The sequence below is a fragment of the Bacillus rossius genome (assembly GCF_032445375.1).
Source record: "Bacillus rossius redtenbacheri isolate Brsri chromosome 9 unlocalized genomic scaffold, Brsri_v3 Brsri_v3_scf9_2, whole genome shotgun sequence".
Taxonomy (NCBI): domain Eukaryota; kingdom Metazoa; phylum Arthropoda; class Insecta; order Phasmatodea; family Bacillidae; genus Bacillus; species Bacillus rossius.
The window spans coordinates 11,522,745-11,802,708 of record NW_026962013.1 but is presented as its reverse complement, the minus strand read 5'-3'; the positions used below and the strand labels follow the sequence as shown (position 1 = coordinate 11,802,708).

Here is a 279,964-nt window from a genome sequence, read left to right as displayed (position 1 = left end):
TTTTGATAATTTATAATAATTATTATTCTTTAACCTACGGTACCTTTATTAACATTATATTATTATTATTATTATTATTATTATTGGCAGTCACTATAATTGTAAATAATAAAATTTAAATATTTATTTATTGTTTTAATAATAACGATAATTATCGTTCCAACCGGTGGGATAATAAGGGCGGCGCTCGCTGGTGCTCCTTTTGCGATATCGCCTTTAAGCTTCTGAACTGACACGCAGTCTTCTCGTTTCAAGAAACTTTACCGGGCGTTTCATGTTTAAAATGTATCCTGCAAACACGCGTTTTAGCCATTTTCACTCTTCTAAAAATACTGTTTTTTTTTTTTGACATGACAATGTCTAATAAATCGATGAACGCCGGCTGCACGCACGAAAAAGTGTCCCACTACGGATGTCCCACTACGGATGTGTTCTGTTTGCTCATTGTACGCATGCGTGGCATCTCTCTTCATGCTCATTGTACGCATGCGTGGCATCTCTCTTCCACTCGATTGGAACAACCATCGATTTGACTTTTCAATCATATTTTCGTCGTTTGAATTATTAATATTATGTAATTTAACGATCGTCCACCGATTTTCAGCACAATCGGTACGGTTATTTAAAAGTAATGTTGAAAATTCAAATACGAGTTGACCCAACAATGGTGTTTTACAGTTACACATAATAATTCAAATTACACCCGGGATCTTTTGCACAATGTTTTAAAAAATATTGTAACACATTATAAATAAGTTTGGTGTATTTGGGATGCGTATTTGTTATAAAATCGTGTTAATATTATACCCCTACCGTGAACAAAGTTTATATATATGACATTTGAAACTACATTAACTTAATAGGGCCTCGTGGGCGTGTGGTTAGCGTACGTAACTCTGATTCTAAAGGTAGTCGATTCGAAACCCAGCAGCTGCGAAATTTTTTTTGTACTTGTAAAAATAAATACTGTGCACGCAACATTTCAAAAGTAATAAATATATTTGAATTAATTAATGCAAATAAAAGTAAATTTATTAATTCAATTGCACATTTCATTTCACTCCTTTGTATCCATACAAAATAGTGATAATTCAATAAAAATGATTCAATTTTATTCTTAAAAGTATGCAGAGGTAGATTTTATCATGCAAAAGATAGAAAAAATTAAAAAAAAATCTTCCTCAAAGAATATAATGTGTTTAATGCCTAAATGGCTTGGTTGCAAAAACCTATTACGGCTAAGTCTCAGGCCGAATATGATATTTCCTTTTCTTCTGGATCAATCATTTCATCAATGTTTTGTTATGACGTTGTCACGTTAAACTATCGTCCGTAAACCGACTTTACAGACAACCAAAATATATTTTTTTTAAAGTAACTACGGAAACAGAACTAATTATCCTACCTCGGCTTATGCTATTCGTTAACGGACCCCACTCGGATATTTCGAGCAGTTCCTGAACTGCGGATGTTGTTTTTCCTGAAGCTTTGCACACCGTGCGTGTGCCCAGGCAGGCGGCCATAGTTTCGGGAGGACTTGGGTTCAGTCGCGGTACATTCAGGGCCGGCGCGTCATACAGGCGAACTAGGCAACCGCCCAGGGCGCCAAGTAGCTGGGGGCGGCGCAGCACGACACATAACAAGCTGATATAATATGCTTAACGATTATTGAAACTAGATGAAAATGGATTTTTGTAACAGTTTGGAATGTTTATATTGATATAAGTAATTATTTAAAGTCCACGGTGACCTGTTTATGATATGTAATAGTAATAAGTAAAAAAGTAAAAAAAAAAAAAACACAAGCCTGCTTACATTTGATTGTTCACAAAATCTTAGGCTTACGTGATGTATTTTGAGGCAAGGAAATTTTTTTTGGGGGTGTCCAGTGGTGGGGGGAGGATGGGGGGGGGGGGCATTAAGGTTTTTCGCCTAGGGCGCCAATTTACCTTGCACCGGCCCTGGGTACATTCATAAGTGTTTAAGAGTTAAAAAAATAAAAGCCTGGCCTTTTACATAAGAAACGTGATAAACGCGTGGAAGCTTTTTACTATGGTTTGGTTTTATAAACCAAATAGCCAAGTTCATGCTTAGTTACTTACCTAATGCTCTGGTAGATTTGTAGATATGATTTTTCACTTCGTTAAATTAAAATTACCCCGCTCACAACCTTTAGGGGTGAAATTAAATTAAATACGGTTAAATTAAGTTGGTAATTATTGTACATTTTATATTTGTAACCGATAACCTAACTATTGCTTGATTAGATAAACATTTTGCTTTGACATTCCAACTAGTAGAATACATTTTTTTTTTTTTTGTAATTTTAAAAACAAGTATAATTCAATGTGTGTGTGCATGATTGATATTTTTATCAAAACAAGTTTACATTATAGGGGTGGTTTCTAGTTTCGTTCCTGTACTTCCTATGTACTTTGTTTCTTATTGTCGATATCAAAATCCTTAAACCTACACAAATTATATAGTCCTGAAGTACATGGTAATAACCTAATAACCATATCTGGATTTTTGTTTTAGCTTTATGACTATTTTCTACACTGTGTGTATTTTATTTATCGTATTTATTGGTGGCTAAGTTAAGGGATGCGCCTTTAACCACATTAAACATTTACATTTCTCTAGATTTAAAGTTGTAATAAATGCATATGTGAGGTATCATAAATAATATGGCAAAGGTTAATATTTAGAGTAAAATAAATAAGTTAGTTGAGTACTTCTAATGTATTTTTTAACATTTTGGTTTTGTGTGTGTGTTTTGTCATTTTTAACTCTACAACATTAACTTCTTAAATTTTGTAATGTCTACAGTTCTAGAACAGGATAGTATATAAGAATTTAAATAAAAAATTTAAAAAAATTTATCGGGTTGGCCGCGGAAGCTTCTGTCCTATGAGACAACGCCAAGGAGGATGTAAACATCTGAAGTGGACATGGGTAGAGTGAGGTTGAAGTCAGGTTGGGTAGCACAAAGGGGTGGTATGCCATTACCCCTCAGCGTGGGTACGCTAATGCCCCTCGTGGGTCCGCTAATGCCCCTCGTGGGTACGCTAATGCCCCTCGTGGGTCCGCTAATGCCTCTCGTGGGTACGCTAATGCCCCTCGTGGGTACGCTAATGCCCCTCGTGGGTACGCTAATGCCCCTCGTGGGTCCGCTAATGCCTCTCGTGGGTACGCTAATGTCCCTCCTCGTGGGTACGCCGCGCCGCGAATGAATAAAAAACTAAATCAAAATTTGAAGATAAGTTTATGAAAAAAATTGTTAGAACTAAGATAACAGTAAAAAAAGTCACCTTTAAGTCAACATTTTTAAGGGCCTTCAAATTCAAGGTATTTTTTTTTTTTGTAAACCAATGCTGTGCCAATATGAAGAGCATCACAAATGGAATAGATCTTGCCAGGCGATGAAAAAATCATCATCAACAATGCAATGATCGTTTAAATGGAGATCATTGGGCAATTGTGGTCAAAAATCGCTAAAAGAAATTAAATGAAAAACTTGAATATGTTAGAAAAAATCTACGTAACTTGCGAGGGCTTGAAATCGCTCCACGTGAACAGTTTCGGACCGACTGCACCGAGGTCAACTTCAGCTTCGCAGCGCTACCCTACACTCGCGATGAGTGCGCGAGCCGTTTGCCACCGTTGGTCACTTGCTGGAAGCTTTGAAAAGCGCGGTTGCACAGGAAAAAAATATTCGAGGCATGGCTCAGTAGCCTATGAACTGCGGTGCACGAACTCCGACTGTCATCTGCTAGGAATAAGAGTGCAATACAATTACAGAATTGTAGACCGAAAGGCTTTAAAATGTGCCTTTGAAATGATAAGTTATTCTATCTGTTAGTTTTTGATGTGTGATGAGTTTCGTCCGGAAGTTTTTCGAGCGTGGCAGGTGTTTTCTTTCATGCGGGTCCTCACCAGAAACACATCCTCCTTGGACTTGGCGTCTAGCCTTTTGGAGGGGAAAGAGGAAAAGATACACCGCACCCCTTCTTCCTGGGCCAGCCCATCTGTGCGAGGGGAGCCGGCCGGCCTTGAAGCCATGCAGCGGCCACGCAGCGATCACGCGTCGCCAACGTGACAGCCGGAAACTGCACGGCTCGACCTTGGCGAGCGCGCCCCGACCTGCGTCACATGTCCACTGAACGTGCTCCATCCCCCTCCCCTTTTCCACTCATAATTTTTAAGGGATGTTCTACAATTATACCAACAAAACAAACCTTTCCTGCAATTTTATATATCTGTATGTAATAAAAATAAAAATATGTTATTTTTATTGTGACAACACAAGTAACAATTTAGGATGTCTTGGGGGATGTAAGCTCATAGTCATATGGGCCATTTTTAATAATAATAATAATAATAATGTTTTAAATTAATATTTGAATGTTCTACTTTTGCAAACCAAATTATTTCGATATTTCAAGACCAGAAAGAAATACCTTTATTTTTATTTCGCGAAGACTATTGATATAGCTTTTCGGCAAAAGATTTAAAATTTTCTTTGGGAAAAGGGCCCAGAACTTCTAAAATCAAGGATATCGGTAAATTCATCGCGAATCTAGTGACTTATTGCAGCGCCATTCCTTGGGTACCTCTGGTAAAAATATTACAAATAATTTTCATGAAACTGTGGCCCCGGTGAAAACTAAAAACTTCATTCCCGATAAATATGTAGATGCGTATAAGTACATTATGCGTACTTACTCCAGAGCTAAAGGTGTATAGCGTCAACAAAGGCTTTGTTCAGAATACTATTCGTTTCACCCTTTCTGCAATTGCAGATATTTTTAATCACTCGCGCAAATAAATTGGTTTACCAGGGCTTGGAAACTTTCCATAACATAACCTCTCGCATATTGTAGAAATACTGCACAGCTAAATTATTTCTGCCATTTAGTAAATTACTTGCTTTATACCCGGCTCTTAAAGCAAATTTCTAGGTTTTTACACAATAATTATCTTCTCGATAGCTACAAATTGGGTTTTTGTAGCTGCCATAGTAGGTACATGCACCGGCCTAATTAATTCCAGTGGCGTAGCGTGCCATCTCGGCGCCTGGGGCGGGAGACCCATTTTGCCGCCCCCATTCTATAGGTGCTTAGTTAAAATTAAATTTCACATGCAATGAGGTACCTTTTATTGAAGTTAAAATAGGATGAGCGGTTTTACAAGCGGATTCTACGGGCCTTATGAGCAGCGAAGTCAGAAATAACTTTGTCAAAATCAATATTAGCAGCCAATTCTTGTTCAATCGACAATATAGCCAAGTTTGATAGTCTAGCGGAGCTCATAGTAGATCTGAGGTAATTTTTTATTAGCTTCAACTTCGAAAAACTTCTCTCACAACTTGCAACACTAATCGCCAAAGTCAAATATATACGAATCAAGATGACTATATTTGGAACCGAAATTCCGAGATTCAGTTTTTGAATGAACTGGAGGAGCTCCAGTGGTCCATTACCACTTATATGTTCCTCTGATTCAGAACAGGCAACAACAACAAACTGCTAAAGACGCTTCCACTCCATCTGAAACTCATCCTTGTCGATGTCTTCTAATACATGGGAAAGATCACACTCGAACTTGCTGTCCAAAAGTTTCGCTGGCATCAAAAATCCGAACTTGTCCGATATTTCTTGAATTTGCTGGAATCGAGTCGTCATTTCTTGAATGATCTTGTCGAATGATGCGGTAATCTCTCGACGGATTTCCTGTTCGTGAGACAAAGCTGCATCTTCAGAAGATTCATCGCCATGCATGCGTTTTTTCCTGCGAATTCTTCTCGTTTTCAGTTCGATTCCGAGTTTTTCGCAGAGAGTCTTAGCAAAGTCAATTGCTTCTTGCACGAAATGGTCTCTACTTTCCACTAAGAGGGTTTTCAAAGCGCAGAGTTTCTGAGCACACTTATCCACACTTAGTCCTCGTTGCTGCAGGTAAATCTGTGCGTCATCTACTTCAGGTAGCACTGCAGCCCAAAAGCCAAGAAAAGTTAGGAAGTTAAATGACTGCATGGCTGTCAGGAGAAGACTGGCTCCCGATCTTGTTTCGGAAGTTTGAGATGAATCTGTTAATTGTTCCAGTACCTCAAGAACTACCTCAAACTTATTTTTAAGCATCTTGACAGCTACATGTCTAGCGCTCCAGCGCGTTTCAGTGACTCGTTTTAATGCTTGACCTGTGACGGCAACCAAAGCGTTCCATCGAACAGTTGATGCGGAAAAGAAGGCAAACAGCTTCTCCAGAGTTCCAAAAAATGTCACGGAATCCACTGATTCAGAAGCAGCGTGTACCCCAGCCAAGTTTAGTGAGTGGTTTGTGCATGCAACGAATATAGCTTTCGGATTCGGTGCTTTAATCCGGGCTTGAACTCCATTGTGGATCCCTGACATTGTGGCAGCATTGTCATAAGCCTGTCCTCTCAGATTCTGTATGTCCAGTCCGTCTAATGTTATCTTCGCGATTATATCGTTGCTGAGATCTTCTGCATTTTTTTCTTTTGGTTCGAAGAAGTCAATGAAAGATTCTACCACGGCGACTTTTTCTCCTTCGATATGTACGTATCGCAGAACTTGGCTCATTTGGTCATTGTGGGAGATGACTGGTGTGCTGTCGAAGATTGCGCAATAATATTTAGCTTCTTGAATACGACGGATGATGGTGGATCGAACTTGCTGTCCCAGTAAGTTTATAAATTCATTCTGGGTTTCTGGAAATAGATACGAAACTGAGACTCTTGCTCCCAGCTTTATCTTTGTCAGGTGTTCCATTAGAAGAGGGTCGTATTTAGCTAGGAGGTGCACTAACTCCAGAAAGTTCCCGCGATTGCCACTATCATCTCCTCGAATGTCTTCTCGATGTCCTCTGAAGGCCAGATTCTGTTTGGCTAAGAACTGGATAATATTCAGCAACCTGTACAGTACATCCCTCCACTTCTTCTCCTCACTTTCGAAAACTTCTTGTTGTTTCTGATCGATGGTTTCTTTACAGTTCAGGCGAACTTCCAACTCCTTCCATTTCAAGAAGCTCTGTTCATGGCCCAGGCTATTTTCATGGTCTCCTATTCTTGGATTTAGCTTCCACCATTTGTTGGATCCTTCTTCAGATGCGAAGTTAGAGCCGGAATTGCCAAACAGCTTGCAAGAAAAACAATACAAGGATTGCTTCAAAGGCGAGTACACCATCCATGTTCGGAGAACCTTTTCGCCGTTAGATAATGGTTTGTAGAACCACTCTTTGGTTAGTTTTCGGGTACCGCCTTTCGTTGAAGTCCCTGAGCCAACAACATCGGCAAATTTGGAATCGATGTGCTGTACTGAGTCAGATGCGCGACATACTAGAAGCGTTCTTACTTCGTCGGTCATAGGAGAAGGCCAGCAACCTACATCGTCGAGATTCACATCTTTGATTTCGGCAGGAGCAGAAGGCACGATTTCAATTATGTCTTCTTTGGCAACATTCACTTTTTCTGCAGGCTTATGACTAGATGCTTGAGGTACTTTTAATGAGTCGACTTCGTCTTGACCCTGCTCTGTGGTGGGACCAGAACTACTTCCAACTGCGACGGCAGGTACGTCTTCTTCTTGTACCTGTAAAATAAGTTATGTATTCCCATGAATATTGGCCGGAGGACACGTTCGAATTTCAAATAAGTATTTTATCTATCACAAAACAAAAGTGGTTTTGGTGACGGCGCGGTTTGCCGGGCTTATAGGAAAATTTACAAAAAAAATTGATTTTGTATGGCAGCTACCTTTTTTAGAGTTTCCCGGTAAAAACTGACTGAGTAAGCCATGTTATAGATGTTATTAAAAGATAAAATGACGAAAAATTTGAGAAAAATCGTTGGCGCCATTTTTGAGCTAAATGAAAAATTATGTTTTCTTTGTATGACAGGTACCATAAATAATCAAGATATCCAAAAACAAAAAAAAAAATATTCCTAGACTACTACTAGATTTACAAAACATCCCCTATTGAAGTTTTAAATTCAAGTAGCAGGACAAAATTCAGTCGTAAACTTAAAAAGATGTACCTTAACTCAATGTAATTTATGTTAATATACTCCATACTTTTTAAACAATAATCAATGTTCAAACAGCTATTAGAGCAATTTTAAGTGTATTATAAAATAAGATTTAATGTACGAGTGTGACTCCGTACTCGCAGACAAACCTAGGTGAATAGGTTTTGCGAGACTAATGTAAGAAATATTGTAACTTTTGTAAACAATAAATAAATAATAATAATAATAATAATAATAATAATATAGGAGTTTTACTGTGTCCCGGTTTGCGGAAGTTGTTTGGTTTGCCCTGGGTTAAGGTCAAACTTTACAGTACAATGCGTAGTACTAAATTCAATGAGTGCGAAAGAGAGCCATCGACACGGGCCGACGCGTGAAACAAAAGATTTTGTATGAGTAATTAACATAATAAGGAGTGCCGCTCAACTCGGCTCGCGCGCGCCGGGCGGCGCGGCGTGATGCGATGTTGCCGTTCGTATGTAAACAAACAAACGTTATAAAGAGCTCTGTCAGTGATTTCGCAGTTTTTCTTTTAAATAAATATTAAAAAATAGTTGGTGCGCAAAATTTTAGATAAAAATGGAACATTATAGTGTGTCTGACACATGTAATGAATGAATCATAGATCAGATCTCAACCCGCTTCACCGGCGACCCGCCCCCGCGGGTTGCCGCCCGGGGCGGGCCGCCCCCTCCGCCCCACCCACGCTACGCCACTGATTAATTCCACGTATTTTATGAACCTAGCCATGGATGTAACCATAGGCGTAATTGAAGGGTGGCAAGGGTTGGCAGTATCGTCCAACCCAGAATCGTCCAACCTAGTATTCAGCCATCCCATTTTGAAGTAAAAATATCAATAATTTACAAAATACAATTTTGCTAGCCTGGCACTTTCTTAATTAAATATACTAATCAAGCCTTATTTAGCGCAGAAATATAAAACGTTTATTGTAACTGGTATATTACAATGTTAAATTGTGAAAATAGTCTGAAAAAGCTTCAAAAAATCTAAAAATGTATAATGCTAGTTTTTTACAATTTCCTCGGGTGAACCCCCGGACCGGCATTACACGTAGGAGCATTCCATATACAGGCCCTTCCCCCTCCCCCCCTCCCCCCGGCGGTTCCCTTGGTAGGCTTACCAACCAAGTTCAAATAGCTGAAATTACTGTTCTGGATGTAACAATAAATACTAGTTCCTGTAGATTTAAGTAAAGCATTCAACACAGTTTTTCACTACATTCTTTTAGATAAAATTATGTACTACCTCAATTTGTCTGAAAACATATTTCTTTGGCTACGAGCGTATATGAAGGGTCGCTAGCAATGCGCTGCAACAAACTTTTACACTTGCACAGCACAGTCCGTCACTCTAGAGCCATTGTTGTATTTTATTGTTTACGACTGGGCTGGTTCGTTTATCGCCATTCGATATTAGAGATTATTTATGTGACTGCTTGTCGAGGTTCTGTAAATACATTTTTAAAAAATGCTCTTTCAGTAGTAATAAATTAAAAGTAAAAAATAAATAAATGTTTTATTCTGTTTTACACGCGCGTTTTTATACACAGTTTTGCGTTAAGTTTCTATACCTAGCTAGTATAAATTGATACTGAGGTCAAAATATTAAATAATACATATTACCCATATAAAACAATATTTGCGAAAACATAAATTACGACATATGGTCGAAAACACTGTGAAAAATTTACATTATTATTGTTTAGAAAAAAAGTTTTGGAAAGTACGAGGCGAATAAGCTTTTAAAAATCATTCTTCAAAAACAACAAGCTTTGAAAATATCTGAAGCCTAAAACCATGTTTTGAAATCAGGCAGGTAGGCGAGGTGGGGTCGCGTAAAGCTTGAAAGCGCCGTTGCAAGAATATAGATTATACCTCCTGCGCATGCGCGGTAGGGATGTCCAGTAGCCGGTACAGAATATTCTGGACTCAACTCCGAGTCCTGTGGAAGTTATAAATACAAGCGCACGGAGCCGGCGACGTTGATTTACGTCTGGCTTCGAATTGAGCGACGGTCGCGGTCTGAGTTTATATCTTGATTTGGCAATCGTGAGTCGCCTAGAATAAAGTCGTGTTTATAGTGCTGTAAGTAACAAATACCTATTTAAATAATGTCTGTTAGCTTCAAATTATATCGTAATAAGACTTTAAATTGTAGACCGTGTAATTTGTTGCGATTTGATTGATTTGATTGATTGTTTAACTTGCGATTGTTTTTCAGATTGAACTACGTGAAGCAGAGAATTACGATGGCCCCGGTTCACGTCAATAGTGCAAATGTAAAATACACCGACGATTACATCGAGGCGCTTTACGAGTATCCAACAACCACTGTGGAATTTGTCGGGCAAAAATTGATAGTAAGTAGTGACAATTTTTTTTTTTTAATACATATAAACGCTGTACATGAAATCTACAGTTGTGTTTGTTTAAAATTTAGAAACTTTTTTTAAAATTTATTTTATAGAAAAGCAAGTTATTTTTAGGCTTATTAAATTCTTTCTTTAATAACTAGCGCCAACGGTACTCCTGGAAATCGGGAATGTAGATTATGTGTAATATATTAGCACACTTAATTGATTTATATTTAGTAAGACGGCATTCTAAGTTATTTAAGGTAAAAATATGAGAAACTAACTAAAGAATTTAAACAGGATGTGATGATGATAATAATAATAATAATAATAATGCGTGATATCCTATCACGAAATTGAATGGACCGTACGTATTTTTTTACTGGTTAGTGGTTATCGAGAATTTTTCCGTGTGTCGGTAAACAGTTCAAATATGCACGAGTACGACTGATCGATCATCGATCACATACGTATTTGACAACAAAATGTTTCGATACCAATAACCACCGACCAAAATCAATGCTGTAGGCAGACACGTGCGTGTGTTTACAAATGGTACACCACATTTCAGCAGTTCAAAAAACTATTGACGCAGTACATTTTTTAGGCCGTGCCCGAATTCGACCTGCAGTTGTGTTTTTGGGACCTTAGGTACTTCAGTGGCGTAGCCAGGATTTGTGTATGGGGGGTGTTAAGAAGCATGGCCCCCCCCCCCCCCCGTATCAAAGCGGGGGGTCCGGGGGTCCTCCCCCGGGAAAATTTGGATTTTAAGGTGTAAAATAGTGCTATTTTAGCAGTTTTCGGTATTTAAATTTAAATATTGTAATCGTAAAATTTTTATTAATTTTGATATGAAATTTTTTTGAGTGATGAACAAGAAATTAATTAAAGATTTGGTGCAAAAGGGGGGGGGGGGTTAACCCTTAACCCCCCCCCCCCCCCCGGCTACGCCCCAGAGGTACTTCACTTGCCCTTGGGGAGTACCTCCGGACGGGTTTAACGTTTGGCATTTGCAAACGATTTTAGACAGCCAGCGGAACAGGTTGTTTACATTTTTATTTTTTTCTCCAAAAGTTACAGTTTATCAGGGAAAAAAATGTTTAACAAAAATGAGTAGTTTTTACAACTTATTAGTGTCCTAAATTTTTGGCAGTTTAGAATGATTCTACCTTTGTTGCATATTTATGATTGGTATGTATTTAAATGTATTTGTATATACATAATTTTAAATATTACATTTTTGTTCAGTTTAGAAAGTAATACCAATTAATTTAAATTGAAAATTTTATAAGTTTTTAAATTACTAAAATTTTTATATAAAATAGAACCTACAAAATGTTGATACCTACTTCATTTTCATTATGCATACGTACTTCATTTTCATTATCATTATGGATAGTCCTTGTGATATCATTTCCAATAACAAGTAATTATGTGCAAGTATATCAGGGGTGTATATTCCAAGCATTTAAGGGAACAGTTGGTTCCCCTACTTTCAGGACGGATAAAATGTAATTGAATACATTATTTCAGTAGTTCTGCTAGTTTTCAAACACACACTTATTTTACGAAACAATTATTTTTTCACTCAACTCTAAAATGCCACAATCCATTGTCTGTTGTCCGTTTCTTTCCCTGAAACTCGTAAGCTTGGTCTAATTTAAATTACATATTTCTTCTGAATAACAGAAAAAGTGTTTGGCTAATAAGCTAACATTAGTATTTTTTGTACTTATGTAGATCACGCTAACTTGTAATAATAGATCATAAGTATGATTAGCTTTAAGTACTGTTTATGATATGAAAATGATGAGTGAAGTGGTGCTAGGGTGAGACATGGGACTCACCTTACAGGCTGGGTTCGAATGCTCGGAGGTCATGGCCGATTTCCTCACCAATAGCCCACAATGTGTTTGTGCAATTAAATTAAAGAAAACGCTTGCTATTTGGCTTTCATCCTGTGGCAAGGAGTTCTCCCCTTATTAACTCACCCATTTCCAGAAGCTGCTTCCGCAAATCCTTCCTGCAAATCCTTCCTGCTTCTTGTAGCCAGTATCTTCCCCTGAAGCCCATTCTACTCCCGTCCGTCCTCACCAGGAACGAGTGCTTCCCTTTTTCCGTTTGTCTCCACTCCCTTTAGATTTTCCACTTTTGATGTCCCTCTGTCTCCCTGCAATCTATCTCCCAGCTTTCTCAACCGCTCTTCCCCTTTGACCACTTAGGAAAATCCTTGTGAAGTCTTTCTGCCTTCCTCCTCCCCTGCAGTGTCCCACACCTGCTCTTTGATCATCACTGATGGTTGGAGACATGATTTCATGGTTTTATTTTTAGTCCAATTTTGTTTCTAAAACAGATGATTTCGGTGTTATTTGTTTGTATTTTTATAAAAGCTCTTTTGTAATAATACACCAAAATAACTGAAAATTATATGCAGCATTTTTACTTTAAAATAATTTGTAATAAATTTGTTTAAAACAGATACATTCAGAACAGTAAAAAATAAAGTAGCAAGCATTCGTGGTTTTTAAAGTGATTCGATAAGAGATGCGTACTAAAACAAATTAATTTAATTTTTGTGATCCCTACACTTTGGTACAATTCTTTGTCTAAAATTATAACATTCCTTGGATTTCAAACATTAAAAGATTACTTTTTTTATTATTTGAATTAAGTTTTGGTTAAATGCTATTTAATTTCATGATATAACTTGCATTTTGGTGCTATGCAGTATTGACATGCTTTTCGCTGTTATTTTGGTTTTATCGCAATTCACCATATAATCTTGTCTCTACTGATGGTCTATGTCCCCTTTTTCTCCATCCCCTTTCCTCTACATACTCATCACCCATCTCACTGCCTTGCATTGTACCTTCTCCAGCTGTTTTACCATCACCAGACACTGGTCCAAAATCTCTGCCTTACCAACGTGAAATACATCTTTTCCTTTACTTTCCATCCTGTTGCCTTCAAGGTCCTGCCATCAGCCCCATTCCCCTTCCACCCTCCGTACCAGCTGCTGTGTCTGATTTCCCCATTGTGTGCCAACATCCCCAATGGCAGTGCTGATGACAAGATAAAAAAAAAAAAAATATCAAACCCCATTGTGTCACTAAATGTTGTTGAATATGTGAAACAACTTATATTGATAAATATGTTACCTTCATTATAAGTGCATACTAATGAAAATCAAATTGTAATAAAAGCACCTTGTGCACAAGTGAAACTAGTTGTGAGAGAAAAACTTAAGTAGGTTAACTTAACAAAGAGTAAAAATAATGCGAATCACAGTTAATCCAGAAAGAAGTTGTTTCAAAAGGTACATTTTGAATAGTGCTAATTTTGAGTGAAGTACGTGGTTTATGAAATAGTCATTTATGTAGCATAATTATATTTTTTTAAAAATAAGGTATATTAACCTGGATAACTACAGATAAATATTTAACTTTTGAAATAAATTTAATTGGCCCATTTTGGTTCTAGAAACCTTGAGAGGTATGCTCTCTAATGGCAGCGTGCGAAAAGACCCCGAAGGGAAGTAGTAAAGCTTTCTTAATTATTTAATTTTTGTCACAAATAATTTATTTAAGGAGTAGTCTATAAAGGACATCAAACAGTGGCATATTATATTTACAGGCCCTTCTCTTTGTGGCACTATTATTTAAAAAAAAAAAAATCATATTACGGTGATACATCACTACTATTTGAAAATTAATTTCCATTTTCAAGAAAAACTTGACTAACCTAAACTAAAAAATTCATCCAGCTAGAAAGTTTTCACAGTCCCCAAGTTTTTATGGAGACTAATTATGTCTCTGTTGACTGACGTCTTTATATTTTGTATGGTGTTGTCATTCAGCAAGCAGCGGCAGAAAGATGTGAAAAATCAACAAAATGTTTTGCAGCCATTGTTTTTTTTTTAATCTGTGACAGTGAAGCAGTTTGTTTGTGGTGTGAAATAAGCAAAAAAAACATTTTCAGGGTATAACTGTAATCTGAGAGCATTGCTGAAACTAAGCGGTGAAAACAATATTAAAACCAATTGTAGGAATAATGCACACTAAGAAAAACTGATTCCCTTCACCATGAGGTAAGTATATCTTACTTCAGCTCTGCACCTTTACCACTTCTTGAAGTGTGCAAAGAAAAACAGAAAAGAAAAAAATAACTCGATTGCTTCACGACACCACTGTTAACATAAGTCCTCTGAACACCTGTTGGAAACCAAAGATCTTTAGTGCTGGCGATCAAGCTTGCAAGTATTGAAGTTGATGCTTCCGCAGAATTTTTTTTCTCTCTTTCTCATTCTATCGGGGTTGTTTGCTGGAACCTTGGGCCTTTCTTACACGAGAGGTTTTTTGCTGTCTTGATGCCAAACACATCCTTATAGACTGGTTTAGTCACTTTCTACAGTAGGTTGATTATTACAAATGGTTGTTTGGCATCATTTTTGATTATCTTTATTCTTTTGTGTAGTGCTGCATACTCATGTTTAAGAATAAAATGTACACTATTTTATAAACAATTTTATTACTTTTCAGTTAATCAAAATTTTGTTGTTCCCATGATTGTTGCATAAAATGCAAGATTTTGCTAGTTAATTCTTTGTAAATTTCTTAAATGAGTGAATATGCAACTTAATTTTTTTATATGTACCTTTAGGTAACATTATTAAACATTTTTAATTAGCTTATAAAGCTCTTACAATGGGTTTATAAACAATTAAGATTAAAAAAAAAAGAAATACAGTACACTCCCGATTATCCGCGAATTTAAGTGGCAGGGCCACCGCGGATAGTGAAAATCGCGGATAATCCGCAAAAGAGCCGAAAATGGGAAATAAAAAAGGAAACATTAATTTCAACTTAAAAATCTACGAATTTATGTACAGTAAAAGTTACAATTAACAGTAAAAATTATTATATGATGCCAAAATTTTAGTATTTTACTGAATAATTATCATACAATACATTTCAGGGATGTAAACATAAAGTGCTCGGTACTTACTTCGTAGCAAGGATACTGTACGTACTCAGACACTTCATTAGACACTAAAAAAAAATTTACAACTTTTTGAAAAAGCAGTCACTTGTTTTTTTTTCTTGCTGTGGAAACATCTTTTCTTAATTCTTGATTGAATTTCCGCAACATAAGTTTTTCAACCAACTGCGCATCGTCGTCTTGTTCCTCTAAATAGTGAAGCAGTCCGACAATGTGTTGCAAAGCTGCTTCGTGAGTCATCTGCGCCTTCGCACTGGGCTCGCCTGTGGAGTGCTACTGTATACTGCACACAATACACTCGTCAGTAGAGTTCAAATTTGCTCACTTGTAATAAAATGCAGATTTACATATGTACTGAATTTTTTCGTAGCATGCGCGGATAACCCGCGGATTATAGGGAGTTTACTGTATTTGGAACTTAATATGTAACCATATTTATCTTTAGTTTTTATCTTTCTAGTATGCATGATTATATAAAAATATAGAATTTATTAAGTAGTAGTTTGGTTGGATTTCAGGTGGTTGCATCCCCATTGTAATTAATTGGGCAAACTTGAATGGAAATTGTATTGGTTGGTACTATTTGTAGGAATAGGAGTACCTTGAGATAACAATTGATGTATTGTTCAGTGCCATCTTTAATTGTTGTCTAAACTTGTTGATGGCTCAGTTTTCAACATTGAAATGTATTCTGTATTTACTGAGAAAAAAATTCTTACAATTTTTTTGTCGAAAATGGTAAATGGCAGCGTGTATGAACAATTTTTTATTATTTTTTTAAGTTATGGATACAGTGTGTTGTCAAGAATAACTTAGAAACACACACTCTAGTATGAGGTGTATTCAGAAAATATATAGCAAAAAAGTGAAATTGTTTTAATAATCAGTTTAATTTTAACCGTTATTTGGGCTTTTCCCCCCTAACATAATATGAGTGGTTCAAAGCTTATTTTGAAGGGCATAATAATCTTTAAGAAAAACTGTTTACAAAAGTAATATTTATATTTTTTCAGATGGAGGAACAAATTTAAATAAAAATCACACAGGTTTACCTGAAAAGGACTGGAAAAGATGATTTTTTTTATTGCCACAAACATTTTTAGTTGGTCTTGAACTACAGTAATTATTTTGTAGCCAAGCAATTTTTTTGCAACAAAATATAACCATCACTTAGTAAGAGAGTTAATTTTTTCTTGACTATGTTGCTATGCAGTGTGGTTTCTTTAATTTTTTTTTTGATTGCTGAGTCAAATAATTTTAGAGTCCTTGCCTGTCTTAATATGCTCAAGATATTTAGACCACAGTTAAAATTGGTGTGCTGCCTGCTTTTCTGAAAAGTGGTAAATGTGTTGATCCCCATAAAATTATTTCGAAATGATATACATATATGGCATGCCAAAAGATAGGGTAACTTTTCAGGGCTCTACAAATTCCGGTTGCCAGGTTGCCACTAACTTCTGCAAAAGATATCAAATTATAACTATTAAGTGATTTTGAAAATTTCGGCCAATTTTGTGGGTACAAAATCTTGTACTAGGTCCGAGAAACAGGGATGGTATTTAAATTAGTGTGTGTATGTATTATATCTGTGGTGCTCAGCGTAACATGAGTGCATAGATAAAGTACTTTGTGTAGCTAGACAACAGTGCAACTTGAAAACAAGCAAGCATGTTAGGTGTGAGGTGCGATTAATAATCAAAATAAGCAGAAGGTTGTAAGCCTGGCTCCTTAACGTCGGAGATTTAGCAGAGAGGCCTGGTGTTCACAGCAGTATTTGTGAATAGAACTGTGTTTCTGGATACACCTCACACGTCAGTTTAAGAAAAGATTTTACTTGCTTGGACAGACTGTAAATTTGAAAATTGTGGCTGCAATATATTTTTAACCTTTGATGGCCATTCAATCTACAGATTAACGGTCATTCTTAACAACACACGGTGACATGGAGTATTGGACCATTTCAACACTAGAATTGTAATCGGTTTAAAATGCCCCATGTTTTCCACTATCAGTCGCACCCTCAGGAGTCCTTCAGCAACCTCTCTTCCCTACCCTCGCCGCTCAAGAAAACAGCCCTGTTTCTGCAAGTTGCAGGCTCACACTGCGAGTCCACTTGCGTGATTGCAGAGCAGCGCTGAGTAGTGCTAGACATGCTCTCTCCCGAAAGGAAATCGGAAACACCGGGGAACATTGTCGAAAACTCCCGTTTCCGACGAGAGGTTTGAGGGAGCACGGAAACGTGGCACGGTGGTCGGGGATCGGTGTCGCTGCTTGTCTTGTGACGTAACCTGGGAGGCTGCAAGCATTTCTTCTTTTAATAGCGTGGAACTTTTCTTACTTTGAAGGCGACGCCTCGCACGACGAGCCTGCAGATCCGCACCAAGCTCAAAGTGCCTCGCGTGGGCTTGATGCTGGTTGGTTGGGGTGGCAACAATGGGTCGACGGTGACCGCTGCTCTCATAGCCAATAAGCACGGACTCACTTGGGAAACCAAGGAGGGTACACGCTCCGCAAACTGGTATGTGTCTTTGTTCCTTGTCTTCCTGTGCTCGTGACAGTGTAGCAGGGAACCCACCGGATTGGCCTGGCCCCAGCTTGTTCAAGGTCAAATTTTAGCTTCTCAGGGGAGAGATATCTTTTAATTTTATATTTATTTACATTTTGAGAGATATGATCTGGGTTCATAGCTATATGTGATAATGATATGCTGTAATACTTATTTTATCTTGGTCTGAACTGTAAGCAACTGCAATTTAAAATTGCATAATTACATAGCTGTTACCATGATGAAAGATTGTATGAAATTATCAAAAGAGTAAAATACATAAAATTGTATTGAATAATATGGGCATTTAAAATTCAGGCAGGGTTATAATTAAAATTTTGCTGATATATTTTCCAATATATATTAAGTTGCATTTTCAAAATTTGCCATGCAGTTTCATGCTGATTAACTAAAAAATTGAGAACCTTCTCAAATTTTTATCTGGGCTTAACTGACCATTCAGACCAACTGATGGAAATTGGCCAGTGTCCTGCTGATCCAGTGGTTTTCCTGCTTGAGTGTTCCAGTTTGGATTTTGAAATAATAATACTAGTTTGGTACAACTGTTATACATTGTGTATGCATTTGCACCATACTGATTGTTTATAGCCTTTTATATTTGCATGATGTTTCCTTGTTAATTTTTAACTGTTAAATATTAGTGTTAAATGCCTGCCAAATTAAAAACTACAATTTTTTTTTTGTTATCACTGTTGAGCAGTGAGAATGTAGAATGATTTTTGACAACACCTCAAATGCCAGAAATTCTTAACTTTAGTACCTATTTCAAACTGAGTTTCATTAAGCACATAGTAATTTAATGAAACAGGTTGTAAGCATTACCGCTTTCATTTCAAAACATCAGACACTTGAATGTTTTTGCTTTTCATATTTTTTTTAAGAAGGGTTATTTTTTTAAATTTAGGTGTTGTTGAAAGTTGTCATACAGTTGTGCTTTTGTGCTGAAGTTAAACAGAAGCACACAAAGTTGTCTTTAGGATCGATGATACATTCAAGAAGTGGAAGGCCTAACTTAGAAAAACAGTTTTTACCTGATCGTAATGGTGCTAGTCAGGTTCTGGGAGACAGAAGACTCTATCTCAGAAGATTGCCACAAGGAAGATGGTCTACAAGGGACAGCATTCGATTCCAGCTACCATACTACCAGCGTCAGATAAGATTTTAAATTTAGACTCATCAGTCATCACACATTTTTCTACGTGTGTTAAGTCAAGATACAGAGGAATGCTTAGGCTCAGCATTTCAATTTGCTTAGGAAAAATACTGTTGTGCATATTAGAAATTTATTTCTGATGATAGGTTAATACAGTGTAAACTCTTTATAACGTCACTCGATTTAACGACAAACTCCTTAAAACGTCAAAATTGCTTGACTTTGGTTGGTTTACCTTGTTTTCTATACAAAAATACACTCTATATAGCGTCATGCTCACTCTATTTAACGACAACAATACGGAATTATAAATCACTAAGCAGTTACTTTTTAAGTTGCCGAAGTTGATAAGAACTGCAGCTCTGTACGTTCTTTAGTTTTCTGTTTTGTTGTTGTATTATCTAGCACGTGTTTACTTCGACTGACATACCGGAAATTCTAAGACATTTTGTTTTTGTATGATGAACTTGCACATGTTGACCTCGGTCACTAGACTTTTGTCAAATTGTTACACGTTATTATTTTCGCAAATGCTTACAGACATTCAAACTGTAAAATGGCGAGTAAACGAAAATCTTTGTTTGTGTATTGACAAAAAAGTTTTATTAAGCACTTGATGCAGGGAAACTATTAGAAAAATACTTTTTATATAATCAAGGTGATCTGGCAGTATCTCAAGATATCGCTGAAATGCATAAGAAAATATAATTAAAATAATAGAGCAGCAAAAAACAGACGAAGATATGCAGTAAGTGTTATTTGTATGAATATTAATGTTCATGTGTACAATGTGTACTATAATTAGTAAATACATATTATTATAGAATAGTAAAATTATATCTTTAATTTCTCTCCATTTAACGACCACACACTATAACGCCAAAAAATGCTCAGTCCGTTAAGTGTCGTTATATAGAGTTTCCACTGTAGTTGTTTATTGAAGTGTATTGAAATTGTAAAATATTTAAAGAAGTAATTTTTTTTAGTTAAATATATTTCTCTAAAATTATTGCCTGTAGATGGTGTGTACTATTAATAACACTGCTATTATTTTCTGAAATTACCGAATATGAATTGCACATTTATCTGTATTCTGTCGTAACACAATACTGTAATAAAAAATTAATTAAATTAGTCTAGGAGTCAACTGTTAATACAAACCAGAAGGGCTAACAGTTTGGGCCTTTGTACTAGTACATGTGCAAGAATATTCTGCTTTTTAGTTGAATATCTTGTTTTCCATATTTGCATTGAGGTTTTTTCTATACTTGATATAATATTCTATTTTGATAATGGTGTGCTTTTCTGATCGTAACATATTCTATATTAGTCCAATTTAGAGAAAAGTGTGACTAAGAGACTATTAGTTGCATGCTTTCTTGTAAGAAAGAATTTCTTGTAACATGCAGATTGATAGTAAAGACAATTGTATGTAAAAAAAACTGCAAATGAACAAAATGATAGTATTACCAAGGTCAACAATTATTACTAATAGTATTCTTACCATATGCACCCAACGTCCGAGCATGTGAAAAAGTCTCTGTGAAACTCTTTAATTACCGTTGGACCTTGGGAGGCTCCCTCAATCAACAGTTTTCTAATGTTCTGGGTGCAACTGAGCATGCCTAGCACCAGTAAGCAGGCAGCTAGAGGGGCTAGTCGCCAAGATGTGTGGCTCGGGCGGTATCATGTTCCTGCAACGCTGCCGTGACGCGCAGGTACGGGTCCCTGACGCAGTCGTCGACTGTGCGCCTGGGCTCCGGCCCCACGGGGGAGGACGTCTACGTCCCGCTGTGCGACCTGCTGCCCATGGTCAGCCCCGATGACCTGGTCGTGGACGGCTGGGACATCAGCAGCGCCAACCTTGCGGACGCCATGGCCCGGGCCAAAGTGCTCGACTGGAACCTGCAGCAGAAGCTCCGGCCCTTCATGGTCAACATGAAGCCTCGTCCCTCCATTTACGACCCGGACTTCATTGCTGCCAATCAGGTGACTGGACCGAGTCTCTCTTGGAAAGGGGCAGGCTGGTTTTCGATCCAAACTGGCAGCCTGTTAATGTGCTCAACTTCTTGTAAGAAAGAATTTCTTGTAACATGCAGATTGATAGTAAAGACAATTGTATGTAAAAAAACTGCAAATGAACAAAATTATAGTATTACCAAGGTCAACAATTACTAATAGCATTCTTACCATATGCACCCAACATCGTCGTACATATCACGTTACTTTACTTTCACCATTCCCACCAGTCGATACAATACTGAATTTATTTGATTTTAAGATGCATCTTTTTAAGAAAATTCGAGTGCTGCTTACAATCAATGTCTTGACAAAATTTGTGATTGTGAAAATAGGGTGCAGCTTAAATCAACGCTGTCTTACCAAAATTTACAAGCCAACTCTTAAACATCACTTGTGAAAGTAAACATAGAGTACCAGCTTGAGTTAGTAAAATGTTTGTGGTAGTTTCTTTGAGTTTTATTATGCAATTTGTAATATACAAGTTGTACCTATGTATATTTATATGTTTACAGTGCATTTTCTTGGTAATTTGTTTAATAGTAGTGAGATAGCAGTATGATCACCTGAATCTTGGCATTGATCATGTCCATTATGGATACATATGTGATAACTTGGCTATATATACCTTTTATTCTTTATGTATAGTAGTGACTTAAAGATTCATTTTGAACATGTTTTGAATTTTATGTTGCTATCATGACAATAAATATGTATATTTTTAATGTACATGAACTGAAATGAACAATCTTAGCAGCTGCTAATTGAAACATGATGTCAAGGGAGCCTCTACACATTTGTGCTACACGAGTATTGATGGTAAATGTGCGCCATCATGTGAAAGGGCACGTGAACCGGGCAAAAAACCCTTTCTCCACAGGGTCGTGACATCACTTGTGCCACGAGACTCAAACTCTGTTCCGTGATATTTTCCTTAATTCTCCTGACCTGGTTCATTTATAGCATTGACACACTTCCAGTTACTACGCCGTGTGCTCTCAAGGTGATCCACACGCCTGGTATCAGCCATCACGGACACGTGGTCGCAAATCGCAGTGGGTAAAAAAGCCTTGCAGCACAAATTGTTATACTTTGAAGTCTGCCACCCTTGTGGCCAATTCAGATGCGTTGATTTCAAATAGCCCTAACAAAGTAGAAATAATTAATTAAATCGTAAAACAGCTTGCAGACTGAGAAAAGCCTTGGAGATGCATAAGAAAGCAATTTGAATGATTAAAATACAGAAACAGAATTAGTCTGTGATGATAAACTTTGAAGTGTCCAGATGTGCACGCTGCCTGTCTCGTTGGGTGATGATGAGCAACCCCGTTGCATTTACCATTTACAAGTATTCAAATTTGTGCTTCTTGCTTTTGAGGATTAAGGCATATTAAATTCAGGAAAATTGATACATGTGTATATGCATGAAAATAACCCTAAATAATAATGCCAGTTTATTAATTAAATGTCATTTGGGAAACTTTGGCTTCCATTCGGATATGTTCAGGAAAGGGCCTCATTGCAAAACCATTTACTAAAAATAAAGGCAATTGGACATATTTTGGAACACTGTGGAAAGAAAACACTGGGTTCTAAAACAAAACAAATTACAATATTATTTTTTAGATTGTTTAAGTGCTCGTGGCACTGAATCCAAACACCATTGCTCACTCACTCCTTGTTCTGGGTCGGTGGTGCGCAATTCAGATGCACTTGTGACACGCTATGTTTGCCACCTTTAAAGAGCGGAAAGTACGAGACTTGAGTGCAGAGGAGGTGGAGACAGACACATCGGGCTCATGGGCACAGCCCTTGTTGATGTCAACACCACAAGACGTTAAGCCAAACTTTTCCCCTGATGTGCTGCCAACCTAACTCTAGGTGTACACGTTCTTTCATTACCAGTTAAGGGCAGTGATTATTTTCATTAGTTCATTTCAAAAGTGTGGAGATGAGCTAGAGCGTCCGGCTTGCAGGGATCCCGGGCCGACCACGTGATCCGCGGCAGCAAGTGGCAGCAGGTGGAGCAGCTCCGACAGGACATCAAGGACTTCAAGAAGTCCCGGGACCTGGACCAGGTGATCATGCTGTGGACAGCCAGCACGGAGCGCTTCTGCGACGTCCTGCCGGGCCTCAACGACACGGCTGACAGCCTGCTCGCGGCCATCAAGGCCAATGCCAGCGAAGTGTCCCCGTCGACGCTGTTTGCCGTTGCCGCCATCTTGGAAGGGGTAAGCCATTCCAGCGTCCGACATTTTTAGAGATTTATTGGCCACGAGTCTTATGTGGTGCGTCAAAATAACGCTGATCCATTCCCGTAAGAGAATAACAAACATTTGTGTGACGCACATTTTTTCGGAAGGCAATCATCATCATCATCATCAACTGTTTTCAGCAGGCAGCCGGTTCAGCAAAGTAAAATGCCTCCATCTTCCTCTGTCCATCATTCCCTTCCCAGTTCTCCTGCACTCCTTTAACTATTTGCTCTTCACACCTTCCCTTAGGTCTTCCTTTGTGCCTTCTTCCTGTGTACTTCAAAACTACATAGTTTTTCTAGGCAGCCTCTCTAAGTCCTGAACTCCTGCTCTTTCTTGCACCTTGATCCTGCCTCACCTCTTATCTGCTGTGTAGTAGTTAAAAATATTTGCTCTTGCGGGAAGTTTTTCAATTATGTATTTAGTATTTCAATATGTACTCATGCCACTGATCTATATTGGATCACTGGGGGGTTATATTTAAAATGTGTACATTTTTATTTATATTAATAGGTTAAGAAACATGTTTGTACTGATTTTATTATAAACAAGATTTATCAATTGAACACTTGGTCGGCGCATCTTTCGTACTTATGCACTTGATGAAGAGCAAATCAACCGAACCGTATGTTCATACTAGAATTTGTAATTTTGTCAAGTTCACATAAATTTCAGCTGGACTCGCAACATGTCATATCGGTCGCAATGAAGCGCGATGGTGCAAACAGGCCCCGGGAGGAACATTCGCCTTTGGGATTGCAGTGCACCTACATCAACGGCTCGCCCCAGAACACCTTCGTCCCGGGCTGCCTGGAGCTGGCGGAGAGGCACGGCGCCTTCATCGCGGGCGACGACTTCAAGTCGGGCCAGACCAAGCTCAAGTCGGTGCTGGTGGACTTCCTGGTGTCGGCGGGCATCAAGCCCGTCTCCATCGTCAGCTACAACCACCTGGGCAACAACGACGGCAAGAACCTGTCCTCCGCGAAGCAGTTCCGCTCCAAGGAGGTGGGTCTCTGCGCCGCCGTCGGTGCTTCTCGGTTTCACGTCGTGGTGGTGACCATCTTTCCCAAATTACCCCTGTGTCAGGTTCAGTGTGTTTTGGTTACATGCCACTTTTAACCAAAGTGGAGACAGCACAGGCTTTTTATTTCATTTGAAATGACTCATTTGTACTAAATATTGATTGTATATAATATAATCACATGGATGCTTTGAGGTAAGATAAACATGACCAGAGTATTAATTTTTTTTAGTTCTGAAATTGTAAATTTTCACCAAACTTTGTTAGACTTGGGAGTTGCTGTGGTGATCTAATAGTTCAAAATTCTAGTTGTAATTTTTAAAGTAGGTTTTTAATACTTTTTCCAATGGAAGCTCAGTGTAAGCAAAATTTTAAATCCTTAGTGACTGCAGAGCTAAAGATTTTTTAAGATTTTTTGTTATTATTGTAATATCACGAAACCTTAATTAAATTTTAGCTTAATATAAAACTTCTTAGCATATTTTAGTCATTAGTATTTTAAGTTCACCAAGTTATTGATATGTTTGTTCTAAACAGATATCCAAGAGTAATGTTGTGGATGACATGGTGGAATCAAACAGGATATTATATGCCCCCGGAGAGAAACCAGACCACTGCGTTGTCATCAAGTATGTTCCTTATGTTGGTAAGTAAACATAAAACCTGCTTCTGCAATTGGATGTCTGGATTTCAGTTACTTCTAACCAGCATCCTAGTTTATGCTACAATACAGCTCTTTCCAATTATTTCCTGGCTTTTCAAAGTGAAGTGAATGCGAGAGTACCGTGTCTCTCAAAGTGACATTTATCTTTTAGTGCTTTCAGTTTTAATTTAAAACTGAAATAAATGAGGACATATCTAAAGAAGCAAAGTCAGAAATTTTGAAGGAACATTTTCTCATTTGCTGTATTTTAGCATTACTATGTTTGCTGAGATGGGCTGGCTTAGTTCTCATTCTCATTTTAAGTCATAGGCTGCTCCAGTGGTATGTTCAGTCCAATATATATCTGCTTATTACGTTATTGTTCATCTTGTGTAATCTCTCAAAATATCGTAACAGCTAAACATTCACAATTTTTAAGCAAATAATTACTGAAAAAGTTGATTGGTATGCGAGTTGTTTTTTGTTTCCAGTGTGTAATAGTAGACACGTAATATCATACGTATGTAAATTGGACTGTACTCAATGCATTCGTTTTTGAAAGAGTAATGGAATGGCTTCCGTACATTTGTTTGGCTGTTATCAAAATGGAGAATGCACTCACACTTCAAGTACTTAATTTGCTACATTCCTGGAAATTTACACAAATGTTCTTTTCACGTATTGGGGGGGTCATCTTGCAAAATACAGTGGAGTCCCGTTAATATGAATCTCACTAATCCGAAAATCTGGCTCACTCAATGTTAGGGTGAAAAACAAATTTGATTTTTTTTTGTATTTTAATACACTAAACCTCATTTAAGACATTTTTCAAGGGACTGTCTTAAAAAATATGTATTAGAAGGGATAGTTTTAGATTGGAAAAAGAAAAAAATTTCTCTTTCAGTATTTATAAAATGTGTACTTGAATAAATTAAGAAATGTTAACATTTTCCTGTGATACCTAGGTCCTAAATCGATTAAATTACTAAGTGGTTAAATTTATTATTTATAAAAATTACTACTTTTATATATATGTTTAGAAAAAAAGTGTAAAAAAAAAATTGTGTTTGCGTTTGAAAACATTTCCAAAAGAGAATAACGTATCCGAAAGAGAATTTACGCATTGAACACACATTATAATTTCGTGTTTAATTCCACTTTTAGTTGACATGATATTACTAGTGAATAAATACTACGAGATTAAAGATGTTGCATATCGGCTTAAAAGTAAATAGACCACCAAAACCGTGGCCTGAATGTAAGATGGAATCGACATGATGTACCCATAACTATCGCCATTGTGCACACTAACCATGAAAGTGGACGAGCAGTAAAATAAAGTTAACTCGTTCCAAAAGAGTGCACGTGCATTTCATGCCATTTATACCTCCTACGCGCACACGTCGTCAAGTTTGAGTTGCGATAACGACTTACCTATCTTTTCTACATACTCTATACAGGGCTAGTGCTCCTTAAATAACCCGATCCTGTGAGTTAAGTGATACATCAGCTTCGTGGTAATGTATTATTGGTTTCACGTTAAATTGTCACAAACTTTGTCATTTATACCTCCTACACACACATCGCAAAGTTTGAGATGCAATAAAAATTTAACTTTTATATTATATTAGACCGGGCTTGCTATAGGCCCCGATTAGTTCCAGTTTGCGTGGACTTGTGTGTTTTTATGTTGGTATTGGCTAGTTAAGGTAAATGTATTGTGGGAAGGGAGCTCTCGTCTGTGTCAGCCTGACCGCACGTTGCAGGGGACAGCAAGCGGGCCATGGACGAGTACACGTCGGAGATCTTGATGGGGGGCCACAACACCCTCGTGGTGCACAACACCTGCGAGGACTCGCTCCTGGCCTCCCCCATCATCCTGGACCTGGCGCTGCTGGCCGAGCTGTGCCGGAGGATACAGTTCCGGTCCCTGGACGAGCCGGGCGCCGGCTTCTGCAGCTTCCACCCGGTGCTCTCGCTGCTCAGCTACCTCTCCAAGGTGTGTTCCCATTGTGCGTGCCCCACAAACACTACAACACATCTTGCCGGAAGCAGGGGCGTAGCCAGGTTTTTTTTTTTAGGGGTTCAAACCCCCCCCCCCCCCTCCCCCCCCCCAGCACCAAATCTTTAATTAATTTCTTATTCATCACTCAAACAAATTTCATATTAAAATTAATAAAAAATTTTACCATTACAATATTTAAATTTAAGAACCGAAAACTGCTAAAATAGCACTATTTTACACCTTAAAATCCAAATTTTCCCGGGGGAGGACCCCCCGCTTTAACACGGGGAGGCCATGCTTCTAACACCTCCCATACACAAATCCTGGCTACGCCACTGGCTGGAAGTACAAGAGACATAGTCTCAATATTCATGGGGATGTAATGATTTGGTTCGTCGTGCTGAGTAGGAAGTAAAATTACAGCTGTGAAAATTTTTCCGACGTGATCCTTCTCTGCTTTGACATGACTCCTGTCTGTTTACAGTTAAAGGTATAAAGCTATAAACTACATTTTATAACTTGCTTTTAAAGCACTATTAAGCAGTGGCGTAGCGAGGATTTGTGTATGGGGAGTGTTAAGAAGCATCCCCCCCCCTCGCCCGTATTAAAGCGGGGAGTCCAGGGGTCCTCCCTCGGAAAAATTTGGATTTTAAGGTGTTAAATAGTGCTATTTTAGCAGTTTTCGGTTCTTAAATTCAAATATTTTAATGGTAAAAATTTTATTAATTTTAATATGAAATTTGTTTGAGTGATGAATAGGAAATTAATTAAAGATTTGGTGCTAAGGGGGAGTTTGAACCCCTAAAAAACCACCCTGCCTACACCCCTGCGTATTAAGAAATATCCATTAAATTTACACGAGTGCGGCGGTTCTGGTCTTGGTGGTAGAGGAGTTTCTCCCCTCATACCTGCGGCCTTACTTAATTTTGTTTTTGAGTCTCAACATTTGTTTTGTCATTGATATATATGTGTGTGTATACACACACACACACACAAACATGCATTAAGTAAGCTACTACTGTGTTGCATGGAGGTAGATTTGTGACTTTTGATTTATACGCTGTTGCAACCACCACGTTTACTTATTTTAGTGGCATTGCAAAGGAGTGTCTGTGTTTTGTATTGTAGCCCACAGTTGTTGGATGTTTATTTTTTACCACTACTGATACGTTTGACAAAACAATACAAATATTAAAATGTGGCAAATAGTGCATGTTTTGAACAATCCAGCGATTTATTCAGCTACCGTATTGCAAAGCAGTATAGAAAAAAAAACTTTTTAATACTTGTTGCATGTTTAAAACACCGAATATTTTTAATGTTTTTGATTACGCAGTCCCATTAAAACATAAAAATCGGGTATTTACGTACCTTAAATGACTTAAATTCCACGTTAGGTGTATGACTAACTCGTGAGGTATGCTTTGTCAAACTATTTGTAAACAATTGAATATTCGTTATTTTGAAAGCCAGTATTCAAAGCATAATCTGATATGAATGAAGAACTGATTGTATTATAAAATTAGAATCATCACACAAGCTTGGTGATATTTTTTATGTGCTATTCTCCACGAGTAGCGAGACAGGTCAAACACCAGCGAACACCAGGGGCTGCAAGTGACCGCACATACTTCAATTTACACGTCAGACAACTTCGTATTTCCTTTAATCAAATAAGTAAGTGGTAATGTTTGAATATATATTAGATTTCTATTTTAAAATACATTGTTTTATACGGAAAAAAATACCCACACAAAGCGCTCGGAATCTAACAGCGGGACCAAAAACATTTTGCGACGTTTACGCGAGAGGTTTTTTTTTATCCGAATTTTGACGCCCTAAAATTGGCTGTGACGATTACGCGCGTGCGACCATCGTGCGATAAAAGGCGGTGGGTACCGCCACAAGTGCGGAACCCCCTGAAGGGCGGCGCGGTGTGCCCCAGGCGCCGCTGGTCCCTCCTGGCACGCCGGTGGTGAACGCCCTCGCGAAGCAGCGGGCGTGCGTGGAGAACGTGCTGAAGGCGTGCCTGGGGCTGCAGCCGGAAAACAACATGCTGCTGGAACACAAGCTGGAGCGGCCCCTGATGACGGGCCAGGCGGCGCCCGGCACCAAGGGGGCGTCCAAGGTCAACGGTCTGGTCGGCCGCCCGGTGCAGAACGGCGCCGTCAAGGCCTGAAGCCGTGTCGGCGTTCCTCTTATTTCAATGTGACTTTTGTTTGTGTCTTAAAGGTGCATTTATTTTCATAACGTACGCATGAGCTCTCCTGGCGGTGGTAGCATAGTGGTAACAACACAGGAAGGTATCACATTGTTGTGCCTAACACGCCAGCCTCCTTGATTAACTGAAATCTGTAAACCATGTGGTAAGTTTGACTACGGAAATCTGGTGTCTACACTTACCTGAAGAGATCCAAGAAGATCGAAACATGGATGCTTACATTTCTGAAACCTTGAGCAGCCTCACGGTATAGGTACAGAAATCTGGGTAGTAAAACCACGTTCCCATTGCTCAAGGTTTCAGAAATGTAAGCATCCGTGTTTCGATCTTCTTGGATCTCTTCAGGTAAGTGTAGACTACAGATTTCAGTAGTCAAACTTACTACATGGTTTACAGATTTCAGTAAATCAAGAGGCTGGCGTGTTAGGCACAACAATGTTATACCTTTAATCATACAGCTAGAGAATTACCACTTTAGGACATAGGAAGTTGTCTGAAGTAAGATTACTGGGATAACAACTACCTTCATCATGCTTAATGGAGATTTCCATTAATGTGTTGACCACTTATGCTACTAGACCATTACACATGTATTCCAAAAATTATTTTACTGTTCATTCAGAAACTATTAAAAGAAACAGAGTATAGCAATATTTTTGATGTTTTGTGTTACGTACTAAAGTCCCATTGATTTTCTAGTGAATATTAAAAATTTTGAAAAATTTAATACTTTACATTGAATGTGAAATGTTTTTTGGACACAAACAGTTCTGTAACATGTGGCAAAACACAAGTTCTGTATGTTACAATGAATCTCTTGAAATAAACTGTTACAAGTAAGTCAGTTTAACTTCCCACATTTCATTTGTTATGTCTGTTCAAACATAGTTATTTTAGGCCCATGGAATTATTTCCTGGACAACTTTTACTATCTGGAACAAGAATATATATTCACAAATATTGGTAATTTTTAATACTTGCACATGCCTAGATGCACTTAATGAATAGAGCTTCGAGGCATAGGTATTAAGTGTTGAAACTTTGTATAAGGAGTAGTAACTAATTATAAACACATGCAGTATTATATTTAGATGTCGACGAAACTTAATTCAAAATTTTTAGTTCTTAGGACAGTAATTGTTATGTATATTTTTCTTTTGTTATATAACAAGTCAGGCCATCATGGAGCAGATTTTTTTTTTAAAGTCAGTTATTGTTTGACAACTGAGTAATCATTAAAGTTGGTGTCAGCTTGTGAAAATTGTTTTGAAGTGATGGAAACATTAGACACAAACCATCATTTAGTCTAACATTTTTTTAATTTTTTTTTAATGATGGTTCTTCATTTAAAAGAATAAGAAAATATATTTCAGACTTAAATTTTCAACTTCTCTACTTTGGCATGGCTTTGTGATCAACTGATGAATTAGGCTTTACTGGCTTATTTCAACATTTGTATCCAAATGTTTTTTTTTCCCAACAAATTTTGAATAAAGGAATTTTCTCCAAATTCTGACTGATAAATGTTTCCATAATCTATCTGTGATACATGAAGAAATGAAGCTAAAGAGTTTCGAACTGTACAGGTTGTGTGCGCAGGGTTGGATGTGTTTGTTAAAAATGGTGTTTAATCTGAAACCCATAGACAAATATTTCTTGTCTGAATAGCTCTGTGGAACATGCAGTGCTGTTTTAAAAGTGAAGGAATAAAAGTATTCTTATTTAATTATATTTTGTAAATGATAATACTGAAGCTATGCCTTAAGTTATTTGACGCATTCATCAAATTGATGCGGTAAAATTTATGCCAGCAAATATAGCAAATCATGACTTGGTAGTTCAATTTTCTCACATTCGTACTTAATGTTCTGCATTTTGAACATTCAACCACCTAAGTCAAGTGTTGCACACTTATGTTTTCCACAGTGTGGATTTTTTCTGTTCGTTCCTCTGTTCGTAAAGCTGTCATAATTTGTGTGCGTTTTGTGTTGTCAAAGTAGAAACACTGAATGTTGGATGAAAATGTTCATGGGATGACGAAAAAAAAAAAAAAAAAAAAACTGAAAAGACTGGCATGTATCAGAATTTGTAATTGCATTATTTTGGAAATAAAGCAAATGTAATAGATCAATGTGTATTATTTTTTTTACATATGTAATTGTACTATAATTCAGCATTACTTATTTTAGATTTAAATTTGGCTTTATGATGGTACATGGGCGAGTGGTTGAGGCACTGAAGACATGGTCACGGTGCCAGGGAGTACGTTTTGTTCTAAAGTAAAATCGAAACAAGCATCGGGAGATGAAAGTAGGCGTTGCACATCACTGTCAGATAAAACGTTGCACGAAAATCACTAGAGCATCATTCTGGTGCATACCCTCCATCTACCATCTGTGGTTACCCCAAAAGGTTGCTCCAAATTAAAAGTTTTATGTTTTATGTCATCCAGCTGCATTACAATTTTGAGGCTTGTAATTTTGGGACCAGTCCACTAGTTTCCTTAAGACAAAGTATGATATATGTCAGTGTGTACACCATGACCACACACAAGAGGTTTGATAAACTCAGTGCATCATTGAGATTTGAAAGGGTTAATATACCCACATGCAGGAGAGGGTTGGTGCTGGCTCACAAACAGGACGCCTACAAATAACCTAGTGAACCAAATCCAGAACCTTTTACACTTGCATACACAATCAAAATTAAATGTGAGCAAGTGCAATGCAAAATATTTTACACTTCAGAACGTACCGATCTCTGAGATAATTTCCACATGTGGTTAGAAACTAAAGTGAGGTGTATAAAAAACAACAAAAACCTGCTGAATAATTTATTTTTGTGTCTCAGCACCATTGCTGTGTAATTAGGGACTTGTTTTTTTTGGGTACATATGATAATTCCGTAAATTTCCTTATTTTTTCTGTGACTTTCAGGACTTGTGACCTGAAGACAATTGACAAAGGACTCAAAATGATGCAAACGGACAAAAAAAATTAAATGAACCTAAATTACTTATATTGGGATATAACCGATTTGTCACCAAAGATTACCCCCCGGAATGCAGACGTGAAGTTGTTACTGCAGAAAACTTGTGCTGCTTTGTCAAGTTGCTGGGCATATATGCGTACTCACATTTCCCTTCCACAGTTGGATTGGGCGAGATGGACTATATTTGTGACCGAGAAGTAGTTGCTTTGCTGCGCCAGGGATGTTGAAAGAGCAGGCTGCATTTACAGCCATGGGAACGGCCGAGGTGGGCGGTGGCATCAGTGTCGGAATGCTCGAGTGGCAAGTGCCAGTGGCCATGTCGGTTCAATTGTGGGCCGTCTCTACCTTGGCAGCCTTCACGGCATTGTTGGAAAGGGAGGGAGGCGGCATCGGGGGCAGCATGTCGGCCCAGGTGCGAGTCATCCTTAACTCAGAGGCCATGTGGGCTGCCGGTAAGTGTGGCAGACAATGGTTTTGCAGCTCGCACCAACAACCTGTGCGGCAGACGGGGCAGCAGCGCCCAGGGTGGCATGTCTGGGCAGTAGTGGGCCGTCACCACCACGGGTGCTTGCTGCTGGCCAACCGGGATGTTCGGTGAAACGGTTTGCCTTCTCGGCATCTGGGTGCGGCAGCATATTTGGCAGCGGGTAAGCGGCACTGGTGTGTGTGGGAACATCAGGAACCTGATGGCTTACCCAGCAGTACGCCTCGGTGATTGTGGTGCAGTCATTACATCATATTACAAAACTGCGAGGTAGCTGGGGGCGGCGGCATGTCGGTGTTGGCATGAGAGGTCCATCCCATCTTTACAGTCCACTAGTACCAAAGAGCAGTTAGAATCGGGACAGTTTCTCGGTTTGATTATAAGTTTTATGATGGGGGGGGGGGTATCATTACAGGAGCAGTGCCTTTATAGATGGCTGTGTATTGTGGTGGTTTGAACTGCGTAATACCAAATCCATGTGGCGGTGATGTGGTTTGCAGTATGTCAATGTTGAGAGATGGAAATATTATCTGCCCGGTGAGGATAGACATTTTAAACAGACCGGATGGATCATGCTTTGACACATCTAGATGTGGCAGTGATAAGAGCGGTGGCGGGGAGAGTGATGCACTGTTTACAGGTTGTGGGGAAGTCTTGTGAGTTGTTTTGTATTTCGTGTCCATCAGCTGCTGATAGTGGTTTACTGCCTTGTCTCCCTCTAGGCAAGGATCACTGGGCCATGCATCAACCTCTCTTCTCGGGTCTGCGCAGTTATTTCACCGAAAACTATTGCGAGCCACTGGAACATGATCGCTCGCCACACTTCATGTCGTAAATTCAGTATTCGAAAAGCATCCGCACTCATAATGTTTTGAATGCTCGCACTGTTGTAGGTTGTCCGCACTAGCCAACGACTTGTTGGCCTCCTGGAAACAGAACTAGAGGTGATATGCGACAGAAGTTATTCGGCAGTGCTCGGCCGTGCTAGTCTCGGCTCGGGTGTCGTCCGATGCAAGCTGCGTTCGAAATCGCTTATGCACACTCGGTATTCCTTTTTTTTCTTTTTCTCGAAGGGTTGGCGTCCAGCGTTCTCGCTCAGCAAGCATGCTTTTCAGTAGGAGAATGGCTTACCCGAAAGTCCACGAAGTTTACATTAGCCACCCGTAAATATCTTTCTTTATCCGCTTGAGTCTTATGTCAATCATATGCGTACATCTGTTGAGATATGTTGAAATTCCGTTTTTTTAATTTTAGTAAATTGTCGTCACAGTTGTTGGGCGCCATTTTGGGGAACTTCGGCCTACTGTTGTATTCGCACATTCAGGCAAAGTGGCTGACATCTGGTGGTTTGATTTTGAATCACCGAAGACGGTATAAACAAAGGGAGCGTATGCTTGGTTTCAAGGAGCGTTAAAGGATGGCAAGATGTTTTGGATTCGTGGTTTGAGTAAATTTTTTTGAATTAAGCAGTGTATGAGATATGTTTTAAGTTCGGAAGATACAAGAAATTTGTGTAATGTATTGCTCAGTTCCGGACTGTAGAGTTTATTCAGGAAAAAATGTTTCAATGCATCGTTTTCCTAAGGGCGCATGTTTTAAGAATAGGCAAACCAGTAACCAACTATATGTATGTATGTCAACATCATTTTACGAAAGAGGATATCTTTTATAGAGGTAGGTAATTGTTGTTTTTCTTCTTACTTACTAGGCTCTTATCAATAGTGGGTACTATAAACCAGGGGCGTAGCCAGGGGGGGGTTTTAGGGGTTCGAACCCCCCCCTTAGCTCCAAATCTTTAATTAATTTCTTATTCATCACTCAAACAAATTTCATATTAAAATTAATAAAATTTTTACCATTACAATATTTAAATTTAAGTACCGAAAACTGCTAAAATAGCACTATTATACACCTTAAAATCCAAATTTTCCCGGGGGAGGACCCCCGGACCCCCCGCTTTAATACGGGGGGGGGGGGGGGGGGCATGCTTCTTAACACCCCCCATACGCAAATCCTGGCTACGCCACTGCTATAATCAGCAATTTCACCAAAATGGTAAGGAATTCCTTATCTCCGCCTTTTGCAATAAATTCAGAAAGGTTTATATTAATAACTAAAATTTTTACAGAATTTTTTACTTTTGTTTTAAAGAAGAGGGGCAAAACTAAATAATTACCATACTACAGCTCGTAACCTATAATTCATACTCAAATCATAAAAATGAGATATTTAACTTGAATATAGGTACATATATAAAATAGAAAGTAGTTTTTAAATGATAATATCATCTAATCCAGGCCACCATAAAATGGCTATACATTTAAAAACTGTAAGCATTCATGACATTTTAAATATATTTTTTTGAAGACTCGTATAAAAGCGAACGTAAAACACTTAAGAATAATCTATACAGGAAATTTAATACTAAAGATGTTTATTTATTTTTAATTATTTTAATTTTTTGTAGGAACATGTTTTATTCTCAAGTATCTTCTCATTTCTCACAGGATACTAATAATTCTGTATTTTGAATTCCTTTTGCACTACATTGTAACCTGTTTTCCCAGCAAATCATTTTTCACACCAACACCACCTTCTACTGTGCTCTATTAGCACTTATCATAAGTCTTAAGGAAAAATATAAAATATAACCATTTCTGTTAAATCTTAAGTCATCATGTGGTTTGCACACGACCCGTCAAAATTCCTACACAAAAATCATAAACCATTCCACTACCATGCATTGAGTCATATTAAGTACACAACTAATTACGATTCATACTTCATAATTCTCAATTTTCAATTATAAACCCAGCTTAAGTACATAGTTCATGATTTCGTGCATTTCAACTACGGGTTCAAACATTTTATAATTATCACCTACAGACACACAATAACACAAATATCCATTACAAATCAACAATCTCAATGCCGTCTTTGCCCTCCATTTTGTTATATGCAGTGCTGCGCTCTAGAAGTGCTAAATCCGCGAATTGACGTGTGCTGTTGATAAGGTCGCCAACTAACATATTTATGGGCCTGCAAGTTAATAAACAGTTAGAGCACGATTGAGGTTTCAAAGCTTCACGTCGACATATGGCCTGGCTACGGCCGGTGGCTACAAAAGCTCTTTTTATATACAGTTGTCACCACCTGCCATGGACGACTTGGTTGAAGTTGTATTTGTTTCCGCTATGATCGCTGCAGTCGGATTATTCCATTGCTATGTTAAAACGTCATTATTTCTAAATTGTTCTTACCGCAATATTTGCTATCTTGTCTATGAGTGATTTTTCTTCTTGTTTTGTGTTGGTTTTTGAAATTATACTTATGACTGTTAATAATTTGTATATATTTGATCGGTTTGGAACTCTGCTACATTACGCAGAATGGAATCGTTTGAAACAATCTGGTATTACCAGAGAGGAGGTAAGTTTTAGGTTAAAATTAGTAAAAAGGTATCAGTATTATCAAAACATTTTTTAAAATGTTTTTCTGGTTCATTAAAAAATTGTGCGAGTTAATGAACTCAAGGTTAATTACTTTTAAAAAAATACTTTGAAATCATGCGAATGGTTAGTTAGGTTAAAGATACTATAAAATTGTAATGATGTTAGGTTAGATTACTTAATTTTAAAATTGTATTTCCTACTGTTCAAATGATTTTACACTATATGTAAAGTAGCAAACGTAACCATCTGTTCATATTATTTTTAAGCATTTTTAACGTAGCTATTTTATCATCTCCAACACTTTCAAAGTATTTTTAATGTAGCTAACCATACCCAACCAAGTTTTCTCATAGTATCAATATAAATACAACATAAATGTTCTTTAAAAACAGTTAATTCTTTTAAGTATCTGTACACTTTTAGATATTAAATTAAGAAAAAAACAGAAAGTAAAAATGAAGTATGATAATTTTTGTATATCGCGGCTTTTCCGTAAATAAAATAATACTTTAAGAAAATTATGGTAAATATGTATTGTACGGATTAGTGCCAAAAAAAAATCGTACAAATATGTAATAACTTTCATTAAATGCTCTTTTACGTCCTCTTTTCAAAACCACCTGCGGAGATTAAAAATTCCAATTACTTTTGGAGATATCGCCGTTCTTATTTTGCAATACAAGTCCTATGTAATCATTCAACAGACGCCATTTTATATTTTGCCGTGTGTGCGTGAATGCATAAATAACAGAAATTTTCCATTAGGTAAGGTTAGTTACATGATAAATACTTCAAAATAAACGGAAATCAAAAATAATATCAATTAATTTTACTTGTATAGTTTTAAGTATTTATAATGTAACTGACCTGACCTAACAAAACGGGACAAAGGTAGATTAGGTCAGGTCAGCTACAGTATAAATACTTTGAAACTGAACGGACATTAAAAATAATAAAAATTAATTTTAATGGTTGTTTAGTTTTAAAGTATTTACAATGTAGCTGACCTGACCTAACAAACCGGGAAAAAGGATGAACAGTAGGAACTCACGTAATTTTCTTTTACGTGATGTAGTCGTTCAACTACGTCGCGAAAAAAAAAAAATCATACTTGTAAACAAGCAACAATGGGAATGCGGGAAGCCTACGATTCACTCATCCTTCTGGACATACCCTTCTTTCAACAGACGAGAGGCAAACGCCCGATCGTGCATCTTCGGTTTTTTTGTTTTGTTTATTGTAAATAAATATGCAACTCATGAAAACTAATGGTCAATTAGGTTATGTTAGCTACATTATAAATACTTGAAAACATTGTGGATGGTTGATTTGGTTAGGATAGGTACATAAAAAATACTGTGAAATCATGTAAACGGTTTCCTAGCGCTGGATAGCTACATATTAAAAAGTTATTGGCCAAGCAACCATAAAATGATTTTACAGTTTTTTTAATGTAGCTATACTTACCTAATATAACCAACCATCCACAATGTTTTAAAGTATTTTTAATTACTTCATGCTAATTTTAAGAAAAGAAGGCTTGCCAACGTGAGTATTCGGGTATGTCCAGAAGGACGTGTGAATCGTAGGCTTCCCGCTGAGGGACGCATCAGTGCACAGCATGAAAATTAAAAAATTCCATATCTCCTAAAGTATTTGGAATTTCTGATCTCTGCCGGGTTTACTGAAAAGAGGAAGTTAAAGAGCACAGAATAAAGGTATTTTCGGATTTTTAATTTTTTTTTTTAAAAAAATCGCCAAAAAATTAATATTAAAAAATTCCATATCTCCAAAAGTAATTGGAATTTTTTATCTCCGCAGGCGGTTCTGAAAAGAGGACGTAAGATAGCATATAATTAAAGTTATTTCATATTTGTACGATTTTTTTTGGCGTTAACCTGTACAATACATATTTACCAAAATTATTATTTCTAAAACTAAATACATTAATTTATTTACCATATAAACAGCATTTCTTAAATTCGGTAAATATGTAGAGTAGCGGTATATGCGAAATAAAATGCTAAAAATCCGAAAATACTTTTATTCTATGCTTTTTCACTTCCTCTTTTCAAATCACCCGGCGGAGATAAGAAATTCCAAATACTTTAGGAGATATCGAATTTTTTAATTTTGAACATGTAGAGTAGCAGTATTTGCGGAAAAAAAATTCTAAAAATCTGAAATTACTTTTATTATATGCTCTTTCACTTCCTCTTTTCATTAAAACCGGCTGAGATAATAAATTCCAAATACTTTAGGAGATAACGAATTTTTTAATTTTGCAATACAACACCTGTACAACCATTTGACCGCTGCAATTTTTGTTATTTTGCCGTGTGTGCGTGAATGCGTAATAAATAAAATGGTAGATTATGTCAGGTCAGTTACATTATTAATACTTTCAAACTAAGCAGAAATAAAAAATAATGTGAATTAATTTTAATGGCTGTTTAGTTTTAAAATATTTATCATGTAACTGACCTGACCAAACAAACCGGGACAAAGGATGAACAGTAGGAACTAAAATGGTCGATTAGGTCAGTTCAGTTACATTATGAATACTTTCAAACTAAGCGTACATTAAAAATAATATGATTTTATTTCAATGGTTCTTTAGTTTTAAAGTATTTATAATGTAACTGACCTGACCAAACAAACCCGGACAAATGATGAACATTAACAACTCGCGTAAAATTTTTTTGTTACTTATTACTTGCGCAACAATATCCAAATAAAAAATAAGACTTTTAAATTAGAAACGTTAAAAACCCACCTAAGTTGGAGGCGGGTACATTTCCTTTGCCATTAGAAGGAAATGATGTAGTCGTTCACCTACGTCGCGATACCTTCGATGGAACATTAATAAATAAATAAATAATCACGTATTGGTTCATTTGAATATTGGCCAATCACGGAACTGTCACGTGACAAAATTGTCCAATAAGAAACATAATAGATGCTCGTAAACCAGAAACAATTGTGATCGCCGCATGAATACACGGGTATTGTGATGAAAATTAAAAAATTCAATATCTCCTAAAGTATTTAGAATTTCTTATCTCCGCCGGTTGATTTGAAAAGAGGAAGTGAAAGAGCATAGAATATAAGTATTTTCGGATTTTTAGCAATTTTTTTCCGCATATACCGCGACTCTACATATTTACCTTATATTCTATTGCATTGCCAGTTTAGGGTGGTTGTACTGCTTCCAGGAATGACATGGTATATTATGAAAGGTTGTGTGTGGGTAGGATAAAGATGCAGACAGAGGCAGCAAATCAGTGGAAGGAAAAAAAGGTGGAGAGTATTTTTAAGTCGTACTCATTAGACAATATTTTTAATGCTGAAGAAACTGCTCTTTTTTTTTTCTTCTGCCTAACAGGACAGTGGCATATATACATGTGAAAAATGCACTGGAGGGAAAAAGCAAAGGAAAAGTTGTCTGTGTTTTGTTGCAATGCCACAGGAACAAAAAAGTCGAGGCCATTAATTATTGGTAAACACAAGACTCACAGGTGCTTCAAGGGAGTTTCTTGTCTTCCTGCCAATTATGCTAGTAACACCCATGCATGGATGACGAGAGAACTCTTATCAAATTGACTGGTGAAAACTGATAAGGACATATAAAAAAAAAGGAATAAAATTCTTTTGTTAATAGACAGCTGTGCAGCACAGTGTAGATGTTTGACTGGAAAACATCTGATGTTTCCGCCACTGAACTGCACATCTCAGTTGCAGCCCCTTAATAAAGGCATTATTAAGAATACCAAAGTACATTTTCGAAAACGCCGTGTTGAGAAGTTGTTTATCAACATTAGGTTGAAAATGTTCGTCAGACAATTGAGATGATCACAAGTGGATGGTGGAATGTTCAACAAGAAACTATTGTTAACTGCTGGAGAAATCTGGCATTGTAAACTGTAATGTTGAAGAGCTCACTGCGACTTGATCAGACCAGGATGCAAGCCACACTACAGCACAAACATGCGAAAGCAATGAAATTGACCCTGGAGTATGGCAAGAAGTGTCAGCCTCCATGCATTTTGATGCTGTTTCATTCACAGACTATGTCTCTGTGGATAATGAAATAGAAAGAACACCAGTGTTGACCGACAGCGACATCATTAGTGAAGTCATTCAATCACATCATCAAAAACTGAATCAGATGGTGATTCTGTCTGTGAGGAGCCACCTGTAACAGCTATGGAAGCTATTCTGAGTGTAGAAAAACTGAACAAATTCATCTCTAGACATGAAAAGGTTCCAGAAGACATCAGGATATCTTTCTGTGACATACTAGAACATCATTCAAACTCAAAAACAAAGTGATGTCAGATGTTCGCCAAATGATAATGTTGTATCTTATGATTTTTCTCTTTGTAATGATAATATGTATTTAGTTTGTAGAGCAGTACATACCATCATTACAGTGAAAGTAAGATCAACATCTCAAAGCATTAGTTCAAAAGACTGCTTACTAAAGCAAGGATGAAAATGTAGATGATACATCATGAGAAAACTAGGGAAATAAGTACTGTTGAAGGTTGCATTTAAGATTTTTAACTAGTGAAAGAGAATCACAGTTTGCTCGTTAATAACATCCCTTCGCACACTGGCAACAGTTCAGGCCCCGTCAAGACACACCAAGGGCCCGGGGGAAATAATTTTGTTGGGTCCTTTCTCTATTACGTAATGTACAATTTTTCAAACCCTGTGATCAAAAGAAAAATATCTTAAGACTATAAGTTGCTGATACTGTAAAAGTGATGCGTAAAAATTGCAGGTTTTCCAATGAATTTTAATTTTTGTCCTCCAAGGGTTAATACAAATATATATTAAAAAAAAAATTTTGTAACTCAACCACTGACCCTGATTGGTATTGCTTCGGTGTAGTGGATGTGTCTGGCTGCTCTTCTACGTTTCCCCTCGTCCAATGCAATGTGGTTTCACCCGGTTGGATGACAGGTTTGTCCTTCAGAACTGCAGTATTAATTTATTTTGCATTTTATTCAGGTTTACTGTCGCACCAGCAATGGTATTTGTCTACACATTAACACAAATAGAAACAGGATAGGAATATTAGGGAATAAGGACTGCTGCCTATATCATTGGAAACCATGCAAAGCTGAGTTCAGGACGGCCAAACGAGGCAAATTTCTTACCACTGATCTTCTCACTGCACGACAGTAATACCACGTTTTGACATTCTTAAAATTTTTTAAACAATCAATTATTTGCACAATTACAGTATGTATTTACTGTTTTTTTTTTTTAAAATCTGTATAGTAGTGGAATGAACTTCCAACAAATATAAAATAAAATAATTCTTTTTTTCAGGAAGCGAAGTTGATGTACGGAATGCTGTTCTCGATCAAGTCGTTTGTGGCAAAAATCTCGCCCACAGACACTAAAGAGGGGTTCCTTTGCTACAAAACTAGCAAGTACACGCTTCACTTCCTGGAGACACCATCTGGCATTAAGTTTGTCATGAACACCGACAACAGTGCACAAAACGTCAGGGAGTTCTTGCAGCAAATCTACAGCCAAGTTTACGTCGAATATGCAGTGAAAAATCCTGTTTGGAAGAACAATGAACCGATTGAAAGTGAACTTTTCAAAAGCAAGTTAGATGGTTTTGTGAAACAGTCACCAATATTCTCATCCAAAACAACATAAACACAACTTCTGACTTATGTACACTTATATATTATTATGTACAGGCTGTGTGGATTTTCACAGCCTTGCTGTTTTGTAAGTTTTTTTTTTTTTTAAAAGTTTGCTGAATGTTTTCTGTGTATAAATGTAAATAAATGTGCATGCATTCAATTTAAAGGATATTTAAGTTTCAAATGAAGGTTTTTATACCTACTTTCTGCTCATTGCATATCATTGCACTGTATGTCAAAAGTACAATGTCATCTGTATCAATGTCTTTTCTTTGTGAAACAGTTAAGATTTAATTAAATCCATGCTGTAAAAATATGAATTTAAAAAAAAAGATGAAATTGCACCTGAAGCACACATAATTCATATAAGTAAAAGTTAGTTCAGTGAAAACTGGTTATTTGTATAATTGTACAGTGAATTTCCTTGCCATATATGACTTAAGAACACAAATAACTAGTTAGCACAACCAGGGTTAGAATTTTTTTATTGCATTAGTTATTTTGGTTCTCAGCATGATCAAATGAACATCCCTCTTTCTTACACCCATTTTGAATCAGAAAAGTTATAACATCGAACTGCAACAAATCTGCACATTTGACTGGGACTTAAACCCCGAAAGAGTATTATCCATAGATTGGGCATTTCTCACAGACTAGGGATTGACAGTAGTATGACATTTCCCACAGAACAGGAATTTTTTTTAAATAAATTGATTTCATCTTTTACACTGTCTACAATTCACTAATTAAATTTAACTTGTATTTAGCTGGGTATAATTTTAAAACTTATTCCGATAATTTAAATGGTAAGATCTTTATTAGTATATAATTTTTTGTTTAAATCACATGAAAAATTAAGATTCTATTTAAAAAAAATTAGGATTTTTTTTTTCATAACAACCACCTGGTGTAAACCAGCCAAATCTCAGTGCAACTAATTTTGATATAAATAATATGGAATGTAGTAAACTTTTCAGAAATTTGTTGCATTCAACATTCACATGACTTTTTTTTAATGCTCAAAGTACACTCATTTGTGCTGGCCTCTATCTAAATAGGTTCAATTTTTTAAGTTATAATTGCAAATCTATGCACAAAGCAAGTCTTACCAATAGTTACGGTTAGGGTTGCCAACCGTCCCGTATTGTATGGGATTTCCCGTATTCTCTGACCAAAAGAATTATCCCGTACGTAGGCAGGACGGGACGTGATATTTCCCGTATCTTGTTTAAAGTTCAATTCACACACCTGCATAAAATTGAAAAAGTATTTTTCCACCTGCGCCGCACTACCTGTTATATGTATTGCGACATTGCGAGGCTCTGTTTACTCCGCAGTTCACTGGCCACCAAATAGTTCATGTTGACGCCGACAGGTGGCATCACTTGTCCGCGCTTAGTCTGTTATGTTTATGTTGATATTGTGTTGAGTTGAAAAAATGTGTGATTCGCCACTGCGAAAAAAGAAACGGCTGTGCGTTTATTTAGTTCAATGGGAACATAACTATAAGTGGCTAACATGTAGTGATAATAGTTTTAAAGCCAAATGTGTACTTTGCAAAAGAGTTTTTTCAATAGCACACGGCAGCGAAAACAATGTAAAACAGCATGCTTCAACATTGTTACATAGAAACACGGTTCAACAAGCAAATGAGAGTGAAAAAAACTAAGAAAAACAGTTATTTCGTAAAACAAGGCACTAGCGATCAAAATTCTGTTGTAGCATCTGAACTAGCTCTATGTTATCACAATACGAAGCATGGTTTAAGTTATAACAGTTTTGATTGTAATACAAAATTGATTTGGCATGTTTTTGGCAGTGATTCAGAAATAGCGCGGGAATTATCGTGTGGAAGAACAAAAGCCGAAGCATGTCATTAATGTTATGGCTCCTAAAAGTGTAGATGATTTCGTAAAAATTCTGAAATCTGCGGAAAAGTGTGCACAGTTTTTTTCGATTGCTACAGATGCATCGAACAAAGGAAATAGAAAAATGTTTCCAGTTTGTGTACGTTATTTTGATGCCTGCGAGGGAATTCAGTAGAAGGTAAGCAATTTACCGTTATTATTAATTTTATCAATCTACATTTTATGTAGTCCTAGCCTTCATTAACTCATTTAAGGGGTGGCAGCGTCAGGAGCTCCGGATTTTTGCAAGTGAGAATCGTGCCTGTAAGATGCCGTTGGGTGGGTTTTCTCTGGGTACTCCCGTTTCCTCCACCCTTTATTCCAGCTCCATATCCACATCTGCTCTTAAGATCTGTTAAGATTCTTGTTAAAAGCCGTGAAACACTTTTCACTCACAACTCATTTTGCTTTTTTTAGGTTTTGGATTTCATAGAAGATTCTGACGAGTCTGCAGCCAAAATACACAAAAATCTGAAGGATTGTATTCAGCGATTTGAGCTCTCGCCCAACAAAATGGTGTCATACTCCACAGATAATGCTAATGTGAATTTTGAAAAAAATAAAAGTGTATATAAACTTTTGCAAACTGAAAATAGTACGATAGTTAAAGCGAACTGCAATGCCCATGTGATTCATAATTGTTGTAAACATGCTAGTGATGTTCTTGCTATTGATGTAGAAAATGTTATCTTAAAAACTTATGGTCATTTCTCATGTTCTGCTAAGAGAAGGGCAGAGCTTATAGGTATCATATTTTTGATTTTGTGGAAATTGAATACAGTGAATTATTACGGCATGTTCCAACAAGATGGCTTTCGTTAGGAAAAGCTGTCAACAGACTTTGATGCAGTATATAGTTATTTTAAGAGTATAATGGACTGTCCATATTATTTGAAACAGTATTTTTTTAAAATGACAACAGCACAAGGGAAGATAAACTTAAAGTTTATTTAGCCTTCTTCTGTAATGTTTCAAAAATATTTCATGCAGCAATACTTAAATTAGAAGAAAGTAAATTAGCTGTCACTGAAACTTTTGATGTTATGGTTGACCTCAGAGAAAAACTTGTTAACAGAATTAATGACAAATTTGTGGGTACAGAGGCAAAATCATTGCTTAACAATCTTCTGCCCCACAAACAAATGATAGTTATTGACAATCTTCTTACTTTTTACCATGCCAGCCTTTCATATTTGGACAAGTCTTTTGATTTCAGTGATGGAAATATTTTCAAACAACTATTTGTTGTGAATCTAACGCATAACCAACTAGTTTTCAATGTTTGAAGAAGTAGTTAGTTCCTTGAAATCTTTTGTGTGCTTTGAAAATTTTAATTCTGATGATTTTTATGAAAATTTTTGTAAGTGTAATGAAACTCTGAAATAAATTTCTAGTCTTTCTTTTGATAGTGTAGAGAAGAAATGGTTATATATTTTCAAAAATATTTCCATCATTGAAATCCCCAACATGTACACACTAATTTCTTTTGTGTTGAGCATACCTGGCTCAAACTCATTTGTTGAAAGTGTTTTTTCAATTATGAAAAAAAAATTGGTGCGATGACAGAAACAGGTGTTCCTTGAAACTGATTAAATCAGAAATTCTTGTCACAATTACAATTACAGCTGTCAGGAATATTTTGAAAAAATTAAATATTACCAAGCCTTACTCCTTCAAGCAAAAAAAAAGTAGAAAAATATGAGTTTGCTACATGGAAGGTAGCGGAGTAGCCCCTTGTCACTGTAAATAGTTTTGTAAAACATTTGTTGCCAAGTTAAGTTTTTTTGTGAAACATTGTTTTTTGGAATTTAAAGTTGGGTTTATTTGGTGAAATGAGAAAATATATGTTAGGCATACATTTATTAAAATATATATTTTTTTTTAGTTGCTTGTTATGGTGTCCCTAGTGGTGGTTCTAATCTAAGGGGGCAGGGGAAGGGCTAAGTGGCTTTAGCAACCTCCCCTTCCCCCACTTTTTTCCTGATCACATTTTGCAATAGAGTTGAAGTTAGTTTACCAATGTTCAATCACATATGAGTTGTCTGGAATTTTTATACTTTAACTAAAAATATCTTTATGTATTAAATTCATCACTCAAAAAAATTATTAGGCCAATACAAAAAATGTTAATTATTCAACCAGGTGCATAATTTATTTTCAGATACGAAAACTGCTAAAATAGCACCAATTTGCATCTAGAAATTCGACCCCCCGCTCTATTAGGTGGGGTTCAGTGTCCCTTATTGTCAGGGTGAAATAGTTGGTAACCCTAGTTACGGTCAGCATCAAACAAGTCTGATGCAAAACAGCTGATAATTTTACCTTATGGTCACCACTTTACCACAAAAAGCTCACCTGGTATTTTGAAAGAATAACCCCCTATAAACATGTAGTCAAGAATAGAATGGAAGGAGATAAATGGGGATCAGGAATAAAGTGATTCTTCTAGCAGCAGTTGCCTGATGTGACTGTACTGTGGTAATGCTCTACTGCTGCTGCCTTGGTTAAAGAAATGTTAAATTTTACCCCTTCTTTCCCACATATGCCAAAATATATCTGTTATCCCCCATTCCTTTCCATCAATAAATAAAATGTATTTACAGGGTTAATTACTGAAGGGGGAGGGGGGGGGGATAAAATTAAACACTAGTTATTGGAAAAGGATTCCCTCTTTTAAGGTTACACAGTGCCCATGAATGACCTTGCACACAGCTAACAATTCTCAAGTAGAATAATATGCTTTACAGCTCGCTTACCTTACATGCTTTAGCGAGGACGCACCACAACGCCGAAATGCCAAATTGACAACGCCAAAATACACTAACGCCGTAAAATGTCATTGCAGGTCCAGGGGCGTAAGAACCTGGGGGGACAGGAGGGACGTGTCCCCCTGAACTTTTTGGGTGGAGGGGACTGTCCCCCCAAACTTTCTAGACCGTGATATTTTTATTTCATATTATTATTCTGCCCAACTTTATTTGTAATTTCTTCACTCATCAAATTTTATCTTAAGGAAACAATAATAATTTTAACATCGATGTATCCAATGGTCAGATACAAAAACTGCTTAAAAAGCGCTATTATGCACTTTTATAAATCAAAATTTTTCGGTCGAGGACCCCCGGTCTTAGTAAAAGGAGAATGGGTTTACATGACATCAAAATCATTATTTGTCCCCCCAACTTTATGAACACAGCTACGCCAACGTGCAGGACTGCCACAAAGGTTAGGTTAGACTAGGTTATTTTACGCTAGGTTAGGCTAGGTAAGGTTAGGTTTGATTGTGGTATTTCGGCGTTAAGGTACATTTAAGAAACACACACAAATTCATTCAGTTGTTATTTCGGCATTGTGGTACACATCAGTTTTCTAGCTGTCGGCGTTGTGGTCAATTTTGACATTCAACGTTATGGTATTTTGGCGTTGTGGTAACGACCCCTGCTTAGCCAATTCTTCATTTACTCCAGTTCTTACAACTAACACATGAGACGTACATTTATATATTTTTTAAATTACTCAACAAATAATGCAAACTTATTTGTATTTAAGAAAAATTACAATGTAGACTAATTTGGCTCACAGTTGTAAAGATGCGGAGATTGAATAAAATTTGCAGCAGTACACATTTGCCATCAATAATTTTTTTTTTTGTATTTATGATACATTTTTAACTGATAACATAATTTTCAATACTCTGAACAATCAGGACATACGACTGGATTTATTGAATAAATAATGCCATCTGATATATGTACAGAAATGGTTTATTCTTAAATAATATGCAAACATTGCAAGATCAATACAAATCTATTTCAATAATAAGCACATCAGGGAGGAAGAATCAATGATATTGCTTTCCTTTCGTTTTAAAAAAATGGGACAAAAATGCGCAAGTTGTTACGTGTTGCTCAAATCCACTTTGTCGACGATAGTGTTTTAACCTCAAAGCCACTAAAATGTGGCATATTCTTCATGCCTTCACCTGTCTCCAAGGAAGGGTTGCACGTCTAGTCAGAGTGTGTTTACAACATTGAGAATCGGATTGTATCACATCAAGTAATATTCCCCATTCACAGTTTAGCTATGACAACCTGTGGAATCATCAGCAAATAGCCCTCTCCCTTGCTTAATAAATCCATATCATGTCACTAGTAGCAACGATATAATATAGTGTTTTAGATTGTTCATTTCCTTGAATACAGAATGCCAATGTGTGTGTCAGAAAATATGTCCACACAATTATATAGATTGAACATGCAACATTTGAATGTGAAATGAACACAACTTACCAATCACATTCCTACCAGTTACGTAATACAAAGCATTTGAAGCTAGCTATGTATAAATTAAACTTACAAACTGTTTTCACAATTGGAATAAACATTTAGACAATAGCCAGCTCAAACCAATCTTCTTTTTGTTAATTACCTAGAAGTGAATTAAGTACACAAGAGCAGGTGTGCAAAATTTATCACATCTGCTTATCATGTTGGTCACATAACCACACTCAACCACCTTATTTTACAACTTCTGCTGCTATTAATATGAGATGTTTCTACAGTTGACACTACACTGAAGCTAAATGAAACACACTGCACTTGAAACTTCAATAGCAAAAAGAAATTCATGCAATTATGGTGCTGTATGTAATATGGGCGCACATTTTGGGAACTAAGCTAGCCACATAACCTCCAAACAAACCTAACATTCATGAAAATTACTAAAATTTTAATTGTATGTCATCATGAATTAATTCACTATTAAATAATGAAAGACATGAAAAGAAGGAAAACTTACATAAACAATTTGGAAAGAAAATTAACTAAGCTTTTAAAGCATCCTGTTGGTACAAGAAGTAAAATCATTGGCATAGAAAATTTGTTTAGATAGTCATAAGTGAAGAGTTAAAAAGATTATTCTAGCACTTTAAAACATTTACATATTATTAAACTGGTCACAATAGATATAAATGTTTAGCCTTAACATTCAGGATAAGGTGATCCTTTTTGTTTTAAAAAATATATTTATACCTGCAAACAGTCCATTATGGAAGCGAAAACTGAAATCTAATCTGTGCAAATGGCTGCAGAATACAATCTACATAGTGTCAAGTATCCTAAACATGAATTGGAAAATGGCAGAAAAGGAATAACGTGTAGCATTAACAAAAAAATACCAACACTACTTAATTTCAGATACTTCAATCTGATAGAGGAAAATACATGTGTTAGGTTACTTCACAAGTTTCTCTATAAGTGTCATTTGAAGAATGTAAACGAACTATGCTGACAGCTGGGTGTCACATGGTGACACATGAATACAGTCGTTACCATCAAAATACTGGGGAATGAACACTAGATAAAATGCATAATAAAAACCATAACTATTCAAATAGTTCAATCTTATCCTGAATAAAGTGTACAACTAAAAGTTTAGATGCATGAAAATATGTACAACAATTAAAGTATTACTTCCTAAGTGAACTTGATGATTTAACTACCACAACTTAGGAGATAAGTAAATTTCTATTTAAATTATACAAAAAGGTTTTATGTTAACATGATTTCTCCCACATTACACGTTAAAAAGCTGTGCGCCCATAAAACACGGTAATACTAAGCTAAGCTGGTACGCCACACAAAAATACCTTAAATTTATGGAAATTGTGGCTATGTTAGCAGAATGCGCAACTAAATGTCACTAAATACAAGTACAATTACTTTTCATCCAAACTACCATAAATGAAAATAATTTGTGTTTCCAAGGTACCAGAAATGATCCAGTAACATGGCAGCAATATTTCACTGCAATATGAGCATACCAGTAACTCAAAGCTACATAAGCACAATTCTGCAATAATATACTAAGGACTTTGTGAAAAGTGAATTATTTCCAAGTAATAGCATGAGTAACATGAACACAACTACACTTAATGCACAAGCTAAACATCCACGATCCGTTTCTCATACAATTTATGCAGTGCCTACAAAGCATTGTTGAAGGCTAAACAACTCAGTACTTAATTTTGCAATACAGAGAAAACCATTTACAAGAAAATCACTCTCACACTCCTATGTGTCTTTTCTAAAACATGCAAAAAAAAAAAAAATTAAACAATTCTGAATATTACAAAACAATAAAGTCACTAAATTAGAGCAAGTATCACATCTTTACCTTTAAATGAAAATAACATTCGTTGCAAAATATGTAATTTAAAGAAATTACAATTTAATATAAACACATTATACTGCAAGAAAAATAAGCTTAATGAACTGCCCACTCCACTGTGTATGCAGTAATGTTGCCCTCAATACGCAGTAATACTAACAGAATTGAAGCTATCCCACTTATGAGCTGTTGAATTTTTAGCAAACTTTACATATTTTTATACAGCTACTATTAATTACCTCCAAAAAATGTGGATACGAATTACTTAGCAGTTTCCACAAATATACGTACTCATCACGTGTCATATACACACATGTATTTGTGCCCTTATGCAATGATTGCCCATCATGCAGCAATTACATGCACAAAATGTCTTGCATATGCGTTATCAACACCCTTGCTGTGACATTTAGCGATCATACCCAGACTAAATAATATAACAACATACAGATAAACACACGCACAAATATCCCAATTTACTGCACGACAGCTGACACATATGGACGACAAATTCAAGAATCAAACATTTGCAAATATCATTCCAGTATGTAGCACCAATTACACATTCCAAATAAACTACGCCAGTGTATAAACAAAACATTAAAATAATACCAGAAATAAAAGAAAAGAAAAATTGCCTTTATTACAGCATTAAAATAAATAATTTAAGCAAGTTTTTGTTTTCATTAAAACCAACGGTAGAATTTTCCAACATGCTTTAATGGACAAGTCAGGTTAGCAATCAACAAATACAAACTCACAACTGTCCGTTACATTAATTTCATTTTTCCGCAAAAAAAATAATAATAAAAAATAAAAAATAATTAATTAATATTAAAGAGCCCAACAAATTTAAAATCTCACAACATTCAAACAGGCGAAAGAGCTGCCAACTAAGACGTGAGCTGAATGACCATTCATATGAACACACACACAAAAATACATCCTATGTAGATGAATGACAGGCTGAATATTTTTTTAATTTAGAAGGTGATTACAAAATGTTTCTTACAAGATAAAAGTTAAAAGGCTACGACCACAAGCCAACATGATAGTACAAAACTGAGCAAACACTATTACAATATGTTTGCCATTACTGCCACAGCCCATTTCTACCAACACAAACATAACAAAAAATTAACAAAGCATCATTCAACCTAAAATAAACAGCAAGTAATTTTTCACATTATGCAACAAGGATACATCCCTTGAAAGGTTTTATGGAAAAAAATGAGTGAGTTAAGTATCTTACATTGTAACAATGTTGAGAATATGATACTACAGCAAATTTCTCTCTTATGCTTTGTTTTTACCATTTACATTTTTATTTCTTGCAATCACAAGAGCTTCAAATAACTATGGAGATCCTCTGTTACCTATTTCAAAAAACCCCAAAAAATATTTTCAACCAAAAATCTACTAACAATTTTTTTCTCTTCAAATAAAAGCTAGACATAGTGCCAAACGAAAACAGCAAGGGAAATTAAAAATAATCTAAAATAAAAATGTTGGCAAATCGGGTGAAGTTATCAATTCTCCATGGTTATGAAACTACCAAAACTAATAATTTATCATAGCAAGAAAGAGCCTCTCTAACAATGCACATGAGACAATATCAGAAAGCTTAATGCTAATCTGGGTACCTCCAGTAGTGAGTCGCGTAATGAGTCAAGTATAGTACTAAGTCGGCAGTCATCAATTCGATTTTCCAGAGTTCAGCAAATACTAAACATGCTGTCGAACGACCACATCTTGATTGCACCTGCTGTGTCACACCGCTCCCAACTGCCGGCACGGTGAACCACGCCACGCGTCGCCGACCGCACAAACGGATCGCCAAGAGTCCGGTCGCAATGTGGGTGAATAATGGCACACAAACAATACGTACTCAAGCCTCACACCCCCGTACACAACATTCCTAGACTGTCCTTTCTTCGCCTCCCTTCGCAAAAATCTCCGGAAAAAAAAAAGTTGCAGTCACCGAATCAAAAACATTGTGCATCACCTTTTCAGAAAGAGAGAGTAGGTTAGAAATGATTTTTTTTTCTTCCAAGTTTAGGCGGAAGTGCCGTTTACCATCGCTTCTTTGGGCTTGCCGTCGGCACGCTTTGAGGGAGGTGGTCGCTGGTTGCGTGACTTCTGATCTCGCTGGCCCTTGGGCTGCCCTTCTGCCGCCGGCGTGCCTTCCTTGCTGGTGAACGCAGACTGGTCGCTGGGACCCGCCGTCACTCCAACACCTGTGAGACGCAAGGAACCACACTCATCCCACCGCGTGGTTCACACCCTTAACCACCTCTAGCACTTTGTAATATCACAAACCCCTCAAGGAAATAGCAGCGTTAAATAGTTAATGCACAAAAAATAATCTTGCTGTTTAGTTCAATAAATCTTACAGCTAAGTCCCTATTGTCCAGAATTATCTCTGAAACACACATCTAACCCAAGCATATTGTCTCCCTGAAACATGTAGCCCTAATTTTAACTTGATCACTAATTACCTTTACTTTATAAGTTCAAAGTAAGACAGTCTCATACAAATTTTTTTTATTTTATAAGTGAGATACAAAATATAAAAAATTAACTTAAAAAACTTTTTATACATAAAATATAATTTCATGGCCCTTAAATAGCCAACTGTACTGTGTATGCACATAGCACCATTTGCTGCAACGTAACAGTTAAATTATCAAAGAGAGTTTACAGTATCCCCACCTTTTTTTAAATTTATATTTGGTATTTGAAACATTATTTAGTACAACCAATACGATTCTGATGTACTAAGTACTTTTTTTTTAATTAGTAGGCATTAACAATAAAGTGGCTGTAGTTTTTTCCACCCCGCATGTTTTCTAAATAAACCGTTACAGTTTTCCACCAGTGAAAACTTCAGTTTCATTGTAATAATGTGTACATGCGTTTCCTTGATAGCTGTGTTGTCTAATGCCATTTTTTAATGTGTATTTGTTGAACTGTCCTTTCAATTATTAAATTATGGTTTATTTGTCCTTTTACGATCATGGCCTGCTGCAAGATGACCCCTTATTTCTCTGCAATTGGCTTGTTTTATTCACTCCTGTATGCATTTTTAAGTCACAGCACCTTTTCTCAGGGCTATCAGCGAGAGGTAAAAGCACCAAGCATTTTGAGACTTTAATAACGCCTGAGTTTACCCCAATAGTAGGAAGAAAATGACATGTCATGTAATCTTAAGTTATGCGACACGCACAGATCACACTTACAGTTATGGCCATGGTGTATTTATGAAAAAGCAAGTCTGCCTGGATGGAGTTAAGATAACAAACTGCAAGGAGAGACGAAAAAAAAAAAAAAATTGTATCTATACAATGTTTAGTTACATCTTAAACGAGGAGAAGAAACTGCTTGGTCAACGCTTGGCGGCAGAATGTCAAAAGGATGATACGGCAATGAAGAAGCTACCAGTTGCTAGGGGTGGTAGGATTGTGAGGGGATGTCACTTCAGGATAATGGACAACTAATGTCACAGACATTAACTCCGATTATTTACGCTGCATGGTTCATCTGCTTGATCATTCAGTTTCAGTGTGTTACAGTGGTCACATGCAGAGTTCGTGAAGAATAATTGTGTTGTATATGTTTTCAATCACGTATGCTTGGAATTTTAATTTAACGACCAAACCTCATGCAGGAAAACAGTGGTGTGTATCACTGATCATACAGATGAAGATTAGGGTGGCTTAAATACTTTGCAATTTGATATAAACGAAACTGTTTATATTTGATTGGTAATTTGTTATTACCGCTGAAACTTTTGCATGTACAGAAATAATGTGTCCTACACATCTGCAACAAGAAATATTTTATTAAAAGCTGATTAATAGAGAGTTGTTTAATTGAAAATAATTATTTTTTGACTTTACACAAATAGGGTTTATAAAAATGATTTTTAAGGATGAATAATATCACCTTAGGTAATTATGTTAGGCTGCAGGTAGCTTATATAACCTATCTCAATTTCCACAAAAAAAAAAAAAAAAACCCTCAATATTTTGGGCGAGTTTCTGAACAATCTGTATTCACACGAGAAAAGACATTGAAACCGAGGCCCGGCATCACCCACCACGTCGGGCTACATTATGATTTCAGATCATTCATTACTTTGTGCACCAGATTATTATAAACATTAACTGTAATTAGCAATAATTCAGGCAAATATTCATAGTAAGAAATTTTTTTTTTGAATAATTGCATTGTGTCACTCACTAGAAGTTCCATTTTCTGTATTTTCATAGCCACAGCCAGTGATTGAGTAACGTCGCTACGCACACACGACGCGCGGCATCTCGTGCCGGCTGCCTTTAAGAGTGGGATAAATAGCTAATAGAAATTCCAGCCGCTTGAAGCGTAACATGTGCGCCTGATATTGTACGTTAGGCCGATATTGCTCTGAGTCCCTCGCGATAGGTGACACTTCTCAGTCCCACGATAAGGACCGAAAGGGGTGGGGTGCCACTGCGAGGCAGTCGGATTTAGTTTTCCTTGCTGTCGCTGTGTTAGCTCGGGATATATGAATGGATGTTCATTTATAAATGGCGAAAACAAACGCACGTTTTTTAAAAGGTAATGCTCGTGGTAAATTGCATTTGTCTGTGCGAAGAAAACGGAATAGAGGTAAAAATCTAGCAAATTGGAGAGAGAAAAATAAGTAAGTACACAAATTATTTATAGTATTCATGGGTCGTTTTCAGTGTATAGCTTCAGGCAGTGTTATTAATAAAAAAGTGTGTTTTTTTTACCTTGATTTAAGGTTAAAGGAAAGCACATAGACTGAAGAAAGTACGCCAATCGCAGAAACTACATCTGAGAATGCTAAAAGCAAGAAGAAATTACGTTATGAATAATATATTGTGTATTTTATTTTGTAATAAAGGAAAAACCTTTTTACTTTAGTAACTACTATTCATGAAACATACATGTGTTATATATGTGATACATTATATATAAAATACATTTTAGAGTTAAATGGGATACAAACAAGAGATACTTTTATATGCTACGGAATGAAACAACATGATAGCTTTGAAAACTTGTAATATTTTTATGTATATTATCAATTTGTATGTAACCGCAAGGTAAACTATTGTAACTTATGTATTTTGTTTACAAATCATCTTTACAGTTTTGTGTAATTATTCGTATTTTGTGCTGTGCTTATAGTGTTGGAACTGCAAAATCTGTAAAACTTATCCCCCAATAAATGCCTTGCAAAGTAATAATCCCACTGTATATTTAGTTCATTTAATTTTTATGCAATTATTATTATTTGGTTGAAAATAAGATGCATGCCAAGTAACCTAAAAGCAACTAAAAATTATTAATTCTAAATTCACAATTCAGTTAAATATTTGTAAATAAATGGTACTATAAAATATATATGTGCAAAGAATACTCTAAGAATAATGTAAATGAGGTGGATGCGAATTCAATGACAAGAGAAATGCAGAGTAACCCGACAAGACATGTGTTATCGAAAACCAGACCTTCCTCTACACCCCTTCCACACATTCGTCACAAGGCGCAGATAACAGCCGAAACCCGACCACTCTAATGGCGAGAATTATCTACAGCGCTCAGGTCTTGCTGAAGGGATGGAATAAAAGTGTCCTATCTCCAAACAGTGAAGGGGCAAATTTTCGGCTCAAACATGAATGTGCAGTGACTTACGCGTGTGCAAGTAATTCGCAATTGTATGAAGATAATTATTTCCAAAAATCATATACTATAAAAGAATGTTAAATGTAAATCCTTCAGTTTTTACTTTTTTGTTATTCCGATTACTTTATTTTCTGCAAGTTGTCAAATTTGCGCTAATATAAACCTTTTTACTAATTAATTTTGTTTATTAATAACAACATTAACCGCATTCTGACAACTGGGATCAGTCATTATACCTTTCCTCATTGATGTGTAAAAAGCTCAATCATCTGCATTAACTGGTTTGACCTCTACTTGCCGTCGCATTGACCACTAAAACAGCTCTAAATGAAGCCCTTTATCGCCCTCTTAATGTGCTTAGCCCGCCCGCTGCTGCGTTACCCATGGCGCCGCCAAGACTCTTGCGAAACTCCTGCCAGTCCTGGGGGCCACGAGACCTTTCTCCGAGGGTAAAAAATGCACCAGCCGACTAAGATGCAGAGAGGAGTAGTGTTGAGTTCTGCTCTAGCGATGGCCAAGAGCGACAGTTCGCGATAGTGTTGTGGCACGTCATTTGGGTGAGTGTACGATGGAAGTGTGCACGCACACTAGACTGCTTACAACTTTAAAGATGTGAATATTAGGATGGTAAATAAACTGACCATTATCTAACTTTCCCTACCCTACTATCCCACAGATTTTTTAACAATATTACATAATGTTTTGCTTGGATAAATTACAATTTAATAAAAGGTTTCTCAAGGTCTAACAATAATCTTGCACGTCCAGTCATTTTACGGCTTTGTGCATGACCATGTCACATAAATCTTACTTTTTTAAAATATTAAGAAATGAGCCCAATGGTTATATCACACCACAAATAATTTATATAAAGCACCAGAAAAAATATATTAGTTTTCATTCATTAAAAAAATATATATATACACTAAGAAAGATCATGTCTGGATAGTTGGGATCAATTATAAGGAAAACAACAATATGAATTTGATATTACACTAGGGTCTCGATAATCCAAGCTCCGATAATCCGAGTTCCCAATAATCCGAGTCAGTTTCGGGGGTTATGAGAAAGAAAAAAATATGAATTTTGCAAACACACATACATGTAGGGACGGCCAGGGCTACGTTGAGGAGGAAGGCCTGATGGGGTGAGTTGGGTAAGTGACTGTACATAGCAGGTAGCGGCCCACCCTTGTCAGAAGTCGCAAGAATCTATTTTTAGAACATTGGGGGAAACCCCTTTTCTCCGTCGGCCTAGATCCTCCGCCCCCTCGTCACTTCCCCGCGTTCCCTCCAGAGGGCAATTTTTAGTTCCCATAAGTTCTTCGCCGTGAGCACATCTATGTAGTTACGTCCCAGTTCTATTACGAACCAGTATGAGTAAAAGAAAACATACTGAAATATCATTAAGTGATAAATTAGAAGCGCTGACGCGGGTTGATAAAGGTGAGCCGCTAAAAACAATTGCGCGTGATTTAGGAGTGAGTGCTGTTACTGTGGGTGACTGGAGGCGCAACAGACAGAAATTGGAGTTATGGCAAACTCAAAAAAATCTTTCTCAGGCTACAACATCCAGATCTCGTATGAAAAAAAGTGAGTACGAAAAAACAAGTGAAGCTTTGTTTTCATGGTTTTTAGCACAGCGGCAAAAAGGTGTCCCTCTTTCTGGGCCTATATTACAAGAAAAAGCGCAGTATTTTCGTAATAAATTACAAGAAGGTGAAAGCAATTTTAATGCCAGTAAAGGATGGCTGGATAAATGGAAAAAAAGATACGGTGTGCGGCAATTGCATATCACAGGAGAAAAGCTTTCAGCTGATGCTGCTGGTGCTGAAAACTATGTTCAAAAATTTCAAAGCATGATCGAAGAAGGGGGCTACACACATGATCAATTATATAACTGTGACGAGACTGGGTTAAATTTTAAAATGCTACCTGACAAGAGTCTAGCATCCAAAGATGAGATTTCCGCTCCTGGGCATAAAAAGAGCAAGGAACGAATTACTGTTATGCCATGTTCCAATGCCTCTGGGACACATAAGCTTCGTCCCTTGGTGATAGGAAAATCAAAAAAACCTAGAGCTTTTAAAAATGTAAATATGAACGCACTACCCGTCGCATACAAAAATCAAAAGAACTCGTGGATGAATACGACCATTTTTAAAAATTGGTTCTTCGAGGAATTTGTTCCTTCAGTAGAAACTTTTTTAAAAGAACGACAATTACCGAGAAAAGCACTGTTGGTTATTGACAACGCTCCATCCCATCCAAACGTAGAAGAGCTTTCAAGTGATGAAATTAAAACTGTTTTCCTGCCCCCAAATGTGACTAGCCTCATTCAACCTATGGACCAAGGCGTCATTGCGACAATAAAGAAAAAGTACAAACGCATGCTTCTGACATATATTTTGCAAGAAGAAGAAATTTCATTAGTAGATATGCTAAAAACAGTTAATGTAAAAGACGTTATCTATTGGTTAGTTGATGCGTGGTCAGAAATTAAACAGGAAACTATACAGAAATCCTGGTCAAAACTTATAAAACCGAGAGTTTCACAAAGTGAAGAAGAAGAAACAGTTGAAGATGACTGTGATAATATGACTCTATTGAATTTAATGGTGGCAATCCCTGGCTGCGAAATGGAATCCAGTGCTGAAGAGGTTAAGAAGTGGTTAGACAGTGATGAAATTGAAGAATTGACAGATGAGAAAATTATTGAAATGGTCAACAACCGGGATGAGGACACCGAAAAAGACGAACAAGGGGAAGAAGAAACCAACAAAAAAATTAGCCATGCAGATGGGTTTCTACGCTTAGAAAAGGCACTCGAATACGTGGAGCAGCAAGATGACGTCACGCCAAATGACGTAATGATTTTTAAGAAGTGGAGCACACGAGCAGCTGAGAAGCGAGGAGCATTAAAAAAACAAAAAAAAACAATAATAGATTATTTTAAAAAATAATAATTATGTATATATTTCTAATCTGCCTTTCAATATGTTTGTATTTTATTTTTATTAAAACATCGACATATGTATTAGAAATTGATTTTGCGTGTTTTTATTCGTATTTCCAATAATCCGAGGTTCTGATAATCCGAGTTGGCCCCGGTCCCATCCAGCTCGGATTATCGAGGTTCTAGTGTATTCTTAATTTACCAAACTTTCTTTATCAATCGATACTATGCATGTTACTTCACTAAATGATGAATAGGTAGCACCAACATTTAACGCCATCAGTACCTACTATTAAAGTTAATCTTTACATACACAACCCAGATCCTGATGAGAACGAAGTTGTAGGTTGGTTTCTACGGCCACAAAATCTTCAAACGATAACAGCAAAACTGAATAAAATGTAACAAGCACCTCAAAGAAGGATTCCAATATATATACATATATTATATATATATATATATATATAAACAAAGGTAAAAGTACTGTTGATTCCAAGTATCTACATACTTAAACTTAAATTATTTTCTAAAAAAAAAAAAAAAAATGCACACCAAATTTATTTAAACACAAACTTAAACATATTACGTCCCGACCAATCAAATGCACTTTTCTCTCTCGCCGCAGTCGGAAGACACAAGCGCCGACACAACGCATGCACGCACAGGCACCGCACCACCGGGTCTTACCTGGCGCGTCGACCGTCTCGCCGGCAGGTGTCTGACTACGGGCCCGCGTCCTACGTCTACGCCTTCTCCGCCGCGTGCGGGAGCCCTCCACGCTCGACACAGACTCTACATGGGACAGGACGCACACAGCCATTTGTGACCAGCATTAACCACCGACAAGAGGCCCTACTGCGCGCCGCGCCGGCTGCTGTGCCTTCGCACGCTCTCCGACGGCCACCCTTCAGGCGCGCCCCTCTGCACTGCAGGAGCCCGGCCGTGCCAGCTTAAGAGCCGTTCAACAACAGCAGAAAATTAAATTATTATAATATATATATATAAAAAAAATCCTTCCAATTGGCATTTTGTAGCCACTGGAAAAATATATACACCAAACAAATTGTTAAGAACGCATCACAGGAAATTCACAAGCGAGTTTGTACAAATATGTACGTTAACTACCAACACAAGAATGGGATTTACTAGCATTTTGCTACGCATGGAATTCTGAGTTTACATTCAAATATGTATTTGGTAATGTTTTTTTGTCTCTTAAACTTCATATAAACAATTTAATAGAGAAATAATACAAAATTACAATAACCTCAAATATCTTACCACAAAAACAAGAAATGCTAAAAACACACGAAGTAACTTATGAACTTTTCTTAACATTTACAAAAGATTTTGGCATGAGTTTTACATAAAAGTAAGATGTCTACATTATTACAAGTTTTTGCAGGAAAATAAATGAGGTATTATTTTACTATGAAAAAAATAAAATAAATAAATCTTTTCCTAAAGTGTAGTGATTAGTAATTTAATCAGCACAAAAGCTAGTGAATAATTTTAGCAATTTACTTCTGGGATGGGCTCAGTTATGTCCGGGAGTAATATTTTAGGCTACAATCCTGTCCTGATTGCACTAACTGATGAAACTAGCTTAAAAATTATATTTAGGAATGAGTATAAACTATGACTAGTGGAAAGCTATCACTATAAAAAAAAACCATGCATTTAGCTCTGTTTGTTAATTACAGTAGGTAAGGTGAAGTGGGTGTGCAGTGTGAAACATAGCAATTGTTTGTTATTGATGGTCACAAATGGAGACTGCGTTCTCTCTCTCTCACTCCGTCTCGTACTGGTTATTGTACCCAGGGCATGCACAAAACTCCACGCAGAAGTAGTAGCAGCAGCAGCAGCAGCAGCAGCAGCAGCAGCAGCAGCAGCAGCAGCAGCAGCAGCAGCAGAAGCCAAATGATGTGCTTAAGTGTCCTGTACTACTTACAGCAATCCTTTCTTCTTCCGAAGTGATGACACCTTGCTAAAATACCTCCTTGAAGTAACTACAAAGATTTTTGCTACAGCTCACAAGTTTTCAACTATCACCAATTACATCCTGGGTCACAGGAGTCCGCAGCCTAACACGCCGTTGTGTGGCATGCTGCAACCCTCCACAGACTTCAACTTGGCTCACCAGTGCAAAATTGTGCTACACTATCTATGTAAATAATGCATGCCATGCAAAATGTACAAAGTAACTAATTACTAGCATATTTATTGAAACGTTTTTAAATTCATAGTCCACGTATAATATTATATACTAACAAACCCTCAAACCATAAATGCATTGATCATACAACTGCTGCCTCAAGTCTGTAATTGAAAAAAATTGTTTTAAAATAATGCAAACTTTTGACCTACATTCAAGGTCTTACCAGCTTCACAAAACAATCTCAGCCAAGCTTCAGCCCAGGGTATTAACACGAAAACAATTTAATATTAACATATTTTTCCCATAATTCCATATCCGATACTTAGGATGATGTCGGAAGATAATTACAAAATGTTTCGCACAAAACAAACTATAGTACGGAACTCCTTAATGTAGCAAAAAATAGCATTTGATATTTTGCACATATGTATAAGGTTTTGCTGAAAATCACACAAAACAGTTTATGCAATCTGTACTGAAAAATGCTATCTTCAAACCAAAGTATTGTAATAGCAGGGTCACTGCTTATCATCTGATAGAAGTGAGTGAACGACAGACGTGTCTACATCATACAAACATACCTTCCATCATGCATACCATTAAGTAAGGTTCATGCATTATAAAAATGTCACGTATTAGCATTAATAATACTCTACAACTCTAGAGATACTAAACCCACCAAAATACACAGAAATTGACCTTATCCTACGGCAGTTCAGGAAGTGACAAAGACAAAATGAGATATGCGAGATAATGTAGAAAATTGTAGTTAAATGTTTTCTTAAAATCAAATTCTTTAAAATAGTACATATTTAAACAGCAATGAAACTGACATGTCCACATTAAAATATGCATGAAAATGTACTAAAATTTCTGACCTTGGATTTTTTTCGCAGTGAAAAAAAAATTACAACCATTATGTTAAAATCTGAGTTAAACCAATTTCTTATGAGATACATATTCTTCCAAAAACTAAACAGCAACACTGAAGAATAGTGGTCTGCTGGTAGGGTACAGCATGCATTAGGATATCACTCCAGTTGTAAATAAGAAATGTCACAATTTTTACATTACTGGGTGGTTCTGAAAAACATTTGATATTTGGTGTGGTCCAAAGTCATGTCTCTCATTAAGCATATTAATATGGCATGTAGAAGCCTTGCCTTTGCACTTCTACCAGTACCAAAAAAATAGTTTTTGTTACAGATATCAAAACTATTGGCGTCACATGAATTCTTCAAAACACTTGATACAAGTTTATGAACACATACAGGTATATATTGTAATAAGGCAATATTTTTTATTTATTTTATTATGATTAAGGCAAATTACTTTCCGAAATGCCCTTAAAACTCCTTGTATTCCAAGACAACATTTCATGATTTACTGCACTCTTTCCCAGTCCCAGGCACTTAATGGGTTCATTTCAATTCACTCATCTTCAACCATAAAAATTGAAGCTTCTACATTTCCTGAATCACATAAAAGTTTCTGCTCCTAAACCTGATCACCAAAACTCATGTAAATGAGTAAACTAATACTGTTGATCAGAAAACTAAGAAATTGTGACCATAAATAATATTATACGATCACAGTAAGAGAAAGTTTGTTTCAAACACCCTTAGAGTATGTGAAAAATTAAGAGCCTTAGCAAGAACAAGTATTGGAAGAGGGATGAGAGTTCAGGGGGAGAACTCGAAATGCCAGGTCACCATTCTCATCACATGATAATAAACAATTAATAAACTGCTCCTAAAATACTAAATCTACACAGTGACTAGTGGATTGTACGAATGAGTTAACAGCAACTTTATCTTGGCTTTCCCATACCTTTCAGAAGAAACAACAAACTGAAGAAAGTGTAGCATTCGTCACCTGCCAACTGATTTCAAAACAAACCCTTTGGCAAACACAATTGATATATTTCATAAACCTATTTATTTGTGCATGCAGTGCTAAGTATAAACTGTAGCTTTCTAAAGAAATGCAATGACTTTTTTAAGGTGTTGTCTAAGTTTTTCGTTAAAACTACATTAATGTGTCATACGTAAAAAACAAAAGCCTAAAATATTTTTTGCTACTTTTTCTAAAAGTTACTTTTTCCACAATAAGTTACTTTTTCTGGACTTAAAAGAAACTGTTGTATGCTCAAAACTACCTGTCTAGTCATAATAAATACAGATTTCCAAGATCAAGAAGCTATTAAGAGCATGAATTAATTTAAGGTATCTTTATATAAAAAAAAAATAATTAAGCTAACACATACGTCACAACAACACCTACCATTATAAGCAGCAATATTTTGCCAAGCAATCATTATATAGCATATTTTCATTAAAATACCCAGAAATTCTAAATATGATTCAACCACATGAACATTAAGAGTAATTGGTTTGTAGGTTACAAATAAGAGTCACAAGTACTTACCTTCTTCCATGAAACCAAAGTTTTAAATGCTAGTACCATTCTTACAGGAAAGAATGCACATTGTTGAAACTCAGTACAATAATGGTAAAGATATAACCAACCCAGTCATACAGTGAACAAAGCGATATTCAAAAAACTCAAAATACAGTTTTTTGTAAAATATATCACTGCAAAATTTGTACTGATTGTAATCTTGTAGTATTTATAATTTAAAAATATCAATCCATTCTAATTCAATGATAAATTAGTGATCAATGATAGTGGCAACCCAATACTAAAAAAAAACACAGTACCAATAATAGTTTTTTTAAAGTTTCCTATTTTTTCATGGTCGCAGCTAAAGCAGAATCAAAACCAACCAATAACAAAAGTAAAAATTGATTAAAATAAATCTCCTGTTATTCCTTAAAATATTTAGAGATGATGGAAAATTTCTGTCACCAAAGTTGCTATCCTTTAGACATACATAAAGTAAAGCAGTCTGCCAATCATATATGCTTAGCATTCATACATACGACTAGCACCTGTGATACTTAGACCATAAAAAAAATTTGATTAGAAAAAGCTTTGCACCAAACTTAAAAGGCCTAGAACCACATTATAAATTGACTTTAAGGCTTTCTGTAAAAATAATACAGCATTCTCTGTACCGTTGTAGACATCTACATACCAGTTATTTCTTTCAGCACTATATTCTTACCACAAGAATACTAAACTATCAATACTAATAATACTTCCATTAAATTCTTAATGTAAATTGTAAATACACACATCTACAGATATTAAGTAGTAAATATTTTATTTATGGATTAGCTGTGAATGACATAATGTTTACCTTGAAGCGAGGAAAAAATGGACATGAATGAAACATGAGCATCCTACCGATGGAAGATGTTTTGTTTACTGCAGTGAAGGGCCATTAAAATCTCGACTCGAGTCACATATATGACTTTCTTCCCACAGCATGATTTCATTTCCTCAACAATTATATTTATTTTACGGTTTTTCAGCCGCTGTTAAGATAATCGCCGCAAACCTTTTAGTATTCATTGCAATGTCTCTTCCACAAAAAAAATATGCACTTTCAAATCACATGCAAGATGTCTGTTGTCCATTAGGCAACAGCAGGTTGACCATACTCGGAGCTTGAAGAAAATTTGTGCTACGCAGCGTTGTCTCGGAGCGCTGTCAAGATTCAAGTAAATCAGTCACCGTGCTTTTTCAACTCACATTTTAAGATAATTTTTGCATGGATTATTGGGTAAATATGGTAATATGCAAACAGAATGGCCTTTAAAGAAATCATTACAATGCAGAATCAAGTTTATCTTATAAATTTCCCTGGCCAATGATAAAAAAACCTTGGCATTTTCAGGTCTGTGGCCACCCTTAGTTAGTTATTATAGGTCAACTACATTTGAAATACCAATAAAAATTGAAACAGTTTATTAGGTTAGTGGGATTGTCAAGGAGTTATAGTTGAAAAACATACCACTTATGATTTTTTTAAATATAATGGTCTCCACTCTAGGATACTTTTACACCAGAATGCTCAAAACTATCTACGACACTAGCCCTAACTTTGTCATGCAAGTGGTCAATTTAGTCGCTTAAAAATTGTGATTCAGAGCATATTGTTTACCTTTTCAACGATGGGGACCACAACAATTGTTTATTTAATCATTATCAGTGACGGCTGAGCGTTCATAGCCGACGGACGTGCGCGCGCGCTCCCCGGCTTTAATGTGCTATTATTTCTTCACTATCGTTAAGTTCGACTCATAATTGATTCATCGCTGCTTAATCTTTCCGACTTTCATGGGTTTTCATTACCCGATAATAATGATTCGATCATTGAATTAGTTCCAGACACGGTTACTAAAATGTTCAGATCGCCTACTAAAAAAGTGATTTCTAATTCGCCGGGAATATCTGAAAAAGCAAGTGATAGTTCATCGAAGCAAAAATCTTCTAGTGAAGCTTGGACGGTAAAACTTCTGGATCCCACCATGGAAGACTTAATCTCGGCCGTGAAATCCCTCAGTATGAAATTTGACGAGTTAAAAAGCGAGAATATGGTGTTAAAAACCCTTCTTATCGACTCTCGTAGTGAAACTGCAGAGATAAAAAATGAACTGCAACAGATTAAACAGATCTTATCTTCTAAGACTGATTCTGTTAATTCATACAGTCAAGTAGTTAAAAAAGTCTCCTCAAACAAGAAACCTGCTTGTGTCGAGTCATCCGGTGTATCTGGCAACAGTGCGCGCACCAGTGACCCACTTACAACTCAGCGTGTCTCCAACGACGTCATCAGGAAAAACGGTAAACAGCTCGTCGACGAAGACGGCTTCACCGTAGTACAACATTCACGCAAGTCCACGAATAATGAAAACTCCGATAGAAAATTATCTAACACGGATCGTAAGAAAAATCCCTTGCAAATTGGCATCAGGAATGTTTCCACATTAAAAACAATTGCTAAACCTATTTACAAAAAAACAAAAGCTCTCTTTGTCACGCGTTTTGAGCCGTCTGTCACGGAACAAGAAGTCGTAGATTATATTTCCAACGAACTAAATCTCAAGCAAGTCAAAGTGGCCAAGCTCCGGACAAAGCATAATTCTTACGCCTCCTTCCATGTATCTGTTCTGGAAGAAGATTTTAGTAGAATTAATAATATTGTTTTTTGGCCCAGTGGCTGTTTAATCAGTCCTTTCTTCGGAAAACTGCATCAAGACCAAATTGTTAGTACTAATTCATCTCCTGAAGCTCTCGGTAATTCTACCCAATTACCTCCAAGTTCCTGCAGTACATCGTCACCTTTTATGCCAGCAACTTCTATGCCAGGGCCTGGAGGAGTGCTTCCTACTCACTTCCCAGTGAATGCCCAATCTTAATGAATGGGAAATTGCATATCAGAATGTTAGAGGACTTAGAACAAAATCAGTTGAATTCTTTGATAATCTTATTAATACTCAGTATGACATAATCTGTCTAACAGAAACTTGGTTCAACGAAAGATGTATCAATGCTCATTATTTCACCGATAATTATTCTATTTTTAGAACTGATAGGGATCCGCTACTCTCATCAATGGAACGTGGTGGCGGAGTGTTGATCGCAGTGAACAAACATAAATTCCCTTCTGTTCAGCTAATTCAATTATATGACTATCGTGGAGTAGAAGCCGTATGGATTAATATTAAAATTGCCTTTAATAAGTACTTAACATTGGGTAATATTTATCTTCCTCCAACTACATCACCTAATCTATTCACATTGTATTTTGAAGCTCTTGAACAAAAACTCATTAATTCTCATGATAATGTGATTATCTTAGGTGACTTCAATGTACCTGGGATAGATTGGAAAGGAAATCACTATTTCAATATTGCCCGTGCACATGTCAGATCCAAGGCTCAGTGCCTGCTTGATTTCATATCTAATTTGGATTTATTTCAGCACAACCTAATACAATCTTCCAATAATCTTCTAGATCTTTGTATTTCTAATCTATCCCATTGTGTGGTTGAAAAAGCTGTTGAATCTCTGGTCAAAGAGGATATCTATCATCCTACCCTACTTATTAAACTACTTATTGAGGCGACCTCACACAATTTTACTCCAGATTCTATTTTCAGAAACTACAAAGCTGGTGATTACTTAAGCCTTTATAACTCTCTAAAAACCCACAATTGGGATGAATATTATAACACCACTGATGTAGATGCTCTTGTAGATCAACTTACATCTTGTATCTGTGATAAAATCAATACTCACATTCCATTATCCACACGTAAGGCCTCTAAACATCCTTATTGGTTCTCTGGTGAATTAATTCATGCCTTAAAATCTAAAAAACACTTTCATAAACTCTATAAAAGAAACAATAATACTCAGTATTACCTTCTTTTCTCTAAATATAGAGCAATAGTTAAAAATCTTATTAAGCGTGATAAAACTAATTGGAATCGTAGTATCAATAATAAGGTTAAGAATAACCCTAAAAAATTCTGGAGATATGTCAATGTTATGAAAAATGGTTATAGTGAATCCCATTCTCTTAATGTCAATGGTGATATCTGTAATGATCCTGGTATTCTTTCTAATGTCTTTGCTAAGTACTTTGCTAGTGTATATGTACCATCCACCAACCACCCTCGTATCATTGATCCCGATATTATTCACGATTCAATTCCTGTATCATTCTTATCAGAAAGCCAGGTCTTATGGGGAATTAAATCATTAAAACCAACTATGTCTACTGGTCCTGACGGTATACCAAATTTCATTATTAAAGGCTGCTCTTTTATTCTAATGCCTCTATTGTTGCATCTATTTAATACAAGTCTAAAATCACAAGTATTTCCCACTAAATGGAAAATAGCTAAGGTTATTCCCATACATAAAAAGGGTAGTAAACTCAGTGTATTTAATTATAGGCCTATATCATTATTAAATGGCTTTACTAAAATCTTTGAAAAAATAATATTTAAACATATTAACTTTCCAATAAACAACAGATTAGCTCCTAATCAGCATGGCTTTAGAAATAGTATGACAACTTCTACTAATCTTCTCTCATTTATTAATCCTATATACAATAAAGTTACAACAAGGGGGCAGGTTGATGCATGTTATTTTGATCTGGCTAAAGCCTTTGATACTGTCAATCACTCCATTTTACTAGCTAAACTTTCTAACTTCGGTCTCTGTAATAATTATATAACCTGGTTTACTAGTTACCTTAAAGATAGATGTTTCTTTGTTTCACTTAATAAAAAAACTTCTACTTTATATCATGCTACTTCTGGTGTGCCTCAAGGGGGTACTTTATCTCCCTTATTATTCAATATTTATATCAATGATATTTTTAAAGTTCTTCATCATACTACTGGTTTTCTGTTTGCTGATGATCTTAAAATATCCAGAGAAATTTCCTCCTTAAATGACTGTCTGCTTCTTCAATCTGATATTACTGAAATTGATAATTGGTGCAAAATGAATTTAGTTTCACTTAACAAAGATAAAACAAAAATTATTTCTTTCACAAGGAAAATTCATCCAGTTAAATATGATTATTTTCTTGACAACTCAAAAATTTCCAAATCTCTTAGTATAAAAGATCTTGGTGTTATTCTTGATTCCAAACTATTCTTTCATCAACATGTTAATTCTTTAGTATCCTTTTCCCGTAGAACCTTATATTTAATAAATTATATAACTTACTATGCATCTAATATTGAATCCATTCTTACTCTTTATTTGTCCTTAGTTAGAAGTAAACTCGAATATTGCTCAGTTATCTGGAACAGTATTAACACCACCGACAGTGACAAAATTGAATCCATACAAAATAAATTTTTCAAAATAATTAGTTCTAGACACCATCAATTACCCAAATTAGAATCTCTTTCAAATCGTCGCATCCATCTGGATGCCCTGTTTGTGTTTAAGTGCTATAGTTCAAAAATTAATTGCTTATACTTACTTGATAACTCTGGTATTCGAGTCCCGCAGTTCAAAAGCCGCCTTCGATCCCTATTATGTTCCTTACACAATAATAATGATTTAATTTACAGACTTATCTCAAATTTCAATAAATATGAAAATTTTATTAAAAACTTCAAATTTTAATTTTTATGATTACCCTAATATTCTGAGTAATTTTATAATCCTGTTTATTCTTCCAATTTTAGATCAATTAGTTAAAATTATCTCAGTTGCTGTTTTGTTTTGTTTGTTATTGTGTCGTCCTTTATTTTCCTGTGTAGGTTGTATTTATTCGCTTGTATGTGTCGTCTTTTATTATCCTGTTTATGTTGTATTTATTCGCTTGTATGTGTCGTGTTTGTATTACTTGTTCTGTGCACACCTCTAAAGCTTCGGCTGTTGGTGTGCATGTCACAAATTTTAATAAATAAATAAATAATAAATAAATCTCTTTATTTGTAAAAAAAAAAAAAAAAAAAACTAAATATTGACTGCACATCTACCATCAATCAACAATACAAAATGAATTATTTTTGGTTATATAAAGGGATTTTTTTTGAGTAACAAACAAAACAGTTATGCATATTGAAATGATTGAAAACTTTATACATGCAAATAAATGTTATATGACTTCAATGCTATACAATACAATTATAAATGCTTTTTTCCATCATCTCTAATAACATTAACAAGTAGTAAAAACACCTCCTCTCCAACCAAACCCCTTTCTTACATTACTAGATTTTTCACTGTTGGTATCCTAAGGTACCATCAAATGCTCATTCTACATAAATGTTTTCCCTTTTTTTTACTCATTCCTTTAGTTTGCTTTATGAATTCTTTGTTCTTTGAGAAATACCAAACAAAAAGAGTTTGCTGTTAGATACAAAATTATTTACAATGTTGCGCCTGCATCGTACGTTAATCATAATCCATGATCTTAAATACGGAAAACTAGTGTGAATTTTGAAAAGTTAAGTATAATGAACCAAATTCTTATGAAATAAATTTAAAATAGATCATGAAGTACCTAGTAGCATTATTATTTTTGGTACATAACCATTAAAAAGTAGTGTGCATGCACAAACACACACTCTCACTTCACCAACACACTCACTCTCACACACACTTCACTCTAATTCATTCACTCTCAATGACAGCTGTGTCAATAGCAGTTTTTTTTCCCAGCACTTTTGATTGCTTTACTAGCACCAAATTCAAATCTTACCACGCTCGAGTCAAACAAACATCATGCAGGAGGTGGAAATGACATGATGACATATGTCAAAATTTGAGCAAATGGTTTCAAATTTTTTTACAATGGGTTTGCAAACTCAACTTTAATTACTACTTACCTTCTGCAACAAACTATAGCTGCTTTATTCCGGAGTAAACACTCCAAGTCTCCGTCACCGACGTAAAACTTGTATTTTAACCCGTGCTGCTAAATACTCATGCAGAACCATTCTACAGTTATAGTTTTGATTCATTCTTAAGGGGCCTGCCTACCTGGTCACACACATGCCGTGCAGAGCTTCAGGAAAAACGTGATTTCAAAACTACAAGATATCCGAGTGGGGTATGTTTGGAAAAGCATTTAAGAGTTCGCTGAGGCCCGAAAAGTACTTTTAATTTTGGATCGTGTTTTTAAACTGTATTTCTAGAAGAGTTAAAATGGCTGAAAGGCATGTTTTCAGAGTAATTTTTAGGTGCAAAACAAATGGTACAGATTCTTGAAAGCACTTAAGGGACTTGCATTACACCTTTATCTTCATTTCCCCGGAATATAAAAATAAGGTCACTGCTCAAATTTCACAGTTGTCCTATGACAACGAGAAGACTGCGCGCCAGTTCAGAGCCTTGTGCTTAGAGGTGATACCACGCTAGAAATACCATCGAGCGTCGCGCTTATCATCCCGCCTCACTAACACACATACACCCCTGACGAGGCGGGCCCCTTAAGCCAGGAACACTTTAGTTTACAAAACAAAATTTTTCTTAAATAATTTATTTTTAATCTTCAAATCTTTGCAAAATGTGCATCAATTTCACATCCAGGCACTTAAAAAAATATTTTAAAAGAGCGTCTACTGCAAATATAAAATAATTATCTGAATCAGGCAGAGGCGTAGCCAGAATTTGTGTATGGGGGGGGGGGGGGAGGGTGTTATGAAGCATGACCCCCCCCCCCCCCCGTATTAAAGCGGGGGGGTCCTCCCCCGGGAAAAAATTTGGATTTTAAGGTGTAAAACAGTGCTATTTTAGCAGTTTTCGGTACTAAAGTTTAAATATTGTAATGGTAAATTTTTTTAAATTTATTTTAATATGAAATTTGTTTGAGTGATGAATAAGAAATTAATTAAAAAATTTGGTGCTAAGGGGTGGGGTGGGGTTGAACCCCTAACCCCCCCGGCTACGCCCCTGGAATCAGGACCTACCCTGCAGCAGATGTCGGGAATCCTAGGGAGAGGGCAACGACCGAAACGGGTCGGGAACCCGGGGAGCTCACCGCGATCCACGCTCGACACGTCCTGGCTGTCCAGGATGGTCTCCTCGTCGTCCGTCATGCGGCGGCGCTCCTCGCGGCGGCCGGCGTCCCGTCGCGGGGGCCCCTGCTGGCTCTGCCTCGGGGGCCCCTGCTGGCCCTGGCGCGGTGGGCCCTGGTACTGGTGCTGCTGCCTGGGGGGCAGGTCCCGCACCCGCTCGTCCGCCGTGTCGGGCGTCTGGTGCCGCGAGCCTTGGGGCACACGAGCGGCGCGCGCTCTCACCTCCCGCCTCTTCTCTCAGATCACACAGGAGAATTTTCAAGTACTCTCATTTCAATAAACTCTTTAAGTAATAAAGAATGCTACTATTAAAAAAAAAGGAAGACGACTTCTAACCAATTGTAATTTTGACAGATACTTAACACAATTAATAGACACCCGGAAATTTCGCGCATTCATCTAGTCGCAAGCTAAGAATGCAAACCTCCACACTGTCGCACTGTGTTCACGATTGGCACGCAGTTGTCTGGACACGCCCCTCTACGACCGTGAGCCAACGACGCCCGGCTGGGAGAGAAGTTAACGAATCAGGGAGTTTTTAAAACCGGACGCTTTTCAAGTATTCTCATTTTAATAAATATTCTTTTAACCCTTTGTTTCGCAGTGGCATTTCTATGATGCCACTTTGAAAAAATGTTACTATTAGCAATGTTTCAGCGGAATCTCCGAAATACCTCGCGCGAGTAAGCCCCGTGCTGCCATCTGGTTGATCCTAACAAGAACAAGCAACATCAGCTGCTTGAATTTTTTTCCTTCCGCCACGTCCGCTGAAACTTACACAATAGATTCTAATTTTTTTATTTTTTTTTAAATATATTTCTGTGTGCCTCAAAGGGTTAAGTAACAAAGGCGGCATAAAAAAAAAAAAAAAAAATTAACAGTAAAATAATTTGTAGTTAGGAAATCTAGTACAGAGTTACTCAAAACAAACGTAAACTAAATTTCCAAGAATTTTTATGCCTGAACACACACACACCAACATCGGTAATGTACAAATTAGTTGATGAGAGATGCCAGATCAAACAGTCAGGCTAAGTAAATTTTTTTCTTCATCCATTTGATCCACACATTTCATGCATCCTCTATAAATATTTAATTTTATGATTCTAGTTGCATTTTGTTTTTATTATAATTCACCATAAAAAAAAACATAAATTTTACAAAATAATCATGAACCTATACTACTTTGTTTTCACAATATCATATAGAGGTTTATTTCATAAGATACAAAAATTTTGACTTCAAAATGTAAATAAAATGAAACATAACCCTAAAATTTTTTTGGCACTTTGTGGAAATTACAAGATATGTATATGAACACCAACTATCCCTGATTGTCAACGATACAGTTACTAATGACCCATTTTGTATTGTTGACCGTTTAGCAACACAATTTTTCCAATGTTTATGTATTTCACACTAAAACCATAATGCTTCAACATCTGAATCTACTATTTCATTTCAATGTCTACTATCACTGTCTTGTACTTTGGGGTATCAAATCATTGTTATCTGCTGTGCCAACAGGTCAAGATGGTAAAACAAATTTTTTTCATAAAAGAATACCCACTCATTATTGTTCTCCTTCAGTTTATCTTTAATCACAGAATTAAAGGGGATGTACACCCCAACAAATGAAACACAGCCAATATCGTTCTTATACATAAAGACAGCAAATTAAATGTTATGACCATAGGCCCATATCTATTCTAAATTGGTTAACTAAAGTTTTGACACAATCGTATTTAAAGATCTTTATTAAAAAAAAATTCTCTGATTTCATATATCAGAATTAGTAAAAGTACTACTACTAATTTATTAATCCAATTTATAGTTAAAAAAAATAGAATGGGGTCAGATGATGCTTACTAGTTTTGACATAGTAAATAATAACATATTATTTACCAAATTATCCAAAAAAGGATTAAGGACATGTAATGGTTCTCAACAAAACTTAAAAGACAGAAATTTATATTTTCCAGTAAATAAGTATAACTCTGAATTACATGATGCAAGCACTGGTGTTCCACAAGGTGGCTACCCTTTTCCTCCTTTTCAATATCTTTATTGATGATATAATCTAGTATTCAATTACTCTAATGGTATTCTGTTTGAAGACAACCTAACCATATAGGCACACAAAAATTACTTACTTGCACTTCCATCACTTGCTACAGAGCAACATTTTTTTTTGTTTTGTTTTGCAGTGGTGCAATGTTAACCTTGTTGACCTTAACTATGGTAAATCCACTACCATAACTTTCTCTAGAGAATATAAACCTAATTATTTTGATTATAAACTATTAAACATTTATGATATGTTAAAAAGATTTAGGTACCTCGTTAAAATCTAAATTATTCTTTCACAGTCGTATTGAGTCACTTATATAAAATGTTGATAGAATTATTGCATTGATTAAATAAATTACATGTAATATATCTAATTTAGACTCCATGCCTAGTATTCAAACGTATTTGGTTATAACTAGAAAATGGCATTGTTGCAAAACTGATAGTGACAAAACTTAATACAGTGAAACCTAGTTAATAAAATACCGGTTATTTCAAAGTTCGCGTTTATTCGAACACTTTTAATTCCCCTTCAGACTGGGATAGCATATTTAATGTCAATCAATACGGTTAATACGAAATATTCGTTATTATGTATTACGAAGTAACCTCACGTCCGCTCACGTAGTGTACTATTGTTTTATTATCGGATAAACCGAATGAAATTTTTGAATTAAGAATCGCACACTTTAATCACGTGCACGCAGCTTCACTATAATTCTGTTAACGGCAAATAATTTGTACGGTAAATGGTCTACTTCGAACAACAAACATTTTACGACCACGTCTTGTTTTGTTAACAACCATATTTTTCATAGACAACGGAAAATAGTGCAGTGCTACAAACTGTAGAAAACGCACTAGAATGAACACGGCTATTTAAAGGAAATTGCTTTTATTGAAATTAATACCTTGAATAGAAAAATATTTATTTGAAAAATAAATTTCCCATTTAAAGAATTTTACGCATTTTAAAAACAGACACAAACAAGTAGAAGCCCACAATAACCTGAGAGTTACAATACAAAACCGTAACCACACGCCGCATGGGCTGTTCCAAGAACATGGCTCCCTTTACACCAATGAACTGCTCAAGTTAGCTGCTGCTGTTCCAACTGAATACCGCGTCCCCTGAGGTGAACATGCTGTCATACGGGACTCATGGTGCATGATGTTGGGTTGGTCACTAACACTTTTTTTTATCTGTTTACTTTTGTTGAACTAACCAGCGTGCTGTAAAATGGCGAAGCGTAAACGGAACGAGTTATCTTTGTCAGCAAAAATGGAAATTTTAAGTAGCATCGACAATAGCGGTAAGTCTAAAACGGAAATCGCGAAAGCCTTCAACATACCGTTGTCGACTCTCTCGACGATAGTGAGCAAGAGAGAAAAATTAGAAGCAGCGTGCGCGAGTGGTAGTTGTACAAAGGGAAAAAAACGTATGCGTGGTCCTCAACACAAGGAACTGGAAGATAAGCTACTGGAGTAGTTTCATCAGATGCGGGATGGTAACATACCCATGTCCGGGCCAATGATCCAACAAAAGGCAGATTATATTGCACTGACACTGAAAATTGATGACTTTAAGTGCAGTAATGGATGGTTGCTGCGATTCAAGGAGCGAAATAATTTGGTTTATAAAGCTGTTTGTGGAGAGAGTGCAGCCGTGGACAAAGATGCTGCACTTGATTGGCTAGGTTCTGTGCAGCCAGTTTTGAATAAATATGCGCCACGCGACATATTTAACATGGACGAAACCGGAATTTTTTATAACTTGCTTCCAAACAAGACATGGGCCTTCAGAGGAGAATCTTGTCATGGTGGCAAACATAGCAAGGCACGAATTACTGTTTTGTTGTGCTGCAACCAGGATGGTAGCACAAAGCTGAAACCTTTAGTAATTTCAAAGTCAATGAAACCTAGATGTTTCAAGGGTATTGATACTGCTCGACTGCCCTGTGATTATGAAGCAAATGAAAATGCAAATTGTTCCAGTCGTTGCTAATCCAGTTTGACAGGAAGATGGCAACTCTGAACAGAAATGTTCTTCTATTGTTAGATCGTTGTGCAGCACATACAGCTCATGGGCTAAAGCTGAATAATGTCACACTGATGTTCCTGCCAGCAAATACAACCAGCTTCATGCAACCACTGGACCAGGGCATCATTGCCACAGTCAAGAGGTTCTACAGGACACGTCTAGTGAAGTACCTCATTAGGCAGCTTGAGCTACAGAAGTCTTCTCAGCCAAGGTGGAATGTGTTGGATGCAATGAGGAACATTTCAATGGCTTGGGACAGTGTATCAACAGCAACAATCCAAAACTGTTTTGCCAAAAGTGGGTTTGGCAAAACAGATGAAAGTCCCGAAGATGAAAGTTAAGACCTAGTGGAAGGCTGGGAAGAACTTCAGCAACATGGTGCTTCTGGCAACTTCAAAGATTATGTTCATGTTGATGATAATGTGCATACAAAAGCTGCACCACTGAATGAATGTGAAAGTGAGCTGGACAAAGTTGTTCCAGTTGTATGTGAAGATGGAGAAGAAGAAGAAAGTAATGGTGTATGACGACGTTCACGAACTTCCAAGCAGAAATGAAGCTTCTTCAGCATTAATTGTCTTGGAAAATGTTCTGGCTGCTAGTGATGTAGACACTGATGTCTTGTCTTCCTTCGACAAACTTTGCAGTGCAGTAAAGAACATTTATGCAACTAAAAAAGTGCAGAAAAAAACCAATGAATTTTTCAAGCCTCTTTAATTCTCTATTTGACTAATTTTCGAGTAAAAAATCAATACTTGATTTTGTCGATTATTATTAATGTGAGCATATGCACCTGTTAATACAAACCTCGTTAATACAAACTGCAAAATTTTAGGTCCCTTCAGGTTTGTATTAAAGAGGTTTCACTGTATAGCCCAAAATAAATTAATCAAAATTGTAGGCTCAAAAAAGATTTTTAATTAATATGTAGATTTACATCCCCTTCTTGGATCTGTTATTAATAAGAAAAATACTTAGATGCAATATTTGTACATAACTGTTATAAAAATAGCCTAGCTGTAATTATAATTTCGATATCCCCGGAATAAAATTTCTTCCTTAAGTTATTAGTTTCCTTTACTTTGTACATAGACCAAGACCAATTTTATATATATATATATATATACACACACACACACACACATATATATTGACAGAATCATTACAAATTCCAACAAATCTCAAAGTTATTTTCCTTTTATGTTAAAAAAGTAAATAAAAAATTCACCATCCCTTATTTAATACATTATAAATTGTTGTACATGTTGTCAAGCAACCCTTTCCAATATTTGTTTCTGTAATTTATTGATTTTGAATTGTTCCTACAATTAAAAGCTACCAGTCATTGGCAGGCATGCAACAAATCATAAATAAAATAATTAAAATCCAAATTTGTGTTCTCTTTTGAAGCAAAAATTAAATTTTCTTCGAGCTAAAGCTCAAATATAAGACTTTAAAGTCAGGTTCAGCTATGTTTTACATTTTCCTCAATATTTCTTATTCCATTTTCCTCAATATTTATTAATTCCCAGAAATTAATTCTTTATGTCATAGTCAAATCAGCACATGGAAATCAAGTTGATTTGTTTCCTTTTGACCATGCACTAAAGAATTATGAAAATAAGAGGGGAAGGTGGCACCAATTTAATTTAAATATTGAAAACTACATTAAAAAAATTTAAATTAATAATTTTAATTATGGCCCACGAATAACTGAAAAACACAGTTAAAGCAATGTAAAAAAAAGGGGGGGGGGGGGGGGGGGGGAATTAAAATGTTTTGATTCTGATATCTAGACAAGCACTAACAGACGCCCTTCAAAATAACACCCCAATTTGTTCCAGTACAACAGAGCAATAATCAAAACATTGCTAGTCAAATATGTTTTTTTTCATAACAGATTATATTAATTAGATTAATTCATTTTCCAATCAGGTTAAGTGTGCTTGCTGACTACAATTTTAATTATGACACTACTTTGTTAAAATGAATTTACAGTACTAATATATGTATGTCTAAATACATTTAAAGTACATTTAAATAAATGTTGAAAAACATTCTGAAGTCAAACCTAAAATTAAAATTTGAAAATTCACATATCACTTTCTTTACATTATAAGGCAAGGGGAAACATTCTTAAGTAGGTATAACGTTTTGAGTTACAATATAATAATATTATTATAGATATATTTCAGTTCTAATAAGAATTAAAAAAGCATAAACTTAGTTTTCTATTATTAGAAAGATTATATTTAACCTGTTAACGTAATTCCCGACTATGTGGTTTAATAAATGTATTTCTGCCAAATACATTTAAATTATATAGATACATTAAAAACTGACACTGGAGCATCCTAGTTGCACTACTGGCAAATCTGAAAGCTTAAAACTTTTCTCTCCAGAACTCCTGCTGACACACCTAACATATAAATATAAATGTTTTGTGAACACTCTGGCGTCGTCGGAAATAAATATGCAATGAAGGAAGTGACCAGCCATTGAAGAAAGAACAAAATTTTGTCTGTTGATTCGTCATATTATTAATTTGTTGCATTACCAATTCATTGCATTGTATTTAATTCAACGCAAGGGACCACCGCCATTGTGTACGCACGGGGAAAAAAAAATTTAAAAAAATTTAAAAAAAAAAAAAAAAAAATATTTTTGTGTGTATGGAAATATGGCACGGTAAACCCGCACCTGAATAATTGGGAATATACTGTATGTGCTTTTGGACCGGGCAGACTAAGAGCTGGAATTTCCTCCCCTCTCTATAAACAACAGACTGGGTTTTGAGGTGTGGTGATAGTAACTGCTCTAAATGCTCTCCGGAGCGATGTCAGCCACTCCCCTCTTCAGGCTACCTTGCTACTGCACAAATGTGCATTCCATTATCCTCATTGCTTTAAATTCCAATCTGAAATTTTTTTCAGAGAAAAAAAAAATTAAAAAAAAAAAAAAAGCTTCAGAATGGAGTAGCAAACTGGATAGCTTAATACTGTTTTTGTTTTGAGAATAAACTACACATGTGATAGAAATAGCACCATGAACTGCATTGTGCATTATTTAATTATTTAATCCACAACCATAAATCCCGATGAATAATTTCATTTCACAGCATACTATACTAATTTTGATAGCAAACATTTTGTGCAGTTAGCAAATAAAGGTTAAGTCAAGCTGGGACGGGCAATAAGTTCTTAATACAAAAATTAGTGAATTCAGAAACTTTTTTATATTGGTAATAACAAGAACTTTCATGACCAAACTGTTAAAATTGAGATATTTTCGTAACTTTTGAAGCCAAAATAGAAGTTTTAACCACACACACCCATAAATGATATCAGGCTAGGTGTCAAAAATTGTTTCTCTCATTAGTAGTTAATATAAAATTTGTAGGGGTTTAGTAATAAATCACTACCTTTTCTTATCTGAAACTACAAAAATAAACCAGGCAAGAAAACAAAAGCCCAGCCATGTTAACAGTTGTATAGGTGGGAAGGATAATGAATTGGATAGAGAAAATCTCTAATACTAGATGAGATTTTTAAATTTCCATCGAATACATTCTCTAATAAATAAAAATATAAAAAAACAAATAATTTAAAGCACCAAGAAAAAAAATACATATATTTTTTTAAAATTTATATTATTGATGTGTTTAAGCCCTATGTTATAATTTATTAAGATATTCCAAAGATTTAAACAGGACTTCGGAATTTCTGACTAGGTTTTTGTACTTGCTTCCTACAACCATCTTTTTTTAAAAGGATTAACTAAACCAAGCAGCTTTCAGGAAAGGTATGTTGTTACCAGTTAGTTGCGAGTTGATCTGCATACACTTTCAAGCTACACACATTCATATTGTACAAACATGGGTAATAATCACCAATTAATCATTTTATAAGACAGCATTCAACCAAAAAATATTTTTTTTTTTTTACAGCGAACCCACACTAACCTAACTGGCTATGATTAAAATATAAAAATTTATTTCAAGTCCAGACCCCTGCCAATCATGAAGAAACATCTAGCTGAAAGGGTAGCGAAAATGAATGCTAACTCTGCAACTGCTGTAACAGAGGTAGAGAAATTGACAAAAAATAAACACACAATATTTTGCTTGTAAATATTTTTTTGTAATTTTTATTTTGTAGAAAAAATGTGTAAATTATAAAGTGGTACTTATTTTAGTATGAAAAATGCTCACAAGCCTTGTAGCAACATCATATTTTACTAACAGGAATTAATGTATTCCAGCGGTTGTTCATCTAAAGAAGACATATTATCTTCTTTATATACACGAATGAATGTAAAGTAGATAGAAATGTATTACCATTTTTATGAATAATGCAAACACCATCGGTGATCTTATTTCATTATCGTAAAAACATTTTCAATCTACCCTTCCAGCAATATTAAAACTCACAGATTTCATAACAAAATGTAGCCAGTAAATACAAAATCAGTTGAGAGGTTTCGAGTATTGTTATTCTAAACACAATAGAAGTAGTTTAAAAAAATTTACCTCGCACAAACATCTCCACCAGGAAGACTAAGATCCACACAAGTCATGTGTACAGAGAATATAATGACACACACTTTACACTTGCACAGTAATGTGATTTTTATAGTGCTACGATTAAGCCCCTTTACTAATACCGCCCAGAACATAGAATAACAGCGGTTTCACCATGAACATACTGGCATCCATTTGGCACAACTTCTAGCGATAACAATGCATTCTGCATTAGCATGACCGCGAGGCCATGTTGGATGTATCAACAAAGAAACCACGATGCTTTTTCGGGTGAATCATGCTTATCTATACACAAACAAAAACCAGTGTGCATTGGTGGCTTCCATTTCCGAGGAAGGCAATACCACACCGCAGAGATGCCACAGCACAGAACAAAACCAACAACTTAAATCCACATGCTTTCCAGGTTCCTACAATTATTATTTATTTTCATAGTTAAAATTAATCCAAAGTCGAAATTTAATTTTCAACCTCTCATTTGGTCTGTATTTACTAGTAAAACATTTGAGTGTAAAATCTCTTTTAAAGACTAACAAATATTGCGTATTTTAAAATAAAATATCCAGTCCTTTAAAAAAAACAACACAAAATCAAAAAACCATAAAAAAAAAGTTCCCCAACAAGCTCAAGAAAGAAGAAATAAAAAAAATTATGACATTTTCATATCCACAACAGAACTACCAATGTTAACATCAAATGAATTACATCCCATGTAAAAAAATTATCAAGAACAATTTAAATGTTCACAGTACTTATATAACACATCCATGTTTTTAAATTATAAATGCTTGCTCCATTTTATTCACACTGCATGGTTACCACTAACTTTGTTATATTTAAGTGGGCAAGATCACATATAATTACAGTCTAGTTAAGGTGTTTAAATACTAACATACATATACTATACTCGTATAACTTCAGCTACCAATAGCTGCCAAGGTTAAGTCTTGCAAAATACTGAGTGATTCACAGTACCATCACACTTTAAAAACAAACTTTAGAGAAATGATATTTTGTTTTCCCCCCCCAAACAGTTAACATATTACAAAGTTGTTACAGTAATTTAAATACAAAAGTTTTTAGTATTTCTGTATTTGTTAAATGAAATTGTAATTTATGACGTGTCTACATTATACCACTTAATAGTCAGAGTCAATTTTAAATGGTAATAGAAAAAGTCAGCTGTAACAGAGAATAAACAATATAGCACAATTCCAGTTTTTTGCTCGATGTAGTCCATGGTTGAAGCAATTTTTTTTTTTAAAACTATGGACAAGATTCATACCGCTACTATTTTAGGATGGAAGTGAAATAAATTTTTAATAACTGGTAATGTTTCAATAGCTGAATAAAGTGCTTGTTCACGATCATGCCTGTGAATATATTTTACATCACTGTTAAAAGTTTGAAAAACAAAAATGGTGCGTTTTCAATTGCATGCATGTATTGAATTAGGTTGGAGTGTAGTGCTCTGTTTGAAAATACTTTAACAAGTTTGGCACATGGAAAATTATATAGCCAAAATAAAATCTGGAAATGGGAAAGATAAATTTCCTGCCCGAAGATTCAGAAGAGACACGTTCCCGGATTTTCGAAAACAGTCTATCTCTAATCACGAGGTTTAGGGGAAAATAGAGCTTTAGATGAAAAAAATAAAAGAGATGAAATGTTAACTACCAGCAAGTGTCTGTAACAGCCCGCTTTTAGTTTTTTTTACTTCTGTGCTAGTGACTGAATATTCATTTCAACATGATGTCAAGATAATAATTGTAGCATTATATAGCAAGAAAGGGCATTAATCTCACTAATATTAATTTCTACTTGTGTATGGACATATAGCTGGACCACGAAACCACATAATTAAAACTGTTCAAGATTGACTGTTGATAACAAATAGACATAGTAATTTCTTACTGTAGTTCTTTCTTTTTCTTTTTGGAAAGCAAAACAGGCTAAAAATTATGTCTGGACACAACACTAGGGTATATTTCATGTTCCACCTTAAACGTTTTATATAATTAAACTACTAAAACCCTAGTGTCACAGCTTTTAGTCCCTCGGAGAAACATTACCAACGTGAAAACTAACATACAGCTCAGTGCCTGGCGCATGGAAACTAAGAGGCGTACAACGCGAGGGCCAAGGTATTCCTTGACATCCCTGAGCTTTTATGATTCGTGAACCCAGCCAGCCATGTGACCCCTTAACTCTCGCTGTTTCTCCAAGGTCATTTTCTGCTAGTGCATTACCTACCAGCCCTCTGGTCAGCTAGTTCAAATAACGCTACAGCAGTGTCATCACCTTGACACAGTAGGCTCACAACTTGCAAGTCATGACACAATTGTGCGAATACTTAAAATATGGACCCAGAAAAAAAAAAAAAAAAAAAAAAAAAAAAGTGAGTGAGTCTATCAGTACTCACCATCTAACCTCGGCAATGAGCAAATTCGTGAGTTCTAACGTTGTTCACGTTGCAAATACTTATAGTAAGAGACTCAAGACAAGAAGTTTAAAGAAGAATTCTTTAAAATAAAGCTGAGCATAATAAATATACTGATTAATAAAACATTCACTTTTCAAGTACATACCAAGATTTCTAAATGTGAATCACAAACTTTCTGCACCCACCGATGGAATTCGCTGCATGAATCACAAATGTTGCTTGCCACCATCACCCCAGACGGCAACACAGAACAAATGGAAATTTTAAACTTTAGAAACAGCTCCGATAAAAGTGAAGAACACTTGAAAAATTCCTAAACCCCTGCATTGGACCTGGTTTTCGACAAGAAATTTTAATTAAAATACTATTAATTTGTTAAAAATCATTAAAAATAGTTAATAGTTTAAGATATCAAACACATTAGAAGTTATATTTCTATGGCATTACTAAAATATTAACCCAAAATATTTTTAGACCCATATTATATAACTAAGTACAGTAGAACCCCGATTATCCGCGACTCGATCATCCGATTCGCGGATTAACCGCGATTTATGTCCATCAAGTCCAATTTTTTAGTTACATATAACCAATGATTCAAAATGTATGTAAATGTTAAAATACTTTGCAAAATGTATGTTGATCAAAGTACTTTGACTCAGTTATGTTTATATACACAAAGTTTTTAAAAAAATACTAGTACATACATACGTATGTACATAATATTTTTGTGTTCCGTGTTACGTGAATAGATTATACACTGGTGCGCGATTCCACGTCCGCATGACCGGACTGTACACTCCCGCGCGCAGCACGGCGCCGTGCCACAGAGATTACCCGGCGCATGGAGACAGTCCATTCCATTAGTGTACGTTGTTGAAGCGTGAAGGTGGTGATAATTTTATGTATTGTAACAGTGATCTGCATTCCTACGGATTATACCGTTGTGTTGTGCGGAAGTGTTGAGCGCAACATTTCATCATGTCATCAAATGAACAGAAAAGAAAGCGAGTGGTACTGTCCATCGACAGCAAAACAAAAATTATAGAAAGATTTCAGAGTGGAGAAACGATTGCAAACTTGCGACCGAGTTTAATGTCGGTAACACAACAGTGCGCGACATCATAAAACATCGCGAAAAAATCCTTCAGTTTGCTTCACAGGCTGACACTTTAAGTGGATTAAATAAACGCAAGACGATGAAAGAATCCACATTTAGCAGCTTGGACACTTGTTTGTTTGAATGGTTTCAACAGAAAAGGTCGGAGGGTGTACCATTAAGTGGCGTAATTTTATCACAGCAGACGTAAAAAAAAAAAAAAAAAAACACTAGGCTTGACAGAAGAACCATTTTCCTGTTATATTACTTCTCCGTTATTTTATGAGCACCGACTGTACGGAAGTGTGTGTGTTGCAACTAGTGCTTGGCACGCAAGATAAATTCAGCCTATCACTTGCTGACGCGGCGCAGTGATACAACGGTGTTTGTTTATTTCAAAACTCAGCTAAGAGTGAACGGAGAATAGATATAACGACCCCTCACGGTTCCCGAGATTAGGGTCGTTATAAGATTTCCGACCCATCTGCAACACTTAAGTCATAATAGGCCGTTTTTGCACTAATTCCACGTTCAGCAAGCTAAAAATAAAAAATCTAACATTTAAAATTTATATAAATAAAGGGGGATAAAAACACCGTGAATTATACGAGACAGAGACACCGTTTCAAAACCATCAAATCAAGTCTCAATGCACTGGTATGAAAAATCTTATCTCGAAAATAATTTTCAAGGCAGTCGTTCTGTAAAACAATAACCAGCCCGATGGTGTTACTGACAACAGAGCAATGAGCGAAGTGTGGCAGCGTCGCTTACGGGCGATGAAAAGAATGCGTGACCTTGGCAGCCATCAGCTGTCTTGGGCCCTCGGACTGGCGGGCGGCTAGTCACACACCTCGGTGCAACAACGACTCGCGTGCCCACGTCTCCGCACACGAAAGACTTAAAAACCACTGCTGCCCAGCACTAAGCAGTCCGCTTCTATGTCAACAACGCACACAAAGCATGTGTATATATGTAATCTCCGAATGTCCACAGATGGCTGTCTGTGGGCTAATGACCTTTGAGGCAAGCATGACTCGGCTAACCGCGATTTTCGATTATCCGACTCACTCGTCCCCTTCATTAACACGGATAATTGGGGTTCTACTGTATATATATTTTTTTGTTCAAGCAACTGAAATCAGTCTGTCAATAATTATTACTAAACACAAACAAACATATTGAGCTATATCAACTTTTTATTAAATAATACTATATTTCAATATTATCAAAAAAAAACTTTTTCCAGACAAGATTTGCATCTCACCCTTTGAGGTTACCAAGCTTGCTCTCTACCGCTGTGCTATTAACTTCTAGGGAATTTAGAAGGGGAATATGTATTATAATCATTGTAATGCCAGTTTTCTTAGGTTATTTTAAAACTTGAGATTACTTTTTACTATGACTATTTTACTTTACCAAAAATATATTCCAGGGTAGTTTCACTATCATTCAGATTCATTTGACACACCAATACATTTGGCATGTACCCGAATGTTTACGAAAGTTACTATATACAGGTTTATGTTGATACACATAAGTGCCGCCATCTTTATCACATTTCTGTTCTTCAACTACCGTTCCATTTTCACAAATTTACTCACTACCAAAATAGGTACACAGAGAGCTAAGAGGTTTACACATCAAAAACTGACCAAAAGCAGTGTTAAATGAAAGGCCAAGTTTTGGTATTAGAAACATAGAAAAGATTTAAAAGCTATGCAAAGAATCTGAAAAAATAAATTATATTAATTTTACAATTAAGTACCAAATGTCCATTTTAGCCTTTTAGTCCCGTAAAATTTGTATTCTATAGCCAATGCATTAAAACTAAAGAATCTCATTTTGCAATGAAAGTTTTAAGTTTCAAAAACTATCCAAAAAATCTACACGTGATCAATTTAAATCCTTTATAAAATTCAACCAAAAAACAAAAATAAACCACCGTTAAATCAAGCAGTACACCAACTATCAACAGAATTTTCTAAATGTTATAAAATATAAATAAAATGTAAAAAAGGGATGGGTCTAGACTATCGATGACACCCTTAATTTTGGCCAAAAAAAATCTAACATTTTTACTGTAAGGGTCACCCTCAAATGAGTTGTGCCATATAACTGTTTCCAGTAGAATACAAGTGATGTCTTTATGGTCTGTGTCTCAGCTTACTGCCATTGTTATCTTTCCCCTCTTCATACTTTATGGGTCTCCTCATAACTTACCCCCCCCCCCCCCCCCCCCCACAAAAAGCACTAACAAAAAAATACAAAGTAAAAGAATGCTATTTTTTATACCCATGTTTCCCTTCGTGTCTTCCCCAAGAGAGAGAAGACAGCAAGCTATTTCCTTGTCAATTTTTTTCCCTTCAGTTTCTTCAATAAAAACAAACATGCCCTTTACAGCAGTTTTGTCATGAATGAAATGCTGTAGTAGAAAGCGTAGAAAATCTCAACAATGTTTGAACACAGTTGCATCACAAAAACCTGCGGAGATAAGACAGACGGATGATCGTGTATGGTGCCAGTTCACTGATGATGGAGGGAGGGAGAACCGTAAACACTGCTGTGGCACTCAAACACACATGTATGCATTACCTTCCCCCCCCCCCCCTTACCCTGTCTGGCTGGTTTATTTTTAGATTCCCCCTCTTGTCGAGTACCACAGCTCAGCGACCTCTCTTTCAGTCTCTAACACACGGTACTTAAAAACTTCGAAACTTCTTTAGTATACAAGCAATCCCACATTTTTACTGAATAACTCAAGATGTGAAGATATAAAGTGTATAACTTTTGTGTTGTACCTGTGTGTGTGTGTATGTGGTTCATAATTACTATCGTTCGGCACTGCAAAATAAAAATACATACTAAGTTTGAGATAACAAAATACTTTGATATTGAAATTTGTTTCCTGTATTACAAATCTGAGATGTAGGTACAGAATGATGCTTTCATGAATGTTAATCAACACATGTAAATAGTTGTGTTTCATGCCAAACTTCGTGTTTTATGTTTTAACAATCCTTACATAGAATGCAATTGTTTTCATTTATTTATTAATTTATTTATTTATCTAGCTATTGATTTTATTTCCCCAAGATTATGTAATCTCATCTAAACTCATTTGCATGGGGATGAATATAAAAAATTTGGTGGCTGTGCAGTGTTTTTAAAGATGAATATGAAGGGGGGAAAACCTTACAGAAAAAACAACGCACAATAAATTTTTTTAAACATTTTGTGGGGATGATACATCTGATCAGAAAAACTTCTTAATGGAAAACTTCACACAGGACCTTAATGCAACTAAAATTTAATACATTGCATGGTGCTTTTGTACCATCACAACCAAATTAAAGATAAAGCTGATATAAAAATATACAAAATTAAATTCTACATTCTCTACAGAAACTTCCCAGCAAATATTGAATTTATTTAAAAAAAACCATAACTTTTTTAAAATCATAAATATTACATAAACTGAAAACTAATTAATAATATGGCAATCCTATATATTCAAAACAAAAAATATATATTTAAAATAATGTATGATTACAACATTACAAAGATAAAATGTAGTTTTAAAAAAAAATTATATATAAAAAACACATTTAAAATAAATATTAAAATACTATACAAAATAAGTAGGCCTGTGCAAATATTTGAACATGAATACTAATAGTTTCCAATTTTGAATACTAACACTTCAAAATAATGAATATTCATTTCACCATGAATATTTGACATAGAATACATAGTGAGATTTTCGTAAATTAAATTTGCTGTTGAGCTTAAGTCTACTGTAAGATATAAATATCCAGTTGAAATGTTAACAGGACCTTATCATTCACTACTATTTCACTGAACATTAGTTAAAAAAAAGTGTGCACAATTGACACATGGAATATATTTTTTTTCATTTAGACTTGAAAACAAACTTTTATTTGTATACATTTTAACATTCATCCCAACAGAAAAAAAACAACATACAACCGTGGACTACAACATAAAATAAAACACACTCAATTGTGATAGCTGATTAAAAAATTGAAAAAGTTGCAACGGTGTATAATCAATAGTTACTATCAATCCAGTAGCAGCTTACTGCTGTATTAATATCAGATGAAACAGCCACTGTGAATTGGGGGTGGGTTGGGAAGTATGGTTCCATAGTCTAGAGGAAATTGGAAGAAAATGTGTTCGTAATAATGCTTATCTAAATTACAAATACCTGGTTGCAATTAACAACTAAAATGGAATAAGTAGGGTTAAAAATGTAAATATTATCTCATTTCATTACTATTTTGCAAATAATTTTTTTAAATAAAAGTTTTTCATAAAAAGATTTCCATTTTAGTGTATTTTGTATTTCGCGAAAATTTCCTGGATCAACATGAAGGGTAGAAGATTCTGGGAAATAACACGAATTTTAACTTAAGTAAAACGTAGGTTACGTTACGTTAGCTGCTTAAAAACATATTTATTCAAGAAATTAATTTGATTAATAATTATTATCCATGTTACTATTGTAGCTGACTTAACCTAACCAAACTTTTACTTGAATTATTTGTCTCATTCCCAGCAGCCGCTACTCTACATATTTACCCTTTCCTTTTGTTAGGTATTTATGATAAAATAAAAAATTGCGTGAATCCAAACATTTTTATTCTTTCTATTCAAATTTGATATTCCGGAATAATATGGTATGCATATTTGCATTCAACTAAAAATTTTTTTTTTGCACAGGCCCGAAAAAAAAACCATTGGAAAATTCTTAACAACATGACTCAAAAGAAAATATCATCAAACACGAGAGATGCCAATCCAAGTATAATCATCTTTGCAACCATTAGTACATCCCAGTTGCAACACTGCCGGCTTCAGAGCATGTATACCAACCGAACAACATGGCCGAAACACGTTGGCGACATCACAACTTCAATGAAATCAAAGAACACACACACGCCATCAGAACGCCACCATACTGCCAATACTGATTACCCACCTCAAACATCTCCAGCCAACCTACTGCAAGGACCAGCATTCAAGGTGGTCTTGACGACACTTGCCGGCGGCTTAGAACATCCAAGGAAGAGATCAGCCATCAAAGCACTTTGCGGTGGGCGTACGTATCCCGTCACCGTCACCTCGCCGGGCATCACTTGCGCTCCCTGTCGGGCCCGGCTGAGCCCGCACGGCCCCCTCCCACCCCCCTGCCCCTGCCGCGACCCCTCTGGACGTAGTCGGGCATGCTATTACCAGAGTTGAACCTGGAGTCACCATGCCGGCCGGGACCGCCACGCCCCCTCCCTCGGCCCCGCATCGGGCCCCCCCGTCCTCTACTGCTGCCGCCATCCATGTCCGAGTTGTAGCCCCTGGAAAAAAGCCAACCACTACAAGACTTGCACGCTCAGCAGGCAACACAGCACGTGCTTCCACAGCGAAACCCCGTCCGTCAACACAACATTGGTTAGATCCAAAATCCTCGTCATCACAAACCTGTTAAATCCCTTGCAACACAAACAGGATGTTCATGTTCAGTGTTAACTCGTTTGTATATAACAAAATACCAGACATTATGCAAATTTTAAGTTCCCTTGTGGCTCAAAACTAGATTTCACATATATTTAATATGTGGTAAGACAAAGCTAATTTGTATTCTTGCAAGGCAAATCTAGGAACTGATACAGTTGATGCCATTGTAAAAAATGTATAACTGAGTGCACAGTGATATTTTACGAATTCCACACATGAATAATAAAGAATTAAAATTTTATCAAATCAACTTCCAAAATACCGTACTTTGTTATATGTAAGTGATTATATACACCACTGAAACTTGACATTTATGTTCCCAGTGGCAGTTGTACCTCTACTGGCCTTCCTGTGCGGTGTTAGTGACAGTTCTGGCTTTGACAATGAAGAATAGGACGTTCTTCAAAGTAAACTAAATTTCACGCAGTTTAGCATTTTTGTGCATGTAGATGATGGTCTTCTCACATCACCCACGCCAGATGACAGATTGTGAAACCACTGATGGTGTTGATGTTAACAAAGAAACAGTAGACTCTGAAGAGCTACCAACATTTACAATGCCCAAAAGAACTGAAGCTTTGCAAGCTCTGAACACACTGGAAACAGTTATACAGTGAAGCAATACTGACACTGAAACAATCAAAGCCTTTGACCAACTGTGTGGCTTTGTCAAAGAGTGTTAAAAACAATAAGACGTAAACCAAAATTAGTTCATTCCCCCCTCCCCTAGCTAAATCTTCTCGGTGAACTACTAGATATCTAGTAAGTTGTAGCGACATGCCATTCAAAATTGTAAGTAATTTTGTGTTTTCATTTATGTAGTCCAATCATTTTACTTTAAGAGTATGCTTTCATGCAGGTAAGTAATACGTACTGTTTATTTTTTTATAATCATATTCTGTTACAAATACACTATATATAATATATACTATATTTAATGTTTTAAAAATCAGTAATGAAAATTATTTTTTTTGCATGCTTTGACATTATGTACAAATTATGTATGTGCAACACGGGGAAATATGGTTATTACAAACCTCATTATTACAAAGAGGGTAAATTTTTGTCTCCTCAAGTTTGTGTTAACAAGGTTTCACTGTACACAAGTACTGTTGTATTCGTTACCTAGCTTTTGAATTCCAGAAAAATTAACCTCAAGGTCCTACATCTGCGCCCATAAACTGAGCCAAGCTAGAAACTGGGACGAAACCATCAACTGTTCCTGCCCGAGCAAGATACTTCATAAATATGTCAATTTTATTACTTTCACTCAGCCGATTCTTTATTCTACAGCATGGGTGTGTGAATATTATTTGCGAATAGCAATTAATAAAGATTAACAGATAAAGGTGGCCTGAAGAATTTATCACACAGGTTAAATTTTCTCGACCATCTTTATGAAAAATTAGTTTTAAAATAACATTAAGGAAACTGAAGTCACGGAAACTAAATAAATGTTTTCTTTTGAAATTATTTACCTGTCATTGCGCCTCTGGATAGGAAAATTCTGCATCGAGCCCATCGTAGAACCATGTATGCTCCTCAACTGCTGATCGATTTCCAACTTCTCCTGCCGTAACGCTTCAACTTCCTGCAAGACACATAAGTCACAAAACTGATGAAAACGTAACTAACGAGCAGATCATGGATTCAGACAAGTTTACATAGTAAACAGATCTTATGATTGAAGTAACACTGATATATTTTATTCTTTACATATGACGAAGAATATGTAGATGGACCAATTACGGACTATGAACACACACATTTAAAGTGTAAATACATAAAAGCGGCCAGAATAAATAGAACACACAGTGGTAGCATGAATCGAGGAAAAAGTTTAGTAGGGAACTTTCATTTATATTCAATAATGTTCAAGTAAAATTAGCTTGAAACCTCCCTTGGAATCGAGCAGCCAATTTACCAATGAAATATTTTATGACATAACAATGGTATACGCCAATACGATTATTATTTTATCTTGTCTTTAAACTCAGAATAGTAGAATTGCAAACTCACTTTTAGGTGTGCGAGATGGTACTCCAGAAGAACTTTAGCGTTTGCTATGCTCTCCACTGTACCTACAAACACAAAAGGAACTTGGCCCTCTTCGCGAGGAATTGTCGGCTGTGGCTCATTATCGCCTTCTATTTTCACGCGCACCTGCAACAGGTACAGCACCCTTGCACATGCAACAAAACAGCAACACGCAAGTACGTGCCATTTTGTTTAACAAACATACTGCCAAAACTACTGACAGCATGAAAGCCAACTGGCTCAAGTGGAACATACATATAAACTTTGACAGTAAATATTAAAAAAAAAAAAATTACTGACTACAGATTCTATTAGGGTTTATTATTCAACATTAAATATTTCCACGTTAACATCACTTACGTCTACTAGTGTACAACAATTACTAGGGTTGCCAGTCCAAAAAAAGCAGATAAAGGACGTCGGAGGGCAGCCACGACACGCAACGGAAAAACGGAATGTACTGGCAATTAAGATTTTGTTTTAGTAATGTATTCGCGTGTTTTGAATTTTGATGTTGGCAGGAAATAAACCCAATAAATTAAATTTTGGATACAAGGAACGTTACGCGAGACTTGACAACGCTACCCGCCCCTAACTTTTCTACTAAGTTTTGAATAGCAACCCTACAGTTCACACCGATCAAATGTTGAATTGTGCGATACTTACTCTAACTGAATGTATATTCCCACTCGAGCCAGTTGTTATCTATTCAGAGAACAATCAACAATTATTCAAATGCACCAAACATGCTAAACTTAACTTCAGTAAACATTTCAATACAACCCTGACGTATGATGCTAACAGTGGGGTAATTTTAATTGATCAGTCTTGAGACCTAAAACAGAAAATACTTATAGAGTGGGTTGCAAACTTCAGAAAAGCTACACAGTCGAATACAAACAAAACACAATACTGTACATAAAGACTGTGGGGGTAATAGTACTATCTACATAATACAGACTAATTAAATCAAAACTAAGTTCCAATGTTCATGTGGCATGGCAACCAGACAGAATTTACATACATAAACTTTGTAACTAACAAGAAAAATAGTAAACCCACAAGAAAATAAAGCTTCTCTTGAATTATCACTATTTCCCACCTGCTTTGGTATTTTTTTAGTGCTAAAAAAATAACTTTTTTCATTGCTTAGCAATTTATCACATATTTAAAGCTGCACCATTAACAGTTTTTCAGGATATGCTGAACAACAGTTTTAATTAAAACCTGTTCAAACATAACACAGCATTTACACTATTTACTTTTACTGCAGCCTTTTTTTTATGAGTGCAGATATACAGTTTGTATCGTGGATAGAGGATTGCAGTATAAAGGATACAAAAAATCTTAATAAATATGGGAAAACTAAGTACAAAAACCTTAACACAAAATGTTAAGACTTCTTTAAAATGCATTTTTCTTATGAGTAGCTTGCCATATATAATTGATGTTTGTTATTTTTCACCTAGATGTAATTTTTAAAAAATATATAGTAATCTTGCAGTTATAGTTTTAAGTGACAAAAACATGTCCTAAAAAGTGTAAAGTATATACTAATAATATAAATTACCTGTTGAGTTTTGAGTATGAAATGGCAGGTTTTACATTATACCATTTACTTATGCTGGTATAGAAATTCCACTATTCTTTTGAGATGAATTTGTTTCCCCATGTTTTAACCCCTGAGAACTTGATTATGCACAAATATGACAGAGTCCATTTATGGTAACAAGCCAGATTTAACTTAATTAGTGATGGGTAAAATCTCAATTTTCTTGAATCTGATTCTCGAGTTCAAATCCCAAAGAGTATCTCGAAAATACACCTCGAAACCAAATCTAGGTCTCAAGGCTCCAAAATAAAATAATGCAAAAGAAATGAAAAATATTAACTATTGAAACATTCAACCCTTTAACTAACCTTTAAACTAAGTTTCCAGTATCAATCCATATTGTATTTTATTTTATATAACAGGTTACAAGAATAATATCCTGGGAAATGGTAAGGGAATACAAAAAAACTGACCTGGTAAACTTCAAAGGTTATCGGTGTTGAATATTTTAGTTTACTTTATTTCCACTAATATTCTTCTTAGAATATTTTCCCTAAATATTGAGTCCTTTGAATACTAAGGATTTGATGGTATTTAAGGATTTGGTTGGCCATTTCCTAAACTCGATTTTAAAATGTAAATTCCTGTTTTTGCATTTATTTTTAATAAACAAGAACTATGTTAGACCTACCCATTACCCATGGAAAATGGCTGGCAACACAGCTAATAATGTGGCAGACTTTTATACACGTTGTGCAAGCAAGATTTTTTTTTCTGATGTACAAAACAGCTAAATAACTGTGGTCCAGTCTGCACTGTTGGTACGTGGTAGCAAATCACATATGAATTTTCATTATGTAGATTATTATTTTTCATATACCACACTTTTAAGTTTAATAAATAAATAAATAATAATAATACAAAAAGGATTAAGTACAGGACATTTATTGCACTGTAACCTCCGACAGCAATGACAAATAAAATTCTCATGAAAAACTGTGTAACAAAAAAAAAAAAAAATACATGAAAGATAGTATTGATTAAAACACCTTGAAAATTGATTTTAACATCTTTGAAATTATAGCCAATGTAAAAAAAATATTAAAAAATTGTATATGTTGGCTTCTTTTTCATTTTCTACCATCAAGCTGCCAGACGTGAATGTTTAATAAACATGACCAATTTTAATTTCTCGGAATGAACTTTGTTTTAATGCATTGTGTTACATGTTAATGTGAATATACTGAATATATGTAACTACACAAAAAATTAAATGTTAACTAAAAACAAAGCCCTTGGATAAATCACACAAAACAAAACAGACGTGCATGTAACCATGTCACAATTTTAACATTTTATATTTGACCTCAATGTGAATAGTTTTTTTCATCTTTGTAACTACATACATATTTATGTTCACCAACATTCACTCACCCTTGTTGGTAATAACATAAAAAAGGTTCTAATGAGAATATAGTACTGATTGAAATGGTAGCAAACACACACACTTTTAGAGGTTTATAAATTAAATTATTTTGATTGGCATGATATTTTTCCTCAGACAAATTACTGAGTTATTTCGAGGGGCAGTTAGTTGTAATTGTAACTCATCTCAACTCTAACAAAGTAACTATGATAAATTTCTTTCACTTGCAACCCCGTATCAATATATTTTAAATTTCATATCACTAATTAAAATATTTTGGTTTTACTGTTCAACATCTCTCTCTCGCTTAGTTTACCTCTCGACTGCTAGATTTATTATAGTTATCACTAGGAATAAACCCGTTAACTGCTCACAATCCAGAATTCCTTTACGCATTTTTATGTATTATTTTATGTTATCAAGAAAAATATTAACACTAACCTTTCTGCAGTTGATTAGGCATACACATGTTTACTCTGCAGAATCTGTAAAGGAAATGTCTGTGTTTGCCACTATAATGCAACAAAATGCAGAAGAGCTTTCTCAAATTCCTCTCAGAGCATCAACTGCCTTCCCCTCACGAAGCAAGGCAGAAGTGTCAGGCCTAACAGTTACGCTTGAATCTGTCTTCCATGAGCCGCAATGCTATAACTCAATCAGTCTAAACAGTTTTATATCACTCACGACATAGTTATTTTAATTTTATGACGGTAATTGGTTATTGAAAATTACTATTTCAGGTTTTATGTAAAAAAAACCACACGTGTTTGTCTTTTTGTTTGAGCATTATGCATCAAATCTGATGATTTTTTTTCTTTAAAAGCTTATGATTAGACTTAAAAACTGGTATACATTTTATCTCGCTACGACGATGGGAGATGGCAATATTACAATAAAACCAATTTTTTTCACAACCGAGTGCAACAAATATAAAGTGGTGAGCTCCCATTTTAAGTTTATTCATATTAAAGGTGGGTCAGTTTTGAGTGGCTCTTGCATTAGACACCATGCAGACAGAGCTGTAATATACCATTTTATATATATATATATAAAAATTGAAGGGATTCCTCTTGAAAAGTTCGAGTTTCAGTTTGTTTGTTACTTATACAAATCTACAGTTTTTCTCAGATCTCGATGAAATTTTGCACACCTGACCTTCAAAAAACTAGCAAGGCTAAGGTGAAATTTCGAGACAAGCACCCTAAAGCAGAATTTAATTATTCTTAAAGAAATTTTGCCATTTTGCATTGTTGATGCCTTCTGTGTATCCATGGCAACAGCGGCACCCATGAGGGGCATAGATAATGAGCAGTGAAAGTGTGTTCTGCCTGTAGACTGCCGCAGTGAAGCACAGGTACTGTGACTAGTGTATGTATATATATATATATATATATATATATATATACAGTAAACTCCCGGTATACCGCGCCCCGATAGATCGCGGAATCGGGTATATCGCGGGTCAATCCATGTCCCCCAATCAGAAATTAATAATAATAATAATAACACAGTAGAACCTCGTTAATTCGTGATGGTCGGGACCGAGATAATCACGGATTACCGAATTTCACGGACTAGCGATTAAAGCCCGGAAGGTCTTGTCAAGCTTCTCAGATACCGGCGTGCAGCTGGGTTAAGGCCAAGGTCATGTGACGTAACATCTACCGAGGCTTACTGCGCCATGGCAGCAGATGGATATAAATAGTAAACTCTCCATTATTCGTGTTAATTGGGACCCGCCGATGCCCGGCTAATTAAAATCCTGTAAAAAAAAAAGTAATAAACCCGGATAATCCGTTCACGGTAAAGACCGTCTTCGAATTAGTCTCGGCTTAAAAAAATACGGCACTGCCTAGCCATTAGTTCACGGTCATTTACAACAGCCGAAGAGAGAAAGATAAGATCGTGCTGAACTTGCACACATAAATTTTGGGTAGCCCCCCCCCCCCCTCCCTCTCAATCTTCCCACTTCGTCCAGCCGAATGCCAGCCAGACACGTCACTCGCCAGGCGCCTGCCGTGCGTTGGCGGGTGGAAACAAACAAAGGGAGACGGGAAGCAGAAGTCAAGACATCCCCCTCAAGTTTAAAGAGTGACAAATGTGACAGCTGAAAGGGGGACGACACAAAGGGTCGGTACAAACAGCGTTGCAGAGTTTGGCGGCCCATGCGAAGGCTTGCAGTGTTTGCCGGCCGCCGGCCCGCGTGACGTTAATTTTAAGCGCTGACAATTTTTACTTCTCTTTTTTTTCTGCACTTTTAAATCGTCCCGGATTATCCGATTCCCGAATTAGCGCGTCACGGATTAACGAGTTTCTACTGTAATAATAATGGAATAAATGATTGACAGCCGATTAGGATAATTTTGCGTTGTAACTCACAAACTAAGCATCGGGCAGAAAAAAGCCTAGGCGTAGAAAATGTCCGCAGTGAAATTCTAAACAAGATATATCCGTACATTATTCCTCTATCTTGTAGTGTTTTCAAATTATGATCCAATCCAGACCAGTGTTATTTTCTGAAACATTAGTTCTTAACATTTTTTTTAACCCACAAATAAAGCATCGGACAGGGGACCCGATAAAGCCTACCGTCCAGCGACATTATCCAGCGTGACTCGGCTGGGGATTGATTTTGGATAGGTTTGGTTGACGGCAAGCGCTTGGAGGGGAGAGGCGAGCCGAGAATATGCGACCAAGACACCCGGGTAGAGCGGTAGACGGGAGGAGTGGAATATAAGCGCTAGTGATGAGAGGGGCGATTAAGCCGAAAGGGGGGAAGTCTGGTGACCTTGAGTAGTTCACTCATTTCCGTCTGCACACTTCTCGTGGTCACGTGTGTTAAGCGGAGACATATAAATGTTTTGTTACAACTTGAACCTACAGACGTAATATTATTCGTTGTATTATACACGTTCATCTTTTTACTTTGTTATAATGTTTTAACATTAAATAATAAAGTAAATCAGCTAGCGTAATTTTAATCTTTGCCGAGGAATTCCCAGTGGTCCAATACTTACGTGAACCATACTGTACCACTTTTGCCGTGAGGTAGTAAACAAGCCCCTGATATGTTTATGTGTAGCGGCCTCCCGACCTTTAACCAGAGGCTGGGGAATATAACACTTGCCGATCCGAGCCACACACACTCAGCAACTCGACAAAGCGTTTGATGGAATAAGTAAAGACAACGTTTAACAGACTTTTTAATACGGCGCCACTGATTGCGCTAAAATTATTTTGGCGCAATTTTTGTATCCCACATGTGACCATTTATAATTTACTATAAGCATGGATAACAAAGTTTAACCACTTTACACGATAGACGATTCTTTATTTTATATTGTACGAATGCTAGAATAGTTTTTCACGTATCTGCTGCATACTTCTGCAAAAGACACGCTATTTGTAAGTACGTAAATCTAGAATTTTTATTTTGTCAATCAAACTCGGTACTTTGCGATTCATATTCGGTTTGAAGTATTACTATGGCCTTTCTATTTAGAAGACTTTGACCACAAAATCGTGTGTAACCGCACACACTGCACTTACTTTGTTACGGACACTCAGACGAAGCAGATACTGTGGCTGACACCACGAGACTGGCAGCAGCTTGTGTGCCGCACGTGTGTATGGCGGCGTGTGGCGCGCTCGTAGGCCGTGCGACAAACTGTGCGCGGCATGCGGAAAAATAAAAAATAAAATTCAACATTTAATATTTATATTTACAATTTATTATTTTTATTTTTTCACCCGCGTTTAGTGAAAACTGCGGATGCAAAGTCCGCACAAAGGCGGGCCGTCTATACTGTGCGTGCTTGCCGACCTATTAGAACACAGGCGGTGTTTTATGCCTTTTGACCTTGGTCACATCGAAACATCGCGGTTATGCAACAACGCGGGTAAAAGTTATGTCCCCCGACAACCGCGTTAAATAGGGAGTGTACTGTATATATATATATATATATATATATGAAATGTTTAAAAGAACTTCCAAAAGCACGCTGAAGAAAGCTTAATTGACAGCTCTTAATTTACAACATAGTTAAAAGAATTATAACTGGACAGAGATTATACCAAAGTGCTTCAGAATCTGAAAATTACACATGTCTCACTCCAAAACAATGAAAAAGGCATATAAAATTAACATTGTGCATCAACGGGGAAAAAAAATTAATATACTTAAGCAAATGATTAACATTACTCACCTATTCCAAATCATACAAGGGGGTATTCTCAAATACATTAAAAGAGAATACGGGCAGCTCTATATCAATAGAATTAAGTGCGAGACCCGAGGTATAATGGTGACATCTAGTTTTGCGGTATGAAGAACAACCACCGCAGAATTCAAATTACTGTGTTACGAATATAGGAAGCAGACTTTGATTGCAAGTATAATTTTTCTTAAAATTCTTTATTTGTCACATGACTAAATTTTATTAGAAAAAAAAAAGTGGTTATATTTTTTATGGAAGCAATATGATACATAAATTTCATAGTAAAGGTATTTATTTACTATTTATAAATAAAGCCATAATATTATGTCCTTTTTAATCAAAAGTTCAGACTTTTCCGCCAAAATATTTTTTTTCTTTTCAAATTACACTTTTTCCATTGGTATCCTAGCTTCTTTTAATAAGTTTCTCAAGTATTCCCTGCTACAGCTTAAATCCATGTCTTCTTGCAATACCTTATCAAACCTTTTAAATGTCTTACACTACAAAATGAGTGAATTTTTCTTCGCACAGCACTTGTAAAAACGTCTACTTCTATTTTCCTATGGTCTGTTTTCTTACCTGTAGGTATCAAAATAGTCAAACTGAGTTTGATCTTTACCTTACCCTCTGCTAGAATTAGTTTAACTATAGATATTTTAACACCTGTTGCAGCACTTTTTGTTTCAGCCAAATTTACGTCAATTAAAACAACTTTTTAGCTCACTGAAATGTGAAGCATGTTTCACACTCTCTCTCATGCTTGTCCTTGCAATCAATTTAAAATGCAAATTTTAGCGCAACTTCTGTTGCGGTGGCATTAACACGTAAGTACCCAAAGCTCTCACTATGTTCCTTTAGCATTGCAGGGAACATTCAAGAGAAATAAGACAAAGGGATTTTTTTTTTTTTAGATTACAAACATGTATTAAATATGCTTCTAGAAAAAAAATTATATTTTAAGAATTTAATTTTTTAACAATTATCTTGTTTTCCCATACCTATCATTTTAACCTGACTTGATTTCTAGATTCAAACTCGAGACACTCATTGAAAATCAAAATTCGACATTTGGATTCAAGAAAACTAGTTTTTTGTTTTATGCAGGTACCCACACAATTGACAAACACCGCAAAGTATCTGACAAGTCACTTGCGTAGCTTACGCTGCTGCCAGAATCAGTTACAATACAATGTTAGTTACAACTCTAGGCTTAAAAATGTTGTGGATTATTACAATTCATAATTGAAATAAGTCTTTATTTCCACTGTTATAATATGATAATATCAAACAACAAATACTTCATACTTTTGTCTCCAACCCTGAAAGAGTATCAATCTTATCCAAAAGTATGGTCTCAGGGTACTCCTGTTTTCTATCACTGTGAAACTGTTTACAAGATTTCATTCACAGAATTGGATTACCAGCATCACTTTCATTAACTGTCAATATAAACAAATATTCAATATACAAATTGTTCTGGGTCAAAATATTAAACATTGGTTGGAAATATTCAGAAACCCAAAGAAAAAAAAAAGACCCTCAAGATATCTACAAATACAAAGTACATACTTACATGTTTATAAATGAAATGTAAAGGGAAAATAAAAGTGTACTACACTACATGATTAACATGGTGGCCAATATTAAAGTTACCAATGAATTACTTACAAAATAAATTTAAGGCAGTTATAATAGTGATAGCAATTTTGAAAACTGACATTACAACATCCACCTACTTTCTGACATCATGCATGGTATACTAGAAAAAAAGGTAGTACAATGGTACTTACAACGCCACTTTTGTCAACAATCTCTTGGATGATGCGGCCATTCTTGCCTATCACTTTCCCTACTAGCACCCTTGGAACCTGAATGGACTCTTCGCTGTACTCCAACATACTTCGTGCTTTCTTCACCGATTCAGAAGTCTAAAGAATGGGAGGAAAAAATAAAAGCTTTTATCAATAACCAACCAACCTCTTATTTTTTCCCCTCCATACCAACTACAATGAAACAAACAATGATTGACCACAGACGATAATCAAAATATTATGGAACTTTGTGGCATTACAGTCTTATTCTTCATGACTTACAGTCAATACAATTCACTTGACATTAACTGATTTTCCAATTACAATGGAAGGAAGGGGGAATGGAGGAGGGGGGAGGGGGGAGGGGAGAGAGAGAGAGAAGAGAGAAAAGAGAAGGGGTAAGAAAGAGTGGGATTAGAGGCCTTTCTTAGCTTGAAAAGTTGGTGATTATATTTAAAAATAACATAATTCTCAGATGCTTTCACACGTACTGTGAAACACAGGCTAAATTACACTAGTATTGTTACAATATGCATTTCTTTAACCACTTTCCATGCAATGTCTGGAAGATAATTACAGAATGAAACCCTTTAAAAAGGAAGTAGATTTTTATTTACAGCACCTATCAAGAGTTGTATGGCATGCCACTTCAGTTATAAATAGGGACCCCAGAAAATGGTAAATAATACTGGCTCATTTCGGTGTAAAAATAAGCAAGCGGTGCTAAAAATCGGTGTAAAAATTTGGTGAGATACATTAAATTAAAATTGAAATTGGCAAACGAGGATTGTTTTGCTTCAAATTTTTTTAAATTATAATATTTAACATAAAAAACTCTCAATTTGCAAACACTAAAAAGTTTTTAGTGTTTCTAGTTTTCTTCTTGGTCTTGTCTCCGTAACAGCAACCCTGTGTTCCCCTAGCCTGTTCTATTCCATCTGTTTCTAACCAAATTTTGGTTTTTTTTTAAAAAATGTGTTGTAATATTACTATGTTTGGAAATTAAAATAATGTATGGTCTGAAAAAGAAGAAGAAAAGTAATTATAATTATTAATTACAGAAACAATAGTATTACAATTCATTAATTTAAGAAGTTACATTCTCTAATCCCAAAAACTGATTTTTGTAACAAAGCTATAGGAGGCCTACATTCACATTACTCATCCTAACTTACGTTTTATGCGGGCATGATGAACTGTAGAATTATTTCATTGGCCAAATGGTGCTTAACTACTGCGCACACACAAAATAATAAAAAAAATTTTAAATGCAATAAAAATACTGAACCACAGTACCTTGAACATATTTATTTAACCAGGTCCTCATGTTTGGGTCATCTGCTTTTTCCAAAGGTATGTTTGCCCCCACCATCATTTCAACAAAGTCAATTATAAATTGTTGTTTGTTTAGAACTATGTTTTTAGAAGTTTGCAAAGCATCTCCTATAGACGTCTGTTTTGCAGTACCGGTAGTCGACGTTGATGCCGCACATAATTTTTTTTTTATGAGTTGCGTTAGAAACGTGTTTTAGGCATGTGTCTCGGCACATCCAGTCCACACGAACGTTGCAAAACTTACACATTATTACAGTATCTTATCCTTAACATCAAATATATAAAATCCTTCCTGCTTCATCTCTCGTTCTCAATTGAAAACCGTAACTATTTTCGACATCTTAACACAAAAATAAGCACTACTAATTAGATGCTTGGAAATTAATACCGAGTAACAGAGACGTCATAAAAAAACACTACTGCAAGCTGCACCGTAAAAACATTTTTATGCCGTAATGGCACGCACACTAAAAAATATTGTGTTCGGCCAGAATGAAACCATTATGTAAGCGTAAATATTGTGTTCGCTTCTGTGCGCTAGAATTTTTGAGAACTAATACCAACTACACAAAAATTGTGTTCGTAACGCTGCTACATAGCGGCAACACGTTTGCCGCCATGTTGGAACTACAATCGATTTCGTTACGCGATATCAATACAATCGATAGTAAGATTATTTACAGTATCCGACCAATGTAAACATTCTTGGTAACGGAAATTACGTGGTTTCGCGCAAAGTTTCGTGTTTTGTGAAAAAATAGCAGATTTCGTGAAAACGGTGAAATAGTGCCCAATTTCGCGGTATTTCGTGTATTTTGCGGTTTACCATTTTCTGGGGTCCCTAGTTATAAACATAAAACAAGCGGGTGCTAATACAAGCTTTGAAACCTGACTACCAGCATGCATAATTTGAATGATGAATTTTAACCATAAAAACTATATAACTATTGAAATATTATCTTCTTACAAAGCAACATATATATATATATATATATATATATATATATATATATATATATATATATTCTCATAAATAAGAAGAAACAGGGCCTATTCAGGCAAGGTTGAGAGCATAAAGGAATATACTCCACTCACTTTGACTTAATGAATAGTTTTCCAGTTTACTTAAAACTTGTCAGTTTGTCAATAATTAATACTATGATACCTGTTGATAAGTAAATAATATTGCTTAGTGACAGGGACAAGATAAATTAGTGAGTTGTGATAAAGCATAAATAACACCGTAAAGCATGTCAATATAAAATATAACACCGAAATACAAATTAATACGCCATTTAGCACCAAGATGTAACAAAATACGTGAAATCAATCAGCAATTTGACCAAATCTAGCTCACATTACAAGAATTTTATCTTTTAATATCATAAACTCATTGAATGTAATTTATTGTTGTGAGAAAAATGTACCAAAATGTATTAAATAAATGTATAGGAAAAAAATTAATATTATGTTGTTTGATCTTGCATCTCGTATTAGCAACACGTTTGTACATTAATGACGGCATATTTTTAAAAACACAAATATTTGCCGATTATTTTTCTTTTTCCGAGCAGTTCTGTTTTAGACATGCTTATTACTAGGGCTGTACAGTTAAAGTATTCATTGGTTGGTTTGATTTTTACCTTAAGAACCTTGGTTCTCTGTTCCGGTTCTTATAAAGAAAAAAGAAAAAAACAATTTATGGTTTTACAGTAGATTAGTTTTTCCTGGGTCATGATTTCATATTAAAAACAATCAAAAAACACAGAATAAAGGGATACACTATATGCACTAGCCTAAAACCTTAGTTTGTTTATTTTTAGGTAACAATCTCAAACCTTGAAATAGGTAAGTCCAATCGATGCTGGCATCACAATCTTGATGGCGAAGATAAATTCAAATTTCTGGTCCCTTGTGTTTAGCACTTATATACTTTTCATACAATTCAAATGTAATTTGATCTAAAATGTCTACAGATACTTTGTTTTATAACAGGGTGGCCACAGAAATGTAGAAATTAAATTCCCTGACTTTTCCAGGTTTTCCCTGACTGTGCAAAAAAATTCCCTGACCATTTTTTTTAATTTACACAACCGTGATTGCAATTTTATAAATATATTTTAAAATGAGAAATATAGGATCTCTGTTGTTAGCAGTTTTGTTACGATTCTTGGCATAAAATTTCAACAGTAATAAAAACAATAAAAAATTAATAAGACTATGCAGTATCTAAAACTATTAAACATTTGAAAAGTAAAAATTATTACAACCAAGCAATGCAAATATTTAGGCCTGACAAAGAAGCACAAAGATCACGGTTAAACTTTAGGTTGACACTGGGACCATCCATAGAGATTTGCAGAATTTTGCACAAATCTATTTCTGACAGTGTCTCAGTGAATGCTTTCAGCAGATCTTCAGCTGTGGCATGATTCAAAAATGCTGAGTTGAAGTACCTAGTTGAAACCTGGCAGCTCTGTTCTCTCCAAAATCTCACCACTATATCCATTTGTCCAAGTTCGGAAGTCTTATTTACTGATTCATCAAACCCCACAACTATTTCAGTACACTGGAATATGTCTTTCACTAATTTATTATGGAAATAAGGGGCTATGCCATGTAATATAATGTACCCAATTTTTGTTCTTCGCAGTTGCAGTTTTTTGGCAACTGATGAGTCTGGGAACATCATTTGCATCACAGTCACATCACTTGCTGAACTACGCAAAGACTTATGTGATAAAACTGTTTGCATGCACCACAAAACTTCAGCCCTAGTCACCTCCTCATTTAAAACAAACGTGTTTATCCCAGACAGTGGCATTTTGCAAAGTGATGTAGATTCCACAACTGACTGTTCACAATTTTTCTCAGGTTGCATTTTACTGGAAAACCCCCGACTCGTCACCAAGAACAGTACCATCAGAAACAATGGTAGTAGTATATAAAACATGGAGGATGACTGTGAATCAGAATTACCACTGGCACTAGTAGAAGGCTTTGGCTTACAAGAAAAGTACATACCCAAGTTACAACTGCTACATTTGGAATATTCTTCTGCTTGCCTGTGTTTTTCACCATTCATGTGACTTGTGAGTGCACGTTTTTCCATGTTGCTGAGGGAGAATGGTTTCTGACACAGCGAACAACGATTATGATTACTCCGGTTTTAGGTCGTTCCAACCACAAACAAAATCTCTCATCTTGAAGCCAATCATCTTTGAAATTTGAAGTCTTTCTTGGAAATACCATGTTTCAGGGTCTCAAATTATTCGCAACTTACCATGAAACTGTTAACGAACTTTCCTTAAATTTCTAAACTATGAAAATTTCGTCACGCTTTAAATACTGAAACACGAAATTTTACACAATATTTTCATGTGTAAACAAACAAATCTCACGTCTGTATAAAAATAGGTTAGCTAACTCTCTGAACAGCTAGCCAGCCATGTTAGACATTTCATAATCCCCATTTACGATTCCTAAGTAGCTCACTGCAGTAATAATCACTTCAAACACTACGTCTAACGAACACTACCCCTACAACTCCGTCGTAATAATTTCCGCAACACAAGCAATAGGTACTTTACAAGTGTACAAAAGGCAAATAAGCCAATATGGCGATCCCAGCCGAAACCGAAAGAAATAATGTTCAAATTAACCCAACCACCAGCTTTTCATTCTTTTTGATTTTCATTGCAATGTTTTAACACGTCAATTATTAAACCTTTTATTTTAGAAAAATCCCAACAAAATAATATGCATGATATAAGCGAAAATAAGAACTGAAAATATGCTGCCAAACAAAGTAGCCATTTGATTTTGTAGATTTCTTAGAACGTGCTCAAAAACAAGTACATTTGTTAGCAAAACCGAGAGCAGAAAAAACACACACACCAAATTATTATGGTACTGGTGTGCGATATTTAGCATGTAAAAAGAGATCTACGATAGTTATTCATGTTGCACGCAAGCCATTGTTTTCGTATTGTCGAACGAGAACAGCACGTAAGAACTGGTTTACCGGTACGCATTACATTTGTTGGCAGAACAGAGAGCATAAAAACCATACACACCAAATTATTATGGTACCGGTGTGCGACATTTAGCATGTAAAAATAGATCTACGATAGTTATTCATGTTGCATGCAAGCCATTGTTTTCGTACTGTCGAACGAGAACAGCACATAAGAACTGGTTTACGGTACACATTCTAACATAACATGGCATATTCAAAGTTAATCATTCACGGTAGAAGAGAAAATTTTCCCTGACCTCTCAGGCGATTCCCTGACTTTTCCCGATTTTCCCTGACCATTTCTAAAATCCCTGACTTTTCCTGGTTTTCCTGGTCTGTGGCCACCCTGTATAACACAATATTATCCCTTGCATTCTTTGTTCATATTGTAGTTTGGAATAATTACTAATTTTATTATGTTTTATGATTAATTTCAGTATTTGGCTGATTAGTTAAGTTTAAGCGTAGTCATAATTTTTTTTTACTTGTTTTGTTATTTTCCTTTGTCTAAAAGCATGATAATCCAATGTGACTGTAAATAACATCAGTCAGAGAGAGAGAAAAAGAGACAGAGAAAGACAGAGAGAGAAATAGAAGAGAGAGAAAAGGGGGGGGGGGGGGGTAGTTTCCAGTGAGCATGGGAACTCTCAAGGACAAATGTATCATCAGAATTGGAAAGAGAGAAGGGGAAACCCCTCATTATATGTATCCAGAGTTTTCATTCTTTTTTCATTTCTTGAAACGTGTGCTTTGAATGGCTGATTTTTGAAAGTGTGTTTTAAGCTTGTATGTGATTGGTTGTTGGGGACACGTGACCATCTCTCCTTTGTGGATGGAGGTAGTACCGAATCGTCGTGGTCGAGTGATGGCTCGAAATTAAATACTAATGTAGTGAGTTGAAGTAAATTTTGCTGCTGTAGTCCGGGCTGCATCAATTTATAAACATTTATGGACATGTTAATTAGAATTGGATGAATACAGTCTGTATTAAGCTCATAATGAGGCAAACGTGAGTAGTTTCGTTGTCGTCCAAGTATTGAAGTACTTGGCTGGTACTACAAGTTCATGTGAAATCATGGGATTTAAGAGCATTAATAAATAATATTTTCGTCTTGACATTTCGGGACCATTTTAAGGTTGAATTGTGTTCTTGGAACAAAGAATCTTTTTCTGTTATAGTTGTGTACAATTTGGAAGTGTTGTGATCGGAAGATGGCTGCCTTTGTGCTAATGTGAATTTTTTGGTAAACAAGTCATAAGGTAGCAGGGAGGAAAGACAACATAGTTTACAAGTTCTTAATTCTTTCAGTTTACTTTAATTATGCAGATTTAAAAAGTTAGCAACGGAGAAAGCGGCAAAGGAAGTCCAGTTGAACAGTAAAAAAAAAATTAAACCTCATAGAAACCAACTTTTTTGACATATTTTATAGTAAGCTCACAGTTAATTACCTGTTTTCACCTGAACAAAAAAAATACATGTAACTCACCTCACCATAAATTTTGAATGTACAAGAGTTTTCCTCTAGTTCAATGTTGGTGATTCCCTCCACCTTGCGAGCCTGTTGGATGTTGGCTCCGTGCGCTCCAATCGCAAGCCCCATGAGATCCTCTCGCACGCTGAATTCATCCGAGTACCTGAGTGATAAAAACAGAACACCCTTGCTTTTGCAATACAAGAGATGTACCGACTTCTCCAAAACACACACACCGACACACTCACTCTGCTCATTGCTAAAATGTCTCAAGCAATGAATAGCCAGGATTTTCAAATCAACACTAAAATAAAGAGGAAGAATTAGCTATGGCACAAGTAAATTACCCAACTCTATATATTGCTGTGACCTAGATTAAGTCATAAGCACAACGTTTTAACGACACAAACTTGACACAACTGTTCATATTAGGTATGTGGAAATCAACACATCTATATTATCACCACCACTATCACCATCACTAAGAACCATCCTCCATCAGTGGATCTCAAACTCTGCGGCAGGCAAAAGTCACTTACATGTTCATAACTACACAAAATACGAACTGCTAATAGCTATGAGAAGGCAAAACCAGTCTCTCAAAATTTCAATGACAGAAGCATGCAATAACTGTACAAAGGTAAAAAAAATTATCAAGTTAAATTTATATTGCCAATAATGTTTTTTTACCGCGTCATCTCACCTTGCATCTGTTCTCACCCCTGCCTCATAGTTTGAGACACGCTGATAACTATAGTTCGATGATCTATATCTGCTGAAATGAAGAGAGAAAATTTTTTTACTCAGGGCTGGTAATAAGAGTTATGCCATATTTACTTGCGTACCATGCACATAACATCCTCTCTATTTACAACAAAGGATAAAAGCAAAGCTCACGAAAATTTTTTTTCACATGACCATAATTTTCTGTAAAAACAAACCATGTATGAAACAAACAAAAACCTGCCCTTGGTACACAAGTAAACACAGCAATCAAACAAACTATAGCTACACAAATACAACAAAGATACAAAAAAAAAAAAAAACTAAATCAAAACCACATATTAAAATTTATTACAGCTACAAAACCATTTTCAAAACAATACACATGATTAAAATTACATTTAAGTTAATGTGACTAGTCAGAGAGAGAATTCAGAATAACCTGAATAGTACACATTTTATGTTAGGCAAGCTTTTCAATTTTACAAGCAATGAGATAAACGTACTCAATTTTATTAGTTGTTAGTCATTTAACCTTCACAAATACGTTAAAATCATAAGCCACAACCAAATACACACTAATTAATTAGTAGATGAAAAAATCTCACCCATTAATATAATTAAATTTATTCATTAAAAAAAAACAGTGTGAAATGTTAGTAGACACCATTTTATACTTGACTTACCTTACTGTATTTACACTGATGATTACCTACTTTATATGCAGAAAAATATTACAAGCTAATAGGAGTATTTTAAGCATGAAACATTATAGCTATCAGCAATGTATAGTTTGTTATTTATTACTTATACAGTCATAACATTTTTTTGTAAAGGCATGAGTGCTAACAACACCTTTTGTTCCTCCTATAAATGTAATTGTTGCGAGCATATTATACCCTTTTTTTGTTTCTGCAAAATTTATAATATACTGGAATTTTTTAGACAACTCACATTTTATAGCACATTTGAACACATATCTATCACAAGTTTGAGTTCATTTGCACTGGTTATGATTTTTTTTTTCTCCACCGTAACACAAATCTTTTCCTAATAGTGAACATATCAATGTTGTGAATGTTTTGGAACGTGCATTGCACAAAAACACTGAGAAAATAAAATAAAATGGGTACAGATGTTATACTTACTAAGTGTATTAACAAAACTAACTTTGATTTTGCATGCAAATAATAGAAATAAAATAAAAGGACAGAAGTGATATCATGAATACGGTTGATAAAGCATAAAATCAATAAAATTTAAAAATTTAAATAAAAAATTTAGTATTCTATATTAATAATAAATAATTTATAATGCAAATAAATCATAGGTACAGGAACATAACCTCACATATATGCAGTAAAACCTCGCACAACAAACTCCTTAATAACGAATAATGAAGCAACGGTTAAGTCCCGCCAAATCGCTATGTAATACTAACTATTAGTGGTGCACCGATGCGGATACCGATGAATCGTAATCGGCGATTATGGGTACTTACCGATTAATCGTAATCAGCGATTATCTTAACGATTACTTTGCCGATTATCTTAACGATTACTTTGCCGATTATCTACGTCCCGGCGTAATTAAGTAGGTTTTTACTGTGTAATATTTTTTACACATTTTAGGACGAAATACGGTAATATTTGTATATATTACAAAATTCATCTAACTCCATCATATAAAGATTACAGATATTTAGTTAAGTTTAATAAATCTCATTGCCTCGAACAATAAAAAATACATTTTTCCTACACGTTTATTTACGTTTCGTCTTTTGTTTAGTGGCCTTGTACATTACCTATAGCCAGAGACGTAAATTAGATGGCACGCAATCAAAATACCACAATCAGTTGCAGTGGATTCTATGACAATCAATCTTTTCGAGTCGTAGTAGCGGTTCAAAATCGTGGTCCCGATACCTTCTAGAGTTTATCACTGCGTTTTACAAACCCGTTATGGGCGTCTTTGGTAACATTATCCGTTGTGTTATTTGTATGTGACATGAAAAGTGAAAAAGTATTTATAATTTTATATAGTCAGTCAACATAAATAAAATCACATGTGCTAGAATTGGTTTTGAGTCATTTATATATAATTATAGTGAGATGGCGAGTAGGGAGAAAAAAAGTGAAGTGTGGAAACATTTTCTATAAACTCAACTGAACAAAATAAAGCAACATGTTTACATTGTTAAACAGTAATTTCTCGATGCAATTTTATGTCATAGTCGATAATAATGCTAGTTTTCTGCAACAAAAACTTACCCATTGTAAATTACAATTATTAGACTGTAGTTCAAGTTGTTTACAATAACAAATATAAATAGAAGTTAATTTAATTTACACTTTGCAATGACTTAATAGTGTATTTTATATATTTTTATACTGTTATTATAACTGTATTCTCAATTTTACCTAAATTCACATGGTAATAAAAAATTTTGTGTGCATTATTACACTTAAAAAAATTTGTTCATTATAATTGGTAACTGAATCGGTATCTGCCGATTATTGCTCTCATAATCGGAATTCGAATCGTTATCGGTAAAGTCATATCGGTGCACCACTACTAACTATTTATACCTCTAAATAAAGAAGCTTTTTTTTTGGATGCAACGCCAAAAACACTCACTACAGCGAAGGTAAAACGGAAAAATCTTCAAAATATTTTCGTAGGATTGTCATAAATTTTCAATTTTGCTTCGTAAATAAATTACGCTTTGGCAAGTAAACAATACTGCCGCCATCTTACAACTGATTGGCCATAGAAATAAGAGTTACGGACGTACTGAAACGCACTTTGACTACCAACATAAGCTATCGTACTTCGATTAATCGATCTTCCGAAACTGCCTAGAAAATTTCATCACGTGAACAATTTATATCATTGTTCTGTGAAAATGTGTGATCGTTTATCCGTGTTGTAATGAATGCCGAAAACAGATACAGATTCTGTGGAGTGTTTCTTAATTAAAATCTGTAGGTTTAGAAAGTTGTTTTTCTTCCATATTGTAAGGGGAAATAAATTATTTAACCAGTTATGTATCTTGTTTGGAGGTTAAGTTTTTCTGGGTTAAATTTGTTCACTTGTAAATAGGTTATGGTTGGACAAATCTCGTGCGGTAATAAATGAGACTTAACTTTCAGTAATTATTTATTGTTAGTAGGGATGGGGCGACCGAATCCAATATCTGCCGAATCCGCAGAATCCTAGGGATTCGAAGGTTCGGCGGGTCTGATATAGGATTCGTCAAAGGATTCGGTTTTTTACTAATTACGGGAAAAAAATACAGTAAAACTCGCTTACGAGGTCCCGCATGGTAGGTTTTTCCGAATAAAGCGTTTAAATTGCCTGAGGTCTCATCATTTAAGCCATTAAATGTGTGATATAATGTCCGTTAAAATTTTTTCTGAAACTTCCTGTCTCAAATAATGGCCCACGTAAATATGAAGAAAAGACAAATGAACAACATACGAAGAAATATGGATGATGTACATTAACTACAGTACAAACCCAATAGTTATTTTAAGATAATTACCATAAAAAGAACTAAAGATTCTTTGTAGAATACCATAATTACTACAGAAGCATGATAGCTACCATATTTGCACTATAGTTACCGTAACAACTGAGATGTATATTTACCGTGATAGTAATGTATTATTTATTTATGACATATTAAATTAAAGAACATTGTTGGGAAAAAAAAGGATGTTAAACTTTGATATGTACGGTTGGTACATGTTGCTGAGAAATAATGCGATCTGAAAGAATGCAGTGCTACTACGAAAAGTGAAAATGGTACTCGTGGATTTTTAGGTTATGGCAGTCTCTTTCGTTTTTCAGTAATATCGGGCGAAAATTAACGAGCGTACTGTATCGGAAGTCGGCAGAAATGCCGATTCAACTAAATATTGGTAAAATCGGCTTCTTCAATACAGCTCTACATTTAATGACATGAGTAAACATATTTCAGACTTCAGGATATTGAAAAAGACTTTAATTTCCATGTAGGTTTATTGTGTGTATCTTTCTTTGCAAGTGTAAATTGAATGAAGTAAAATGCTTTTATTTTTATTACTTTCAATTGATTAAACTTTAATGACCAGTTACAGATATTTATGACACTAATTTTGAGGTTAAGCAATTTTACTAAAGCATTCCAGCCAAGCAGGTTGCCAGCGAGAGACGCTTGTCTTTTGCTGGAAACACTATCTCCAATCGTAGAGCTAATTTAACTCCTGAACGTGCAGAACAAAATATTGTTCTGCATGATAGATTAAAGAACAGAATTTAATACTCTGTGGCAATCTCTCTCAGAATTATTGTGTTGAAAAGTGGAAATGTTGAAACAACATGATTTTTGGTGCTAAGTTTGTTGAAGCTCAGTAAGGACTCCAGAAAAATTGACAAAAATGAAGTTTTTCCAAAGATATGTTACATTTACACAAACATATACTTGGTTATGTTAGTTGGATGATATCAGTTACTAATCAACCAATGGAAACAGGTAAGATTCAATGGGAAAAAATGTTATTTTTTTTATGGCAGTGCAAAACGTACACACACTCTGTAAATAGTTACCCAAAATTAATAAGCCCACTTCATTTTAATACTTTATTCAAACATTATACTAAGTTTAAGATAAAAATAATTTCCCAAAAGTGTAACTGTACACAAAAGCTCGAGCTAGGCTCGAAGTAAAATTCTTAGGCTCGCAGACCTCTAGCTTATTTATAGAAAAAATCCTAACCGCTAATCTGTACTAAAACTGAAATTTGTCAAGAAAAATTTTTTGTCTTTATATACACTTATACCAGAAATGTACCAAACTACATGTGATAAAGTCAAGGGACTTTTAGTGCAAGCAGAATACATCTCACTTACATTAGATATGTGGACATCATCTATTAAAAGATTCGGGTTTGGGTTCGAGATTCGGCAATTCCAGTCGAGGATTTTAGTTAGGATTCGGATTCGAGGAAATCAGGATTCGCCCCATCCCTAATTGCTAGTGTTCGTAAAATGGATTAAAAAAAAACGGAAAGCAATTTCTCTTACAACGAAACTGGAAATTCTACACGCAGTAGATCAGGGAGGTAAAAAAGCAGAAATAGCTAAAAGATTTGGCATTCCAAATTCAACGCTGTCAACAATAATATGCAATATACTTATGTACTGTAATCAAATCGGATTGGTTTGCTTAATATTCATTTGCTCTGTTCGAGAACTCTGTAGCATGTATTAAAACGTAGGTAGGTAAGTACTTTATGTATACAGTATCTATATACTGAGTACCTACTATTACTTCTGTGTTTTTTGAAATAATGATGGTTACAGAAAAAACCCTTTGTATCACAAATCATTTGTTCGTTGGTTTTGAATTCACCTCATATTAAAGAAACCTCGCTATAACAAACACACTTAATATCAGTCACTTCAAGTTTGTTATACCGAGGTTTTACTGTATATACACTTTTAAAAAATGTTTATATACACAATTTCTATCACTAATATTCTCAATAAATAAAAGTTTTTAATTACATAAACCAGTATTCAATATTGGTCACCATATATGATTTAAAATCACATATATAAATTTTATTTGTAAGTAGCCTTTTTCATAGGAAAAATTCACTTTCAACCTTTTTTCATAACGATCCTAAAAATGTATAACTACAAATAGCTTTAGTAACAAAATTCAATAGTTGTGCTCTTATATGGGTATAGGCAGTCGACACGTAGTTGATTATTGACAAACAACGTACAACTGCAAGGTATTTTCAACTTAACTTTTGTCGTTAGCATCAAAAATATTTTTAACGCATCCAACCCAAACCCATTCGCCCTTTCCGTTGCATTACCTAAAGTTTGATTTATGATAGAGAACGCAAAATGGTAAACACACAAATGTCAATCCATGCAATAAAAATTACTGTACATTTAATACAAAATAAGTAACAAAATGTCTATAATTTATGTAGTTTTGAAACCATGGCTTTGGAGAATTTAAAAAAAATAAAATTCTTGCTTTTTTAAACTAACATAAAAGTTCAGTGAATTTTACAAGTGTCTAATTTTAGCATAACATAGCATTTAACAAAAAATTTACCACCTATTTAATATTCAAAAACATTTTATTTTTAAGTACCTCAATTCAAAACGTAAAGAATAAATTGTAGGTAAGATAAGATGTTCTATTATCAAGTAAAAATTTCAGTTTAGAGTTTCCCATCAAGAAGATGTGTCTGGCAATGATTTTCTGAGATTTGACAATCATGCTGAAGAAACTTAACCAGAAAGATTTGATATGCTTGAAAGTGCTGTCAGAAAAATCAAGATACAGTAGAACCCTGTTATAATGAATCTGAAGGGAGTAGTTTATATGTTCACTATAGAGGGGAAACTTTATATCTGGGAAAACTTTTATGTTGGCAATACATACTCAAAAGCAAAATCTTAACTACACATAGGCCTAAGACAAGAAAAGAACGAATGAAAATACTCAAAGCAACAGTTTTATGAGCAAATGCAGATATTATTTTTAATGCACTATACATGTACAAACTTTCTATTAATGGTTTTTCAACATCTGCGTATTTTCCTTTTTTCAGGCGTTTAATAGGTACTCTGTGATGTATTCGCAGCTTGAGAAAGAAGATTGTTCAGCTTGTTTAATAGTATTGTACTTAATGTGGATGTTGTAATTCAAAGTTCCTTTGCTATTAACACGTGCGGGACAGTGGGGTTAAAGTCTACCTTTTCAATAATGTCCAGTTTATCTCACACAAATATGCCTTACGTTTTTTACCGCGTTTATCACCCTTTTTTATGTACGTATTTCTTATTGAAGCACATTTTCAGATTAATAACACAAAATTCTTTTTACCGTCAAAAGTAAATAAACGATAAATAACGAGTCTGGCGCATCAAAGATCACTACATATCATTTAGTATCGCAGTTGCTAAAGCTGGAACGAAATTTTCTCACTTTCTATGGAAAAATTTAGTAGACAGAGTTCTATTTAGTGGTAGTCTTACGAACCATACTCGATCAAAATGAGACGTAAAAATATTGAATTTGCTGCTATAATGTACATACGTATTTGTGTAGCGGTAATTTATTTTTAATTTTGATAACATATTATATGTACACGCGTTCACCCATTCTTTAACTTTGCAGGGAAAACTATTTTTTATTTTCACCAAACTGATCACCATTTCTGGCTGCACGTAGCATACCGAGGCCACTGGAATACGACTTGTTTATAATATGAATAGGGATGGGGCGAATCCTGATTTCCTCGAATCCTCGACTGGAATTGCCGAATGTCGAACCCAAACCCGAATCTTTTAACAGATGATGTCCACATATCTAATGTAAGTGAGATGTATTCTGCTTGCACTAAAAGTCCCTTGACTTTATCACATGTAGTTTGGTACATTTCTGGTATAAGTGTATATAAAGACAACAATTTTTTCTTGAGAAATTTCAGTTTTAGTACAGATTAGCGGTTAGGTTTTTTCTATAAATAAGCTAGAGGTCTGCGAGCCTAAGAATTTTACTTCGAGCCGAGCTCGAGCTTTTGTGGTACAGTTACACTTTTGGGAAATTATTTTTATCTTAAACTTAATATCATGTTTGAATAAAGTATTAAAATGAAGTGGGCTTATTAATTTTGGGTAACTATTTACAGAGTGTGTTTACATTTTGCACTGCTAGAAAAAAAATAACATTTTTCTTCATTGAATATTACCTGTTTCCATTGGTTCATTAGTAACTGATATCATCCAACTAACATAACCAAGTATATGTTTGTGTAAATGTAACATATCTTTGGAAAAATTTCACCCTTGTCAATTTTTCTGGAGTCCTTACTGAGCTTCAACAAACTTAGCACCAAAAATCATGTTGTTTGAAAAGTACATTCACATTGTTTCAACATTTCCACTTTTCAGCACAATAATTCTGAGAGATTGTCACAGAGTATTAAATTCTGTTCTTTAATCTATCATTCAGAACAATAATTTGTTCTGCACGTTCAGGAGTTAAATTAGCTCTACGATTGGAGATAGTGTTTCCAGCAAAAGAGAAGTGTCTCCCGCTGGCAACCTGCTTGGCTGGAATGCTTTAGTAAAATTGATTAACCTCAAAATTAGTGTCATAAATATCTGTAACTGGTCATTAAAGTTTAATCAATTGAAAGTAATAAAAATAAAAACATTTTACTTCATTCAAATTACACTTGCAAAAAAAAACATACACACAATAAACCTACATGGAAATTAAAGTCTTTTTCAATATCCTGAAGTCTGAAATATGTTTACTCATGTCATTAAATGTAGAGCTGTATTGAAGAAGCCGATTTTGCCAATATTTAGTTGAATCGGCATTTCTGCCGACTTCCGATACAGTACGCTCGTTAATTTTCGGCCGATATTACTGAAAAACGAGAGAGACTGCCATAACCTAAAAATCCAAGAGTACCATTTTCACTTTTCGTAGTAGTACTGCATTCTTTCAGATCGCATTATTTCTTAGCAACATGTGCCAACCGTACATATTAAAGTTTAACATCCTTTTTTTTTTTTTAACAATGTTCTTTAATTTAATATGTCATAAATAAATAATACATTACTATCACGGTAAATATACATCTCAGTTGTTACGGTAACTATAGTGCAAATATGGTAGCTATCATGCTTCTGTAGTAATTATGGTATTCTACAAAGAATCTTTAGTTCTTTTTATGGTAATTATCTTAAAATAACTATTGGGTTTGTACTGTAGTTATGGTACATCATCCATATTTCTTCGTATGTTGTTGTTCATTTGTCTTTTCTTCATATTTACGTGTGCCATTATTTGAGACAAGAAGTTTCAGAAAAAATTTTAACGGACATTATATCACACAATTAATGGCGTAAATGACGAGACCTCGGGCAATTTAAACGCTTTATACGGAAAAACCTACCATGCGGGACCTCGTAAGCGAGTTTTACTGTATTTTTTTCAATAGTAAAAACCGAATCCTTTGACGAATCCTATATCAGACCCGCCGAACCTTCGAATCCCTAGGATTCGGCGGATTCGGCGGATATTGGATTCGGTCGCCCCATCCCTAAATATGAACAGTGGACAATCGAGTAGCGTATTGCGGAGAAAAACTTCAATGTGATCCAGAATAGACGTTTTGTGAAAAAACTTGTAATTATATGAAAATATAGAGATAAATGTGCATTATGTCGGCAAAATTTGTTCGTGGTACGCGGGAAAACGTATCAACATTGACAAAAGTTGTGCGCTATATCCAATAAATTAATACATAACCTCACACCATTTTGCCGGGACTGAGATGGAAATTCACAATAAACGGGAATTCATTATAGGCGGGTTCACTATAAACGGGTTCTACTGTATAAACAAACTGCCAGTAGATGAAATAGAAAAAGAATTGCTTGTTGATGTTGATCAGAGTGAACCAGTTGTTACGACAATGACAGAATATATTGCTGCCACTCAAAACGGCAATGCTGATTTGGGGGGGGGGAGACTTTTCTTCTCTGAGTTAATACAGAGCCACAAACTGTGCTCTACAGTTTTGCATAAGAGAGGACAAACCAGAACTGTCTGACATTTGTGCAGAATTGATAAAGAAGACGAGGTTGAAACATCACATCTGAATTAAGTGTTTTAATGAAATTTACAGTGATTCAACTAACATGTATAGTATACAAACATATTTAGTATTTAGTGTATGTCTGGTGTTAATTTTCAGTGTATTTTAACTTTGTTGTAAAAATGTGTGCACAATTCCTATTACGATTCCCATTATCGTTTCATTCCTGTGACAGACCGACTCAACAAATACTGGTGAGTAAAGGATCCTTGAGTTTTTTTTATAAATCATTGTACTGTAGGAACATGACAATCCAGGAGACGTGTCTCAGATAATCAAGAATCGCAGTTAGGCGAGTCATGCTTACTAAAGGCTTTCAGCTGGCGACTGCTATCAATAGCGGCCCTCGCCATACCACACTGAGGCTGTCGAGAGGGTTTTCTCACTGTTTTTCACCGTAGTGTGGCCGGCTGCTCAGAAATCTGAGGTTTTCAAAAACCTGAAGGTTGCAATTTCAAAGGACCCAGGACTAACGAGTTTAATGTATTTCAATATCGCAAATGCTGTTTTTTCTCCTAAACAGTGCCAATCAATAGTATTTATTAAAGGCACAAATGCACACTGCTGATTTATGCAGTGTATTCAACACCCCTTTGTTTAGATTTAATTTAGTTGTTTTACAACATCTAAAATTGTAAACAATGTGAAGGTTCTGCCCTGGTTTTGCCATTCTTTCTAAAGTAAGTGCTTTAAAAAAAAAAATAAATATCTGTAAATGGTATTTTTCAAATACCTATCATTCTATTTAATAATTCTGTAAACTATATTGCAATATTTCAAGTAGTTTAACATTTTTAACAGTTGGTTAGGTTAGCTAAATTTAGAATACTTTAAATCAGTGTAAATGGTTGGTTAGGTTGTGTTAGCAACATTAAAAACACTGTGTTTTTGGGACAAGTAGTAATAAGAGATACCTACTGTAAGAAATTACCTGCTTGATTTTTAATAAACAACAATCATATTGAACAGAGCAAAAATTTACAGATATGCAAAAAAACTACACCCAAAGAGAAAAAGTTCTATCTCATATTATTTTACTGAAACTTTTCCATAGCTTAATGTTTTTTTTATAATATGTATAGTTAGGTACCAGTTTATTAATTCTTCACATAAACCTTTATTTCCATAACAATACTTTAACTGTAGCTAGCCATTTTAGTGATTGAAATATATAGAAAATGACCATTTGTAACATTGTGACAGTCTGGTAAAACCCCTTCATAAAGCAACCATCTATAAAGTAGTGTCCAATTTTTTTTTTTGGACTCATCAAATACTTAATAAAGAGAATTCACTGTAATTTCAATTGAGTATCCAGCCAAAATTACTGGCGTTACAGAGCAGTACTCCAACATGTAACAGATGGGAGAGTAAATTCCATCATAATAATTACACAAGAGCACACTTCAATAAGTGCACATAATTATATCCCACATCCTGTACAGAGCCTACGGCTTAATTTTTTGAAAAATACAAAATTTAAGGGACCAATTCACCTAAAACTAATATTTCAGACAGAGGAAAAGACAAGCAAAATCAGAAAAAAATTGCACAGACTGGTTTAGGTGTTCTGATATTCTAACACTGTGATGGAAGGTGGGTGGTCTGGCTAGAGACTAGTATAATAATGTGACCCCATGACATGGTTTAAGAACCTACAATATCATTCAAAAGGAGGTTCTCTGAAAATGTACAGAGCTACGGCTTAATTTTTTGAAAAATACAAAATTTAAGGGACCAATTTACCTGGAAAGACAAGAAAAATCAGAAAAAAATTGCACAGACTAGTTTTAAGTGTTTCGATATTCTAACACTGTGGTGGAAGGCGGGCGGTCTGACTAGCGACTAGTATAATAACGTGACTGCACGACATGGTTTTAAGAACCTACGATATCATTTAAAAGGAGGTTCTCTGAAAATGTACAGAGCTACGGCTTAATTTTTTGAAAAATACAAAATTTAAGGGACCAATTCACCTGGAAAGAAACAAGAAAAATCAGAAAAAAATCGCACAGACTAGTTTTAAGTGTTTTGATATCCTAACACTGTGGTGGAAGGCGGGTGGTCTGGCCAGTGACTAGTTATAATAACGTGACCCCATGACATGGTTTAAGAACCTATGAACCTCTGAAAATGGTAAACGCCAAACACTCACCCTCCGACATTCTGCAGCTTGGTGGACTCGAGCTGGCGTGCGGCTTCTTCCGTCCGCTTCAGCAGCAGCACCTTCTGGCTGAGGTTGCGGAAGTGCATCTCCTGCAGCATGGACGAGCGCTTCTTCGACTGGTCGCTGCGGGAGATCACGCTCAGCACACCCCGCTCCGCCACGAACCTGCATATTGCCGCGCTTATGGCCTTCTGGAACTCCTTGTGGGCGTTGTCCATTTTTGCGCTGGAGTGAACAAACAAAAACCAAAACTTTCAATTTTTTTCAATTTCAGACATTTGCACTGAAAAAAAGAAGAAAAAAAAACATCAAGGTAACTCGCCTCCATTAACAGCCTCGATCAAGATGCTAGATACAAACGGTCTACCAAGATGTTTAAAAAACTCTTATTGAAAAAAAAATTGGCTCTCTAAATTCACATACATGTAACAAAGGGAATACTGAATAAATGTGTGTGTGTTTAAGAAAGAAATCATAATAAGATTTTAAACCATACTTTAATTTCTTCCTACTTATAACCACATTTAATATGTTTTAGGTTAGTATTTAAACATATTTTAATTTTTATATATTTAATGCATTATTTTGTATGGTATCAGTAATTGCTGTAATTTGTAATTTAGACAGAATGTAAATTTTATGTTTGAATCTTGGATATAACTTATTATAAGTTGCTTTGATTAATTGGTTAAGTGTAAGAGAAGGCGTACGCGCCTTCAATGCGCCAAACTGAAGTCAAGTCCGATTGAGGACAGCCTGAACAGCAGTGATCACTATACTTTGCTTTTGATGACCGCATACATCACAGCACAGCTTGGAACACAAAATAAGTTTAGTAAAAAACCCAACCGCCAAATATCAAGAGGTCTTTTTTCACCACCAATCCTTGCATTATCAGACTACCGCTTATTATTCGCAGATTAAATTTTTCCCTCCCTTGTTACTGCACAAGCACATTCCATCAGTAAACTTTTTCTTTCAAACACCGAAACAAACACAGAAGCATAATTTAACATTTGCAGTACTTACTATTCTCTAAGTTCTTCAGGTACTTCAATCTCGAATTTAAAAAATGTGTTCCTGTCGATGGGAGGGTTAGGGTTCTTGGGCCGCAACCTATCGCTCGCCACAATTTCTGTGTACGTGCTCTCCCAACCCAAGTACTCCACAACATGGAAGTCACCCTTGATCATCTGAAACATTACAAAATATACTCACAACAAACATGCGGAACATAGCCAACAGAAGAAAAAGCTATCAACATTACAACTTAATTTTAAAAATAATGCTTTATAATTGTAATGTAACCAAACATTAACCTAACACATGATTTCATCTACACAGGCAGCAGCAATGCTATCAAAATAACAGATATATATCTGTGGCTTGGTTCTAAAAGGGCCAATGTCAAAAATAACAGTTCCGAGATATTAACCTCTGTATATATGGTTTATTCTTAAAATATTAATGGCAAAGAAACTATGCACACCAATGTTATGATACTTCCCCAATACAAACTGGAGTCCATGACAAGTATAGTACACCAAGCACAACTTCTCTAGACACATTAACCAAAAAAAAAAAATTAATGACATTGGCCCTTATTTCGTTCAAAATGGGTTAAAATTGCTGACATTGGCCTTGAAAAAGCACACAAAATACATAATTAGAACCTTTAACTACTATTTAGACATATTAATTAGATGAAATAATTTCAGTTCTTATCAATTTAAGAGGACTCTTGAACATAATCAGTCAATGCACATTAACATATGAATAATTTCACTAATTAATATTCTTCTCCACCATGTATATTCTCTTACATTATTCTCAGTAAAAAACAGAAATAAATACATGTATTACATTGTAGCCCAATAAAACAACAAACAAAATAAGCACATCCATTGTATCCGCAAGGTTTTGGTTCGTATTAAACAGGTCTAACATTCACTTTATTCAGCGTCTGCTTCATTTTCTTCACTGTCATCCAGGAGATACCCACCGGTAAGCTCAAAAGATGGTGTGAGTCCCTTCAGGAATGACTCATAAAATTGATGACTGTTGGGATGAATGTAAGGTAAGAGAGACTTCAAATAATTTACCTTCTCTACTGGAAGTGGTAATGGCATACTTTAAATAGGACTTAAGGTTGAAAGCGAATTCCTTTTCTTGTGCCTTCATGACAGATCAAGTGTCTTGAATTGTTCATCATCTTGGAAAGAATATTTGAACTTGATTGTATCGGAACATGAAGAATCATACATATCTCATCCACTTTATTCTCAACCAAGAAATTTTTTCTCCTTCGGTATCAACCTTCCGGTGAACATAATGATTGCTAAGCAATTCCTTGAAGTTCAAAAAGTCTTTCTGCTCCATTTCAACAACTGTTATGGGTGGACGTTGTACCATTCGAATTAGGTTTGCCCAGTCTCTCGGAAGTTCTACATTTACTGTTGTTTTTCTTTGTTTTCTCAATTGCCGCATGTATCGTATCAGCTTCCATATGAGTATGGCCAGGCTCTAGGAATTTATGATTGATGATCAGTGTTCTACCTTCAATGTTTACAGTTTTCACATGAGTCAGTAACATTACGGCCACGTAAATGTTGCGATTTTGGCCAGGACAGGAATCGCTATACATATTCACTTCTTCAATTGCATCAGGTATACTCTGCAGATACTTGTATAAACAGGATGACATTTCCTGTCCACCTCTTACTTCAATAGTTTCATCCCAGATTAAACAAGTAGCAGCAGATTTCTGGAGACCTGTCTCATATATTGTTAAGTTAAATGTCCAGAGTTGTCGTTTATAAAATGCTACTCCACTCACAAAAAGTGGGGTAGGGAGGCATTTCTGAAGATAAAATGACATTGTTATGCAGTTACTGTTACTTTTACTTAGCAATTTGTCTTTCCTTTTTTCTTCATATGAAGATTCTGCCAGCTCCAAGTGTATCTTATTTTCTTTCTCAGCTTGTTCCAGAACAATTACATCCTTACTGGATTTAAGAAGTAACTCATACCGATCACATTTACCACATGTGTCATTTTTTCGGCTTGAAATTCTGCTTTCGACAATTATCTATATCGATAACTGTCAAATGTTGCCAACATACATATTATTTTTAATTTTCATGATTATGTTTACATGTTTTTTCCAGCAACAGCGTATAAACATAAAGTAAATATCAGTATATGAGGGGTCACAATTGCCAATGTCATACAAACTAAGCCAAATATCACAGTACTGTTATTGCTATAATGGCCAATTTTGACATTGGCCATTGCTTATTTGGCGCTTCAAAAGACCAATGTCAACATTGGCCCTTGTACTGTCCGGACCAAACGTTCTGATAGCTGGCTGCGCGGGGGTGAAGGGGCAAGGTGGCGGAGGGGCAGGCGATGCGCGCGCAGGTCGGTACGTGTAGCGTTCAGCATGAAAACATTGCTACGTGACCAACTCGCAGCGCGTGTTACGAGTAGAGGTGTAAAAGTAACGAAAATAAGCGTACCCGTATGTATTCGTTACTATAACAATCAGTACTCGTTACTATCGTATTGTTACTCGTTACTTCTGATACCGCATAAAATGCAACGAATAGAGTCGTATTGCGTACGCGTACAGTATGACGTCCCGTAAATAATAATAAATAGAATATATACAATTAACAATATTTGATAATTAACAGTTTTTGTTAACCAAGAAACAATTAAATCTCATTAGAGCGGCTTTATTATTTTATCTCTTTTAAGATAATAAAAAAACGTGAAAATTCACGATAATAAAAAACAAAAACATAAATATTTCTAATTTGTAAAAAATACTTTCTTACGTTGTTTGTGTTCCAATCTCAAACTTTGTCTACACACACAATACCTTTAATAAACAGTAAAAAACTTGGACGACGAATTTCCAAATTATACTTTACTTAATAAACAAACATCGTTCTTTGTAACGTAAATTCATCGAATATGCGCGCGCATGCGTGAAACATACGAAAAATGCGAGTAACGAAATGCAGCCGTGTGTAACGTTTCGTTACTCGTATATAGACGGCGCACCCGTTACTCAGTAACGAATACATACGGTTTGCTACAGCTCTAGCTACGAGACGTACGGAAATGGACGGACGTGGACGTGGACGCTGCCGACGGCCTCATAAAGTTATTCATAGTCGAGAAAGAGACAATATTGCTAAAATAGTGAGTAATGACTTCAATGCCTTAAGGGGGAGGTTATCAATACATTGTTTATTTATAATATACCTTTATATTTTTGTTTGGAAATTGTATTTATTCTGTAGACATTGATACTTACGATATTGCTATTGTGAATTATATTGTATCTTTCATAATTTTGTATAGTGGCATTTTATAGTCTAATTTTGCATTTTACAGTATTATGCATTTAACCAAAACCGGCGACCAGGTCAGTTTGATTTTTAAATTCCTGAGATTTATGTTTTATTGTTTCATGTAATTTAACGAGTTAATTACCTGTACAGGGTGATTTTATTTAATTTTCTTTCTACAGTATGTGGCACTTTTACCAAGAGTATTATATTTTCATGTAATTGATTTTTTTTTAAAGTTATGCTTGTGACGAGGTATATTAAAAATACGTTTTGTCCCCCTGCAGTAAACTTCATATGCTAAATTTATTTGCGCGTAACATATTTATTTCATTACACATTCCTTGATACCGACTAATTTTCAGCTAACAACATTTGGAGACAGATGATTATTGGATAAAATATCTGTCGAGGTGAAATTCAGACTACTGGTAACGTGTGCTTTGCATTCATATGGGTTGATTACATTGCTGTTTTTGGGTTGCTAATATAAGTCACACCATCGGTTTTACATTTCTCGTTATATAGTGAAAAAATTATATGGGCCTAAGGTGTCATGATAAGGACGAGTGAAACCCAAAGCGTTGTGGCCTGGGGAGCGATGAGAAAGCGATACACGCATATGTTTTTGTAACAGAGACAACACGTCCGAGCCGTGCCGAATGTGCGCCGCGTGTGACCGGGCCGTGCCGACATTACGCGCCTACAGCACTAGGGAGTCCAGCTACCACAACGTTTGGTCCGGACAGTAGCACAAAATGAAGAATTAATTATTGTTGTGACTTTGGCCCCATCATAACCTATATCTGCCACATGGTAAGTTACACACATTGGCCATTATAGCACAAAATGCACCATGTTTAAAAATGCACATTGGACTTAATTTTTGTAAAAAATTGACATTGGCCCTTTTAGAACCATGCCACAGATATAAAAAAAGACAATCAAATAATGAAAAATGTTATATATACAACTGTTTTTTTTTGTAAAAAAAAAATATAATAATAAAATATTTTTTTTTACACAGAATTCAAAAATTGCTTTTTAAGCTTCAATAACTCTGAATCCAATTACTTACTACTGCAACTACTATAAGTAAAATAATATACATGTTCTTTGAAAATTTTGAGCAATATTTGTTAAATTTCCTTAATACATACATATTCTTGTAGTAAAACACACATTCTCCAACCTCCCATCCCCCAAAAACAGATGCGATAAAAAAAACTAGAGTATTATAAGAAGTTTGTTGTTGAATAGATTGATATTTTTTTAGAAACCTCCAATAATAATAATCAAATGAGTTACAATTGCTATTTTGCATTTTGAACCAAAACTACCGTATAAACCCACGTACCACCCGCCCCTCGGTAAGACTCGCACCCTTATTTTTAGAATGCCATGGTGGGAAAAAAAGTTTTTATTGCAAATCTGCATGGAAAAAAAATAATTTTGGTCGTGACTTCTTTATAACAAATCGTAAAGAATTACCAAAAAAAGTACTATGCTACTTATTACTGCCTCGGTATTTGTGTTAAAAGTGTACAGAAGGCAGGAAACTGCAATGTGGCAACATCGCGCGAATAGAACGTGGCATCGGCGCGCGCGATCGATAACAACACGCCGTGTGTGCGCGTGACCTTGCCCAGCTCCCAGCTGTTTACAGTTGCAATCTTCCGCGTCCATTATCGTGCGCTGGGCAATGACCTCGTTCAAACAAACGATAAAGCACTCGAGTCCTAGCCACGCATAATAAAAACTATTTTTATCACATGCATAATAAAAAACCTTGTGCCTAAATGTGGCATATTCAACATAAAAATTTAATTAGGTTAACACAAATACGGCATTTATTTAGGCCTAAATAAAAGTGACGTACAAAATCACACAGACAATAAAATTAACAAAAGAATAACATGATGTCACAGCCGTCGGCCAAGAACGGACTTAAACTTCCTCACAGCTGTACGTAGTGGTAGAGTTTTTCCTCTATCTCCGGAAACTTTGCTACCGCACCACGGAACGCACGTATATCGCCACTGGCCGAAAGCAGTATGTCTTTACTTTTCCTCCAATCCCTCACACATGATTCGTCGACATCATATTTTCGCCCAGCGGCACGGTTACCGATTTTTTCCGCTTCACTGATTATTTTTAACTTTTCCACAACTGTGAAAGAACGCAACTTTTTACTATTCATTACAATACTGCAGCCAACACACGTGTAAAACCAAAAGGTACTTTACAAATGAGGATAGGACAGTGCGCGGGAGCACGCGTTTGTAACCAACGAAGCTGCAGTGTGACAACGCTGTGAGGAATGTGACCTTGACTGTCTGCCGCTTCCTTCTCATCCTTTTCCCCTACCCCTCTTGCCTATCGCAGCAACCTCCAGTTGCGCCGCCGTTATTTCGTCACCGTGCAAAAATGGCCCAAGACCCATGTAACACCCGCACCCTACTTTTTCGAACCTGATTTTTTTAAAAAGGTGCGGGTGGTACGTGGGTTTATACGGTAATCACTCAACATTATGCAATAATACACATTATAGTAAAGAAATGGTTCCAAGAAGATTTCATACCAGATAAAAATATAATCAATTACCATGGCAATTATTCTTCAATACACCAAAAGTATTTACTGTGCCTTGTTCGTACACAGAAACTTGTATGCTAAGTGTCAAATAAATGTGATCTAACTTTCTAATCACCCAATTATTTATTCAAAGGCATCATACACAATTAAAAACACAAGTGAAATTTACGTCCCTGCACAAGTTTCATCAAAAGCAGCATTGATTTTCTCCAACAACAGAGGTGCACTTGAACAATGCACTGCCAAACGCACACATGTGCAATTAATAATCGGTCGTATTCAACACGTGTTGCAAGCACACGAGTCGCTGGGTTTTAAATAACGGGGCGGCTTCTCAAGAGAAAACGGCAGTAAAATGGTGGGGAAAGAAAACAAAAGGGGGGAAGCCTACAACTCAACGTAGCTTCGGTTCCCTGCAAGAATTTCCGAACATTTCCGAAGTTTTGCGTTTTGGTATTAACGCAACTTCAGCCGCTAAATCAGAAGTTCAAGCATGTTGTGACTGACCTAACCTAACCTTTCGATTTTTAATTTCAATTTTTGAGAGAAATCCGAAGTTGCATGAACGTGGTAGGGAACCGAAACTACGCGAGTTGTAGGCTACCGAACAAAAGGAGCGGTGTCCCCACCCCCTAGTGAACACCATTTCTAGGGAAACAACTGGCCGTATCAACGAAGGGACGCCAACATGCCTTGATGATCGCCCGCCACCAACCGCAGGCCTCCTGGTCGTTGGCCCGAGAGTACACCTCCACCTCCTGGTTCTCCACGTAGTCCGCCTTCGGATTGAGCACATCCGGTGGAAGACGCACTTGCGCGTAGGGGAACTTCGACTCTGGCTGCCAGCTTGCCACAGAAAGAGAGTTAACACATAAAAAAAATTTCTGTGCTGCACAGTACTAGACACTTAAAACAAAGTTGAAAAAATATTTACAACACTTACTCATTTTCAAACGCCACGGATACTTCGCCTTCAAATACATCCGTTACAAAGGCCTGCAAAAAAAAAATAATAATAATAATAATCAATTTTACGTATCTATTTATGGCATGATACAATGTACTATAAACTTCCAATTCAATTTTAAAAGAAAAATGGCAAATCTGTTTTAACAATTTTTTTTTTAATGGAAAACATTATATTATATATTTTATATTACATTATATTTTAAAAACCATCAAAACTTGGTGTCTCAAAGGTCAAGACTAAAAATTATTATTTGCCTGAAAATAAGTCTTATTTTTACAGGGAAATAAGGTTCAAATCATTCCCAACATTTCCCAAAATAAATTCAAAATGGAAGATTTGTAATTCCAAGCTTTAGTTTATAAGTGACTAGATAGTATAGACAGGATGATTAACTTAGATGAAGCAAGCAGCAAACATTTGCACAGTGAAAACTCTTTAATCCAGTATTCTATGGGTTGGCAAATTCTGTAATACGGCACCAATCGAGTCACTTGCATTTTAAATGTTTGGGTTGGATTTAGGTGTTTTTTTTACCTTGACTGCAAGGACACGTTTCTGTACTCCCCGTGTTATAAATTTGCTTATTGTTTTCATTTAAGCATATTTTCCCAATTTCTAGCTGGTACATTTCCATATAGATTTTTGGAAGAGATTTGAATCACAGAAAAAGTGTTGTCAGATACATTTTCTAACAATAATGCTCATCTCTTTCTACTTAGCATCTTGTTACAACTTTTTTAAATACGAGGGTCATTCAATAAATTGATAGATACAATTTTGTAGCTCAAAAAGTTTATTTAATAAATGTAAAACTTTCAATAGTTTAAGTTGGCATCCATGCAATGACTTCTGATCAAGTATTCAATAAGAATTTGCAATCACAACCTATAAATCAGTATTCAAGATGTCAAATCAATCTGATTGAGGATTGCACCCCGGAAGAACAACATTCCGTGATTAGATTTTTAGTCGGGGATGGTGTTAAAGGTAGTGATATCCATGCAAGGATGTTAAAAGTGTATTGGAACAATTGTTTAAACCGTTTGAACATTTATAAGTGGGTACAACAGTTTAAAAGTGGTTGCAAAAGTATCAATGATGAGCAGTGAAGTGGCCGACCAGTTGAAGCTGTAACTTCCTCCTCTGAATCTTGCATTGGCGTGATAATCCAAGACAACAGAAGAAGTTGAACTTATAGCTGCAAAAGTGTCTGCAAGTGTTGTAACTGTCAATTGCATCATTTCAAAATAAACTGCAATATAAGAAAATCTGCGCAAAATGGGTGCCGAGACAACTTATGGACATCCACAAAGAAACAAGGCTTCAATCAGTAAACAGTTGAAAGCTCGATGTTCCACTGAGAAAGAATCTTTTTTTGAAAGAATTGCAATGGGCGATGAGACGTGGATTCACTATTACGAGCCTGAGTTGAAGAGATAAAGCCTTGAGTGGAAACAAACAAGTTTTCCAATGCGGAAAAAATTCAAGTCCCAGCCCTCTGCTGGTAAAGTGATGCTTACACTTTTCTGGGACTCACAAGTCCCTATTTCATTTGATTTTCTTGAAGACCAATGAACAATTGCACTAAACATCATGGACTTTTGAGAAAAAAAAAAAAAAGGTGTGATTTTGCTTCACAACAATGCATGGCCGCATACAGCACAGAATGCATTCAAAAACTGGGCTGGGAGATTCTTCCAAACCCTCCTTACAGTCCAGCTCTCTTCCCTTCACACTTTCATATGTTTGTTCTCCTTAAGAGGCCGTGTCAGTAAATGTTTATTTCCAATATTCTGCTCTATAAGTTCACTCTTTTAACAGTGAGATTTAGTGACTTATTCAACCGAAGTAACTGTAGCCGCAGCGCGTGATAAAGCTACTATACCCTTATCACATGATTAGTAGGAAGGTTGACAGCTCCAGCTTACTCGAAGAAAAATGTATCTGGTTCCTCGACAATCTGAGAGGATGACAATCTGACCGGCGGCTCACAAGGAAATTGCGGATGCAGGGATTCAGAGTCAAGAAACCTCACATTTACAACTGTAGTATCAGTCGTATTTAAAAATTTTAATACTTTAAACGTATCGGAATACAATTAATCTTCAAACATGTAATTATTCTTTATCTTGATGTAATATTCCGTGAAAAATAATGTTAGTTGACATAAAAAGTATACGAAATTCATCATGTAACGTTGTAAAAGGATAATAACATAAATTCATATGCTTAGATATTGCATATGCATTACACACAATCTAAATACAATCTCACTTAAGTCAGACTACCTAATTTTTTTACCATGCACCATCATACAGTTTAACAGAGGTAGGAGAACCTCTTATCGACGTTCTTTCAAAGAATTTAAATTTACAAATATTACTATTTATCTTATTACGATATGTATCTTTATGAATACGAATTTACAAAAAAATTATTGAATTGATTACATAACACTTTAACATTACACAAGACTAAAACACTAACGAAACTTAATTTTATATATTGCTGTAGCATATTAGAAGACGAAATAACTCACAAGACTAACATTAAGAGGGCTGCATTACAAATTTACTTTACAGAGGAGAAAATATCCGTTAAAGATATTTCATTACCTCATTGATTACATAATACTGCCGTTGATGTGATCGTAGATATAAAGTATTGAAAAAATATATTCCATTATGTTTATGAAAATATTTATAAAACGTTATTGCTTATATATGCTCATTATTTAAATAATAAAGAATCTTTTTACTTTTATGTAGCTACTGAACAAACAAAATACTTATAAGCAGACCTGCCAACATTCAAATTTAAAAAATCATGAGGTCCTCGATAAAAATTTTCAGGCCCATAAATACAGGTTAGATATAAAAAACAACAAATGAGATCTTTAAATTTAAGTGACATATCTGTAAATATGTTACATGGTCTGTGCTTCAAAATTTATTTCAACAAATTATAGGTTGCAGATTTAATTTAGTTGAACATAATTTAGCGCTGTCGTGTAGTGATCATGCAGGGCTGCAACTAAAAAAGATGTAAAATAACATTCTGCTCGTGTAACACTATTATCACTGTTCACAGCAAAATTAATTTTTTTTTATTGGTAGCAATACACTTCACGTGTTTGTTGTGTTTTTTTGTAGCGGCATGTTTCACAATGTCTCCTCTTCCACTATGCGAGATAGAAAAATCAGCACGGCACACGCTACAAAACGCAAAATTGCTTCCTTTACATGACTCAAGTATTGATGGAAACTCGTTACTGTAAGCTTTCGTAAAACTTGTTTTGTAACTTTTACAAACAAAATCTTGGGGCCCCGAAAAATCGTGAGGAAACACTATTTTGGCGTGAGGGCGTGAGATGGACCTTAAAATCGTGAGCCTCACACCAAAATCGTGAGAGTTGGCAGGTCTGTATAAGTTAATAAGAATAAGCTTAGTTGAGTAACATCTTCAATTTGTATTGAATTCAATGTACATATCGAAAATCATGTACAATGAATGCAACGGATTGAATTCAATAAATATTTGATCTTGTGAAACGGCCATAATGGTGATGTAGATAATTATAGATGCGCACATGCATTTTGAGAGTCCGTATAAAGGCTATTACAATTCTATAAGTACATATTAAAATGCTTTTAAAATAGACATGTGTAATATAATTAAAACTTGTTTAAGTAAGATCATCACAAAAAAATGAAAATCCTTCAACAGTAAGATTTGTTTTATAAGATTTTAACAAAACACACATACCATAAGAGAATATTAATCATGCTACATAATTCAACACAAAATACTCATTCCAGTAGGCGCTACGTAAAAATAACTTCTATTTTTATGCTGATAACTTTGTAACTCTGCAAACTTTCCCCTCTGTTTTTCTTTCTTCTAGTTGAAATAAACACCCCACTCTTGCTTGATAAACGACGGTTTTTCCCTGTATAGAAAACACCATGATTTTATTTCTTCCCGATGACAAACAAAAAAGTTGTATGGTCGCGAATAATACATTCGTATGGCGTCACATCAGCGGAATATTACCTTGGCATAAATGTGTGAAGTCTGTGGCACTTGTGGAGAAGTAAACCTTCGCTCGAACACAAAAACAAATGAACGAACAGCTTTTTTTTTTTGATGGGATGTGCAATCGGAGACCCTTGGGGTGGTTGAAGAGTGTCAGGTCGGTCACCAGACCAGATGTAAAAGCTCAGGGGCTGAGGATAGAAAAGGCCTATCTCCAAATTATTAAGTATAAATGTTGTCATGTAATAGTTAAAGACTTGATTACAGCCAGGTTTTTAAACCCATCATGATCATGAAGACACTGATCGAAAGGTAATGTGCAATACATTTCAATGGTCTTTTCAGTTTTTGCTAAATAATTATAAATATAAGCAAAATTTCACTGTATTTGGACAAATCAAAATATTGATAATATTATTTATCACAGAAATAATATATGATATTATAACTAAATTTGAAAAAAGCAGTTATGTTAAATGTATTGTATACTTTCAGTAGGCAAAATTTCCGGCCCCTACCTCTTATAGACTTTGAGAAAAACTGCCTTTTAAAATAACATTGATATAGATAGGAGCACAAATTTGTGACACGGCCTCTTAAGGAAGCTCTCCACGGCAAAAAATTCAGCTCCAACGAAGAAGCCAAGATTCAGGTGCACATGTGGCTCCGAGAGCAGCCAAAATAATTTTATGCCAGGGGCATATGCAACTTAAGGGAATGATGGGATAAGCGTATTACTGTTAGGGGAGATCATGTTGAAAAACAGGTACAGTTTTATTTTGATTAAATAAACTGCTTTTGAGCTACATTGATTTGTCTCGTTACTTATTGAATGACCGTTGTATTGTTTTACTGTTTATTATTATTTTTTTATTCCTGTTAAAACTACAAGGACACTCTATGATCAGGCAAAATCGCCAATCTAGCATGGCAGTGGTCCCAAACATACCAAATTAAAAAACTTTCATAGTACAATAGTTGACATATAATAGTTCTTGAATTATAATATTTATTAAACTTCTTGAAAAAAATACATATAATGGAACAATAACTCAAAATATTAAACATAATTTAAAATATATATAATTTTTTATATAAAGTCTGCTAATGCCAAGGCGTTTCATTTATAAGTGATTTTTGTTCATTTAAGTTTTAAAAATAATTAAAGTCATTACCCCTAAACTGGTTTGATGCAATGTTCTACACCCTCCTTGTTCAGGGTGCTCCTCCATCTGCGAAACCAAATTCCCGGTTTTTCCCCAGGATTTTTAAGGTTTTCTAAGAAATTTCATAAAATGTTACTACTTATATAAAAATATATGTAACTTAGCTAATGATGTTGGTTGCATATGAGCTGCAACCAAATTAACCATTTAATTTTAAATACAAATAATTTAATATTATGTAAAATAAAAATAATTCCTTAAGACTATGTGTTGTTATATTTCCCCATAACACGGCAGTCCTACATAACATAGTCAAGCCTAATTCTACATTAGTAACTGTAGCAAGCAGTTTAAATTTCACGTAAGCATTAGACCACAACTCTGGTCATGCTATGATTGCCAATACATAAATCTTTTGGTTTAGCTGTTAAAAGAGAAAGAAAGGGACAATTCTTGAGCGTGTGAACTCAAAAGGACTCTTCACTTGTTGTCAGGTACCAGGATTGGCTAATATTTTTATGTGCATTTTTGTGATTGGTTGTAAATTACATCACACCAGCACCCATGGCCCTCTCGGAGGTCAAAGGAGGACCATAGAGTTAGTCAATGTCCGTACCAAGAGGTCACGTGTCGGGCAGTGGGTCTACTTTACGAAAGAATGCAGCAGGAGAGATTTTTGCAGCTGTAGTCGAGGCTATACGTCCATATTGAACCTTTTTTCATCTTATGGAACTTTATTTACAGATGTTTCGAGGACGGAGTTCTTTGGCTGGTACGACGAGTTGCTAACCACCATGGGATTTACCATCACAGTATATAATTTTCAGTTCCAACAAACAGTAAACATATTTTGGAGTCAAGTTAAAACGTTTCGTGCAACCGGTTTGTATTTTAGGTCATTTACTTGTTTTCGTGGTCAGAAGATGGCAGCCATGGTGACTTGTGAATTTTCTAGAAGGATTAATAGAAAGCAGTAAAAATCAGTAATAGAGAGACTATTTCAATAACCACTCAACAACAGTAATGGTTTTTCTGGAACTTAAATACTATTTAAATATTCAACCAAAGTCTACTTACGTGTTTATGTATGTGCAATTTAGACCAATTAAGTACTAGCTAGCCGGTGAGGTCTGGAGTGTCACAACTAATAAAATAATTCTAACAAAGTGTTTTTCATATAATGACATGTTTTAGAAACTTGTTTATTTTTTTTAGTAATAAACTTATGTCTCAAAATATTATAAATAAGATTTAATAATGCATAATGTAAAGTTTACCAAATTTGACTATCTGTATCTCTAATGTGCCATAAACCAAAAAACATTGTCAAACCAGAAAAACTATGATCATCTCAAACACCATCAAAAATGAAACAAGATAAGAGAATAACAGGCTATAATGACCTTAAAAAAAGTTGGAATAGTGACCAAAACATTTTAAAAAAAGTGACCAATAGGGACTTGAAGATAGACGTAAAAAGTGACTATTGGTGACACTTTTTCTTCCATATTTCTGGAATTTTATAAGGGAAAAATCAGTTTTAGATACTATTAGAGTTGTGAGATATATGAATTATTCCTTGTTAACAGTATTATTTGCCACTTATTAGTTTTTTTGTGACTAGCTTTTTGCTCACGTCTAGGCAAAGCCAGTTTTGACTGGCTCTGGTAACAGTACTCCCATCTGTAATGTTTTGAGTACACTGTGAGTTGGTGTCACACTGTGCCAAATGCTTCACTTTTGGGGCCACGTTTTGCAAGTGGGAAAAGTGGCGGATGTTGCCAAAGTTGGTTGGTTTTCTAGGGGTACTCCTGTTTTCTGCACCAATTCACTCTCGGTACTCCATTTTCGTATTACCCCTTCTCAACCTTGATGTCAAAAAGACTCAAGCACATTTATTAATTTATACATTCATTCATGTCACCTAAAGTTCTTAACCTATTTAGAATGAAATCTGCTTCTACTAGGTATTAGTTTTTAGAAGCCATTAATTCTTAAAATATATCCCCACAATTGTTGAAGCCATTTCCAAAGTAGTGAAGATGCTGCTCTAAAACTTTAACCACAGAAACATATCAACAAAATTTAAATTATGGCAAATATGAATGTAAATGAAGCTCACTGATGGACAAGTAATTAACTTTTCAATTAGAAGCACAAAAAGGGCAAGAAATCAATAATATTCCTACAAGTCGCAGCAGGAAAAAAAAATTAAATTTCAGAAACAAGTAAACCATCCAAAAATCTGAAATACGTCAAGGCTTTAACTTACGTCCATCTTGGTATGGTTATACAAAAACAAAAAGTAAAAAAAAAAATGTATAAGCAACTGTGATGGTGTATAGTATTTCATAAACAACACCCCCCCCCCCCCCCCCCCTTCCCAACCCAATTACCATGCAAGAGCATGCCTGAGTAATCAGTCAGCAGGAGTATATTTTAGTCCTTCAGATGTCATTCATATGGACTCCACAGAAAAATAATGTCCAAACAAAATGTTCTAAGGCCTAAAATAAATGCAATCATTTAAAACAACTAAAAAGTGACCAAGCTAATTTTCAGGGAAAAAAAAGTTATTTATAATGACTTCATCAAAAATTGTGACTAAGAAATATAAATGTGCATGTTTAGTAACATAATTACACAAAGAGAGTGGGTTTCATTTTTAACAAGTTGTTCAGAATGTGAATCTCTTAGTGGCAGTATGTACACTAAACATGCCTTTCCTGAAATTATTAACAGATCCAAAGAATGAAGCACTGATGGCTCTATATAGAGCTATGTATATAGCAGCTGGCTTCACTGTAACACTTTGAAACATCAAAGTATGTGGCAACAAAACTAATTGTATAATATATTGTTGGGCGCCAAGTACCTTTGGTACCTTTTTACCACAGTTTAACTTATAGTGATGCTCAGGGATGACAGATTTAGGTTATATTAATCTAAGATCAGAGAATTTTTTGACTTAAAAACATACACAGTAAAGATGTAATATGTGTGGGAAACTGAAAACCAAAATGGTGGTTGGTCAGGGTAATAAAAAAAAAATATGCAAACAAACGCCCGAAATTTGAATTAATAGGCACTTTAATGTTGAATTGAACGTAAAAACGTGAAATATGTTTATAATGTCACCTCAGGATAGTGAAGTAACCTTTTGAAACACAGTATCATGCAAACTATGTTGCCGGAAAGTTAATAAAACTCACTGTGTTTCTTGTGTGTAGATCTTTCCTATTTCCTAACCCTTTCTTGACATCTTGATTGGTCGTCTGTGGACCCAAGCCAAAGACACCAAATACAGAAAATTTCTATTTGGACGTGAATTAACACACACACAAAAAAAAAGATACAACTAAATTTCAAAATAAAAAAAAAGTTAGAAATAATACAACAATCAAAATAAATTATGTTTAAATAACTATAAAACAAATTCTGCCTAAAGAAATGTGGACTCTTGTTGCATGGCTGGTAAAATGCCAAAGAGTAAAGCAGTTTAGAGTGTGGCGCTATTTCCAAATTCATAAAACAAACAGTTTTGAATTGACAGCTGTGACTCGTTACGTCACAGAAATAAACATGCCTTTCCTGAAATTACTAAGAAGAATGTGTGCAGACGACCCTGTATTACATAATAGTTTCTACAACAGAGTTCAAATATAACTTATGTTGAATTGCTAGAAATGAACAGGCGTAGAAAGAAAAGTATATTTCATATAACATGTAGGTCACTATTTATTTATAAAGATTTTAAAGAAGTAATATGAAATATTTCCGGCTCTTTGCTGTTTGACAAAGATGTGTATGCCTACACTACGAGCCTCTTATCTGCAGCCTTGTTCCTGATATTATTGGTAACTTCCATCATTGTAAATATTGCAAAAAAAAAAAAAAAAACTTTCACAGCAACACCAGGTATGCCACTTTTTTTCAGTGTCTTGGCCAATGAGAAAGGCATTACAGAGTCTGAAGATTTAGTAAGTACTAATATAAACAAGGGATAACTTCCAGATGGCAAACTAGCCCTTTATTAACAAAAATATATATTTTATTAAAGACATTAGGACCACAGCTCCCTAACAAGAGAATACTTTGACAGAGTAGTCGTGGATTTTTAAGAGTATAATTTATTTTATCAACAAGGTCTTGACAAGAACCATACCTAACCAAAAAAATTGATTTCAAAATTGTGAATGATTAGCTGGTATTTTATTGTAGACCAACACTTTACAGTGACTCTCAATTCATTCATCCTATCTCAGCTAGGTCAGATTGAAGGACAAACAATAATGAGACTATCTACTATGATATCCTCTGTAGCACAAAAAGTTATTGTGTAAAATAGTGGCAAAATAAAAATATGTAGCAAACAAGAAATCAAAAGTAATAACCAGAATTATCACATTTGCTATGAGAATTTGAGTCAGGATACTAATAATTGGCAAATACATGCACATTTTCATAGATGAATTATTCTTTATATACCTTTTGGTGTATAGATCATGGAGTATTAAACCTATAAATTATAAATACCTTTAGTAGTCCTTGTTCATCTGTTTACCATACAAATATGACATTGACTTGTAATTGCTCTCTAGATGATTAATCCGGAAACGCAGTAGTTGGTGTAGTACAAGTTTTCACAATACAACTGAAGTTCGAGAAGTTTCTTTAGTGGCTCTTGATATAACAATCCACTATATATTTAAAACAGGGTTGACTGATTTAAACCGCAATGGTTAAAAACACGGTTTAAACAAAGTGGTTTAAAAAAATATATTTTTTTTTTAAATAGAATATCTTAATCAATTTTAATTAAAAGGTCTAATTCCACTAATAACAACAATACTAATCAAGAACTTATCATTTTAATTATCTGAATAAATTGTAAATTATACCCAGCTAAATACTCCTCTAAAATTACATTAATTAACAATCATAGTCAAAAGTGTAAAAAAGTGGAAGAAAATACATTTATTATTTTTAAAAAAAATACTATTATGTGGTTAATCCTTGGCTGTACTGTAAATCCCCTTTCTGTGGGAAACACCCATTCAATGGAGAATCCTCTTCCTGTGAGCAAACACAAGTAATTATCTTAAGTCACTGCTTTTCCGCAAAGTAAAAATAAATGTACGGAAATACCATTTTTCAACACTAGAGATGTTTCTGTATTTACCCTGAAAACAGCGTTATTAAATTCCAACTAGTTTCTGAGAAATCACATTTTTTTAGCTCATATTTCAATATCTGTACACTGTAGCTGCCGCCTCAATTAATTGTTTACCAGTGTTGGTTTGTGTTCTGTTTCAGATGTGGTCGAAAGCGTACTCAAAATGAACTAAATTGGAGCAAACTAAACTTTTGCAAATTCAATTTTGTTTTGAACAATTTTTTTTTGTCACTTCTTAAAACAAAAGATTTCAAAACAAATTAATGGCCTGATGAAATTATACACAGTAAATAATAGAGAAAACATATAGTCATGGAATTACATAAATTTTGTTGATGAAAATAATATTACTCTATGGTCCAAGTTGATTTAAATTACATATTACAGCTTTACTCTACAACATGTTAATAAATTTTACTCCGCTTGAAAAAAAATTCATGCAACACAAAAAGCGCCAAAGAGCAATAGTTCAAAAGCAACCTCTAACTTAAGATAGCTTAACCAAGATGTATTTTCTCCTTGAGCAAGGAGAGAGGTGGCACAAGACTAATGAATACGAAACACAAACATTTATTCATGGTGCAAAGAAAGAAAGTTTCTCTTAGAATAACTGTAAAAAAGTTACCAAGGGTATAAAAAAAACCATTTTTCCAATGGGTGTCCATCTTAAGATATATTTAAGTAACTAAAAAAACAAACAAGATTTGATACTAGTTGGAAGGGGAGGTGGGGTGGAGTGGTCCCGCCCTGTGACATCCAAGGATTCTATGCCCATGAAAATCACAGCTCGAATATAAACTATGGATATTCTGCTAAATGTCTAGAGATCTTAAGGAACAAAAACTTGCGACAACATAAGAGCAATTTCTTAAAGCATACGACAGACCTCTGTTTTGAATTAATACAGGGAAGTGTTAGGTCTGGTTAAAAAAGTACCACTCAAGAACGCAAGATGCAAAATGCTCAGTAACCACATTTTAGAGATCCGGTTTATAAACTACACAAGGCACAATAACGCAATGTAATTATTGTTCAACTTTTCCAACTTTCTTTCCCTTATCTTGAGTTTTCAACTGCCATATTTGAAGAAGTGTTCGGAAAACTTGACACAGCTGTTACGTGGATAGGAGCCCTCAATGTTCTTTTTATTACATAATCAACTTTCATACAGTGGGGAAAACAAAAACCACTTTTAAATAAAATTACTGACATTTTCTTTCGTTTTCATGATAAACATGAATTATCAATAGAAGCTGTAGGTAGAAATTTTTTCTACTGTTTGTTGCGTGCTTTATAAAATGGGTGTAATTTTCTTGTATTAGTTGTGTGTTACATTCTTTGCAGACATTTTTTTCTACCATTTGTTGAGTGCTTTATAAACTTTAGTTCCCAGCAATGTCAAAAGAATTCACCCCTCTCAGAAATAATTTGCACTGTAGTCCACTAGCCAGACACAGAACAACTAACTCATACAGATGGTGGAATACATTCACAAAGAGCAGGTTGGTAGTGGGATGTCTGGTCACTGTCACAATCAGTGTAACTCATAACTTACAAATAACAAGATGGTGTCATGTGATTCAGAGCCCACTAGTCTCACAGATCTTATCATCTCAGGCCTTTCTGTGCATAACAATAAAAAAACTTAAACACACTAACAAACTAAAGTGTTTCAAGTAAGTAACTTCCTACTGAAAATGTGAACAAGACAAAAGCACAATGTACAATATTATTGTAATTAGAAACAAGTCAAACAACCATTCATCAGTATATATAAATCTGTAGAAAAAGACATTTTGTGAAGTACTCACATTTAATTGTTACAAAAATAACTCTTTTTCATGTTCTCAAAAATGTTTTTTTTCCTCTCTCTCTCTCTCTCCTTATGTTAGTTTTTGTAACCAGGCATATACATGGTGGATGACAATTTATGCTAATGAGGCATGTGCGAGTGTGTATGTTGTGTGCTCATTAAAAAATGTAATAAAATCTGTTAGTTTTTCGCGAGTTTGTTTGATATAGGCAGTGGTATTTAAGAAGCTTACAAAGGCTTGGCCAGTGGGCCGCCACATTCGACTGCTTAATAATTTTTTTCCTATACATTTTTGTCGCGATTTTAACTATACAAAGCTTGCTCTTGTTTGTGTTTGATCTCAAAAATAAAAACTTGTAAAGGTTCCTGCGACGGGGAAGATGTATTCTAGGAAGCCTTCCGTGTTCACCCGTGCTGTCATAGCGGTGTCCAGAACATTTGTTTTGTCACGTTGCTGGGTTTCGCCTGTGCATCTCTGTGTTGTCGTCATGCTGTCCACATTATCCGTTTAGCATCATTGTTGGGTTTGTCTGCTTGTCGCTATGTTGACCAAGTCATTTTTGGGATAAAATTCTTACACGGCGGCTTTTCCAGAAATTAATAATAAAATTCAGAAAATACTTTAGACACAGCCACCACCATTTTTTTTGCTTCCCGTTTGGATCTGTGTGTTTATTTTTGGAGAACTTTAGTCAAATTATAAGAATGATCAATTAGGTTATGTTTGCTAAATTAAAAATAACGTAAAATGTTTTTAATGGTTGCTTAGGAATCGCCAATTTATGATGTAGCTATTCTGACCTAACCAACCATTCACACTATTTTGCAGTATTTTTAATATTGCTAACAAAACCTCGTCCAACTTTTTAAAAATATTTTTAATGTAGCTCTAATATTCTCTTATTTCTCCATCATTTAACTTTACGAAAGATGATATGAACATGTTTTAAGCACATTTTTATCAGCTGCAAACTTCCTAAGCAACCATTAAAATATTATACAGTATATTTAATGTATCAAATTATTTATACTATATTTAATGTAGCTATATTAACGTAACCAACCGTCCACAAATTTTAAGATTTTTAATGGAGCTAAACTAATCTAAATGACCATTCTCACGACGAAATAAAATTTGTAGTATTTATACTGAACAAACGCTGCCTATAAATGGACTGTTGTGAATGTTAGGTTTATCAATTCTATGATTCTCCATATACAAGAAAAAAAAAAAAAGTGACAGCTGCATCAATGCATACGTATTGTAATATATGGTATAAACTGTTATTTCTTAGAAATCAACAGAAATTTAAAATGCTGTTTCCAAGATAGATAGAGAAAAATCTTTTGTGTTGGACAAAAAGAATTTTTCGGAAATTTATTACTTTCCAAAAAATTTGCGACATAAGAATATTACCTAATTAATTTCTTGACTAATTCCTTCCATAGAATTTTCTGTGCTGTATATGTTTTTAATGTTTTTACACTGGCTGATTTTAGCTTGTTTTCTGTGTGTATGCATGTTCATCATTTTTTATATAGTGATCTCTTTTGTCAGTTATTACGGTTTATGACATACAGCAATGGCATTATGCAAAAAAAAAAAACTTGAATAAAACAAATTATCACATAACATCAAGGGGGTGGAAAGAGGGAGGTGAAGGTCCCATCATCCTGCAAAAACCGATGACAGGAGATGTCAGTTTGTGAAACTTCACAACTGTTCTCCTAGAAAGTCTGCTGTCATCATTTGTTTAGTTTATCTGTTTAGTTTCATTAAATTTGTCTGTCTGTTTCTGTGTTGTCTAAGGTAGTTGTTTTTCTGCAAAATGTTCGTGCAGCAACTGGCTCGTCCTTGTCAGCCTTGTGTTTGTCGATGCTGTAATACTAAATTCCTTCCACAGAATTTTCTGTGCATCTAGGCATGTAACATTTACATTAACTAACATTCACCATTTATATTAATGGTACTAAACAATCAATTTTTAAATTATATGCATTTTTTTTTCTCCAGAAACACCACTCTATTTAAGAATTACCTTACAGAGTATAATCTAGCAATATAACAGAATGTAAGATAAAAATTAAGGACATTATTACATATTTAAAATGTGCTTCCTGTAAACAAATAAACACTCTATGCCAAGTGTTAATGATAAGCTTAATTTTTCTTGAGAAAATTTGATGTAGTGTAAATTTTATTCATATAAATTTAAATTTCACTGTTGGGCACAGAGGCACACAGCAAAGGTACTTACGACTTTGGATTTTGAGAAGTATGGGAATGTTTAGAAAAATAAGCTAAGGCAAACACCATTACTTTACCATCGCCATGACCAAATAGATTTTCAAATTTTTACACCTATTGCTTTCTATGTTAGTATCGCAGCACATTAACGCGACATTACTTAAGTCATTTTTAATACTTTGTTTACTACCATTGTCTTTATTACCTATTTTGTACCATCAAATACGTGTTTCAAAGTGGATAATTCACTATGAGAAAAGTAAATATTGCAAACTACTTTTTTTTTGTTCCAGTGCTGTACAGACTTGGTAAGCTCATGGGCAGTTAAAATAGACCATGTCTAGAAATTCTGAATGAAATTCCATACTCATTCATAGCTCATGAGCATATAATTTTAAAACAAACCAAGAGCTCTCTGACCAAAGACATTATATCAACAATAAATGTTCTAAATACAATTCTTATTGTAATCTGATACTCAATACTGGCCATAGTAAGTATATTTTCATTTCATCTAGTAAAACCCAACACAGACACTTCAAAAAACTATGTAACTACTAAAACATGCTGATAACTACGACGAAACAATGTAGGGGTCAATGAAACCGGTGTATTCTAAAACTTAAGTGCCGAATAGCTAAGCTAGGTTAGCGAGGTTCAAGTTGCAACCATTGCACTCTCCCGAATGCAGGTGAATAGGGTCGGAAATGACGACAGAATGAATTGATTTAAATATATTATAATGCAAGGATGTGAGAAAATCACTTATTTTAAAACAATTTTTGTAAACCAGCACATGGGAAAATATCACGCCCTGTCAAATGAGACATGGCGTCCTAGCCGCGTTCTGTGGTGTTATTTTACAAACAAATTCTCTAAAAGTAACCCACCCGAGTACCGATTATCATGGCAAAATATACTCCTTGGATACTTAAGTAGATTCACAACAAGAGAACAGCTAGTTACAAAGTACTTTAATTGATACAAACCTTATAGTAGGCCCCATTCTCACCGCATACTTCTACAGCAAGATCCTCCATCTTAACTTTTGTATTGTAAGAACCTTGGGTTCGAGATTATATTAGAATGACCAATAAAAGAAAAATATGCCCACTAACATTCTTCTCATTGGTCAGTTTTCACCACTGCACAGAAAACATGGCTGCTTGTTGGGAAAAAGGCTGAGAACAAATTAGTATTTTATATTTCATTCTCTTTGTCAGTGAACATTTTGTTATTATTGAGATATGTCAGGCAGTAGTGATTCTGACGAATTCTACGATGCAGAAGATTTAACACCCAATCGGATTTCTAGGTAATGTTAACCTCCTTGCTGTTTTGACTAACTATACTTGTAAAGTTTTACAGTGTTTCCAACCTGTTTAAAAATTCGAAACGTTTATTTTATCCTGTAGTAAATATTCTTAAATTTATTTTTTTGTGTTATATTGTAATTTGAAGGTAGGGCGTTAAATCAAACTCGAGATAGCAAGGTTATGACAGTGTTATGAAACATGTCATGCCACTCCCACTTGACTTGATAATATTTGAGAGCAATAATTAATTTGTTCGCAGGAAGCGATCAAATAAAGGCAGTTGTACAACTGTGAATGGAACCGATTCTGAGAGCAGCCTATCTATAAAAGAAAATGACACCGAAAATTATGAGACCGTCGGCGGTGTTGTGGAAGAAAGCCAACCCAAGCCATCAAATGAAGTCCTTGGATCAGCTCCTGAAGAAACTTTTAAAAACATTCATACTGTTAAGTAAATTGTTTATAATGTATTTAAATAATGGTTCTGAAAATACTCCTGTAAGGTTTATGAGGTGTCTGGATAAAATAAGGCCACTTAAATGACAATTTTAAACTATATTATCAGGAGTTGTCTTGTAATTTTAGGTATTGTCTCATTTCTAGTGTGTGTATTCTCTGTACTCTCCCTCTGTTTCTGTCCGATCACAGATTTAAATAAATGGGATGGTTGACACTTAGTGCACTACAGGCATGAAAAACAAAATCAATTTTTTAAAATATTAATAATACTTCTTGGTCAGTGTTTAAATATCTTATAGGAATCAATAACATATCTACATATTACTTTTTTTAAAAATCATTTTATTTCAGTGATTTTTGCACACTTATCAGAAATATTAATTTTTGGTACGTAACAAATGTTATTTTGGGTCATCTTATAACAATTGGGCACAATCAGCATAAGCATTTCACAATCACAACACAGTCTGACACTATGCATAAACATTTAACTACACAAAAATCGATATAATGAGGAGTAATTGAAAATTTAATTTGAAAATTCTTGTGCGATTATACATTTTATTCTCTAAATTGAAACATTTTTCCATTGTGATTATGCACTACCAACTGCAGCAGCACTTATTTATTGCAAGCATAAACAGCAAAAATGAGTTAAAGAACGTGGTTAAGGCTAGGTCCATTATAATCAGGTGCTTGTGGTTTTTTGTGTTTGTGTGTAATTTCTTATTGCTATAATTATCCATGTGTGATTTTGTGTCGATTTAGCCCATCCTTTATACATATCACATGTTTACAAGGTATAGTTAAGTAGTTCAGCAGCAATTTATAAAGAGAAGAATCAAGAGAATTTTTTTTTACCTGTGAGGGATTGTGAATTAATAAGATTTTTTTTTTACATGTATATTGGGATATGGCCGTAGACATTCTATGTAAATTATGTCATGTTAAGGTGTTAATTCCTTGTTATCAGTTCGTATTGAGAGCAATTTTTAAGAGGTTATGTGGATGTGTTTGATATCTGGAACTATTGAACAGAACAAAGGCAGCTTGGTAAATGCCTATCCAAGATGGTGATGGAGGGGCAAAGTACTTAAATGGTTGACCTTAGTATGTTGGTTGGCCCAAGGAAAATAAAATACTACTGCACAGTCATTACAAAAGAAAAAATTAAGTTTAAATAGTGTCTGCTTTTATGCAATGTGCATTTCAATGGAGGAAGGGATGATTTTTTCCCCCCCAGCGCCGCCGCCTCTGCCCGATGATATTTTCCTTGCTCTTGAGAGGAATGCCCTTTCTTTGCCAGGGAAACAAACTTTCCTCCTTCAAATACTATCTATTGCAGTGATGGCCCACTTCCTTCTTGTCCGATGGCCAGTTATAGTTCTAAAAAAATCTTAGACAAAAATCAATAGATTTCATCTCTAACAACAATTTTTTCCTCTAATTATTCTGCAGGGCAACCAATAAATACAGTACGTGGCATATCAAGAAGAAAATAAATTATTGTTTTGAACATAGTATTTACAAAAAATAATAAAGTAAAGCCTATTCAGGTAAGGAAAATTATCACGAAACAATATCTTGATTACAAATATAGGTACATATCCCTACTAATATTATAAATTCAAAAGTGTGTTTGTCTGTTTGTCCTTTCACACAGAAATGGAGCAACGGATCAACATTTTTTGCATATAGATGGTTAATGGGTTGGAGGGTGACATAGACTACGTATAATTATGAAATTCCATCCCTAAGGGAGTGAAAAAGGGGTAAATTCAGTTTTATAGTAGAAAATTATGGGAGGTAGGTCATAGACACACAAACAGTGAGTTTGTGTCATTTCTCTATGTCCGCCACTCGGTCAGATAGTAAGGTCTGGCAACTTACTATCCTTCTCCTTGGCGAAACCCATCTGCTTAGTGAAGCTCGTGGCTGCTAGCGAACTAAAGGTGCAGTTTAGTTGAGAACTTCGTCAATAAATGGTGTTGCCTTGAATTTGTAATGCGCTATCGTTTGGTGCGTCGATCACATCTTGCCTAGGGTTACCTGCTTTCTCACAAAATGAAGCAGAAGATTGGCGTCCCGGTTTTTCCGATGCGTAGCCCTGATGCACCAAGATTGTGCAATCAATGAGACTTTAAAATCAAAATTTCCCATTTTTAAATAGTATGTCCCACAGACTTGAAACTCGGTAGTGATATTCCTTACATTGTGGTGTGTTTAGCCCGGGCAACACCGGGTAGGGTACTTCATCTAGTGTATAATATTTTCCCATATTTCTGTGAGAATATCAAGCCTTCATAACAGTTTCGGTTGACATCGCATCTTACATACATGCAAACAATAATGGCTAATACACGAGCGTATACTAATGATATTTTATTGGAATATTCTTTAAGTGAGCTATGCAGGATGATGTCATGGCCCATATAAGGCCCGCAGGTGGCCAAATGGCCATCACTTGGCTAATGTATGAAGATAAGGCGTGAAGAAAACAGATATTATTATCTATGTTTTGAAGAGAGTTCAACTTGTTTTACATACCATTGACGAGGTCATTAATAATTCGGGGAAGAAACCAGCCATGGTCTTTCCTAAGGAATGATCCCAGCATTTTCCTGCTGGAATGATTTTTGGGGAAACCACGGAAAACCAAACTCGTGTTGTGTGGACCGGGATTTGAACTTGGGTGCTCAAAACCATTGAGTTGCTGTGCCACCTTGCTTGGTGATAAAGCATTAGGCTAATCTCTGTATATTTATCCATGCAGGGGCGGATCCAGGACCCCCTGCCGGTGGTATCCATTTTCATGTTACTTGTTGATCTAGTGTTCTTTGCAAAATATGGAAATTAATGATAATAGGAAAATTTTACTAACATGTAGGTTAAAGTGCTGGTTAGTTACAAATTTCAATTCATAATTTTGTATTAGAAAAACTTTCAAATATTTTATTGTCATGTATAATTATGTGATTTCTCCGGAATTTGATAGTAATAATTTGTAAAACTGACCCAAAAAAAATTTATCAGGAAAGTCATGAAAAAGTCTCTAAATAAGCAGCAACTGTGCTGAAAGTCCAGCTGACTTTTGTTGACTTTGTTTAATGACACCTGACTTCGGTCCATAGTCGCACGTGGAATTAGCTCTGAAAATGTTTTAGGTTTTTTAAACATTAAAATCTGTACGAATTTTAGAAAAATTCCTATTACTTTTGCTGATGTCTAATTTTGGTTATGTAGGCCTATGTAGATTTAAAAATCACCCATTTGGTAAAATTACTTGTAAAAAAAATTTTGTTAAAAGGTTTTGAAGAAGGCCTGAAATTGTTTCACTTAAGGGGCCCGCCTCGTCAGGGATGTATGTGTGTTAGTGATGCGGGATGATAAGCGCGACGCTCGATGGTATTTTTAGCGCGGTATCGCCTCTAAGCGCAAGGCTCTGAACTGGCGCGCAGTCTTCTCGTCGTCAATTGATAACTGTGAAATTTGTGCGGTGACCGTATTTTTATATTACGGGGAAATGAAGATAAAGGTGTAATGCAAGCCCCTTAAGTGCTTTCAAGAATCTGTACCACTTGTTTTACACCTAAAAATTACTCTGAAAACATGCGTTTCAGCCATTTTAACTCTTCTAGAAATACAGTTTAAAAACATGATCCAAAATTAAAAGTTCTTTTCGGGCCTCAGCGAACTCTTAAATGCTATTCGTAAATAGGCCCCACTCGGATATCTTGAGTAGTTTTGAAATCGCGTTGTTTTTCCTGAAGCTCTGCGCACCGTGTGTGTGACCAGGTAGGCGGGCCCCTTAAGTATGGATAGACACCCTGAAATGGTCAGTAATATTAAGGTTACAGAAAATAGAAACAAGTCATTAATGTCATTTACACTCTTAAGGCCAGAGGTTTGAATCATATTGAGCTATTCCATTTGAATGCCTTTCTTAATTTTTTTTAAATTTTGTCATTAATTTTGTCTAATGATCTAATTAATTAATTTTTCAAATCTAATATGCCCATAAGTAGTTTGATATAATCACCTATAACTCTGAAGTAAACCTGTCAATCTGGCATACATCATCTGCACATTAATTTGCATTGGCTATTTATTTATAATACCCATTATAGACTTAAGACACTACACATACATTTTACATGTTACAAGTTACTACATAAAATTTTTATTTATCTGCAGTCTGAAACATTATGTCCAGCACAGTGTTTTTTTTTTGTCTTATTCTACTTTTTCAAACCATTATCGCATGATTTACTATCTCATAAGAGAAATTATCCCATATTTTTAACCACTTGCATAACTTTATCACAGCTGTAACCACCTACTTAGTGCAGGACATGACATTACATTGGTTGCAGACCAAGAAACGTACGCACATTGGAAAGCCCCGCAAACTAACAGTTGTCTGGTGTATCTTGTGAAGGTTGTGGCCGAGAAGAATGAAGTGCATCTTGGACGGAGCAGATTCCGGGAGCTCCGCCAGCGGATGCAGACGGAGGACGACGACACGCTCCTGAACAATGCCTCCCCGCCGGACAGCCAGACCTCTTCGGTGGAAGGGGTGTTCGTGGCGCCCGCCAAAGTCTCGCACCCTTTCCGCATAATAGAGCACGACGCGATGAGCGTGCAGAGCATCACGTCCCTGGGGCGAGTGGGGCGCATACTGAGTGGCTCCGTGGATCCGAGCAGTGAGTGGTGGCTCGCCTGTAACGACGTTGGCCCTTGTGATCTGATGTCGGGGAAACACTCTCAACGCGAAGGCAGGGTCGGCGCGTCCATATAGGCAAACCAGGCGACCGCCCAGGGCGCCAAGTAGCTGGGGGCGGCGCAGCACGACACATAACAGCTCATATTATATGTTTAATGATTATTGAAACTAGATGAAAATGGATTTTTGTAACAGTTTGGAATGTTTATATCGATATAAGTAATTATTTAAAGTCCACTTTGACCTGTTTATGATTTGTAATAAGTAAAAAAGTAAAAAAAAAAAAAGACAAGCCTGTTTAACATTTGATTGTTGACAAAATCTTAGGCTTACGTGATGTATTTTGAGGCAAGGAAAAATTTTTTTGGGGTGTCCGGCGGGGGTCCGGCATTATGGTTTTTCGCCTAGGGTGCCAATTTACCTTGCACCGGCCCTGCGCGAAGGCTATCTGTGTAACATTTCATGTCACAGCGGGGACCTTGATTTGTAGTCTCAAAAGTGATAGATAGTAGCATTGCAACCATGGGGGTAAGAATTAAGGGAGTTGGTGTGTGCAGTTTTTTTGCTCTGATAAAACTCGGAAGTCAAAATGAGAACGACCGCTTACTATCTAGAGATAGCGAAATAAAGGTTAACTCGCTAATTCCTTGCAGATGTGTTGTGTAGTTAATTTGATGTGTGTATGTTATCGATGTTCCTTATTTTCTTGGCCAGCGTGGGAAAGTCAAGTCCCTCATTTCTGATTGGACTATGCTGTGCTGTCTGTTGCGGTCATGACTCGTCTTGTTACTAGCACAGCCATGTACGTGGCGGAGGAGTGAAAGTGTCGTGTGTGTGCCAGCGTGCGGCGTGCTGTGGGAGAGCCAGCGGGCGGCGTCGTCGCTGACCGTGGGCTCGGCCGGCCGCGAGGAGGACTCCTCCTCCGAGGCGTCGTCCCTGCGGTCGCAGCGCACGCACCGCTCCGAGAGCGGCTCGTCGTCGGCGCCCACGCGCCAGGCGTCGGCCAGCGCGGGCAGCGTGGAGGCGCTGTGCCCCGCGCCGGGCGCCGCGCTGCAGGAGCCCGACGTGATCACGAGCACCAAGCCCTCGGCCGTGCCCGACGCTGCGCCCGCCCCGGTGGCCCCGCCCAGGCGGAAGAAGAAGCCCAAGACCCAGGCGCCGCGCACGCAGACGGTGAGCTGGCCCCCTTGCTTCACGAGTGTAGTCTCTCCGTTAATGCATGACCAACCTTTAGTGTGGACTACCGAGAGTAGGACTTCAGTCCGTTGAACTCTGGTTAGCATGCTTAGATTGTGAGTTCTGAGCATTGTTACAGCTTTGGCAGGTGGCACTTCAGTGCTGCAGTGCCGCCGCTGAAGACTTCATCCAACACAGACTGATTCCAGCACTGATTTGGGATCAGACAAGCTTAACTGTTCGAAAACCACAGAGTAACAGAGGAAAAAATAACTTCGGGAATCAAGAGTGAAAAAAAAAAAAAACATAAAATACTGGTTTTGCATTGACGAGGCCACTGAACAGAAAATATGTTTATAATCTGAGAGGTTAAAAAGAAAGACTTAATTTTATTCACTAACTTACTGTGGGGTAAACTTCTTGGTTCCTTCAAAATTTCTATCCCAGAAACCAAGAATTATTGACTCTAGACCGACATACTTTCGTTTATATATCTTTAGATAGCTTCATTCTGTCGTAATGTGGTGAGTTACTAGATACTGTAACTAGATCGGCTGTGGCCTATAAATGACTACATATCTGAAAGAAAAAAATTCAATAAAGAAGTTTTTTTGAAGCAATAAAAAATACAAGGTAAATGTGTTTGCTAAAACATGTACATATCCATGAAACTCCTGATTTGTGTACAATAGTTAGGCGAAAAGGCTTTGGGACAGATGGCAAGACAATTTTAATTTTTAAAACAAACTGTGGGTACTATATGTGATAGTGCTGGTAAAATTTCCGGGGCATATTGTGGCATGAATGAAATGGGTTGCTTGTAATTGGTGATAAGATTCTTTGATTTTTAAATAAAGGATGGAAGTGCTTAAGCTTCTAACATATTTGGAACCATTGTATTTACATATTTTAAGCAGCAGCAGCACTTACGATTCAGTGTTTGAGAAGATTACAAAATACTTGCAAACTAATTAATGTATCTACTACAGTTTCCTCGGCTTCTTAGTCTGCTGCAGTGCATTTAACCTTCCACTAACAAGGTTTGTAGTGTGGTGTGTAGCTAACACTGTGTGAACCTTGCTTACCAAACCAGCCACCCGCCGTTGAAGAGACCTACACGCCACAGTCTCCCTTGCCCAGTCCGGCAAGCACCATCGAGAGTTTGACTCGTGAGTTCGAGAACTCTCTCGACATCCAGATGGCGACCAAGGGACAGTATGTCGTGAAACCCCAGGTCAGGCTCCTAGCTTGTGCTGAAACAGAATTTCTTGTTTTTAATCCAACTGAATTTTGAATACCGATTTATTAGGTCTTGTCTTATACAATAGACTAATTAGCAGGTAAAACGCGATGAAAGGGTTAAAAATTAGTGTTGTGCTAGATCTCGAACCTCGAGAAAAATTTCGAGAAATATTGCATTCTCGAACAGCGAGCGAGAAAAATAATTTCTCGAAAAAAAACGAGATTTTTTTTTGGTACCGGTTAACAACTCAGTTTGGTATGGAACCAAATTTGATATTGATAGTTGTATTTTTATATGTTGAACATTATACACACACTGCCATTATTTTAGTTTAAATAATTTAAAAATACCAAACGGGTCTGCCTGTTTGGACGAAAAATGATTTGGCGGAACACAAAGCAAACATGATGCAATCATTAAGAGATATTAGACTAGCCGATAGTCAACCATCCAAAACCTTTATCAATAACCGAAACTGTGAATAAAAACTTTCATATGAAATTCAAATTTATCCTGAAAGAAAAACTGCCGTATTTAATTTTTAAATTACGTAAGCGTAATACATAATAAAATACGTTCGAACCTAACCTAGAAAATTGGTTTTGTTTACATACACGTTATTACAGTAAAGTTATTAATTTGTTCATAATATTTTGTTCGGTAATATTTAATAGCAAACTGAAATGATTATTACGGCAAAATACAAAATTTACTTTTTAATGAACAAAAGGGAATGGTGGTCATGCTGCCAGACCGAGTCTGCTTCGCTGTTCCGTTTCTTATTTCATTTCCAATAAAAGACTGCCAAGTCATGTGATTGTTAAGTGGACTGGAATGGAAAGGAATGGATTAAACACGCAGCACAATTCACGCCATTTTATTACGTAAAATTATGTGAATGTGTGTTCAAACCCGTTGAAAAGGCAGAATAAATAGTATGTTCATCCCATTTCCTTTTCCACCTTTGTTTCACTCAGTCGTAAGACGTCATGAGTAATGCATCCCACCAAAGTCTCACTAGTATCAATTTCTTTGTTTTCATTACAGTACCAGAGTTTCCCGTTTACGTGAGCTACTCTGCGGGTATGAATAAATAATGTGACGCCCGTAAAATGTTATTAGGAATATGAGAATAATTTCCTAATACTGCTTTATTATAACTGCGGCGTAACCAAGTGGAAAAAAAAGTGTTGCGGGAATATAACAGTTTAACAGAAGTAAACTTTGTTGTCAAATTAAACTTTTTTTTTACGGTAAAATGGAAGATGTGGACATATCAGTGTGGCAGTGTTACACAAAAAGTGGCGATAAGTCAACGGGAACCACAATTAACATGTTAGCTACTAGACTTTTACCTAAGTGAGTGAATGTTTATTGATAATTTAGTGTAGGCCTACATAACGTGTGGTGCATGTCAGTTGTGCACAGGCAACTAAATTGACATTCTATATGATAAACAACAGTTTTATGTACAGAACAATATATTTTGAAAGTGATATCTACAGTAAATCTTGATTATTTAAAAATTTCTCATTCTCGTCTCGTTTCTCGCGAGAAAAATATTTTCTTTCTCGAAAATTTCTCGAGGCCTAAATCGCATTCTCGCACAACCCTATTAAAAATGTATGTATTAAAAGTTAAAGTGATAAATTTTTTTAAACTTATTATGCAGGAAATTTTCTTAAGTGGAATATTTAAATGGGGTTTTACTTATAATATTTGTTGCGTGGGATTTTCATACCAGGTTTTTACTATCCATTTTCATACCAACACCAACACAATATTTTATTTAGCCAAATACTCTATGTCATACTCAATGAAAGTAATAATATTTAGCATAACATTTGTACCTCAATTTTATAAAAAAAATTTCTAAAAAGTTTACTTTTTTAAATCTTGAAACTATTAGTTATTCAGTTTTACATTATCACCTTAGAACATTTTTCAACCCCAGAAATTCTTAACAGATTTATTTTATTTGTTCCATAAAGTTCAGACATTCTTATTACAAATCATATTGAAAAGGTGCATCATGTCAGTCGAAATGACACTGTTTTGGAAAAATTAGTATCATGAAACATTAAAGTCCATATTTGTTCAGTACTATGGTATCTTTTTTAATGAACATATTTCGTTAAAAATAAAAACAACAACACAGAAATAATCAGTTTTAAAAGTGAAATTGACCTGGAAATAAACCCAAGGAGTGTGTGCGAGTGTGTTGCGAGAGTTGGCGCGTGGGGCCGGCAGGACGAGGAGAAGGCCAAGGCGGAGGGGCCCTCCGCGGAGGAGCTGGCGCGGCTGGAGCGGCTCAAGGCGGAGCTGATGAGCGTGCAGTCGAGCCGTGCGTCGAGCAGCGCCAGCGTGGGGCGCGGGGGCTCGGGGGGGCGCCGCCAGGACTCGGGGCCCCGGGGCTCCCGGGAGCGCCGTCGCTCCGCCGGCGACGAGCAGGCCGTCATGTCCCAGCTCAACATGTTCGTGCGCACCCGCACCGACTCCGGCAAGCCCCTCACCGACCTGGTGAGTCGCCAGTGCGGAGCTAGCGTTTTCCTTTATTTGTCTGATCAGTAGTAATTACTGTTACCTTATTACTATTATCATCACCATCAATCATCATCAATCCATCCATCATCAATCACCCATCATCAATCATCCATCCATTAATCATCCATTAATCATCCATCAATCATCCATCATCCAGCAATCATCCATCCATCATCCATCCATCATCCATCCATCCATCATCCATCCATCATCCATCCATCATCCATCCATCCATCCATCATCCATCCATCATCCATCATCCATCCATTGTCCATCCATCATCCATCCAATCAACCATCAATCATCTACCATCCATCATCATCCATCATCCATCAATCATCATCAATCATCATCAATCATCATCATAAGTATTAGCAGTACCAATTGCTATATTACTAACTGATCTTAATATGAATACATCATTGTTTGATCCATCAGGGGGAGGAGATCCAATTCTACATCAACATTTATTTTGATTCTTTGGACACCCAGAAGTACATATGTATTCTAATTCTAACCGTACATGCCTACTGTATGTAATCACGTCATTTGCTTCGTGGTATGTGCACATCCGTTTATAGACCTGTAAGATTTTAATTCCACTACAGCACAAAGCGGGTGCAATTTTATGTTTCTTTCTTAGATGCACCTATATTTAATTGACATGAAGGTTAACGTAAGTTATTCCATTCTGTGTAACTGTGTACATTGCCAGTCAAAAATATTTGGTTTTTTTTAAAATTTCTGGTGTGCTGAGTTTAACACTGGTGGTTATCTCCTTACGTATTTCACCACTATCAGCACTGTGATTTTAACTACTGTGTTTTATCACATATTTGCCCGATTGTTATTTTAGGGTGTCAAAATTTTGGAAGTAAAAATAATTCTTTACATTAAAGTTGCAGAATGTTTTTAGACCTGCTGTTACATTTTGAGCACTTTGCGTTGGTAGTAAAGATGACCTTGCCAAAGATGGTGAAGAACAGTGCGACAGCAATTGGAGATCAAGTTGCAGTCGGGCAGAGTGTGGTTATTATACACAATGTGAAAACACAGTAATTACAGTAAATCTTGATTAAGACTAAGATGTTCCCGCACAATGCTATAAAGTTAAAATATGTTATTCATTAGAATAAAAGTTAACAAAAGTACAAAGTTGTCTGATTTTTAAATTTTCTTTTAAATACATTTTCAAATGTTATAATCTTTACCAGTTCATCGCCGCTGTGTAGCACGTATAAAAATGTAGCCAGCACTAGTTGACATCGTTCATGTTTTGTTATGTTGGTGCCTGTATAGACAGTGTGCACGTAGTCAATTATCAATATCAATAGATCACAGATCGGATGCATTGCGAGCATTCTCTCTCATGCTGAGTAAACTACATTTGGTAGCCCACTTTTTTCCATGATGGGTTACAGTTTCCATTTTTCTATTTTAAATTGATACAAAATATAGTTTTGTTTAATGAATAATAATTATGTTTTTTGTTTAATGACTAATTCATTTAAATTGTTTGGCATGCTATTGTAAACTCTGCTTTTTTAATTAAATATACCTCTAATGCAACATGTTTTGTTATGAAAAAAAAACTAACCTCAACAAAAATGCTTTTCTTGTATAAAAATTGCATGAAATGTGTGACGACTGTGCAATAAAACACTTTCTCCCCCCCCCCCCCCCCCCCACAACAGATGTTTACTTTTTTGAAAATAATTTTGTTAGCGGTAAGGAAAAGTCTTTGGATGACGATAAACCATACAGTCTCATGAAACAGCTAAATTTTTGAAAAGCAGGCTTTTTGGTGAAGTGATGGTTGCTTGCTTGAAGCATGCGTGTCGCAAGGATATATTTTTTTGAGGGGGAACTTCAATTGATTTAGTTGTTGAGGAATATCCATCCCCTGGGAAAAAAAACCGGGGGGTCCAGGGGTCTTCCACCGGGAAATTTTGGGGTTTGAAGGTGCAAAAAGGTGGTTTTTAGGCATTTTTCTTTCCTAAATATCGTTGGCTTACTTCTAAAACCTCATAAGTCCAGATTTTCCCAGTTTTATATTCCGTATGTGTTTGTTGTATTTTTTCATTTTTTCATAGTGCATATGCTGATAAAACCTCGTAAGTCAACTCTACTTAGTCTTTTTTCTATTCACAAATTATAAAACCTCGTATCTTTGTCAGTCAAAACCGTGCTCCAAAAGCTCATAAGTTCTCCTGAAAAATTGACTGAAATGGAGTTACGAGGTTTTAGGCAGAAGAAGTAAGCCGACGATATTCTAATTGTAGCACTTGCTCGGCTTGCAGCAGACGGCAGTAATATGAACCCGTGCTATCGAATGGAAGGCATCATATTTTTAATGTAACTACTACGAAACTAAATATGTTATTGGAGGGGACGAAATTGAAGACATTTATTATTGGGGGCGGGGGTTTTCTTGATGTCATCTATCTCTGTCTATAGCATTCTTTATCTCCTCTTGGCAGTTATCAAATTTATTCTTCATTTCTTCCTGGCTATTTATTCTTCATCTCGTCCAAACCTAATTTCCATTTTCTCCTGGTCACTCTTCATTTCTTCCCTGTTTCTCTTCATTTCATTCCTCATTTTTCTCTCATTTCAGACAGGAATGCTATTAATTTTTTTCGCTCGCCGGCTGCGACGCCCGTGCTTGAAGCGCGTGTACGGAAGGTGATGTTGTTGGCCGCAGGAGATCCTGGAGCAGGTGACGGTGCTGAACCTGGACACGGGGGAGCGGGTGCCCCTGAGCGTGGCCGAGGACAAGCTGCCCCAGTGCATCAACCCCCTGTCGCTGCACATCATGCGCCTCACCTCGGAGTACGTCAGCAGCACCAACCTGGACAAGGAGAAGGAGTCGGACGAGGAGAGCGTCTGCAGCAAGAGGTCGGAGCTGCCGGCCAGCGAGGACCCGGACCAGGACCCGGACCAGGAAGTGGGCACGGTACGGGCAGTCGGTCATACTACCGGGCTTGTTGACATTGCAAATTTTTATCTAGATAATTAGTTATAAGAAGTTTCAATATTTTTTTTTAAGTGAAACTTCTTTCCTGGGAGGGGGGCTATTAATTTTCGAGTGTTGCGTAAATTCCGATTACATGAGGGGAATGGTTAGGTACGTGGTGGGGGAACCAGTAGAAGAGGAGACGGCAGGGGAGAGGTAGAAAATGATTCAGCATACTTGCACACTCGCATGCTTTTTTCTTAATTTCTTTCTTCTTCTTCTTCTTCTTCTTCTTCTTCTTTTTTTTTATTTTTTCCCAAATTATTCTGCAAGATGACATTGTGATTGTGTCAAGTAGTTTATCATTTTGAAAAATGGTTAAATTAATTGGCAACAGGGCTGCTAGGTGGTGCGCAGAGACACTGTTGTACAGCATAATGCTGGAAGACGGGGTCTAGGGGATGGCGCTGCCTGGCGATAAAAAGTGGAGTTAAAGGGCTTAACTTCAGTTCAGCAGAAGGGGCTCTGCGCTAGGGGCCAACGTGGGCAAAAGGGCGAGGGGGAAGTTGAGGAGGGGATCCTGTCAGTTTTTATTACATTTAATAACCACAGGAGATTGTAAATCAGGAATAAACTAAAAAATAATTACTTTTATTTATAAAATATTGTCATTAAATTTAATTCAGTAATATACTTTTTATTTCCTGGGTGTACTTAGTAATAAGTCATTAGTCAGAGGGACATTTAAGGTTGGTATTATCTTCTTGCATTGCCCACAAAGCTATTTTTGAGCTTGGTACTTCTATATTAGTAAGGTATGAATAAATTTCAGCACTGTTTATTGTAGCGTATTAGTAGAGACCCCGAAAAATGGTGAAGCGCGAAATTCACGAAATAACGCGAAAATTTGATACTTTAAACGAATTTTGCGACTTTCCTTTGATTTCGACATAGTCGCGAAATTCACAAATGTTCGCACGAAATTCATGTATTATCGCGCGAAATTCACGCTTTTTCGCACTAAATAATGTCCTTATGTCGCAAGTTCTATTTATTTACGCCATCATAAACATAGGCGTGAAATAAACATAGACTGAAAGACTAGTGCCGCGATATTATCTTCGTTTTGACACGTTACTGAAATCCACGTATTTTTATTACTCTGTTTACAAGCAGTAAATATTGCCATCGCAAATGAAAACAAAATGTAACAAATGTCAACAATCGATATGTGCGCACTACCAACATAACAAAATTGACTGTCCACAGTTTTCGTGTTTTGAATAATGGTCGTTTCTGCCGCAAGGCGCACTGGTGTCGATTTTTCTAACCTAATTTAATCGCATGGAGCTAAGATGGCAGTCATTCTTGCGTGCACATATCTATGAGTGTTTACAAATACCGTCCACATTTTGTAAGTTTTGTGATACAATTGAATTTATGGCTAAGATGCCGAAAACTTCGACAATGTTTGATCGTGAAAGAAATGATATTGGTTGGATTTTATATTTTTGACCAGCGGGACAAAATTATGATGTGCAAGTTCTGCAACGTGCGAGTCGATTGGGAACACAGAGAAAGACATGTGCAAAAAGCATGTGGCAAATGACACACACAAAACAAAAAAGACAATTATTTTGTCAAGCAAATTCTACCGTGTCTAAACAAATCTCGATAGGCGACACCGTGAAAACAAGCTTGAAAGTGCAGAAAACTATTTGTTTCTGATTTTGTTAATATGATGCTGTAAGTTAACATTCCTTTGGAAAAAGCTGATCATCCAGCTATGAGGGAATGGTTTAATACACATTTTGAAGGTTAGCCTTATTTATTTAGAAATGTTTTCCCCCTCTAATAAAAGTTCATAAGCATATGTAGGCCATCAATATTATCAATTATCTTACCTTTAGGCCCAACCTCCCTTACTTCAAATAAATATGCAAGTACCTCAGATTAACAAACACAAATAGGATGGATTGCATTGTGAAATGGTGAGCACACCACAAGATATTTTTGACTGATTGATGGTTTGACTCTGTAATCCAGCAGTAATCTTGAAAAGGTTAGGTTAGGTTTGGCTTGGCTTAGAATTGTTTTCAGTAAATTAGCCCATTAATATTTTCAGCAATAACCTTATAAATGCTACCTATTTATAAGTATATTGTAAGTTATGTATACATTTTAGTTGCAGGGGATTTGCCATCATCAGCCAACACTCTTGGAGAAACTTATGTCCCAAAAATTGGCCAGGCAAATAAGCAAGCAGTAAGGCACGCTGTAGAAGACAAACAAATTGTATTCTTGTGTGATGAAACAACAGACAAAGTGGGCCGATGTAAGGCAGAGTCTGCTACTTTGTAGTGCCTATCCGCTATGATGTTTTTTTTACACCGCCAATGGCATAATTTTTTCACCATTTTTTGGGGTCTCTACCGATTGCTTATTTTAACACCGATTTTTTGCACTGCTTGCTTATTTTTACACCGATTTTTTGCACCGCTTTTGTCATTTTTTTACACCGAAATGAGCCAGTTTTATTTACCATTTTCTGGGGTCCCTAGTAATTAGACTAGGCCATTGTAGCCATGTACTATTAAGCTTTGTTGTGTATTTGTGTGTTTAAAGCAACAACCCGTTAGACAAGCTTCAATTTTCAGCCCTAAGACAAGAATAAGGTGCAGCATGTGAGCTGTGAGGGAATAGTTACAGATATACCTATGATCTTTTTCATTACTATTGCTACTCCCTTATTGCTTTGTTTTTCATTTCACATCAACCAGTGAAGTTGAAAACATGGCAGCAGCGCTTGTTCTCATTTAGGTACTTCTCATTTTGTATTTATTCTGACCTTCAGAGCAGTGAGAATTTGTTTGCATGAATCAATTGTTGATATAATAAGTTTTTTTTTTTAGATGAGAAGAAGAACGGCTCGGCTGAAGAAGTTCCTCGGTTCGAAGGTGAAGAAGACGATAGGGAAAGCCAAGTCGATAGCCCACGAGGTGTCCCACGCGAGGCACAAGGAGGACGTGATGGACATACTGGACGAGGTGAACCCAGGGGAGCAGCACATCAAGCTGAAGGCGTCGAGCAGCCACAAAGGCCCGTACGAGTTCGACAGCCTCCAGCACGTGCAGGACCTCAGCGGAGAGCACAACGGGGCCGTGTGGTGCATGAAGTCCTCGTCGTGCGGCCGGCTGCTCGCCACGGCCGGCCAGGACCGCGTCCTGCGCGTGTGGGTGGTGCGCAGTGCGTACACCTACTTCCAGGAGATGCGCACCAAGTACAACGCGGAGAAGGTGTCGCCCACCCCCTCGCAGGAGTCCCTCGTGTCCCACCACTCCGCCGAAGACCCCAACGCTTCGTTTGTCGACGCCAAGAGCGAGGACCTGCGGAGGTGCCCGTTCATGCCGAAGCCGTTCTGCACCTACGCCGGCCACACTTCCGACCTCCTGGACGTGTCCTGGTCCAAGAACTACTTCGTGCTGTCCTCCTCCATGGACAAGACCGTCCGCCTGTGGCACATCTCGAGGAAAGAGTGCCTGTGCTGCTTCCAGCACATCGACTTCGTCACGGCGATAGCGTTCCACCCCAGGGACGACCGCTACTTCCTGAGCGGCTCGCTGGACGGCAAGCTTCGCCTGTGGAACATTCCCGACAAGAAGGTCGCCGTGTGGAACGAGGTGGACGGACAGACGAAGCTCATCACCACCGCCAACTTCTGCCAGAACGGGAAGTTCGCCGTGGTCGGCCTGTACGACGGCCGCTGCATATTCTACAACACGGATCAGCTCAAGTACCACACCCAGATTCACGTTCGTTCGACTCGCGGCAAGAACTCCACGGGGCGGAAGATCAGCGGCATCGAGCCGATGCCGGGCGAAGACAAGATACTCGTCACGTCCAACGACAGCCGCATTCGTCTGTACGACCTGAGGGACCTGAACCTGTCGTGCAAGTACAAAGGTTACGTGAACGTCAGCAGTCAGATCAAGGCCAGCTTCAGTCACGACGGCAAGTACATCATCAGCGGCTCCGAGAACCAGTGCATCTACATCTGGAAGACGCACCACGACTACGCCAAGTTCTCCTCGGTGAGGAGGGATCGCAACGACTTCTGGGAGGGCATCAAGGCCCACAATGCGGTCGTGACGTGTGCTGTGTTTGTGCCTAATCCTGACTCGATCATAAAAATGATAGAGGAACAGATTGGTAACAATTCGAACGAAAGTTTGAAGGTGGAAGACCCTGTGGTAGAGCAACGCACAAAAGGCTGTGGTGGTTATGTTTTGGTCAGTGCAGACTTCAATGGGTGCATCAAAGTTTTCCTCAATAAAACTAAACCAAAGCACAGTTCTCTGCCTGCCTCTGCTTTGGCATAATGATTTGCACATAATGCAAACACATGCTCTTTTGATTCGTCTCATAAAAATTTGTCTATTTGTTTGGTGAAGAATTAAATGTTACTGTTCTGATTACTGATGTACTGCACTGTTTGAGACTGCACAAATGCTTAAAAACTGTATTTTTGTATAGATTATTAATGTATTGTTCTTTTTTTTTTTTATATATATATATCATTTATTGTAAAGATAAACTTACTTTCTTTGTACAACTATTTTTTTCTGTACATATGTATGTATTTTATTCTAAATGTCAGACTGCTAATCCTAGTCAAATATAACCTTATTCACATTGTACTAGTAAATATTTTAATAATAATAAGTCAGTATATGTTACTTCAAACTTGTCATGTATGTGGCTCTCATTAATTCAGGGTCTTATAGAAATTTAATTGAAATGATTGTCCAGGGTTTCAAACATGTGTTACAATTTTGGAAGTTATAGATTGCATATTAGGGTTCGACAAGTATTTGGAAATTTTAAATTTAAATTTGATAATTTGACTATAGAAAAAATTTTATTCCGTTAAAAAAAAAAAAAAAAAAAAAAAAAAAAGGATTCCCTGAAGCCTATTGAACATGTTTTGATTAATATTAGACATACTGTGACTCAGTCATGCTTGTGCTGTATGAAGACCCATATTGAAGTTTGAAAATGCTGTATTTCAGCAAATGTTACATCAGTTTTTCTATGTATGATTACTTGATTAGTAAATGCAAATGAAAGTGATCCTAAGACAAAACTGAACCATTATTTTTTGCATGCTAAAGAGTTAGGGTTAGACTTAATGTTTTTTTTTTTTTTTTTTTTGTGTTGGATCTGAAGGTACAATCGTATCTGTTTTTGACATCATGTATTTACTTCAGAAATAGCAACCAACTTGCAGGATTTGATGGAGAGTGTGATCTTACACAGACACACAGTTTTGGTAGTTGACACATCTTGATTCAAATAATAGTTAAATTTTAGAGAGAACAGTATGTTGTATCACAATCATGTGAGATCATATTCATAAGCCTATGCTTAAATTAAAAAACAATACACAAGTTATGTACATGATCAAACCCATTCCTAATATGACTCGCTTAGAAAGCAGTGTTGGACGAAGAATCAAACTGAATTATTATTTGCAAGATGTACCGCAAACGTAGTGTCAGAATAGTAAATTACGTACAACGTAGATGTTCTCTTGGATTGCATGATTGTGACCGATTGTGATTAAATAGTTCCCTAATTGGGTGGAACATTCCCAATGGCGTGGTAATCATAGACAACATTCCGTAGTGAGTTCCTCCTCTGTGGTGTTGAAACTGGAAAACTATTGTGTCATTGGCTTCATATCTTTTTGGGTTGATTTTGTGTATTGTTTATTAGAAAAACATTTGTAACTTTGTGTTGCCGTCCTATCGAATTTACTCTACTATAAGACACACCCTTTTTGTGACTTTTTGAACATGATTGATGGCATGTTAACTTCTGCTGGAAAACTACATCCAAGTAAAATGTAAATATGTAGAGTGGGTTACAAAAGAATCTGTGTTGATGAGCAAACAGTCGCACACACATAAATTGCTGAAACCTCACGAGTATGCCATTCTGGAAGAAAATATATCTGGGACTTAATGTATAGATAACATTTTATTTAGGAGGGGGGAAGAGAGAGGGGGAGAGAAAAACCTGGGATATGACATCTTGGATTCAGTGTATTTAGAGCATAATATTTTTCTTATGTAAATTAGTTTTTTTAATTAAAAATTTGTTGTTTAAGGCAAAATGCAAATTAATAGATTTTGTGAGCCTGTTAAAGAATGACTAATATTTTTTTATAGTTACAGTAATTCTAAAAAATTAATTACTTAGAACCCCCAGTGATATGAAAGGGGAATCTATCTGTTGCACCCTGTCACTGGAAACTGCAGGTACTCTGCACAATTATGACTATGTCTTAACGTGGCCAAATATCTTTTGAATCCTAAATGGAATACCTTAAGGTGGTCTCTCACTCCATTTTTTTCTTCTCTCATTACTATTAGGTGAGGGCTATTTCTATAAATTAATTACTTGAATTTGTTCTGTCAAAATTATTTTCAACAGATTTACTAACAGTACTAAGTGTGATATAATTTCTGTATAAAGTCACACAATTGTTTGTAATTGCTATTACTTGCACAATCTGTTACAGCCATTATATAAACCTTAGTGAATATCTGTGTGTAAATATTTTTGGCAGAACAACGAATGCAAGAGAGGTTTGTAGAATTAGATGTACAGAAGTAGCTCTTAGCTAATAGTAATGATGATTGATGATTTATCAGGAATGTTCCTTATAGGCTTGGATTTGATAAACTATTGAAGTTGGAACACCAAAGGTGTAAGGAAACTTTACATTTGTATTGTGTAATGAGATTAGAGACTTGGACCAGAACTTAGTCACATGTTTCAAATTTTCCATTATGTCAAGGCCTTTAGACTGTTATTTTTCAGGTTCATGTGGTTATTTAAATTTCATATTTGAATTAGTGTTTTATTTTTAATTCCTCTATATTAATGAAAAATAGATTTTACTTAAGAATCAACTTAATCTGTCTGTAACATCTTTTATCCTGCAACGTCATCCTTAGAATTTCACTCGCTTATCAAACACAAATAGGCCGGCATAACATTGAATAAGCGAAAATGTTGAATAAAAGGGATAAGTTAAGAAGAAGCCTATACTATACACTGTTATGCTTATGATTATTCGTTTTACAACAAAACAACACAGACAAATTAACAGTTTGGGTGAATAATTTGCTGTGGTAGAGTTGGGAGAAACAAAAGATAGACTATGCTCATGCTCGCAACTTGCAGTTTTTGTTGGCGATTGGTGCAGGTTTTTTTATATTTATATTTATGTGTATAGTGGGACGTCTGATAATGAGGAATGTTGGATAAGCGAAGGTTGGATAAACTGGACATGTACTGTATGTGTGTGTGTTTTTATTATCATTTTTCCTTGGAACTAGTTTGGCACCAGGCTTTATAACAAATTTCATTTAAGTTTTGCGGGGATGTTCCACACTCATTCATGCACACAAGAACTTCTATCATTCTTCCTGTAAGGGAATGGTGATTGTGTCACTGTCATGGTTGGAATAATAATGAAGGAAAATACGTAAACATAGAGAAGAAGAAAATTAATCTTTTTTTTTTATGTTTTTAGTTAACGTAACTTTTACGTTTAAAATTATTGGTAACCATGGTGTATGTGTAAGTCTTACAAAACTTTCCATTCAGTTTCATGATGCAACAGTGCTGTGTTAGAACATTAAATAATGTGATAGGAACACTGTAATTTATAAAATTTTCAGAATTATTTTTTTTTTCATTTGTAGTCCATTATTTAAATTCTTTTGTAATTTTGTTTTGCATCGTAATGTTTTTTGGGTCAAATTGAGCCATGTATGCAAATTTTATTTGGCAGTAATCTCTTTTCTTGGACAATGATATAATTGTTTATTTATGAGTTTGGTGTGATGATGTTGATGAGATAATTCTTATACTCTATGTAGGTTTTTTATTTTAATGATTTGGTATAGAAGTTTTTTATTCTTTTTTAAATTTAAATTATGTTTAATACCCTGTAGTTGGTATACTGGTATTTGCAATGGGATAAGCAGAAATTATTGTGATGTTTTAATCCTGGAATGAGTTGTTTTTTTTCAGTTTGATCTTGGAAAGAGAATTTTTGCAGGAAAATATTACGTCAAGCACTTTAAAAACTTAAGAACTTTCAGAAAGCTTCAGGCATAACTATTCAGTACCTACATTTATGTATGGTTAGGCTCACTCAAGCATGCAAACGTTCAGATAGGACAATTCCAACTGTGCTAATTTTAGCTTGTAAAGAAAATATGCAGCTACTTTTTGAGATACGTAATCTATGGTATTTATGATCTTGTACGAGTAATGTGGAATATGGAAACATGTTTGTTAGTTTTCACAGGATGCCATGAAGGACGCCATTTTACAAAATGCTGAAATAATAATTTACTTTTTTTGTCTGTAATTTGCTGAGAAACACTGGACTAGCTTGATTAATTTTGGAACCACAAAATTTTGGATATACGTATTTTTCAAACTCGCAATGCATGAAAACATCTTAACTGTGAACTTTATAAAAGGATCAACATTGTGGTCACAAATAATTGAGTGCTATGACTGTATGCTTTGTGTTCCACAAGAAATATTAGGGTGCATGGGTGTCTAAATGAAAGTTTTAGCTTTGGAAATATTTCCAATATACATATTCAATCATCGTTGACAGCGGTTTGAAGCCTACAGCGGGGTTACCCAACAGTTTAGTTAAAGGCCTTGGAATAGAAGCATGTACATGTTATTGTTGCTAAGAAATTGGTATTGGAAACTTTAAAAACTTTTCTTTACCTTTTTTTTTTTTTTTGTTGAGTTAGTTCAAACTTTCAATTGTAATTTTATTTTTTTTGAAAAAATAAATATTCCTTTACTTTTATTGTCATTTATTGTTTCACTTATTCAGTATAGTATACTACAATCATAAAGTAATGGGATGAAAGGAAAAACTTCAGTCCATACATTAATATATGTTAATTTTTTTCCTTTTTTTAGTATGTTAGTGCTCATTGTTCTCAATGTTGTCTTAATTATTATAGGAAAAGTGTTTTTCATGAGGTTGTGATGATCTGTGATAGCCAGGTAAATGATTTGGAGAAGTTTGGCTGGAATTATATCAGATTTTAAAATATTTTTGCATTTGATGTTATGCTTAACACTGTATACTCTTTGTCCGTAAATGTAATTTCCAGAAGAGTTGCTAGTCTAGAATTGCTATTATTTGTTCAGGTTTTTTTTTGTAGGAAATTGGGTGTGTTCAAGAAATTTTTGGCTCTTGAATCGGAGCGTGAAGGTTTTGTCGATAGAGCATGTATTATTTTTTCAGCGTTGCTTCCGTGCTTGTGTGCATAGGTGTTGATCTGGGGGGGGGGGGGGGGGGGGGGAGGTCAAAAGCTCCTTTCTGAGGGGGCCAGCTTTTTGCACTTGCAAAATTATAACTGTAAAATGTGGGAATGATAAACATTACCTTGTGGGCCTCCCCTGGGAATCGTACATATTTTCGCCCAAGCCTATGTGTGTTGGTAACTATGTATACTTTAATATAGCAAGGTTTTGGATATTTCATTTTGAATAGGAATGGAGAGGAAATTTATGATTTTAATCATTTATTTGTGCTCTCTATTTTGTTTAACATAATGTATAACTCTATGTATAACTTTTTATATAATGCCATAAAACCTTGCCGAGATGACAGATAGTGTAGTTTTTCCATTTATTTTTAATTAGTTAATAGTTTCATAAATCTGTATGTCATGTAACAGTATAAATTCTTTAGATAAATTTATATGTATAGTATTTTATTGTGTACTAGTATTATTTTTTTGGATTATGTGATGTGCAATTGTAGACATATCCATTACATCAATTACACAAGATACTTATACCTGACAGCTCAAATGTTTTTTTTATTTATATGAGAAAACCTGGCATTGTGGTCTTGCCAAGTCCGTAGGTGGCAGAACATTTGTCTGGTATAAACATTATTGCAATGAAGACTAGTAATTTCCTTCTCAATTTTTTTGTTGTAAATGTGCAAATAACTGTTATAAAAATAAGCACTCTGTATATCAAATGTTTTATGAGTGTTGAGTGAGTGTCATAAGATAAATATATATTATTTCATATTATCAAATATATGAATATACTAGTAACACCTCTTGCCAATAGATTGTTTTGCACTTTTCTCTGAATTATTTGTATATGGCTGTCTGGTATTGGTATTTAGCGTATTTGATCACAAACTTTGTTACCATGTAAATAAAAATTGCCTTTAGACATGAGCATGTCTGTTTATGTACAGAAGTAAGGTAATAAATAAAGGTGGAATTGTATGTCCTTCAGTTATGCACAAAGTCTTAAGGGGAGAAGATCTCTGAGATTAAATGGCTCCAAGCCTCATGATACTGACTTTTAGTGCCCCTAGATTTGGGTCATGCCGAGTTCATTTCTAAAAAAATATGTTTATGTTCCAAATGCCACTTTATGTATGTTTATAATGCTAAACAAAGATTTTGTAGCTAAACTTTTTTTTTGTGACTTTATGTAAACAAATTTTGTGTGTTAACCTTTTCTTTGAAGTGTACTGGTATTTGCCATATAGTTTAAAAATTTTATTTTCATGAAGTAAGCAACAACCAGCACATGTAAAGGTTATCAAACTGATTGGATGTAATATGAAAAATAAAAATTCCTGATTTGAAGAGACATTGGAAAACTTTTACAATTTCTGATTGGTTCCAAGGATATCAACTGTCTTTGTGTGCAGACTTTAAGCAGGGTAAAGTGCTTCAGGAGGAAAAGGTTAGGGGTTCAACTAAACTTAACTTGCTACCTAAATAGATCAATGTTATTACAGGGTTTACCAGTGATTAAAAATTTTGATGTATATTTAATCCAAAAAAAAAATGCAATAAAATATAATCTTAACTACCTATGTTTGTGTAATTAATAGAAGGAATAGGGGAAATAAATCCAGCAGAAAATTATTCACTTAACTAAATATTTACCTTGGAAGAAATATTTCTCTACAGCCAAGTGAGGGAGGTTATCACTGTCCCAATTATGTTAACTTCATTTTCAAGACATTCTCATCATAAAAGTTACTTAAGGGGTTGCAGCATATTATACAATTAATACCTGTAATATGTAACACCAGACTGTAGATTATTCTATTATTATAACATGCCAGTAATTCTGTGTTAATATATCTATCCAGTTTTAGGAGAATTTGGTAGTCATAAAACCCTATTCCAAGTAAATGCTGTCTATTCGCCATAATTCCCTGCCCAATATATGACGGGGCTAATGATCCCTTGGAGCGTAAGAGAATAAATTAATATTGAAATGATTTTAATTCCACTGAAAATGTGAATTAAAGTTTTTTCCTCACTGCCTGATGATAAGCAAACTGTTACTAGCTAATCTGTGAAGCTAAAATGGATTGATAGCAAAAAAAAAAAAAAAAAAATGCATAGAAATTAAAGGGGAAAAAAATTTAAGCATTGCTGTGATTAAAATTTTTAAAAAAACTGTTTAACCCTTGTGATTGTATTCACTCACTTTTACAGCACCAACTATTTTCTGAAGTTAACTGTTTGCTACAGCTTTAATACGATCATTCTAATTCAGTTACTAAAATTTAAAGCAAATACCTTATCTTGCCAACCATCTATTTTCAAGAAATGTTAAGTATCTATCATCAGATGTTGCATCTTAAGTTTAATTTACTGTGAGAGCATCTTTATAAAACAGTTTTATTATTTGTAGCTTGATTATGGTTTAGGTATACCATTTGGTTTTTGGTAGTTACTCAGTTTAAGTAGTTTTGGTTCATAAAATAATATTGAACAACAATTTCCTGATATAGTGGTTTGTAACTTGTGCTAGCTCAGTAGGATGTGCAATCCGTAAAAATTAAATACCGACATCTTACAGTCGTCACTGTTAGGTTACTGTTCTCTCTCAGTGTTTGTGGTCGTAAGTAAACGACTTGACTTAAATACTGTTAGTTTGTGTAATGTGATGCATCTGTATCAAAATTTTCTTTGTGTATGTTTATTGTTTTGTTTCAGTATAAAAAGGCCTAATATAAAAATGAGATAAATTTTTATAGAGGTTAATTTTACAATTTTAAAAAGAACGTATTGAAAAAAATAATAAAATCCTGTGTTTAGATTGATGTGATGCTGTTTATGAAATTGAACAAAATTTCTGCTGTACATACTTTAAAAAAATTGATGTGTATATATATATATATATCTGAAACACCAAAGCACAATAAATAGTAAACTGTTTAGCTTCAGTCCTATCATTTTCATTGTCTCTCTCTTTGTAGCAGTATGTAATGTCTTAGCAAGTATTATATTTTGAGGGGTGTTTTACAATGAGTACAACTTTCTTCTCAGCTTCTTGTAAAATTGTATTGGTGACTTAATCATTCAAAAATTAAAAAAAAAAGTTATTTTGCAGTTTAAAAATGACATAAAGTTTATCATTAATTATATGGTCAACTATTGTATATTTTTTATTATAAAACTTTTTTTTGTTGGTATTTTGTAGTTATGGGTTGAATCCCAATTTTCTCGAATCCAAATCTCAAATTTGAATCCCAGAGAGTACTTAGAACATATCCCTTGATTCCGAATCTAGGTGTCAAGGGTCAAATACAAAATAATATACAATAAATAAAAATATTAACTTTGGTGTTGAAACATTCTACCCTTTAAATGGTTGTTTCACAAATTATGTTTCCAGAATCAATACACGTTGTAATTTTATTTATATAATAACATGTTAAAAGTACAATATCTCTGGGAATTGTAACAGGATAGGTATGAAGAAAAAATTTACCTAGTAAACTTAAGAGGTTATTGTATTGTTGAATTTTTTTAATTAACTTTATTTCCTTTAATATTTTTCTTCCAATCTTTTTCCTCGAATATCGGCTCCTTCAAATACCCATCCTTAGACTATTTTTATAATATTCTGATAGTTGTCTTGACCCGTCAGGTAACCAACCTTCCCCCCTCACCCCTTCATTGTCCTTTCATGTTCTCTGAGTATGAGTCTGGCAGCAGTTTGATTCAGCTTGTGAACAGCTTTAGTAAATGAAAATAATTAATTGGGAACGGGAAAGCATGAAATTGGAGGGGATGAAAACCCTGCTTCATTGGAACTCTGTCTCCGCACTTCTACGTGAAAATCTCTTGGTAATAATTTCCCCAAACTTGGAGTTGCTGTGATGTGAATATAAATGAGGCTTGTGGAGATTAAAATGTGAACTCATTGTGATTAAAATTGAGCTAAATACTTTTTTTTGTTCATGTATATTAAAGCCATCATAACCCTTAACAATTTTTTGAAGCCTTCACAGTTTTAAAAAAAAAATAGTGCGTGGAGTCCCTCCGCGCGGAAGAAGTGAAACTTCGTAATGTGGAAATAAAAATAGAAAGGGGTAGAAATTTATTTTTAGTGAAATCATATTGTTTCTTTAAGACAAACTTTATTAACATTGCTTACAATTCACAATTGATCGCATCTTTTAATTATCATTTTCGTGTGGAGAAATATCCAAATCTATAACATTTACAATGGGATTATGATAACTAAAGTAAGATACAAAATGTTTGAGTTCTATTTTTTCAATATTTCTTGCAAAAACTGCATCAATGGTCGTTCCCCCTGTGCTGTTACTATTTTCATAATGCACAGAAAGTTATGACTTATTTTAATGATACTATTATTTATAAAGTCTTATTATTTTGATTGTTATTATTATTATTATGAAATTTTATTATTTAATTTGTATATTGTTCGCCCGCAAAAGTTATTTAAATATATTTTATTAATTATGTATATCTACGAAAGCTATGCTCTATGACCTGAAATGGACTTATATGGACAGTCAATTGAGTATACCCCTCTAAGGACTAATGAACTTAACGAATTAACGAGGATTTTATTCGGGGTATTACTTAAAGAAATTTTCATTGTTGGAAATTTTCGTTTTAAATTTACCGCATTTTTGTGTTTTCAATTGTATTAATGAGTGTTATTTACAGTATTTATATTGTAAATTACACTAACCGATTTTGGTTTCGGCCAATGAGAGGCCGTGTTTTAGATGGGAGGCGTCTAGAACGTCTTAATTAAAAAGGTTGGTTGTATGAAGGCGTCTGATGCCGACGCAAAGGCGCGAGGCCTATTTTAAATTTGAAATATAGCTAGCTAGATTATGCCATCCGACACTCAGGATGAGCTTAAACGACGTATAAATAAATAATGTGTAAGATTATAAGGGCATATTCTGACGGATATGTTATTAGGAGTGAAAATCTGTAAGTAAAGATCTTGTATTTTGTATCGCCCATAGACATACCCAGCTGTATGTAATTTCGTCGTAAATAACTCCGATTTGACTACAAACTGATTAGTTTTCACGTAAAAGGTGTCAATTATCCTGAACTACGTCATGAATTATTAGTTCCAAGATTTAAATTATTATTTTATTTTGTGATACCCAGAGGTGAAATGGGAGTACAAGTTTCGTGTCTCTACCATATAAACTGAGTTAAGCCAAGGCAAATACGAACCCAAATATAAACATAAACAGTAATCATACTAATTATTAATTGTGCTATGATTTCAAACATTTTCTGGTATGTAAGAATGCGTCCGTAAAAACATCATTTGATTTATTTTCTGAACATACACTAACGAACTTTTGTGAACGATTCATGTGTGCTACGTATTTTCCTGATGTTTTAATTTACATAAGCGCATATCCACGAGTCATGTTCAGTATCGTTAGGATTGTTTTTCTGTGATTTTTTTTATCTAATTATATTAATATTGATTTTTATCTCTACACATATGTTAGTTGTCCCTGATGAATAGCAATTTTTATTATTAATAAAAACCTGAATTCTATCCCTATGTGTTGATATATGTTACCTAGCTACCTGTGTCCAAGAGTGTGTGTTTTATGATAAATAACATTTTTTTTTTGCATGTTTCTAAGGGTCAGAGTACAAGAGCATAACAGTACCATTGACACATATATATATATGTCTATATATATATTTTGAAAAATAGATGACAGCCAGTGTATATCGTCCCGACAACACACACACAACAAAAGGGTCTATATATAAATAAACGAGTACTATTAATGGTACTGGCACCAGCAGTAAGAACACACCGAAGAAGTTTAGCAGCAGTATAGTATAGAAAGTGGCGCACATAAACGTGGGGCCCGAGTGTGTTGACACTGAGTTGTCGCACCTTAATTCAAGTTGTCATTTGATCCTGCATTGTGTATCTAATCCATTATAATAACATGGCACACAACCACCCCACATACTCGCTCAGGAGTAGGCATGACAGTATGTGTGAAGACTGCGATAACACAGGGAATTCAAGAAGTGACACGGCGACATCATCAGCAGGGGGTTCACCAGGGAACACTTGTGTGGAGGGACCTAGTGATCACTCTACCACCGTGGCTGAGAGGTTAGGGCGGCCCATGTCACCAGCAACAGGGGAGCAGGAGGAAAGGGAGGCCACTGTCCCTAACATCACACCATTGCCAGATAATACTTCTACATCACCTGTGACACTGGAAGCACTCATGCAATTATTACGGCAGAGTAATACTCAACTAAATGCAAAATTAGAACAGAACAATACTCAAATGGGGAGGCTTACGACTGAGTTGGGAGCGCTGAGGGATCAGACCAACTCAGGATTAAAGAGCCTGGAACACAGCATTGAGGTTAGGCTGGCCCAGCAACACGAACAGGTCCAGCAGATATCTGAGCAGGTATCACAGAACAGTAGTCGTGTGGACAGTCTGGAGACTCATGTAACATCCATACGAAACATGATCTCAAATGAACACCAGGGACAAGCTAGTGCTAGGGAGGAGGTGCGAGGACATCTCCAGCATCTCGAACATAGACTGGAGGACATGGAGGTGGCTACTGCCACACTACGAGATAGAATCGAGCACCTTAGTGTACACCCCAGTCCCAGGAGTGAGTCAGCTGACCGCCAAGCTCATGTACCGTCACACACAGCCCCTGTGTCAACTGTACCGACTGCCCCAGTAGACAGGCAACCGTACCCCAGTGAGATGTACACAATTCCACTGCTACCCATCCACAATCATCCTACCGTTCAAATGGATCTGCCCAGAGAAACCCCTGTATTGAGCCCATCCAACATTGATGCGGCCACGCTCATGCACCATCCAGCTAAGCATTGGGCAGAAGCTATGCCCACGTTTGCTGGCAGAGCTACAGAGAACCCCATCCGTTTTCTGAAAAGATTTGAGGAATACACCTCAACCTTTCATTTGAGAGATACAGAGATACTGAAGTGTCTCAACAGCGCCCTGAAAGGACCGGCATTTTACTGGTGGGAGATGCTGAGTGCATCAACGCATAGTTACGCCCAGTTCCAGTCCCTGTTCCACAACCAGTATTGGAACATCCGAATACAGAGTCACCTCCGTGCACAGCTTCACACGGAGAAGTATGACCCAAGGAAGTGCGCGTCCTTGGAAGCGCATCTATCAGCAATGTTTGAGAAGACACGCTACTTGGATCAGCCCATGACGGATGATGAATTCATCGCGGCCATCCTCACGCAGCTTCCACTCAAGTATCAGAAGCAGTTGTCAGGCCTGCCGTACCGTGATGTGACAGAGTTCCGCGAGCGCCTTCTCAATTATGATAAACTTGAGAAAATGGACAGAGCACCCAATACCAAGGAGGAGAGTGAGAGGGTTCCACAGCCCCACCGACAACAGCCAGTCCACAACTACTGGCAGAATCGCGAGGGAAAACCCAAGGAGCTCAGACAGGCAGCGGTAAACACAATGAACTGGCAGCCAAGAGGAGGAGGACCTAGCCGGAACGATCAATACCAGACAGGCTACAGGAAGACCCCCTATGACAAGAGAAAGACGTGGTGGTCCAACTCCAGGAATTACCACAGCGATGACGAAGCAAACCACCGCCGGAGGCAGGGGGACTACCGACACAACAAGCGAAGATCATTCTCGCCAGAGTCACGGCCACCCAGGGAGTCAGCAGACCGCCGCCGGAGAGCATCGTCAGAAGACGAGCTGGAGTACTGCAAGAAGTACCGCCGTACCGACGAGCCCCGCTACAACGGCAAACCTGAGGACTACCGCCCGCCATACCACTATGCCCCCAGGACTCACGAGACGAGTGGCGGCCATGCCCAGAACAGCCACCTCTCATACAACCGGAACACACAGATGACAACATTCCCACCACCATTTGCTGCACCGTCTACATCTCAGCAGACGACGTACTACAACCAGGGACCAGCAAATCAGGTGGCAGCAGAATTCAAAGCTGCTGTGTCTGAAGCAGCAGGGAACCGACAGTGGAATCGTCAAGAAGGAGCCAGATCACCAGCTCCAGGTGGACGTGCCAACACTGGCACGTTAAACTATTAAGGATCTCTGTACGATCAACCCTGAATTTATACCCCATTGTGACAAGGAGCCCGAAAGGACAAGACTACCCACCGGAGAAGAAGTGGAAGCATTCGTAAGAATGAAGCTCACAGCAGAAGCTGATGTACGAAGAAGAAGGAAACCAGCATCCAAATTATCTAAATTTAATATCGGCGACCTTGTGCTCAAGAAAACATCTCCTGTCAGCAAGGCATGGGAGAATGTCACCAGGAAATTATTTTTGCTTTTCGACGGACCATATGTCATAACTGACATAGTTCAAGAGAACTGTTATGCTCTGGAAGACCCATCTACAGGCCGACCAGTAGGCCGGTATAATATTTCGCAGTTGAGAGCCTACAAGAAACCTGTGTCCCAGTGAACAAGTTCGACACAAGCTAGTGAGACACCTGTATAGTACGAGTATAGGTAGCATAACAGCTGAGCGCAATCGGAATGTCTAGGTCAGAGCCAGGACCAGACCAGTATAAATGTGAAAGGTATTAAATGGTTACTGTGTAATTTGATACGCCATGTGAGGCGTATTGCAACCACTGACAGGTACCTAATGTGTAGCGGAAGTGTGATACCCGCTTGGTACATTATCGTCGCGTCGATGCGGAAGTGCAATTCCCGCTTATTATTGCCTGTAGTGAGGTGAAGTGAAATGCCACCCACACAGATGTAATGAATCTTCGAATTTAATAGTGTATTATGTGTATAATATTGTTTGTCAGTTGGTCTGCATTATTCTTCGTGTGAGTATAAGTTCACTAACAGTAATATCTGAATCTATGTAATGAGATGCGCCTATCTGTAAGTACTATCATACTAACTAGCAAAAAGAAATGTCAAGCTTATGTGTTGTCGACTAACTTGTGTGAGAGAAGTATGGCCTAGCTGTGTAAACATGGGTGAGCACTGTTCTACAAAGCATCTAAGAAGCACATGAACACTTTGCAACTACTAGCATAATAATAATAATAAGGTTACCTTGAATTACTGATGTGGTTACTCCAATTTTTCCGAAGCACAACACACCACTGAATTTATTAAGAATCGCCGAGATTTATTTATTTTTGTTATTAAACACTGCTGGAGAAGAAGATGAAAAAAATATATATATATATTTTTTTTTTGCAAATGTAATACTTTTGTTTTACACGAATTCTATGATTGAAGTAGGGCTTTGCAAACGATCTCATAGGGTTGCATTCTGCCCTGAATGCAGAGTAGAAAAGTATGCATTCCTTTCGCATACAAATCCACTCAGTATTAGAAAGCTATTTCTTTAAATTAATTTGATTGGTTATTTTAAATAATGATATTTATGAAATGATAACAAGATATATACGAGCGACTTTGTGTTATTTATTGTGAAAAAAAAAAAAAAAAAACTATACAAAAGACTTGTAATTTCATTCAACGTGGCACTTGAGATTTTGTTTGTTTATGTTTGTAATCGTCGAGTAGGCGAATATGATGTCAAACGAAGACCTGAAAAACTCAATGTCTAACAACTATGTCGCGGACTTAGTACACTGTTGCAATAAATGTCAGCAGGCTGTATTATAAACAAGTACTAAGTTACTGCAAAATTGAGCCAGCCAGAAAAGAAAAAAAAATAAAAAAGAAAAAATTTGCAAGCTATCATGAAAGCATTTTTTTTTTTTGTTTCACTTGGCTTTGTCAGGATAGAATTATCCTTTTCATCGAGATCATGAATCTCAAGTGATTTTAACAAGAAACAATTCCTATCAGAGAAATTTCTGAATGATATGAATACACAGTCAGGATCCTGCGAAGCCCGCATCGGATGCCTGAAAACGAAACTAATGGTTGAGATGAGAGGGAGACTGCTATACACTTTCCAAACAGCTGTTTGCGTTATATGAGAACCCAGCTGATTACAGAAAAAAAATACTACCTTGCGAGAAATGGTAGAAATAAAAGTTCACCAGACACTCGAGTAAAATAAAAGAAAAAGAAAGGCCGCCTTCGCCGAGCGAAAAGCTGCGATAAAAGAGAGAAAAAAAAAAAAAAAGGAAACACTGTGCGTTCCCTTTCCAAGCACAAGTTACACATGATGCGTGTACTTAAACGAAATCAAAACTATTGTTGATTTGTTTGCTAACATAAACAAATGCTTTTAATGATGTAATATATGAAATGTTCCTTGAAGTGATATTGTAAATATGATTTTATGTATATGATATGAGATGTTAGTGAGAATTATTAATTTTATCAATTGTTGATATTATGAAGTTATGAAAGATTGTGAGATGATGCTTATGGAAATGCACGAGATGCATAATGAAATTGTACATAGAATAAAACAGGTACAACCTGAAGGCATAAGGATGCTTAACAATGATGTAAACAAACCATTTCATTAACATGAAAATCAGTTTAGTTAGTTATGCTTGAATGTTATCTAGCTAATGATACCTATTGTTAAGATGTAACAATTTCACTTTGAAAGTTATTGAATGTTTAGCCTAAGTTACTATATTATTATTTAATATCTGATGTTATTTGATCCCATTAGTTACTATTTGTTTTAATAGTTAGTTTATACTGAACTGGCTTGTGGATAGGCTACGTTAAGCACAGAAGATGTCTTAGCCTGCCGACATTCGTGCGTTACAAGTGCACGATTCACACATGAGTGAAGAGTTTTAAGACTGTTTAAAGACCGGGACACTTGTTAGTTAAAACGTACACAATACAGTTCGCAACGGCTGTGTACCTATCAGTGACGGGACCCGACGAGTGCGTCCTTGTGAGAAGGGGCGGTTCCGCCGACACGAGCAGCACCGCAGACGTCCCGACGCCGCCTCTCACGTGTTCGTGAGTTATGGCGGCAGCTGCAGCCGCAGTCCGCCGCTGCAGATGTTCGCCGCGGAGCTAGGAGCCGTGGTGTCCGGTACTGCGAGCCGCCACACGCCAAACCCGCCGACGTCTGGTGTGGAGCAGGTGTTGGTGTTGGCCGCTTTGAGGTCGGGCGCTGTCCCGATGCCTCCTCGGCCGCCGCCGTCGATGTCGTTTGCACCGCGGGTGGACGTTGATCCACTGCCGTGACGTGTCCTGGAGAACGTCACATTGTTGACTCACATGTACATACACCCGCTACAGCCATATGAGATTGCTACTTACAGTAAGTATGTCCCCCCACGTCCCTCTCAACAGGAGCGGCTCAAGGGAGTAGACGCCGTCGGAGAGCTGCAGCAGGTCCAGCAGAGATTTTGCGCGGGAAAACCCGTGGACCATTCGAGCGCAGGTCTGCTAGCGGCGACGACACGATGCAAAGTGATTAAAATTGCGCGAATTGTCTGGTGTAACGGTCGAAAGGACGATAGAAAAAAAAAAATAAAAAAGAGGAGAAGAAGGAGTTCGGTCGCTCCAAGTTTTTTTTTATGTGTGGTGCGCGCGCCGCTAGGCGACAAGGCTATTCGTTGTACATAGTGCGAGAGGGACGGTAAACTGCCAATCACATTGTACTGTTTTGAATAGGTCAACGATTGCAGTTCAATATGATTGATAAGGGCGGCAATTCTGTGCTGTTACTATTTTCATAATGCACAGAAAGTTATGACTTATTTTAATGATACTATTATTTATAAAGTCTTATTATTTTGATTGTTATTATTATTATTATGAAATTTTATTATTTAATTTGTATATTGTTCGCCCGCAAAAGTTATTTAAATATATTTTATTAATTATGTATATCTACGAGAGCTATGCTCTATGACCTGAAATGGACTTATATGGACAGTCAATTGAGTATACCCCTCTAAGGACTAATGAACTTAACGAATTAACGAGGATTTTATTCGGGGTATTACTTAAAGAAATTTTCATTGTTGGAAATTTTCGTTTTAAATTTACCGCATTTTTGTGTTTTCAATTGTATTAATGAGTGTTATTTACAGTATTTATATTGTAAATTACACTAACCGATTTTGGTTTCGGCCAATGAGAGGCCGTGTTTTAGATGGGAGGCGTCTAGAACGTCTTAATTAAAAAGGTTGGTTGTATGAAGGCGTCTGATGCCGACGCAAAGGCGCGAGGCCTATTTTAAATTTGAAATATAGCTAGCTAGATTATGCCATCCGACACTCAGGATGAGCTTAAACGACGTATAAATAAATAATGTGTAAGATTATAAGGGCATATTCTGACGGATATGTTATTAGGAGTGAAAATCTGTAAGTAAAGATCTTGTATTTTGTATCGCCCATAGACATACCCAGCTGTATGTAATTTCGTCGTAAATAACTCCGATTTGACTACAAACTGATTAGTTTTCACGTAAAAGGTGTCAATTATCCTGAACTACGTCATGAATTATTAGTTCCAAGATTTAAATTATTATTTTATTTTGTGATACCCAGAGGTGAAATGGGAGTACAAGTTTCGTGTCTCTACCATATAAACTGAGTTAAGCCAAGGCAAATACGAACCCAAATATAAACATAAACAGTAATCATACTAATTATTAATTGTGCTATGATTTCAAACATTTTCTGGTATGTAAGAATGCGTCCGTAAAAACATCATTTGATTTATTTTCTGAACATACACTAACGAACTTTTGTGAACGATTCATGTGTGCTACGTATTTTCCTGATGTTTTAATTTACATAAGCGCATATCCACGAGTCATGTTCAGTATCGTTAGGATTGTTTTTCTGTGATTTTTTTTATCTAATTATATTAATATTGATTTTTATCTCTACACATATGTTAGTTGTCCCTGATGAATAGCAATTTTTATTATTAATAAAAACCTGAATTCTATCCCTATGTGTTGATATATGTTACCTAGCTACCTGTGTCCAAGAGTGTGTGTTTTATGATAAATAACATTTTTTTTTTGCATGTTTCTAAGGGTCAGAGTACAAGAGCATAACAGTACCATTGACACATATATATATGTCTATATATATATTTTGAAAAATAGATGACAGCCAGTGTATATCGTCCCGACAACACACACACAACAAAAGGGTCTATATATAAATAAACGAGTACTATTAATGGTACTGGCACCAGCAGTAAGAACACACCGAAGAAGTTTAGCAGCAGTATAGTATACCCCTTTGGTTTTCATGACGCTCACACTGTTTACTTCGCTGCATAGCAAGAATACCACGCGCATGTGCTTGGGACCTACCGACTCACTCTCTCCTACTTTCTACATTTGTGTATCTTTCTTTCTCTCTCCCTATTGCGTTGGAATATTGGACGCTACTCGTTGCTAACGCTCGCGCATGCGTTCGAGTGCCACGCATTCACTCTCGCTCTGTCTTTCTATTCCCCCTCCCTAGGAGCGTTAAACGTTTAACGCAACATTGTTGGAGTCACATTAGAAGTTTCACTTCAAAAAAAATCCTAAAAATATACTACAAATGTTACCATGACCATAGCTGTAAATGTGATCAGTGCATATCATATAATATGTTAAGTTTACAATGACTTCTATTAGCAATAATAAAAAATTTCCCATTCTAGTTGTGTAAATTCATGTTTTAAAAAATATGAGTCTTAACCAAGCCCCAGAGTTTTGTGGCAGTTCTGGCTTTGAGGTTAAAGCCACGCCCTAGTGTTAACATATTACCTAGTGTTGATTGATGTTGCTCTAAATCATGATAGTTCTTAAATAATTGCATAGATTATATCGACTGAAACAATTTAATGCTTACTGCATTCACACTGAAACATACTAAATTACAAATTGTATCTATAAATGTAATCTATAATATAAAATTGTAATTCTATAAATTGTATCACTATTAAATTATTTTACAATATTTGAGAGGGAGGAGTTATTTGAACAATTATTCTCATAGCTATAATACAATTACACCAGATTCTTCCAGGCCTAAATTTAATGATTTCTTGTGTAAACATCCTCTGCCAATATCAGCAACAGGAAAAAAAAATTCATGGAATAATTAACTGGAAATGCATCATTTAAAACTCTCTAAATCGTACATTTTAATAAAGTAAAAATAGTGTAATTGTTAGCACAGGAATAATAGATGAAAATATGCTTATTTCTATTAATTGTTTATGAACAGAATGATTGGGTGAATCCATTTCAAAATATCAAGCCACACAACTGCAATTAAATACTATTTTATACTTATTTGATCTATTGACATAGCAATGTGGCATAACACACTTGCACGATGAGACTATATTATATTTGTGTTAGCAAAAAAATAAGTTGTTTTGTAATGAAAAAAGTAATATTTTATTAGTTAGGAGGGAGAGGGAAAGCCTTAATGCACCATCTAGATATTGTAGTTTGGTTCCTTATAGCATAGGCCATGCCTAGTTCCTTCTGTGACCCTGTACTAGAGTATTTGTCCACCTCCAGAAACTTATCCTATTTATATATTATTTATTTATATGTAAGAGAGAGAGAGAGAGAGTTGTGTATGAATTTTAGATTTAGGTATAGCTTATTTGAATATTCTTCCATTGATAACACTTTTTTTTCTGTTAACATCAGGACATCCTCTTCTTCAGTTGTCCTATCATCATCCATTTCCTTTTCCTGCAGCAAGATAGCAACAGTGCTCACTACAGACTTAAACTCACACAGCCTATTTTAAAGAATTTTTTTTTGAAGTGAAAGAAAAAAATAAGGTGTACTAACAATTTGAAATCATAATTTTTAAGTACATTTTGACAACAGTTTCAAAGAATTCCTGATAAATAGGTGAACAGCCAAAACCTTTATTGAATACATGTTGATGTTATCACAACTTCTCGTTGAGTCATTTATAATGGTGAGAACCTTACGAAACAGTTCTAAAAATGTTTATAAAGTACATAATTTATGGTTTTGTGTAAGGCCTGAAAGAGTTCATAGGAAAGCTTGCTGGCAGCGGATTCAAATCCAAATTTTTACTTATGGGACTTGATGGTAGATGAGTTTTCTTGAGTACTCCTGCCTCATGCTCTATGCATTCCTTTGCAGCTACATTCCAGGGGATGATTCTGGAACTTCCATATCATACTTACACTTGGAAGAAAATTGTAGAGGTTCTGCTGATGAATTTGGGTTACGGGACTCCATAGTGTAAAATAACAAGACTGAGAAACATTTTTTCTTGATCCGTTTGAGAATCAACATCAGCACATGGAGTACACGGATTACTTTTTTTTTTTTAATTCAGTGATCAAATCTGGCAGTTTTCAAATGAGCCTAGCGTTGAAGCCAACGTTCAAGTCTTTTCGCTTCTAAAACACAACAAACATTTCATTTTAGGCCCTTAAACATAGAAAGCAAAATGCAGTTTCGTCAGTGCTGTACTCTGGTATTTACTATTTCGCTCTGAACAGAATCTTGATACTATCCAACAATGCAAATTTAGGATCACTGCTTGAAATTCTATAGTTCTACGCAACTTGCTCTTTTTGCGATCAACGGTGCACTTGATACAGATGCCAGTGTTGCCTTTTGCTTTTTATTTTCAGTGGCAAGTAACAGAAACTGCATGTAGATGCTACTCTTATGTCTAAGGTAAAAAAAATTGGTTGTCTGTAAAGTAGGTTTACGGACGATAGTTTAACGTGACAAAACGTCATAACAAAACATTGATGAAATGATTGCATACTTTTATGAATAAAATTGAATCATTTTTATTGAATTATCACTATTTTGTATGGATACAAAGAAGGAGTGAAATGAAATCTACAATTTAATTGATAAATTTACTTTTATTTGTACTCATTAATTCAAATATGTTTATTACTCTAACGAAGAGATTATTTTAACTATAACTTTTATACATGTTTGCTATTTAACTTCTTCCAATGTGTGTTATTCTGTTAAGGATAGGACGATGATAGGAAAAGTAGGAAACGAATGGGAGTGTTTCAAGTTTAATGTGCCTCGAAAAAGTCAAATCGATGGTTGTTCCAATCGAGTGGAAGAGAGATAGATGCGGCGCAAGCGTAGCTACAATGAGCGTAACGGGACACTTTTTCGTGCGTGCAGCCGGCGTTCATATATTATTAGACGTCACGTCAAAATATAATTATGTTCTCAGGATTGCTATTTAGGAGGTAATGGAAACTGACAGGGAATTTTCCAGAGCATATTTTTCAATGAAGTACATCACTCGGATCTTTGTATCGAACTTGAGCACCAATCTGAAGTCACACTGTGCTTAATAACTTTGTACTGTTGGATAATTGGGCACTGGTATGTTTGATTCGTGATCCAATATAATAGTCCAATAGTGTCAGTGTCTCGCAGTTCATTCCATTACCACATGCATTAGTTTGTCATGATAATATTGGTTATTCTCTTTACAATACTTGCATCTCTGATTATTGCACCAAAGCATGAAGTACTTGCAAAATCAGATTTCCGTTGGTAGTCTACATTTGCTTTTGCTTCCAATACATTTTCAACAGTGAAGTCTTCTGGAGGCCTTGCGCAGAAGGGTAAAAGTTGTACAGAAAGAAATGACTTCGAAAGTAATTATTTGGGCTATTTTTTATTTTATTTTATATATTTATTGGAAATAGATATAACATACTCTGGATGAAATATCTATACTAAGTTATTAGTATCAAGATGTTAATTCAATTAAGCTCAATATGGGTAAATCGCTGAACTGTTTTTTCTGTTGTATAGTTTATTGATATTCCTAATCAGATATTTAAAAAAAAATTATAAGATTTATAAAGCGGTAAAGGATATTTATATGGCTGAAATAGCATATTTACCCGCAGTGGCGGATCCAGGATTTTGGTTTGGGAGGGGCTTGACCCAGCTGAGGCTAGGCTAGGCTCTCAATGCAAACACTAAAACAATAGTGGACCCAGATGCTTTTGGAGGGGGCTTGAGCCCCTTAGCCCCCCCCCCTCTGGATCCGCTACTGTTTACCCGTTAATATATTTAAATTGTTCTTAGGGAGCTTCGGCAGTTAGCCGGTGTTATTGGGGAGAAGTTTATATACACCCGGTGCCAGCAGGGGCGAAACAACAGGGGGGGCAAGGGTATTTTGCCCCCCCCCCCCTCTGAAACCTTGAAGTGGGGGCAAACGGGGGCAATGAAAGTGCTGTCTAATCAATTTTAATATAATAAAACTGCTTCAATAGCACCATTTTTCACCTTGAAATACAAATTTTCTCGGAGGAGTACCCCCGCTTCAATAGGGGGGATCCATGATTCTTTATAAAAAGGTATATTCCCCCCCCCCCCTTTAAAAATTTAGTTGTTGCGCCCCTAGGTGCCACCATCTTCTTTTCCAACCCCTCCCCCTTACTAGCACGTGTCAGTCCTGCAGCCATGCCTGCCTCTGAAGACAATAAATAAACTCGTCACGTGTTTCGCCCAGGAATGTCGCCACGCCGCGAGGAATCGGCGCCGCGAGACGTGAACGAGTGGTGAGTTAGTCGGCTTCTTCCACCGGATCGCGCCCTCATTCATCTCAACTGGAATTAATTGTGAGCATTAACGAGTAATTCCTGCATCAACTGCTGGGTTGCGTGAGCGAGGTTATTTGGCTGTGGCGTTGGCTGTCGCGAGACCTCGATCTCGCACACTGGACGTGAAGAAAAATTGAGAAATTTTACCATTTTTGATACTAAAACGCTATTGTTGTAAAGCCAAATTTCAAGGCTGGGTTTTCCGTTAAAACCAACTAATAAGTATATGGAAATAGACCGCGCGTTCAACTTAGAGCGGCTTGGTTGCCCATCAGTAGCGGATCCAGAGGGGGGGGGGGGGGCTAAGGGGCTCAAGCCCCCTCCAAAAGCATCTGGGTCCACTATTGTTTTAGTGTTTGCCTTGATAAAGCCTAGCCTCAGCTGGATCAAGCCCCCTCCCAAACAAAAATCCTGGATCCGCCACTGTTGCCCATAGAACTGTCGAAAATCTGTCATGGCGGACGATTGTTGACGCGTCGTTGAGGATCTGTAATCTCGTGTCCGAGTTTCAATGGAGTGTTTGATGTTGCTTTACAAGTGCATTCAAATATGCATCTATATCAAATTATTACTTCATAAATAATATATTCAACTCAAGCTTGGGTTTGTTTGCACATAATGCTATCACACCAGCTGATTTGTACATTTCTATGAGCGAATATGCCTATGTGGGCGTCATGCGCAAAAGTCAATGATCAGTGCCATATCCATCTTAGGTCTGTTTTTGAGACCATTAGCGTACACGGAATCTTATTTCGAGGGGGGAAAAAAAGGGGGGAGGGGGGGATAGAATCATTGCCCGCTGTTTGCTTTTAAATTATTTCCGTTTTTTGGTGGGAATGATAGATTTCGATAGATTTGTTTAGATTTTCGGAAGGGAGGGGATGTATCCTCCCCCCCCCCTCCCCCAACCGAGCACACGCCCTTGGTTGAAACCCCTCGGTCATGAGCAGTCGACATACCGGAGGATGTGACGTCAGTCACAGCACTGCGACACTCGTCAATCAGATCCGACTTTCGTCCGTCCAAGAGACAGGAAACACTCCCGCCCCATCACCCCTCCAACCACTACACGAGTACGATAAAATCCACGCCCACTTAGCGCATGAGGGAGCCTTTTTCACACCCACGCGCGCACACACATACAAACACGACAAAAAAGTGTCGTAGTTTTGTAGTTATAAAGGTTTTTATTGGATACTGTGACTAAAAATTTCTATACTAGGTTTACTGAGTATTCAATTTTTTTTACACTATCATGAATAGCCTAACCATTGTTAACAATTTAAAATAAAATCAAACATTGTATACTTTTTGAGTGGGAGGGGTTAATTTTTTTTAATCGGGTGGCTTTAAATATTGATACCGTTAAAAATATGTAGCATGCTAACTTGGAAACTTATTTTAAAAGTTGCCTCATTTAAGCCTCATTTCAAAATGGTATATCAACAACCACTTCTTTAAAAAAATTGAATTATTATTATTATTATTATTATTATTATTATTTTGTAGAATGACCACATCTTAAAATAATTTTTGGGTACCGAAATTTGTTGCTCATAATCATACTTTATTTTCAGTGTATGTATATAAGTAGTGTTCTGTGTGGAGTAGATAACTGAAAAATAAACGCGAGAAAATTAGAATATATATAAAATTAAAAGAAATCGGAGTCCGTTACTGCACAGCACTGAAATCGATGCCGCTATCAATATTTAAATAGACTTTCCCATTGGCTAACGTTAGCTAACAAAAATCTTGTTAAGCGATGGAAAACGTAAATTTTAATTTAAAAATCAGTGTTACATGACAATTGCCATTAAACTTTAAAAATAAGGTCACTGATAGTCTGTCAGCAATAGGTTAACGCAACAATGACAGTGAACTGACAATTCTCTACTTTATCAGTAAACTGATCTCTTCAGAAAGTCCAGCATCCGAATGAATCAAAAAAAAAAAATTAAAAAAATAATAATTTTGAATTTATTTTCTCTTCTCATGTCTTTATGATCCGTTAGCGATGTAAAAAAAAAAAATCGAAACGCTCTACAACACTGCATTGCGTACGGATTAATTTGTAGTCTGCGTGCGATAAAGGTTTATGTAGACTGTCGTGACAGCTATAGCAATTATAAAATGTTATATTATCTATAGCTTGCAAAAAAATATATTGTTTGACCTTGGATTCCTTGGTAGTCACCGAGCCAAAACTTGTCGTTCATTGACAGTCTACATGATTTACGAACAGTAATTCACGACGTAAAACTGCAACTGTAACTTATATTTTAACTTAAATCATGTACGCGATGTTGCGTGGCGTACGGTGTGTGTAAGGGGGGGGGGGGGGTGTTTGTGACGCCATGGGAGAGTGGTATAGGGCGTTTTCTAACAGCGGTGACGCGTGTGTTCTATTGTAGTCGATATCGGCTGTCCTGGATCGTGCCTCTTGAATTTAGAAGAGCCGATGACCCGTAGGACGAATGAACCCAACCCAGTTACTCAAAGAAATATGTTTACATTCTCGCGTGTAGAGCTGAGATGAAGTTGCGGGCCGGAGATAAAATATCTAAAGAATACGCCTTCATAAAAAAAAAACATTCCTCTATAACGTTGAATGGTAGGCTTCGTGCCTTCGATGAAAGCCTAGCCCAGGGGTCGGCAACCTTTTGAGTCGGAAGAGCCAAAAATTACAATTTACAAAATTTCAAAGTTTTTAAAGAGCCACAAAAAATTTTCTTGCCAACAATAAATAGTACTTGCATAATAAAGTTTTTTGATAAACAAACTAATCTTTTTATTAATAAGAAAAATTTATTCATATATAAGTAGTGTTTTTTCACAACAAATTAGATCATATATATGGTGTTATTAGATAATTACTTATTATATTAGTAAAAAATCAAAACAATTAAACACTTACTAACAGCACAGCCCGTAAGTACTAGTAAAACGAAAACCTCGGGCGGATGACAAATTGATAATTTAACTGCTTGATGACATATTGTTTAGTAAAATATAACAAGCGTGGGGAAAAAAACCAGGCTTACTACTGGTTTGTAATAAAAAAGTATTTTCTGTATAAATGACCTGGTGATGCAGTATTTCTGGAACGGAACTAAAGAGCCGCAGCTTCACATCCAAAGAGCCGCATGTGGCTCGCGAGCCGCAGGTTGCCGACCCCTGGAGCCCATTTTTAATTAGATCGTAGACGATTCGGACGTTGGTCTATGTTAATGTTGTTAAAGATTCTTTCCAAAGTCTTCCAAAATATGTCGAATGAAGAATTATTGTAGTTTTTCATGGCTTCAGAGATGACATAAGCTGCGGTATCAGCTATGTGTGATTGAATAAGCGTGAATATGTGAGAATATGTATGATTTATTATAAGAAAATGTATTTGTATTTTTTTTAAATTACGTCTTGGCTAGTGTTTATTAAAATGTTTCTGCCATAAAATATTTTAAAACCGTTAAAACTATAGCGTTAGATATATTTTTAAAACCCTTTTTCAAATCTATTTTTGATATCTTGTACGTTATGTAAATCATGTTTATTTTATGTGCTAAGTTTTTGTTGTTGGGTTTATATTTGCTAATGATTTGTTAATTTAGTTTTTATTTTATTGTATTTGTAAGTACCTATTTTTAGTTTTTCTTAGCCAGAGTTTTAATTAAGCTTATATTGCATGTGCCTACTTAGTAAAGATGTAAGTGGTTAAGTGCAAGACAATGAGGCACGCCTTTACTTCACCATCTAAACTAAGATAGTAAAATAAATAAAATTAAAGAATTCAACGATTCAAGCATTAATTATAAATAATTGTTATTCGCTTGCTGGTAGTGATCCCAATAACAAGAATGGTAATTACTAAAATCACACATATCGCTTAGTAGATAGTATTCCCGACGATCAAATGACAATCGTTCTATCAGGAAATGTATCACTTGAGATAAGTTCTGAATAACCTTGGAAAACGCGAAATCAAGACGAAAACCAGAATCAGGCAATGATGGTGGGTGAGTCACCACCACTGAGTACTTTGCTTATCAGTCGGGTCGTTAGGGTCATTTTTTTTTTAACTGCAACACGAGGCAAAGTCCATAAGACTTGGATTTTAAAGGGATTTTTTTTTCACACGGATAACAAGTTCCGAAGCGCAACTACGTTTGTCAGCACAGTTCGAAATGTCATTAATAAGTATATTTATAACAAGGTAAATGACGTCCCTGCCTTAAGCCGGTAAACTAAGATGGCGAGACAAAGTTTCGATTAGGTTAGTTTGAAACGTGGCGGACGATGACATGGGCTGGTGCGGTTTACTCGGGGTACTCCCCGTTTCGACCGCCTATGCAGTCCGTCGCTGCACTAACACATCGTCCGTTTCTAATTACCCCAGTGTCGACGACTCTAACTCATCCATTACAAAGCACGATGGTTAGAGACCGGAAAAATTCGCGGATTCATTTCGTGATAGGCTGAAATTCAAACATGTGTATAATTATGGTGGTTCTGCTATTGGCTAGCGGTTTAACAGGAGCTCTCTGGGCCAATGAGAGACTATCGACCAAAGAAGCGTCGAATCACAAGCTACCCAGTGGAGACGATTCACAGTTTAGTATCCAATGAACACGCGTGTTTACTTGAGAAGTGCAGAGGATAATGGAGGCTATCCTAGAGGTCATTGAATCCGCGAATTTTTCCGGTCCCTGACGATGGTTTATAGTATTCGTTCTGTGGCAAAATATAAATGAAACAACATTAATAACTTCAATGATGTTTAATTGTTAATTTTAACACGCTCTGGACGATCGTGAACCAGTAATAGACAAAGGCAGTGTGGCCCAATCGTGTGCAACACAACCTGAAGAATGAGAAGCCGTTGACCTTAGGTATCGGCCAATGACGAGGGCGGATCCAGAATGAGGCTCAGGGAGGGGCCAAATAATTTCTCTAATAAATTTTAGTTTATTTAGAATTGGAATACCGAACAGTAAGTTTAGTGTGGTCTTAATTAGCTTGCTGCTCTATTTAACAGTGGGTTGGAAGCTGAATAATAATTTTGTAGTTCTTATTTAGTCACGTGCATTTGATTTCTAGTTCAAAAACGTTCTATTATACATAGCGCTGCAGTATAATAATATGTAGTAATTTTAGAAAATTATGATTAGAAAAATCAGAAATTATTCAGGGTGGGGGGGGGGGGGGTGCGCATGCTGCTATGCTCCGCGGTTGATGTGTAACCTGGGGCGGAAAACAAATATGTACAGTGATCTGTATCTGCGTAAAACGGAACCACGGTGTACCTAGGCATCCAGAAGCCAAATCCAGTCACGCACGCCAAGGCGACTGAATTGCTGCCCCTTGGAAGGGCAGCTCTTCAGGATTTTTCTGGCAATGGTTTGTTTGTACGGCGACTGGATGGGCAGCCCATCCAATTTCTGAAAACATGTTTTTTTAAGTGTTTAAATAATCCTGAAATCTTGCCCCTTGGAAGGGCAGCCCATCAGGATTTTTCTGACAGTAGTGTTTTTGTAAGGTTGTCTGAATTGTTGCCCCTTGGATGGGCAGCCCTTCAGGATTTTTCGGACAGTGGTTAGTTTAGTTTAGGTTAGGTTAGGTTAGGTCACTTTACAAACTAACCACTGTTTAGTTTAGGTTAGGTCACTTTACAAACTAACCACTGTCAGAAAAATCCTGAAGGGCTGCCCATCCAAGGGGCAACAATTCAGACAACCTTTCAAAAACACTACTGTCAGAAAAATCCTGAAGGGCTGCCCATCCAAGGGGCAAGCAACAATTCAACAACCTTTCAAACACACTACTGTCAGAAAAATCCTGAAGGGCTGCCCTTCCAAGGGGCAACAATTAAGCTCCCCCCGCACGCCGCCATGGCCAGCAACGTGACGGAACACAATTTGCCAATCAGACGGCAGGCGCAGCTATAAAGGACTCCGCCTACCCGGGCACACATACGTTGTGTAGAGCTCCAGAAGAAGAAAAAAAAAGTGATTTGAAAACGGCTCAAGAGATTATACAGGTGTCTGTTAACGAGAAGCGTTTAAATAATCGCTGGTGGCGGATGGGTAGTTCGGTTTCCATAACTCTTTTCTAAACCACAGCCTGGCGCGCAGTCTTTTCGTCGTGCGAATAAATGAAGAAAAGTGGTAATCAAGGCCCTTGGGTACTTCAAAGAATCTGTACCGGGCGTTTCATGTCTAAAAAAAAATAAATCTGTAAACTCGTGTTTTAGCACGTTTATCTCGCCTAAAAAAATGCAGTTTAAAAACTATAATCCGGTAACAAAACTACCCATCCGCCCTCAACGTGTTCTTATGCTTATCGTAAACAGACTCCACTCGGATACCTCGAGTGGTCATCAATTCGCGTGGTTTCTTCTGAATCTCTGCACACCGTTTGTGTGCCTAGGTAGGCGGGTCCCCCGCCTACCCGGGCACACACACGGTGTGCAGAGCTTCAGGAAAAACAACGCGATTTCAAAACTACTCAAGACATCCGAGCGGAATCTGCTTACGAAAAGCATTTAAGAGTTTGCCGACGGCGGAAAAGTACTTTTGAATTCGGATTAAATTTTTAAACTGTATTTTTAGAAGAGTTAAAATGGCTAAAAACATGTTTTCAGAGTAAATTTTAGGCTTAAAACAACCAGTACAGATTGTTGAAAGCACTTAAGGGACTTGCATTACACCTTTATCTTCATTGCTCCGCCATATAAAGCGACGGTCACCGCTCAAATTTCACAGTTGTCCTGTGCACGACGAGAAGACTGCGCGCCAGTTCAGAGCCTTGCGCTTAGAGGCTATACCGCGCTAGAAATACCAGCGTGCGTCAATCTTATCATCCCGCCTCACCAACAAACATACACCATTGACGTGGTGCGCCAACAACAAAGATTCCGCACACGCAATCTCGCTTCCGTGAGCGGTGGTGATGTGTGCCTTGTATTCCTGCCTGCCGTCGCCGCCGCTAGCCGGCACGCGGCGCGCATGCGCGGAGGCCCATGTGCTAGCCCGCCCCTCCCCCGCCACAGACGGGGCGTTATCGCGCGGCGCAGACGGGCGCGCGGGCGACTGCGACTCGCCGGCGGCAGGAAGCAGGGGGCCGAGAGAAGAGCATGTGACGGCCGTGCCGCGGACATGCCGGTGCTGGGGACGACGCGGCGGCGCCTGCTGCTCGCGGTGGCGCTGGCGGTGGCGCTGGTGGCGCTGGTGGCGCCGCCGGCGACCTGCCAGCTCGACGCCGCCCGCAGGAAGTCCCGCGAGAACAACACCAAGTGCCCGCAGGTCAAGGCCATCAGGAACTTCCACCTCGAAGGGGTGAGCCCACGGATGAGAGACTTTTCGAGCTGGTTTACTTTTGGCTGAAAGATACAGCGAGCGTTATATCACCAACTGCTAGGGACAGGAAAAATTCGCTGATTCAATGACCTCTAGGATAGCCTCCATTATCCTCTGCACTTCTCAAGTAAACACGCGTGTTCTTTGGTTACTAAATTGTGAGTCGTCTCCACTGGGTAGCTTGTGATTCGGCGCTTCTTTGGTCAATAGTCTCTCATTGGCCCAGAGAGCTCCAGTTAAACCGCGAGCCAATAGCAGAACCAGCAGAATTGTACACATGTTTGAATTTCAGCCTATCACGAAATGAATCCGTGAATTTATTCCGGTCTCTACCAATTGCTAGGGGCAGGCATTTTTCGCGAATAAATCTGAACGCCTATCAGACTGCAACAAGGTATACCCGCACCAGCTGTTTACTCATTGTGATTGGCGGCCGTCGGCGAGAGAAGTCGTTGCCTTATTTGACCGAGCCACTCAGGACGCGTTTGCTACCGCACTGAATAGCTGTGATTGGTGGTTTAACAATCGACATGTACCTGAAAGAAACCCACCCAATCATGACACACAAACGATGCTAGATTGTTTTAACTTTCAGCTAGTCTCAGAATCTTTTCGCGAAATATGCATGCCCCTACCAATAATATTTTGCACGACTTCTGCAATTATTGCAGAAGTCGTGCAAAATACAAATCTTTAAAAGTTTAATTTTCTACCTAATAAATTCGAAGCATACATCTATCCCTAAATATAAATCATTCGCCTTTAAAGAATTTATTGGTATTTAACGTCTCATCGACAACGAAATAAACTACAGAGGATTGTAACAATGGGATGAAGCAACGAATAAAAGAAACCCCACCGTCTCGCAGAAACGCCCGCCACTTTTGCCACTTGCAAAAAAAAAAAAGCGGGCCTGATCTCACTGGGAATCGAACCCGGGCTACCTTGCTAGGAGACAGGTAATCTGATCAGTCAACTCCCGTGCCTCCATTGGCATTAAAGACGAGTGCCAACAGTAGAACTGTCAAAAATAAGCTGATTTAAACAATCAATCGTGCATTTCTTTAAGACATTATACCCCAGCACACTTGCGCCAGTGTTAAAATTATTAAATGTAAAGCTGCAGTTTGATACTGTGTATTATAACGTATTAGTGAGGTTGCATTTAGACTCCGACTTTCAAATATGTGTCAACTGTACACATCATGTCACGTGTATTTTTGACAGTTATACTGCAAGATATCTCATATAAATACACATGAATTTAGCGAAAACGTTTCGTGTCGGTATACTTCTAAAATCACTCTAGCTTTTTCTTAGTTTTATGGTGAATCATGGCCGTTCAGCGGTAAATGAACAGTATTCTAATTAGCAGCGGCATGTGGAGAAACCACCTCTCAACGAAACCGTAGCCAATTATAAACTAAAACGTGACATACATCAACACAGCGCGTCGAAGTATAGCATAGGGTCAAATTTTATTCATCATTGTTCAATGAGATCACGTTGAGGGAGGCAAGTCAACTGTATTCCGGCAAGATCTTTTTATCGTTAAACATTATTGTTTACTGCCGAAGCGTATACGAACGTACTTTAATCCAATGATAAAGTGCAGAGGCTATAACCAAATGACCCTGAACTTACAGTTACGTGATTCATGAGCTGGAAGGATGAAAAAAAAAAGTGTACGCTGTTCCTTGGTCTGCCTCGTGTCTTTCGGCGAACGCACTAGATTTGGGGAAGCCTAAGATGTCCAAGTTCTGTTCCTGTCCGATTACACCCGAACAATATTCATCTTCGGCCAACCTCGGGTTTATTTATATATATTTATATTTCTCTGTTTATTTTAATGTAGCTATACTAACCTAACTAACAGTCCATAGTGTTTTAAAGTGTTTTAATGTAGCTAACCTATCCGACCACTTTTAATATTTGAATTCATTTTTCCTGCGCAAAAATAAAACAAATCCCAAAGTTGGCCGAAGGTGAATTGTTGGGGTGTAATCGGGAATGGCAGAACTTGATGTGCATATTAGGTCTCCCCTAGATTTTGCATGGATTAATGAAGGCACGCAATAGCTGCGCAGTATATATATATAAAAAACTAAAATTTAACAACTTGAACTGTTCTAAGTGTGTGTGTCATGGCCGCGGCAGATAAGTCTGGCAACTTCCCTATATTTCATATATAATTGAATTTTATTTGCAATTTTGTTATGTTTTTAAACTTCGACCACAGAGTATGATTTTCTATTTATTTAGGAGTTTTGTACGTGCTTAATGCAAAACGATAACTTGAATTTTGCCGCATTTGACAGTGAGAATGCAGAACCCAAACAAACACATTTCTCCCATAAGAAAGTATGTAATAAAATTTAAATTGGTGCGTGTTAAAACAGGAAGATTCGTGGGTTATAGATTTTGATCTTAAAGTTAGGTTAGTTCTTGAAAATAATACATTTTTTTGCGTGATCCATTATGATTTAATGCGAGTATGCAAAAATTAGTTTTGTTTACGTAATAACCTAAAGATCTATTTTAATATATACTCTCAAATGTTTTATTTACAAATAGTAAAATATAATTACTGGATCACTAAAGTGAAATTTTAAAATTTTTTACCTTGCTTGAAAATTACTATGCATATAACTATAATACACGAATCTTCTGGATTAAATCAGCAATTGACGCCTGATACATGCTTTCTAATGGGATAAATGCTGTTTTTTTTCCCCTTCTGCATTGTCGCCTCAAAATTTAACTGAAAAATGCGGCGAATTTACAAGTCATTGTTGTGCATTAAACAGATACAAAGTTCCTAAAGAAATGGAAAATCATATAACGTGTAAACTACGTTTTAAAAATTACAAATAATAATCAATTATATACGAAACTCCCATTTAAAACAATGTTATGCCCGGGCAGTGGCGAATAAAGGTTATAATTTGGATTGAGGGGGGGGGGGGGGTAATATGACCGAGCTTACCATTATTTATGCTTGCTTTTTTTTTTTATCAACTATAATTTAATGATTATGTATAGTTTACAACGGGTTTTGAGGAAAGTTTTAGGACTAAACAATTATATTTATTATTTCTATTTATGTTTTCGGTTATTTTTATAACAGAACTGCATTGATTCTTTATTATATAATAGCACGTTTTGAAAAACGCGCGTTGTTTTGAAAACGTGCGTATTTAACATTGAATTGTATTCACGTTTATATTAATTTCCCTTTTCCCTTTACTTTTTTTTTTTATTTTACTTAATGTGTTACCTTTTTTTAGTAAAGATGTTTTTCCCTCTTGTCCCAACAACCCAACAAAAGTAAATTTTGTACAATGGAAAAGAATGTTGGGTTTTTATTTTGGAGCTTTAAAAAGGGTGTAATGATGTAAATAAATTTTAAAAATTCGCTATTTATGTAAAGTTTACAAAACGAAGTGCCTGGGTGTGTCGACTTGTAGCGCCGTTAGTTCCCTAGCGGCCGCGAGCTTCACTAAGCGGACGAGTCTTGCCAAGGAGAATGCTAGGAAGTTGCCAGATATTACTACATGACCGCGGTAAGGTTAATTCTACTACAGGTTAGGAAGAAAACGGGTTTTCTTATGGGCGAGTTTGGCACAGGGAAAATTTCTGCCGCTAGGTGCGCTGGCGTAGCGAAAGGTTAACACACTGCCATTTTATGAAGGTGAACCGAATTGAAGTCAAATAAAATAGTCGGTATGGTATTTGGTTATGTGCTTTTTGTTTGCAAGAATTATATTGAACAAGTCTTCCGTAAAGAACGTGTGAATTTCACAACTTTATGGCTTTTGGATACGTAAATAAAAACTATACCTATTACAATTATCAACAGCCCAAAACGTACTGAATTAACCTTAACCGCGGTGATGGCGGCCGCGGCTGATGCATTTTTGAGGTTATGTGTAGAGTAAAATCTCACGAAACTTTGTTCGTCCGAGTTTAAATACAGTGAGTGTCTGATATTTCATTAACTGGTCACTTTAAATATGGTTTGCAACAAATAACTACTTAATATGTATTAATATCAAAAGCTTCTGGTTTTCGACGTAAAAATTTGTAAACAAACGCACATGCCCATGTCGCTGATTCTGACAGTTCTGTTGGTGAAACATGCGAAAATGATGGCCACGTTACGCAGAGCACAAGAGTCTGTCCACATCCACAATTAGTCTTTAGGCACAGGATGCGGCCCGTGTGATTTGGAAACGGTTTCCCTTAGGACTGTCAACCAATCAGTAGGCAGCTTCCGTTGTCACCCCCCTCCCACTACAAGCACCCTTTTCCTGTAGCTATTTATAGCGTCTCGCGCGGTCCCGTGCTCCAGGAATGTGTTGTCGACGATGCTGGAAGAGTGTACGTTCTTTTTTTTAAGGCGTCTTTCGGGAGACTGCGTGCCACGAAGCGACGGAAGGCAACCCAGGTCGGATATAGTCTTCCGGCGCCCCTAGACTTTTATTAAAAAAAAAAAAAAAAAAATGCCGCCCTCGCCCTTGTCTAAAAATATTTTTTGAGTAGGGGCCTATGTATGGTTCGGCGATAGGCGCTCACTAAAAACTTTAACCCATTGAAAACGTAACTTAAATCTGCCTCGAGATTGAATTTACTTGATCGTACAGTTTCTGACCGCGTATATTTACGTAAACATTTTTTTGACACCACGGCAATCAAAAGAGAAAAAATTATTTTTTTAAGTATAATTTTAAAACTACATACACCATTTATGACTGTTATTAGACATTGAAATATATTGTTGCTGGTTTACCATTTCAGTATGTAAAAATAACAGTTTACTGCGATGAGCTTTAAAAAATCATATTTGTTTATTTTACAAATTTAGAGTGTAACGTGAATATGCTTAAAATTTAAATGAAAATGTTACCTAATCTAATTTTTTTTTAAAGGTGTAACTATACCAGGATATTACTACCGGAAATGGTGTGCTTGATTTTGTTTTTGTGTCTTATGATGAAAAATCAACAATAGGTGTTTTAAGCGCGTGAAAACGCCTCGAAACCTAGGCAAAATCTAACACTGGAAACTAAACCACGGATACGACAGATTGTAAGTAAATAAATAAATAAATAATTAATTTTATTTGTCGGTCGGTCCAGCCTGTTTTCCAAATTATTCTGGAATCTCTTTGCGCGCACGGCCACCAAGGAGTGACTCACCGACGGGAATCACCAAATTGTTTATTTTCCAAAGCCGCGCCTTCAAACAAACACCACCCCCCCCCCCCCCACTACTTCCGTTTGCCAATCACCACTGACGGTGACGCACTGGGACTCTGTGTACAGTAGCGACATCGCGGGATGGTGTCTCGTAGCGACATGACTTGCTGCTTGTTAAGGGGAAGCCTAAGATGTACATCAAGCTCTGTCCCTGCCCGAACACGCCCGAATATTCACCTTCGGCCAACCTCGGGTTTTAATTTTATATATTTATATTTCTCTGTTTATTTTAATGTAGCTATACTAACCTAACTAACCGTCCATAGTGTTTTTAAAGTGTTTTTATCCAGCTAACCTAACCGACCACTTTTAATATTTGAATTCATTTTTCCTGCGCAAAAATAAAACAAATCCCGAGGTTGGCCGAAGGTGAATATTCGGGCGTGTTCGGGCAGGGACAGAACTTGATGTACATCTTGGGCTTCTCCTTGTTAAGGCCTGGTGACATCCCCTCTATCCCCTCCCTAAACCTTCCCCATCATACCCGTAGCGCACTGAACATTGTGGGACGAGAGGTGCTAGTAATATATAGGTAGGAGGAAATGTCCCAGCTTGGAGTATGATGTACACTCTATCCAAGATGAGGCAAGATTTATCTTCCCATGTGTTTCAGAATTTTACAGATTAATTTTATGACGTAATGAACAAATCAAACACCGATTAGTAGTTTTATGACGTACTGAACAAAACAAACACCGATTCGTGTGGCACTAGACTAACCAGTCACGTTTCAACAACTATTCTGTTTATTTCATTAGAGTTTTAAAGCTGTCAAAGTTATAAAATGACTTGCCTCAACAGAAGAAAAAAATCCTACTTTGTCATAATAATTGAATATTAAATGGATGTGAATTATTTATTAATTCATGAAAACACCCTCCCCCCTTTTTTTCCAGTGTGATGGGAAACTTGAATCAGCCATGTGCCACATACAGGAAAAAAAATTCCTGTACTTTTACAAAATATTCCTTTGGAAACCAGTTCCCCAAGAAATAGTTTGTAATACCACAAGGAAGATATTGTAACTTTATATGACACACGGCTATGGTTATTTTTGCATATTATATTAAATACGTCTTTCGAGATGATACTGAATATTTATTACGAAAAATGGCACACAATTTTAAATTTATTTTAATTCAAGCATATATATATTTTAAACGTGGAAAAAAAAACATTTTTTTTATTATGCTTATTAGTGTGCGCAGTTTATACTGGCAAGCCATTCGGGGAACGGTTTACACTATTCGGAGCAGGTACTGGTACATCACAAAGCGTAAAATGCCCGGGTTAAGGAATCTGTAATTCTACATAGGTACACATTTCTGTCAGCATCCCTCCCCCAGCCCGTGTGATACACAGGCCACTCACGCAGCTCCGTGGGTCTGCGATGAGAGTGTTCGTGGCACCATGCGTGATGAGCATGCGGAAACTCCACCCTTTCCTCCCACCCTCCAGTGTTCTCGACGACCACAGACGTGCGTGTAGCGAGGCGCGTCCTCCGCGGACAACAATGCGAGGACGGATTGTTATGCGCCACGTCTCTGCCGGATCCCTCGGCGGGTGGCGCGGGGCAGTTTGAGGAGGGGGGAGGGGGGGAGACATGCCCGGGGACGGACGCCAAGGCGACCGCACCCACCCGCCCAGTCATCTCTGCCCGCGATCTCAGACGTCCGCTTCTGGTGCTGGCAACCCCGACGTCGCGACAGACATGGATTTGGCCCGGGTGGGGAGGTCGCAGTAGCGGATCCAGGGGGTAGGGGGGCTAAGGGGCTCAAGCCCCCTCCAAAAGCATCCGGGTCCACTATTGTTTTAGTGTTTGCCTTGATAAAGCCTAGCCTCAGCTGGGTCAAGCCCCTCCCAAACCAAAATCCTGGATCCGCCACTGGGGAGGTGCACTGACTCGCACCTTGGGTTCACCTGCTCTTCATCAAAAAATCATAATCTGTTCAAATTTACTTACGAATTAACCAATTCCTGTTTTCTTTTTTTTTAAATATCCCTCGTTCGTTGATTTTTTTTTGTAAACGCAAAACTGTTACTGGGTTTTATTATTATTATTATTTTAACTTTTCATTTGTTGAACGGTTTACAAACACGGTGCGTCAGTTGAATGCCCCGTTCAAAATTTTTCGACCCGAAATGGCTGAAAAAAAAAAAAAAACAAACTTATATTTGAACATGCTGGCAATTGTTTTATATATATGATGGTACCACGTCAAAAAAAGTCATGAGCGTCATTGTCTGTAGTTGCTTGGCTTCTGGGTTCTCGTCGAAGGCGAAGATGTCGCCGACGTGTTTCGATGGACACCAGGGAGCAGTTACCTACTGAGGTTATTACAAGTTCTCCTCCCTTCTAATACTCTCGTCCGAGAGGGGAGCCAATCGGGGAACACTCCCCTCCCCCATCTCCTGTCTCTACTGATGGGAAGCCTTCATTTCACAGACGAGAGACAGCCACACCCGAAGTTCCCCGAAGTTCATGCTCGCTTTTTTTTTATTTTTGATTTCACAGTATCTTTTATGTAGCTATCCTAACCAAATCAACCGTCCACAATGTATTAAAGTATTTATAATTTAGCTAACCTAACCTAATTGACCATTAGTTATCATGAGTTACAATGAACAAAAAAAAAAAACCGAAGATGCACGATCGGGAGTTTGGCTCTCTCGTCTGTGTAAAGCAGGCTTCCCCTCTACTGATAGCCAGTCGTGAGAGATGCGAGTGAAGGTCGTAAATGCCGGACGAGATGGCTGTAGCACAGGGACATAGCCAATAGCCAGTGAATCGGTCCAGCGAAAAAGGGGGGGGGGGGGGGTTTCGGACCCTCCCCTTCCAGGATTTAAAAAAAAAAAGAAAATAAACACACGCAAAGACAGGATGAGGAAATATTAAAGCTACTTAGCCACGTAAGTTTACAGAGAGATTATTTTCGAAGCATTATTGTAATCCTCAGTGTACCTCAATAATGTGTTTCCTCCCCATTATACCACGATACGCCTCATACACAGAAGCAGCAGGATTTGTGTTTCCAAAATAATCTATATTTAATGCAGCTTTGCCTTAGAGAAACCAACAAATAATCGGCATAATAACAAATTATGAAAGGCAAAATGTATAAATGTTTGCCATTGTCAACTCGTAACAGCAAGGTTCCACTGTATTTTAATCGTAAGTTTATGGACCATTAATAAATACTTAGTCTATTGATTTTAATTTTGCTAAGATTAATTAAAAGAAAGGTATACAAACAATTTTAAGAGCATGATGGGCACAATCAATAATGTAGGTATGTATCAAAGTTTGATAAAATAATTTACTAGACTGATATTATGTAGTAAAATGGAAAAAAATATTTTATAGTCAATTTGGTAGCATGTTCGTTGAAATGTAATTTGATAATAATTTGTATTGTAGTATATCTTTTATTTTGCCAGATAGACCTATGATAAAGGGAAAATCTTTAGTATGGGGCAGGGAAAACAATGAAAACTCAGAGAAATATTAGTAGATTTTTTTTTTTTACGTGACAACGTCTAATAAATCGATGAACGCCGGCTGCACGCACGTAAACGTGTCCCGTTACGCACATTGTCCCGTTGCGCTGTGTCCCGTTACGCTCATAGTACGCTTGCGCCGCATCTATCTCTCTTCCACTCGATTGGAACAACCATCGATTTGACTTTTTCGAGGCACATTAAACTCGAAACACTCCCAATAGTTTCCTACTTTTCCTATCATCGTCCTATCCTCAACAGAATATCACAGATAGGAAGAAGTTAAATAGCAAACATGTATAAAAGTTATAGTTAAAACAATCTCTTCGTTAAAAGTAATAAACATATTTGAAATAATGAGTGCAAATAAAAAGTAAAATATATCAATTAAATTGTGGATATCATTTTCACACCTTCTTTGTATCCATACAGAATGGTGATGATTCAATAAAAAATGATTCAATTTTATTCATAAAAGAAGTATGCAATCATTTCATCAATGTTTCGTTATGACATTGTCACGTTAAACTATCGTCCGTGAACCGACTTTACAGGCAAACAATTTTTTTTTTGTTATTTTTATAAAGCAAAATCATTACTTACATTTCTAAGCTTGAACTTTGGGAGTTTCTGAGAGTCCACCTACTCCCCGAGATCAGCTGTGAGGGATGCCTGGCCGCGAGGATATATATATATACTGTATAGAAGTCGCGAGTGGATAGGATTTACTCTACGTTTTTTTCAGAAGCGTATAATGAGCAGCTTGGGAACTTCACAACTGCAGTGCGCTGCCGTAACGCCCTGCATCGTCTTGGGTTGTTATTTACACGTTAGAGCGCAGCACTAGTCGCCCGCTGTCATTCCCCCGAACCCCCCCCCCCCCCACCATTCATTCACCGCAGCTCGAGGTCGTTCGACGGGAAGGGGGAAGGGGGTGTTTGAAGAGTTGGACACTCGTCCGCTTACGGACCACCACAAGTCGATGCCCTAGAGATGTGTGGCGATTGCGGGCGGTGAATCAACCAACTACCTCAAAACCGTGTTAGAAATTTTAACCTGGGCTGGCAACTTCTATCTTTGAATATATATACTGTATAGAAGTCGCCAGCCCAGGTTAAAATTTCTAATACGGTTTTGAGGTAGTTGGTTAATTCACCGCCGCAATCGCCACCATCTCTAGGGCATCGACTTGTGGTGGTCCCTAGCGGACAAGTGTCGAACTCTTCAAACACCCCTTCCCCCTCTTGTTGAACGACATTGTGCTGCAGTGAATGATGGATGGGGGTGGTGCGGGGAATGACAGCGGGTGACTAGTGCTGCGCTCTAACGTGTAAATAACAACCTAAGACGATACAGGGCGTTACGGCAGCGCACTGCAGCGGTGAAGTTCCCAAGCTGCTCGTCGTACGCTTCTGAAAAAAAAAACGTAGAGTAAATCCTATCCACTCGCGACTTCTATACAGTATATATATATATTGAAAGCTTCTATAGAGTGTATGGGTGTTGACGGTGTCGCCAGCTGCTGGGCCAGTGGTACGTGGTGCAGTACTACGCCAGCTCGGAGGAGGCGCTGTCGTACCGCTGCATGCGCGCGGTTCTGTGGGTGTCGCCGCTCCGACCCGAGGTGTCCATGAACTTCACGTACGTGTTCGCCGACGACCCGGACGCCGACCTGCTGGCGGGCAACATCACGTGGCGCGTGCCGGACCCCGCGCGGCCCGCCCACTGGCTGCACGAGGAGGACTCCTGTACGTACCGCCCGAGGCGACTGAATTGTTGCCCAATTGGATGGGCAGCCCTTCAGGATTTTTCTGACAGTGGTTAGTTTGTAAAGTGACCTAACCTAACCTAACCTTACCTAACCTAACCTAACCTAACCTAACCTAACCTAACCTAAACTAACCACTGTCAGAAAAATCCTGGAGGGCTGCCCATCCAAAGGGCAACAATTCAGACAACCTTTCAAAAACACCACTGTCAGAAAAATCCCGATGGGCTGCCCATCCAAGGGGCAAAAATTCAGACAACCTTTCAAAAACACCACTGTCAGAAAAATCCTGATGGGCTGCCAATCCAAGGGGCAAAAATTCAGACAACCTTTCAAAAACACTACTTTTAGAAAAATCCTGAAGGGCTGCCCATCCAACGGGCAACAATTCAGCTCCCCCTACTGCCCGACAACGTCAATTCAACACAGCTTCGCAGCATTTTTCAGCAGACAATTTCAGAAAAAAGCCAAATCAAAGTTTTTATAGGTCAAAACAAGAGGTTATGGGTGGCAGAACGCGACCTGGTACTCCTAAAGGGTCTCGGGGTTCAATGCCAAGTTGCGGCATTCGGGCCCCTAGGCCCTCACGGGCGATGATGAAATCCCCCTTGTCAGTCAGGCGAAAGTCTGCTGGGGGGTTGCTTCACTAAGCAACTATTCTGAGTCCGATAACATCACCCAGGATAAGGTAGCTTGGCTTCTGGGTTGTAGCCGCGTGTCCTTGGCGAATAATTCACCGACGTTTCGGTCGACATTTCAGTGACCATCATCAGGGAGCAGTTACCTACTGTACCTCAGTCAGGTAACTGCTCCCTGTTGATGGTGACTGCAATGTCAACCGGAACGTTGGTGAATTATTCGCCAAGGACGCGGCTACAACCCAGAAGCCAAGCTACTTCAGACAATGGCCGTGAAAGCCTGCGCACATTATCACCAAGGATACCTGAGCAGCTAAGGCCAACTGCTCAGCTAAAATTAAATTCAACCCCCCCCCCCCCCAACTCCTATCATATCTAAAGGGAGGGCTGGAAAAACTACAGCGATTTTAAAGTAAAAAATAAATTAATCCCACGAAATTAAATTTCATTTCATTAGGCCACTTGCAATCCCCCACTGCTTCGCGGCAACATTTTCAGAAACTCTGTATGCAGAAACGCCAAAACGAAAATTTCAGGAAGCACATCAGGAGGTTAGGGGTCGCATCTAGGCGACCTGGTCCTACACGGGCCTCGGGGTTCGATGCCTAGTTCGGGTACTCTACCCCTAGGCCCGCACTGGCGATGATGAAATCCCTGTCAGACAGTCGTGATGGGGTGCTGTCATAACTTAGAAACACACAACTTAGAAACATAAATTGCGTGTTTCTAAGTTGCGTGTTTCTAAGTTGCGTGTTTCTAAGTTACGTGTTTCTAAGTTGTGATAGTTCTAAGTTGTAACTTATAAGTTATGACGTTTCTAAGTTGTGACTTTCTAAGTTATGTGGTGTTTCCAGTCGTGATGACTGCTTAGGGTTGCTTCATTAAGCGATAATTCTGAGCACAAGAGGTGCGGTGCGGTTAGAGAGAGTGGAATGGAACACGAAGCTGTGGAGCTTTTCACGTTCACAGCCAATTTTACCTGGCCTATTAAAAAAAAAAAAATGTCTTCAGAATTTTTATGATTTTAAAAGGAAAACTAAAATTAAAAATTTCTTCTCTAATCACAAAAATTTCCAGGTATGCATATTCCATTTGGTTCTCCTTATCAATACTGCACAAAAAATGTTTTAAAAAATGCAACTTTTCCAGCCAATAATTGCGAAACGTATGAAGTTCAGCCACTCAGAAAAAAGTCTACAAAAAAGTGTTGAACGTGAAAAAATAAAATAATGACCTGGAACGGGACATAAGTAAACTTCCTCCTCCCCCCCCCCTTCCCATATTTTGCCAAATTTAAATTCATACGAAAAAATGTTTTTTTTTACTTAAAACCTTTTTTTTTATTCCATTTCACATTATTTTTTCATACAATGGCCAAAGATAAACTATTTTCAGCATCTTTGCTACGTATGTTTGTTGAATTGCTTTTTATATTTACATAATTATGTTTAAGAAATTTCTATGTTTTCTTTATATTTAAAACTTAATTTTTGATGTTGGCATTTTTCAACCGTCTGTACAGTTGCGCCCAGAGATTAGGGAAATACACAGAATGAGCATAAGGTCCGTTCCATGACGAGGGGGGTGAAGCCAAAAGGGGGCGGGGGACTTCAGTGTACTGCACGTACCAATATGGCGGCCGTTTGTTTACAAATGTATCAGCCGCACCTGTATTGGAGGTTAAATCGGAGAAAGTATGTCAACTCGTATCATTACATTTTGTATCATGAAAATTCGTTTTGGGCTTTTAATATATATGAACATATTAACCAGTAATATCTTGATACAACTTTCTTCCGGAGAGCTTAACTACAGTCGTTAATTAAAAAACAGGCTAGAGCAGCTGATACGAACGTAAACGAACGTCCGCCATGTTGGTATGGGCAAATCATAACAAAATGGCGGGGCTTTGCTTCGCTTTTGACGGCTAATGCTCCATCTGCGCATGCGCCGGTCGGACGAGTGAGACGTGCGGGGGAAAGCCTTCATTTCACAGACGAGAGAGCCACACCCGAAGTTCCCGAAGTTCATGCTCGCTTTTTTTTTTCCTTACCACAACAGGAGTATTCATTTGGGGGGAAACCGTTTACATGATTTCACAGTATCTTTAATGTAGCTATCCTAACCAAATCAACCGGCCACAATGTTTTAAAGTATTTCTAATGTAGCTAACCTAGCCTAATTGACCATTAGTTACAGGGGCGCAACAACTAAATAAATATCCAAAAGGGGGGGGGGGGCAATATACCTTTTTATAAAGAATCATCGATCCCCCCTATTGAAGCGGGGGGTTGGGTGGTCGGGTGGTCCTCCCCCGGGAAAATTTGTATTTCAAGGTGGAAAGTGGTGCTATTTAAGAAGTTTTATTATCTAAAAGTTGATTACACAGCACTTTCTTTGCCCCCGTTTGCCCCACTTCATGGTTTCAGAGGGGGGGGGGGGGCAAAATACCCTTGCCTCCCCCCCCCTGTTGTTGCGCCCCTGATTAGTTATCATGAGTTTATATATTTACAATGAACAACCCCCCCCCCCCCCCCAAGATGCACGATCGGACGTTTGGCTCTCTCGTCTGCGAGAAGAAGGCTTCCCGACGTGCTGTTGACGTGGTGCGCGGGCTGCTCTTGTCGCCAGACGAAGGGGTGTACAACACGTACGTGCTGGACTCTGACTACCGCTCGTGGGCGCTGCTGCTGCACTGCGCCGAGAAGTCGGGCAGCCCGCGCTACCTGTCCAGCTTCGTGATGAGCCGGCGGCCGGAAGCGGAGCCCAACGTGGTCAGCTACCTGCGCGACAAGCTGCCGCGCTACGACGTCGACCTGGAGTACGTGTTCGCCATGCGGCAGGACGGCTGTCCGCCGGGGCCCGGGGGCGGCGGCGGCGGCGGGGGCGGTCCCGGGGGCGGCCCTGGGGGCGGCGTGGACCCGCGCCTGCTGGCCAGGAACCTGGGCAACCCGGCGGCGGCCCGGCGGCGCCACCCCATGCAGAACGTGCACTGACCACGCCTTCCTCTGATCCTCATCATCACGCACCATGTCGTCGTCATCATCTTCATCCACTACTGTTTTAACTCAACTTTAGAACTAACCAATTACATTTTTATAATAAATATCCCACGTTCGTTGATTTTTTTATTTTTTTTGTAAACGGGAAACTGCTACTGGATTTTAACTTTCATTATTGTGGAACGGTTTACAAACACAGTCGGCTAGTTGAATGCCCCTTTCGAAATTTCCGACATTATAAAATTACCGAAATGGTTGGAGAAAAAAAAACTGGTATTTGAACATGCTGGAAATGGTTTATATATATATATATATATATATATATATATATATATATATATATATATATATGGTACCACATCAAAAAGTCCTAAGTCATTTCTTGAAATATTTTTTTTTTTATTTGTTTCATTCGGCTTTGTTTGGTGCAGTTAGGAAGTGTACACCTTCTTTGACACTTACCTATGTAGTACTTAAAATATGACATGTAAAAAAACACAAAAATAAAAACAATCAATCACAATTGAATAGCACTTTGTGTTTGTTATCCTGTAAAAGTTGTGAAATGGTATTTAAACCTTTTTTTTATGGCAACCTTAATATTAGCACATTAAAGAAAACTAACCAGTTGACACCAAGAAAATAGATGGTGCAGACCATTCTCTAGAGAGTACAAACAACTACATATTTGGCTAAGTTGAAATCGCCACAGTAAATCTTCACACAGTTTACATTATGAGAGTTTTGTGGTAGTGGCGATATCAACTCTCTAGTGCCAGCAAGAACTAATATTAAGAATACAAGCCCACAATAGTTAAATTTAAAAAAAACAAGTGTGTCAAAACTAACCCATAACTATGTCAAGCTACAATATGAAATAAAATGTTTGGGAAGAAATAAATAGATAATTAATTTTAAATCCAAAATGTGCGGCGACTAAGCCGTTTAAACGAGGCATGGTTGCAGAATGTGCATTCATGTGAGCCTTCCTTCTACTGCCTCCAGGGTGGTTGCACAAACTTTAGGGCTCAGTTTCTAGCTTTTTTAACATACCATAAAGACAAAGATGAGATGGACATGGTTTAGGATTCACAGAAGAAATTTCATCTTTTCAGGATTTTTGCTACCCATCTATGGAGATAACACCAGCTGAAAGCCGGAAAAGTGATGCAATATTAACCGAATTGTTGCCAACTCCGTAGAATAATATTAATATTGTGATAAAACATTAATAAAATGTATTTTAAAAAAAGTACAAAAAAAGGCTATAAAAGTAGATGTTTTATCTGAGTACATGTAGTCTTAAAATATGTACTGGTGTACCCACACATAAAGTACGTCTGGTAACCCTATGACAGCTGACAGACAGTCATCTAACTGAAAAGCAGATCTGCGAAACAGTAGCTGACCGACAGCCACGTATCTGACTCGACAGCTAGCACGACACGGTACGTGATCGAGATGCGGCTGTCCCTACAATGCGGCTGATCGACAGGCAACTTTCAGAAGCAGCAGTTGGCCAACATGCAACCTTTCGACCTTTGAATATATATACTGTATAGAAGTCGCCAGCCCAGGTTAAAATTTCTAATACGGTTTTGAGGTAGTTGGTTAATTCACCGCCGCAATCGCCACCATCTCTAGGGCATCGACTTGTGGTGGTCCCTAGCGGACAAGTGCCGAACTCTTAAAACACCCCTTCCCCCTCCCGTAGATCGACGTTGAGCTGCAGTGAATGATGGATGAGGGGTGCGGGGAATGACAGCGGGCGACAGCGCTGCGCTCTAACGTGTAAATAACAACTAAGACGATACAGGGCGTTACGGCAGCGCACTGCAGCGGTGAAGTTCCCAAGCAGCTCATCATACGCTTCTGAAAAACGTAGAGTAAATCCTATCCACTCGCGACTTCTATACAGTATATATATTCAAAGCTTTCGACACAGCAGCTGATTGACAAGGGGAAGCCTTCATTTCACAGACGAGAGAGCCACACCCGAAGTTCCCCGAAGTTCATGCTCGCTTTTTTCTTCCTTCTATCTCATTGTATAAACCGGTGTGGCATTGAATTTTGCGGTCGATTAGGATAGGTTAGCTACATTATAAATACTTTAAAACATTGTGGATGGTTGGTTATATTAGGTAAGTATAGCTACATTAAAAATACTGTAAAATCATTTTATGGTTGCTTAGCAAATAACTTTTTAATATGTACGTAGCTATCCAGCGCTAGGAAACTGTTTACAAGATTTCACAGTATCTTTAATGTAGCTATCCTAACCAAATCAACCGTCCACAATGTTTTTAAGTATTTATAATGTAGCTAACCTAACCTAATTGACCATTAGTTATCATGAGTTACAATGAACAAAAAAAACCGAAGATGCACGATCGGGCGTTTGGCTGTCTCGTCTGTGAAAAGATGGCTTCCCCTGATTTGACAAGCATCTGACCGACAGCGACACTACAGCTGTCCGACACGGCAGTATGTATTCGGGTAGCTTCGGAACTTCGATGTTTGAAAAAATAATTCAATTTTCCTCCAAGAGATGCCACTAGTATACAAGCATGTTCCTGAAAACGGAATGGCTGAAAAATATAGCGATGAAATGCAATATTTGTTTTTAAGTTCACTTTTAAGTCTCTAAAAATAGTGGTGAGTTATTATTTTATTTTTTGGTGACAGTTCTGACAGTAGCTGTATTACTTTTTGATAATGACAGCGGGTAAACTTATGATGAGTTACATATCTATTAGGAAAGAGCAATTAACAGAACTTTCTTTTCATTTAAGTTGTTTTCCGTAATACAGTACAGTTTTAAGTTGTTTCCCTTAATACAGTAAAACATTTTGTGGAAGTGTAAATGAAATTATTATACCTATCTAAAATAATTAATATGTATATTCATAGGTAATCCATAGAAAGTAAAATAGGCTATGGATAAAGCATATGCTGGATTTTTATTATAGTTAGGAATACCGTGAACATTTTTCTTATATGTCTTCAATATAAAATACATCACACGAAGCGTTTATCAAAACTTAAGTATGGTAACAAAGAATACAAGCATTCGGAAAAAAAAATGCAAAAATCGTTCTCATGTATTTTTATCTTTAGAATATTCACATGTAAATAAATGACATTACAATCAGTATTCATTCTAGTGAAAAGTACCCAGCTATTGCCCACTGCCACGGAAGGGAATCCTTCTTTTCACAGACGAGAGAGCCAAACGCCCAATCGTGCATCTTCGGTTTTTTTTGTTCATTGTAAATAAATATGGCGGTGTTGATAAAAGGATACTAATGGTCAATTAGGTTAGGTTAGCTACATTGTAAATACTTTAAAACATCGTGGACGGTTGATTTGGTTAGGATAGCTACATTAAAGATACATACGGAAAAAAACATGAACTTCGGGGAACTTCGGGTTTTGGCTCGCTCGTCTGTGAAAAGAAGGCTTCCGCCACGGAAGGGATTTGTTTTAGAAAAATGTTGTCAATATATGAAGAGTACAGGCAAAAAAAAAAAAAAAAAAAAACAGAGAATGTCACAATTTTTTCTTCTTTTTCAATCACACAATCACAGATGTCGCAAAAGATTAACACATGCGTTTTTGTCGGAAGGGAATAAAACTAGGAATGTTCATGACATACCGTAAAAGAATGATTGGTCAACCATTGCCAGCTGTAATTTTGAGTCTAGATTCCCGCGTGTTATTGTCGTTGGTTTTGCGTGAAAACATTTATTTTAATGATGTTTTCTGACTCCGACAGTGCTTTTACAAATAATATGGCAAAGAAAAGAAAGACGGTCGGTAGAACTGAATATGCCATGAAAAAGTTGCACCTTTCAACTCATGAACATGTTTAAAATGTTCAAAATAAAAAAAACTTGTCACTGAAAAAATTTAGTTTTTTAAATATATAATAATAAAAAATAATAATCAGATCAATAAAGTTAAGGTTTGTTTGCAGGAATTGTTTAAATAATTATTTCAGTCGTTCAAACAAAAGCTAGGTAATATACTAACACATTCTTATTGTTATAAAATGGGTTTAAAACCGTTTCAGGTTAATATTTTAGTAATTTAGTAATCTAACACGTTTAGTGAATTTTAATTTGGGTTTAGCATATTGACAAGTCTTTGTGTATTTATCACGCTCGGCATTATTTTAAAGAATTCTACGTTAAATGTCGTGTCCGAAATTTTGTATTATAAGTGTATTTGCAACGTGAGAGCACATGAATTTGTTCGTTACCGAGGGTTTTGTGTTACCTACATATTCCTGGCGAGTACTGAAAGACTCGATCAAAAAAATAAAACCTACTTAGGTACCTACATGGTTACTTCCCAAAATCAACTCTCAAAAGTAAGCACGCATTCATGACAAACCAAACTACATTAAACAAGTGGAATAACATGGTATCAGTGTTAAGAAGACTACAGATCGCCGCTCTACCCTCTGGCGTCCGACTTGTGTCTTATAGGACCCGAGTTCGTGGCTCGGCTCCTCCAAGGCGGATTGTCCCAGGCAGATGGTGACATTTGTCTGATAGGAATACAATCCCTTGCAATAATTCAGGCTACCAGAGAGACGGTGGGTGTAAACATAAAACCAAATGGGGAGCCCTCTTTCTTTTCTAGGGCTCCCCATGCGGAGGCCATTCGGGGGTTTCTCCGGTTTGATATCAAGTTTGATCACTGCAAACTACGTAAGATTACGTGAATTGATTTGTGTTAAAATTAAAAATAACTGTAACTATTGATAATAAATGTTAGAAGTTTTAGAAGAAGAACCAGAAGTACTTTGGATAATTTTCATACATTTGTATTGATTGAATACAGGAGCATTTTGATTTCAGAAAGTTAAATATCCGTGGTATATTTTTGCGAAGATGTGCTCTACTATATTAAGTATATTGTGTATTATTAGGTTTTATTTCTTGTCCTTTCTTACTTTCCATAAAAGTTTAATTACCGGAACGAAAGTCATATGAATAATTTTATGAATAATGCATATATTCAAGTAGTCATAGAGTAGCAATCAGATGTGTATGCAATTGTATCATAAAATAAATATAAAAGTTGATTGAATTGAGATTCATGAGATGTTATTTAATGGCCATATAACTATTTTAAACTTCTAATTAATATTTTGTTATTTACCATTAATATCAAACTTAAATATGTAAATTATATTCTGCATTCATTTGTAATTATATGTGTGGTTGTGCCGTGATGTTAGCGCTCAACTTATTCTTTATTATCATCTTATGTTCTTATTACACGCACAACACTATTATGTACGTAACTGTTGTGAAAAGAGATTATTTTTTTCTATTAAGTAACTGCAGTATAGAAAGGGCGTGGGTGGAATACTGAAATACTGCACACATGCGGACACGGGAGCATACGGTCAAATATTGTAATAGTAATATTACAATATTTGATACGGTTGAACTGGGCAATACCCATCTCTTCAGGTTTACGTTAGGTAGGTACTACGTTGCAATGTTTGTTAACATTTTAAATTTTTATTTATTTTGTATTTTTGTTCCGTTGATCCCACATGGAGTCAAGGCTCCGGGATATAGAACATGTCACGTTATACATACAAATATGTACTTACCTTTATGTGCAGACATTAATATTTACATGATGCAAGTTAAAAAAAAAAAGTACAGAACATGTTACACATTTTAACTGTATAGTGATACTTGATACTTTATGCAAAACATGAAGCAGCTGTCATCACAAGTCCATTCAACAAATTAACAGTTCATTTTCTCTATTATCAATCAAATTAAAGATATAATATGGTACAAGACTACTATTTATATATAAACAGAGCCTCATTATAACATTGTAGTATATTTTTATTACATATTTAGATTCCATTTATGTCATGTTCTAGTATCTCAGAATTTTATTAAATTTATGTTTCATGAGAGTGATATTAGCAAGTATGTACTGGATTACTATGTAATAAATAAACTAATTTCCACACTTTGTTATGATTTTATTTGTCTAATATATGTGTATTTATTTATTTAGATTTGTTTTCGCGTGCAGTGTGGAATCGACATACGTACAGAGAAACGTAAATATCTACATGCTACCGTGTTGTGTCTGTGTTTTTACGTTTCGGCGTTATTGTGGAATAAGTGTTATTTGTTTTAATACAACTCCTGAGTGCATACAAATTTTGAGCTAGAGTTGCGTGTACTACTTCAGCGCCGTTTTTCAATAATTTAACATATGTATCATCACATCTAATAAATATTTTGAAGAGTTGTAACATGGGTTAACATTTTTTTTTGTCTTGGGCCAATGTTACCCCAACTGACGGTACTGGGAAGTGCCCTAATGTTGATAGTCTGCGTGTGTGGAACTGTATGGTGCTGCTACCTTTGGAGTAAAGCGTAACCATTACTAGTTAGTTCTGTAGACCATCATAGATAGCGTGCGCGTATTCAAACACATTTCCTAATGTATTCAGCTGTCCGTATGTTTTATTACTATGTAAAGCTTTTTTTATAATGGTGAACCGTTCTTCGGCGTAATTAAACAAAAAGTAGAGCAGGTAGTAAAGTTTCACAAAATTGTTTTTCTTTCTCAGTTCAGTATCAATTAAATTCTGTGTTACCTGTAAACTCCTGCATCTTAAAATTTTTAATTACATTTCATTTCAAAACACAACCCGAGACACAAGAAGTTTGCAGGTGCTTACGTTGCGTTCATGCGCCTTGCGTAATTTATAATAAGTTCAAGGGTTTGCATAAAAGAGAATCAGACTCCAAAAATAATTTATTTTCTGTTAAAAATTATTTATTTTCAGTTTTTTAATTGATCCTTGTGTAAATAAATTTGTTCTATCAGGAGTAGGTACGCAGATCTTTCTCGCGCATTTTACACACTTCAAACTAATAAATATGCAATTTTAAAACAGTTTATTCTTGTTTCCCCTAACCTTCGAAAATGGATATAGATCCAATTTTGATGCAAACCCTTAAATTATTTGAGAACACTGTAATTTAGTTTTTGCGTACCTAGTTAATAGCACTTAGGGCCCGGACACAATCAACATAGTAACAACCCACGGTAAAATTCCATGAATTCAATCTAAATAGCAACTGTCGTACTTCACACATTCCCGGTATGATTATTAAGTAGAGTTCGCTTTCGGTTTTTACTTTTTCTTAATACTATACATCGCTAAAACCGTGATACTTTTCCGGCCAATCAGAAGCTCTGAACGTCCTACTACTGCATCATAATTAGAGATTGTGCCGAATATTATTTTCTTTTGTTTAATGTTTTCGCTCAGTTAAGTTAAACTATAAACATAGCGGTCTAATGTCCGAAGGATTTAATATTACTATGTCTGTGCTATTATAATTTTTATTCTCTTATTATCATTTTTCTTTATAATTATAATTGTACACAACGAATTACATCAGAATTAATTTTTCAAAGGCTTCAGCAACCAGAATGAACAAAGGAATGGGGTTAAGTTTATAACCGTTGTATTCAGGCCTATGTTAGTACTGTGTTGAGCAAGTACGTAATGCGAATATTTACAACGTCCATGTGTTGATACTCTGTTGATTGTAGCCGGATTGCAGTAGTTTACAACACAAAACAGGCACAACTGCATAAGGCATAACTACTACGCACCTAAACATGGGCTGGGTTCAAAAACGTCCGAAACGCGGGTTTAAAAGTTACGCAAAAGTGCGACTTAACAAGCAACAAACTCAAGAAAACTAGGCACTACAGTTTTAAAACACGCAATTCCATAGATATGACCAACCCTACAACTGTAAAACTTTAGAAAAAAAAATTACATCAGGCTTCTTTGCATAAATAATATTTTTCACGAAAACTTTGAACTTTAAAAAATCTTTGGAATGTTTTAATACCTAAGTGAAAACGATAAAATGGAAATATTAACACTTCACATCAAGTATGGAAGGCGGAAAGTCAAGCCAAAACTTAAAGAAGTTAAAAGCTGGCCGATGCTTGGGTAGCGTTTTTGCGTCTTGTTTAGTTTTAAAACGGGTATTTGAAAACATCGATAATTTACTTCTTTCGTCTTGCTTTTTTTTTTTTTTTTTTTTTTGTTTTCTTGCTTAGTTTTTAAATCAGGCCTTAGGCTGGGTTTATAAACTACAAAAGGGGTAATGAACGCAATACGCAATCAAGGCAAGAAAATCATAATAGTTTGTAAATAAATCACGCAAGACAAAAACGTCAACCAACCATAAAACGTAAAATTGTAAAACAGTAGAAAACAAATTTTTACCCCAGGCTTCTTTTAATAATTCATATTTATCATGGAAACAAAATATTTTGTCAATAATTGGATTATAATGTGTTATTATTTTATTTCACAGTGTGAAAGTTATCAAGTGTAAACGTGATGTAGCCTATATTATAAAAAATATCGTGCTCTTCTCTGCACATAACGTCTGCGTCTTTCAAAGTTTTCTGAACACTTCTGTTCAAATATGGGCGTCAAAAACTCAAGCTAAAACGCAGTAAAGTTGGAAATTGAACAATACTATCGTTGCCTTATTGTGCCTTGGGTAGTTTATTTACTAAACGGTACCGTGACATGTGATTATCAGACAATAGATCACCTAGAACTATTAATCGCATGTGAGTTGTCCCACCCTTCCCCTAAAAAAAAAAAAAAAAAAAAAAAGTTCGCCCTACTTTTAAACACGTAAAAAACTAATCAGTAGTAAACTATGTAGCCTAGCGTTTGGTTTACTGTATTCTGTTTCGTGGTTCCCAGCTCTATATGAAACGAATTATTCGAGTTGGTTCGTTCTTATGCATAGCTGAAATATCACTGTTGCTGAAAGGTTCAAAAAAAAATTCAAACCACACCCGTTTTCCCTACTCATATTTTGTCTCGTTTATCTTAATGTGATCATTAACCGTTGTCGTCTGATAGCTCAAAGATTTATAGGAGGGAAACTATTTTGTAACGATGCCTGGTTCACGGGCCGCTATGTTAACGACGTAAACAAATAGGGCCTGCTGCTTACACAGATATTTTCTTCTTCGTGGGACAGGAAAGCATCTTTATACGAGAACAGAGGCGCGGGATCTCGAGCTTGCGTACGGACGTATAAGTGACACTGAATTAATAGCCAAAACAAACTGCTCCTTTCTTGGCTAGTGTAAACGTGATATGTTAGGTTTCTTGGGACAGAAAGAAAGAAACACGAAATGTTATATAGTGGAAAGTTGTGGCTCGTACTATCAAAAGTGTTTTACGGTTGTCAAACAAAATAATTTGTATGCATGAGAATTAAGTTTAATTTAGTAGGCTTCAAAATTAAAAAAAAAGTGTTTCATATTTTATTCAACCATCAGTTAGGTAGACCAACTTAACGATTTTTTTGTTGTCTGTTGGTTAAAAAGGAATTAAATTTTTTGTTTGCAATAGTGTATATTTCTATGAAAAGAAAAAAAAACTGAATTCGTGAATGTATATGACACGAGGATTTAAGTTCGTAAATCGAAATATAAAGTAATTAAATGATATTGCGAGTCATGAATGTTAAACGTTGACAGAGACAATAGCAAAAAAAAAAAAGTTCTCAAAGAAGGGAAAAGAAAAAAAAAACGATTAATAGCCGCTAGTGACAGACCGATGGCGGACCCCCGCCATTGTCTCGCCTTCGTAACGGGGTGGTCGTAAATCACGGTCTACCTGAACCGCCGTAAATCGCCCGTCTACCTGCAGTCCGTCGGGAACGCGTGGGTTCTGATGGGAGGCCCCGCGGCGGAGCGTGTCCGAAGCAGATCCGCCGACCACAAATCTCACCGGAGGCTCGTTACCCGCGACGCAGTTTCGTCGAATGAGCCGGCTTCGACCGCACAGTCCGTGTTCAGCGGGCTCGGATCTGCCGGCGTCTGAAATGACCGTGCCCGTGTGTCTTTCCTCCCATACCAGGTCATGATTTTATATTTCCTTAATCACTGACTTGATGTAAGCTTTTGGACATACGCCATTGCTAAGCACATGTATGTCTGTAGAAGAAAACTACAAAAGAAAAACCAAAAGACAAAAACACAAATTAAGCAAACAATTGCTGTTGTCAACAGGATATAAACACTACATAATATTCCATAACATTGGGTTTTTTTTTGTAGTTTTCGTCTACAGACATACATGTGCTTAGCAATGGCGTATGTCCAAAAGCTTACATCAAGTCATACACTCCAATTGCACAAATCGTTCAAAGATAATATATTAATCGCTGATAGACTTTTAGACGTTTTCAATTGTTTAACTTTCACGAAATGAAAAATATATACAGCGCATACGTTTTGCATGATTAGCTGCCAAAGTTACATTTTTAACATTTTTTGGTTGTACAAATAAGGAGAATTTAATTTATTGCAGACACTGAAACTTTTTAGGTTTAACTGCAATGCCACTGGCTACTTCATGATATGGTTTGCATTTCTATCACAAAAACTGATTTCATGTTTCTTGGCTGTCAAAGATGATAATTTTGAAATGCCAGGTAAAATTAATTAATATTTTCTGAAAGAAATTTCGTGGTCCCTGGATCGAATCCAATGCTCCTGTGTCACTTTTTAACCCAAAGCGGCAAGATGACAAGTCACCAAAGAGGTGTCTCGTGTAGGACTTCAAGGTCCTGTTCAGCTGTTTCTCTCTCTCTCTCTCTCTCTCTCTCTCTCTCTCTCTCTCTCTCTCTCTCTTGACAACTCACGTAAAACTCGACTGACCAGTGGCAGATCGAGGCCGGCCAGTTATTAGTCCGGCGTCCTGCTGATAGACGATAATGCCCCCGCGGCGGGCCTATCTGCAACACTGTTCCTCACGCAGTCTCAGCACCAATGCGCTGCTGAATTAGCGTTTTATAGAACTGCACTACGGAAATAGCTTTAGCCAGGTATTTATTTTCCCTGCTACCGTAGCACCTTTGAATATATATACTGTATAGAAAAGTCGCCAGCCCAGGCTACAATTTCTGTGTCGAACTCTTCAAACACCCCTTCCCCCTCCCGTTGAACGACCTTGAGCTGCAGTGAATGTTGGGTGGGGGGTGCGGGGGAATGACAGCGGGCGACAGTGCTGCGCTCTAACGTGTAAATAACAACATAAGACGATACATGGCGTTACGGCAGCGCCCTGCAGCGGTGAAGTTTCCAAGCGCTCATCATACGCTCCTGAAAAACGTAGAGTAAATCCTATCCACTCGCGACTTCTATACAGTAGGTATATATATATTCAAAGGTAGCACTGACTAAAGATAATCCATCCCAGTTCTGGAAAGAATTTATTAGGTAGTAAAACCGAAGCTTGTATAACTAGAAGTAACGCGTGTTTTGGGAAGTGGACATTTTTTAATACCAACACCGTTAATGTTTTTGATGTGAAAAAAAATATATGAAAATAATACAAAATTGTGCATTCTTAGGCAATCCTTCGCATACCGAACGTCCATTAATATGCGTAAGTATGTATATTAATGCACGCATTATGCCCACTAGTATGAGCTGTAGGTTGTGTGTTTGATGGGACTAAAACATGTGCAGTTTCGCGTTTCGGGTCGTCACAGCATTCTCTACGTCAGGTAAGGATTTTTTTTTCTTAAGATATTCGACGTAAAGCGTACTATTGCTGAGATGGTTCCTAGCTACGTGTCATGGTCGATCGATAACCTGTTGGATTATTGTATGCTCCCGTCTCTAGCGACCTAGTTGGCTACCAGCTAATCTGAATAATTTTGAGTCAGGAAGAGGTAAGGTTGCAAATCGAGTAATATGTAATCGTGTTGTATACAATTTAAAATGTATCGTTTGTGTGTATCCTTAGTCGAGTATTACTTAATTTTTTTTTGTTTTCATTCATATATCAATAATTTTTTTTTCGGGGTTTTGGGAAATACAAATCTTTTATTGATTAGTGAATGATATACAAAAAAATAATAATAAGTGATACATATCAAAGGCTACACACAAACGAACGATTTAATTAAAACTGTATAACATGCTAGGGTCGACATTAAAATTCAGCCTTTAAGTTTCTAAAAGCTATTGATAAATACGTATTAAATTCATCTAACACTTTATAAATAACCAACCAAATAATGAGCAAATACACGGAATTTAGTGGATACTAGCCGTGGAGATAAAGAAGTAACGAAGTTGGTGTGTACAGTATTTGCAATGTTAATGTTTGAAGTCTGTCTGCTTATAGCAAAACTAAATTTTTGGTTGTAATGAAGTTTAACGCTGATTTCTTGCAGATGTGTTTGTATTGTGTGTATTTTTTAGCACTATTCACTACCGGCGCCATATTTGAGTTTCTTCCTTGCTTTTAAAACGATTGAACAAATTTATAGCAAATTTTGGTCTCTACGTTTAAAGCGAGACAATCGAAATAATCTGAAACGAAACAAATAATGGAAATGAAATAGAACCAAATGAAACGACGTGAATTGAAACCTAGTGTATCAAACAAAATGAATCGATGAAATATAAAATTAAATTAAATTTTAACCGAATGTTGTGAAATAAAATGAAATGAGGTGAAACGACGTGGAACAGACTCGAAAGAATCCAATATTGTGATGGAAGCTGTGTACGGCTAGAATTCGCTCAGGTCGAGAGCGACCCCCTCTCCGCGGACTGACACCTGGAGGGCAGCGGCGCGTGGTTCCGGACACGACCGCGGAGCGGCGCTGCTCTCGCGAGCAGGGGGTCACCGGGGTGCGGCCAGGGGGGGGGGGGGGCGACCTGGCAGGCCGGCAATTAAGGAACCGCGAGCCACAGCCAAGGGGGTCCGGCGCGGTGGAATGCTGAGGGAGCAGCCGGGCCAAATCGGTCAGCCCCCCCCCCCCCCCCAACACACACACACACCCCACAAACCCGCCACACCCCGCTCCCAGGCGGGTTTCCCCCCCCAAATTTAGGGGGAACAAAGCTGCAATGATGTTTTTTTTAGGGGGTAAATTTATTTAGGGGGATTTTTTAGCGGGTACATTATTTAAGAAAATTTTTGAGGGCGTGAATTTAAAGTGTATAACTTGAAAACAAATTGAAGAAAGAACAGCAACACAAGTGGCAAAAATAATTTTAGCTCTCAAATGGGTTTACAATTACAGCTTTAGGGGTTTTTAATAGTAATCTAGGGGGATTTGAAGTTGGTCCTAGGGGGAACACTCTAAAGGAGTTGGCATCACTGCTCCCAGGGCCCAGGGAGGCCGCTTGCGGACGAGGAATCATCGGCGTCGCCCAACACCGCCTCTTCGTCCCGTCCTGGAGTCAGGGGCGTATCTGCAGTCGGCGAGGCGGGGCGGGGCGATAAGCGCGACGCCTCCACTTGTACCTCCTCGTCGTCCACAGGACAACCATGAGCAGGGGCAGGCATTTTCCGCGAATAAATCCGAACGCCTCTTAGACTGCAACAAGGTGTACTCGCACCAGCCTGTTTCCTCATTGTGATTTGGGGGCCGTCGGCGAGGGAAGTCGTTGCCTCGTTTGGCCGAGCCACTAAGGACGCGTCTGCTTCCGCGCTGAAAAGCTTTGATTGGTGGTACCTAAAGGAAACCCACCCAATCAGGACACACAAACGATGATACATTGTTTTAACTTTCACCTAGTCTCAGAATTTTTTCGCGAAATATGCATGCCCCTAACTATGAGATTCGAACGGAATGAAGATAAAAGGTGTGATGCAAGGCCACCGAGCGCTTTCAAGAACCTGTAACGGTTGTATTGTGCCTAAGAGTTACTCTGAAAACACGTCTTTTTTCCTGAAAAATACAGTTTAGAAACTTAATTCGAAAGAAAAAAAAACTACTTTTCGGCCCTCAGAGAATGATTTTCGTAAACAGACCCTACTCGAACATCATGGGTGGTTTTGAAATTGCGCGATTTGATTGCAACAGGGTATAGAAAGTATGGGAGATACGATTCATGATTTTGACATGCCAAAAATTGGGATAAATATTTAAAAGCTAGAATAAAAAAAAATAAGGGAAAATCCATGATGGTGGGGCTTAATCCACTTCAACCGATCAACACATAGAATATTACTTTTCCCTGCAGGCACTAAATGATCACCTCTGTATTTCTTTCGGACCACTAAAAGGTGCCGCCACGTGTATTTGTGTTGAAATAAATCAACAACTTTTAGCCTGAGGGACAAGTGAAATTTGTCGGTTTGACGTATTTCCCTCCTTTTCTTTGTAGCTGCAGAAAAAAAAATCGGAGATCGTACATCAGGCAATAAACTGAACTGATTTCTCAAATAGATAGCACAAATATTAAAAAAAAAAGAAGAAAAAAGTGTATAATCATATATTGGTGATAATGAAGTCCTAATGCTCAATTCGAAGCGTAGTGATTCCATATAAACTCGTGGTGTGGAAGCTGATATGCTACTGAGATTTTCATAGCAGGGTAAATTCTACAGAGGTTGCCTTTCGGGCAACAGAACCCGGGAAAGAAATTTCTCTAGAGAAAAAAAATGTATTCCCACTTGCTGGTAATAGAACCCTGTACCTGTATCATACCATCCAAGAAGTTCAAATGGTTGGACAGACGTGTTTTACACAGAAGTAAATAATTGGTTGTCTGTAAAGTCGGTTTACGAACGATATTTTAACGTGACAACGTCATAACAAAACATTGATTAAATGATTGCATACTTTTATGAATAAAATTGAATCATTTTTATTTTAATAATAAAAGAATAAATACTTGCAATTATACTAGTAATCAGATTTTTAAATTGCAATAATAATTAACCTTTATTGCAGAAATTGTTGTTGTAATAAGCAATGAAAACCACATTAACTTTTCACTTCACTTTATAAACAGTCGACGAAACAGTTCACGTGTAGATGACTTGTATAATGAATTTTAAAACTGGCGTTTAGCTATAAAGTTTAAATATAATTATGAACAAGTTTTCATATAAATAATCTATAATCAAATATCTATCATCAATTATATGAATCATCATAATTTTTTAGTCAATTGTAACATAACCTATTATTACTGCACTCGCCGACAGCGTAACGGAACACAGCGTAACGGAACAATGATCGTAACGGGACATAGCGTAACGGAACAATGATCGTAACGGGACACAGCGTAACGGAACAATGATCGTAACGGGACACAGCGTAACGGAACAATGTGCGCTACGGGACACTTTTTCGTGCGTGCAGGCGGCGTTCATCGATTTATTAGACGTTGTCACGTCAAAAGTGAAAGTCTCTTTCAGTACTCGCTAAGTGATGTGTAACCATCTAACTTCCGTAACGAGCAAATTCACGTGTGCTCGTGTTGCAAAAAACACTTATAATACGAAACTCAGACATGAAATTGAACGTAATATTTTTTTAAAACAAGGCCGAGCGTGATAATTATACGCAAATTGTGTTTTTTTTTCAACATTTCTGGACGCGAATCACACGTAGTTTCCACGCCCACCGCTAGAATTCGGTGCCGGAGCAGCTACGACGAATATTGAATCATTTGATCAGTAAACCAAAATTTTAAACTATATAATGAAACTAATCCGATAAAAGTGAAAAAAGACTTGAAAAAATATATAAAACCCCGGCTTCGGACCTCATTTCAGACAAGGAATTTGATTAAAATACTTCCAATCTTGTTTAAGTACACAAAAAAAGTTAATAGTATAAAGTTTCTCTTTGGCTTGGTGAACTTTGGTCGCGTCATACGCCACATATGTCAGCAGCGTGGATGTTTACAGATTTCCGTTCCATTACTCCTACCAAATACCGTATACCAAGAGCTAAGATGTTGCACATCAAAAATAAGTTCCCAGATCTCGAGCGAGATACGATACGTAAATCGATTAGTTAAACGATTATTCGGATCGTAAGATCATCCAATCCAGATCATAAGATACATAAGTTAACTCCAGACTAAAACGAATGCCTTTCGAGACAGCAGCCAATGAGCAAGTTATTAAAGGTTCGAGAAAACGCTACATCATTCAGTAGAGCCTGTATGTAGATACGCGAACCCAAAAGACATTTCCCGGTATCTAACCTAAGTAAAGCTAAACTGTGGAAACGTAAAAATTGAAAATGACGTTTGTGGAAAATAGTTTGAATTGTGAATATCTGTGAAACTATTATTATTTTTGAAGATACATTTAGTAATTTGGCAATATTTGTTTTTTTTTGCGATTTTTTTTTACATTTGAGGATTTTTAATAGCTGGAAAAATCTGTTACATAATTAACGACAAATTTTCTTAAAATTAAGGTTTTGTCTAGTTATAACGAAATCAACAATAAATAATTACAAAAATATTAAGCTATGCGTAGAGACCTGAAAAATTCGCGGGTTCATTTCGTGTGATTCTAAAATTCAAATAATTATACCTTAGTGCTGCTTCTGTCATTGGTTAATCTGTTAATCTGGAGGACTGAGGGGCAATTAGAGACCCTCACTCGTAGAAGTGTCGAATGACAGGCCACCCAGTCGAGACGACTCACAAGTCGGCAGCCAATGAACAGTTGGCATTTGCCCGAGTGTGTAGAGGATATTGGAGTCTATCCTGGAGGTCATTGAACCCGCGAATTTTTCGGGTCTCTAGAAATGTGGTACGCAGCGCGCGGGCTCTCGGGGCAAGGTCGCCGGCAATTACCCAGGTATTTCGCCCCCCTCCCCCCACCCTTTAACGGCTGTTTCCAGAGTCTCTTATTTATATTATCCTTATTCTTTTTTTTTTTTTGCGAAGGGGCCGACCGACATTCGGTCAAGTTGCCAAACTGGATCGCGCTCCAGGGTCTTCAGCGATTCGCCAACAGAATCTGCGCGACATTTTTGTTCTTGTATATATTTTGCATACTGGAGAGTTCGCGGGACCAACGGCCTGGCTTTTAGGACCTGTTTCAAGGGGGAGGGGGGGGGGCCCTCGCCTTGTCAGGAGCGTTATGTGTGTCAGTGAGGCGGGACGTTAGAGTCGACGCTCGCTGGCGCTCCTGGCGCGGTGTCGCCTCTAAGCGCACGGCTGCGATCTGGCACGCAGTCTTCTCGTCGTGCGTGGGGCAGCTATGATATCTGAGGGGTGGCCGTAACATTGTATAGCGCAGAAATGTAGATGAAGGTGTAATGCAAGTCCCTTAAGTGGTTTACAGGATCAGTACCGGTTGTTTCACGCCTAAAAATTACTCTGAGAACACGCGTTTTTAGCAATTAGGCTATTACTCTTCTTAAAATACCGTTTGAAAAATTAATCCGGGAACAAAACTACTTTCAATAAACTCCAACTTCAGAGACGTATATACGGCCCTGGACATACTAGCGTCGTTGTCACGTGATTTCCTCCCCCTCCCCTCACCCAGCCACCTCGACGACAGCATCAGAAGGGCGATGCTGTCTCTATCTTGCTCGGAAGAAAAATAATTAAAAATAAGTGTGCAAGTCGGATCGTAGACTTGGTGACATGGTGACATGGTTTCTCGCAAACGCGACATTGTCCTTCCCGTTACGACGCTATTCTACTAACCATAGTGGTAATATGAGGCTTTAGTTTTATGAGAAATATCTAGAGATCGGAAAAATTCGCGGGGTCAATGACCTCCAGGATAGACTCCAATATCCTCCCCACACTGACTTGTGAGTCGTCTCGACTGGGTGGCCTGTGATTCGACACTTCTATGAGTGAGGGTCTCTATAGTTGGCCCTCAGTCCTCCAGATTAACAGTGGACCAATGGCAGAAGCAGCACTAAGGTATAATTATTTGAATTTTTAGCATAGCACGAAATGAATCCGCGAATTTTTCAGGTCTCTAGAAATATCATGTCAGGAAATACTCATGTTTTTGATCAACAGAATACTTGTTCAAGTACGTTGTCAAATGAAACGTGTGTAGGTCTGGCCGTGAGTATAGTCCTGCATGTTAGTAAGCAGTGTATGAGTCCGACGCTCTGCCAAGGTCAGGTTTCTTCCTGGTTTTTGAGCCCAAGGTCACGGTGGTAACTGTCTTTCGCGGGGGAGCTTTATTGCAAATGATTAGTAAAATAAGGGTCATCGTGGCTGCAGTTGGCGCGATACTGAAGTTATGAAATCTCACAGAACTTCTATGTCTGCGTTTCATTGCTCTAAGTGTTTTGAGATTTCACAGCTGATGCAATGTTAGGATTTTGCTTGATTGGTTTTTATCATCGGCTGTGGTTGGAGAGACTGGACCAGTGAGGATTACGGTTACTGTGCCACCGAACGTCCATGATTATACTTAGTGGTAACAAAAAGGCACAGTGTTTTGAGCTGTATCTCGACACGAAATGCCACGAAATGTAGGTGTCTCTACACATTTATTCTTGACATGTAGATAATTACTTTAACAAATTCGAGTGTTTTTTTAAGGGTGCTATTTATAAGCAAACGCACATGCTAGGCCAACTGTATACGTCCGCTGATTTTCGACAGCTCTGTTGTCACAGCCTAAACCTATGATAATCCCGTGTGCGGAGGACAATAATCGGTTTTATTCAGTGCCATTCAATTCTTACTGAGGGGGAAAAATACACGTTTGGCCACATTTACATATTAAATTAATATTATTACAGATTATATTTATCGACACTATTACTTGACTCTAACTTAATTGTTTTATTACCTAATTATTTAGTCAGTCTTCATAAATAATGAAGTTTCTGGTGCAGGTCTTGGAAACTTTCGTTAATTATCTTTGAAATATTTGTACAACGGGAGTGCATGACTTGATGTAAGCTTTTGGACATACGCCATTGCTAAAGCACATGTATGCCTGTACAAAAAACACAAATTAAGCAAAAATTGCTTATTATTGTTGACCATATTCCTGTTATGGAATATTATGTGGTGTTTATATCCCGTTGACAATATCAATTTTTTGCTTAATTTGTGTTTATGTCTTTAGTGTTTTTTTGTAGTTTTCTTCTACAGGCATACATGTGCTTTAGCAATGGCGTATGTCCAAAAGCTTACATCAAGTCAACTTTCGTTAAGTTAGTCAAGAAACAATACATTGATCACAATGAGAGCAACACTTTCACAAGAAGAAAATGAGTAGTTCCAGCGTAGTTTAGGGCAAATGGCGTAAAACAGGAAGACTGTAACTGGATCTGTTCGAAGAGTAACATCAGCATAGTTTACCACGAGGCGCACATTCTCAACTGTACAGCAATGCTCTACACTTCCATAATTTTACCGGGAAATCTTAACTATTGAATATTTCTGGTCTGTATCATATTGTCTGTTTAGGGAAAGTCCAAAAAATCAAGGATAGAAAACGGAGCGGGATCCACGCATAACTAAGAACTCATATCTTTGAATTATCGAAGTCCATAAATCCACGTTACTCAGAACTGTCATAACTTAGAAACATATAAGTTAGAACCATCGTAACTTGCAAAAATCGCAACTTGAAAACTTCGTAAATCATAAACTCGGAGCTAAGAACTGTCACACCTTAGCCACACAACTAAAATTATGTTTGATACACGCAACTTACAAACTCACACTATGCATAACGCGGTAACTTAGAAATGTAAAAATATTTTTGGAAACACGAAAAATAAACACGGAACGAAAAACCACGTAACTAAGAATAATACAACGCGGAACTACTTAATAACTTATAATATCATAAATTAGAATCACACAGCTTAGAAATATCACGTTAGAAAATACACATCAGCCTAAAACTACTACAAGTTAGAAAAATGTAACTTACATACATATATAACTTAGAAAAACATATCCTGTGTGTTTCTAATCTGTAATGTGTGTTTTTCTTTTTAAGTTAAGTGATGAAGATCAGCCTCGTGATAGGTAGGGCCATGTGTTGGGGCAGGCATTTTTCGCGAATAAATCTGAACGCCTGTTAGACTTCAACAAGGTATACCCGCACCAGCTGTTTCCTCATTGTGATTGGCGGCCGTCGGCGAGAGAAGTCGTTGTCTCATTTGGCCGAGCCGCTCAGGACGCGTATGCTTCCACGCTGAAAAGCTTTGATTGGTGGTTTAACAATGGACAGGTACCTAAACGAAAACGCACCCAATCAGGACACACAAACTATGATACATTGTTTTAACTTTCACCTAGTCTCGGAATCTTTTCGCGAAATATGCATGCCCCTAGCCATGTGTTATTCGCGGAAAGATTTCCAGACCATCTGTGTGCTGAAGCTCTGAAGCATCGTCTGCGAACAGTGCGGAAGCAAATGCGTCCTGACTGACCCGGCCAAACAACGTCTTGCCAGACGGCCGCCAATCAACAAGGGAACAAATCGCCAGCGCCGGGCATGCCTTTATTGCAGTCTAACGAGCGATCAGAAGTTTTTTTTTCGCGGAAAATGCGTGCCCCTAGCGGGAGGTTGCGCAGTCGAGGGCCGACCGCGGCCTTTCATCCCGCGCGGGGCGCGACCCCGGGCGAGAGCTCTGATCGCCGCACCCCCCTCCCCCCCCCCTCCCCGTGGTCCCAGGGGTCGCGACCTCCGACCCGGTGGTTCCGGGACCAGCCGGCAGGTGTCTCCCCTCCTCGCGCCGCCAGTGCTGCCAACTGCGCTCCGGCCAACCACGAGGCATCCACGCTGTCGTCTTCACAGCACAGTATGCAGGATATTAGTAGATTTCATCACACCTAATAATATTATAATACAACCCATGTTTGGTAAATATTCCGTGGTGGCCGGTTACTAATCCCATCCTAATACTCCTCTCATCCATTGCCTTCAAATCCTGTGGTAGATAGGCCTCTACCGAGAAGACTAGGCCTCCATGCCGTTATCCTTCATGTAGATACCTTATTAATATAGTAGTTACGCTGCTTTGAACCATGACTGCTGGATAACACCGTAAGCCGTCAAAGAAGAAGAAAAAAATAAGTCTTTACAGCACGGAAGTCGCAAGACTCTACAACTCAAACAAACAACAAGTTACCAACTACAAGTCACCAACTCTTCAACTAGAAATTGTAAAACATTAGAAAACGAATTTCTTAAGGGGTCCGCCTCGTCAGGGGTATATGTGTGTCGGTGAGGCGGGATGATAAGCGCGACGCTCGATGGTGCTTCTAGCGCGGTGTCTCCTCTGGACTGGCGCGCAGTCTTCTCGTCGTCACAGGATAACTGTGAAATTTGAGCGGTGAAAGTAACATTATATGGACGAGAAATGATGATAAAGGTCCCTAAAGTGCTTTCAAGAATCTGTACCGGTTATTTTACAACTAAAAATTACTCTGAATAACATGCGTTTTAGCCATTTTAACTCTTCTAAAAATACGGTTTAAAAACTTAATCCGAAATCCAAAGAACTTATCGGCCCTCAGCGAATTCTCTTAAATGCTTTTCGTAAGCAGACCCCGCTCGGATGTGTTGAGTAGTTTTGAAATAACGTGGTTGTTTCCTGAAGCTATCTGAAGTGTTATCTTCTTTGACTGTGCAAAGGTTTCCCAGGTGAAAACGTGATGTAATATTAAAAAAAAACCTTGAGCTAGTCTAACAGTACTAGCCAGAGATGTATAACATCTAACCTCGGTAACGAAAAAAAAAATCATGTGTTATCATGTTGCAAATACGCTTATAATAATAAACTCGGACACCAAATTTAACGTAGAATTCTTAAAACCCACTGGTACTGTCACACACTCTCTTCTTCACTGGTGCAACGTGCAACGTAAATGTCCCCTTAAAATAACTTTGGGAGACTGGTGGATCTTTTAGTTTCAAATAAAAAAAAATGCGATTTCGTCTAAATGTCTGTGCCTCTATATTTATTTTACTTTTAACTAAGTTAACATCAACCAACAAAACATGATCTCAGCCAACAGGTTAAAAAGTAACTTAACTTGCACTCTCCCAGTTCGCTCATCACTTACTCGCTCAGCGAGTTAAAAATTGTCACCTTCACCAATGAGTAATTTAACATACCCTCAGATGTTCCACAGTACCAGAGGGACCAGATTCCACAGAGCGAGTTTTTTTTCTTCAGGTTTTTACTCGTTTTGAGAGTATTATAGACTACTACGACAACGAGTACGTTTATGGTCTCACCCAACGAGTTACCCTGTCTTGAAGTCTGTCTCTGGCAGATTCATTTCGTCCGGTGCAAGGGGGGGGGGGGGGGGGGGGACGCACCACAACGCCGAACGTACAATAACGCCGAAAAATGTAATTGCAGGACTGCCACAAAGGTTAGGTTAGGTAAGGTTAGGTTAGGTTAGGCTAGGTTAGACTAGGTTAGGTTAGGATAGGTTAGGTGGTGGTATTTCGAAGTTAAGATACATTTAAGAAACACACACAAATTCATTATTTTTTTTCATTATGCTCCTGTGCCCCCCCCCCCCTTTCCCCGCAGCAACATTTTTCGGCGTTACTGTACATATTTCGGCGTTGTGGTACACAGCAGTTTTCTAGCTGTCGGCGTTGCGGTCAATTTGGCATTCGGCGTTATTGTACGTTCGGCGTTGTGGTATTTCGGCGTTGTGCTGGTAACGACCAGGTGCTAGGTCCGTCCGGACTTGGTGTGCAAATGGCGCTTTCCGCCTCTCGGGATGAGTTCTTTCGTCGGCTGGGTGTGGACTCGGACGTCATGACGTCGTCAGAGCGGCTGACGGCGGGGGCGGCGCAGTCACACGGCGGGCGGTAGCCACTCGTGACTGCTGGTGGGTAACTGCATTCTCCCCGGCACTGGCCCGACGAACTTCGCCTCCGAGAACCGGCGAGAAACAATCTCCCGAAGTCTCGTCCGGAAGAGATCGGCCGGCCACGAAATCCGACGCGGAACATTGATGAGAAAGCCTATCCGCCCACAGGGACAAACTGAACGAAAGACACACAATATTCCGTGTTCGGCGGGAAAGTTTTTGCGTACAGGTGACAAAACACGATCAAGTGCATTACAGAGCACAAAAAAAATGTTCTGTAATATTTTTTCTCTATGTTGAACCACGGATAACTCTTCATTAATCTGATGTGATTTCTCCTTTCGGAAAGTCTGTAAGTTTATTGTAATTTTACTGACCGCGTGGCGTTGACTTTTAACCCAAAAATAATTTTGGTTTTGGCGTTGAACGTATAGTTCGTGTTGTCGGCGGGGAAGCTGATTGTCGGCTGATCATGCAAACGACATGCGGCGGACATGACGGAACAAGGGCCGCTCGGTCGACAATCGCGGGCGGGGCGCACGGAGAATTGCGATCAGGACACGAGCGGCGGCGGTGTATTCAGGCCGCGTCACGACCTGGGGAAGACCCCGGGGGACGTGTCACGCGGCTCCTCGTACAGGACTGCAGAGACCTGGGCAAGGGGATCGCCCCAGACCTCGTCAACGGACCGAATCAGCGAGAAAACTACCCGGCACACACACGGTGTGAAGAGCTTCAGGAAAAACATCACGATTTCAAAACCACTCGAGATATCCGAGTGGGGTTTGCTTACGAAAAGCATTTAAGAGTTCGCTGAGGACCGAAAAGTACTTTTGATTTTGGATTAAGTGTTTAAACTGTAGTTTTAGAAGAGTTAAAATGGCTAAAACGCATGTTTTCAGAGTAATTTTTAGGCGTAATACAACCAGTACAGATTCTTGAAAGCACTTAAGGGACTTGCATTACACCTTTATCTTCATTTCTCCGCCATATAATGTTACGGTCACCGCTCAAATTTTACAGTTATTCTGCGACGACTAAAAGACTGCGCGTCAGTTCAGAGACTTGCGCTTAGAGGCGATACCGCGGTAGAAATACCATCGAGAGTCGCGCTTATCATCCCGCCTCACTAACACTCATACACCCCTGACGAGGCGGGCCCCTTAAAGGGGCATGTCCCGTTATTACTTTTATGACGGCTATACTTGTAAACGTTTAGAGCGGCCGAACTTCAACAAAATGAAAAACAAATATACATATAGGTATATAGTGCATAATTTTTTCATAATTAGCTGGGAAATTTGAATTTTGAACATCTCGGGATCTACACCCACCGCAGCATTCGCCTGGAGTGATAAAAATTCCGAGCTCAAGTTGGCCTGCCGGAGTTCCAGCCCGGTCCTCTGGGTTAGTGATGGGGTAGTGATGGGGTAGGGATGGGGTAGTGGTGGGGTAGTGATGGGTGACGATGAGATAGTGCTAGGGTAGTGCTGGGGTAGTGGTGGGGTAGTGATGGGGTAGTGGTGGGGTAGTGATGGGATAGTGATGGGGTAGTGATGCCATGAATGTCAAATTTTACGTATTCGCGAAAGCGAGTATTCAGTTTCAAACCCTGGGTTAGTACGAATTTTAAGTTAAAGTATTGGCAAAAACTGTTAACAGAAGAATACCGTTTTGTTATTTCTTTTTTAGTTTCTTAAGATAAGTTGATTATTTTAAACATTAAAATTCGAAATAAAATGGTAGTAGAGACTGATAAAAGTTTAACAAAAGAATATGTTTTTGTTTGCTTAAATTATATATATATATATTTGTTTTCTAGTAAAAAAATGATTATTTATAATACTAGTCTAAAGCTTTACTACCTTTTACCTAATAATAAAGTAAAGGCTGATAAAATACATAATTGCAAGGTTAACTTAAATAAAAAACTGAAGTTAATTTTTAAAAAGAAATTAGAAAAATTCTTTACTAATAAAAATGGTAAGAAATTAATATTTTTTATGTCTCACTTAAAATTATTTTCACATTAAAAAAAAATAAGTTTTCGTAATAGTCATAAACACACAATATTCAAATGAATTCTGCGAGTGCGAATGTGAATATCAATAAAAAAAATTGGTTGTCTGTAAAGTCGGTTTACGGACGATAGTTTAACGTGACAACGTCATAACAAAACATTGATGAAATGATTGCATACTTTTATGAATGAAATTGAATCATTTTTATTGAATTATCACTATTTTGTATGGATACAAAGAATGAGTGAAATGAAATTTACAATTTAATTGATAAATTTACTTTTATTTGCACTCATTAATTAAAAAATGTTTATTACTTTAACGAACAGATTATTTTAACTATAACTTTTATACATGTTTGCTATTTAACTTCTTCCAATCTGTATTATTCTGTTAAGGATAGGACGATGATATGAAAAGTAGGAAACGAATGGGAGTGTTTCAAGTTTAATGTGCCTCGAAAAAGTCAAATCGATGGTTGTTCCAATCGAGTGGAAGAGAGATAGATGCTGCGCCAGCGTACAATGAGCGTAACGGGACAATGTGCATAACGGGACAATGAGTCATCCTTTTTCGTGCGTGCAGCTGGCGTTCATCGATTTATTAGACGTTGTCACGTCAAAATGCGAATATTCATCACATCACTACTCTGGAGTGCGATCCCAGCTATAGGCCTACACCACTGCCCCACCGTTCCATTTCAGAAGATGAGACTGGGGAGTCCCTGGATGAAACCTACCAGATCACAGCAACGTCCGCCACGTTTCCAAACGACTGAATGAGTCATGGTCAGCGTCTCGTCGACTTTTTGTCCCTTAAGAGACGAATGAGTGATGACACGTAAGAGGGATAGGGGTATAAGCATATCCCGGGAAAACCTACCGGATTAATGGCAACGTCTGCTACGTTTTCCGCATGCAAAAAATTGTTATATTAATTTTTTCTTTACTCTACTGAGATTTTAACCCGATTCATTAGGAATGCCAATCCATTGTCTTATCACTGCACCAACTCATTTCGACGGTCCTTAGGTTTCTTAAAAAATGAATGTTATTCTTCCTGGTGGGCATGGAACAGAAACGAAATAACCATCATTCCAGGGTAGGTATAAGGTGGTATTCAGCCCAAAGATTAGTTTGATCCTATTAGTGGTAAGTTACTAACATAATTTTGTTACTGATACACATTATTTATTGCCGCACAGTCACTACCTTTGATCACGGTGGTCAACTAATAATTTACTGGTGCTGTGGTGGAGGTGTAACGAAGATTTTAAAAAATATATAATTCAATAATTTATTCAAAAAACCAATTTGCAGCATGTATTTTTTTAACATTGTGCACAAGACATTCTTCAGCCAGAAAACGTTTTACCCGAACTAATATTAGTACGGTATTGCGTTATCAATAAACCATAATTATGAGGTAAAAAACATTACTTTTTTAATATTCATACTATCAAATCTGTTTAATATTGTATAATACTAACCTTTATTGTTATAACAATGTTTGATGAAATTACTATATTACTATAAAAGCAGGAGTTTAATTTTTTTTTAAAAAATATTTAACTTCCTTAATATCAAATTCGTTTGATTTTATTTTAAACCATCTTATATTATCTTAAACCTTGGTTCAAAGTAAATTTTTGTACCATCACGTTATTAGTGTAAGGGATGTAAAATAGTGTTTGAAGGTCAAAAAATTAATAACTTCCTAAGTTGGCATAAAATGTAATTTGTTCCAAACTATTCAATACTGGATGCATTGGATTAAAAAAAATTCATAATATTTTGCTGCATTGAAAATGAGAAAATGTTTAATCGATCATTTTGTAATCTTGGAGAACATAACCATATTATGTACATTAAAATCTTAAAATATTCCAGACGTTTAAAGAAGTTTCCAAAATATTTCCCGATGTAAGTACCTACTTCAAAATCTTCCTACGCGTGTAGGCTAAACGAAAGGGATTTTTTTTTGTAAATGGAACAGAAATATTCATGTAAACTTACAGATATTTGTATATTTACATGAACACAACTGTATCACTACAGTTACACGGGGTTCGGATTCTTACCCAGACATTCATGCTTTGTGTTGTCCCAGTACCTCCAATAGTTACAGTTATTTGTGAACCGTTCCCTGAATAGTTTTCCAGTATCAACTGCGCACATAATAAGTACGATACAACAAATTAAAGTCCAATTTTTTTAAATATTGTATTATATTTTCCATGGTTTAAAAAATCATGCTTGAATGAAAATTCAATTAGACTATAAATGCATGCACCAATTTTCGTATGAAAATACTTAGTATTATCTTGAAAAACGTGATTAATATATGCAAAAACAACTTGTTCAAAGTGCCAATATCTCTCTTGTAGTATTACAAACTATTTTTTGGGAACTGGTTTACAAAGGAATCTTTTGTAAAAGAACAGAAAAATAGCTAGAAACGGGGACGCACCACAACGCCGAAATGCCAAATTGACCACAACGCCGACAGCTAGAAAATTGCTGTGTACCACAACGCCTAATTACCACAACGCCGAAATACACTAACGCCGAAAAATGTCATTGCAGGACTGCCACAAATGTTAGGTTAGACTAGGTTAGGTTACACTAGGTTAGGTTAGACAAGGTTAGGTTAGACAAGGTTAGGTTAGACAAGGTTAGGTTAGACTAGGTTAGGTTAGGATAGGCTAGGATAGGCTAGGTTAAGTTAGGTTAGGTTATATTACGCAAGGTTAGGTTAGGTTAGGTAAGGTTAGGTTTTATTGTAGTATTTCGGCGTTAAGGTACATTTAAGAAACACACACAAATTCATTCAGTTGTTATTTCGGCGTTGTGGTACACAGCAGTTTTCTAGCTGTCGGCGTTGTGGTCAATTTTGACATTCGGCGTTATGGTATTTCGGCGTTGTGGTAAAGACCTGCTAGAAACTAACAAAAGTTGAAGATGGCGGATGAAGCCAAGTTGAACCTAAAGCACACCGGAGAGTGACCCGCAATTCCTCTTTGGGGAAAGGCAAGGATCTCTCTATGGCATTCCAAGAGCGCCGCGGCGGCGGCGGAGGGTGACGCAGGGGTGGACAAAAGGACGCCCCCGGGGGCGGGTGACAGGTGTGTCCAGGTGAGAGGCGGGGAGGCGGGAACAGCTCTTGTAATCCCCTTGTCAGCGCGGCCGTCACGACCCGTGGGGGCATCCGGCAGTGTCCGAGGTCAAGCTCGGTAATAAGGCCGCAGTCCCATCCGTTTGTTGCGTCGGATTCCCCCCGTCAAACCACCTCTGGAACCCTCTTTTGGCTGTCCCCCTGAGAACTCCCGACAAAAAAAAAAAAAAAAAGAGGTTGAACCTGCGTGTTTCACCCCATTCTTCTAGACGCAATACATCTCCAGCCAGACCTTTTTTGCCTTGGAAGGGGTTGACTTCTTAGTCAAATATTTTTATTTATTTTATCAGAGCTATACGTCACGTCGACCACCAAGTCTTTAGAGATGGAAACATAATGTTGATGAGGATGAGGATGATGTACATGATGATGGTGATGAGAATGAGGATGCATGTGAGGTTGGTGATGAGAATGAGGATGGATATGAAGATGTGGATGAGGATAGTGTGATGATGAAGATGAGGATGTTTATGATTATCAGGTGAATATTGTGATGAGGATGAGGATGTTGAAGAGGATTGTGGATGAGGATTAGGTTGGACATCGAGCACAGAGCAGGACAATGTAAGCTTACCTAACCCAGCTCACTCCGACATAACTGGGCAGTATGTGTAAGTACTTCCGAAAACGAAAAAAATTTATTCGCAGTATTATGATTATTTTATCAAAGGTTGGCGTGCTTCATTGACCTAGAGGAGGTCGGCATACCTAACCTGTTACTCTGAGGTCTTGGGTTCAAGTTCCATTTATGTCATGTTTGAGATAGTTTTAAAGCGCCCCTCTTCGGTTGGGTTCACAATAAAAAAACAAAAACATAAGCGAGTGCCTGGCACGACTGTGCACACGACTTGTGCGAAATCGGTTCACAATTGAAGTCTTACTGTTAATTTCAGCCAATGAAATTTCGCGATGCATCCGACACCTGTTGGCAGTGTTGGTAAGTAACTATATTAACTACCAAATGATTATCCCGTGACATCAGGCCAGCAATTTGTGAGCACAGTTTTACAACATATAAATAAATAAGGGTTATATAAAATGGTTAGTTAACCATTCTAACCACGACACATTTTTTAAAATTGACAATTTTTGGTATTGTCTTATAAGCAATAACATTAATTAATTTTTTAAAGCAGGAATCACAACTACGCATTGAAATATCTCCGAAATTTCTTCTCTTGAAAAATATAAAAATGTTTTCTAGTACCGCCAAAATGGCTTCCTACTCTGCTCTCATTGGCTGTTGTGCCATTCGTCCATAACATAAATAAAATGAATAATTTCCCCCTTCCATGCGCACGACAGTCCTGTGCTTTGTAATCGCAGGTTGGAAAAAAAAACATGGCGGTCAAATTTTATGCGCACGACCTACTGTTGCTGCTATTTTTTTTTTTTCAATTGTGCGGCCAACTTTACCCTCTCTGTCCAATGCGAGAACATTAGTATGCTACAAAAAAAAATTGGAATTTAAAATGTGTGCAGTTGAACAATGGCGGATGACTTGCATGACAAAGGCGCCTTCTCCAAGTGTTGCGCAAGCTGGTGTATCGCGAGGTATCTCCCCCCCCCCCCTCCCTCCCCTCCACTGCAGGTTCAAGTGCAGCGCCTTTGAAGCAGATGCGTCCGCGGCGCACGCGGATGAAAACGGAATCGCTTCTGGAGCAGAAGGCCAGCCCGCAGAAACGAGGTTGCGGGAGCATCTCTTTCCTTTCTCGGGCGCGACAAAAATCGTTCCACCGGGGGCGCATTTTAAAGTCGCGAAAAACCCAACTGACCAGTGTTACACATCCAGGGTAACCTTGAAGCAACGGCGCAAGGTGAGGGACCCAGGGTGGGGGAAGGAAGACCTGGCGCTCGCGAAAAAAAAAAAAAATAAAATAGGGATGGGCCCCGGGGGAGATATATTTAGAGGGGGCGCTACGTCGGTACCCGGTCGCGGGCTCTCGAAGCCAGCATCGCATCGCATCGCATCGCATCGCATCGCATCGCATCCCGAACTGCCAATTAACAAAGTCCCCCCCTTCCCCTCACTACGATGTGACGTCACTCACACCCCTCATTCCCCCCTCCGGCAATCCTTCACAACCCCCCCCCCCCCCGCCTGTTTGGACCGCGCGGAGTGGTCGCTCCCGTGTGTCCCGTTAGTGTGTAACTAGGCCACCAGGGTCGCTGCGGCGGTCTGTGCAAACACACACACACACACACACACACTCGCCGGCGAGCGCTAGTGCGCCGGTCGCACCGCCAGGCACCGCCAGGGTCGCTCGCCCCCGGAGATGGCGGGAAGCCTAAGATGTCCATCAAGTTCTGTCCCTGCCCGAACACGCCCGAACATTCACCTTCGGCCAACCTCGGGTCCATTTATATATATATTTATATTTCTCTGTTTATTTTAATGTTGCTCTACTAACCTAACTAACCGTCAAAAGTGTTTTAAAGTGTTTTAATGTAGCTAACCTAACCGACCACTTTTAATATTTGAATTAATTTTTCCCTGCGCTAAAATAAAACAAATCCCGGAGGTTGGCCGAAGGTGAATATTCGGGCGTGTTCGGGCAGGGACAGAACTTGATGGACAACTTAGGCTTATCGGGGACGGCTGCGGACGCATCACTTCAATGAACCAAGCCAAAGACGTAGCTACTTATTGTCGCGCCGAGCACTGTAAGGTCCATTATTTGTCGATGCAACCGTCCGAAACGCTGTGTCATGGCGGACATAAAATAATTATTATTTTGAAATGCCTATTGTTTCTTAATGAATGCAGTGAAGAAGTTGTGTTTAGGACTCAAGAAGCGTAGAGTTTGAAATTTTTTTTTTTTGATGTGACAACGTCTAATAAATCGATGAACGCCGGCTGCACGCACGATAAAGTGTCCCGTTACGCACATTGTCCCGTTGCGCTGTGTCCCGTTACGCACATTGTTCCGTTACGCTGTGTCCCGTTACGCTCATTGTACGCTTGCGCCTCATCTATCCTTCTTTCACTCGACTGTTTATAAAGTGAAGTGGAAAGTTAATGTGGTTTTCATTGCTTATTACAACAACAATTTCGGCAATGAAGGTTAATTATTCTTGCATTTTAAAAATCTGATTACTAGTATAATTTTAAGTATTTATTCTTTTATTATTAAAATAAAAATGATTCAATTTTATTCATAAAAGTATGAAATCATTTCATCAATGTTTTGTTATGACGTTGTAACGTTAAACTATCGTCCGTAAACCGACTTTACAGACAGACAATTTTTTTTATGCAATGAAATGCACGCGCATCACACAGCGGAAATTTAACAGCTTGGAAGTCCAATGCGCATGAGTGTTTCAGTATAGTCACGAGCCGAGGTATTCGAAATGGCGGACCCACATATTTTCACTTTCGTGAACATAGGGAGTTGTACCAAGCATATTGGTGTATCAAGAAACTTTACGGCAGTTAAACTCTCCTCAACAATTGTATTGGAACAAACATGGCATGAAAAATATTTGACATCTTGGGGGTTCTTTATAACATTACGAATGTGGCTTGATTTTTTTTTTTTCGGTTGTGACCTAGCGAAGTGGTTCAACGATAAAAACTTTTGGACACATTTTTGTACAAAATAGCAAAATGTTCCGGGATACGAAACAATAATATGCCTCTGCAGTAATTCGCTTAATGAAGTTCGTAAATGCAATTCATGGCACTTAGTAGAAGTCGGAGTTGCGAGGAACCTGTTATGTTGCATTTAAAGTCACGCGCAGTGTTAGGTTATTTTGAAGCAGCGCAAACAGGGTTTAGTTTCCCTTGGAAGAGAACCACGCTGTCACGTCACACAGCGATACAGGTGGTTGCATACCCAGCAGGCATTACCACACGCAACTGAAATATTAAAAAATGTAACATTTTCAAGGAAACCTCTCACCTTAGTTCGTTGCACCAAGTCAACCATTTTTATAGATATTTATGCGCTAGTTAATAATTTCAATGCACGGTTGTTACCTGTATAATAATAATCATCATCATCATCTGAAAACCCCATTTTTACAACTAAGATGGATGATATTGCAATTTATGGTTTCATCTCATGTAGGCCTTGTTTGATTTAAAGTTTAATTTTTTAGGACGCTTTCGTAGCTCTATTATTATTCGGTTTGAAATTTTAAACCATTGAAAGTTATATATATTTTTTTAAATTTCAACCAGCAGTTAACAATATATACCATGAACTAAAAGATAATCTTGTAGGTATTATTTATTACTAGAGACCTGCAAATTTCGCGGATTCATTAGGTGATAGGCTAGAATTCAAACACATATACCTCTTAGATAATTTTGCTATTGGCTTACTGTTCATCTGGACGAATCTCAACCAGTTATAAACCCTCAACCAAAGAAGGATCGAATCACTGACAAACCAGCTGAGACGATTTACAAGTCGGCAGCCAATGGACTTGCGTTATTTTCCCGAGTGTACAGGGGTATGTGCAGTCTATCCTGAAGGCCATCGAAACCGCGAATTTTGCAGGTATCTATTTATTACATAACGGTCACTCCATAGGTCACCAGTAATTTTTCTTTCTCGCGTTTGTTTTGTTTTACACTATCCTTCACGATTCTTCCTCTAGCATGGAAGAGGACAGCGTAAATACACTTTATTTATTTTTGATCGTCTTGCACCACGCTCAAGTACGTCCTCCGATGTCGGCGATTTGGTTTTTGTTTCAGAAGTGGGTAAGGGCGGCAGTTTCTCAAATGAACGCGAAGGAGACCTGTGTCTGGCTTAGGCGCTTGCGTGGCGAAGCCCCGGGTCCCCGACCCCACATCCTCCCACGACTAATTAAGTCCGCAGCCAGAGCGCGGCGACCATCAGGACATTCTCGGTCACCTGCCGGCCTCAGGTATTCACGCTCCATCTGGCACGCTGCAAGCCTGTCTTCGGGAAGCGAGCCATACCTTCGCCGCTCTTACACAAGGCGTTCAACCGCACCGTACCTTTCTGCTCCTGCGGCTAAAAAAAAAAAAAAAAAACGCGAAGAGTGGAGTGTCCAGTCGGTACTAGTACTTTATCTACTACATGGTTGGGCATATATAAGTATAGATGAATAGGAATTTTTCGTGAATAAATCAGAACGCCTATTAGACTGCAACAAGGTATATCCGCACCAGCTGTTTCCTCATTGTGATTGGCGGCCGTCGGCGAGAGATGTCGTTGCCTCATTTGGCCGAGCCACTCAGGACTCCGCACTGAATAGCTGTGATTGGTGGTTTAGAAATCAACATGCACATAAAGGAAACCCACCCAATCATGAACACACAAACGATGCTACATTGTTTTTTAACTTTCAGCTAGTCTCATAATATTTTTCGCGAAATATGCATGGCCCTATAGATGAGATGTTTGATTATAACCTGGAGCGAAAGGAATGAGCGAAATGACCGTGTCGGCGGTGGTAGGTCTTGATTTGAAAGGAGCGCGCGCGACACACGCTGGAATCAGCTGGTCGAACGAGCTGGCGACGGCCTAATGGCCGGCCGGCCGCGGCTGATACCCGCCTGTGGGATTGCAGCGGCGCAAGGCTCGGACGGGACTTAATTGCCGTCATCATCAGATAAACGCGCGCCGGGGGAAAGTCGAGACGCCGACCAGCCCCGAGAGAAGACGCGTGAGAATGAATTGTAGGCGCGGCGGCCGGATCGCGAGATTTATTGCGCTCCTGGTAGGACTTCAGGCGTGCCGTAATCGCGGTACACGTACCATCGTTATGGTACCCGCACCACCATTATGGTACTCGTGTCATTGCACAGCCATGCGTGCTACGTGTTGTAATGAACCACAAATCTACCACTATTTGACTGTATTGATATCTAAATGTTGACGTGCGAAGGTTTTAATACTTTAAAGATATAATTTTCTAAAAGTAGTTCCAGTATTTTAATTTAATATAGCTGATATGTGTCTAGTCCATTCCATGAAGCAGTGTTTTTTTTTTTTTACAGATGCCTGTGAGGCATCAAGTCATCTTCAACACAAATTGTTCCATTAAATAAAATAAAGTACTTCGTTTTCCAAGAAACTAAGTTGATTTTCTCAGGACTTATTGAAAATTATTCAGCTGACAAATTTGATATGTTGATAAGTTACCCCACAGAAAAGATCCTTATCTTTGTGGGATACGCTATGGAATGGTCATCATATTTTTCATAAGGCATTAATGTTAAAGGCATTAATGTTAATCTTCTTTTCTTACTTATTATTTTCAGCTTATTTTATACCAGTAAGACAGTTCTATTTAAGAAACAGTAAATCAAATAACATAAAGTGCTTCATAAGAACACTCTTGTAGGAGCCCAAAAATGTATTTTTTGAGAAGCTTCGTGAAGGAAGTGAAAGTCCAGTGTACGATGATGTCGTAGGTCGAAACAGTCACTCAAGTTGGCTTCTGGGTTGTAGCCGTGTCCTTGGCAAAAAAAATCACCAACGTTTCGGTCGACATTGCAGTCACCATCATCAGGGAGCAGTTACCTACTGAGATTCTTACCAGTTGTCCTGCCTTTATATACTCTTGCCTGAGGGGAACGTGCTTCCTGATTGGCTGCTGCAGTGGGCCAATCAGAGTTGGTTGGCTAGGCTTTTTTGCCAATCAGGGGCAATTTGTCTGATGTTGGCTGTGGAGCTATGTTGTGAGTTTTTCTAAAGAGTGGGTTCCATATTTTACTTAATTTGTAGCCATCTTCTCTATTAATGTTTGCTGGGTGTTTTAATATTTCAATTGATTCTCGCATGTATCTTTTCTTGTATAGTCGGATGATGTATATGGTGTGGAATTGGTCGAAATCAATGCTGTGTCTGGTTTCCGAGGAGTGTTCAGCTATAGCTGATCGTGGGTTTTCATGTTTGTAGTCACTGATGTGTTCTTTAAGGGGCCCGCCTCGTCAGGGGTGTATGTGTGTTAGTGAGGCGGGGTGATAAGCGCGACGCTCGCTGGTGCTTCCAGCGCGGTATCGCCTCTAAGCGCAAGGCTCTGAACTGGCGCGCAGTCTTCTCGTCGTCACAGGATAACTGTGAAATTTGAGCGGTGACCGTAACATTATATGGCGGAGAAATGAAGATAAAGGTGTTATGCAAGCCCCTAAAGTGCTTTCAAGAATCTGAACTGATTGTTTTATGCCTAAAAATTACTCTGAAAACACGCGTTTTAGGCATTTTAACGCTTCTAAAAATACAGTTTAAAAACTTAATCCGAAATTAAAAGTACTTTTCGGTCCTCAGCGAACTCTTAAATGCTATTCGTAAATAGGCCCCACTCGGATATCTTGAGTAGTTTTGAAATCGCGTTGTTTTTCCTGAAGCTCTGCACACTGTATGTGTGCCCAGGTAGGCGGGCCCCTTAACTCTTGTAATTTTTCGTCCTCTCTTGCAGACAGCCGCCAAGGGCAACAACAAGGGAACAATCTCTACCGCGGGCATGCCTTATGACATGAGTGATCAGACTTTTTTCTCGGAGAAGTGAGTGCGCCTGCAGATAAGATGGCTGGCACAAACTGGCAACACTGCCGCGTCCATCGCCGCCGCATCGGTACCGTGTACCTTGGCCGCGAACTGCGCACCGCCTCTGCGCAGTTGGCGCCCGCCGAGAACGGATTCTCGAATGGAAGCCGCGGAGAGAAAAGACGAAGCCGGGCTCGGCCTTCGAACAATACTTTGAACTGTTTATCGCCTGCTGGGAAAGAAGAAGAATAAAAAAAATTGTATGCGTGTGGTGATGGAACGCCGTCTTTGCAGCGAGCGAGCGTCTGTCACGGCTGAACGCCAACGGACAAGCGACAAGTTTTTTGTTCGCGGCCGGTGAGATATCCAGCTTGAGCCTTCTTCTTCTTTTTTTCCCCCCACTTCTTACAACTGGGTTGTTGTGGACAAGAGGAAAAAAGATTTAAAAAAAGGAAGGGTGGGGTGGAGAGATGGAAAAAATTCCTGCGCGGCTGTACCCGCTCCTGTGCGGGCCGCCAAGGGTGTCAATAGGTTAACAGCCTGGGTGACGCTGTGACGTCATCTCCCGGCAAACAGGTGTGTGCGCGCGCGTGTACGAGCCTCGCCGGGCGCGGGCAAGAGTGGACCATGGTCCGCACCGGACCCCCGCCATCTTGGACGTGTTCGTGAACTACAGTTAGGTTTCTCAATGGCCGTGAGTCGAATTTGTCTGGCGTGGCTGAAGTCGATGCCCCCCGCAAGGGCGTCGCCAGGGGGGGTGGTAGGGGGGTAGGGGGGGCAGTTGCCTCCCCCCTAGAGCCCTAGAGATTCAAAAAAATGTAGCCAAATGCAAATAAATACATACTTTTCCCACAACTTGCTCCCCCTCCCCCTCCAGGCCATCGACTGGCGACGCCCTTGGCCACCCCCCCCCCCCCCCTTTTTTACTCTTTCGTGACTCGTGTCAATTAATAAGCGCCGAATCGAGCCTACAATGGTATTGGAGATCCCGTAGTTTTTATCTGTGCATAACCACAAGACGTATAATCATATATTTTACGTTATTAACCAGATTTGTGACCCGACAGACCGGAGGGAAAAACTTTTAGTACAGTTAGGGTTGAATTTGGCAACTACTACAAATAATTATCTTCTTCTTTCTAATTGTTATATAAATTTGAAAGAACAAAAAAACTAAATAAAGGACAGCCGTAAACTTAAAAGCTATGATTTATACTCCACAGAATAGACCCTAAACTTGAGAGATAATTAATAGTTTCAAAATACGTTACCAAAGTTTCGTTCTAAGTTTTAATAACTCTATCAAAATTACTAAATCATAAAACCACCGTCTTTTTGGATTTAACACGAAAAGGAAAAAAAAAAAAAACAGGAATATGTATCCTACAAAGGAAGGCAGAATAAATAAGCTCTTATTATCGCCGTAATATATTCATTGCTTTAATTAAGAAACATGGGTATGCATTTCAAAAATTATTATTGTTTGTAAAAAAAAATATGTCGTCATATATTTTCCATGCTTTTAACAATACGCATATTGTCAAATTCTGAAGCCATTATAAAAGACTACGCGAAAACTTGCTGACAGAAAACTTGTGGAGTTTTGGAAAATTTTGACCGGTTTCCTTTAGTGAATTCAAATGCTTGATGTGGGGGAGAAGGGGAAAAATAGTGCAAGTAATAAAGTAGAGGGAGGATTGATTACGTAGTCCGGTATTTCAAGACAAAAAAAAGGGATTAGGTGTTGAATATCTACACCTGTACCTTAACCGTATTCCTAGGGCATGATAGGACACGGCTAGTTTGTTTTAAGGGAACGGATTTTGTTTGTCCTATCCGTTGCTGATCAGTTGCCTGAATTCCATGCAAGCGCAGAGCTCAATTTTTCGTTGACTTGTCCAGGTGGCGAACCTGCGTCCAGCGCCATTATCTCGTATGTATAATTTTCCTGTGATCATCGGGGGACATACCAAGCATCTTGGTGTGCCAAATGAAACTTCATGGTAGCAAAAATGTTCTGGTTACCCGAACGTCTTGGAATACCGCCCTGAGTGTCTGGTCATGAACACGGCATGCAGGGAGATGTGTCGCGATGTGGAGCTACATATACGGATTGTGTACGAGGGGCGGAATACCGCAGTACGCACGGACGTTTGGCCTCAATGAAGAGACCACCTGAGAGGCGCCCGGTCCGGCTGACTGACGGCGGAATATACTCGTCCTCGTCGCCGAGTAAGGGCTGGCCGCGGCGGTCGCAAGAGGAGGAGGAGGAGGTACAGGAGGATGAGGTAGAGGAGGAGGTAGAGGAGGAGGTACAGGAGGAATTGCAGGAGGAGGTACAGGAGGACGTACAGGGGGAGGAGTTACAGGAGGGGGAGGTGCAGGAGGAAGTACAGGAGGAGGTAGAGGAGGAGGTAGAGGAGGAAGTGCAGGAGGAGGTACAGGAGGAGGTACAGGAAGAGGTACAGAAGGAGGATGTACAGGAGGAGGTACAGGAGGAGGTAGTGAAGGAAGAGGTACAGAAGGAGGAAGTGCAGGAGGAGGTACAGGAGGAGGTACAGGAAGAGGTACAGAAGGAGGATGTACAGGAGGAGGTACAGGAGGAGGTACTGAAGGAAGAGGTACAGAAGGAGGAAGTGCAGGAGGAGGTACAGGAGGAGGTACAGGAAGAGGTACAGAAGGAGGATGTACAGGAGGAGGTACAGGAGGAGGTACTGAAGGAAGAGGTACAGAAGGAGGATGTACAGGAGGAGGTACAGGAGGAGGTACTGAAGGAGGATGTACAGGAGGAGGTACAGGAGGAGCAGATACAGGAAGAGGTACAGGAGGAGGAACAGGAGGAGATACGCGAGGAGGAGGTAATTAACAGAACCGCCGCTAATTACCGCGGGCATGTATGGGCAGCGGGCGTGACGCCGGCGGGGGAGACTCGCCGACCCGCTTGTGCGCTCGCCTCGCCCCGGAGTCGTCGGCGCCGCTCGCCGTGAACGAGGCTCAGGGCGCCACTTGCTCGCCCAGGCGATCGGGGTAAGGGGCCTATTTTTAAAATATTAATTGGCGTCCATTAGCGCCATTATTTTCATGCTTCCGCGGTTCACACGCTCACGATGATCAGCAGAGCTACGCAGTAAAATACTTTGTGTGTTCTACAAGAGAAATTCTTTGGAAACTTCTTGCCAATGTAGCCTTTTTTGTAATACGACAAGCTGGTGCGTACAATGGAGAAGGGGGGAGGAAGACACTAACCCTCAAATACTAAAAAAAACTAACATTCCCACCAACAAATGGAAATAATTCAAAAGCAAACAGTCAGGAAAGAGGTTCTATGCCCCCGTTCCCTCCACAACGAAATGAAATTCTGCGTACTTGCCCGGCGACAAAATAATTTTTTTTTTAAATTTTTTTCCCCCGACATACTGTGGTAGGACCTACCAAATTAGTGCTGTAACTGCATATCGATAGTAATTTGGGAGACTACAATAGCTTATTCAGATAAATAAATTGGTTTTATATAATCCACGAGAAAGAAGTGTTCCAACAGTATATTTACAAGAAAATGTTGTAACTTGTTTTAAAATAATTTCTTTTTAAAATTTACTTAAAGATTTTACAGCGTAGTGTATCTATCAGTCCTCGGCTTCATCCAGCACGTTGGACCTTTTATTTTGCTGATTTTTGATTTTTATTTTAATATGATCTAAAAAAAATTATACTATGAACAGGGTTCATGTATTTTTGACGTGAAAACGTCTAATAAATCGATGAACGCCGGCTGCACGCACGAAAAAGTGTCCCGTAACGCACATTGTCCCGTTTAGCTGTGTCCCGTTACGCTCATTGTACGCTTGCGCCGCATCTATCTCTCTTCCACTCCATTGGAACAACCATCGATTTGACTTTTTCGAGGCACATTTAACTTGAAACACTCCCATTCGTTTCCTACTTTTCCTATCATCGTCCTATCCTTAACAGAATAACACATATTGGAAGAAGTTAAATAGCAAACGTGTATAAAAGTTAAAGTTAAAATAATCTCTTCGTTAAAGTAATAAACAAATTTGAATTAATGAGTGCAAATAAAAGTACATTTATCAATTAAATTGTAGATTTAATTTCACTCCTTCTTTGTATCCATACAAAATAGTGATAATTAAATAAAAATGAATCCATTTTTTTCATAAAAGTATGCAATCATTTCATCAATGTTTTGTTATGACGTTGTCACGTTAAACTCTCGTCCGTAAATCGACTTTACAGACAACCAATTTTTTGCAAATTTTTCTTTCGAGATCAGCTGTGTGTTAACACACTGAAGCATCGTCTGTGCTTCGTGGTTGTATGAGTTCATTTCAGTTTCATGTCTAATCTCGGCACGCGAGTCACAACTTGTCAGTTGAGGAAGCAAACACGTCCTGACTGGCCCGGCAAAACAGGACGATGGCTTCTCTCGCAGACGGCCGCCAATCACAAGGGTACAATCGCTCGCGCCATTAGTGATCATAGTGCAGTCAGTCAGACAAGAATTTTAATCACTGATATTGCAGATGAAATACTACGTGTATAGTAACAGGAAAAAATTCGCGGACTCATTTCGCAATAGGCCATAACCCAAACTCATTTACCTTCTTTCTACTACAGTGATTAGTAGAGACCGGAATAATTCGCGAATTCATCTCGCGATAGGCTAAAATACATATAGTTGTACCTCAGTGCTGCCTCTGCTATTGGCTCACAACTCACCTGGTTGACTCTGGGCCAATGAGAAACACCCGACAAAAGCTTTATCGAATCACAGGCTGCTACGCTGGAACGTCTCACAAGACAGCAGCCAATGAGTGGGTGGCATTTGACCGAGTGTACGTAAAACTGTGGAGTTCATCCTGCAGGTCACTGAACCCGCGAATTTTTCCGGTCCCTAGTGATTAGACTACAGTTTATCTGGAGGACTCTGAGATTGATCACTAGTACATGTAACAAAATCCAATGCACACACACACATATATATATATAATAATTCATAACAAATGAAAAGGCAGTAACCCAGATATGGGGGAAGATGCAGCCCAGCTATGTCTAGAGGTCTCTAACGAGACTTTTTAGGCAGTAATTTTTACAAAGCTTTGCCTTGCAGTTTCACAAGCGATATCGTTGAGCTTCCAAGGACTTTCCTTATAAAATTATAATTTTTTTTGACGTGACAACGTCTAAAAAATCGATGAATGCCGTCTGCACGCACGAAAAAGTGTCCCGTTACGCACATGGTTCCGTTACGCTGTGTCCCGTTATGCACATGTTCCGTTACGCTGTGTCCCGTTACGCTCATTATACGCTTGCGCCGCATCTATCTCTCTTCCACTCGACTGTATATAAAGTGAAGTGAAAAGTTAATGTGGTTTTCATTGCTTATTACAACAACAATTTCGGCAATAAAGGTTAATTATTCTTGCATTTTAAAAATCTGATTACTAGTATAATTTCAAATATTTGTTCTGTTATTATTAAAATAAAAATGATTCAATTTATTCACAAAGTATGCAATCATTTCATCAATGTTTTGTTATGACGTTGTCACGTTAAACTATCGTCCGTAAACCGACTTTACAGACAACCAATTTTTTTTTTTTCGGTGTACCGCAGTCCACGTCTCAACCCAATGCGCTATAAGCGACTCTGTGTTAGCCAACGCTCGTGCAGAACCCGCGGGATGATAAGCGCGACGCTCGCTGGTGCTTCTAGCGCAATGTCGCCTCTAAGCGCAAGGGGCAACTGTGAGATATAATCGGTAACCATGACATTATTTCGCGGCGAAATGGAGATAAAGGTGTAATGCAAGACCCTTGTGTGCTTTCAAGAATCTGTAATGGGCTTTTCATGTAAAAAAAAAAAAAAAAAAATTCTGAAAACACTCTCCTAAAAATACACAGTTTAAAAACTAAATACGTAAACAGACTTACTCATTCGCCCTCATAGTATTCTTAAATGCTTTTCGTAAACACGCCACTCGGATATATTGAATAGTTTTCAAATCACGTGGTTTCTTCCGAAGCTCTGCGCACCGCGTGTGTGCCGCGGTAGGCAGGGGCCTTAAACACAAATCTCTTTTTTTAACGGCAGGCCATGGAAAGCTTGAATGAGGCGGTCTGGGTTCTTACATCTCTCCACCAGCGCCGAAGTACGCCGCCATTTTATGGCGCAGTTACACCCATGACGGCACACTTTTCGTCCGTAGAGTAGTTTGAAACCCTTTGTGACGGTGTTTAATTTTTTTTTGCGTCATCATGTAAACTCCGTATCATCATCCGTGGTGCCTACCTCCTAGCTGCAGAGAAGCGGAAGATCACAAACGATCTTCTGTGCGACCCGTGTCGAGTTCATACTGCACTAGGTCGTTCATTGTGTACGATTACGTGGAACCTATGGCTAGAGACCTGAAAAATTAGCGGGTTCATTTCGCGATAGGCTAGAATCCAAATACATTTGCCTTTTATGCTGCTTCAGTGATTGGGACACAGTTTATCTGAAGGACTCTGGACCAATGAAAAACGTCCGACAAAAGAAGTATCGAATCACAAGTTTCCCAGTTAACACGTGTCACAAGTCAGTAGCCAATCAGCAAGTGTAATCTGCACAAGTACATAGAGGATCATGGAGTCTATCCTAGAGGTAATTGAAAACGCGAATTTTTCCGGTCCCTACCTATGGCTGTTAGAGAGGAAATAAATCTAACGTGCTAGCCCAATAAACCACACGATATTAAAATATTTTATATTACGCTTTACCGTCTGCGATATTGAGTTAGCTGAGTTTTTGTTTTTGTGACAAGCTGGAAGTCAGGCGAAGGTATGACTAATGAGTCTAAACCGGGTGTTTATAAGCATGCTATAGTATCAGTGATACCGTTATGTTCATAATAGTGTTAATTAAAGCTCTAGGCAAAAATCTATTTTTTTTTAAATTTTAACTCAATATTTAATAATATTGAAATGAGACAGTTTCTGAAAGGTTAGAATTACTTAGTTCAGAAGGAGTGGCGGAAAAATAAACTATTTTTTTTTGTTGATAATTAGTTGCCATATTTGCATTTATGTCATTTCGTAGGTCAGCCAAATGGAAAATAAAATTTTTAGGTAAGAATTCTTAGCTACCGCTTACTTCGTGACATAGTTGTAATTCCTATGAGAAAGTTTTATTTTCATTTAAAATTTCTACAATAATAAAAGTTATCTAAAATAATGTCGGATGAACTGTAATCAAGTCATAAAATAGGCTATAACTAGGGAATAGAAAAATTCGCGGGTTCAAAGACCACCAAATGTCACGTGTTAATTGCATCCTGATTTATGAGACGTCTCAACAGGATTGCCGTGGATTATTTACTTTATTTACTTCTCTGGCTGATGACTTCTCACTGGCTCACGGTGCTCCAGGTAAACTGTATGGGCCAATCACTGGCAGCATAAAGGAATCCTAACCTAACGCGAAATGAATCCGCGAACATTTTTTTTCGATCTGTTTCACTCATTAAGGCCATGTGTTTTTTCGCTTAAATATCTTCAGACCAGCCGTGTGGTAAAACTTTGCAGCGTTGTCAGTGTTTGATGTTTGTCTGGGTTTATTACAGGCACAAGTCTACTACAGCACGGTCAACTACATAGCCGGGTTGGGGGGGGGGGGGGGGGGAGAGATCCCCTTCTTAACTTTTCAAAAAGATTCCTTTGAAAACCAGTTGCCAAGAAAAAGTTTGTAATACTACAAGAAATATATCTTAACTTTGTACAACACATGGCTATTGCTTTTTTTTTTTTTGCATTTATTAAAAATATGTTTTTCTAGATAATACTGAGTAAGTATTTAATTTTTGTTTGACGTGACAACGTCTAATAAATCGATGAACGCCGGCTGCACGCACGAAAAAGTGTCCCATTACGCACATAGTTCCGTTATGCTGTGTCCCGTTACGCTTATTGTACGCTTGCAGCCGCATCTATCTCTCTTCCACTCGACTGTTTATAAAGTGAAGTGAAAGGTTAATGGGGGTTTCATTGCTTATTACAACAACAATTTCGGTAATAAAGGTTAATTATTCTTGCATTTAAAAAATCTGAATACTAGTATAATTTCAAGTATTTATTGTTTTATTATTAAAATAAAAATGATTCCATTTTATTCATAAAGTATGCAATCATTTCATCAATGTTTTGTTATGACGTTGTCTCGTTAAACAATCGTCCGTAAACCGACTTTACAGACAACCAATTTTTTTTAGTATTTTAATTGCTGTTTCACTCAAGCATATATATTTTTAAACCACGGAAAAGATAGTCGAATATTCAATAATTGAACTTTATTTTTGTTTTACCGTGCTTAGTTTGATACCGGAACGCTGCCCAGGGATCGTTTTGCAGATAACGTTTAAATTAGTGTAGGTACATAAGGCATATGTACATGCCCGGGTGTGGGGCGATGGCTGCCCTGGCAGACCGCAAGGGGGGCAGTCGCTAGCGAGAAACACACGTCCCTGTTCGTCGGCTGGAAAGTTGCAGCGGCGCGGTGTTCTGGCGCGAGGAAATGGAACGCCCATACTCCGGCGCGCGGACCGCGGTGGCGATGGAGGAGTGGGGGTGGGTTGTAAGGGGGGGGGGGGGGGGTGGTCTCGTTCGAGTCGAGGGGCTAACGGAGCCGTGTCCTTGCCAAGTATTTCGCACGCTGTCCTCCTCCGACGGCGACTAACTACTCTCGACACGCAGTGGCGTAGCCAGGATTTGTGTATGGGGGGTTTTAAGAAGAATGCACAGCCCCCCTCCTCCGTATTAAAGCGGGGGGTCCGGGGGTGGGGGGTCCTCCCCCGGGAAAATTTGGATTTTAAGGTGTAAAATAGTGCTATTTCAGCAGTTTTCGGTACTTAAATTTAAATATTGTAATAGTAAAATTTTTATTAATTTAAATATGAAATTTGTTTGAGTGATGAATAAGAAATTAATTAAAGCTTTGGTGCTAAGGGGGGGGGGGTTGAACCCCTAACCCCCCCCCCCGGCTACGCCCCTGTCGAGAGGAGAAGCCTAAGATGTACCTACATCAAGTTCTGTCCCTGCCCGAACACGCCCGAATATTCACCTTCGGCCAACCTCTCTGTTTATTTATGTATATATTATATCTCTGTTTATTTTAATGTAGCTATACTGACCTAACTAACCGTCCATGGTGTTTTAAAGTTTTTTAATGTAGCTAACCCTAACCAACCACTTTTAATATTTGAATTAATTTTTTTTCCTGCGCAAAAATAAAACAAATCCCGAGGTTGGCCGAAGGCATACCAACCGCAACACTTGTCACGGCCACACACTCCGCCCACCCGGACACACACGCGGTGCGCAGAGCTTTAGGTGAAACAAAACGCCATTTCAAAACTACTCAACACATCCGAGTGGGGTGTCTGCTCACGAAAAGCATATAAGAGTTCGCTGAGGGCCGGAAAGTAGGTACTTTTGAATTCGGATTAAGTTTTTAAACTGTATTAAAATGTTAAAAAATGGCTAAAAAAACGCATGTTTTCAGAGTAATTATTTTTAGGTGTGAAACAACCGGTACAGATTCTTGAAAAGCACTCGAGGGACTTGCATAACACCTTTATCTTCATTTCTCCGCCATAATGATGTTACGGTCTCCGCTCATGTGCACGACGAGAAGACTGCGCGCCAGTCCAGAGGAGACACCGCGCTAGAAGCACCAGCGAGCGTCGCGCTTATCATCCCGCCTCACTGACACACATACACCCCTGACGAGGCGGGCCCCATTAAGGCGCTAAGTTCGCGAGGTTCGGTCCTCAGCTAATAAATCGATAAACGCCGGCTGCACGCACGAAAAAGTGTCCCGTAACGCACATTGTCCCGTTTAGCTGTGTCCCGTTACGCTCATTGTACGCTTGCGCCGCATCTATCTCTCTTCCACTCCATTGGAACAACCATCGATTTGACTTTTTCGAGGCACATCAAACTTGAAACACTCCCATTCGTTTCCTACTTTTCCTATCATCGTCATATCCTTAACAGAATAACAGAGATTGGAAGAAGTTAAATAGCAAACATGTATAAAAGTTATAGTTAAAATAATCTCTTCGTTAAAGTAATAAACATATTTGAATTAATGAGTGCAAATAAAAGAAAATTTATCAATTAAATTGTAGATTTAATTTCACTCCTTCTTTGTATCCATACAAAATAGTGATAATTCAATAAAAATGATTCAATTTTATTCATAAAAGTATGCAATTATTTCATCAATGTTTTGTTATGACGTTGTCACGTTATACTATCGTCCGTAAACCGACTTTACAGACAACCAATTTTTTCATAAAACGTTGCTGACTTCACGCATGCGCAGAAGAACAAAAAAAATTTATCTTTTCGCCCAGAATTGTGCTGTACTTCTGCGTTTGCTTTTTATGAAGTTTATTTTCTTTCAGTATTTTGCTTTCAATTAGTCAAGTCTACGGAAAAGTTAATTGAAATATTACGGAAACATCCATGTTTATGGAAATATAAATCGATGGAAGAATATAGAAGGCAGATTATGCAGGACAATGCATGAGATTTTATTCCAAGGTGATGCTATCAAAACTTAGTAGAATTTATTTCTGAAATAATCCATAAATTTTGTTTCGTCCTCACTAGCAACTGCTTCATCGAATGAAATTCTTCAAATAATTTTTTTTTGTTTTTATATTAAATTAATGAACCCTTTTCTATTTACGTTTACATACTGTGAGAGCATCATAATTTTACCATCGTCGGAATAATCACTCGAATCCCACGACATGCGTCTCTCCGACATAGCGAACTAAACTATCCTGTCTGGATACCTGGCGCAGCGAACATAGCGTAGCTTTTTGTGTGGCCTCGGTTTTAGTGAAGCCCGCAGTTCACAGGCTTGAGAGCCGAACTTCTCTGAGGTTTTGACGATCGCTCGTTAAAAAACTACCATTTTGCAAGGATTATTATATTTTACGGTCATGGAGTTTTTAAATAAAGCTAACACAGCCTAACTAGCCTTTCATTTTTCTTACGATAACCTAACCTAACCTATCCTCCCGGAGATAAAAAAAAAAAGAACTATTATTTAGTACACTCACAGAACCTGATACTGAGTTTGGATTCTAACCGGTACCTACAATAGTTACAGTTATTTGCAAACCGTTCCTTGAAAAGCTTTTTTGTATTAACTGCGCACCTAAATTAAAATAATAAAACAAAATAAAGTAAAATAGGATTGAACATTCGATAATCTTTTTAGTGGTTTTATAAAATATGCTTGTATAGAATATCAATTAAAATATAAAATTATGCGCCAATTTTCGTAAGAAATACCTACTCATTATTATTTTGAAAAACATATTTCGTATATGCTATTAATAATAGTCATGTGTTGAACAAAGTTACAATATCTTTCTTGTAGTGTTAAAAAATATTTCTTGGCAATTGGTTTCCAAATGAATCTTTTGTAATTTTTTTTTCTGTGCACTCACTGCATCAGTGGAACTCTAAAATGCAACGTGCTTTGAAATTTCATAACCTCGACGTTGATCCAGCTGTGCGCGCCACGACACATGTGTTCGACACATTTGTACCTATATGCGCGGATCGTCCCGTCGTTAGTAGCTATATGTCAGAAACATACGAACCAGCTGAAAGATAATTACTGCATAGGCCTTAGAAACCGGCGGTACCCCGCCAACCTGGGTAGAGTCACGGTGTGCAGAGCTACAGGAAAAAAAATTGGTTGTCTTTAAAGTCGGTTTACGGACGATAGTTTAACGTGACAACGTCATAACAAAACATTGATGAAACGATTGCATGCTTTATGAATAAAATTGAATAATTTTTATTTTAATAATAAAATAATAAATACTTGAAATTATACTAGTAATCATATTTTTTAAATGCAAGAATAATTAACCTTTATTGCCGAAATTGTTGTTGTAATAAGCAATGAAAACCACAATAACTTTTCACTTCACTTTATAAACAGTCGAGTGGAAGAGAAATAGATGCGGCGCAAGCGTGCAATGAGCGTAACGGGACACAGCGTAAAGGAACAATGTGCGTAACGGGACACTTTTTCGTGCGTGCAGCCGGCGTTCATCGATTTATTAGACGTTGTCACGTCAAAAAAAAACCACGCGATTTTTGAAAACTGCTCAAGACATCCGAGTTGGGGTTCTGTTGACGAAATTTATTTACGAATACGCTGAGGATGAATGAGTTTCGTTTCCCCCCCCCCTTCCGCCCCGTTTTTAAACTGTATTTTTGAAAATAGTGAAATATCCGGTACAGATTAATGAAAGCACCGGAAGGCAATTGTATTGCGCCTTTATCTTCATTTATCCGGCATATTATGTTATAGTTACTGCTCAAATGTCACATTTGCCCTGTGCAAGACGAGAAAACTGCGCGCCAGTTCAGAACCTTGCGCTCTAGAGGCGACAGCGCGCTAGAAGCATGAGTGAAAGTGGCACTTATCATCTCGCCTCACCAACACCCCTATCAATCCCTGTCTAAAAGGGCCCAATAAGAGTGTTTTTATGGGGTTCAAGGTCACTTGTTTGAGTACTCAAGCGTACAAAATTAAACTTCGGCTGAGTCTTGCGCGAAACTTACCAATAGTTTTCTGTAAACTGAAAAAAAAAATCAATGCTGTGACCTTACCCATCATCTATACGCGTTTTTTGTTTACAGAACTACGGCCTAACATGCTTTCTTAAAATCAGTTATTTTACAGTTTACTGTAATATTGAACTAATTTAGTTGTGTTCATCATTGAAAACAGAACATTTTCATTACTACGCTCTTTGTATTATCCTTGCGATGGGGATTATTGATTTAGAACATGTGGATACAAGTCATTGGTAGTTTACACTGTATATCATTCAGTGTAAACTAGCAATGGAGTATGTCCAAAATAATGTTTAAAATTAGAATTATTGCTCTGAGAAAAGGTTTGATCGATATTTCTAAGAATACTAGTTTTTGCTTATTCGAAAGAAAATATTTAATATATTCACAAAAAGTATTAAATTGATTGTATGAGAAAAAAAAGTCCAATAAGATTTGACTGTAGAACTCTATTTAAAAAAACTGATAACATACGTTGGATAAACGCTACGAGACGATGACGTCATAAAGCAATCTGTGCAGCGTTGCATGTCAACAGTGGTGGCAAATGGAAGCTGTACGACAGTTGTACGATAGTTACATCCACAACAGTAAATAATAAAAAAAAAATTCTCGTTATATGTTTCACGACACAACGGTATTTATCTTTCAAACACGACTCGTATTAAAGTGAAATACGTTTGTGCACATTAAGTTATCGAGTGTCCTTGAAGTTCCTCACAGCTGTAAGGATATGTGAACCTGTGAAGGATATGTGAATCCTCGCACAACAAGCCTTCCTGGACCTAATTTATAACCAACAGCGTAAGTACACACCGGAGATCACGTAGCCGGTTCGAGAATACGCTACAGCGTAGACGACAGGTCGTAACGAATGTTTATTACTATTGCTGTCTGTACCATAAAGGAACACTCTCGGCGTTCATTGTTCGTTGTTTCTATGGACGAACAGGATATTATGTGAGTCACCACTACGAGTTAAACCTTAATAGTAATCAATGTATCATTTTATATATAGGTGTATATATGTGTGTGTAAAGAGGTTTTTTTTTTTTTTTTTTTTTTTTTTGTAAATTCTCAGTTTTATCCACAACCAGTCACCGCCTTCTACTTGCGGTTGTGGTGGTAGATAGCCTTTGGTCTACCATCGATTCTAAGAGGAATTATTGGTGGAATTGGCTGTAAGTCTTCGTTTTAATTTTTTTTTTTAATTTATTTTCTGACCACTTTTTACCGAGAATCTCCTTGGCGACGGCTCTTGCATTGTTAATGCTTCCTTTTTTACCACGGCAACGGCCGTTGCATTGTTGGTACATTCTTCGTCTCCCTGGCAACGGCTTGTTGCATTGTTGATCCATCCTTTGCGAATTTTTTGAATTCGTAAAATTTGCCAGAAGAACCGTTGCACCGCCTCAAGCTGAAGCATGGCTCGGCTCGCCGATTATTTGCTACGTAATCTGGATTCGCCGAAATTATGCGATGGCACAAGACTTTATATTAAACGTCTGCAGAGTAGCATAATCGAAAGCGAGCATAATAAGAGTGAAAGAAATAAAAAAGCGAAAAGAAAAAAAACAGATTTAATCCAAATTACAACAATGTACGTAATACTTTTATTTTATTTTTGTCTTATTTCGTTTATTACACAGTATTATAATTACTTATTAATCAATCTATCTGCATTTATGATTTATTTATACAATGACAATGTGTCAATTCTAGTCCAAAACTAATACCGATAATTATTGGCTGGGGAGGGGGAGGGGAGGGGTGTTAAGTCTTCGCGCGGCGCATATCGGTCCGTCGGGCAGAGTGGTCAGTGGGTAGGAGTCAAGGTCAGGCGGCATTCCGACGACGGATCAAGCGCGCGCGCGCGCACACACACACACACACACACACACACACACACACACGTGTGACTGGTGACTGGCTGACCCCATTCGGGACACGTCGCTTCCTGAATGCGCGCGGCCAACGCCTTCTCCCCCTCCCGCCCCACAGGGCACTCTTCCCCCCTCCCATCAGCGCGGCCATCTGAGGACCCACGAGTGGCCAGAGGCGGGTCGTTACCACAACGCCGAACGTACAATAACGCCGAATACCATAACGCCGAATGCCAAATTGACCGCAACACCGAAATACAGTAACGCCGAAAAATGTTGCTGCGTGGAGGGGGAGGGGGGGGGGGGGTTGTCCTCAGGAGCAAAATGAAAAACAACTGAATGAATTTGTGTGCTAACCTTACCCAACCTAACCTTTGTGGCAGTCCTGCAATGACATTTTTCGGCGTTGTGGTAATTCGGCGTTGTGGTACACAGCAGTTTTCTAGCTGTCGGCATTGTGGTCAACGTCCCGGGACGCGCCGCTCCGAGATCCATTCAACAGACATGATCGTCGAACAGCGCGAGAGCCTTCAGTGCCCCAGTCCACCCTGACGGCCGGACGAACATCACAAGCATTTCTCCTAACAAGGATTCACTTTTCAAGTCACGTGATGCGCGCGCATCACGATTAGTAGGGACCGGAAAAATTCGCGGATTCAATGACCTCTAGGATAGCCTCCATTTTATCCTCTGCACTTCTCAAGTAAACACGCGCGTTCATTGGTTACTAAATTGTGAGGCGTCTCCACTGGGTAGCTTGTGATTCGACGCTTCTTTGGTCGATAGTCTCTCATTGGCCCAGAATGCTCCAGTGAAACCGCGAGCCAATAGCAGAACCAGCAGAATTATACACATGTTTGAATTTCAGCCTATCACGAAATGAATTCGCGAATTTTTCCGGTCTCTAACGATTAGGCCTAAAGTGATACATCGGAATATATTCAACAAATGCGCGTATCGCTTGAAATAAATTGTAAACAAACGCACGTACAAAGATTTTTATTAAACTGCTTATTTTGAGAAAGTAATATTTTTTTTTTTGTTAATCATGAACAAATTATGGCCCAACGTTTAGAAAACATTGATATGTCTATAGTCACGAGCACGGATAAAATTTTTAACATAAATTAAATAAAGGATTTGAAAATTTCGTAATTTCTATTGTAAGCAACGACGCTTTCCAAGTTAACAAATTTACTTAGTAATAATTGCCTTATTAGTTTTGATAGTTAAAATGGTTAAGTATACAACTATGTTATTAATTTTCTTCGTAATTGAATTTTTTTATAAAATTTGATTATGACTTGATATAAGAATTTAAGTGGAAGATTTACATTGTTTAATACGAGTTATTAAAAATAATAAAAAAAGAAAAATACCAACATATCAAAATAAAAAGTGGCACAGACGTAGGAATTAAATTCTCTAATTTTTTTCCCTTAATATGTAACAAAAATCGTTTACATAACCACGTCTATGAACGTTAAACCCCTATTTAACAGTGTACGTCTGAGGTTTATTTTACATACTAGTTGAGTTGTTTGTCGTTCGTTTTTTACATGGACTCATGTTAACAATAGAAAACTTCAATTTAAATTCATGTAGCTGTAATACATAATCTCTTGCATCAAACATTAAAGATAAAAACACGTCTTTAAATTAAAAATAAACAGATTCGAACCTTCGTATGATAAGGAACTGTTATTTTGGTATGATAATACTTCAAAATGCTAAGACGTGAGCTAATATTTATGTTTTATTGCCCACTTGACTGTCCCTGCACTTTCGGATCGATCGAATTTGTGTTATAGTTTCTATTTTAAATCTATTTACTACCAAATTTTGGTTTGACATGAGAAGAAGTTTCACTTCTATAATGTGTACTGAGTTTACACCTGCTCTTTTTTTTTTATGCATCTCTCTAGGTGGATATTGGGGCCTCAGGAAACATAATTTAGTCTGTTAAACCACATCAACATCGTGGGAAAAAAAATTCATTAACATGAATGATCTCGAGATGGCCGGGCAGACAAAGGGAGGAAGGTTGTCGGCGTCAGATTATTCCGACCTTACGGCCGGCATCCTCACGTTCCCCTGCCACATTTGCGCCCTTATTAGGGAAGGGTGGGAGAAACATGCCAGTTCTTTTATGATACGTTCCAGAGCTTTTTTTTTAAAAGAACAGAACTGCTAGGGATCGCTAGAGACCGGGAAAAAAAATTCGCGGGGTCAATGACCTCCAGGATAGACTCCAATATCCTCTCCACACTCGGGCAAATGCCAACTGTTCATTGGCCGATGACTCGTGAGTCGTCCCGACTGGGTGGTCTGTGATTCGACACTTCTACGAGTGAGGGTCTCTAATTGGCCCTCAGTCCTCCAGATTAACAGTGGACCAATGGCAGAAGCAGCACTAAGGTATTATTATTATCAGTAGCGGATCCAGAGGGGGGGCTAAGGGGCTCAAGCCCCCTCCAAAAGCATCTGGGTCCTCTATTGTTTTAGTGTTTGCCTTGATAAAGCCTAGCCTCAGCTGGGTCAAGCCCATCCCAAACCAAAATCCTGGATCCGCCACTGATTATTATTATTTGAATTTTAGCATGACACGAAATGAACCCGCGAATTTTTCAGGTCTGTAGGGATCGTTCCCTGTTGTTGATCGGGAGGGAGGGTGTCGGGGCCTCGGCAACAACCGGCGGCTGGGGTCGTCGGCGTCAGTCGACGCGCGGTGCATCCGGACCTTTGAATATACATACTGTATAGAAGTCGAGAGTGGATAGGATTTACTCTACGTCTTTCAGAAGCGTATGATGAGCAGCTTGGGAACTTCACCGCTGCAGTGCGCTGCCGTAACGCCCTGTATCGTCTTAGTTGTTATTTACACGTTAGAGCGCAGCACTGTCGCCCGCTGTCATTCCCCGCACCCCCCAGCTATCATTCACTGCAGCTCAACGTCGTTCAACGGGAGGGGGAAAGGGTGTTTGAAGAGTTCGACACTTGTCCGCTAGGGACCACCACAAGTCGATGCCCTAGAGATGGTGGCGATTGCGGCGGTGAATTAACCAACTACCTCAGAACCGTATTAGAAATTTTAACCTGGGCTGGCGACTTCTATACAGTATATATATTCAAAGATCCGGACGGAGACGCGCGCTAACGAACCAGCACCCGCGGTGGCGGGCCTGTCTCCTCCTCTTCCGGAGTCCCCCGGGGACATGGGTCGGACCACCGCCGCGGAGAGCCGCCCCATTCATCACGCCCCGCCGGACCGCTGGTTGCGTCCACCCCTCGTCGCTCGCGGAGAGAGAGACGTCAGGGCGCCCGGCAAAGGGGGCGTCGCAGCCGTCGGGTGTCTTGTACTAACGCGCGCCCCGCCACCCGGGGGAGGAGAAAGGAATCCCGAAGACACTTTGGGGCGTGTCACTTACCTCGGGCAACTTTCTCACACTCGGCAGGTCGCTGTCCCGGTTCGGGATGCCTCTCCCCCCCTTCAACCCCCCCCCCCCCCTCCCACACCCACCCATCCAACCATTCGGTTTGATGCGCGCGTGAACCGTGAGTCCTTCTTGTGGCCTGGCCTCTCCGCCGTGCTGGACTGAATGGGGAAGCCCAAGATGTACCTACATCAAGCTCTGTCCCTGCGCGAACACGCCCGAATATTCACCTTCGGCCAACCTCGGGATTTGATTTATTTATTGCGCAGGAAAAATTAATTCAAATATCAAAAGTGGTCGGTTAGGTTAGCTACATTAAAACACTATGGACGGTTAGATAGGTTAGTATAGCTACATTAATATAAACAGAGAAATATGAATATATATATATATATATATATATATAAATAAACCCGAGGTTGGCCGAAGGTGAATATTCGGGCAGAGAAAAGAACTTGATGGACATCTTAGGCTTCTCGGACTGAATGGCCCACAGTTCACAGAGATGAAAGAAAATACGGGAAAACTCGTAAGAAATAATACGCGAGATATTATTGATGTCAGCGAACCTGGCGGCGTGGAACGTACCTACGTTTTTTTTTGTAGTACAATGTGTTTTGAATGCGTGAGAATGATTGCAGTAGTGGCATATAGCGGCGCGAAGTGGGAAAATAAGCTAGAAAGCAATGCAGTGTATTGTCGCGCGCTTCGCCAATGCTAATTGGCCAGAGTTTCCCAATTTGTCTTGTTAACGATGTTTTGATGAAAGCCACAGCCTCAACCACAACAGGAATAGTTCCGAAGTTTACCGACGTAAAAGGTTAGGTTATGTTAGTTTCTGTCAATAAAATAAATAATAGTGTTTTTTTTTAATTATTTTCTGAGAGGGTAGGTTAGGTTATGTTATTGTAACTAAAATGAGAAGTAGGTTAGGTTAGGTTAGCGTTATATAAAATACTCGATGACAGTAAAAAATATAAATCCTTGCAATATGGTGTTTTTTCACGAGCGATCGACCAATTTCGAAAAACTTCGGAACTGTTCCGGTGTGACCTATAGCCTAATTTGCATACATTTTTGTATGCTCTAAAGGCAGATCTGTACACCTACTAACGTAACTTGAATCACATCTGACACTTCTCAACGTAGTACAACAATGTTAGAAATATTACAATAAATTTACGGACTTTTAAATGAAGAATTTAACTAAAATAAACGAAGGGTTCTTCGTAATTCAAAATTACTGAATCTTCGTAGAAAATACGCCGTACTTTTACTCGCGAGTCGCAATTATGTTTCGTTCTAAATGAAGGTAAACACACACGTGGACAAACGAAGAGGGTACTCGTTGTAGAATTAATCAGTTTGTAAATGATTTGTTAATATACCAAGTAAATTCTTTCGTATTAATGTTAAAATTAAGTGAACTCAGTGTCCGTAAGAAGAATGTCTTAAGTTTTACGAAAATCCCTGGATAATTTGTGACCATCGTTCTTCGTAAATTGAAGATGAAAATTGTTTGACTGTGCCGTGACTGCTCCCCAGTTTAATAGTCGCCTACAATCTATTTTATACACTCTAAACAACATTATATATTATTTATAGATTAATTTTTAAGTTTAATAAATACGATAAAAATTTGTATTTATCAAATTATAATTATTTCCTTTATTTTTACATAATTTATGTTAATGTAATCGTTATATTATACTATATATATTATTCATATTTAATTTACTGTTTTACTAGATTCTCTTTTTGCTCACAGTTGTTTGTATTATTTTGTATTTTGTACTCTTTGTATTTTTTTTTAAATTGTGTTTTTGTCCTTGATTATTGCATTTGTTTTTGTCATTGCTAATACGTGGTATTCTCGTTCTCGTGTGTTGTCCATTTGTGGATGTTTTGCCCGCTGCGGTACCGACGGGGGTTAGAGTCCCATGTATTCGCAGTGACGGCAACCTTGTATTTGTCTACGTGTGTCGTGCATACCATAAAAGTTTCTAAAGACTGTTGGTCGGCACGTTACAAATTTTAAAATGAATGAAATTCGTTGTTTTTTTTACGGACACTGTTGGCCACTTTTTGACGGAATGATACGCGGGCCGTTTGGTAATTTTTTTTTTCAAGGGTTGTCAGATTCGAGAGAAGTTTCGGCGACACAGACCACACGCACGTACGGGAAGCCTACGATTCACGCCGAGTATTCGACATGCCCGAACAATACCGAATACTTGCCTTCGGGTGTGTCTTCGGAATTCTTTTGTTTAGGTGAATAAACGTCTTTTTTAAATGCTGGACATAAACAAATAAAGGTAGGAAGTTTCATAACAATAATACAAATTAAGCCATTAATAGGTTAGGTTGGTTTAGGTTGGGTTAGGTTGGGTTGGGTTAGGTTAGGTTAGGTTAGGTTGGGTTGGGTTGGGTTGGGTTGGGTTGGGTTAGTCAAACTCACTTAATTCATAATGTATGTGCGTTCCATCGTCATACTCACCCGCGCTTTTTTTCACCTAAACAAAATAATTCCGAAGTCACCCGAAGGCAGGTATTCGGTAATCCTCGGGCATGTCGAATACTCGGCGTGAATCGCAGGCTTCCCACGCAGGTACATACGCGTGTACACCAAGGAGCATGTAAGAAGATCTGGAGTGGACATGTGTAGGGCGAGAGCGAAGCCAGCCGGTTGCGAAGAAGGGTTGAAAAGAAAGAGGAGGAGAGCGTATTTCTACTGCAAACGCAGCCCCAGCCCACTTGTCCTTGAGGTTTGAGTGGCGCTGGTGTGCGGCTACAATGGTGATTTCCTGTAGCGCATATGGCTGTACAAATCGATGGAATTACAAGCCGGATGGCGTTGCTTTTCACATGTATTAAAGATTTTTTTTTCATTTGTTAACTAAATTAATTCCCAAAACTTTTGAAGCATCAGAAAAAAGTGGCAAATGTTTTAAACAGAAGTAACTAATCTTCGAACTTTTCGAAAAACCTAAGAAAACTATTTAACAAAGAGAAGTTGTTTCAGTTGTTAGTATAATTCTTTACTTTTTTCATAGATTTCCAAAACGTGACGACCAACGACAGATCTGGGAAAAAGCGACAAAGCGGAAAAATTGGACTGCGTCTCCGAACCATGCATTGTGTACAGTGCATTTTGAAGACAAATGGGTCTTAAGAAGCGAAAATCTAACTCGATTAAAGGATGATATGGTGTTCGGTATATTAAGGTTTCCCTCAAAGGAACGGTTTCACAATGCTTTTAAGATATTAGATAAATCCCAACATAAGTTTAAAACATTTCTCTTAAAAGTGTGCTTCGTAGCATTAAAAGACGTGCCTTAATTATTTTGCAAATTTATCATTGTTATGGTGACGATGTCAGGGGTTTTCGTATTTTTTTAAGAAATATAGTACAGTATGTATTAGCAACTACGTTAAGAACTGTTATTTTATTCACACAGAGAAAAGAAATACAAAATGCTAAAATTTGGCGTCTGTCTTTTTATATCCTATATAGGCTTGTTATTATATGTGTGTTGTAACATGTATAAAAATGTTAAATATATTCAACAATATTTGGTAATTATATATATTTAAAAACTTTTATGTACGCTACTTGAAACTACGTGAAAGGTTTTCAGTCTATAAAGGCCTATTCTATGATTTTTTTAAATTATTAATTCTTATGCAAACAATTAATAAAATTGGAAATTTCTTACATTGTCAGTATATGCATAGCATTACAGTTATTACAAACAATTCTCTACCAGTGTTTAGCTAAGGTTTGCATGTTACGTTGATTGAGTAAGTAGACTGGAACATGAACATGATATTGAAAAGACTTCTAACTTCTACTAATACACGTATATTACAAGAGATTTGTAATAGATTAAATGAAGTAAGTAAGAATTAGTTTTTTATAAACGTTGAGTATGAAATTATAAAATTTGAGAAGTATAATAACAAAAAGAAGTGCGTTACGAAGACATATGTCGGTCGTGTTACCCACTGAAGCATTATTCCCACTTCAACTCTCTGTAAAAATAAAAGTATGGGGTTGAATGCGTCAAGAGTGGTATATAAATAAAATTTGAAGCTTCTTCCTAATTTCATACGCAGGTGTCCCCCACCTATAGTTGCAAACAAAAATTTTTCCTCGATGTTGAAATTTACTCTGCGTATACACAAAAAAATTTGGCAGTAAATAGGTATTTAATTTTTAAAAATGAAAGTATTCATGTTTCGAAAAAAAGATTAAAGCGGTGTGGGGAAGAATGTTTACAGATAATCCAGTAAAATTTTCAGTTTGATTGTTTTGATAGTTTCGGAGCTGTTGCGAGTTTAGTTTGGAGGATTTTTCGGCCGCGCGAGACAAGTTTGGCTCGTTTTCGTTTTCTTCCAGCGTAGGAAGCAGGGAATAAACGCCGATACCCGGCTTCACCTCGCATCCTTTGCTGGCCTTCCCTTGTTCTCTCCAGATGTATTACTGTATATTAGCTCCATGGTGTACACCCGTCCCCGCCGGCTGGGAGAACGAGGAACCCCCGCAGCGCCGGCGATGGAGGCGACCCTGGCGGACGAGTGCTCGCACGTCGCCGTGCTCGTCAACGTAACGACCGCCGTCCGTCACCCGGGCGTCACCCGTCGTCACCACTTCCCCCTCCTCCTCCCCCCACCTCCTCCCGTACACTCAGCCCCGGGACGTTCACGGTGAAGATATACAAGTGCGTGTACGTTTTTGACGTGACAACGTCTAATAAATCGATGAACGACGGCTTCACGCACGAAAAAAGGTGTCTCGTTACGCACATTGTCCCGTTACGCTGTGTCCCGTTACGCTCATTGTACGCTTGCGCCGCATCTGTCTCTCTTCCACTCGATTGGAACAACCATCGATTTGACTTTTTCGAGGCACATTAAACTTGAAACACTCCCATTGGTTTCCCACTTTTCCTATCATCGTCCTATCCTTAACAGAATAACACAGATTGGAAGAAGTTAATTAGCAAACATGTGTAAAAGTTATAGTTAAAATAATCTGTTCGTTAAAGTAATAAACAAATTTGAATTAATGAGTGCAAATAAAAGTAAATTTATCAATTAAATTGTAAATTTCATTTCACTCCTTCTTTGTATCCATACAAAATAGTGATAATTCAATAAAAATGATTCAATTTTATTCATAAAAGTATGCAATAATTTCATCAATGTTTTGTTATGACGTTGTCACGTTAAACTATCGTCCGTAAACCGACTTTACAGACAACCAATTTTTTTTTAATCTAAGACACGGAACTAATTTGAAATTTACTGTAACAAAAATTAATTTAAAAAAAACTCTGTATTCAGTATTAATACAAAACACATGTAAAAATTAATCGGGATAAATTATAATTAGTAATGAAAATCAATATATAAGTATTCTAATTTATTAATTTATAATGCAAATATATTACAGATACGGGAGTATAACCTCAGTTGTATAAATGCACTTGAAAATACACTTTGAAAAGTTTATAAACACAATTACTATCACCAATATTCACAATAAACAAATCTTTTTAATTAGGTGGACCAATATAAAAAACAAAACAAATAACTTAAGCATAAGATTTAAAATGACATGTATAATTTTTATTTATATATAGATATTTTTTCATAATGTGAAAATTTCGTTGCATGTTGCGCGCGCATCTTAAAAACTCACTCTCATCATTTTTTCATGACGCGCCTGAAGAAGTATAACTACGAAAATACAGTGTTCGAGCCCGGGAAAGTTAGCGGTTTAATTTCTTGCTAGGCTAAAATTGAAATACTTATATAATTGTGCAGTCTCTGCTGTTGGGACATAGTTCATGCGGAGTACTGTGGTCAATTTAGTGAAGGGGGGGAGGGGGGGTTGGTTTAAACGCTCTTTGCTTGCTGTTTGGTTGCTTTTGTTGGTGATCATCAGGGGCGAAAATCTGCCGAATTCCCAAGGGGTGCCCCCCCCCCCCCCCATGCTGTTAAAAATGTTCATCTAATATTACGACAAACGCTGGTTACAAATTATCCAGGGATATTCATACGTATACGGACATGGACTGCCCAACTTTGAACATGAATCCATAAGACCTTTCTTGGTACATTAATAAAACATCCAAAAACCTGTTAAGTCTACAGTAAGAACACATTCTTCTGTCCACACGTGTGTTTGCCATTGTTTAGGACGAAACATACCCGCTCGGGAGTCGAAATACGGCGCATTATCTATACAAAGATCCAGATATTTGAAACTGAGAAGACCTCTTCATTTATTAAATTAAATTCTTCGTTGAAAATTCAATAAATTTACTGTAATTCAAAACAGTGAACGGTGTTACATTTATCACTCCCGTTCCACAGTTACGATTTTGCAAGCAGCTTTTTGAATATTGGGAAGGGGAGGGGGGTGTCCCCCTCACCCCCGGAAGCTATGTGCAGGCTTATAATGACAGATTTTTTTTTAGGATTTCGGGGGAGGGAGGGGGTGTAAGTATATTTCCCCCTTTCCCCTTCCTTCCGTAAGCCCTTGACTGTGGGCCAATGAGAAACTCTCGATCAGAGAAACGTCCCATCAGTAGGGGCAGGAAAGTTTCGCGAAAAAATCTGAACGCCTACTAGACTGCAACAAGGTATACCCACACCAGCGGTTTCTTACTTGTGATTGGCGGCAGTCTGCGAGAGAAGTCTTTGCCTTGTTTGCACGAGCCACTAAGGACGAGTTTGCTTCCACACTGAATTAGTGTGATTGGTTGTTGTAACAATCGAGATGCACCTCAAAGCAACTCGCCCAATCACGAAACACAGACGATGCTACAGTGTTTTAACTTCCAGCTACTCTCTGGATCTTTTCGCGAAATCTTCATGGCCCTAACCATCAGAGAATAACCGGTGAAGACGACTCTCAAGTCATTAGCGAATGAACAAGTGACATCTTCCCGAGGTTGCAGAGAACTGTGAAGTCTGTCCTGGAGGTCATTAAACCCCATACCTAGAGCTAGGATTTTTTGCGGATCCATTTCACTCCTGGCCAGATTCGACTTGCCTATGTAAGATCAAGCCTTTTAGAATTCTCATTTGTCTTGACGTGATAATAGTGATTATAATAATACATGATTTAAAATTCCGGCATGAGTTTTATTGTTCAAAGTATGGTGCAATAGTTGCATCAAAAGTGGCCGTGTAACTTATTGAATTGAATACCAAAATTATTTTGATGACATCCTGCTAAGGATACGTCATGGTGAAAAACGATGCATTTTATCGAATTAATAAAAAAAGAAAATTTATCTCGATTATTATCTCAATTTTCTCAATTTTAAATCTCCGTACATGAAAGCGGCCTTAAGGGCCAGGTCCGAATTGACAGATTTTGTGGACGTTCTAATCACGTGATACGTTTTTGTGTACAAATATGTTGGTTGTTTTTATTAAATACTATATTTCGTGTCATTTACGGGGGAAAAAACGCACAACATTACCATTCAAAATATCTAATTCGTAATTTTGGTTTTGATGTTCACAACAAAAACTCATGATTTCTTTATTGTTTCATTTGTGATCCTTGGCTTCAGTAATATTTTCTACAATTGTACCATTGGGGAAATGATATATAATTTTTGAATGGCTGGGATTGGGATATTTATGATATTTTTTTTTATAAAGTTACACTAAATTTTATCTCTAAATGTATTTAAATTAATATTGTCATTGCATATTTTTAACCACATCTTAGTTGAAACCTAGTAAATCAAAAATAATAATTTTTAAAATCTTACTAATTCGAAAACAACCTCTGCTTGGACAGATCTTGATAACTAATGCGTGTCCGGGATGTTTCTCTGGTCGGAGACCACCGGTGTTGTGTGGTTATTCGAAACTTAACCACCACAGCCCCTCATGGCAACCTAATTTATGAGCCCAGCGAAATTATACTCCAGCCTCCCCAACGATACCCTTTATTCATGAGCTGAGACAAAAAAAAAAAAAATTCTTGGATAAACAATAATCTGAAGCTTCCTCTGTGTTTCGGAACAATCACTTCACGTGACCTTCTGAACTATTTCCTGCCATGGAAGTCTAGCCTACACTGTAGAAATATTTGGGTAACGTTATCAAACATGCAGTGTAAGTGTAAATCTGGTAAACATGATTCCGTTAATCTGTGGTATTTCTCCTACATTTGTTCTTGAATAAGCTAAATGCACAGGAAATGTTTTGGGAAAATCATGTACAACGTTTGGGAACGTTACTAATTTTTATTTTACAGTATGTGTGTGTGTGTATATATATATATATATATATATATATATATATATATATATATATATATATATCTTCTCCACTGCGCTTCCTTCCAGGATTCATCCACCCACATTATCAGTTTCTTCTCTCATTAACATGTTTTTTTCTTGGGATTATAAGAGTGAACATTAACCACAATAAACTGTAGTCTAACAGGTTAAACTTACAATAGTGTCTATAGTGAAATTAAAATAATACATCAAGTATAAATTGGAATAACTGGCTAACACAATGTTTAATCAGATTTATTTAATAATGTGTTCGCAGGCTTTCACGGACATTGTCTGAAGTAGCTTGGCTTCTGGGTTGTAGCCGCGTCCTTGACGAATAATTCACCGAAATTTCGGTTGACATTGCAGTCGCCATCATCAGAGGGCAGTCACCTACCGCTCCATAGATGATGGCGACTGCAACGTCGACCGAAATTTCGGTGAATTATTCGCCAAGGACGCGGCTACAACCCAGAAGCCAAGCTACTACATATGTCTTTGTCACTGAATTAGCGGTCACGGCCCCGGAGGACTACACGCGTGGAGGCAACCGTGAAAGTAACGCAGGTGTGTGACGAAGGAGGGGGAATGAAGGGGAGAGACGGAACTCAGACGTGCCATTTGTGCACGAGAGCATCCAGCGAGGCCTGATTCTAGTCGGCGCACAACGAAAGTGTCTCGCTAGATTTTTTTAAAAAATATATTTTTACTTGTTCTCGTTTTACGTCTCGGAAAAAAAAAACGAGGTCACTACAGAAGGACAAACACTATACAAGTCAGAGAATATTTGGGAGGAAGGAATTGGCATGGCTACAGACTTTGAAAAATTCCCGGAGGTCAACGATCCCTACAGTCCTCTGCACACAGAGCACTTGTTCACTTGTTCAGTTGTGTCCTGCTTTAATGAGATGCCTGAACTGAATCGTCGTGGATTCGTTACGTTTTTGACTGATGATTTCTTATTGGCTCACAGTCCTCCACTCAGAAATTTATTTTTTCTGTACTTTCGCAAAAGATTCCTTTGGAAATCACTTGCCAAGAAATAGTTTGTTATCCTACAAGAAAGATATTGTAACTTTGTACAACCACATGGCTATGGTTAATTTTGCACATGTGAAACACGTTTTTCGTGATAATACTGAGTATTTGTTACGAAAATTAGCGCTTAGTTTTATATTATTATAATTGATGTTTCATTCAAGCATAATTTTTTTTTAAACCACGGAAAAGATAATAAGTCCCAGGCACGTTTAAATTTTAAAAATGCAACACGCATCAAAATAATGTTTTTAGAAATAAGTTTGAAAGAATCATTTTACTCTTATGTTGTTGAATAACACACCATCTATTAAAAGAACAAGGGGAAATGAGGAGAAAAGGACAAGAGGAGAGTTCTGTGATGATATACAAGGAAGGATTTTCCAATCTCCAGTGCTGCCAAAAGAATAAACTGTGTGCAGAAAATCCTTAATCAGGGGTCTCCAAACTTTCCCGGTATCCGGCACGCCGTAATTTTTTTACAGTATGTTGGTACGATGAGCTAAATAACTAGATCTTGCCCTTGGGACTTGTGGAGGGTCAGTGTGGCCCTTGTGCTGAAAGGTTTGGAGACTCTAAATCATAGTCCATGACAGTTGCATACAGTGTGTTGGTACCCATATACCATCAGATACGCAAATTATGTGCAAACAAAATTTATTAATATGTAATAATAACAACAACATCAAAGTCACCTGTTTTGAAAACTAAATCGACCTGAAAACCAATCCATAAAAAATCTGGTCTGTAGTGACCCAGGGCGGCTACAGGAACCGCTTCTCGGGAGGGGATATCGTGCAAAGAAAGGATGCAGTTTCAAAACATGACATTAAATAATGTCAGCGATTGCCTTTTGGAATGATTACAAATTCACATGTCTCGGATGAGGAATTCAAAGAGGTGTACACTGAGAGAAAGGTTTGTTTGCCTCAACAAAATATTTGTTTATATGCATATGGCGATACCAATATACTTTGTTAATTCAAATACTATATTTTGTAGTAGGAAAGATTCTGTTGACCCAACAAAATGATTTTGTCAACTCAAATATATATTTGGTTAGGTGTAACAAATTATTTTTGTTACTTACCGAGTTTAAGTTAAGCTAATAAAATATTTTGGTTCCGCCAAGTAAATATTTGTTTCGCCGTATATGAACAAATATTTGTTTGGTTCAATCAAACCTTTTTTCTCTGTGTGTGCCGTCGAAGATAAACACAAATGACATTCGGGCCTCCCTCTGCGGCCGCGCCTGTAGCGACCACGTGGCCAGGGCACACTTCCCCCTCTCGCCCGCTGGCTCCGTAACCGAGTTAGCAGCTCGAACAGAGGCGAGCAAACAAGAGTCGTGGTCGTCTCCCCCCCCCCTCCCCCTGCTAGGCCCCGGCCTAGGGGCTCGGCTCGGAACACGTGTGACGGCCCGTCCCCGATACGCCCCGCCTGTTCGCCGCGGCCCGTCTCTGGGCGCGCGACTAGCAGCGAGGCCGCGGCTACCCCGGGAAGCTGTCCCTGGGAGGTCGCTGTCCGTCACGTATACTAATGAAATTTAAACAGTCGCCAATGTTTACAATGAAATACAAATTAACGCCGTTTGCATTCGCCATTTTACTGCTCACAACATGTAAACGTCTTGTTTTCGAAATTTTCAAAAATTGCAAAAAATCACATTCTTCTACGATAATGCTTCTGTAAATTAATTCTGTCTTTGGTAAAGAAATAGTATAATCATAAATGTGCATTTTCTCAGAGTAATTACAAAACTGCGGAAAGTAAAAAAAAAGCATTATCAAATTTTTATTTGCGTTTTCATATGCACACCTCTGCTAGATACTTACTGAGTAATTTTCCTTGTAGTTTTTTTTTTTGTAAAAACTGATGGAGAACTGCTTTTCCAAAAAAATTAATTCAATTTTTTTTATCATACCCTGGAATCAAGCAGCCCCTGTTGTAGCCCAGTCTTCGTTATCTTTATTCACCTTAGTTGAACAGGTCTTGCAATGTCTACCAAAGGATTTATGACACTGACTGCAACTAAATGGTTTTTGACAAGGACCCTAAATACACTCGCCTCTCTCATGTCGTTTAGCATTTTTTTTTCTCGAGGTAAAACACCTCGCTGGAGTATCTACAGTGATGTCGTTTTGATGCAGCTACAGACAACGGACCAGGGTACATGTTAGCTTCTGCGACTAATTTCAGATGCAAACTGAGAGTTTTAAATTGAAACCATCACTTAAAAAGTATTTTTTTTTAAATATTTCATCAGCGAGAGTTAAGTTATCTCATTCAAAGCAACTTGTTGTAAGTAGTTCCGCTTTTCAACAACAGATGACGCCATGTGTTGCTTACAGGTAAATATTATTTATTTCTTTTATGTGGGATGCGGGATGCTCACTAACGATCGCAAAAGAAGGAAGGCTTTGCTAGACAAGGAGAAGAAAGTTCGTCTTTCATGATAGTGTTTCTCATCCATCTTGTCACATATTATTGGACTGAGTAATGTTATTTTTTTTTTAAATTTAATTTAAACTACGTTTCATGTACATCTAAACGTTCCCTGCTCACCGCATGCGTACAGGACAAAAAACATGGGCAGCACACAACATAGCAAACACCCTATCCAGAGATATTACTAATTAATTTTTTTTTCTTTCAAAATCCGTCTAGTAGTTTGTAATTGATGATGGAAGAAACAGACCAAAAAAAAAAGTGGCAAAAAATTTTAAAACGATATAATTGAGTTGTACATAAAGTAGCCATTTCCAATAGATTTTTTCATCATTTCATCCAATGTACAGACTTTTTACCTGAAACAGTTTTATTGTTTGTATATGTATTGTTATAATATAATTAATTTTATTTTTGATTACTTTTGCATGCTTCAGTGATGATACTAATAATAAGAAAATGTGTCCATTTATAAGAAAAAGAGCAACCAGAATTTTTTTTATACGTGAAATTCATCTGGTGAATTCGGGTGTTCCTTAGAAGGCATATGATTAATTATAATTTACTGCACTTCCTTCAAATATATGCACGCGGCACATGCGAATACGAACGTTACGAACTGAGTAGTTTCTTTAGTGAAACGCAACTTATACAATTTTATTTACTAATTTATAGTTCCCACGACAGTAATATGTCCACTGTGGTCTCGTGGAAACTTCCTACCCACTCGGGTGCTTAAGGTTGAATTACGACCGCGCCAGAGCCGTTATGACCAAGCGAGGTTAATGCGTGCACTTGTTTATTTAGTTAGGAAACTGGCTCTTATAGGTTCTTCATCATCATCATCATCTTCTTCTTTGAAGCTCCGAGTCCAAATTACATACATTATTACGGACAACCTTAAGTCTCTGTTCGGGGTGTATAGTGCTAGCGATGCTGGATGTGGGACGGAAGAATGTCTTTCACTTAGGAGGCGCGTTGACGAGGCTTTCTACATGAGGGGAGGGGGGGGGGGCAGTGGAGTCTTAGACTCCCCGAGGAGTAGGCTACCTCGTGCGGGTCTCGTACCACGCGTATGAGGAGCACGTATACTCCAGTTGTTCCTTTTTTGACCGCGTGCTATTGACGAGCGCACTCTGGAAGCAAAACAGGAGTTCTGAGTGCATGCTCTCTTGGAGGCATTCCTCTATGGAGACGCGGAGAAGCCTTGTTCCCGGGCGCATGGGCGAGGGAACGACCGGTAGGTGTAGACACGCTGCTTCTAGCCACTCCCCCGCCGAATTAGGTACACGTAACTTTTATAGCATTACACAACCTACCAGCGCAACACACAGGCCCGTGTGCCAAACCTATCCGACAAGGACACGCACCCCCGCCGTCGATTCAAATGATTCTACACCAGTGTGGGGTGCACCTGAATTACTATGCACTTGGCGAGTTGTAGAAACTTCGGTTTCTGGCCTCGCCCACGCTTACTGCCCCGGATGGCGATATGATGTATCGGCGGCGGCTTCTAGCGTCCCGACGCCAGTGCTCTGGGGTGCAGACTTCTTGAAGTTACACTTATGTAGGCGCGTTTTTGAAAAAAAAAATTATATCTATATATGAGCGTGAATTTTTACGCTGCGCACGCACCATGCGACTAAATGTTCACACGATGAAAAAAAAAAGGGCTACATACACAAATAAAAAACTATATTTGTCATATACCAAAGTGATTGATATTATATATTTTTCTATATAATTTAAAAATTTTGTTGTGAATACTAGTGATATAAATTGTATTTATAAACTTTTTCAAGTGTGTGTAAGTGGGGTTTTTGTCCCCGTATGTACAAATTATTTTCATTATATATGATAAACATTATTACAATATTATTTAATAAATAATTTATATAATTAAATTAGAATAAACTGCAATATAATTATTGAATTTTATTATTATTTATAATTCATCTCGATTATTAACAAAGTAGATTAATTTTATAAATGTGTAACTTCGAACGCGCGTACATGCACCATTTTTATCTTTCCGTAATCTATATAGTGATACATGGTAATTATTAAATTATATTAGGGTGTTAATTTTTTTGTCATTCTGTACCTCGGAGGCATAAAACACTGTTTCACATAAACCATATTTTTCATGAGAGCAGTTTAAATGATTTTTAAATAGCGCCTCACTTATTTACTGAACTATTTTCTACCCAATGTATGTGGATTATTGACATATCGTAGATCTTTGTGTTGTGCCACAAGGAAGAACGTCAAACGGTGGTCAAGTTTATGACTAAAAGTGCATTTCGCCCAAAAGCGGACATAGTGTGTTATGCCTCTGAGGTAAAGAATTGTGGACAGACAACCTCAGTTAGATGATGTTTCTTTAGTTTATCACATGCCACATATTGTATTAAATATATATTAATAAAAAAATTTTTTTGTAAAATGTTCAACATTGATTCATATTATTATCTTTGAAAGATTTGTGCAATGGGAGTGCATGACTTCATGTAAGCTTTTGGACATACGCCATTGCTAAGCACAAGTATGTCTGTAGAAGAAAACTATTTTGTAGTTTTCAGACATACATGTGCTTAGCAATGACGTATGTCCAAAAGCTTACATCAAGTCATTGATTCATATTGGCCTGCCCTTCGGAATGGTTTCGGGAATAACATTTGGCCATCAGTTGCAGTCCTATCTGAAGAATAATGTCATAGAAAATGCAGTGACCAAAGATGGCGGGGTGAAGGTCGTCACCGGACCCGCTCGCGGCTAGGACAGACTTACCCCCCCCCCCCCTTCAATGCTCTTCACCCCGTCCTCATCCTTGCCGAACCCGTTTCCCGAAAACGATGGGCGCGGACAGGAATTCGAAACGCGCCGCCAGGTATTCCCACTCGCGGCCTCCTAGACCGTTGGGGGTGGAGGGGGTGGGGGGTAGGGGGTATGGACGGTTCCCCGAGAATTTGTACGTACTTTTCAATCATCGCCTCCCCGAAGCCCCGACGCCGTTCCAAAGTGACCATCAGCTAATAACAGAGCAGTGGGAAGATTTCCTGGCCAAGGGAGGAAGTGAGGTTACGTCGTACTTTAGTAGCCCAATGTATTTTTTCCATTTTAATTTTTTTTTTTACCACGCACCATCAAACAGATATTGTGGACAACACAGCGAAGACAGCGCCGAACTAACACAGTATAGGTTTGTTTCCCATGACAAAAAACAGTTGCGACGTACGAGTTAGCAGTGTGTCGAACGTAGAGGCAGCAAAATGACCAAACGACCCTGACTCGATCCCTGCTGAAGTGTCTGAAAAGGTCCAGCCCAATTCCAGAGAAGAGCACGTACGTCCCTTCAAACGAGAACGAGACGTATATAGCTTTGCCCGTGTCACGTGCGCCATCGATCACGTCGAAAAGGACAGATCCCCACGGAAAGGGGTAAGAGTGACCCTCTACCCTCTTGTCTCATAAAAGAAGATGGCGCGGTTGCGTCGGCGCGAGAACGCGCAACGCTTTGGGGCAAGTCACGTCCCGCACGTACCCTGATCAGCCCTCGGCGGCCTATCACAGAGGAGGGTTGCCCTTTGTGCCCGCACGCCCGCTTCTCCACTCGCGGGACCGTGGGGTGGGGGGGGGGGGGGATACTGCCTTTTGTGCCCACAACAAGGCATCGAGTGGGGGTTGCGACCACACTACACTTTCGGCCAGAGAAATCTTCTTCTACGTGCCACATCCCTCCACCTGGATTCTTCCGACGTCTCTTCTTCCCAGTGACCTCTTGAAGAAGAGACATCACGTTGACAAAAATTAACAAAGGGGGATGCATGGTAACGGAAAGACGCCATCTTGGCTTCAACAGTTTTAAGGCGAAAATTAATTGTTATCGTTTTAAATTAATATATAATTATGTGTCTTAACTAAGCCAGAGAGCACACACATCAAGACATTTGCAAAGCCCATAACATAATGCATAATGTCATTCTCAAAAATTAGTTCAATTTTAACAGGGAAAAATGATTTATAGCATCCTAATTGTATAAACTTCCTACATTGTAATAAATAATGGTTTTAACGAAAACAAAAAAATTAAATATTAAAGGATTAAAATTTTGGGGAGCATTGACGGGATGACAAGGGTTCGAGGAAACGGGAGTACCGCGAGAAAACCCCCAAACGCTCACGACGACCGCCACGTATACCAACAGCGAAAAAGAAAAAATCGGTTGTCTGTAAAGTCGGTTTACGGACGATAGTTTAACGTGACAACGTCATAACAAAACATTGATGAAATGATTGCATACTTTTATGAATAAAATTGAATCATTTTTATTGAATTATCACTATTTTGTATGGATACAAAGAAGGAGTGAAATGAAATCTACAATTTAATTGATAAATTTATTTTTTTTGCACTCATTAATTCAAATATGTTTATTACTTTAACGAAGATATTATTTTAACTATAACTTTTATACATGTTTGCTATTTAACTTCTTCCAATCTGTGTTATTCTGTTAAAGATAGGACGATGATAGGAAAAGAATGGGAGTGTTTCAAGGAAGATGTGAAAGAAAATGGCTTACCCAACACCAAAATGCAGTCAAAAATAATATATTTGCGCCACGGACTCTGCAGCAATGCTTGGAGGAACGGGTTAGCAAAGAGCAATGAAAATGTTACATTGAAATGCATGAAAACAGAATTACGCCACGGACTCGGTCGCAATGCTAGGAGGTTCAGGTTAGCAAAGAGCAATATAAAATGAGCGTAACGGGACACAGCGAAACGGGACAATGTGCGTAACAGGACACTCTTTTGTGCGTGCAGCCGGGGTTCATCGATTTATTAGACGTTGTAACGTCAAAAAAATATCCTGTTTGGACGCGCCGGTAATTGCGGGTGAGTTACTCAAACACGACGTTCCCACTGCAGTGGAACCAAACGACCAGGCGAAGTGAAATACTTTCAGAGTTGATTAAGTAGTTAATATCAGTGCCTTGCATTCATTAGATAATTTTTTTGCACAAACATAATGAACAATATATTTTGCACAAGAATGCTATAATACAAATGACACCCAATTATCATAAACAAAAACTTCTTTTTTTTCCTAATCTTATTCTCATGATCAAACGTCGTGTAAAAAAAAATATCGTAACGGTTATAAGTGGAGAATGAATTGGGTTTTGAAATTTACTATATTGCGGGATGAAAACTAAAGAAAGAAAAAATAAAAGAACTCAAAGTCATGTTTTGAAAACGAGTTCTCGGATCCTTGTCGTCTCGTCGAGTAGATTGGAACGGATGATTGTAATGGCGCTCGGTTGCCCGCGAGACGCGGCCCCGGCTGTATCGGCAGTCGGCACGCGTCGCCAGCGGCACACGTGCCGACACGTGTCGTGCCGGCACGTGACGTGCTACCGCGAGTTGGCACGTCCGGCCGTCACCAACACCCTCCTCGTCGAGTCGCGATATGATGGACACATGTTCGTCCGCTATAGCTTCCTCATGTGTAGGGGGCATGCACATTTCGCGAAAAGATTCTTAGACTAGCTGAAAGTTAAAACAATGTACTATCGTTTGTATGTCATGATTGGGTGGGGTTTCTTTCAGGTGCATGTCAATTGCTAAACCACCAATCACAGCTGTTCAGTGCGGAAGCAAACGCGTCCTGAGTGGCTCGGCCAAACGAGGCAACGACTTCTCTCGCAGACGGCCGCCAATCACAAGGAAGAAACCGTCGGTGCGGGTATACCTTGTTGAAGTCTAACAGGCGTTCTGATTTATTCGCGAAAAATGCCTGCCCCTACTTGTGTGTCAATCAGGGCCGTCGAGAGAGATGGGATATATTTTTGGTGCGGCACGGGGGGGGGGGGGGGGTGTCCCGGGCAACAGAGGGCCACCAACCACCGCGGCCAAATACTCGGCCTCTATTGGTCACTCGGGAGTAACGTGAACGTAAGAACTGAGCATAGCCGAGCCAATCCGCACATCTCCGCGACCGCATGCGTATGCCATTGTAGACACCCCGTTGCGTGAGATACGTCTTCGATTCCGTGTCGTTGAGGAACGGGCCTAAAGTAGATTTCAACACGTGCCCCATATCCAGGGCAGTTGAGTTGGGGGGTGGGGTCCCCCGGGGCAGCTCACCAGGAAGGAGGTGGGGAGGGGGGGTTTATATTTCAAGTGGTATGCATCGCTGAACAACTAACAAACAGGGTAGCTTGAAATTTTTTAAATTTTTTGTTTCCTTGTTGAACCAGCAGCGTAGAGAGCACTGTCGAGAGAGTCCCTGCATTTCCCTCATAGATAGCGCCACCTGTTATTTATTTCGTTCAGAGATTTGGCGTGTTAGTTGAAGTAGCTAGACACTTCAAGTCTGTAGGACATACACTTGAGAATTGGGAATTTTTGAATTTAAAGTCCCCATTGATCGATTTCACGGTCTCGGTGGCGTCTAGGGCTACGCATCAGCAGAAACGGGACGCTCCATGTTGCAACAGTTGTTTCCCGGGATGGGCTTCTGTGCGCCGCGCTGCTCTGTGCTCAAGTCGCCGAGGAGAACGAGAGCAACTGCAGGAGAGGGGTGATGAAGGAAGAGGGCGGGGAGGAATCATAACATCTCCTGCGGTCAGCAATGCCGCGCCATTAAATCTGCACGCGCTGCTTGGGATGTTTCGCAAAAAAAAAAAGAAAGGAAAAAAAAAGCCGAGCAGGCGGCGCGAAGCGGGCGTAACCTGGTTTTCCTGGACCAGGATGCTGCGGTCGGGGGCTCCTTGCATCTCGCCGGGCAGAGGCGCGACCGGGGCGACACCTGGCAACACCGCATTCGTGCGCGTGACGCGATCTCCACGCCGTGGTTCTCCTATGGTAATACGCACTGATTGTTTTTTTTTGCCATATAGGTAGGGGCAGGCATTTTTCACGAATAAATCTGAACGCCTGTTAGACTTCAACAAGGTATACCTGGGGTCGTTATCACAACGCCGAAATACCACAACGCCGAACGTACAATAACGTCGAATACCATTACGACGAATGCCAAATTGACCGCAACGCCGACAGCTAGAAAACATCTGTGTACCACAACGCCGAAAAATGTTGCTGAGGGGAAGGGGGGGGGGGGGGGGCACAGGAGCAAAATGAAAAACAACTGAATGAATTTGTGTGCTAACCTTACCTATACTAACCTTTGTGGCAGTCCTGCAATGACATTTTTCGGCGTTAATGTATTTCGGCGTTGTGGTAATTCGGCGTTGTGGTAATTTGGTGTTGTGGTACACAGCAGTTTTCTAGCTGTCGGCGTTGTAGTCAATTTGGCATTCGGCGTTATGGTTTTCGGCGTTATTGTACGTTCGGCGTTGTGGTATTTTGGCGTTGTGGTGCGTCCCCGTATACCCGCACTAGCTGTTTCCTCATTGTGATTGGCGGCCGTCGGCGAGAGAAGTCGTTGCCTCGTTTGGCCGAGCCGCTCAGGACGCGTTTGTTTCCGCACTGAATAGCTGTGATTGGTGGTTTAACAATCGACATGTACCTCAAAGAAACCCACCCAATCATGACACACAAACGATGCTACATTGTTTTAAATTACAGCTAGTCTCAGAATCTTTTGGCGAAATATGCATGCCCCTACATATAGGCTTTAAAAAATTACTTTTTGTTGTTAATTTTTTGCTCCCGATACATTTACACGGTATCTTGTAAAACTCTTTGCAGTTGTTCACAATTTGAATCATTGAATCGTAGTCGTTTATCATAAGTTTTTTTTTCCTGTATTTCCGCAGCTGGAAAATGTGTACAACTGTAAACTCATGTAGTCGCATTTCCCGAAATATTATTTCATTTAGATCTAGTACCAGCAGAACATCCCAACATAGTGGGTGAAGCCAAATATTAACCACTAGCAAGACTAGTGTGCTTTTTGGTCGATGCCAGGTTCAGGGCAAATTTATCCAAGCTGGTTCGCACGTGATCGAGTCGACATTTTCCTCTCCTTGTTTATCGCAGGTTCAGAGGGCATGCAAAGAGATGTTACGAGCTAGCGAGTCCCGTCATTAGAGATTAACACTCGTGTTTGTCACACCGGGACTAACTCCTGCCTCTGTGGTTGGGGGCGCGGATGACTGCCATATCGGAAGACTACCATAATGACAGTATTCCGCCTGGCCTCTTCAAAAAAGGCGGAAAATTACCATAACGGAAATCTGCCATAAGTCAAAAGGACGAGACGGAATTCTGCCATATTTTTTCTTACACCCTCCATGGAATGATTACAGCAGCATTGTGCTTCGAAGTAGTGTATAGGATACTCGCTAGGTAGCGCTGTCAACCCTCTAACTGTTTCTCAGGTTAACTTTAAAGCGTACAGATAGCGCTTCAGACGGTGATAGTTGCAATAACAAATCATATCCAGATCGCGAACAAGAAGAAAGAAATGTTTCAAAATTTTTTATTTTGGTAGCACTGTATTCTTATTACGACGATAAAAAAAATACATTCTGCCATAATTTCTTATATATTCTACGGAATGAGGAAAACGGCCTTACTCGTAAAATTGTAATGTAACTAGCTTCATTATTTAATGAGTGCAAATCCAACGCAAATATTCAAGGATTTTCTTATGTAATGTTTTCTGTGACTGAACACAAAAAACTCAGATGTTAAGGTCTATAATAAATTATTTAAAGTCTACAAAATGTGTTTTTAATATTCTGAAATGCGAGGGGTAAATGTGTAGTGTAGTTTGTTGGCACAGGGCAAGCAGCACAGGCGCTCTAGGGGAGACATAGGCTCGTAAATTTCGAATGTTGATGGGCTTGCAGTCTTTCAAAAATAAACTCTGCTGAAATTTAAGTATTTTTTATATTATAAAATAAAAAAATATTACTATGCGTAGCATATTATCCTGCTTCAATAAAACTGTCAGATCTAATTGAAATTTAGTTTTTGTGCCTTACAGTACCTATAAACGAATTATGACATAAAATAACAACAAAAACATATTAACACAAGATATACACATCAATGCGACGAAACAACACAACACACACATACATAAAGATTGATAAAGTTCAGTTAACCAACTGGCTACTTTGGTTTTCACAAAAATCTTAAACCGAAACTAAAATGGTGTATACAAAATAAATATGTAGATTACAAAAGTTTTACTAATGAATATTTGTAGATTATTCAAAAGGAGTTATAGTTTTTCATACATTTTATAGTTACAAATGGTTTTAAAAGTGTCACTAATTCTGTAATTGCAAGTTGGAATTCTTAATCCAAACCGAGTTATTATGTCTGAACCAATAATAAAAAGTGCATCACTGATCGAACGTATAATAAATAGAAAATGCAAATAGGTTATATAGGAATGTAGCATATACAAAATAATTTAAATTCCTGAAATTTTTAAATATTAATAATCTAAAGAACTTAATGTGTTGTTAATAGTACTTATTATCTACATGTTGGTGAATACAACTCGAAGGTCTTAAAAGAGGACACCGCGTTTAATGCCATTAAATTAAATTAGTTTTTTTGACTAAAGGTTATACAATAAATGCTATCGTAATTCAGATCTGGACAGGTGAAATATCTTGCTGAATAGTTTCACAAACATATTTCCCAATTATATTTTATTTATCAACATCTTTTCTTAATCAATTCTTTTTACAGTTGGAATATCATTTATTAAATATTAAAAAGCGTCTATTTGTAAGATAATTAAAACATATATACCATGCATTGCTTGACGAGGCCTAAACATGACCATTCTTTAATCATTAGATTATGTTGGTAAGTATCAATGGTTTGCTCATGTAGAAATAAATAGAATATTTTATTTACATCTGGATTTATACTGGTACACACACACATAAAAAAAGCGTGTGTTAAAGACGATATTCCTTTTTGAAAACTATGTGGCTTTACAGAAATAATATTAATATTCATGTGCCTATAAATATTTTATCATCAAAACTGCTAAAATACTACAAACCAAAGATTTCTGACTAGAATTTAACCGTCAATAATACTTCAAGAAAATATATACCGATACATGGTTGAACACACAACCACTTACTGACTGATGCACACTTAATTCAAATATTTTTTTTTTACAAAAGCAAATTTTTTTT

The 279,964-nt window shown here is 37.5% G+C and overlaps 5 protein-coding genes across 17 annotated transcripts; 4 read left to right on the top strand and 1 right to left on the bottom strand.

Annotated features, from left to right (window-relative positions):
- Positions 1-10,004: 10,004 nt before the first annotated feature.
- On the top strand, positions 10,005-31,427 carry LOC134542836 (inositol-3-phosphate synthase 1-A). Of its 4 annotated transcripts, none has more exons than XM_063387399.1 (9): positions 10,005-10,152; positions 10,289-10,427; positions 17,765-17,937; positions 20,857-21,127; positions 23,134-23,388; positions 24,175-24,417; positions 24,971-25,079; positions 26,843-27,075; positions 29,027-31,427. In XM_063387399.1, exons 2-9 carry the CDS (start codon positions 10,317-10,319, stop codon positions 29,258-29,260), a joined length of 1,629 nt encoding a protein of 542 aa, XP_063243469.1. In that variant the 5' UTR covers positions 10,005-10,152; positions 10,289-10,316; the 3' UTR covers positions 29,261-31,427. The 4 variants fall into 4 exon arrangements, with proteins under 4 accessions (XP_063243469.1, XP_063243470.1, XP_063243472.1 ...); XM_063387400.1 differs by lacking the exon at positions 10,005-10,152 and adding an exon at positions 14,400-14,508 and having other exon boundaries at positions 10,316-10,427; XM_063387402.1 differs by lacking the exons at positions 10,005-10,152; positions 10,289-10,427 and adding exons at positions 10,453-10,976; positions 14,400-14,508.
- Positions 31,428-47,551: 16,124 nt separating this feature from the next.
- Positions 47,552-142,935, bottom strand: LOC134543021 (fragile X messenger ribonucleoprotein 1 homolog). Of its 10 annotated transcripts, none has more exons than XM_063387701.1 (15): positions 142,769-142,935; positions 127,315-127,367; positions 127,064-127,217; positions 120,448-120,611; positions 119,407-119,643; positions 107,546-107,617; positions 106,858-107,005; positions 99,997-100,134; positions 91,678-91,716; positions 90,994-91,137; positions 90,453-90,565; positions 88,699-88,832; positions 71,213-71,440; positions 59,310-59,414; positions 47,552-52,210 (listed from the first exon to the last, which is right to left on the bottom strand). In XM_063387701.1, the coding sequence occupies exons 1-15, from the start codon at positions 142,817-142,819 to the stop codon at positions 52,029-52,031; spliced, it is 1,962 nt and encodes a 653-aa protein (XP_063243771.1). In that variant the 5' UTR covers positions 142,820-142,935; the 3' UTR covers positions 47,552-52,028. The 10 variants fall into 10 exon arrangements, with proteins under 10 accessions (XP_063243771.1, XP_063243772.1, XP_063243773.1 ...); XM_063387702.1 differs by having other exon boundaries at positions 107,546-107,614; XM_063387703.1 differs by having other exon boundaries at positions 88,699-88,814; positions 142,769-142,932.
- On the top strand, positions 142,900-169,103 carry LOC134543020 (WD repeat-containing protein 44). Its single transcript, XM_063387700.1, has 8 exons — positions 142,900-143,094; positions 143,355-143,541; positions 147,993-148,257; positions 149,119-149,450; positions 150,547-150,687; positions 152,947-153,216; positions 155,945-156,196; positions 159,109-169,103. Exons 1-8 carry the CDS (start codon positions 143,027-143,029, stop codon positions 160,573-160,575), a joined length of 2,982 nt encoding a protein of 993 aa, XP_063243770.1. The 5' UTR covers positions 142,900-143,026; the 3' UTR covers positions 160,576-169,103.
- A 21,108-nt stretch (positions 169,104-190,211) lies between these two features.
- On the top strand, positions 190,212-205,218 carry LOC134542954 (uncharacterized). Its single transcript, XM_063387579.1, has 3 exons — positions 190,212-190,510; positions 200,807-201,035; positions 204,325-205,218. Exons 1-3 carry the CDS (start codon positions 190,331-190,333, stop codon positions 204,687-204,689), a joined length of 774 nt encoding a protein of 257 aa, XP_063243649.1. The 5' UTR covers positions 190,212-190,330; the 3' UTR covers positions 204,690-205,218.
- A 36,983-nt stretch (positions 205,219-242,201) lies between these two features.
- On the top strand, positions 242,202-243,026 carry LOC134543254 (probable inactive protein kinase DDB_G0270444). Its single transcript, XM_063388161.1, has one exon. It carries the CDS (start codon positions 242,202-242,204, stop codon positions 243,024-243,026), a length of 825 nt encoding a protein of 274 aa, XP_063244231.1.
- The last annotated feature ends 36,938 nt before the right edge of the window (positions 243,027-279,964 follow it).

Excerpts from the sequence above, each read along its gene's own strand:
- LOC134542836 (XM_063387399.1), top strand. The coding sequence starts at position 10,317 with ATGGCCCCGGTTCACGTCAATAGTGCAAATGTAAAATACACCGACGAT. Across the intron at positions 21,128-23,133 it reads ACTTCATTGCTGCCAATCAG|GGATCCCGGGCCGACCACGT; the intron begins GTGACTGGACCG and ends TCCGGCTTGCAG. Across the intron at positions 25,080-26,842 it reads CAAGTATGTTCCTTATGTTG|GGGACAGCAAGCGGGCCATG; the intron begins GTAAGTAAACAT and ends CGCACGTTGCAG.
- LOC134543021 (XM_063387701.1), bottom strand. The coding sequence starts at position 142,819 with ATGGAGGATCTTGCTGTAGAAGTATGCGGTGAGAATGGGGCCTACTAT. Across the intron at positions 107,006-107,545 it reads GGGGTGAGAACAGATGCAAG|GTACTCGGATGAATTCAGCG; the intron begins GTGAGATGACGC and ends TTTATCACTCAG. Across the intron at positions 100,135-106,857 it reads CATTCAAAATTTATGGTGAG|ACTTCTGAATCGGTGAAGAA; the intron begins GTGAGTTACATG and ends CCCATTCTTTAG.
- LOC134543020 (XM_063387700.1), top strand. The coding sequence starts at position 143,027 with ATGTCAGGCAGTAGTGATTCTGACGAATTCTACGATGCAGAAGATTTA. Across the intron at positions 149,451-150,546 it reads AGGCGCCGCGCACGCAGACG|CCACCCGCCGTTGAAGAGAC; the intron begins GTGAGCTGGCCC and ends TTACCAAACCAG. Across the intron at positions 153,217-155,944 it reads GCAAGCCCCTCACCGACCTG|GAGATCCTGGAGCAGGTGAC; the intron begins GTGAGTCGCCAG and ends TGTTGGCCGCAG.
- LOC134542954 (XM_063387579.1), top strand. The coding sequence starts at position 190,331 with ATGCCGGTGCTGGGGACGACGCGGCGGCGCCTGCTGCTCGCGGTGGCG. Across the intron at positions 190,511-200,806 it reads GGAACTTCCACCTCGAAGGG|CTGCTGGGCCAGTGGTACGT; the intron begins GTGAGCCCACGG and ends CGGTGTCGCCAG. Across the intron at positions 201,036-204,324 it reads GCTGCACGAGGAGGACTCCT|ACGAAGGGGTGTACAACACG; the intron begins GTACGTACCGCC and ends TCTTGTCGCCAG.
- LOC134543254 (XM_063388161.1), top strand. The coding sequence starts at position 242,202 with ATGAAGAGACCACCTGAGAGGCGCCCGGTCCGGCTGACTGACGGCGGA.